Source organism: Chiloscyllium punctatum, chromosome 3, assembly GCF_047496795.1.
Source record: "Chiloscyllium punctatum isolate Juve2018m chromosome 3, sChiPun1.3, whole genome shotgun sequence".
NCBI lineage: Eukaryota > Metazoa > Chordata > Chondrichthyes > Orectolobiformes > Hemiscylliidae > Chiloscyllium > Chiloscyllium punctatum.
Window position 1 is genome coordinate 124,729,366 of NC_092741.1, and position 235,371 is coordinate 124,964,736.

Genomic DNA, 235,371 nt, shown 5'->3' on the forward strand with positions numbered 1-235,371 from the left:
GTGCACTCTCCCCCTTCCTGCATGCTCACTCCCTTCCTGTGTACTCACTCCCCTCCAGTAAGCTCACTCCCCTCCAGCACGCTCACTTCCCTCCAGCGTGCTCACTCCCTTCCTGCGTGCTCACTCCCTTCCTGCGCACTTACTTCCCTCCAGCATGGTCATTCTGTAAGAAACTGGAAGATAGAGAACTAGCCCATTCACCCTGTCCGTTATCATTATAACGCCTTGTGCATCACAACATCCTTGCCGCTGCATGGGTTGTAAAACCTGCACTCACACCTCCACTCTCTCCTCCATCCAAGGCCCCAAAGGATCTTTTCACATCCAGCAGAGACCTTCCTGCACATCCACCCACCTCATCTCTTGTGACTGTTGCTCTCGATTGGTCTGCTGTATATCAGGGAGACAGGACGCCAACACCCGGGGCGTTTCAGAGACCATCTCTGGGGGACACACACACCAGACAACCCCATCACTCTGCGGCCAGTCATTTCAACTCACCTTCCCAATCCCTCATGGATTTGCAAGTCCTGGGCTTCCTTCACCACCAAATCTAAGCCCCCGCCAACTGGAGGAAGAATGCCTCATCTTCTGTCTTGGCACCCTTCAACTACATGTAATCAATATCAACTTAACTAGTTTCCAAATCTCCCCTCCCCCCACCTCATCCCAGATCCAATCCTCCAACTCAGCACTGCCCTCTTGACCTGTCCATCTTCCTTCCCACCTATCTGCTCCACCCTCCCCACCGACCTATCACCAACACCCAGTAACATCCACCTATCACCTTCCCACCTACCTACTCCCAGTCCCATCCTATCCCTCTATTTATCTCTCAGCCCCCTTCCCCCTCCACATTCCTGATGAAGGGCTCATGGCTGAAACATGAACTCTCCTGCTCCTCGGATGCTGCCTGACTAGCTGTGCTTTTCCAGCGCCACCCTTTTTGACACACTCCTTTTCCTTATTATCTCCTGGGAAAAACTAAGGGTGGATAAGTTCCCAAGGTGATTAAAAACAAGTGTCTAGAAGCATTCTCTCTGACTCACTTAGACACTTGAGTTAGTTCAAGAGACGACTCCAGCCTTGATTCATTATATAGTACCGACTCTTCTTATGTCATGATCTCACCCCAATCAGAAATTGGCTGAGGTTGCACATAAATCCTCTATCTCAAGATTCTTTTCTATTCCCTTACCGATTCAAGGTTGTGTTTTTCCCTTACCCTGATAATTCAAGCTGCTTCATCAGTAATTGCACCTTAACAATGTCAGGCTGTGTTTTATCTAGTTTACCGTTATCCTTTATCAATTCAAAAAAACTGCACGCTCAAGTATGTACTTGCTTTTTTTAGCGATTGCTTTTATCCTTTCCTTCAGTTATCTGACAAATATTATTAAATGAAGCATTCTTAATTAATAATTCCTTTATTCTGTAACAGGATGAGGGTGTCGCTGGCTGGGTCGGCATTTATTGCCCATCCCTAATTGCTCAGAGGGCAGCTGAGAGTCAACCACGTGGCTGTGGGTCTGGAGTCACATGTTGGCCAGACCAGGTAAGGATGGCAGTTCCCTTCCCAAAAGGACGTTAGTGAACCAAATGGGTTTTCCTGACAATTGGCAATAGATTTATAATAGTCATTAGATTCTTAATTCCAGATACTTACTGAATTCAAATTCCAGCTTTTTGCCATGGTGGGATTTGAACCCGGGTCCCTAGAACACTTATCTGGGTCTCTGGATTAACAGTCCAGTGATAATAATTGCTCCTTATCTGAATAGAAAAGACTTTTCAACTCTTAATTGTTGCAAAACACCAATGCTTTTAGCTTCCTGTTGCTTAATAACTGATATGTCCATTTTGCTTCACTTTGTACAGTAATATTCATTCTGAACTCTTGTTACCTTAAACCTTGGATAATATCCTAGCACACTGACAACAATCTGTGAATTGGCAATTCCACTGCAGCCCCAAACTGTAATGATCTCAGTGGAGACCAGTTATGTGTTTAGAATCTGAAATATTAAGAAATTACTAAAAGGATGAAACCATTGGTTTACTGGTTAATTTTAATTGCCAAAGAATCAACGAAAATCAAATATTAAAATTAAACTTTAAATGTCATTAAAGATAATAAAAATATAATTAACACAATTACTGATACTCCATATAAAATACATAAACTTCACTTTGCTCCTATAACCATTAGACTTATACCCAAAAATATTTACATTAGATACTCATCAAAACCTGGAAACATAACCACTGGTTCTGCTTGCTGTGCTAATGATATGTACACAGGCTGAGCTCCCTTGGGTTCCCCATTTGCTTTCAGCAAGGTTGTTCCTTCAAACTGCTCCAGCTATCCTCAGGTTGCAAACTGCCCATTCAGCATAGGTGGCTGTCAGCATACAGAGATGTCAGATCATTGCACGAACCTGGTGATATCCAACCTCCACATGCATTACTCTTTACCAGAGGGGAACTGATTCATGGAGGTACAAATGCTCTATTTTTCACGGCTCAAAATTACAATCAGATCACTCTGAAGGCTTAGTCCGCAGCAGGTAGAGAGTAAGACATGCTTACAAATTTGATTGAAAGCGCTCTCGAGAAAATTGCTCATGTTTTATTTAATCATTCACCATCAGAGACACCAGAGGAACATTTTCCGATGTGATGCTTCACCTGTGGAATCTGTCATACAGTTAGTGCATATCAGAACGGTACATGAAGTGGGTCAGGTAGTTTTTAATCTCCACTGTTGTGTTGAATTTAACAGAATTTACCCAAGTGAAAAGCCTTCACTGACCTGTTTATAGTCTTTGCTTTGGACACTCTGACCAGTTGTGTGTTAAAACACTTAACTAAAGCGCTTTGATCTGTGAGGCAGACAAAGGGACACAATTTGGTTTGTGGTTCAACTTGGTTTTATTAAGAAAATATTCTTTATTAAAAACACCAAGTGAACATTTCCCAAATCCCCACAATATTTGCTCTCTACCTAGTTCTATCTGTCTGAGAATGGACTTGACCTGCAACGACCCACATAGTTGAGCTGGGCCATTGGAATCTCCTTCGTCTCCAACATAGGGCTGACTCTCATCTGCAAAGGTTGGTCTTGTAGGTCAGGGCAGAACCTCTCCTGGGTCTTCTTGGTTTGCTCCATGGCCTTACACCACGAGTCTAGCTGCAAGTCTTCATTGTGAGTCTTCGCTGAGGGAGTGACATCTAGATACGTGTGTCTATTCCCCTTGCCCCGAACCTTTCTAACTGTTCTGTGACTGTTGGCCAATGGGGTCAAGAGCAGGGTTCAAAGCATCCAACACCCTTCATTGTTGCCATGCTGGGGAGGTATACAGTGCACATCCTCAGGCACTGGCTGGAAGTCAAGGTGCCAGAAAAGTTGATGGATAGTTCTCCAATACACAACTCTCAGGCTGGATGTAACTGATTCTCCTTGAATCTTTGTAATCCTTTTGACCTCGGTTTCCACTGTTCTCTGTTGCCGATAGCTGCTGACTGCTGATTAATTTACTTTGTCCAACTTTAGGTCAGGCCTGATTTCTCTGACATTGGGTCAACTTTGAATGTCCAATTTTGAATGTGTGATCACTTGACTACTGTCCCTCCTGTTGATCCCTTGAAGTGACAAGCAAAATGGGATCACAGGCTCAAAGCATAAGGCTATAAGACCATAAGACAGAGGAGTAGAAATTAGGCCATTCAGCCCATCGAGTCTGCTCCACCATTCAATCATGGCTGATAAGTTTCTCAACCTCATTCCCCCGCTTTCTCCCCATAACCCTTGATTCCCTTGATACTCAAGAACCTACCAATCTCAATCTTAAATGTACTCAATGATTTGGCCTCCACAGCCTTCTATGGCAATGAATTCCATAGATTCACCACTCTCTGGCTGAAGAAGATTCTCCTTATTTCCATTCCAATAAAGCTCTTTACTGTAAGGCTGTGCCCTCAGGTCCTAGTCCCTCCTACCAATAAAAACCTTTCCCCAGCATCCCCTCTGTCCAGGCCATTTAGTATTCTGTAAGTTTTAATTAGATCCCCCCTCCCCACCCCCCCATCCTTCTAAACTCCAGCGAGTATAAACCCTGAGACCTCAAACGTTCCTCGTCTGTTAAGCCTTTCATTCCTGGGATCATTCTTGTGAACTTCCTCTAAACCTGCTCCAGGGCCAGCACATCCTTCCTGAGATATGGAGCCCAAACCTGCGCACAATATTCCAAATGTGGTCTGACTAGAGCCTTATGGAGCCTCAGAAGTACATCCCTGCTTTTATATTCAAGTCCTCTCAAAATAAATGCCATCATTGCATTTGCCTTCCTAACTACTTAGTCAACCTGCAAGTTTACCTTGAGAGGATCCTGGACTAGAACTCACAAGTCTCTTTGCACTTCAGCCTTCTTAATTTCTCCCCATTTAGAAAATGCCTCCTATCAAAATGCATGACCTCACACTTTCTCACATTGTACCCCATCTACCACCTCTTTGCCCACTCTCCTAACCTGTCCAAATCCTTCTGCAGCATCCATGCCTCTTCAATGCTATCTGTCCCTCTACCTTTCATTGTATTGTCTGCAAACTTAGCCAGAATGCCCTCAGTTCCTCCATCTAGATTGTTAATGTTTAAAGTGAAAAGTTTTGGTCCCAATACTGAGCCTCGCAGAACCACATGTCACCAGCTACGATCCTGAGAAGGACTCTTTAATCCCCACCCTCTGCTTTCTGTCAGACAGCCAAGCTTCTATACACGCTAGCACCTTGTCTCTGACACCATGGGCCTTTACCTTACTCAGTAGTCTCCTACACGGCACCTTGTCAAAGTCCTTCGTGAAGTCCAGGTAAATAGCATTCATTGGCTCTCCTTAGTCTAACCTGCGCATTACTTCATCAAAGAATTCTGTCAGGCACGACCTCCCTAGGATGAAACCAAGCTGTCTTTGCCCTATTTAACCATCTACTTCCAAATCCTTCGTAATGGATTCCAGGATCTTACCTATGACTGAGATTAGATTAATCAATTTGTTATCTGGATTAGTGGTGCTGGAAGAGCACAGCAGTTCAGGCAGCATCCAAGGAGCAGTAAAATCGATGTTTCGGGCAAAATCCCTTCATCAGGAATAAAGGCAGTGAGCCTGAAGCATGGAGAGATGAGCTAGAGGAGGGTGGGGGTGGGAAGAAAGTAGCATAGAGTACAATGGGTGAGTGGGGGAGGGGATGAAGGTGATAGGTCAGGGAGGAGGGTGGAGTGGATAGGTGGAAATGAAGATAAGCAGGTAGGACAAGTCAAGGGGACAGTGCTGAGCTGGAAGTTTGGAACTAGGTTGAGGTAGGGGAAGGGGAAGTGAGGAAACTGTTGAAGTCCACATTGATGCCCTGGGGTTGAAATGTTCCGAGGCGGAAGATGAGGCGTTCTTCCTCCAGGCGTCTGGTGGTGAGGGAGCGGCGGTGAAGGAGGCCCAGGACCTCCATGTCCTCGGCAGAGTGGGAGGGGGAGTTGAAATGTTGGGCCACGGGGCGGTGTGGTTGATTGGTGCGGGTGTCCCGGAGATGTTCCCTAAAGTGCTCTGCTAGGAGGCGCCCAGTCTCCCCAATGTAGAGGAGACCACATCGGGAGCAACGGATACAATAAACGATATTGGTGCATGTGCAGGTAAAACTTTGATGGATGTGGAAGGCTCCTTTAGGGCCTTGGATGGAGGTGAGGGAGGAGGTGTGGGTGCAGGTTTTGCAGTTCCTGCGGTGGCAGGGGAAGGTGCCAGGATGGGAGGGTGGGTTGTAGGGAGGCGTGGACCTGACCAGGTAGTCACGGAGGGAACGGTCTTTGCGGAAGGCGGAAAGGGGTGAGGAGCAAAATATATCCCTGGTGGTGGGGTCTTTTTGGAGGTGGTGGAAATGTCGGCGGATGATTTGGTTTATGCGAAGGTTGGTAGGGTGGAAGGTGAGCACCAGGGGTGTTCTGTCCTTGTTACGGTTGGAGGGGTGGGGTCTGAGGGCAGACGTGCGGGATGTAGACGAGATGCGTTGGAGGGCATCTTTAACCAAGTGGGAAGGGAAATTGCGGTCTCTAAAGAAGGAGGCCATCTGGTGTGTTCTGTGGTGGAACTGGTCCTCCTGGGAGCAGATCTGGCGGAGGCGGAGGAATTGGGAATACGGGATGGCATTTTTGCAAAAGGTAGGATGGGAAGAGGTGTAATCCAAGTAGCTGTGGGAGTCGGTGGGTTTGTAAAAATGTCAGTGTCAAGTCTACATCCTCAGGAGAATTCATACTCTCAACAACCAGTATTTCAACTCCATCTCAAACATCAAAAACTGTAAGTACAACAAGCTTTTATTTACCCACCTCCATTACCAGCGCTTGTCAAACATTCCAGAAGATTCCGCCCGCCTCTGGAACTGCTCAGACGCCATTAGCCATGCGGCTGGTGCAGCTGCCACCCACACACATTGATGATGTCACTTTCGCCCCCATCATGGCCACTCCCACAACCACTTCCACCCCTCACAATTCCTCATGCATCACACGTGACATCACTTCTGCTCCTCACATCATCGCTGATGTCACACACTCAGTGACTTCTGCCATCCCTACTGCCGTGTCTGCCACCACTTCCGCCCACACCAACGCCACTCACCTGCATTCTGCTGACATGCCCCCCACAGATCCCACTGTCACCATCCCTGGCCCCCAGAACCCTGAGGGGAACACTATCCCTGCTCATGACTTCACCCCCATTCCCCCCACCATCACACCCACTCCAGTTACTGGCTCCGCCCCCACTCCCACACCCACACCAGATCCCAGCTCCCAGCCCTGCCGAGTTTTCACCATCCCTCCAGACCTCCCCCTCACTGAGGACAAACGATCAGTCCTCAGCAAAGGACTCACCTTCATCCCCCTCCGTCCACGCATCAATGAATTTAATACACACCATGACGTCGAACACTTCTTCTGCTGCCTCCGCCTCCGAGCTTATTTTCACAATCAGGACTCCCACCCACCTTCCGAGGACCCCTTCGCCCACCTCCTACACACTGCATCCACCTGGACACCCCGTGCTGGCCTATTACCTGCCCTCGACCTCTTCATTTCCAACTGCTGCCGGGACATTAACCGCCTTTACCTGTCTACCCCCCTCCCCAACTCCAACCTCTCACCCTCACAACGCGCAGCCCTCCAATCCCAACCTCACCATCAAGCCAGGGGATAAAGGGTGGCGCAGTGGTAGTCTGGCGCACTGACCTCTACACCGCTGAAGCCAAACGTCAACTCGAGGACACCTCTTCCTACCACCCCTTCGACGATGACCCCAACCCCATCACCAAATCATCATCTCCCAGACCATACAGAACCTCATCACCTCAGGAGATCTCCCACCCACAGCTTCCAACCTCATAGTCCGGGAACCCCGCACTGCCCGGTTCTACCTCCTTCCCAAGATCCACAAGCCTGACCACCCTGGCCAACCCATTGTCTCAGCATGCTCCTGCCCCACTGAACTCATCTCTACCTACCTCGACACTGTCCTATTCCCCCCTAGTCCAGGAACTCCCCACATACGTCCGAGACACCACCCACGCCCTTCACCTCCTCCAAGACTTCCATTTCCCCAGCCCCCAACGCCTCATCTTCACCATGGATTTCCAATCCCTCTACACCTCCATCTGCCATGACTAGGGCCTCCAAGCCCTCCATTTTCTCCTCTCCCGACGTCCCTAACAGTACCCTTCCACCAATACTTTCATTCGTTTGGCTGAACTGGTCCTCACCCTTAACAATTTCTCCTTCGAATCCCCCCACTTCCTCCAGACTAAAGTGGTAGCGAAGGGCACCCGTATGGGCCCCAGCTATGCCTGTCTCTTTGTTGGCTACGTAGAACAGTTGATCTTCCATAATTACACTGGCATCACTCCCCACCTCTTCCTCCGCTACATTGATGACTGCATTGGTGCCACCTCACGCTCCCGTGAGGAGTTTGAGCAATTCATCAACTTCACCAACACATTCCACCCTGACCTTAAATTTACTTGGACCATCTCTGACACCTCCCTTCCATTCCTGGACCTCTCCATCTCCATTAATGACGACCGACTTGACACTGACATGTTTTACAAACCCACCGACTCCCACAGCTACCTGGATTACACCTCTTCTCATCCTACCTCTTGCAAAAATGCCATCCCGTATTCCTAATTCCTCCGCCTCTGCCGTATCTGCTCCCAGGAAAACAAGTTCCACCACAGAACACACCAGATGGCCTCCTTCTTTAGAGACCGCAATTTCCCTTCCCACTTGGTTAAAGATGCTCTCCAACGCATCTCGTCTACATCCCGCACCTCCGCCCTCAGACCCCACCCCTCCAACCATAACAAGGACAGAACACCCCTGGTGCTCACCTTCCACCCTACCAACCTTCGCATAAACCAAATCATCCGCCGACATTTCCGCCACCTCCAAAAAGACCCCACCACCAGGGATATATTTCCCTCCCCACCCCTTTCCACCTTCCGCAAAGACCGTTCCCTCCGTGACTACCTGGTCAGGTCCACGCCCCCCTACAACCCACCCTCCCATCCTGGCACCTTCCCCTGCCACCGCAGGAACTGTAAAACCTGTGCCCACACCTCCTCCCTCACCTCCATCCAAGGCCCTAAAGGAGCCTTCCATATCCATCAAAGTTTTACCTGCACATCCACTAATATCATTTATTGTATCCGTTGCTCCCGATACGGTCTCCTGTACATTGGGGAGACTGGACGCCTCCTAGCAGAGCGCTTTAGGGAACATCTCCGGGACACCTGCACCAATCAACCACACCGCCCTGTGGCCCAACATTTCAACTCCCCCTCCTACTCTGCCGAGGACATGGAGGTCCTGGGCCTCCTTCACCGCTGCTCCCTCACTCCCAGACACCTGGAGGAAGAACGTCTCATCTTCCGTCTCGGAACACTTCAACCCCAGGGCATCAATGTGGACTTCAACAGCTTCCTCATTTCCCCTTCCCCCACCTCACCCTAGTTCCAAACTTCTAGCTCAGCACTGTCCCCATGACTTGTCCTACCTGCCTATCTTCTTTTCCTCCTATCCACTCCACCCTCCCCCACTCACCTATTGAACTCTATGCTACTTTCTCCCCACCCCCACCCTCCTCTAGGTTATCTCTCCACCCTTCAGGCTCTCTGTCTTTATTCCTGATGAAGGGCTTTTACCCGAAATGTCGATTTTACTGGTCCTCGGATGCTGCTTGAACTGCTGTGCTCTTCCAGCACCACTAATCCAGAATCTGGTTTCCAGCATCTGCAGTCATTGGTTTTACCTAATCAGCTTGTTATTCTCCACCTTTTGCCTTACTCCCTTTTTCAGCAGGGGTATCTTGTTATTGATTTTCCAGGCCTCTGGGATCTTCCTGATTCTAGTGATTCCTGAAATATCACCACTATTGCCTCCATGATCTCTTTGGCTATCTCCCTTAGAACTCTGGGGTATAGCCCATTTGGTCCAAGTGATTTATCTATCTTCAGGCCACTCAGTTTTTCTAGTACCTTCTCCTTGGTGATGGCCACCATACTCAGCTCTGCCCTCTCACTCCCTTGAATTTTGGGAATATTACTCGTGTCTTCCACTGTGAAGACTGACACAAACTAATTATTCAGTTCCTCAGTCATTTCCTTGTTCCCCACTACTATCGCTCCAGTGTTATTTTCCAATGACCCAGTGTTCACTTTTGCCTCTCATGCAGGCACATATCAAGTCTCAGATGGCTATCCCAACCCCCTAAGTATATAGGTCCCCCACTGTACATGGATAACAATACTTTATACACTAATTTTCTTTATTGGACACCTCATTATGATTAAATATACACAAATAACTTCTTACATAAATTGTTAATTAGCCACTATTTACTTATACTGGCTCATATTCAAACCTCTTTGGCGATAAGCAGTTCTCAATCGAGTAAAATTCATAACCACACAACATTATACATAATCCTTTCACTACACAGTCTAGGTTAATTAATTTATATTGGTATTGAGCAGACACAGCCAATTCAAAAGAGTATCAGGGAAATCAAAGTAACTGATTGATGGGAGGGCCACTGGGACTGGAGCTCAAACGTGCAGATACACCCATGGATAAGTCTCCTAACACACGTGGCTATGCTGTTCATCCTGTTTCCTTTGATCTACCTCACCATCCTCATGATTATATTCATTTACTGGAAGAAGGAGTTCAGCGAGAAACAAACTATGCTAACTCCGAGAGCAAGTGCTCTATCTGCTCATCACTGATCCAAGGCAGGACTTGTCCTTGCTTAGTCTGGTTGAAGTTCTCTCTCAACTGTTTGATTATCCACTGGCCATAGATACTGAACAGGTTTTATCTATGGAGTACTGTCATCATTTTTCTTTCTCCAGATGATCTTATCGATGGTCCTGGTGTGTGCTTCCAGCACCAATTACTCATGGTGACTACTCTGTTAGCAATAATCTGAGCTGCCCTTTGTTTTCCAATCCACAACCTGCTGGTTATTACACCCAAACGTCACAGATTTGTTGCGGTGGACCCACAAAACACCACCCTCTCATTTGTCTGCCCCTGACCAGGCAAACCACATGGACATTGGATAGTGTAGTCGTGCTCAATTCACACTTCCGAAGATCTCGTCTTGTGAGTCTGGCTGATAATGTAGACCACAGGCTGGAGAGGGGATCGATATGATATCTGTTACTGTCCTTGTGTAATATCTGATCAAGTTTAGAAACCTTCCCACCCTTTCTCCACCTGCGGAGATCTTTTCCAACTCTGTCTGGTCTTAGCCTGTGCTCAGCAAACCCCTGCCAAAATTGCTTTTATTGAATTCTCCTAATTCGCTGTTTTCAGTCAATTTCAGGGCCTGATATTGATTGATCCAAAATGGAGCGCCAGGAGTCAATTTCACTCAATATGGATGTCAAGCCTTACCTCAAGCCTGGCATCTGTTAATCAGAAATGAGGGGTGGTAGGAATAGAGTTGGTATCTTGGTATGATCAAAGGTCTGTATGATTAAAATTGAGACAATAAGATGGAAAATGGCCAAAAGGCTGAATCAGGATCAGGAATTTCAAAAGAAAAACAGAAATTGCTGGAGAATCTCATTTGGTGTAGCAGCATCTGTGAAGGGCAAACAGAGATCATGTTTTGGGTCCAGTGACCCATCTTCCGAACAGGAATTTAGTTCTGGATCTGGATCATTGAATCATCTGGGACCAGGATTGGGACATGAGTTAGGATCCACTTGCCCCAGATCTTGTGAAAGTAAGTGATGCTGTTGGCTGTTGGTTTGGGCTCTCTAAGCCTCTAACCAATTAATGTGGCCCCACCCAGTATTTCGTGTATCCAACTAAATTCTGTACATGGATGGGCTGGTCATGTCCACTACCGAATAGGGACATGAATATCTGCGGGGACAGGAATTTTCCATTCCTTTACCTTCTTCTCTACTGGGTTCTCCTTCCCATCAAAATACAGCGTGCTCTGCTTTTTCCTTTCTGCCATTACGGATGACTGCTGCTTTGTGTGCAGCCTGTACATTTTCTAACGGCCAGAGGCTTTGACCTCAGGCCCTGTCAAGCCCATTCCTCTTAAGGGCATAATACCTCTCATGGGGCACCCAGTCATCAGAGCATGGGGTTGAATCTAGTTGAAGTGGTGGGTGCGTTATTTATGAGAATGAGGACATAGGGTAAAACAACATTCCAGGTTGAGTTGTTTTGCTGGTCCACCTTTTGTAGCATCACTTTAATGCTGCAATTCATCTTCTCTACAATCCCACTGGAACCTTTGGCTAATGTCAAATATATTCATCACCGCATGCATTAACTGGGCTGTGAAATGGGTTCCCTGCACTGAATCTGTACTATGGAGAAGACCCCATCTAGTGAAAAACATGCTGAATTAAGATGTTTGCTGAAGCTTTGGTGGTGTTAGTTGGAGTGTGGAATGCCTCTACCTGTTTGCTAACAATGTTCACAGTGACCAGGATACAGGTCGTTCTGCTATAATGTGCATTTCATTAACATAAATTCACTGTAATACGATTGATGAATTGTGGACACTGAACTAGGGACACTGTTCTAAAGTGTGAACTTTTAAAATGTGTGTTGGCTGTAACGCAATTACATCACCAATACTTTAAGCACTGTTTCTATAATGCAGGGCTGCACAAGAACACAACTGTTGCATTATAGATGAACTACCTTAATACTTATACCCCCCTTTACAGCATAGTAGGAGGCCGACGTTGCTTATTTGAAGGTCAGTCCATGGCCGTTCTACTGACCCAGTATGCCTTAACTCTCCCTCATTGCCATACTTGTCCGAACTGTTTTGGGCACAGTCGATACAATTCTCAACATTACAGTTTATATTGTTACCTATTTCCGGCCACCAACAGAAACCTTTAATTCTGTCATTCAAGTCTTTTGACCCTTAATGGGCCTTGACATTGTGGCATTGAAACATCACTTGATTTTGTCCTGGAACCAGTACCGCACACTGTCCACTGTTGAGAACAAGTCTGTAATTAGTACTTAGCTTGTCCTCCCATTTGCTGGATGAGGCAGAGATGATTCCCTCCTGTACTTGTTGCAATGCAGAATCACTGCTCTGAGCCTGTATCAGATCTCCAGCCTTGGTTTTCCTCACAGCAACAGCATCTATTTATTCTGGAATGGAGCACTGCCATGGTTACCCTTGTGAACATTCTGCTGGGTCTATTTGTTTGCCCCTATATTCCCTGTTGGGGAAGTTTGATGGTAAGCTCTAACCTTCATGATGCCATGTTTGTGGTCTTGGGCAGTTTGGAGAATAACTTCGAACAGGGTAGAAATGGTAATAATTTCCCAGCTGCAAAGATGAATCCTCTACCTTCCCACAGTGGCATGAAATCAGTTAAACTGTTCCGTACATCCATGCTGTCTGAGTGTATATCTGCTGGCATTGGGGAGTTTTAGTACAAACTCCATTTGGAGTTCACCTCTGCGGTTCTCCACATATACACATCTTTTCTTTCAGTGTCCATCCCCCTCCATAGAGGATCCATCTACCCATGTTCCTTAGGGCAGGGGAGTCTTCCTTCTCCTCCTCAGGTTCCTGTGAGTCATCCCCCACTTTATTTTAGCCCAAATGGTCGCTTGGGGACATTTGTAGCCACTGCCTGACGCTCATGGGATTCTCCTCCTTAGGTGAAATTGTTGGCTAGGAATATGGGCACATTGGTAGATTTGATCTCAATGTTGTGACCCTGTGACATTAAGTTCCAGCACATTACGCAGTTCTGACTACCATCTTTAATCCTGCCATCCATCAAAACTTGAAAGGGGGTGCCCTCCGACAGAATGGTAATTTAGGCAAAATGTTGTACTGCCCAGAACACTGCTAGCAAGTGCTCCTTACTTATAAAGAAACCCCTGCCCTTCTGGTGAAAGAGTCTGGGAAGTATAAGTATCAGTCCAAAGTTGTTGTGTTGTTCTTGGAAACATACAGCTGCCACTGTGGCATCCATGGCTGCAACTTACAAGGTGAAGGAAGACTGGGTCAGGTACCTGCAGTGGAGGGGCCTGTTTTAATTCAGTAACAGTGTCAGTGCAGTTCAGTCCATTCTTACTGCACATTGGAGAGTTGGTAGCTTTAGTGGCTAAACCATCAATGTGTTTCTCACAGAATCCTACTCACCCTAGAATGGAACATAATCAGCCCACATTCCTGGGAAGGGGCATACAGACCATGGCACTTTCCTTCTATTTTGTGTTTTACCTGATCTCTCTTAGTTCCCACGTATGACCTGGGACCTCATGATCTGTGCCTTCTTGGGGTTAACTTTTAGTGCTGGGTAGGTGAGGAGAATTAACAGTTCCTTTCACTGTGTCCAAAGGTCTGGTCTTTGTCTCTGTCTGCAGGAGGAGTGCACCAATCAGTCCAGTCGAAAAATCCTCTCCGCCCTCAGCCAGCTTCTGATAAAATTTTGTGAAAACTCTGGGGAAAGCAAGTGCATGTGTATTGCTGTGCCTGAAATGTGAAGGCAATTTTATACTGGCAGAGTTGGTGAGACAGAGGGACTGAATTAATATCCAGTACAGTGAAATATTTTGCCCATGGGATTTGCCTCACTGTGGTTGCGGGGATAGTGGCTACTGTCAGTGCTGTCAAAAAAAAATGTGGAAGTCAGCTGTGGACTCAATTGCAGAGATTATCTTGCTATCTCTGCCAATTGCACCACCATAAATGGGATAGTTTACATAATTAGATTATTAATCTGGTCATCCTGAAATGTTGTTGTCAGAAGGTTCATCAGGGCAGGGTAAGATCCTAGGGGTGTGTCAACGGGTATACTCCTTCCTCAAAGGGAGGTGTAGTGGTCCCCAATCATCCCACTCTCAGTGTATCTGCAGGCTTGTTCTTTCTTTTCCTTCCAGACTATCTTATAATTGGTGTCCTGTTCTGATTCGATTGCCCCTTTGTCATTTTTCAGACTCGAGTGTGTGGTGCTGGAAAAATACAGCAGGTCAGGCATTTTGGGCATCAGCCCTTCATCAGGCTCTTGCCCGAGACGTCGATTCTCCTGCTCCTCAGATGCTGCCTGGCCTGCTGTGCTTTACCAGCACTATACTCTTGACTCCAATCTCCAGCATCTGCAGTCCTCACTTTCTCCTGCTTTAACTTTTCAATCATGTACTGACATTTTGAATGGTCTGCTGTGTGAGTCTGCTTTCTTTGCCTGTCTGGTGCAGGAGTCTAAGCACAACCTGTAGACTTTTTCATTTCTCAGGCAGTTCATCCATAGCTTTTTGGGCTGTCATGCACCGTGTCTTTTGGTACACTCTATTGCACTTGGTCTGATCTGTCCCAATGTATCACATTCACCTGGTTCCTCTCCTCCTGCTCTGCTGCTTTTTCCAGTTCTTGCTTCACTTCCTCCAGCTCCTGACTTAGTTTCACCTTCTCGCATTCTCTACCTCCCAGCTACTCCACACAGCGAGCTATCACTATTTCCGGATGAAGGGCTTTTGCCCAAAATGTCGATTTTCCTGCTCCCGGATGCTGCCTGACCTGCTGTGCTTTTCCAGCATCACTGCAATCTTATCACTATTGCCCTGCTGAGTTTTAAAGCGAGCTTCCCTTCAACTTTCTGCACCACCTCCCAACATTAGTGCATCACAGGTTGCAGACCAGATATTTACTCACTGTAATGGTCAACCTACCTGGGCCACTTCTTATTTAGGTGTTTTCTTAGAACCTTCTTCCATTCTGGGCACCATTCTCCTATTGTTTCCTTTCAATTTATCACTCACTCTCTTTCTCTCATGGGTGCCCAAGCCTTTCTTAGGTCTCTGGGTCCACAAACCCTTTCACTATCTCTTACCTTGTGGGTGCCTGATCCTATTCTACCTTTTCTGCACTCTTGTGGGTGCTCTGACCCTGTCTTCACCTTCCTTACCTCTGTTTCTTGTGGGTCCTTGACGCTGTACTAACTCTGGTCATTCTGTGTTCTCAGTTTCCCATTGGGTTCAACCCGAGACAGAGGAGCCAAATGGGGACAGGGTCCAGCTCTCACTAACTTGTCCCTAATTGCAGCTGCACCCTGAACTATTCTAGCTCTGAACTCTGTTTGTTTGTCCTCCTTATCATAGAATCCCTACAGTGTGGAAACAGGCCCTTTGGCCCAACATGTCCACACCAATCCTCTGAAGATTTTACATGCGTTTGGCTTGTGGGCCATTGACTGGTCAGAATCCTTCACTCTCTTTCACCTACTTGAATCCTGGCTATCACATGGGGCAGCAATACTTTTAATTTAGGCTCAGGCTAGATGTTTGAGAAGTCAAGGCTGGTGGAATTCAACTTCAGAGGTAATACAAACACTTCAATCGAAGTCCACCCAAGGATGCCAAAATGTTCTGTGCTTTGGACATTTTGACCGGTCTATGCATTGAAAACATTTTATCCAAGTGCTTTTGTTGTTGAGGAAGACAAAGGGACACTGAATCTGGCTTGTGATTCAACTTGATTTTATTAACAAAATATTTCTTGTTAAGAACACCATGCAAACATTTCCAAAATTCCTATGATATTTACTCTCGATTTAATTCTACCCATCCAAGAAAGTATATTATCTGAAACAATCCACATGTTTGAGCTGGGCCTTTGGAATCTCCTTCTTCTATGATGAAGGTCGGACTCTCTTCCATGAAGGTGGACCTTGAACGTCAATACAGATCGTCTCCTGGGTCATCATTCATTCTCCTGCCATGACTCTGCTGGGCACCTTTACTGAGGGGGTGGCTTCCAGCTGTGTGTTTTCATGCCTGACCACCCAGATCTTCCAGAATGTTCTACTGCCTTTGATAATTTTGGTGATAAGCAGGGTTCAAAGCATCCAGTAGTACAACACCAACCCTCTTCAATGTTGCTATACCAGGAGGTGTAAAGCGCACATACTCAGGCACTGGCTGGAAGTCAAGTGTCAGAAAGCCTGATCAATACTTCTCTAATACAGAACTTTCAGACTGGTTGTGACTAGTTCCCGCTGAGCTTTTGTGACTTCTTTGACCATGCTTTCCACTGTTCTCTGTAGCCGATAGCTGCTGGCTATTTTTTAAATTTAGCTTGGTCAATTTTCTGTCAGACCAGATTTCTCTGGTTCGGGTCAATCGAGAATGTCCAAATTGGGGCCCATTGTCACTTGATTGCATGTGCAATAATTTGGATAATAACCATTGATGCACATTAGCATTGTCGAGAGTTATCATACTTGAGTATTGGAGTAGCTACCACATGAACCAAGTAACAACCAATAACTGCTGCCGGATCAGAAACATGCTGCATAAGAGTTCCAACTCTCAATAACTGCAGACTCCCCAACAATTTACACAAACATTGTGCAAAAGTTTCAGTCATCAAACAGTTTGATTCTAAAATTCTCTTCTGAATCCCCTGGGCCTTGCTGAAATCTTCCTCCAATTTCATTAGCTATCATCTCCACTTTTGCTGGCATTATGCTCTTTATTCTCATGTGTCCTCTTAGAACATTCTTCTGCAATAAAAAGGCCCTATGTATGTATGTGTTGATTCTTGTTGTGCAAAAAGTGCTCGGTAGATATAAATATAAATGGTCAGGAGTAATTTCTCTAATTCAGAAAGGCACTAACTTAGTTCATAAAGAGATTAACAAGATACAATTACAATTTTAAAAAAGGCTTACTTCTCCCAAAACTAGTATGGACAATTCTGTCAAACCATGGAAATGTGTAATAGTTTGCCAGGTGGTCACCATATCATTTGATACTCATAGCAAGGCATTCCGCATTACATTATTTCTGTATGCTCATTCACCAATTCCTAGTACTCTCTAGCTTTATTTCAAGATTTCCATTGTGATTGTTATATTTACTGTTTTGAGGTAATTGGGATGAGATAATGCTCAGGGTTATTACACTTGTAGGGCCCTTGACCCTTGTCCATACACAACTTCAACAGTCTGATTTACGAAAACAAGTTGAAACAAACCTTTTAATAAAAAAAAATGGGTACATCATGCAGCATAACTGACAGCAAAAGAAAATGAATTGCTTGAGAAAAAATACTATTTCACAGAACAAATTAAACAGTCAGGTAAATAAATAGCGCTTAAATTTTGACATCCTTCTGTTGGGGTGGATCATTGATAGCTTTTAACTGCACTGATGAAGTCAGTAACATTTACCCATTTAGTAATTTGATTTCAATATTTGCTTTTAGACAGGTAGACTTGCTCAACATCTTCGAAAACTGCTGTATTGGTACGCAAAAAAGCCATTATAAGAAATGCTAGCGTTTTGAGGATTTTGTTATTTACAAATATAAAAGGCTGTTTTATTTATTTAACAAGTTTCATGTGCTTTTATTTAACTTAAATAAGATGATACATTTTATCTTTTTTTGAAATGTATAATTGTCATTGTGATTATGTTTATGTATGTGATGCTGTGTTAAATTGGTAACTCAAGATATGAAAAATATCAACAATTTGAAACTCAAGATAGGTTATTTTAAAACAGTATGAATAAAACTTGGCATTTTTTATTTTTCAAAAAGCATCAAATATCCATACATTCATACAGAAAATATTATGTGACTTCCACTGAAATCATCTGGTAACAGCCTTACTGATGTGTTAGCATGGAAATGATCTTTCTTTCAAAATGTATTTGAGCCTGACTGCAAAACATCAAAACTAAATACATTGTGTATACACAAATAATTTTTTAGCATTTAATATACCTGACCTGTCCAAAATTTCAACTATCCTGGATCATGGTCATCACTGAGACTAATCTCCAGAGACATACATAGAAATGTATTAGCTGTTTATCAACTTACAGAAACATGTGGCTGATTATTAGTAATACTGAATTAGTACAATGTATGTTAGTTACAAATCTGATGTTTTGAAAGATTTTGGTATACAAAATAAATGATTTTAGTCAATCATGACAGAACTTTCCTTTAAATAATGGTGTATGCTAACTACAGATTTCATAAAATATTAATTTGAAAATACAAATTTACAGTAAAGAAGCCCTTTGACATGCAGTAAGGTGATATGTTACTTCGTGAAACAGCGTATGGCAAGTTGGAGTCTTACACCTAGGAAGAAAGAACTAATTAGTCATTCAATATTAAAATCAGCAGTCGATTGAATTTCTTCCAGAACAAATTAAAAATATAAGCCCCATGTATTTATTTGCTCTCTTCACAATAAACATTGTGCCATTCTGCAGTCTCTCAGATCCATACAGTTTGTTTCTCAATTGATAAAGGTGGGAATCTGCCGGGATCACTTACATAAACTACTGGAAATGAAAGCAGCTTATTTGCACAATTCTAAACTCACTTCCTTCTACTTTAATAGATTCACTTCCTCCAAACTGCTTGGCAAACTTTGTTCTCAGCTGTTATCTTTATTTTTATTTTTTCCATTACTTTTTCGGATATGTCCACATACAGTATTCACTACAGGCTATCAGAGGGGACTTTCCAAATCTTAAGACCTGCATGCACCTTGAGGTGAAAACAATGCTCCCGGAGGCACTCAGTTCTGAGAGATGACATGTCACAAAATGTTGGTGGCTCCAGGTTTTCAAACCTGGTATCAAAATCATCACCTGGGATAAGCTGTGCAGGTTACCAAACCCAAATAAGAATGCAGGCACTCTACTGGATTATTGAGGTGCAAGGTGTTCTCAAAACCAACTGGAAGTGTTTAGGCCAGCATAAGTGCAAACTATTTCAATTGGAAACAGCCTATAACCGAGTACACAGTGGCAAGGTATCATTGATAGTGTAAGAAGTGCCAAATACCCTCAGATGTATTTGGCCTTAGAGAGGTGAGCTTGGTATTTTGAGGGCATTGCTGCAAAGGAAAACAAGTACTTGCAACTGAAGCTGTCTGCCAGGAAACACAGTCACAACTACACCGAGGACGTATAGATTTATAACAGATGAGATGACAAACATGTGATAAAGTCTACAGGCCAGGGATTGGTAATGACATCAAAAACGTGAGTGAAGATGTGCAAGGTATGCCAGAACCACCAGGCCTCAGCAACAAAGAGAATATCTACAACCACTCAAGATTCTATAAAACCTTTAGTCCAAAATCACACCTGATCTATTTATTTTCTATGGAGACAACTTCAGCCTTGACAATGATTATTTCTCCAAAATTGCAATTGTTAGACAGGTAAGAAAAACTGTATGTCTGTGGCAGACACAATGAGTGTCATAGTCAGTGTGCCTAAAGAAATAATTTCTGAAAATGGACTGCAGTATATGGGCAGTCAGTTCAGGAATATGTGATTTAAATGAAGAATGAACCATGTGACATCCTCCCCACTGTATCCAGATCAAAAGGTGTCACTGATATACGCCATTAAATAACTCAATCTGAAGCGTAAGACAACAAAACAAAATTTTCATGTTGCCCTGTTATACCTCAAAGCTATATCTCTGGATATGGGGTCACTACTGTCAGTATAGATCACGATCAGAAGTGTGAATGGCCTTCCCATGCCACTTTTTATCTCAGTTCTCCAAGATGCAAGCCACACTTATTGGTAAACAAGGCAGAATAAAGACATTGTCTGACAGGTACACAGCTGCAGGACTGGCTCAATGACAAGACAAACACTCTCAGGCACACTGTCTACATTGGGAACATGGCTAAACACAGAGATTTCTAAGCATATGGTGAGCCCTGGTCTTATGAAGTCATAGACATAATGGTGTATTGCTGAGGAGGAACAGAAGCCTGGTAAAGGAAGTGTACAATATCCAGCTATGCACAGCAAACCTGAAAGAATACACCTGGATGATGACATGGTCAACAACCATCACACTGACAAAATGGCTACAGCCCAAGAACAGACAAGGACGAAATCTATTCTTCCAGGAGGTTATGCTGTAAGATCTGAAAGAGTTGTCAAAATAATGTAATTTTATCTGAACTGTTATACTTCAGTGCTTAGAAATTTCATAATTTTCATCTCAATATCTAATTTTGCTATTATGCAATGTTTATATGTTTGTACTTGTAAATGACAAAAGCTAAACTTGTGGAACAGGGAATGTTGTGGGTGATGTCTCTTTTAAACATGCAAATGAGTCAGGATGTTGTCACATGATCAGTCGCATTATAGTACTTGAGACACTGTTTGGAGATTATTCTGTATTATGTATATCGGTTTAGCATTAAATAAACTCACTGGAGATCTTCAAGTTAATGAAATGTATCCCATTTATGTTACATTTAGATTATTGCTTAATTAATTAGTTAATTAAATGATCTTTCTGCTAAGTGTAACCTCAGGATGTCAAGCAGCAAAGGTTAGATTATTTTTAGGCTGGTTATTTCCTGGCACTTGTGTAGTGTGATTTTACTGACACTTATTAGTCCAAGTCTGAATGTTGTCCAGGCCTTAGTGCATTTGGCCATGGAATGCTTCAGTATTTTAGGAATCACAGAGTCATAGAGACATACAGCAAAGAAACAAACCCTTCAGTCCAACTCGTCCATGCCAACCAGAGATCCCAACCCAATCTAGTCCCACCTGCTAGCACCTGGTCCATATTCCTCCACACCCTTCCTATTCATATACCCATCCAAATGCCTCTTAAATATTGCAATTGTACTAGCCTCCACCACATCCTCTGGTAGCTCACTCCATACACGTACCACCCTCTGAGTGAAAAAAGTAGCCTCTTAGGTCTCTTTTATATCTTTCCCCTCTCACCCTAAACACTTATGCCCTCTAGTTCAGGACTCTCCCACCCCAGGGAAAAGACTTTGTCTATTTATCCTATCTATGCCCCTCATGATTTTATAAACCTCTATAAGGTCACTCCTCAGCCTCCGACACTCCAGGGAAAACAGCCCTAGTCTATTCAACCTCTCCCTACAGCTCAATTCCTCCAACCCTGGCAACATCCTTGTAAGCCTTTTCTGAACCCTTCCACAATATCTTCCTGATAGGAAGGAGACCAGAATTGCAAGCAATATTCCAACAGTGGCCTAACCAATGTCCTGTACAGCTGCAACATGACCTCCCAACTCCTGTACTCAATACTCTGATCAATAAACAATTGGTGAACATCATCAATCATCAGCAAATGTCCCCACTTCTAACTTGAAGTCAGAATGTTGTCAGGGCCCACAGCTTTTGAAACATTCAGTGCCTTCAAGTCATTTCTTTATATCATGTAGAATGAATCAAATTGGCTGAAGGCTTGCACCCATGAGGGAAGGTAAGTAATGAAGCAGCTGAAGATGGATGAGCCTAGGACAAATATCTACCAGATACACTAGTTAATCCTTATCTGTGAGTTCTTTTATGGTGCAATGGTAGCATCCCTACCTCTGAGCAAGGATTCCAGATTCATGTTCCACCAGCTCCAGATTGTTATAACATCTCTGAATGGGTTGGTTTGAAAATATCTACCCTGAGGAACTCCAGCAGTGATTCATGTAACTGAGATGATTGACCTCTAACAACCATAACCATCTTCTTTTTTGTTAGCTATGACTCTAACCAGTGGAGAGCTCCCTTCTCACTAACCCCCCCACCGCCCACCCAAATCCCCCACTACCCCCCTGAATTCCATTACTTCTGGTTTTGCTTAGGCTCCTTGATGCTGTTGTCAGTCAACCACTCCCTTGGTGTCAATAATGGTTACTGTCACTTACCCTGAGTTCAGCTTATTTTGTCCATGTTTGGACCGAGGCTGTAATGAAGTCAGGTTACAACCATGACCCAAGCTAAGTGTCAACAAGTAGGTATTTGTTGAATAAATGCTGCTCATAGCACTGACAATAATACCTTATGTTATTTTGCTAATGAATTAGTGTAGACTGCTACATGGTAATTGGGTAGGTTGGACTTATCCACTATTTGTAGTGGATATACTTGGGCAATTTTCCATATTTCCAGGTGGATACCAGTCTTATAACTGTACTAGAGCAGTTTGTCTTGGGATATAGCTAGTTTTGAGCACAAGCCTTCAGTACAAGCCAGAATGTTGTCAGGACCCATGGCTTTTGAAGTACCCAGTGCCTTCAGCCACTTCTGATATCACGCAGAATGAATCAAACTGGCCATGACTGGCACTCATGATGCTGAAGAACTCAAATTGACACTTCTGACTAGACATTGTTGCAAATTCTTCAGCCTCATCTGTCATGAATGCACTGGACTTCCCACATCATTGAGGATGGAATTATTTGCTGATCCTGCTTTTTCAGTGAATTGTACAATTGCACAGCACCATTCTCGACTCAATTTACAAAGTTTAGATCTGATCTATTGGTTGTGGGATTGCTTAAAGCCATCTACTGCATGCTCCTTATATTGTTTGGCAAGCAAGTACCGTAGTCTGTTGTAGCTTCACCATTGACACTTCAGTTTTCAGTATGCCCGGTGCTGTTTCTGGCATGCCCTCTTGCACTCCTCATTGAACCAGGGTTGATCTCCACACTTGATGATAATGATAGAGTGGGGGATATAGCCATAACAGTGAGGTTGTACATCGGGATTGAATACAATTCTGCAAATGGCCCACAGCACTTTATGAATATCTAGTTGGGAGTAGCTAGAACTGTAAAAAAAAATCTATCCCATTCAGCACAGCAGTAGTGTTACATAAAACAATGTAGAATATCTTCGATGTGAAGACAGGACTCTATTTTCACAAGAACTACGCAGTAGTCACTGTTTGGATTCTTATGTGGACAGACACATCTGCGACAGATAGATTGGTGAGGATGAGATTAAATATCTTTTCCCTTCTTGTGGTTCCCTGACCACCTGCCTCAAGTTTAGTCTGGCAGCTATGTTCTTTAGGTTAGCCTGGTCAGTAGAGTGCTAATCTTAGTAACTGACATTGAAATCACTCATCCATTTTACACTGTACCTTTGTCACCCACTACATCCAAGTGAGGTTCAACATGCAGAAGAATCAATTCATCAATTCACTGCTCAATTCATCAGTCAAGTGTTTAGACAGGGTTTGGGTGGGATAGGTATGGATGAGGAGGAACGCGACAGATACCTAAATATTTTGAAGGTTGCCCTCATAAGAATGGAATATGATGCTCTACTCATTGATCACCAGTTGCAACATGCTACAACGAAAAACCACAACAGCATCCTCAGAAGACAGATACAGGATATGACCTATAGAGTAACCTTTGTCGTCCAGTTCTTCCGCAAAGCAGAGAACTACACCATGTGCTTTGTAGCCTTCAACATGTCATCAATGACAACAAGAAACTCACCAATATCATTCCCATACCTCCACTTCTCACCTTCAAATAACCATCCAACCTTAAACAGATCAAGATTCACAGCAAACTACCCAGCCTTGAGGCCAACATTGACCACAACACCGCACAACCTTGCAACAGCAACTGTTGCAAAACATGTCAGATCATAGACATGGACATTACTATCACAGATGCGAACACCACCCATCACGTACACAGTAGATACCCATGTGACTCGGCCAACGTTATCTTTCTCATATGCTGCAGACAAGGATGTCTGAAGGTGTAGTATATTGGTGGGACCATGCAGATACTACAAAGGATGAATGGACACTGTTCAAAATTGACAACAGGAATGTTCTCTCCTCCTCAGGGAACTCTTCAGCAATCAAGGACATTCAGTCTCCGATCTTCAGGTAAGCAGCCTTCGAGATACACAACAACACAGGATCGCCGAGCAGAAACTGATAGCCAAGTTCCATATCCATGAAGACTGCTCCAACTGTGATCTTTGGCTCATGTTGTGCTACATGTGACCCCATCACACTGTTCTTTATCTGTATCTATTTTGACACCATCACCCTGATAAATTGTTATGATTTCTCCACCTTAATTAGTTTGTACAGTTTTGGATGACATAATTCTATGGTTATAGTTATGTTGTTCTAGTCATTTGATTTGTCTCCAGCACCACTTTGTTTTTAATTTTTTGTAATTATCCTTCTGCCTCATTTAATCAGGTTGTAGGTTATTCCTTTGCTCGTTATTCAGCTGTTGACACTTTACTCACACCATTTGACACTCTTGATCACCTGCAGAGGCCTATAATTCGGCCTGTTGACATCCACTCACAATGTTTTTATGATCTTTTTATCCCCCTTCCCATTGATCTCTCTGCCTATAAATTCTATGCCTGTGTCCTTCTCTCTCACTTCACCTGACCTTTGCATCAACCAATCCCTCTGCATCTCCATCCGCCATGACAAGGGTCTCCAAGCCCTCCATTTGTTCCTCTCCAGACGTCCCAACAGTACCCTTCCACCGACACTCTCATTCGTTTGGCCGAACTGGTCCTCACCCTTAACAATTTCTCCTTCGAATCCTCCCACTTCCTCCAGACTAAAAGGGGTAGCCATGGGCACATGTATGGGCCCCAGCTATGCCTGTCTCTTTGTTGGCTACGTAGAACAGTTGATCTTCCATAATTACACTGGCACCACTCCCCACCTCTTCCTCTGCTACATTGATGACTGCATTGGCGCCACCTTGTGCTCCCGTGAGGAGGTTGAGCAATTCATCAACTTCACCAACACATTCCACCCTGACCTTAAATTTACTTGGACCATCTCTGACATCTCCCTCCCCTTCCTGGACCTCTCCATCTCCATTAATGACGACCGACTTGACACTGACATGTTTTACAAACCCACTGACTCCCACAGCTACCTGGATTACACCTCTTCCCACCCTACCTCTTGCAAACATGCCATCCCGTATTCCTAATTCCTCCACCTCTGCCGTATCTGCTCCCAGGAGGACCAGTTCCACCACAGAACACACCAGATGGCCTCCTTCTTTAGAGACCGCAATTTCCCTTCCCACGTGGTTAAAGATGCCATCCAACACATCTCGTCCACATCCCGCACCTCCGCCCTCAGACCCCACCCCTCCAACTGTAACAAGGACAGAACGCCCCTGGTGCTCACCTTCCACCCTACCGACCTTCGCATAAACCAAATCATCCGCCGACATTTCCACCACCTCCAAAAAGACTCCACCACCAGGGATATATTTTGCTCCCCACCCCTTTCCGCCTTCCGCAAAGACCGTTCCCTCCGTGACTACCTGATCAGGTCCACGCCCCCAAACAACCCACCCTCCCATCCTGGCACCTTCCCCTGCCACCACAGGAACTGTAAAACCTGCGCCCACACCCCCTCACTCACCTCTATCCAAGGCCCTAAAGGAGCCTTCCACATCCATCAAAGTTTTACTTGCACATCCACTAATTTCATTTATTGTATCCATTGCTCCCGATGCGGTCTCCTCTACATTGGGGAGACTGGACGCCTCCTAGCAGAGCGTTTTAGGTAACACCTCCGGGACACCCGCACCAATCAACCACACCGCCCCGTGGCCCAACATTAGAACTCCCCCTCCCACTCTGCCGAGGACATGGAGGTCCTGGGCCTCCTTCACCGCCGCTCCCTCACCATCAGATGCCTGGAGGAAGAACGCCTCATCTTCTGCCTCGGAACACTTCAACCCCAGGGCATCAATGTGGACTTCAACAGTTTCCTCATTTCCCCTTCCGCCACCTCACCCTAGTTCCAAACTTCCAGCTCAGCACTGTCCCCATGACTTGTCTGGACTTGTCCTACCTGCCTATCTCCTTTTCCACCTATCCACTCCACCCTCTCCTCCTTGACCTATCACCTTCATCCCCTCCCCCATTCACCTATTGTACTCTATGCTACTTTCTCCCCACCCCCACCCTCCTCTAGCTTATCTCTCCACCCTTCAGGCTCTCTGCCTTTATTCCTGATGAAGGGATTTTGCTCGAAACGTTGATTTCGCTGCTGCTTGGATGCTGCCTGAACTGCTGTGCTCTTCCAGCACCACTAATCCAGAATCTTTGCATCAACCGGTTGGACTATAACCTGGTGTATTCTCAGATCTGATCTTGAACCTTGTCAAAGGCTTTGCTGAATGCCTTTTTTTTCAAGCCTTCATAATCGCAGTGGCATTGCACCATTCTCTCATTGGTTTAATCCGAGGGTCAGTGTGGTTCAGGCGTGGTTGAGGCATGGTTGAGAAGGAGGGTGCTTTATGGCAACTTTAGCTAGTATGGGAATTGAACCCATGTCTTTGGTATCAGTCAGCATTGCACACCAGCCAACTGAACTAACAGACTCATATAAACTGCATCAACTAGGCTACCCCTATGTACACACCTCATCACCTCCTCGAAAATTTAAATCAAATTTGTTCATACCAACCTCCCTCTGTCAAAACCATGCTGACTAACCTAATCAAACGTTGCCTCCCCAAGTGGAGATGAATTCTTTTCTTCAGCATTTTCTCCAGTAGCTTCCCTACCACTGACATGAAATTGATGGGTCTGTTATTCCTGTTTTATTCCTATCACTCTTCTTGAAAAATGGAACCACAACAGCTATCCTCCCGTACTTTGTCACGTCCCCTGTGGCCAGAGAGGAATTAAAAATTTAGGTCAGAGCCAAATTAATTTCCTTCTTCGTCTCCTATAGCAGCCTAGGATACAACTCATCTGGGTCTGGAGTTTTGTCGACTTTTAAGCCTGACAAAACCTCCACCATCTCACTCCTCTGTCAAACTGTTAAAGAGCTTCACAGATCCTCTTCCTGAATTCTGTACCTACACCTTCCTTCTCCAAAGTGAGGAGAGACAGGAAGTATTCATTTGATGCCCTATCAATAACCTCTGGCTTCAAGCACAGATTATCCCCTTGGCCCCTAATCAGCACTATTCTTTCTCTGATTATCTTCTTCCTGTTGATTTACGTATAACAAACTTTAGACTTCTCCTTAATCCTAATTATAATAACAAATTCCTTAAAGTTCTTGAAAAAGAATAGCTGTTGACCTTTTGAAAATTTAGTCAAGAATGTTAATGTACAGCATATCTCAAACCATCTCAGAATGCTATGGCCAAAATGAAATTTTTCTGAAGTGTAGGCAGTCATAATAAGATTAGATTAGATTCCCTACAGTGTGGAAACAGGTCCTTCAACCCAACAAGTCCACACCGACCCTCCGAAGAGTAACCCACATAGACTCATTTCCCTCTGACTAATGCACCTAACACTATGGGCAATTTAGCATGGCCAATTCACCTGACCTGCACATCTTTTGGAACATGGGAGGAAACTGGAGCACCAGGAGGAAACCCACGCACAAAGGGGGCGAATTTGCAAACTCCACACAGCTCGTCGCCCAAGGTTGAATCGAACCTGGGTCCCTGGCGCTGTGAGGCAGCAGTGCTAACCACTGAACCACCATTCTGCCATGCACACATAATGTGGCCAACAGCTTCCAATCTGAGCACAGCAAGACTCCACAAACAGTCATGTGGTAAATTAGCAATAATCCGTTTGAACTGATGTCAATAGAAGGATGAATAGCCACTGGGAAAAATGTTCTGGTTCTTCTTTAAATTGTGTGGTGGCATCCATTCCATTAACTTGAGGATGCACAGAGTCTCAGCTCATCTGAATGGTGGCACTTTCAACAGTGGGAGAACTGATGTAAATGATAAACTCATTTGTGGAGAGGAAACTTTCACTGAAATTCTCCCAATGTTGTTTCAGGAGGAGCTTGACTTAATGAAAATTAGCATTCAACTTCTGATAGTGATTCCACTTTATATTGTCAACCCTTTGCTACATAACCAAGGCAATATCAGCAGCTGTTCTGTATTAGTGAATAGCAGGCATAAGGCATGTTGATAGCAATTGAACAGTGTTCAAATATATCATCAGTATGTGATCTGTTTCACTGATACTACAGATTGCACCAAGACACTATATGCAGAATCCTCACATCTACACTGGGACTCAAATTGATTAGTACAGTTATGTAACCACTTTCTCAAGAAACAGAAAATACTTTCACCTTCAAAAGTGAATAGTATCAGTTTCAATCACTTCACTTTTCCTCTCTTTACTGCTTAATATTTCGCTGTGTCAACACTGAATTTTAAATGTACCTTTCCTTCAGTCTATTTCCTATGGGCAAGGAACAAATTTGCTTGCAGCCCACTGGCTCACAACCTGCCTTTATAGATGGGAGCTGAGGTCTGGGAGAAATGGGTTGCAGGTGAGACATCATGAGTGGGGCAAGAGAGGGTTGCTGGCAAAGTTGTGGGAGATACAAGAGGTGAGGGAGACTGTGGGAGTTAGGCAAGGAGAGTTGGTAAAACTGTAGCAACAGGGATGTTGATGACAATGTGGGAGTGTAGGGGGGAATACTTTCTAGACTCTGGGAGGAAGTCACTTGTGGGGTTCAGATCAGCCTCATAGGAGGGGTTATGAGTCAACTTGAGATGTTATCCAAGCTGTGGGAGCAAGCCATCAACTTGGGAGCAAGTGTCCAAACAGGGTCAAGCACCTTAAAAGGAATTGTCAGTATTCAATATCAAACGCTATACTCTGACTTTCTTAGCACTGATCTTCACACTCCTCACACCAAGACACCCTGTAGGTAAATCATCTCAGTTCAGGCATCTCCTCATATCTCTCGTGAATAACCAGCACACGTTCTTACCCTCATTCAATTGCCTTTCATTCCGTTGTGTCAGTCACCCTCTTGCCTTTCCCACTTCTCCACAAAAACTATTTCTCCCATTCATAGCTCTATGCCTTTCCTTCTCATGGGACACAGCACACAACTTCTAGAGAGGAAGAGACTAAGGCCACAGTTGAAGGATCCCTCTGCAAATTGGGCGTTCATGCTCGGTTTCAGTTTTTTGTAAGCGATTGTAGTGGCTTCATCAATAAAAGGCAAGTGTTTATTTTAGCTTCATGATGAGAGGAAATGCATTCCCTCACCAACGCACAGTACTCACAGTGCCACAACACACCTCTGAGCACTTTCCCTCTCATTGCCTTACTCCACCTCATCCAGCCAACACACACTATTGCACCACCCAGGATTTGCACAGGAGCTTTGGCAGTCAGGCAATCAGCCAAGTTTGTCCTGGTTAAATCTGAGAACTGTCCCATGGTACCAGGATTCAGAGATTAATTCAAACACAGTATAATAGCATGAACAGTATCTCTTTAAAAAGTTAATGCATCAGAGTACACGGTCTCACTGAAACAATTTTAAGTGATTGTTCAATCTTCTATTTCCATTGGAGAAGCGAGGCTAGAAAATGATTCCATTATCTATGATAGCTCAGCTATGAAGGAAGTTGTTTGAAAGCAAGGTAATTAATAGAGCAATTTTCAAGAAATGCATTGAGGAATTTTAACTTTTCGAAACATACAACTCACAGCACCACGGTCCCAGGTGTGATTCCAAACTTGGGCGACTGTCTGTGTGGAGTTTGTACATTCTCCACGTGTCTGCATGGGTTTCTTCCCACAGTCCAAAGATGTGCAGGTCAGGTGAATTGACCATGCAAAATTGCCCACAGTGTTATATGCCCTAGTCAGAGGGAAGTGGGTCTGTGTGGGTTACCCTTCAGAAGGTCGGTGTGGATTTGTTGGGCCAAAGGGTCTGTTTCCACACTGGAGGGAATCTAATCTAATCTAACTGTAAGTTCTGCTTTCAGATTCAAGCAATATCCTCTAATAGCAGTTATATCCAGCCAAATATATGAAATGCCATAATGTTAAAAACATTTTCACAATGTGTGGGAAATTCCTGCTGGAATTTCAAGTCACTGCTAGTCTTCCAAAATGTTGGCTGAAGCATAAAAAACGTGCAATACCTGGTTAATGCTTGCTCCATTCTGAATAAGCCTTCAGATGCTTTTTAAATGAACAGGAATCTGGATGAAATAATCTATACAATCATATCCTGAAGCGCTCTCAGTTCATTTACTCAAAACTCTGTCATGTCTTAAAATCTGACAATTAAAAACCAATTTCTGGTAAAGATTATTTTAATCCCTTCCCAAGCAATTCTATTTTTAATGTTTTAAAGCATACTTTATGTATCCTGTTGTGATTCATAGTTTTAGAATTAAACAACTGCATATAGATTCAAGAATGAATCTGGAATGAAGGCAAATGAAGCTGGAATTACAGGGTCCTAAATCCTACCGCTGGATGAAATATCAATTCAGGAACCCAGAAATGCTAGCAGAAAAACCCCAAAGGATATTTTAGAGGAGGCAGCCAAGAACACTCAAGAAGCTTTACATCATCTACGACAAAGCATTAAAACAAATCATTGTACTTAATTGCTACCATATCTATAAACATTCACTCATTCCACACTAACAAACAATATCTGCAGTGTGCATCATTTTCAAGGTGCACTGCAGAAGTTTACTGAGACTCCTTAGACAATACCTATCAAGCTCACAACCACTTCCATCTAAAAAGACAAGGACTGCAGATACATTGGAACACCACACCAGCAAGGTCCCCTCCAAGCCACTCACCATCCTGACTTGGAAATACATCACTTTTCCTTCAGTGTCACTAGATTAAAGTCCTGTAATTCCTTGCCTAAAAACATTGTGGATGTACTTACACCAAATGAACCTCAGTGATTGAAGGTAAATTCGTCATCATCCTCTCAGGGAAGTTAAGGATAGGTAATACCCATGAATGAAGTGAGAAAGCTACCTCTGAGAGATGATCAATTAAGAGGCCATGCCTCAACAAGACTGTCAAGGAGTTGGACGCTCTACATCACCTTGAGAGACGTTGTTGGAATTTAAAAACTTTGAAACTATTGTTTATTCAATGTTCTAGGAATTACTTCCAGTCAAACTTAGCATAATGTCTATACAACAGTGTCTCTCTTCAGAGCCTATCATGTGATCTCAGACATCATTACTTGCATGTCTTATTTACATAGAGTATTAAACCTGTAATTTACATCTCGCCTTAAAATCAGTATTTTGAGACAACTTTCACATACCCCTGCATCTTGCCCCAAACACTCAGTTTCACAGAAATAAATACCATAGCGCCATACCTAACTAGTCTTAATCAAACTTTATACTTTTGTTGACATTTCATACTCCAACAATGGTATCAAGAGCTCATGGTCTGTCTTAATATTAAATTTGAATCCTGGGTTTTGCGTACTCATGTAACTGGTAGTGCTTCTTTCTCAATTCCAAATCATCTTTGTTCTGTTTCTGTTAAAGACATGGTGACATAGTTGGCTGGTTAAAGATATGGATGTTTAGTTTGCTGCCTTGCTGGATTTGGAAAAACACCACCCTTGTACAACTGAAAATGCATTAGCTGCTACTATTGTTGGTTGCACAATGAAGCAAAGAAGGGCATGCCTAAAAATAAAAAGTATCAGTCTGGTGAAGCTACAAAACAGGACTACATCCATGCCAAACAAAGTGAGTAGAAAGCAACAGACAGGGCCAAGCAATTTCACAATCATGGGATCGGGTCTAATCTCTGTAGATTAACAACTCACTGGAGGAGGCAGCTCCACAAATATCCCTCAACATTTAGTGCAAAAGTATCAGGTGCATGATCCATATTGATCTACATTGAAATATCCCAGCATCATTGATGCCAGTTTTTAGCCACTTCATGTCACTCCACTTGAGATCAAGAAAAGGCTCGATGCAGTGGATACTGCAAAGGCTAAGGGCACTGACAACATTCTGGCAATAGTACTGAAGCCGTGTGCCATAAAACTGCTGCACCCTTAGCTAAGTTGTTTTAGCGTAGCTATGACTTTGGATTCAATACAACAATATGGAAAATTGCCCAGATATGTTGTGTACACTAAAAGCAGAACAAATCCAACCCAGGGATTTCGAAATGCAAATGGACTGGGAAAATCAGGCTGACAGTGGATTGCAAGAAAGGGAATTTGTGGAGTATCTATGAGTAGACCTTTTGGAGCAGCTTGTGGTAGAGCCCACTACGGAACAGCCAATTCTGGATTTAGTGATGTATAGTGAACAGACTTGATACAGGAGCTTAAGGTGAAGGAACTCTTAGGAGGCAGTGACCATAACATGATAGAATTTACTCTGCAATTTCAGAGGGAAAAGGTGGAATCAGATAGAACAGTATTACAACTAAATAAAGGAACAAAGAGGTATAAGGGAGGAACTACCAGAATTGACTGGGAGAGGAGCCTAGCAGGAAAAACAGTGGAACAGCAATGGCAGGAGTTTCTGGGAGTAATTTGGGAGACACAGCAAAAATTAATCCTGAGGGGAAAACAAACATGGTACAAGGAAGACAAGGCAACCATGGCTAACAAGGGAAGTCAGGGACAGCATAAAAGCAAAAGAGAAAGCATATAATGCAGCATAGGGCAGTGGGAAGTCAGAAGATTGGAAAGCCTACAAAGACTTATAGAGGACAATGAGAAAAGAAATAAGGAGGGAAAAGATTAAATAGAAGGGTAAACTAGCCAGTGATATAAAAGAAGATTGCAAGAGTTTCTTTAGATATCTAAAGATCAAAAGAGAAGCAAATGTGGACATTGGGCTGCTGGAGAAGTAGTAATGGGGAACAAAGAAATGGCAGGGGAACTGAACAAGTACTTTATATGTCATCTTCACAGTGGAAGACACGAATAACATTCCAAATATTCAAGAGAGTCAGGGACAGAGGTGGCCATCACCAAGGAGAAGGTGCTAGAAAAACTCAACTTTTCACTTTATACATTAATGATCTAGATGAAAGAACTGAGGGCATTCTGGCTAAGTTTACAGGTAATTCAAAGATGGTTGGGGGAAAATATGGATTTCAGATGGGGAGGCTGCAGAAGGATTGAGACAGGTTAGGTGAGTGGGCAAAAAAGTGGCAGATGGAAGACAACGTCGGAAAGTGTGAAAAGTTGAGGTCCCAACACTGATCCTTGCAGAAAACCACTAGTCATTGGCTGCCAGCCTGATATCCCCACTCTCTGCCTTCTGCCAGATAACTAATCTTCTATCCATGGCGGGTATTTTGCCTCAAACACCTTGGACTCTTATCATATTCAGCAGCCTCCTGTGTGACACCTAGTCAAAGGCCTTCTGTAAGTCCAAATATTTGCTCTCCTTCGCCAAACCTGCTCATTACCTCCTCAAAGAATTCTAACAGATTTGTCAGGCATGGCTTCCCTTTGATGAAACCATAGTGACTTGCCCTAGTTTACCATGCTCTTTGATAGGAAGAATCGAGACATTGATTATGTTCTAAGTGGGGAGAACAGTCAGTAATGTGAAGTGCAAAGAGACTTGGGAGTTCTAGTCCAGGATTCTCTTAAGGTAAACTTGCAGGTTGAGTCAGTGGTTCAGTAGATAAATACAACATTGGCATATATTTTGAAAGGATTGGAATATAAATGCAGGGATGTACTTCTGAGGTTTTATAAGGCTCTGGTCAGATCACATTTAGCATATTGTGAGCAGTTTTGGGCACTATATCTCAGGAAGGAAGTACTGGCCGTAGAGGGGATACAGAGGACACTCACAAGAATGATCCCAGAAATGAAAGGCTTAATATATGAGGAATGTTTGAGGACTCTGGGTCGACACTCAATGGAATTTAGCAGGATGAGGGGGGATCTAATTGAAACTTACAGAATACTGAACTGCCTGGAAAGAGTGGATGTTGGGAAGATTTTTCCATTAGCAAGAGAGACTGGAACGCAAGGGCACAGCTTTAGAGTAAAAGGAGAAATTTCTTCAGCCAGAGAGTTGTGTGTCTATGGAATGCATTTCCACAGAAGGCTATGGAAGCCAGGTCATTGAGTATATTTAAGACAGGAATAGGCAGGTTTTTGATTGTCAAGGGGATCAAAGGTTATGGGGAGAAAGGGGGTGAATGGTGTCAAGAAACTTATCAGCCACGATTGAATGACAGAGTAGACTTGATGGACAGAACGGCCTAATTTATGCTTCTATGTCTTATATCTATTGTCTAAATCCACAAACATTAATTTCCTCCTTAACTGAAAGTGGCAGCAGTGTGTACAACCTCTAACATGTTCGGCAGAAATTCACCAAGCCTCTTTCATCAGCACTTTCCAAGTCCCCAACCACTTCTATCGCAAAGAACAAGGGCAGTAGATACATGTGAACACCACAACCTGCAAGATGCCTTCTGAGTCACTCACTTTGAAATATATTGCTGTTCGTTCACTGTCACTGGATCAAAATCATGAAACTCCCTCCCTCGCTGCATTATGGCCATACCTATACTAAATGGACTGCAGTGGTTCAAGAGATAGCTCACCACCATCTCAAGAGCGACTAGGAATGGACTGTAAATGTTAGCCCAGCTAGCGAAGCTCACATCCCATGAGTGATTTTTAAAAAGTGTAGGTTTGCAAAGAGCTAGAACTCCTGATAAGTATTTCCTTTATTTTCTCAAAGGGCTTCCTATTTACACTATACTTGATCCTGTCCAATAAGTTATTGTAATGGTAAATTCATTTTAAAGAGTTGGTAAAAAAAATGCCTGCTTAGTTTTCCATCCTCATAAAGCTCTGCAACTAGGTGACACTTTTGAATAATAGCTTCTCTTTGAAATCTCAGGTATTCTGCGCTCTAATGTAAAGCCTGTTGCCTGAACAAGATGCCACAAGAGGTTGAGCAAGTACCTGGGGGCCTCAATTTGAGCTGAAGGCCTACCAATGCCCTCACCACTGTTAGACTGGCTTGTGGTTTGCAGGCTTTTCCGTTGAGAAGCAGCACAGTTCTGCACCTGGATACCTAGCTGGCAGCTGAGGCATCAATAAAACATTACAAAACATTCTGTAATGTTTTGCTGTCATTACAGAATATTTACAGGGAGGTTAGTACAGTGCAGGTCAAGTCAAAACTGTCCAAAGATCCAATAAGAGGTGAGGTCATGAGATCTTAATGAACTAAATTAATGTAGAACTTTGAATGCCTTTCATTCTCACAAGGAATGCTTAAACATGCATCTTTTAGAGCCAGCAGCCTCTGGTTTTTTACATGCCAAATTTCCTGGCATTTCACAGTGCAAAACAGTAAGATATTTTCAATCAATTGGCTAATAGCCTATTCAATGTGCCATTTATCCACACTTTAAAAAGTGTGCTGTGTGACAGATGATTGCCATTTCCCCATATTTAACATTTTCATCCTCAGACCTTCTCCTGCCTATCACGAGGTTGAGTGGGGAGAAGGGATGGGGATTAGGGGAAGTTAAAGTGTTGGGAGAAACCCTTCAGATGGTGGGTTCGAGAGACCGATGGACATGGCTTATGCTAATATAAAGTGGCTATTTAACTAGAGTGAAGAGCAGAAAATCAAAGAATCAAGATATAAGTTCAATAAGTTCCTAAAAGACTAGTGATAATAATAATCACCCCAATACACTCTCCATTGTAGCATAATAGATGTGTGCTATATAACCCAAATAAAAGCAGATGATTAACACCTTTAATGTCATTTGTGAAGTAGGACTGTAGTTTCTCTTAGCTAATTGGTAGGTCTTGGGCTGAATTCTCAAGGCATTTTATAGGACATGCATTACGTCAAAGGGCAGACCCCAATAAATGCCCAATATAACACATAATAGGATATTAGCTAACACAAAGTACTGCTAAGATGCAAGAAATCTGAACCAAAAATAGAATGAGCTGAAGATACTCAGCAAGTCTGACAGCATCTTTGAAGAAAAAGCAGAGTTATCATTTCAGGTGCAGTGACATTTCCTTAGAGATAAAGCTTTTTTTAATTTCAAAAATATACTTTATTCATTAAATATATATACATAGTCACTAAAGTAGTTTGGTTCTGTACAGTAGCATATGGAGAAAACAAACATTGGAGTTTGACGAATCAAACAAATAAATCCAAGGCATTTCTTACTATTACAATACTATATATACGTAAAATTGAGGTACCAGGAGAGTCTGATAACTGAACACACACTTAACTTCAGCAGAAGGACCTCAGGCAGTGTCTTTTCCTTCAAGAAGGGTCACTGGACCCGAAACATTGACTCTGCTTTCTCTTCACAGATGTTGCCAGACCTGCTGAGTTTCTTCAGCTATTTTGGTTTTTGTCACATTAGCAAAGGTTGCTACTGTGCATAAATGATACACACTGTTAACCTGTATTTTATTCATACACAACAACAAGCTCTGTTTACATTGTATTGTATTGTTGCAATCACCAGTCACTGTTCAGCTCCTCGGCTTTGTATTGAGGAAGTGTACTGCTCACCTTTGCTCATGATTTGACAGCTTGCCTACTCTTCTTCCAAGATCACCAGTGCTTCCTGGTTATAGTCAGACTTTGGTGGTACTGATGTCTCAAGTCCCCTTTGTCCATTTTGACTTTGATACTGATCCCTGTTCAGTTCTGTTGTCGCATCAGTGAGCTGCAACAGTCAAAGTGGAAGTTATCTTTTTTTCCTCAATGATATTCATTCAAAGTCATTAAAAATGAAATATTCAGTGAGTGCATTGCCTCAGTGTGATCAGTCCATTTGATCAAAAATGTGTCTGTAGTTTTGTTCACAGGTTTGCTGATCGCAAGAGAGGTAATGGTATGGAAGTGCTAAAATTTTCTTCAGTACTCATGGGTGACCAAAGGAAAACAAAGCATTCCTATCTGCTATCCAACACCTAGAAAATATTTACAGCACAGGAATAGGCCCTTCGGCCCTCCAAGCCTGCGCCGATCCAGCTCCTCTATCTAAACCTGCCACCTATTTTCTAAAGATCTGTATCCCTTTGCTCCCTGCCCATTCAAGTATCTGTCCAGATACATCTTAAATTATGCATATCTCCCCTAAACTTCTCTCCTTTCACTTTGAACTCATGACCCTTGTAATTGAGTTCTGCACTCTGGCAAAAAGCTTCTTGCTATCCACCCTGTCTATACCTCTCATGATTTTGTAGACCTCATCAGGTCCCCCCTCAATCTCTGTCTTTCTAATGAAAATAATCTTAATCTATTCAACCTCTCTTCATAGCTAGCACCCACCGTACCACGCAGTATCCTGGTGAACCTCCTCTGCAGCCTCTCCAAAGCATCCATACCCTTTTGGTAATATTGCGACCAGACATGTATGCAATATTCCAAATACAGTCAAACCAAAGTCCTATACAATTGTAACATGACCTGCCAACTCCTGTACTCAATACCCCGACCAATGAAGGAAAGCATGCCATATGCCTTCTTGACCACTTTACTGACCTGCATTGCCACCTTCAGGGAACAATGGACCTGAACATCCAGGTCTCTCTGTACGTCAATTTTCCCCAGATCTTTTCCATTTACTGTATAGTTGGCTCTTGAATTTGATCTTCCAAAATGAATCACCTCGAATTTGCCCAGATTGAACTACATCTGTCATTTCTCTGCACATTTCTCCCATCTACCTGAATTCTGCTGCATTTTCTGACAGTCCCTTCACTATCTGCTACTCCACCAATCTAGGTGTCACCTGCAAACTTGCTAATCAGGCAACTGATACCTTCCTCCAAATCATTTATATATATCACAAACAACAGTGGTCCCAGCACAGATCCCTGTGAAATGGAAAATCTCTCTTCCACTACTACTCTCCGTCTCCTGTTGCCCAGCCAGTTTGCTATCCATCCAGCTAGAATACCCTGGACCCCATGCGACTTCACCTCCTCAATCAGCCTTCCATGGGGAACCTTATCAAATGCCTTACTAAGGTCCATCTATATGACATCTACAGCCTATCCCCCATCATTCAACTTTGTCACCTTCTCAAAGAATTCTATTAGCTTTGTAAGACATGACCTTCCCCACACAAAACCATGTTGCCTATCACTGATAAGCCCATTTTCTTCCAAATGGGAATAGATCCGACCTCTCAGTATCTTCTCCAACAGCTTCCCTACCACTGAGGTCAGGCTCACCAGTCTATAATTACCTGGAGTATCCCTGCTACTCTTCTTAAACAAGGGGACAACATTAGCAATTCTCCAGTCCTCTGGGATCTCAACAGTGTTCAAGGATGCTGCAAAGATATCTGTTAAAGCCCCAGCTATTTCCTCTCTCGCTTACCTCTACTTGGGGTAGATCCCATCCAGATCTGGGGACTTGTCCACCTTAATGCCTTTTAGAATACCCAAAACTTCCTCCCTCCTTATGACAACTTGACCTAGAGTACTCAAAGATCTATCCCTCACCTCAACATCCATCATGTCCCTCTCCTCGGTGAATACCGATGCAAAGTAATCATTAAGAATCTCACCCATTTTCTCTGAGTCCACGCATAACTTTCCTCCTTTGTCCTTGAGTAGGCCAACCCTTTCTTTTGTTACCCTCTTGCTCCTTAAGGCAAATCCCAAAAATAGGCTTTGGGATTTTCCTTAATCCTGTTTGCTAAAGATATCTCATGACCCCTTTTAGCCCTCATCAGTTTCAGGCAGTAATCAAAGCTGGCCAGGAGCAGGCATTTTTTTTTGGTCCTTGGGTACTGCTGGCATAAAATATCTCTGTTCATCTGCACCAATTCCATAATATCACACTCAGTGAGTCTTAAATTCCACAAAACCGAGTGACAGTAAAAGCTCAAAAGTAGATATTTATTCCACCAAATGTAATTCATATAACATGCTGTGAAGCAGTCAAGTAAACAAATTGTAACATTTTCACATTGTTGTGGAAAATGGGATCAATAGCTCATAACTGGACTGACATTTCTCACCACTGCCAATAATTCTTATCTAGAAAAATCGGTGTTCAATGACAGAGTCTTTGGAATTCTCTTCCTCAAAAGGCATGGGAAATGCAGAACCTTCAAATTTTTTAAGGCACAGGCTGACAGATTCATGGTTACCAAGGAGATGGAAGATATGCAGGAATGGACAGTTCAGGTTAAATCAGATCAATCCTGATTTTATTAAATAGCAGAGCAGACTCAAATGAACAAACGGCTTACCCTTGTTTCTTGTTGCTATGATATTATCAATGTTATCCTCCATTAAAGATTAATCATTTGTAGTACAGTTATCTGGTCTGCCTAACATTTCACATTGAGTAAAAAGAACAGTCTTCTAAACTCTAGTTTGAGCAATCCAAGGTCACAGAGAAAATTCCTTGCTTGTGGCATAGAATCAATCTGCACCTGACAATCCAACAATGTGCTTTGTCTTTAAAGAGATTATTCTGTCCATCATTACTTTCAGTTGCCCATTACTGTGTGCAATCTGGAGACCATTTTATGCTACTGCTTGAATAGTCTAATCTGGATGCATTGAGACTCACTGTAATATGCTCAGCACCAATACAGATTGTATCAGGTGGTGAATAAATGTCAGCAAACAAGCTCTACACACTCTTTCTAAACTCAATTTTATTTCAACCAGATGTGCACATCATGAATTCAGATGTGGAAGTCAGTAGACCCTGCAAGGTAGACAATCTAGTAAGTCCACTAAGGTCCTGATGGGTTGTTCACAAAGTTCCTCTGAAGGAGAAAAAAAAAATCTATTCTCGTTCAAATTGCTTTCACAGTGAGACAAGCAAAATTGAAGGACAGTACACATTTCATCCAGAGTGAACAGATGTGGGTTTGGTGAATGCAGATTTTTAAGATCATTCTAAAAATCAGGCGAGATCTGCAACTATTATTTAAGTGGCATATGTTGTGCTAGGAAAATAAAGTACATTAAGAAAGCAAATTAAATTTTTTTTAACGAATCAGGCAGGCATAAACAAACTCTATTGGAGAAAAACTGATTAGTTCAGGAGGTAATGAGTACAACCTGGTTGCGGCAATTCAACTGTAAAGAGGATGTATAACTAAAGGAGGCATATTAGTGGCAGTGTGGTAATGTCACTGGACTAGAAATCCAAGTTAATGTCCTGGGGGCAACAGTTCAAATCTTATCTTGACAATGGTTAAAATTTGAATTTAATTTAAAAAATCTCCAAAGCAATACGGTTGACTCATCTATAATAAATGGTGGTCCAGCCAGTGACGGCTGCATCCTATAAAGAAATATTTTTTAAGAAGACCAATGTAGTGTCAACAATTCATATTCAAATTCAAATTCATATTCAGATCCCAGATTGCCTCCTATAAGGGAGGCTATCTGGGATCTACTTTAGCCCTGCTGAGGAATTCTGTTGGGCAAACTGGTAGGAGCTGAAGACCAAAGTCTTGACTCACCTAGGCCACTGGAAGGGACTGCTTACAGGAGCTGAATGCTGGTCATAGACCAACTGCTGACCTCCACGCTGTGACTCAGCTGTTCCCTTTGACTACCTGCACCTGGTTTTGCCACAAAGCTCCAGAAGGTGTTGGTTCACACTTCTGGGATAAGAAGATGCACTGGGATGCTGCAGTCACTTGATGGTGTGCCCCTGCTCCCTGATGGTGATCTTCTGTCTTCAGATCCTGCATCAACTTGCAAGAGTTGGCAGGGGTCATGTAACTTACCCTCTCTACTTCTTTTTATGCACCATGCCGCTGTTGATTCCAGGAACTAGCTGTGGCCCTGGGGTGCAGGCTTTCCAAAAATCACTACCTGCTAACGACCCATAAAGCAAGGCAGTCAGCCTGACTAGGTGAAACTTGATTTTGGTTCCGCTACACAAACTGGGTGGTAGTGAGATGAACATCACCCACTGTATTCCACATCAGCTCACAGATTGACAGTTGCACATTTAGAACCAAACATAAAGAGATTGTGTTAAAAATTCAATTTTCATGCAACAGTTTACTTGACAGTTTAGCATTGTTCAAAGAATCCAAGAGTCAGAGTAGAGCTATTTCAGCAGAAAGCTCAAATCTCTTATATATTGCTGACTGCACTTTGATGCAGTCCAACTATATTTTAATCTCACTGCTCCTTCTTTAGCAGAAAAGTAATTTTCTAAGAATTCCTATGAAATTATTTAACACCCAGAAAAATCCGTATTGGTGCTGATTTAAGGATAATCTAAAAACAAGATGAAAACTGAGTATTGATGTTAATTGTCTGTGCCAACCAGGATACATATATCCTATGAATTACTCTTTACTTCCAAGATGCCAATTATTCTATGATTAGCTTTCTATTTTTATCAAGACTATGAAGAATTAAATCCCACAATACAGACAGTGAACAAGCATTTTCACTTTGAGTCACTGAAATCTGGATGCAAAATGCAATAAGTTTTAGATTTGCTTTTTTCCCCTTTAGTGCTTAAACTTCACATCACTTAATGTTGCCATGATTGTATTACTGAACAAGTCAGATGCCAGAGTGAGACTTGGCTTGTAGACCATAAGTTTTATTTTTGTTTGACATGAAAGACAATCACTGAAGATGAAGCAGTCTTTTCATAACAAACATGGACATTTATTGCAGAAAAGAAAAAACACAAACTATAATATGCTAGACAAGAGGAACTGTAAAGAGGAACCTCAATTATCCGATCAAGATGGGCATGCATTATTTCGTTCGGATAATTGATTATACGTTTAATCAATCCAATGCATCTCCTCTGGAGCTCAGAGTTTTCTGAAGGTTCCTTTTTCCTCTCTCTACCTGCCTTGCTCCCCCTCTCTGTCTCAGGGTTCATTTCTGAGCAGACACACATTTGTGTGTAAAGGACTTGCAGCATTGCTCAAGCCTCATCCCATCTCCACTCCCACCCTGCTCAGCCCCATCAGTTCAATGGAATTGATACAGGGAGTACTTGGTATGTCCGCTCCCCATTCAGGAGACAAGCACAGCATGCGTGAGTCTCTTTAAAGGACCACAAACAGGCAAAACTGATTAATTCAATCAGGGTGTGGCTTACAACCGGCTTGGTAAATCAGCATTCAAAGCCATGGGAACTCAATTTACACTGCAAATAATGTTTGAGATTTTGTGTATCAGTTTGGCCAATTTTAGATAAATTGCATTGCTAAATCTGCAGTTTCACTCAAACCCAACGGCAATACCTCATTAAATCCTTCAAAGAGAAAAATTGAAGTTTCGGAAACATTTCAAGGATTGCAAACAAAAAAATTATTAAAGCCAAGTTTCAGAGTCCAGAATGACTAATTTACCTCATTGATCCCCAGAGCTTCGTTTTCATGGATTGTGGTTATTGAGTGGCGTGGCTTCACGACATAGAAATGGAAAATGACAATAAAAATGAAAGTGTGGCATTCAAACACTAGAGCAAATTGACAAACATTGTCAGCTATATTTTATGCACATTCTGGGCTTTTCTTTTAATTCATTCCTTTAAGTTTATTAGCATTGAAACAACAACTGAACAATTAATTGAGGGAAACCAAAATAAGTTAGTCACATTAAGACAGAAAATGTACAACTAACTTGGATAGTTAACCAGCAGTCACTCACCCTTCTGTGTAAGTCATATCTTGTGATTGTGCATAATATATCCTCAGATGAATTATGCAGTTACAGTTATTTACTTGAAGAACTGCACATGCAGTTTTGTCTTTAGTTGCTGCTAGCCAAATTGCTGCAATCTCATTGATTGCAGGATGATAATGTGGTCAGAAATTTCCTTTGATTTGCTCTGCAGAATAATAATTCATTATAGCGGGTGAATGAGTGCAGTATTTAATGTTTCAGTCCTAGTAAAAATTCACAGGTACTTTAGAATGATGCCAAAAGCATATGAACTCCATCCAGAAATGTGCTCACTGATATCTTGAAGCTCGAGACAAGAGAAACCTTCAGTGGGGACAAATTCCTGGTAACAGGAGATAAAAATTACTCAACTTTTTGTTTCTTTTTCCACTTTCACCTTTCTCTTCCTCCCTCAGTTTGATACCTGTACCAAACACCCTCCAATTCTTTGCTCAATTGGACATTTCCCATTTAGTAGCTTTTAAATTGGTAACAGTTGAGTCTGAGACAACAAAGAAGCGCTTGGTGAAGCACTGACCTTATCCTAATTAGTTTGACACATACACACAACATTTTCCAGCAGGAACAACTGGATATCAAAGATGGTCAATTTGCATAATTTTCCCATTCCTAATTGAAGACACAGAGGGCAATTAGAAAGGTTGCAGAGAAGAGTGACTAGAATGAGTCCAAGAATTTTGTATTTTAGGTCCTAGAAAGGGTGAAGAAGCAGGTATTGGCCCTTTAAATTAGGAAAGGAGAAGGGGAGACTCAATAGTGACATTTGCAGTCACAAATGGCTTTAATAAAGTGACTGCGAAAGAAGCTGGTTCCATTGGTAGGAGGATCAGCAACTAGAAGATATGGAACCAAGGCAATTGGCAAAAGAATACATGGTGAGATGAGGAGAATGTCTTTTACCTAGCGAGTCATGATGGTCTGGAATGCAGTCAGGTGTGGTAATGGAAATAGAATCAACAGTAACTTTCAAAAGGGAATTTACTTAGTGCTATACAACAGGCATGTCATACTTACAGATACGGGGTTAATGAAGGTGATTGTCATGTACAGTCTGGTTTATGGCATCATAATATTTCTACTATGGCATTTACGGTTATTGTTTATTTGATTAATCAAGCAGAAAATAGAATGCTCTCAGTTATATACAAACTAAATTGAAAATGAAAACTACCTGTCTGTAAATATTGTGTCTGTATGTATCACCAAGTTTTGAAAAGTCAAGAATTGTCATATTATCAAGGAGAGGAAAACTGTTGAGTGGAATGATACATAATGAATAAAAGAATTAGATCTAGGAGCTGCTAGGTCTAGACACAATGAATGGTTGGGACTGCCATTGGTGTGTGCAGGAAGCAATACCTGGATACCATGCAAAGCTGGCAACAACTGATACAGAACAACACCCAAACTTACTTACAAAGCCCTCCGTTAGTAGGAGTTGTTAGTAGTTTTCTCTCTCCTGAGATCCTGCTCTCTTTCATGCAAGTCTGCTTTCATAATTTCTTTCCTCAAAAATTTACCCCTCTGTACCTGAAAAATACCATCTCAATTCCAAACTCCCTTTTCTTCTCCACAATCCTTGTGTGAATTGTCGCTTTTCAAATCTATGCTCATCTTTCCTACAATTTTATGTTTAAATTCCTTCAGTCTGATCACCATATGGAAATGGGTCTTGTTAGGAATGAAACTATTTGTGACTTTGACTACAGTAAGCTCTCTTCTTCCTTCTTGGTCTATCAGCAGCCTTTGACAAAGTCAACATCATCTTCCTCTAATGTCTCTCCGCTGTCATCTGGCGGGGTTAAACATCCTTGGCTAGGAACCATTATTACCCATATAGTCAATTAGAGAATCACCTGCAATTGCTTCTGTTCCTATCCTCACTGTTACTTCTGGACATCTCCAACAATCCATCTTGGTTACTTTCTACTTCTGCTCAAAGATTTCATCCAGAAACATAACACTGGACTTTACGTGTATGCCAATTACACTCAGCTATACCTCAATGTCACTTCCATGGAACCTGCAATTGTCTCTGATTTGTTAGGCATCCAATATTGGATCAGTAGGAATTTCCTCCAGTTAAGTACTGAGATGATATTCCCTGTTCATTATTTACAGCATGATAACAGTCTTAAGATGACAAAGAGCTTTTGCAACCTTGGTGTTGTATTTGACCATGCGGGCTACCTCCTTCCACTTCCACAACATTGATTGACTCAAGGCATTGCCACAACTCACCAGTTGCTAAACCGTTATCTATGCCTTTGTTATTTCTAGACTCTAGACTTGAGAGTCCAGAGCCAGTACAGCCCTGTTAGGGTGAAAGGCAAGCCTGGCAGGTGAATGGAATGTTGGATGGCTAGAGAAATTGAGATTTTGGTTTAAGTAAACGAAGGAAACATATGTCAGGTATAGACAGCACAGATCGAGTGAATCTTTAGAAGAGTATAAAGACAGTAGGAGTATACTTAGAACATAGAACATTATAGCACAGTACAAGACCTTCGTCCCTCTATGTTGCGCTGTCCTGTGAAACCAATCTGAAGCCCACCTAACCTACACTATTCCATTTTCATCCATATGCCTATGCAATGACCATTTAAATGCCCTTAAAGTTGGCAAGTCTACTACTGTTGCAGGCAGGGTGTTTCACACCCCTACTACTCTCTGAGTAAAGAAACTACAGCTGACATCTATCCAATATCTATCACCGCTCAATTTAAAGCCATGCCCTCTTGTGCTATCCATCACCATCCGAGGAAAACGGCTCTCACTGTCCACCCTACCTAACCATCTGATTATCTTATATGTCTCAATTAAGTCACCTATCAACCTCCTTCTCTCCAACGAAAACAGACTCAAGCCTCTCAGCCTTTCCTCGTAAGGCCTTCTCTCCGTATGAGGCAACATCCTAGTAAAAGACTTAAGAGGAAAATCAGGAGGGCATAAAGGGGACATGAGATAGCTTTGGCAAAAAAGGGTTAAGGAAAATCCAAAGGGATTTTACTAATACATTAAGGACAAAAGGGTAATGTGAGAGAGAAAATAGCACCCCTCAAAGAACAGCAAGGCTGCCTGTGTGTGGAACCATAGGAGATGGGGGAGATTCTAAATAAGTATTTTGCATCAGTTTTTACTGTGGAGAAGGACATGGAAGATTTTGAATATAGGGAAGTGGTGGTGCTAGACGTCTTAAAATGCATAAAGGTGGATAAATCCCCAAGGCCTGATCAGGTGCACTCTAGAACTCTGTGGGAAGCTAGGGAAGTGAACGTTGGGCCCCTTGCTGAGATATTTGTATCATCAATAGTCACAGATGAGGTGTCGGACAATTAGATGTTGGCTAATATGGGGCCACTACTTAGGAAAGGTGGTAAGGAAAGGCCCAGGAACTACAGACTGGTGAGCCTGATATTATTGGTGGGCAAGTTGTTGGAGGAAATCCTGAGGGACAGGATTTGCATGTATTTGGAAAGGCAAGGACTGATTAGGGATAGTCAACATGGCTTTGTGCGTGAAAAATCAGGTCTCACAAACTTAATTGAGTTTTTTGAAGAAGTAACAAGAGGATTGATGAGGGCAAAGCGGTGGGCATGGTCTATATGACCTTCATTAAGGGGTTGACAAAGTTCTTCATGGTAGACTGGTTAGCAAGGTTAGATCTCATGGAATACAGAGAGAACTAGCTCAAAGGAAGAAGACAGAGTGTAGTGGTGGAAGGCTGCCTTTCAGACTCGAGGCCTATGACCAGTGATGTGTCACAAGGATCGGTGCTGGGTCCACTGCTTTTTGTCATTTATATAAATGATTTGGATGTAAACTTAGGAGATATAGTTAGCAAATTGCAGATGACACCAAAAGTGGACAGGGGAGAAGGTTAACTGAGAGCACAATGGGATCTTGACCAGATGGGCCAATGGGCTGAGGTGTGGCAGGTGTTGTTGAATTTAGATAAATGTGAGGCGCTGCACTTTGGAAAGGCTAATCAGGGCAGGATTTATACACTTAATGGTAAGGTCTTGGGGTGTGTTGCTGAACAAAGAGACCTTGGAGTGCAGATTCATAGTTCCTTGAAAGTGGAGTCGCAAGTAGATAGGATAGTGAAGGAGGTGTTTGGTATGCTTTCCTTTATTGATTGGAGCATTGAGTATAAGAGTTGGGAGGTCATGTTGCGGCTGTACAGGACAATGATTAGGCCAATTTTTGAATATTGTATGCAATTCTGGTAGTCCTGCTACAGGAAGGATGTTGTGAAACTAGAAAGGGTTCAGAAAAGATTTACAAGGATGTTGCCAGGATTGGGAGAGGCTGAATAGGGTGGGGCTGTTTTCGCTGGAGTGTCGAAGACTATGGGGTGACCTTATAGAGGTTTATAAAATCATGAGGGGTGTGGGTAGGATGAATAGACAAGGTCCTTTCCCTGGGGTGGGGGAGTCCAGAACTAGAGGGCATAGTTTTAGGATGAGGGGGGAAACATTAAAAGGGACCTAAGGGCAATTTTTTCATGCAGAGGGTGGTGCACGTATGGAATGAGCTGGCAGAGGATGTGGTGGAGGCTAGTACAACATTTAAAAGGCATCTGGATGGGTAAATGAATAGGAAGAGCTTAGAGGAATATGGGCCAAGTGCTGGCAAATGGGACTAGATCAGTTTAGGATATCTGGTCGGCATGGATGAGGTGGACTGATGGGTCTGTTTCTGTGCTGTACATCTCTATGACTCTGTGACTATGACAGAATACACCTTGCCATCCTTCAATGGAGGGATGAGAATTTTAGAACATGAAGCATTACTTAACCAAGGGTAAATATTTGTTAAGGATCACGGGGTGATTATTGAACAAGATTTGGGATGAATTAGTATAGGGACAGCAGAGTTTTGGATGACCTCCAGTTTACAAAGGGAGAACATACGAGGCCAGCCAGAAGTGTGTTTGAACAGTCAAGTCTAGAAAATAAGTTCGGATGAGAGTTTCTTCAGCAGGTTAGCGGATGTCAGGACAAATTGAGGTAGAAACAGATGGTCATAGTAATAGTGCAGGCATGTGCTGAAAAATTAATTTTGTGTTAAATAACAATCAAAGCCAGTGAACAGCCTGACTCAGCCACAGATAGTTTTCAGAGAGATGGATGGAGTCAAAAATTTTGGGCTGAAGATATTAGCTTCCATTTTCCAAATATTTAACTCTGGGGTAACATCTGCTTAGGACAAAGTGAGGACTGCTGGATCTTTGGGAAGAAGTCTGACAATTTAGAGATAGTAGAAGAGTCAAGGGAGATGATAGCAAAGTAGAGCTGGCTGTCATCAATATTCATATGAAACACTTTGTCTCCACATGATGTCATTGTGCAGCATATAGATGAGAAATAGGAGGGAGACAAGCATAGATCCTTCCTTGCAGGATACCAGAGGAAACAATGAGGGAGCAGAGAGTTATTGCATGTGATTTTCTAACTGTTGCTGCAATTCGATAGATAAAATGAAACCGGTGAGCATCCTTTCACATAGTTGGATGACAGAAATATACCAGCAACACTTTGCATGGCAATAATAACTTTAGACAAGCCAGAAAGTCCCAAATATTTGGTCTGTGCTGAATTTACAGATCTCAGACACTCAGATAGCATTTAAATGGCTAGCACAGTAGTTCACACTGTTGCCTCAAAGCACCAGAGGTCTGGGTTTAATTCCAGCCATTTATGCCTGTGTGGAGTTTGCACATTCTCCCCATATCTGCATGGGTTTCTATTGGGTGCTGCAGGTTTCCTCTCACAGTCAAAAGATGGAGCAGTGGTGGACTCTCCCTCTTTATGGGCATTTAAATGGGCATTGGATAGGCATATGGAGGATAGTGGGCTAGTGTAGGTTAGCTGAGCTTGGATCGGTGCAACATCGAGGGCCAAAGGGCCTGTACTGCGCTGTATTCTTCTATGTTCTATGTGCGGGTCAGTGTCTTGTCCATGGGAAATGCAGGGTTATAGATATAGACTGGGGGATCTAGGACTAGGTGGATTGTTCTCAGGAGGGGTGATGCAGACTCAATATGCTGAATGGCCTCTTTCTGCACTGTAGGGATTCTATGATTCTAACATGGTTCAGTTCGCCTCGATATCACTGACTGCAGATCCCATCTAGTAGTCCTCACTTGACAATAGAGCAAGACTGAAATGAAACTGAGTTTGGACTTTGTTGTGACAGCTAAGTTCCTCCCTTACTCCAGATACCAGTGAATAGTCAGTCTGTACTCAATATTGAAGTTGACACATGAAGAAGAATCACTTTATGAAAGTGTTAACCTAATCCTGCAGAATCATATCACAGCATTATTTCAAGCACAATAAAAGAAAAGAAAATTGGAGCCAAAAAATTCAAAATGATTCAATTATAGGGTAAAAGTGATGCAGATTAAAGTGACTTGTAAGCTTTCTCTATTCACACTTGGCCATATTTCTTGATACTTTTCAGTTAAAGATTCTTAATTTATAACAGGCGACTCAAGCACCAAAAGGATTGGCATTTTGTTGCAATGGGTAACAATTGGATGTGTGTCTGATGAGTTAAGTGATGACGTAGTGACCATGCATCATCAAAAATTGCCTCTATAAAATAAGTGAGAAGATTGTCGAAGCAGGAACAAATTTTAGCTTGCAAAAGATTTAAGAAAGCAGTGATGGAAGAAATACTGTGAAACACAGAAAGAAGCAGAAGCGACCAATAATCCACTTTGGAAACTTATCGATAACCAATTTGTAAGAAGTGGAATACGTTCACATACTTTTGCTTCCTACACATTAACTGCAGATTTCCTTTAGTATTTTTAGGAATTTTTTTAATCCTCCAACAGAAGTAAAATCAACCCTTCTAATCAAACACTGTGCTAGATGGGGAGTGCTTCAATATCACATCGCAGACACTGTATTTTTAATACATTTCCGACTAGTCCCACAGTTACTTGAAGGGGAAACTAGACACTGAAAAGGCAATGCTGTTTTCATTGTGTAAGGTTACATAAATCTAGACTATGAAATATTAAATATGTTTACATAACCAAGCAGTTCATGCAGTCAGCAAATACAAGTGTAGCTTCCATCTGACACGTATTTTCTGAGAAACATGTTTGACTCTTCCTTCTCAAATTGTCTAGCAAGTTACTTATCTATATTAAGGGTAACAATTCACCACCACAGTCTTATACACATCTAAAATGGGAAATAAATACTGGCCTTACTGGCAATTCCCATATCCCTCAGATAATTTTGTTTTAAAAAGGCATGTTATTTCTTTGCTTACTAATATCCATGCAAAATATGAACTCAGTTGAGTGAAACAATTAGGCAGAAAAACACTTCAAAGCACAAGAAAGCATCACTGATCAGCTTCTCACCTTAATGTACAGGGAGTGGAGACTGCGAGAGAGGTTAGAGGTCATGTAGTAGTTACATGGGGCAATAGGAGAGAAACGAATTTGTGATCCAGAGGTTAGACAAGTGACAGGTGAGAGTGACAGTGGAATTGACTGGGATGTGTCTTGAGAGCACAGCATGGGCTGGTACGTTTTGTGGCACAAACTGGGATGTGAGACAGAAGTTAAGATGGTGGATAATGGGCACAGCCACTGTTGAAGAAGAGCAAATAATAAAACAGATGGAACAACATTTTGAATGAACTCCTGCACTCAGTTAAAAAAAAGAACCTCAAAATGTTAATGGACATAAGCTGGTCTAAAATAATGCATATAAAAGGTTTTTTTTAATGAAAACGTCTGGCAAAATATCTCAATAAAATTCACAATGGAAATTTAATTCTATAAAAGACTATTAGATAGAACACGTGTCAGTAAAAATCAACAGAAAATACTTGTTATGCAATTCTAATAGAAAATTAAACAAACATGAAATTTGATCATAATTTGACCCTGTGCAAAAAAGGATATCGAGTATGTATAAGTACCACAAAGCAAATAGTATCAGATGAATATCATTAAAATTGTAGAAAATTGTTTTGAGATAAAGTGAAACTGAACTGAACAAATCGTTTTTCTACAGCATATCTATTATACCGAGGAGTGAAGAGACATTTATAACAATATTTTATATCAGAGCTGAATTTTGGAAAGCACCTTTTTTGCTATCTAATTCACCTCATCTGCACTTGTCAACTGTCTGATGGGTAACTTGTTCAACAGATAATTTGGGAAAATAGTTAAAGGACAAATTAAGCAAAATATTTTTTAAATTACAACTTTTGCTTTTCAGTTCATTATCTTTTAGATATAACATATCACCCTAATACTAACACATTGACTTTTCACTAAACTTTCTTCAAAGTGCATGAACCTTCATTGAAAATGCTGCTGCCACACAAGACACATAATGGCTATTAAAGGAATTTTACACTCAGGAAGTAGCTAATGTTATACATCACAGTTTTGATTACAGTGGTAGTTCAAATCAATGATGTAACGATATTAATCCGCCACCAGTCACATTGTATTACACTACACGCTTGGATCCAAATTCATGTACTTTTCCAGACAGTGTTAGATATTTTATTTTTGGTACAGAATATTAAATAAAGTCAGTGCCACAGAAATAGCAGATACTGGTCCCACTTCGTCAGATTTAAAATATTAACTTTAAAATATTAAAATAAAATGAAAAGAATTTGCTATTAATAGTATAGCACAACACAAATGGCCGAGTTCAAACTATCACTTGCCAGTGAATAACAGCATCAATTACAAATTCACATTTTAACTGTCTGCTTCAGTTAGGTTGAAATCATTATAAAACAGAGTGTTAAGTCAGGGTATATATGAATAGGATAAAACAGCAAGCAGACAAAATTTCACTCACATTGCATGTCTTTAAAGGATAATTCAGGATCATAATAAAGAGAATATTTGATGGTTCAGTGCAACTTGTTCCAGCTTCAGCTTTTGAAGCTGCATACCTCAGTGTCACCAAATTCTTCAGGGTGCTTTCTAAACAGGTTATGACACGTTTCTTCAAACTTTGGAACTGCAGGGACCTTCTGAACAGCGGTAATTGGACGAATCACACCAGGTCTAGTCTGGACACAAAAGGTGAAAGAAAAATAATGCTGATTTAATATGGGAGTGTCCTGTTCATAGAATAGTCCATAGTGATTAAATTTACACAAATTATCTCAAAAGGCTTAAAATTATTCGATGGCATACTTGAAATTATGTTAACAGAGGCATTAACTAAAAATAGGTCAGAAAATAACTTGCATGAACATCTGTTCAAAATAAATATCAAATAAATAATCATATGCATTAATGAAAGAGGAATAGAAGATGTAGAGGAAGAAAAGATGCAAGAGAAATGAAGAGAAAGAGAAATGTCTTTTGATGAAGGGTGATAAATCTTTGAAGAAAGAAACAGAGAAAATGTTCAAAACCCGATATGACTCTTCTTCTATCCTAAATAGTTATAACTAGATTCAAAATGTTAATTCTTTTTCTCTCTCCACTGATGCTGCAAAAGCTGCTGAACTTGTTTAGCACTTCAGTGTTTAGCACCTCCTGATATTGTCCAAACATGTCATTTGGAGGATACCACAGGGATTAATCAACATATGATGAAAGCAGGCACAGCTTAGCTGCGGCAAGGCTGGAGAAAGTCAGAAATCACATGACACCAGGTTATAGTCCAACAGGTTTATTTGAAATCAAAGCACAACCCCTTCCTTCAGGTGAAGTGAGAGGGAAGTTCACAAAACACAGAATTTATGGGCAGAGATATCAAAAGACCATACTAATGGTGTGTGTCGAATACTTAGTCTCTGCAGGTGATCAGGGGTGTTAGATGGTGTGAACGAAGTGTCAACAGCTGAATAATTGTTCTTCACATTTCACAGTGGCAGCCAGCAGTTCAGATACTGACCAAGCTTGTCATTTGGAGGATAGCACAGGGATTAATCAGCATGTGTTGAGTCCAGTCACAGCTTAGCTGCAGCAAGGCTGGAGGGCAGGGGGAGCAAGCATAAGGTTGCCAAGGGGAGAGGTCTCATATGGGATATGCTACAGAGCATTCAGATGAAGGTTCATGGGCCAGGGTACACAGTATTGTACAATATGTTTGGGATCTGCAAGGGTTGACTGATTTTACAAGGTAAGCTCTGCTAATCAAGTCTGTTCTGGGAAGAGCTACAGTTGCAAAAGTGTATTCTACCTTTTGCTGTTCAGTTCCAGTAATAAACCTACAAATAAAAGCAAAGGGCACAATTTGGTTTTGAAATAGGAGAAATCTGAAATAAAATAAGAAGTGCTTAACAAGTTCAGGTTTTGCAGCGTCGGTAGAGATAGAAAAAGAATTAACATTCTGTGTCCAGAATGACTCTTCTTTAGAACTGAAGAGGAGTCATATTGGGGTTTAAAGCATTTTCTCTGTTCCTTTCTCCATGGTTGCTTCAAGACCTGCTGAGTTTTTACAGCGCTCTGTGTTATAGACAATAAACCTATTTTGTTCATCAAGCCTGAGCTTCTCTGCTGCCAAATACTTTGTGCAGGTATGCTTTACCATTTAATATTGACAACTTACACAAATACCAGTTAGAAAGATTGGTGGCAATGATTGTGTGCAACGCAACTCAAATAGTAACTATGGACACGGCCAGAACATTAACAGGTTGGTAACACTGTTAATGAAAATGAGGAACAATACTCATTAGTGTAACAGCCAAATGCTCAGGATTCTGGAAAACATGTTGATGCTGACTGACAGGTTCATAGGAAATGTTACATCAGCAATGGCTCTAATAGTACCACTCTTGAGTCAAATATTCCAGATTCAAACTCTCTGTAGCCAAAAATTGAAACAGATTCTCCAGTATTACACTAAGTGATTGCTGGATATAGGTCCAATAGATCTATTTTGAAGAAGAATGGGGGAATCTTATCTCTAATATTCTAGCCAATATTTATTCCTAACGAACATTACAAAAACACTTGTTGGTTAATGCATTACTATTTGTCAGGGAGTTAATGTCTAAATTTGGCTGCTGTGTTTCTGATATTATAACAACAATAATCAATTCATGACTATTCTGCATTTTGAGTCATTACATAAATACCTGTTTTTCTGCCTTCTTTCATTTGAAATAGAACCATGAGGAGATTATTCAGCCTTCAATCCTCTTCTGTAATTAGATCATAACAATTCTTCTAACACACTGCTATTGATTCACATTGGCCCCATGTCCCTTGATGTCTTTATAATTTTTTTAAAAATCTATCAATTTGTGCTTCAAACATATTTGAAAACCAAGATATCACAGTTCCAAATGTATTGTACAACACTGTATTCTGGCCTTTTAAATGTCTCATCTGAATCCTCTGCAGCATATCCCATAAGCGATCTCTCCCTTTGGCAACCTTATACTTGTCTGCGCATCCGTTTTAAGAGATGTGGGTGAGCTTTAAATATAGGCGGCAAGGACATTGAGACACTTGCTGAACCATTCATAATTAACAGCATAGGATGTGCTGGTAAGATACTGAAGTGTGGCAATGAACACACAGCATGAAGATGGCAGTCTGATTGCAGTGCAACCAATGAAAACATTTTCACTGCACAACGCAGTGCCAAATTTAATTTGCAAGTTATAGTTTGTAAGTTAGCACCCTACAAATGAAGAAGAAATCTGCTATATTATTGTCAAAACCCAAATTGTTTGATAGAGTCTTTAAAGAGAGCAAAACCGAAGCCTCTAATTGGTTTGGCCAATAGCTGGTTGCGCACTATACAATAAGTCCATTTGTGCTCTCAGGGAAAGCAGAGATGGGTGACAACAATGCTGCCTTTCTCAGTGTCACCCACACCAAAAGCAAATAACAGAAGCCTTAGCAGGGAGTCCATGCCACATTTGTCACTTCTTTCTGCTGTAATAGCTTTTGCAGTTTTAACAACTCGTACAGGAGTGTGCCCAAGTGCTGTTTGAACAGATAACTAGTTAAATAATCTATGAGGTGGATTCATCACCCTTCCAAAGATATACTTTTTGGACCGGAATCTAAAGGAAAGAGAAACTGTCCCTTCAGGTTTCTAGGGAAATTAAAATGAAAATTGAATTTGATACGGCTCGAACTAGACATTAAAGGCAGCCACCTGAGCTCAGATGACTCACTAGTGCACAGCAAGCAGGCTTAATGAACAGGAAGGCTGAATCTAAGAATAGGGATACAGAAATAAAGGTTAGTGCCACTCTCTCAGTTACTTTAGAGAAATTAATTTATCAACAGAGGTATACAATGTACTCAGTTGGCATCAATCTGTCATGAACAAAACTGAGGTGGTTCTGAAATATGCCATTTTGATGAGGATCATACCTGTGCAACTTGGGATGACTGGTCGCTACTGTCAGATGATAACCTGTGGCTAAAATCTTGAGGAAAAGGAGCTGGAATTCTAGCTAGAGTCAGAGGCATACAACACAGAAACAGATCTCCTTAAGTCCAACCAGTCCATGCCGACTGTTATCCCAAACTAAATTAGTCCCACCTGACTGCATTTGGCCCATAACCCTCCAAACATTTCTCATTTATGTATTCATTCAAATGTCTTTTAAACGTTGTAACTATACCCTCATCCATTACTTCCTCTGAAATTTCATTCAAATCACTCTGTAAAACAAATGACCCCTGTCAGTTTTAAATATTTCTCCCCTCATCTTCAAGATATGCCCACAGTCTTGAAATTCCCCACCCTAGGGAAATTGACATCTGTCGTTCACCTTATCCATACTCTTTATGATTTTATAAATCTCCAATGCTCCTGTGAAAAATAGTCCCAGCCTATCCTGCATCACCTTGCAACTCAAACCAACCATTCCTGCAACATCCTGGTAGACATTTACAAATTTGAAGGAATTTATGACTGAGATGAATGTCAAATATGTCAAGTGGACTGCCAGAAAATCTGAGAGGTTTATCTCTGTTGTACCTATTATCTAATGCATAGGATGTTACAGTTTATATTGACTGTTATTTTCTTACTAACTCATATCTAATATATGCTGATTTCGGTTTAATTGTTAAAGTACATAGAACAGTACAGGCCCTTTGGCTCACAAAGTTGTGCCAACCTTTTATCCAACTCTAAGACCAGACTAACCTACATACCCTTCATTGTACTAACTTCCATGTGCCTATCCAAATGTCCCTAATGTACCTGACTCTACCACGACTGCTGGCAGTGTATTCCACTCACCCACCACTCTCTGTGTAAAGAACCCATCTCTAACATCTCCTCTAAACCTTCCTCCAGTTACTTTAAAAAGTCTCTGGCTATCCACTCTATCTATGCCTCTCATCATCTTGTACACCTCTATCAAGTTACCTCTCATCCTCCTTCACTCCAATGAGAAAAGCCCTAGCTTTCTCAACCTTTCTTCATAAGACATGCCCTCCAGTCCAGACAGCATCCTGATAAATCTCCTCTGCACCATCTCTAGAGCTTCCACATCTTTCTTACAATGAGGCAACCAGAAATGAACACAATATTCCAAGTGAGGTCTAACCAGGGCTCTATAGAGCTACAGCATAACCTCGCGGCTCTTAAACTCAATCCCGCTGCTAATGAAAGCCAACATACCATACACCATCTTAACAACCCTATCAATTGGCTGACAACTTTGAGGGAATCTATGGACATGGGCCCCAAGATCTCTCTGCTCCTTTGCACTGTCAAGAATCCTGCCTTTAATTGCATTCAAATTCGACTTTCCAAAATGAATCACTTCACACTTTTCCAGGTTGAACTCCATCTGCCATTTATCAGCCAAGTACTGCATCCTGTCAATGTCCTGTTATAACCTACATAAGCCTTCCACACTATCCACAATTCATCAACATTTCTGTCATCAGCAAACTTACTAACTCACCCCTCCACCTCCTTATCCAAGTCATTTATAAAAATCACAAAGTGTAGAGGTCCCAGAACCAAAGCCTACAGAACACCACTGGTCACCAAAGTTCCAGGCTGAATACTTTCTATCTACCACCATCCTCTGTCTTCTATGGGCCAGCCAATTCTGTATCCAGACAGCCAGAATTCTCTGTATCCCATGCCTCCTTACTCTCTGAATGAGTTGAAAAGTGTGGTGCTGGAAAAGCGCAGCAGGCCAGGCAGCATCCGAGGAGCAGGAGAATCGACGTTTTGGGCATAAGCCCTTCTTCAGGAATGAGGCTGGTGTGCCAAGCAAGCGGAGATAAAAGATATCGGGGCGGGGGGCGCTGGGAATACAATAGGTGGAAGGAGGTGAGAGTCAGGGTAATAGGCCGGAGAGGGGGTGGGGGCGGAGAGGTCAGGAAGAAGATTGCAGGTCAAGAGGGCTGTGCTGAATCCGGGTGGTTGGGACCGAGATAAGGTGGGGGGAGGGGAAATGAGGAAGCTGGAGAAATAGTCTGTTTCAGGACGTGGCTGAAGAGCTTCAGGGCAGAGGAGATGACCTGAGGGGGGCGCAGTGAGAGAGGAACTCACTGAGATCCTCGTAGAGGGAGGAGGAGAGCTTCTTCAAGGTAGGCATCCTTGCAAGAGGATTCGCAGTAGGTTAAGATCAACTAGGAGAAAGTGAGGACTACAGATGCAGGAGACCAGAGTTGAAAAGTTTGGTGCTGGAAAAGCACAGCAGGCCAGGCAGCATCCAAGGAGCAGGAGAATTGACGTTTTGGGCACAAGCCCTTCTTCAGGAATGAGGCTGAAGTGCCAAGCGGACTGAGATAAAAGGTGTGGGGGGGGGCACTTTTCAACTCTGGTCTCCAGCATCTGCAGTCCTCACTTTCTCCTAGTTGATCTTAACCTACTGTGAATCCTCTTGCAAGGATGCCTACCTTGAAGAAGCTCTCCTCCTCCCTTGCAAATATCCACTTGCACATCTAATGCAGGACGTTGTATGATTTTGCAATCACAGGCAACTGGATATGGTTAGTACTTTGCTCAGTGCAAACAGTCAAAGGGATATGCTGTTTTATACAACCCACCAGTCTTTGGGAAATTTGGCCTACATTGTTATCATCACATCATCACTGAAATTCACCTACCACATTATTCATTCGTATAATAGGATGTGTTTTTGGCCAGACAACAGTACCTTATTAGTGGGAAAAAAAACACTCATGTTACTACTGCATAGTATCTGCTTGAAACCTGTAGCTCAGGCTTTTGAGTTACCTTATCTTTCCAGGATAACTTGAGGTAGATTGGGCATGAAGGCTGTATGTAATTAATCCAACAGCAGTGGCAGTATTCATTGCCACAGAGCACAGTGGAGGCCGGGATATTAAATGTCTTCAAGGCAGAGATTGATAAATTCTTGATCTCACAAGGAGTTAAGGGCCAAGGGGCAAGTGGAGTTGAAATGTGCATCAGCCATGATTGAATGGTGGAGTGGACTCAATGGGGCGAATAGCCTTACTTCCACTCCTATGTCTTATAGAGAAGGTGCCAGTGAGCTGCCTTCTTGAACCGCTGCAGTCTATTTGCTGTGGGTTGGCCCACGATGCCATTTGTGAGGGAATTCCAGAATTTGGACCCACTGACAGTGAAGGAACGGCGGTATATTTGCAAGTCAGGATAGTGAGTGGCTTGGAGGGGAACTTGAAGATGGTGGTGTTCCAAAGTATCTGTTGCTCTTGTTCTTCTAGATGGAAGTGGTTGTGGGCTTGGAAGGTGCTATCTGAGGATCTTTGGTGATTTTCTGCAGTGCATTTTGTAGATAGTACATACTGATGCTACTGAGCATTGGTGGTGGACAGAGTGGATGTTTGTGACTGTAGTGCCAATCAAACATGCCACTTTGGCCTGAATGATGTCAAGCTTGAGTGTTGTTGGAGCTGCACCCATCCAGGCAAGGAGGATGTATTCGATCAGAATCCTGACTTCTGTCTTGTAGATGGCAGACAGGTGTTGGGAGTCAGGAGGCGAATTACCCGCAGCACGATTCCTAGCCTCTGACCTGTTTTTGTAGCCACTGTGTTTATGTGGTAGGACCAGTCAAGATTCTGATTAATGGTAATGCCCAGGATGTTGTTAGTGGGGGTATCAGTGATGGTAACATTCTTGAATGTCAACGGGTGGTGGCTAGATTGTCTCTTTTGGTGATGGTCATAGCCTGGCATTGGTGCAGCATGTATGTTACTTGCCACTTGTTAGCCCATACCTGCATAGTATCTTGATCTTGTTGCATTTGAACATGGACTGCTGCAGAGATGTCCTGCAGCTGAGATGGCTGACCACTAACAACCATAAATATTTTCCTATGTGCTAGATATAACTCCACCCAGTGAAGACTTTGCCCCCAATACCCATTGATTCCAGTTTTACTAGGACTCGTTGGTGCCATACTCAGTCAAACTTTCACCTCATGTCTGGAATTCAGCTCCTTTGCCAATGTTTGAACCAAGGATGTAATGAGGCAAAAGTGAGGACTGCAGATGCTGGAAATCAGAGTCTAGATTAGAATGGTGCTGGAAAAGCACAGCAGGTCAGGCAGCATCCGAAAAGCAGGAAAATCGATGTTTTGGGCAAAAGCCCTTCATCAGGAATGAAGGCAGGGAGCCTCCAGGATGTAGAGATAAATGGAAGAAGGGTAAGGCTGGAGAGAAGGTAGCAAAGAGTACAAAGGTGGTGATGAAGGTGAGAGGTCAGAGAGGAGGGTGGGGGAAGGTAGCAAAGAGTACAATGGGTGGATGAGGGTGGGGATGAAGGTGATAGGTCAGAGAGGAGGGTGGAGCGGTTAGGTGGGAAGGAAGATTGGTAGGTAGGACAAGTCATGAGAATGGTGCTGAGCTAGGAGGTTGGAACTGGGGTAAGGTGGGGGAGGGGAAATGAGGAAACTGGTGAATCCACATTGATGCCCTGGGGTTGAAGTGTTCACCCTAGGGCATCAATGTGTACTTCACCATTTTGCCCGAAACATCGATGTTCCTGCTCCTCTGATGCTGCCTGACCTGCTGTGCTTTTCCAGCATCACTCTAATCAAGGATGTAATGAGGCAGGAGGTGACTGGTCCAGGCAGAACACAAGCTGGGCATCATTGAGCAGGCTATTGCTGAGTAAGTGCTACTTGACAGCATTGGTAATGACACCTTCCATCACTTTCTGATGATTGGGAGTAGGCTGATGAGCTAGTAATTGGTTGGGTTGGATTTCTCCTGCTTTTTCTGTACAGGACATACCTAGGTAATTTTCCACAATGACGCCAGTGTAACTATGCTGGAAGAGCTTATCCAGGGGAGTGACAAGTTCTGGGTTGTATAACAATAGTTTAAGAAGTGTAATAACTCAGATTTCTGTTGATTGTTTTCTTTTAGGAGTGGAAGAACCTTAATTATCACTGATAATTTTCCCATCGACAAATTCATGAGTTTCACAATCACTTAATCTACAATCCACAAATTTTCCATGCTTTGAAAGAAACTCTTCAATTCTCTAGATGTTTCCGTTATACAGCCTGGAACCAATGCTCTTCACATCAATTTTATAGCAAAGATCGTATTAATGATTGCATTTGAAGATTTACAACCACATGAATTTTAGAACAAATGAAACAATTTATGTTGCGTGCTTTAAAAAAAGAAAGGTGTTACTGTCAGGGGAAAGAGATAAATTGAATTCTTTTATTTTTCTCCCCTTAGTCTGTAAACAGAGGTGTTTATGATTTTTTTATTATTTCTTTTCCTTTTTCAAACAGTTTGCAATGCAATCCACAAAACATTTGTTTATGATGTCTGTTTTAAAATGACACGAAGCAAACAGTTTAGGTGTAAAGCAGAATTATGGTTTATTCATGCTTTCAAAACTGGGGAATGGTTGTCATAACACAAAAATGCACAAGCATATGAGGAAGGAAATAGACAAAAATAAAGATGCTGCAATTAAGAATGACTTCAAAATCAAAGATAAGAACATTAACTGTCAAGAGTTCAGAAAGTGCTCAGTGTCAGTGTTCCATGGATATTCTTTTCCACAGAAATGTGAATGCAGGTGTACACAATGTCCCAGAGGCAAGATTTTGTGGCACAACTCCTTTATGTAGTGATTGAAGTTGGAATAATAGGTTAATTCACCTTTCATATGAATAAAATATTTTTTCAGAACCAGAGTGTGCTGAGACATCATTGGTTTGCATTCTGAGAGTGAACTTCACAGTCAGTGCGAGTGTGAAGGGTTTTGTGGAAGACCATCCCTGGTGACAAGCAGAAGGCTCAGCATCCAATCAGAAGGTGCTGAGAATTTTGAAGAATAATCATCTGTGCTGGTGCTGGGTATTTGGTGGGGGGGTGGTGGGGGGGGTGGGGCTGGGGTGTGCACCAAGTCTTGGGAGGAGCGTATCAGCAAAGTGAGGCAGAAACTGGGCAGATGGAAGCTACGGTTGCTCTCCATCACGGGGAAAAAACCTGGTCATCAGGTGTGAGGCACTGTCATTGCTATTATACGTGGCACAGGTCTGGCCTATTCCCAGAACCTGTGCCGCTGCAGTCACCCAGGCCATCTTCCAGTTTGTATGGAGGTCAAAGCTGGACTGGGTCCGAAGGGACTCGCTGTACAAAGATCTGCGAAACGGGGAAAAAAATACACCCAATGCCACCCTCACCCTGATGGCCACCTTTGTGTGTGGCTACATCAAGCTGTGCGTGGATCCCCGGTATGCAAACACCAAGTGTCACTATGTACTGAGGTTCTACCTGTCCCCGGTGTTGCGAAGGATGGGCCTGGCTTTGCTGCCGCAGAACGCTCCAAGTAGTTGGACCATTCTGTATCACCTGTCCTTCGTGGAGAAGTTTATGAAGAAAAACACCTTTGCCCACAAGTCCATCATGAAGTGGTCAGCATGTAGTGTCCTTGAGACCCTTCGGGAAAAGGAGAGGGCGGATCCTGTCGAGCGGTTCCCTGAGCAGACTGTCAAAGCCATTTGGCAGAATGCCTCATCACCAGAACTTTCCAACAAGCACCAAGACGTGGCTTGGCTGGTGGTGAGAAGGGCTCTGCCTGTGAGATCCTTTATGCAGGCCCGGACTCTCAGCCGCACCGCACGCTGCCCTCGACGCCAACGAGACTGTCACACACCTCCTTCAGGAATGTGCCTACGCAGAAGAAGTCTGGAGAGGTTTGTCCCAAGCAGCACCGTGACGTGGGACTCCGTGCTCTATGGCCTGTTCCCTGGGACGCACATTGAGACGAACATCAACTGTGCCTGGAAGATCATCAACTCGGTGAAGGACGCTCTCTGGGTGGTCCAAAACCTGTTGATCTTCCAGCTGAAGGAGTTGACCCCGATTGAGTGTTGCAGACTGGCACATTCCAAGGTCCAGGACTACGTGTTGGGGGACGCGCTGAAGCTTGGGGCAGCTGCTGCCAAGGTGCAGTGGGGAAAGACCACCATGTAATTTCTGCCTGCCTAAAGAAGAACAGGGGGCCCGCGCAGTCATTTGGGCTCTGCTGACGCCTCAGCTAAAAATGCAATCGTACAGACCTGTAAATAGGAATTACTACTCTGTTTCGGGATGCAAAGAAGTGGAATGTTTACATATGTATGGCATGTCCAGTTGTATAGATCAAAGTATTTATGAATAAAGTATATTTTTGAAATTAAAAAAAAAGTTTTTGCCTGCCTAAGAAGAACAGGGGGCCCACGCAGTCATTTGGGCTCAGTTAACGCCTCCGCAAAATATATGGGCATATGATTGAAAAACCGTACAGACCTGTATATAAAAAGGATAAATTCTGATTTCTGTATGTAAATGTTTACGTATGTTTGGCATGACCAACTGTACAGACCATCAAATTATTTTATGAATAAAGTATATTTTTGAAATTAAAAAAAATCCATGCTGCCCTCTCTCTCCTGCCTTGTTTGTGTGCTGCATAGAGCCATTTGCCGAGTCCATCAGGAAGGACGTGAGCCTGAGAGGGGTGGCTATTCCTGGCAGCGGGGGCCTACAGGCTAAGGCCTCCCTGTACATGGATGACGTCGGTGTTTTCTACTTGGATCCGCTGTCCTGGCACAGACTCATGTGCATATGCGACCAGTTCGAACGGGCCTCGGGGGCCAAGGTAAATCAAGGCAAGAGCGAGGCCGTGCTTTCTTCGGGAACTGGGCCAACCAATCCTCTATCCCCTTCACAGTCAGGACTGACCACCTGAAGGTGCTGGGTTATTGATACGGAAGGGTGGAGGCAAGCGCCAAGTCTTGGGAGGAGCGTATCAGGAGAGTGAGGCAGAAACTGGACAAATGGAAGCTACGGTTGCTCTCCATCGCGGGAAAAAACCTGGACATCGGGTGTGAGGCACTGTCAGTGTTGCGATATGTGACACAGGTCTGGCCTATTCCCAGAACCTCTGCCGTCGCAGTCTCCCCGGCCATCTTCCATTTTATATGGAGATCAAAGATGGACCAAGTATAAAGATCTGGGCAACGGGGGAAAAAAACACACCAATGCCACCCTCACCCTGATGGCCACCTTTGTGTGTGGCTGCATCAAGCTGTGCGTGGATCCTCGGTACACAAACACCAAGTGTCACTATGTACTGAGGTTCTACCTGTCCCTGGTGTTGCGAAGGATGGGCATGGCCTCGCTGCCGCAGAATGCTCCAAGTAGTTGGACCTTTCCATATCACCTGTCCTTTGTGGAGAAATTTATGAAGAAAAACACCTTTGACCACAAGTCCATCAGGAAGTGGTCAGCACGTAGTGTCCTTGAGACACTTCGGGAAAAGGAGAGGGCGGATCCTGTCGAGCCGTTCCCTGGACAGACTGTCAAAGTCATTTGGCAGAATGTCTCATCGCCAGAACTTTCCAACAAGCACCAAGACATGGCTTGGCTGGTGGTGAGAAGGGCTCTGCCTGTGAGATCCTTTATGCATGCCCGGACTCTCAGCCGCACCACTCGCTGCCCTCGAAGTTGTTGTGGAGGGGACGAGACTGTCACACACCTCATTCTGGAATGTGCCTACGCAAAGGAAGTTTGGAGAAGAATGCAGTAGTGTTTGTCGAGGTTCATCCCGAGCAGCTCCGTGACGTGGGGCTCCATGCTCTACGGTCTGTTCCCCGGGATGCACACCGACACAAACATCAGCTGTGCCTGCAGGATGATCAACTCGGTTAAAGACGCTCTTTGATCTGTCTGAAACCTGTTGATCTTCCAGCTTAAGGAGTTGACCCTGACTGAGTGTTGCAGACTGGCTCATTCCAAGGTCCAAGACTACGTGTTGAGGGACGCGCTGAGGTGTGGAGCAGCTGCTGCCAAGGCGCAGTGGGGAAAGACCAACGTGTAACGTCTGCCTGCCTAGGAAGAACAGCGGGCCCACCCAGTAATCGGGCCCTGCTGATGTCTCAGCTAAATACCTGAATGGTCAATGTACAGACCTGTATATATGCATGATTAATTCTGATCTCTGTATGTAAAGAAATGGAATGTATACGTATGTATGGCATGACCAATTGTATAGATATCAAAATAATTTTATGAATAAAGTACATTTTTGAAATTTTAAAAAAAATCCGCGCTGTCGTTGAAGCAGCTGTGGAGGGGACGAGCCAGTAACATACACCTCCTTTTGGAATGTGCCTATGCAACAAAAGTCTGGAGAGGAATGCAATGGTGTACGTCGAGGATCATCCCGAGCAGTCTGTGATGTGGGACGCCACGCTCTACGGTCTGTTCCCCGGGATGCACGAGACAAACATTAACTGTGCCTGGAGATCAATCACTTTGGTGAAAGATGCTCTTTGGTTTGCCTGAAACTGTTGGTCTTCCAGTTGAAGGAGTTTGTTTTTATTTCAAAAATATACTTTATTCATAAAATATTTTGATGATCTGTACAATTGGTCATGCCATACATACGTAAACATTCCATTTCTTTGCATACAGAGATCGAGTAATCATTCGTATATACAGGTCTGTACGTTTACCATCCATGTATTTAGCTGAGGCATTAGCGGAGCCCACTTACTGAGTGGGCCCCCTGTTCTTCTTAGGCAGGCAGATGTTACACGATGGTCTTTCCCCACCGCGCCTTGGCAGCAACTGCCCCAAGCTTCAGCGTGTCCCTCAGCACATAGCCCTGGATCTTGGAATGTGCTAGTCCACAACAGTCAGTCAGTCAGGGTCAGCTCCTTCAGCTGGAAGATCAACAGGTTTCAGACAGACCAAAGAGCTCCTTTGACCGAGGTGATGATCCTCCAGGCACAGTTGATGCTTGTCTCGATGTGCGTCCCGGGGAACAGACCGGAGAGAACGGAGCTGCTTGGGACGAACCTCAACAAACACCAGTGCATTCGTCTCCAGACTTCCTATGCGGAGGCACATTCCAGAAGGAGATGTGTCTCGTCCCCTCTGCAGCCACTTCGAGGGCAGCGTGCAGTGCGGCAGAGAGTCCGGACGTGCATAAAGGATGTCACAGGCAGCGCCCTTCTCACCATCAGCCAAGCCATGTCTTGGTGCTTGTTGGAAAGTTCTGGCGATGAGGCATTCTGCCAAATGACTGTGACAGTCTGCTCAGGGAACCGCTCGATAGGATCCGCCCTCTCCTTTTCCTGAAGGGTCTCAAGGACACTACGTGCTGACCACTTCATGATGGACTTGTGGGCAAAGGTGTTTTTCTTCATAAATTTCTCCACGAAGGACAGGTGATATGTAATGGTCCAACTACTTGGAGCGTTCTGTGGCAGCGAGGCCAGGCCCATCCTTTGCAACACCGGGGACAGGTAGAACCTCAGTACATAGTGACACTTGGTGTTTGTGTACCGGGGATCCATGCACAGCTTGATGCAGCCACACACAAAGGTGGCCATCAGGATGAGGGTGGCATTTGGTGTGTTTTTTCCCCCGTTGCCCAGATCTTTGTACATCGAGTCCCTTCCGACCCTGGCCATCTTTGATCGCCATATAAATGGAAGATGGCCCGAGTGACTGCAATGGCACAGGTTCTGGAAATAGGCCAGACCTGTGCCACATATAACAACACTGACAGTGCTTCACAGCTGACGACCAGTTTTTTATCCGTGATGGAGAGCGACTGTAGCTTCCATCTGCCCAATTTCTGCCTCACTTTCTTGATACGCTCCCCCCAAGACTTGGCGCACGCCCCAGCCCCTCTGAACCAAATACCCCAGCACCTTCAGGTGGTCAGTCCTGACAGTGAAGGGGATGGGGGATTGGTCAGCCTAGCTCCCGAAGAGCATGGCCTCGCTCTTGCCTCGGTTGACCTTGGCTACCGAGGCCAGTTCGAACTGGTCACATATGCACATGAGTCTGTGCACGGACTGCGGATCAGAGCAGAAAATGGCGACATTATCCATGTAGAAGGAGGCCTTAACCTGCAGGCCCTTTTGACCCCGTCAGAGTAATGCAGACTGGCATATTCCAAGGTCCAGGACTACATGCTGAGGGATGCCCTGAGGCTTGTGGCAGCTGCCGTCAAGGTGTGGTGGGGAAAGACCCCCGTGTTAAGTTCTTCTGCTGAAGAATAATGTGGGTCCATTCAGTAATTGGGCCCTGTTGACACCTCAGCTAAATGCCAAAAGGTTGACTGTAAATATAGAAAATCATGAAAATCAAGACTTAATTTGTCCTCTGTAAGTAAATAGAGTATTGGTCTGAATGGCTCCATTAACTGAACATGTATCAAAGATTTATTTCTATGAATAAAATATATTTCTGCAATTAAAAAGAACTAGAATCAAAAATTAGCTTGCTCCTTTTCCATTGGTGCTGTCTAACCTGCTGTGATATGCAACATTTGTTGTTTTCAGTGCTGAAACGTCATGCATTTGCATGAGTTGGAGTGGACTTCAGGTCCAGGACCTTGTGCTGAGGGATGCACTAAAGCTTAGGACAGCTGCAGCTTAGGACTAAAGCTTAGGACAAAGGCATAATGGAAAAAGACTACTGTCCAAGGTCTTCTTGTTGAAGGTAAATGAGTGCCCATCCAGTTATTGGACCCTCCTAGTGCCCTTAATATATGTAAATATTAGTAAATGTTAGTAAATATCAGTCTAAGATAGATCTTTGGGTTTTTTCTGGATAGAGTCAAAGTCCAATGTTTTGTTCATTAACTTGATATACAAATGTACAGAACTGAATAGCTTTTGTGACAATGTGTATATACACACACACACACACACACAAAGATTATTTACGAATAAAGTATATTGTTGAAATAAAAAAATTCTGGGAACCGACTTCACAGTCAGCATAAGTGTGAAGGGATTCATGGAAGACCATCCCTTGTGATAAGCAAGAGGAACAACATCCAACAAGAGGGTGCTGAGAACATTGTTCATTTGCATCCTGGGAGTAGACAGGAGTGATCCCCTAAGACAAATTAACATGTACATAGAAAAACAACTGGATGTTGGCTGTTAGGAGCTGAATGGTGAACTCCTGTCCCGGACCGCATGAAACACAATTGGTAGATGGGCCTACTCTGATATAATTTCTGTAATTTGTGGAATAATACAATTTGCATATCAATGTTGGATCTTTAAGTTTCTGTTTCTACAAGGGATTATTGTTATAATACCAACGTTCTCAGTAAAGCTTATGTAAGGAGGAAAAACCTGTAACCTTGGATATCACTACTGAAGCTAATTTTAAAGAGCAGCACGGTGGCTCAGTGGTTAGCACTGCTGCCTCACAGCGCCAGGACCCAGTTTCAATTCCCGCCTCAGGCAACTGGCTGCATGGAGTTTGCACATCCTCCCTGTGTCTGCGTGGGTTTCGTCCAGGTACTCCGGTTTCCTCCCACAGTCCAACGATGTGCAGGTTAGGTGAATTGGCTATGCTAAACTGTCCATAGTGTTAAGTGTAGGGGAATGGTTCTGGGTGGGTTGCTCTTCGGTCGGTCGGTGTGGACTTGTTGGGCCGAAGGGCCTGTTTCCACACTGTATGGAATCTAATCTAATCTATGCACCCCAATGATAAAGAACAAATGATTGGCCTTGTTGCAGCAGCTTCCACTACTGCTAGCTGTGTCCATGCCAGTCATTCTGTCTGAAGACTTCAACTTCTTCATCGATGTGGATGGATGATCCAGAGGGGCTGACAATAAACTGGCCGCCATGTCCTGATTCCTGATGGAAATGGTTAAAGATAGCTAGCTGTACAATGTCTTCAGCACCCCTGCAGATCAAGCACAGTGTAGATACAGCTGGTCACAGCCAGATGAGTCTATCTGCTCAGTGGTAGATTTTCTTTGGAAATGTGCGGGACACAAACAGTCAGATCCATCGATGTCAAGGTGGTGGTTTTGCTAACCGCTGGGTCCTGCTGGCTGTCACCTACTTGATAGCCAGTCAGCTGGAAGGGAATGTAGAAGCTGAACGTGAAATTGATGCCAGAAAACACTGAGGAGCTCAAAAGGGATTACAAAGGTTGGAGAACAGTGTCACCCTCTTTGAGGCTCCAGTGGACTGGTGGGAAGCAGTAAGAGAACACCAAGAGGTTATTTATCCTCAAAGATGTTCAGAAGGCAAAAGAGAGGGGGACAGGGAAAACTGTTAAAACACAAGAAAAGGAGAAAATGGGGACTGCAGATGTTGGAGATCAGAGTCAAAAGTGTAGTGCTGGAAAAGCACAACCGGTCAGGCAGCATTCAAACAGCAGGAGATGTTTTGAGCATAAGGTCTGCATCAGGAATTTCATAGGAGGTGGAGGGGGTTAGGAACTAATAATCCCCCATCCAAAAGCCACCCTCCATCATATTCAGCAGGGGGCAAATCAGGCACAGTGGTTGGAATTCCTGATGAAGAGCTTATCCTTAAAACACAGACTCTTCTGCTCCTCAGATGCTGCCTGACTGACTGCGCTTTTCCAGCACCACACCTTTTGACTGAAAACTCTAGAAATGTATGCAGAACTTGTTCCTGCTGCAGACAATGGGGGTTGATGTCATGGAGGATCTCCAGGAGGTGAAGAGCCAATAAACCTCTGTGGAAGAGAATGAGAAAGTGCACACCGAGAGCTCAGTAATATCATCTCAGTCTGACATCCTGAAGATCAGGAAATCCTTTTGTTTCACAAGGCCCACTGACAGCAAGGCCTCCTAGTCATTCCTGCCCTCTTTCATGGAGAATTAGACAGCAGCACACAGGAGAGGGTGGATCAGCCACTATCGCTGGACAAGTTGACCAAGGCCAAGTCCTTTGAAAAGGATAAAATTCCCAGAAGTAATGGCTTACCAGCCGAGTTGTATACTGCTCTGTGGGATGTGATTGGTCAGGACCGGCTGGAAGTATACAACAGTATACTTCTGCAGGTACAATGATGAATCCATGAGGTAATGTTTCATCACTCATCTCCAAGCAGAAGAGGGAAAGGGAGGAAATTATAAATTGGCGGCCAATATTATTGCTGATGCAGACTACAAAAATCTTGTCTAAAATCATTGTCAACTGGGTCAGGTCTTTTCTGGGATCCATTATTCACCCCAACCAGAGTTGTGTTGTCCTGGACGATTTCCAAAAGTCTCGTTTTCATGCAGGACTGGGGGGTGAACGCCTGGACCAGAAGACCTTTGACAGGATATCACATAATTACATGTGGAACATGCTCGCCAAAATGGGCTTTAGGCAGAGAATCTCCATTAAGATCTGACTGCACTACACCAACATTGTTACTGCAGTCTCAATCAATAGGTGGCAATCAGAAAGCTTCGTGATCAGATCTGGAGCCAGGCAGGACAGCCCACTCTCTCCTGACTTGTTTGTATGTTGCATAGAGCCTTTTACTAAGTCCATCAGGAAGGATGCGAGCCTCAGAGAGGTGACAATCTAGACAGTGGAGGACTGCAGGTCAAAGCCTCCCTATACCTGAATGACATCACATTGGGGAGAACATACCCAATGTTGCCCTCCTCCTGATGGGCACCTTTGTGTATGGCTCCATTGAACTGTGCGTAGACACTTAGTACACAAACACCAAGTTTCACTACGTATTGAGGTTCTACCTGTCCCCAGTGTTGTGAAGGATGAGAGTGGCTTTGCTGATGCAGAGTGCTCCAAGTAGTTAGGCTGTTCTGCATCACCTATCCTTCATAGAGGAACTTGCAAAGAAAAACACCTTTAACCACAAGTCCATCAGAAGGTGGTCAGCAGTTAGCATCCTCAAGAACATGCCAGAACTGGATCTTCCTGTGTCCAAATTTTGATATTGTCAGCTGTGACTGGTGGGGTTTTCAGAAAATTTGAAACCATTATGGACTCATGCAGTGGTAGTACCATCGGTAGAGTATCTGCTGTGGAAGGCGACTCAGTGGATCCAAGTTCACTACTTGGCCTCCCAGATGGTGTTCCAACTTGCAATTATTTGCACTTAGTATTACAGCCTATCGCTTAATTTGGCCTGAAGCTATGGGTGACACTACCTTATTCTCTTTAAGTAGACCTAGTAGGGGTTTGTAGATCACTATTGCTACAAATTTACGACCATATAGGTGGGACTTCCTGATTCCAAATATGTAAAACCTTCCTTCTCTATCTGAACATATTACAATCTGCTTTAGCCAAAGTCCCGGATGCATTCACTATTGAGCATTCCTCCCTTTTCGGCCACGATGACCTGATACTACCCCAAAGCTGTATGAGGGAGCATCACATATTAATAACAGATCTCACTTGGGGTCATAGTGTGCCAACGAGATAATAGCTGTTTCTGCCCTTCCCTGAAAGCTATGGCTTGGCCACGCAACCATTACCAAGGCTGACTCTTTTTCAGGAGTTCATGTAAAGATACTAGGATGGAGGCCAAGTTATGTATGAACTTTTTGTAATAATGCACCAGCCAAAGGAAAGACTTAAACCCTTATCTATACATGGAAGTTGGGGCACCAGGAACACACAATTTTCTCTTCGTATGCATACACCCACCAGAGAGAACTGTCTCAGGTCTATGATGAAGTTCTCCAAATGTTCTTTATTGGCTTTCCATGTTACTAGCATGTCATCAGGATAAACGGCAATCTGGGGTAGACCTTGTAAGATGTTCTCCATCATCCGCTGAAACATTGCACCAGCTGACAATGCCTCAGCTGGAAGTCTCCTATATTAGAACAAACCCTCATCGGTATTAATTGCACCATACTTCTGGGAATCCTCTTCTAGCCACAATTGCAAGTACATATGACTGATGTTCAGCTTTGTGAAGACAGACCCCCTGCCACTTTATGTATAAAAGCTTTATGCGAGGGAGTGGGTATTTATCCAGCTGAGAAAAGTGGTTTAACATTTGCTTAAAATCCCTGCAAAGGGGAACTGACCAGTCAGGCTTCAAAATTGGTACGACTGCTGCTGCTCATTCCACAAACTAGGCTGACGTGATGATTCCTTCGCTTTTTAGCCTACTGATTTCTTCATCTACTTTTGCCCACAAGGCATATGGCACTGCGAGGGACTTGCAGAATTATGGAATGGCTTCCTGGTCATCATGCAAGGTGGCTTTGGCTCCTTTGATAGTCCCTAGACCTTCCTGAAAGATGTCTAGATATTTAATTAAGACTTCACTCAGGCAGCCATTTTCTCATCAATTAATGTTGAGCCAATTCATGTGAACCTCTCTTAACCAATTTCACCCCATCAAGCTTAGGCCGAAGCTTTTTACTATAATCATTGGTAACTGAACCAGCTGCTTCTCATGAGAGACTGGAACCAAAGGTTCCCCGGTATAGGTTCTCATTTTAGTGGAGGTCTTACTCAAACTTAACATTTGGAGTCCAGAGCGAATTTTGTTTAAGAATGGTTCCGCAATCACTGATACATCTACGCTGGCGTCAGCCTCCATTAGAAGCGGTGTAACCATTTAACCAGACCTTGATTTGTCCTGATTTGGAAATTACTCAGCAATTTAACTGTTCTCAACCAGATGTGTACTCTCCTGGATATCGGCCTATGAGCTCTCTTACTCAGTTTAGGTCTAGTGAGACGACTTTGTTGTCTTGTGTCAGCATACCAGCAGCATCTCTAATGGCTTGCCAGCCCAGATCCTGAAGAAAATTTTAACCATTTGACAGAGGCATGGCTTTGTTTTGGGGTTTTTCTGTGGGCTGATCTGGAGTCTCGCGGTTCAGAACTTGTCCCGAGCGTGGCTGCACAATTACTTTCACTCAAGTGGTGTTCCCCAAGCTTAGTCGGACTGGTAAGGTTGTCTACATCCATGGGAATACCCAGCAACTCATATGCTCTACTTGCCCCATTTTTCAATGATAAAGTCTGTTGTAGTGCTTGCTTGAAGTCCAGTTGGATTTTAGCTAATAGGTGCTTTTGCATGGTTGCACCATTAACCCACTCTCATCGTCACTGAAATAATCCAGAGAGGCTGGTGTCCCATCACTAAGTCACCCTTTATTTACACATGAGAAGTCCTTGACAATAGTTCAGTTCCCTCAAAGCCAGCTCTCAAAGCACCAGAATGCATGACACTTTTTTTTGTTTGTGAGACGCAGTGAAAGACAACAGGTGTACAAATGTTTCTTCAGTTTCCACATCAGGACGAAAAGAAACACCCAAATGGCCAGTGACAAGCAGTGCCCTTCACATCAAAGGGCAATGCTGTGTGATCAAACAGTGAAGGGGAGGGCAGGGATTAAATCAAAACAGAATTTGGACAGGGAGATAATGCACTCAACTCCCTGTAGCGCCCACCGCTCCCTGAATAGCTCAAGGGTGTTGGTGGACACCGCATGCTCCTTCTCCTGAGACACCCGGGCTCTAACGCAACCGCGGAAGAGGGGCAGGCAGTCGGCCCTAATGACCCCCTCCATGGCTTGCTGCCTGCACCTGTTTATGGCCAGGCCCAGGAGCAGACCCATGAGGAGGTCTTCAGACCTGCCCTCCCTCCTCCATACCGGGTGTCCGAAGATCAGGAGCGTGGGACTAGAGTGCAGCCAAAAGCAGAGAAGGAGGTTTTTGAGGAAACCAAAAAGGGAGTGCAAGTGCCCACACCCAATGTATACACGGTCCACTGACTCCACAGCACCACAGAACAAGCAGTTGGGCTGGGAGTCAGTGAACTACCGCAATCTGTGGTTGCAGGGGACTGCCACGTGCAGCACCCTCCACCCCAGATCCCCAAGAGACAGGGGGAGAACTCCCATGTAGAGAGCCCTCCATTGGGGATCTCCACCGCCCGGTGGCAAGTGGGCACGCCAAAGCGTGTCCAGGTGGTGGATGAGGGAGAACAGGTGGACGGGGTGCAGCAGCAATCGATACAGGGTCTGCCGTGATATTTCCTTAAAGGGAACAAAACTAAAATTCCAGAGGCAGCTCAGGTTGTGGGGCACAGGGTCCCGGGGGAGACGCTCTTCTTTTTATCTGTCAGCCAGGACTCCCTGATTGGAGCAGATTAACACCCCTAAACAGCGAACTCAAATTTTATGACATCCACTGGGCTGACCTTGTTACAATCACTGCAGTCTCTGGCACAGTTTGAACTAGAGGAAATAAATGGACAGGGGGTAATTTAAGAGTAACACATGGCAAGGCAGCTTGATCGAGTGGAATGCTTCTCCTTTGCAATGTGAGAACTCAGGGACATTTCCAGTGTTCAGGGTGATCGTGTGTGCAGGAGGTGCACCCAGTTGCACCAGACCTGTGTTCCAGACCGAGGGAAGTGTGACAGCAAGTTGAGTAATTGAAGGATAGCACAATACAGTGAAGTTGTCATTCTGCAGGAAAATGGTGCAAAGGCAAAAGGCAATAGGCCACCACTTCACAGAATAAAATTACTAGCCAGATAATGCAGGAGACCCCAGGGGTCTCCACTGGAGGTCTGCTTTGTTGCATTAGTGTTGACCTGGAGGTTGGTGAAACGGAGTATCAAAGAATTATGTGTTTTAAAGAATAATTTAATTTAAGGGCTAATTTCAATTTAAAGTGAGGTTTGTTCTTTAATTTTAGCAAGATACTGATAATTGATCTTTTGGGGTCATATTGTGGCACAATGGTAGTGTCCCTACTCGTGGACAGGAAGTCCTGGTTTAAGACTCTCCTACTCCTCTGAACAGGTTGATTAGAAAAATAGCTGAAAAAGTGTTGCTGGAAATGCGCAGCAGGTCAGGCAGCATCCAAGGAACAGGAGAATTGACGTTTCGGGCATCAGCCCTTCTTCAGGATTAGAAAAATAGGTTAAATTAAAGAAAAATTTCCTTTGATTAACTGCAGTTTAGTTGCAGCTTTAAAACAGGAATTAATGGGTACTCAGTTAATTAGACAACTTATTTATTCCAGTTTCATAAATCTTTGACTTGGGGCCATAAAGGGGACCTCGTTCAATGCTGCTTTGCTGCATGAGAGTGTAACTGGAGTTTGGTGAAAAGTCCCTCATTTTCTCTTATTAGCAAGTACTTCTGCCGTTTAATAGCATCGGAAGGTGTTAATGAATTTGGAGCATATGGCAAAGAGCAGCCACCAGGGAAAAAGACAAACTGAGTTGGAAATGAATATCACAGTCAAGGCTTGAGGCCTACAGATTTCTCAGGAACAGTATTTTTGAGAGAGACAGGAAGGTGTGACTACAAGTGAAGTAGGTAAAGGAATGCAGAATTTAGAACTGAAGGAGTCTTAGCTCTTGACACTTGTCAAACATGTATGAGATATTTGTGTGAGAAAAGGGACTGTTGGAAGGAAGGACAAATTGGCTACTGCACTGTGGTATAGGTGGTTATTCAAGGAGGGGAGCTAAAATAAAAGTGATCGTGGTTGAGGGTTCTATAAGTGGAGTCACAGAAAGTAGCCTTTGAGCATGACTGAGAGTCTGGCGTGTTACCTGCCTGGTGCCAGATAAGGGTCATCCCAAACGACTTAACTAGAAATTGGTGTGGGAGGGGAAGGACCCAAACTGGAATCAATACCATAGTGGAAAGGCTAAATAGGGTGGTCACAAGAACTTTAAACTTGCAAATGGAGGGGAAGTTTGGGCAAAGTCAATACAGTTTTAAAATAAGTAAAATTTTAAAATAAATTAACATGACAGGAAGCAAAGAAACAGCCAATAATCCTACTTTGGGTATGGCAGACAATGGGCAAGACTATAAAAAGTGCATTGGTTAAACCAGAAGGCAGAAATAATAAACAGGTGAATGAAGCATCAGTGCTGAGGGACAGATTGCAAATAAGAGTTCTATATACAAATAAATGGAGCGTAAGGAATAAATTAAATGAACTTCAGACACAAATTCAAGTTGGAGATAATGATATAGTAGCCATTACTGAGACATGGCTGCAGGATAGTTGTGATAGGGAACCAAACATACCAAGTTATAAGGCATAAAGAGTGGACAGGGAAAATGACAGAAGAGGTGGAGTGGCCTCACTGATTAGAAACAAAATTACTTCAGTTAGAGCAGGATATAATCAGGGGAAAGCATTCAGTGGAAACTATATTGGTGAAACTGAGGACAGGTAAAGGATCTAAAATTGTAATAAGCGTTGTGTACAGAGTCCGTGGTGGCTGCTCTGTAGATGATATAAATGCAGAAATTAGTCAAGTGTGTAGCGTAACCAGAGCAGTACTAAAGGAGATTTTAACTTCGATCGGGAAAGTCAGGCAAGCATCTGTCAGAAAGATTGTGTATTTCTGGAGTGTGTCCAGGATATTGTAATGGTTTCCTAGTACTGGATTTAGCAAAGGAACAAGCAATATTGGATTCAATCATGTGCCAGACTTAATCAGTAACATAATTGTGCATGAACATTTATCAATTAGTGATCATAACATGTTCGAGTTCAATTTAATGTCTGAAAGCAAAAAACATGAAATCAGCAACTAGAGTTTTAGATTTGGGTAAGGCCAACTCTAAGGAGACGAGACAAACTGTCCACAGTCAATTAGGAGAATTTGTTAATGGATGAAACAACTAAGAACAGTGGAGGAAGCATTTAACAAAACACAAAACCAGTTCATACACTGGAGGGGAAAACTCTACTTCACAGAAAAAAATAGCCATGGACAAGTAAAGAGAAAAGGCATGTAACTAAAAGAAAGCAAGCTTACAAAAATACAGAAAAAGTACAAATCTTGCCAAAGGGTAATAACTCAAGTACTAGCAAAAGACCACAAAGCAGCTTCTAAGAGCTACCAAAAGGGACGATGAAAGAAAACTTGCCAAGGGCATTAAGATCAATACAAATATACTTTATGGTTATATAAAGAAAAAGCAGGTAGTCAGAAGAAATATTGGCCCACTGAAGACTGCAAATGGACATAATGGCAATGAGTATGGGAAAATAGTCGACTTAGTAAATACTTTATCAGAGTATTTATGGTAGAAAAGGAAGATAGCTTGCTAGATGTCCTGAGGAAATTTAATAGTAGATTGGGGACAGTGACTGAATAAAATTAACAGAAGTAAAACATCAAAGAGGAAATAAATGGAATTTAAGAATGACAAATCCTGGGATCTCTCAGTTTCCATCTGAGTGTTAAAGGAAATAAGGGAACACATTGAAAGTGTCTACAGAGCTCCCCAGATACAGTAATCATCACTATTGTAGGAAATTTCCACATTACTCTGCTTTAAGGACAAAAGAGGAAAACCAGAAAATTACAAAGCAGTTGGCCTCACATCTACGGTAGAGAAGTTGCTAGCAACTTTAATCAAGGTGCGGTTACTGAACACCTCAGACCCCTGAGGTTTTGGAACCTATTCAGACTAAGATGTGATCTGTACAAATTGGACAGATTGCAACTCAGCATGGTTGGGATTAGCATTCACTAGGGTGTTTGCTATTGCAGTGTGGGAAGGTTGAAACTGGAGTGGCAAGGAGATAGGAGCCTGAGCAGGGAGGCGTGAGTGAAAGAAACAACAATAGAAACGAAACATGGAAAATGCTTTTGGAACATTGCGTGGAAAGATGATGTAAAACTTGAAAGGGTTCAGAAAAGATTTACAAGGATGTTACCAGGGTTGGAGGGTTTGAGCTATAGGGAGAGGCTGGGGCTGTTTTCGTTGGACTATTGGCGGCTGCGGGGTGACTTGTTAGAGATTTTATTAAATCATGAGGGGCATGGATAGAGTAAATAGACTAGTTCTTTTCCCTGGGGTGGGTGAGTCCAGAACTAGAGGACATAAGTTTGGGGAGAGAGGGGAAAGATTTAAAAGGGATCCACGGGGCATCTTTTCCCGCAAAGGGTGGTGCATGTATGGAATGAGCTGCCAGAGGAAGTGGTGGAGGCTTGTACAATTACAACATTTAAAATGCATTGGGATGTATATATAAATAGGAAGGGTTAAGAGGGATATGGGCCAAGTGCTGGCAATGAGACTAGATTAATTTAGGATATCTGGTCAGCATGGAGGGGTTGGACTGAAGGGTCTGCCTCCGTGCTGTACATCCCTATGACTCTATGGCTCTAAGTAGAAAGCTTAAATGGAAGACAGAAGAAACAAGAGCTAGAATAAAGTAGGGCTGAAGTACAAAAAAAAACTATAAAAATGTCAAAGACAGGTCTAAAGGTACTGTATCTGAATAACAGAGTATTTGTCATAGGATAGACAAATTAACAGTACAAATAGTTGCAAATAGGAAGAACAGGCAAAAGAGGTATTATTAGTGAAAGTTGAAATCAGTACAATAATTAGAAACTATATTGGCATAGATAATCAAGATATAGAATCAATCTGGATGAAGCTAAGTAGTAATGGGGTAGAAAACTTTATGAGAATTGCCTGTTGACTTATATGTTGGCATTATGGAATTAAACAGAATTACAGAAACATGAAAAAAGAATGTTACAGTAATCATGGGTGATTTTAATCTACATAGAGACTGGACAAACACATTTGTAATAATACTGAGATGGATGAATACCACGAGTGTGTATAAGACATTATATTCCAACAGTCCTTGAAGTCCAGTACAGGACAAACTATCCTACATTTGGTACGTTCACTGAGGAGGAGTTAATTTAATAATCTTGTTATGAGGGGTCTTTTTTTTTATGAAAAGGTGGCCCAAACATGATAGAAGCTTTCTTAAGGATAGAAAGTGAAGCAGTCAAACCTAAAACAAGGCTCCTAAATTTAAATAAAGGATATAACAAAATTATGAAAGGTGAAGTAACTGCAACAGGCTAGGTAACAACAGTAAAATGGTGAATGTAGAAAACCAATGCATGTAAGATTGGTGGTAATAAACTAGCATGGATTGAGAATTGGTTAGCAGACGAGAAATATTAAGTACTGGTCATTTTGGGGGTGGAAAGAGGTGACAAGTGGGTTACTGCAGGAATTGTGCTTTGACCCCAGCTATTCACAATATATATCAATAATAATTTCGATGAGAAAATCAACTGTAATGTTTGCTGATAATAAAATTAAACCTAGATGGGACTGTATGGTGAATAGGATGTCAAGAGACTTCAGGGTGATTTAGACAAATGAGTTAGAGGGAAAATACCTGACAAATACAGTATAAAATACCTCAACAAATACAGAGGAACCTTGATTATCTGGCGCTTGATTATCCGAATATTGGATTATCCAGCATGATCGCAAAGACCTGATGCTTGGCTAAACTATGTTATTTGGCATTCGATTATCTGAATTCAATTAATCGAACAAAATTCTCCCTGCCCACGTCCTTCAGATAATTGAAGTTTCTCAGTAAATCATACAATTTGCAGATGAGACAGAAATTGAAAAAGGAGGTCACTGTTGTATGCTCTGTCTGAAAGACTGTTGATGATACTTCTTGCCACAAATGTATTCTAGGTGATGGTCTTCAATGTCCAAGACATTGGCTCGGCCACATTTAGAATACTGTGTACAGTTCTGGTCGCCACATTATTAAAAGGATGTGGACGCTTTGGAGAGGGTGCAGAGAAGGTTTACGAGGATGTTGCCTGGTATGGAAGGTGCTAGCTATGAAAAAAGGTTGAGTAGGTTAGGTTTATTTTCATTAGAAAAAAAGGAAATTGAGGAGGGACCTGATTGAGGTTTACAAAATCATGAAGGGTATAGACAGGGTGGATAGAGACAAGCTTTTTCCCAGGGTGAAGGATTCGATAACGAGAGGTCACGCTTTCAAGGTGAGAGGTGGAAAGTTTAAGGGGGATACACATGGCAAGTACTTCATACTGAGGGTGGTGGGCGTTTGGAACGCGTTGCCAGCAGAGGTGGTAGAGGCAGGCACCATAGATTCATTTAAGATGCGTCTGGATAAATGCATGAGTAGGTAGGGAGTAGAGGGATACAGATGCTTAGGAATTGATTGACAGGTTTAGACAGTACATTTTGATCGGTTCAGGCTTAGAGGGCCGAAGGGCCTGTTTCTGGGCTGTAAATTTTCTTTGTTCTATCTTTGTTCTTTGAGAGAGCTTGGCAGCACCACAATTAACTCAGTTCATCAGGTCTTAAAGGACATACTGCTAGACTGGGTCTGTGACGAGGGAACCAAAAGTATTTGATTGACCTCATCCTCATCAATCTGCCTGCTGCAAATGCATTTGTCCATGATGGTGTTGTTATGAGTGACCACCACAAAGTCCATAACTGCTAAATTTCAAACAATTCCACTAACTATCCATGAGATGCTGTGAGCCAGCAGCAGGACTATACTCTAACACCAATCTGCAACCTTACAGCTGAGTATATTCCCTTACCCTGGTTCAAGGTAGAGTGCAGAAGTGTTATGAATGAATGAAAAACATGATCATCCTGGGCCACCCCAACAATTCCCCATTGTGTGCATAGAAATGGAAGAAGAAAGACTGACAATACAGTCATTGAGATGTACAGCACAGAAATAGACCCTTCCGTCCAACATCCATGCTGACCTAATCTAGTCCCATTTGCCAGAACTTGGCCCATATGCCTCTTAAACCCTGCCTATTCTTATACACATCCAGATGCATTTTAAATGCTGAAATTGTACAGCCTCCACCACTTCCTCTGGCAGCTCATTCCATACACGTACCACTCTCTGTGTGAAAAGTTGTCCCCTTAGGTCTCTTTTATATCTTTCCCCTCTCACCCTAAACCTATGCCCTCTAGTTCTGGACTCCCCCACCACAGGGAAAAGATTTTGTCTATTTGTCCTATCCATGCCCCTCATGATTTTATAAACCTGTATAAGGTCACCCCTCAGCCTCCAACGCTCCAGGGAAAACAGCCCCAGCCTATTCAGCCTCTCCCTATAGTTCAAATCTTCCAAAACTGGCAATATCCTTGTAAATCTTTTCTGAACCCTTTCAAGTTTCACAACATCCTTAAGGAGATCAGAATTGCACGCAATATTCCAAAAGTGGCCAAACAAAGTGTACAGCTGCAACATCACCTCCCAATTCCTATACTCAATGCTCTGACCAATAAAGAGAGTTGAGCCTGAGACTCATACCAGTGCTATTAAAGGGTCAGTTAAACTCGAAACGTCAGCTTTTCTCTCCTTACAGATGCTGCCAGACCTACTGAGATTTTCCAGCATGTTCTCGTTTGGTTTCAGATTCCAGCATCCGCAGTAATTTGCTTTTATCTATTATGTATGTATGCAGATAGGTGGGAAAAATTGAAAGAAGTGCAGTTTGCCTATTTTCTTTTCATGCTAGCAGAGAAAGATTCGCTCCAATGTTTCCACAGCTACGGCTAAACTTCATATTCCTTCACCCACTGCACACATGTGCTCAGGAAGAGGAAACCAGATACTAAGAAACAGTGTGAACTGCTGTTGCTTATAGTGATGAACGATTCTTCATTGATAAGTTAACACCTGTAGAAATCTCAGTAAATAGTAATCCTTACCAGATAGGAGGAATGGTTACAAGGAGTACTTACAGGCCGACTCTCCGTGGATTCTGATGCTGACAGATGGAGGTTAGCCTGTTTTAAGAAAATACAGAAAGACGTTATAAAGCAGTAAGAATATATGAGCTGCAGAGAGCAGCACGATGTTGCAAGGAAACAGTTCAAATAACCTAACTAGTGTTACTAGTTTTGAGTTCCCATTAGGTAAAATTATTGCATTCCAATTGAAATCAGCCAAACCAGTGAGAAAGTTTACAGAATTTCAAATGCAAGTTTCAATGAGTGCATACTGCACAGTGGAAGGTGTGCAAATGGAAATTGTAATGGGGGAATAGATGGAGTGAATGCAGAACAATTATGTCGACAATGCTAACCAAGAGAAAAGACACGCATTCTTGTTCCTCCTGGCTCTGCATTGAGCTAATTAAAAAAGCATATTTGAGGAATCTTTAAGTAGTCCTTTTAAGGAATGTTCATTAGGCTGATGTAGATCTGCGTTGAGTGTGTGGTGCTGGAAAAGCACAGCAGGTCAGACAGCATCCGAGAAGCAGGAGAATCCTTGATCAGGAATTTCTGATGAAGGGCTTATGCCCAAAATGTCGATTCTCCTGCTCCTCAGATGCTGCCTGACCTGCTGTGCTTTTCCAGCACCACACTCTCGACTCTGATCTCCAACATCTGCAGTCCTCACTTTCTCCTGATGTAGATCTACAAACATTTGTCAATACTTAATGCCTTATTCAAAAGGGAAAAACCTCTGACAATGCAGCACCCAGTTTGAATCATACTGGAATAACAGCAATAAGTTTGTGCTGAGAGCCCTCAGGTTGGACTTGGGCTCAATCTTTTGACAAAGGAGAGAATGATACCACTGAGTCAAAGATGTTTCCTTTAATTATTTTTCTTTAGCTCCAACTATCTTGGAAAGAACATCAATTTCTCTTTTGAATTCACTGATGCCATCTGCCTTAAATGTATATAAAATGGATTGTTTGTGTTTACTTTCTTTTTAAAAAGTGCCCTGTGTTTCTAATTCTTTTTAATTCCGAATTTCAAACTTATCTTTGCTGCAAAATATCTGTTATTACTTCAGGTATAGACCAGCAGGAACATCAAGACTCCATAAAGTTACAAGCAAACGTCATTATGCATGAATGGGATTATTATTTTTATATATAGTGTCCAAAGAAATCTGAACCCAGAACTTGATCACCACCCTATCCTCATCTTTCCAAGCCATATTTGATGGTGGTCCTAAAGACCCAGTCAACAATTGGAGCTGATCACAATGAAACATGTATATATAAAGCAAATCAGCAAAGTTATTTGATGGAAGAAAGTAAGCTTTTCCTGGGAGGCACTAGCAACCTTACTAGACATGGCACAAATGTAGAACCAATTTAATCCTAGATGATTTCATTTTGATTACCGAATACTCAATAATTCCTCTCCAGCAAGTCAAAGTATCTGATCGCAGTCAACATGTATCACTAAGAAAAACTCACATATTTGGTTTCTCTCCCAGCTGATTTTGGTGCAGGATTAATGGGCTGAAAAAGAAAAATATTCAATACTTAATTCTCATCTGATATGGAATGGGGCAGTAGCATTCTTCATTAACGGTTAAAACAACTTACAATGTGTAAATAATTCTGCAAGGCAAAGCAAAAGGTGAAAAGCTTTTCATAAGAACTGCGATTTTATGACTGATGCTTAAATTACCTTTTGAAGTTTACATTAAGAGAAGGCAGCCGGGGGGGCAACTGGTGGCAAGAGTGGGAGCCGGCAGCCCGAGGTGGTCAGCGGGGACAACAGGAGTAGGCCACGCATGGTGACTGTAGCGACAAGGCAGCTAAAGCAGGCAGTCTGGGACAATAGTGAGCCGGAAGCAGAGGAGGCCAAGCCCTTGTCAGGAGTGAGCCCAGCTAGGTTCTTATCGACTGTGGTGTTGAACTATTGTGTTTCTTTGTTTCCTACTTTTTAGTAGTAAGGAGTGTAATGTTTAAATTTTCCTTATTTTATCCTGCTTTGTAACTAAGATTCTGTACTTAGGAACAATGATCCCTAAGATGATGCTGTAAGTGGTGACTTGTAAAATTTTCATGTTACTCATGTATGTAACAATAAAATTAGTTCAAATAATTCAAACTCAGATCTCTTAATTACTGAACAATGAGTAAATGGGCAGAGGATTAATCGATCATAGCATTGAATATGTGGGTTAAAGATGGTAACAGAGAAAAGTGGTCAGATTCCTGAGGCATTGGGAAAAATAGGAGCAGCATTGTTGGAATGCCATCACCTGAACAGTGCTGAAACCAGTGTCCGGGTGAGCTATATAACTAGAGCATGTAGGACAGGGGCTTTAAACAAGTGGTAGGGCAGAGGGTTTATGTAAGGTGGATTTGCAAAATTTGAAGTAAAGCAAAAGGCATTAGTGCAGAGAAATGATATGGTAATGATAATGAGATAACTGATTCACCCGTGTCCTTTAGGGAAGGAAACAGCCATCCTTACCTGGTCTGGCCAACATGTGACTCCAGACCCACAGCAATGTGGTTGACTCTTAAATGCCCTCTGGGCAAATAATAAATGCCAGCCTGGCCAGTAATTCCATGAATGAATAATACAACAAAAAAGTGATTTTGACAGGAAATAAGAAATACAAACAGGATAACAAATACAATACATGAAATACAAACAGAGCAAACAAATAAGATCATGTTGGGGAAAATGGGAAAAAAAGTTTTGAAAGTTTTCTTTTAATTGAACACATGCAGTATTTCAAAAAGTAAAAGAGTTGATAGTACAAATAGTAGTAAGTTGGCATTTTTTGATAACTATCACAGAAACAAGGCCTGAAAGTGACTATGCTAGGTACTGAACATTCATGGCTGTTTGGCATTTGTGGAGGGCAGGGCGAAAGAAAAGTAGTGAGTAGCTCTACTAATAAAGAGTGAGACTAGTATAGTAGTGACAAATAGCTTGGTTGGGAAGATCAAAATACAGAAATAGTTTGACTGGAGATAAGAACAGCAAAGAAAAGTGCGCAATTAACGCACCCCCAACAGTAATCAAATTGTAGCACAGAATATAAACCAAGTAGTAATAGGATTGTATTTAACAAAAAGCACTGCTCGAGTCATGACTGATTTTTAATTTTCATACAGATTAGATGCATCAAACTTAATAAAGACAGATCAGAGGATGAGTTCATTGAATAAATTCAGCAAAGTTTCTTAGAACATTACATTCTAGAATCAACCAAGGAACCAGCCATTTTAGTTTACAGAATTAACATTTAACCTCATATAAAGGAACAACAAGAAAAGAATGAGAACAAGAAAACAATGAGAACAAGAATTTCACATTCAGATTGAGAGAAAGAAATGTTGTTCTCAAACTAGTGCCATAAAATTAAATAAAAGCAATTACTGGGGAATGAAGATAGAGTTGCCCAAGGTAGGATAGGAAAACAGGTTGAAAATAATATAGAAGCAGTGAAGATAAGTAAGGCGTTAGTCTGGTGAACATAGCAAAGGAGCAAAAGTCCTATTCCATAGACACTGTGGGGAGGGGAACCACTGCTTCATCAGCCCAACTTGCACCTTTTCCTCCCCCCTCCCCCTCATCCTGAACCTGGTAACATTTGTGATACATACACATGCAACTATGATCAAATACATGCCACCTGTATTCAAGACTGAGTCACAGGAACCGGACCCACTTCAAAAATGCCCCAGGAGAGGCGACAAGAAAAATCATAGGCCTACGTCCCCAGATTTAGAGGCGGAGCGATGTAGTGATTCTAACAAGGCCATCCAGATGGATCTCATAGAATATTCTTTCCCTGATTGGGTCTGTTCATCATGTCCAATCAGGGAGCCCTGGCTTACAGATATAAACAGAGTGTCTCCAACTCTATTTTGATTTAATCCCTGCCCTCCCCTCCACTGTTTGATCACACAGCATTGCCTTTTGTGAAGGGCACTGCTTGTCACTGGCCACTCGGGTGTTTTCCTATCTTCCTGGTGATGGCAATTGAATAAAGAAAAAGAAAAAAAAGGAAAAAGAAAAAAAAGTAAAGAGTGTCAGAGGTTCTGCTTACTCTGAGGAATGACTCGGAGGAAGCCAGACTAGTGTCAAGTACTATGCACGTGTAAATAAAGGATGGCTTAGTGATAAGATATCTGCCTCTGTGGAATTATTTCACAAGAGAACCCTGACTTTCAGCTCTAACAGAGAGAAGAATAAAAACTTGCACATCCAGCTTCAAGACCCCAGCAACTGCTGAAAGTTAAAACTATAACTCCTGGTTCAGTGGGAGCTTGACCCCAACAATTTAGGCTGCTTCTGTTGTTCCAACTTTAATTTAAGAAACCCTAAGACCTCACAAACTATTTACTTTATTAGTTTTGAGCAGACAACTCAACGCCTCTATTTCAAACTTACTTCATGAAAAAAAAACCCTGGACAAAATACATCTCAAAGCCACAATAACATCACAAGGAGGTTAATTCACTTCATGTGATAATTTTGGGCTACTCCTACACGGAGGTCATAACACAATTTAGGTACAATAATAACCATAAAAATAAAGCCTGATCAATAAGAAAAATACAAAAAAAATCGAACTGCACAACACGACATCAGAACCAAAAGTTCACAAAACATGCAGTAGAGTTTAGTCAAGTTTTTCAACACAGAACTTTGATGAAGCAAGCAAGTGGAGTGTTGGTTTCCACAGAAATTTAAGAGTGGTACTGAAAATATTTTAAAAGTGTATGAGCAAATGGACATGCTCTTATTGTTCTGATAAAGAGTCACCAGACTCAAAAAGTTAACTTTCCTTTCTTCCCACCGATGCTGTTTGACCTGCTGAATTTCTCCAACAATTCAGCAAAAATTTCATACTCCCTAGGTTCATGCAAGTGTCTATAATTCATGCATTTTCACTCACGTACTTTGTACGCTTTTGAGTACTGAAGCTTCTGCAAGGAGTTGGGAGTAGAACTTGAGGAACGCTAGAACAGGGGAGGATGAAACGTGAAGACATTGTTAAACGTTAACATGAGTTTGGTGAGAGCAGGGAGTAAGACTGAAAAGAAAATTATTTTTCAATTCCTTCATTACCGTTGGCAGTGGATCCTCGAGCAATTGTTCAATAGTAGCATACAGTTCCTCAGTCTGCTGCCTGAGACTCTCTGATTCAAGTAGGAACTGTGTGAGGGTAAACCATGTTATACATATTAATTGTATAATAGCATATCACAACTCAAGCAATACTTATTCATGTTGTATTCACAAAGCTTACTTGTGAGTGGGTTTTCTCAGATGTGCCAGCTGCTGCAGATTCCTCAGAGTCACTGATTGCTTCATCAATGGCCTAGTAAAAGTAAGTGCAAAATGTTTCACAAACAAACCCAAAAGTTTCTCACGTGGATTCAAGGATCTACCCTGGTCAAAAAGAGTATATCCTAGTAACTTAGAAACACCAGCATCATCCCCTAGCCCTACCTACCAAATCTTTTTTTCTATCTTCTGATCCTGTAGTATAAGGACATGAAAATACCCATTCATTATGTTGCCCATCCTTGGGCTGAATACAAATGACACTTTCTTCCCTAAAAGAAGAATATGTCACCTACAATACATGGAATTAATCAAGAGGATAGACTAAGTGATTTTTTTTTCATTCTTTCTTTACAATCTTAAGTTTACTAATGGAAGGTATTAAACTGCAGTCTTACTGTTGTTAAAATTCATATTAGAAGAAATTCTAAAGAATTTTGAGGCAATTGGAAAGCTGTAGTTTCTCAGCACATAGAGTTGAGCAAGCTTATTAAACATCAAACAAACATGGTAATCTTCATTGTTCACTTCTGTCGAACCATATTGCAAAGGAATGCCGAGGAACCCAGGTGTCCTGTTAACTGCAATGTTTCACAAAGTATTTGATTAGCACCATTTGCACTCTTTCACATAAACTTCAACCTTTCAGAATGAAATCTTTTAAAGGAGTTACAAGTCACTTGGTCTTGTGGTTCAGAATAGCTGTGTCCAAGCCAAAAGTTCTGAGTTCACTTTCTACCCCAGGACAAGGAAGATGCGTTTATAACCAAATAGATTGAGTAACAAACTGCCAATCCTTCTAGCACATGCTAACAATGAGCAGCAAGACTGGGAGTGATTCCATAAAATGGAAAGAATGTCAGAACCTCCAACAACATTATCCATAGCTCCAGACTACAGCATGCATATAAAAATACATATCATCACAGCAGCCAAGACTCCAAGTAAACTGTAACACACCAATACCACAGGAGTTAAAAGTATGGAAGGTCGAACACTTATTCAGAAAATTCAGAATTCAATGTCTTAAAACTTGAAAAAATGTACAAATAAAACAAATTAAATGGAAATAGAAATGGAAGATTAAAAGTGAAATCAAGCTTAACAAAAAGACTACTGAAAAGACCAAAAAGGAAAAAAATAAAGCAAATATATAATAGAGTAGACACAGAGGGAAAAGCCTATTAACTGGAAAAAAAATGAACAAAAATGGTATTAAAACATTAATTGCCTAAGGCCATGCCCCCAACCTCTTACAATCTTGCATCTTTCCTTTTCAGTTTCATGTGAAAGCTTCCCATTATCAATTTCAAGTTGTTTTACTTAATCATCCGCTTTCTCTTTCATTCTACATGCCTCTAATCTTCCTTCAATAATCATCTTGAGCAATTTTTCAGGTTTTACAATATGACCAAATCAACATGTCACCTTTGCTCGACTTGTATTAACTAATGATCTTTCTTCCTCCACCACCTGGACATCATCTTCATCGCTTTTGTTTTCTCACCAGTTGACCCATTCCTTCCACAAAAACATTGCACAACCTTCTGTTCTTTGGATGGCCGAAAATAGTTTTCGTAAAACTGCAATTCTACCGTAAGTATTTCACACAATGGAGCTTCCAGGGTGCAAAACTGAAATAATAGCACAGATTTTGTTGCAGCAGAACATCTTGTAATGTGAATGCTAAAATTATGCTTTTTTTCTTCATCCTGAAACTCAACAATGGCTTGCTCCTTATGTCCCCTGAACTGTGAGTAACCAGGTATCTGAAACCCTAGTGGATAATGGCATCAACACTCTATTATCTTAATCCATGGGATTTAATGATTGAGAAGGACAAACAATAAAGGAGACAAAGAGCATGAATTAATTCAGATACAGAAACGGAAATATCCAGGAACGAAAGATGGTATTGAATTGAAAAAGCAGAAAAAGAGAGTAGGATATTTTTTTGAAAATCTCCACTAATTTACTACCTGTAGAAATACTATCAAATATTGAACAACTGCAGTAATTTTCTAAAATCAGTTAGAATGGAGAGAGTTTAAGGGGAAACAGTGCAAGGTGCAAAGGTTGGAGTCAGAGAAAGAATTTAAAATTTAACATTGACAAAATAATTCAAAAGTAACATCATGGTTATGTAACAGATAGATCTTTTTAGATTAGATTAGATAGATTACTTACAGTGTGGAAACAGGCCCTTCGGCCCAATAAGTCCACACCAACCCTTCAAAGAGCAACCTACACAGACCCATTCCCCTACATTTACCCCTTCACCGACCACTACGGGCAATTTAGCATGACCAATTCACCTAACCTGCATGTTTTTGGACTGTGGGAGGAAACCAAAGCACCCGGAGGAAACCCATGCAGACACAGGGAGAATGTGCAAACTCCACACAGACAGTTGCCTGAGGCGGGAATTGAACCCAGCTCTCTGACGCTGTGAGGCAGCAGTGCTAACCACTGTGCCACTGCGGGTAACAGTAAATTTTAGGTTGTTTTTATTAAATTGTTCATTCTTTCAACATTGAAACTCACTAGGTGGCAATTTTCATTATGCTTTACACACGTAATTAATTTTTTTTACTATTTAAATATCGCTTAGTCTTTCAGAGGCCAGTTTCTTAGAACCTTATAATTTGGTACTGTCTTAATGTGTTAAACTTTAATGTAACTGGGTCAAAATGCTGAAATTCTCTCTCTAATAGTATTTCTACAGTCAGCACACGCTCAAGAAGGCAGCTCACCACCATCTTCTCAAGGGCATCAAGGAGTGGCAATAAATGGTGGCCAGCCAACATTGCCCATGTCCTATGAGAGAATAAAATGGTTAAATGGTCAGGGTGTCAGTAGTTTAGAGGTCATAGAACAGATTACTATGGCAGGCTTTTTGGAATCCACTACTTTCTACATGAAAGCACACTGTACACTTTATGCTTCCTAAAAGAAACACAAAATACATACAAATAAAGTTCAGGGAGAAAGTGAGGACTGCAGATGCAGATCAGGCTGCGCCCAAAGGACTCATGCCCGAAACGTCGATTCTCCTGCTCCTTGGACGCTGCCTGACCTGCTGCGCATTTCCAGCAACACATTTTTAGCTATATTTAGTTCAGGACATGGTCATCCAACACTTATTAGTGGTGAGGGGTAAGTAACAAGAGTTGGAGGAAAAGACAAGCAGTTCAGAAATCCTCCACATCAATGGCATTCATTAACCAGTTTTTCAGTTTTGAATACTGGGAAAAGTGACACCACCTTTAAGGGATGTAATAAGAATCAGGTCCTTGAGCACAAAGACTTTTAACTGTACACTGCAGAAGAGAAGTAGAAATTGAGCCATCAGGAAATCAGTAGTGATAGATATAAATAGACTTTTTCATAATGGTAAATGTGATTCATGAATGGCATGCTGAAGACACTAAGTAGATTAGCATGATTGAATATTTGAAAACTATCTATTCCAGGTGGAATACATCCAGGTGGACTAAATGTTAAAGTTCATTATAACTTTTCAATCATCACTGGAGACAGGAATTCTGCCATAGGGCAGGAAGTTTGCTATTTATGTAACACTATTCTTGAAAGGAACTTCATAAATTAGTAAGGAGGCCTCAGATAAAGTATTGTGGCACCATACTTTCCACAAAGGTTTAAGGGATTTAAAAATGCAAAAAAAAGGATGTTTACTGGGGGATGGAAGTGCTTGGTTATGAGGAATGCTGAAAAAGCTAAGAATGTTCTGCACGAAATAGAGAACATTTAACAGTTGACTCAAGATGGTTTTCAAAATAAGACATTTTGATAGAGCAGATGGAGAAATAAAAGTAACTAACCAGTAGTTATAGATTCAAAATCATTGGCAAGATTCAGAGTGGAAAAGACAGTTTGGAACCTGTTAACTAATAAAGATTGTGCAAGTGGATTCCATAGTAAGTTTAAAAAGGAGTTGAGTCAGGTCTTGAATGCAGGAGTGCAGGCTTTCCCATATATTCAGGAGTTTACATGGTTATAGGGAAAAAAAAATAGGGATGCGGGGCAAAGCATGATTGCTGTTTCATAGAGATGAAATTAGTCTTAACTTAGCTTTCAAAGAGCCAGCATAAGAATAATAGACCAAACAGCCTCCTTCCGTCCTCTAGGTTTCTATGACTCTATAATTTTACAACTAAATGGACCATTCAGATTGCTATGGCATTAACAACAGTAAATGTCAACTATTAAACCAGTAAAAATTTCACAATTACTGCAGCATTAAAATGGTCACTTTGGCGCTGAGTTCAACCTTGTCTAATTTTAATTAATGCTTGCATATCAAATTGCTTTCAGTCACATGGTCATTTCAATCTGTTCAATAAGATTACAGGTTATGCTGTAAGATGAGTCTCATGCTTGATTTCAACTAAAGTGTATGTCAATATCGTCAACTTGTTTAAAAAATACATTTAGATTAGATTAGATTAGATTACTTACAGTGTGGAAACAGGCCCTTCGGCCCAACAAGTCCACACCGCCCCGCCGAAGCGTAACCCACCCATACCCCTACTTCTACATCTACAGTTACCCCTTACCTGTGGGAGGAAACCGGAGCACCCGGAGGAAACCCACGCAGACAGGGGGAGAACGTGCAAACTCCACACAGTCAGTCGCCTAAGGCGGGAATTGAACCCGGGTCTCTGGCGCTGTGAGGCAGCAGTGCTAACCACTGTGCCACCGTTCCGCCCACATTCTGGTATAGATTAACTATACCAGAAAATTGTTCTTTAACATTGTTAAAATTGGAAAAGCAAGGTAATGCAAATAGCACTTTAAAACTCAAGAGGAAGGATAATGTATTCCATTCATCTAGTATGCCACACCTACCCCTGCTGGTCAGATCAGGTAATTACCTAGTGGCAGCAATACTTTCATAACATGAAAGAGACTTCCACATATTTTAACAACAAAACCTTAGCCTATATACAGGTAGATCTTCTATAATGTGATGGTTCCATTCTTGTGTAGCCCCCTATTATAGAAAAATCACACTTTGGAAACAGCGTATAATGTTTTTTTTATTTCAAAAAATATACTTTATTCATAAAATATTTTGATGATCTGTACAATTGGTGGTGCCATACATACGTATACATTCCATTTCTTTACATATAGAGATCAGAATTAATCATTCATATATACAGGTCTGTACATTTGCCATTCATATATTTAGCTGAGGCATCAGCAGAGCCCACTTACGGAGTGAGCCCCCTGTTCTTCTTTGGCAGGCAGTCGTAACACGGTGGTCTTTCCCCACCACTCCTTGGTGGCAGCTGCCCCAAGCTTCAGCGCGTCCCTCAACACGTAGTCCTGGACCTTGGAATGTGCCAGTCCGCAACACTCAGTCAGGGTCAGCTCCTTCAGCTGGAAGATCAACAGGTTTCGGACAGACCAAAGAGCGTCTTTAACCGAGTTGATGATCCTCCAGGCACAGTTGATGTTCATCTTGGTGTACGTCCTGGAGAACAGACCGGAGAGCACGGAGTCCACGTCACGGAGCTGTTTGGGACGTACCTCAACAAACACAACTGCATTCGTCTCCAGACTTCCTTTGTGGAGCACATTCCAGAAGGTGGTATGTGACAGTCTCGTCACCTCTGTAGCTGCTTCGAGGGCAGCATGTGGTGCGGCTGAGAGTCCGGGCGTGCATAAAGGATCTCACAGGCAGAGCACTTCTCACCACCAACCAAGCCATGTCTTGGTGCTTGTTGGAAAGTTCTGGCAATGAGGCATTCTGCTAAATGACTGTGACAGTCTGTCCAGGGAGCCGCTTGATAGGATCCGCCCTCTCCTTTTCCCGAAGAGTCTCAAGGACACTATGTACTGACCACTCCCTGATGGACTGGTGGTCAAAGATGCTTTTCTTCATAAATTTCTCCATGGAGGACAGATGATACGGACAGTCCAACTATACTTGGAGCATTCTGCGGCAGCAAGGCCAGGCCCCTCCTTCGCAACATTGGGGACAGGTAGAACCTCAGTACGTAATGACACGGTGTGTGCAACCGGGGATCCATGCACAGCTTGATGCAGCTACACACAAAGGTTGCCGTCAGGGCGAGGGCAGCATTTGGTGTGTTTTTCCCCCCCGTTGCTCAGATCTTTGTACATCGAGTCCCTTCGGACCCTGGCCATCTTTGATCTCCATATAAAATGGAAGATGGCCCGGGTGACTGCGACCACACAGGTTCTGGGAATAGGTCAGACCTGTGCCACATATAACAACTCTGACAGTGCCTCACACCTGATGACCAGGTTTTTTTTCCCCACGATAGAGAGCAACCGTAGCTTCCATCTGCCCAGTTTCTGCCTCACTTTCCTGATATGCTCCTCCTAAGAATTGGCGCACGCCCCAACCCCTCCGAACCAAATACCCAGCATCTTCTGGTGGTCAGTCCTGACGATGAAGAGGAACAAGGATTGGTTGGCCCAGTTCCCGAAGAGCACAGCCTCGCTCTTGCCTCGATTTACCTTGGCTTCTGAGGCCCATTCAAACTGGTCACATATACACATGAGTCTGTGCACAGACAGCGGATCTGAGCAGAAAACGGCGATGTCATCCATGTACCAGCAGGCCTTAACGTGTAGGCTCCCGCTGCCAGGAATAGTCACCCCTCTCAGGCTCACGTCCTTCCTGATGGATTTGGCAAATCGCTCCATGCAGCACACAAACAAGGCAGGAGAGAGAGGGCATCCCTGTCTGATTCCAGATCTGACTGGGAAGCTATCTGATGCCCACCCATTGATTGAGACTGCACTGACAATATTGGTATAGAGCAGTCTGATCCAATTACGGATTCCGTCCCTAAGGCCCATTTTGGAGAGAACATTTCTCATATACGTATGTGATATCCTGTCAAAGGCTTTCCTCTGGTCCAGGCTGATGAGGCAGGTGTCCAACCCCCTATCCTGCACATAGGCGATTGTATCCCTGAGGAGTGCGAGACTCTTGGCGATCTTCCTGCCCAGTACAGCACAGGTTTGGTCATGGTGGATCACCGATCCCAGAGCAGACCTGACCCGGTTGGTGATGACCTTTGACAAAATTTTGTAATCCACATTCAATAGTGAGATTGGTCTCCAATTTCTGATTTCCTCCCTCTCCCCCTTCCGCTTGTAGATGAGGCTGATGATGCCTTTCCTCATGGATTCACTCATGGTAACTGCCAGAATCATACTGACATACATCTCAAGCAGGTCCTGGCCAATCAAGTCCCACGGAATAGAGCTCGACCAGTAAGCCGTCGCTTCTGGGAGTTTTATTCTTTTCGAAGGACTCGTTGGCCTTGGTCAGCTCATCCAGAGAAAGCCGCTGGTCCAGCCTCTCCTGTGTTCTGTCATCTAAGATCTCCGTGATAGAGGACAGGAACAACTGGGAGGCTGCGCTGTCAGTTGGCTTAGAGTCGTACAGACTGGCATAGAAGGATTTGCTGATCCTCATGACATCAGCCTGAGATAACATCATCTTCCTTCAGGCTGCTGAGCACTGAGCTCTCTTTGTGCACCTTCTGGAAGAAACGTGAGCACGTCTCGTCCTGCTCCACGGAGCAGACACTGGACCGGAAGATTATCTTGGAGGCCTCCGAAGCAAAGAGCGAGGCTTGCTGGCCCTTCACCTCCTGGAGGACCTCCGTGACATTGACCCCCATCATCTGCAGCAGGAGCAGGTTCTGTATACTTTCCTGGAGTTTGGACTGTTTTCCTCACTTCTCTCTCGCCTCCTGAACACCTTTGAGTGATGATTTCCACTAGCTCTGATGACTCGAAGCAAACCCAGGTCCCTGTGAGGCACTGAACCCACAGCACTCCAGCAGAATCTTTAGCGCTTAAAGTGTTGGTGATGTAATTGCGTTACAGCCAACACATGTTTTAAAAGATTGTGCTTGAGAAACAATGTCCCCAATTCGGCAATCACATTACATTTGCATTAACAAAACACGCATTATAGCTGAATGGTCTATAGCGCCTTTAACATAGTCAAATATCCTAAAGCACTTCACAGTAGCATTATCAGAAAAAACCCTCAAATTTTAAGGAGCATCTTGAAGGAGAGACAGGCAAGAAGATGGAGATAGTTAAGGGGCAAGATCGCAAGTTTGCAACTGAGTCAATGAAAGGCTTCAACGGTAATCTGAAGGAAATTAGGGATGCACAAGAGCCCAGAGTTGGGGGAATGTAAAGCTTTTGGAAGTTTGCAGGTCCGAAGAGGTTTAGGTAGATAAAGAGGGGTTGGGCCACAGGGAAGTGAACAAAGGCAAGGACTGATTAGGGATAGTCAACATGGCTTTGTGCCTGGGAAATCATGTCTCACAAACTTGACTGAGTTTTTTGAGGAAGTAACAAAGAGGATTGATGAGGGCAGAGCGGTAGATGTGATCTATCTGGACTTCAGTAAGGTGTTCGACAAGGCTCCCCATGGGAGACTGGTTAGCAAGGTTAGATCTCACAGAACACAGGGAGAACCAGCCATTTGGATACAAAACTGGCTCAAAGGTAGAAGACAGAGGGTGGTGATGGAGGATTGTTTTTCAGACTGGAGGCCTGTGACCAGTGGAGTTCTACAAGGATCGGTGCTGGGTCCTCTACTTTTTGTCATTTACATAAATGATTTGGATGCGAGCATAAGAGGTACAGTTAGTAAGTTTGCTGATGACACCAAAATTAGAGTTGTAGTGGACAGCAAAGAGGGTTACCTCAGATTACAACAGGATCTTGATCAGATGGACCAGTGGGCTGAGAAGTGGCAGATGGAGTTTAATTCAGATAAATGTGAGGTGCTGCATTATGGGAAAACAAATCTTTGCAGGACTTATACACTTAATGGTAAGGTCCTAGGGAGTGTTGCTGAACAAAGAGACCTTGGAGTGCAGGTTCATAGTTCCTTGAAAGTGGAGTCACAGGTAGATAGGATAGTAAAGAATGCGTTTGGTATGCTTTCCTTTATTGGTCAGAGTATTGAGTACAGGAGTTGGGAGGTCATGTTGTGTCTGTACAGGACATTGGTTAGGCCACTGTTGGAATATTCCGTGTAATTCTAGTCTCCTTCCTATCGGAAAGAAGTTGTGAAACTTGAAAGGGTTGGAGGATTTGAGATAATGGGAGGCTGAACAGGCTGGGGCTGTTTTCCCTGGAGCGGTGGAGGCTGAGGGGTCACCTTATAGAGGTTTACAAAATTATGAGGGGTAAATAGGCAAAGTCTTTTCCCTTGGGTGGGGGAGTCCCGAACTAGAGGGCATAGGTTTAGAGTGAGTGGGGAAAGATATAAGAGAGACCTACGGGGCAACTTTTTCACGCAGAGGGTGGTACGTGTACAGAATGAGCTGCCAGAGGATGTGGTGGAGGCTGGTACAATTGCAACATTTAAAAGGCATTTGGATGGGTATATGAATAGGAAGGGTTTGGAGGGATATGGGCTGGGTAGTGGCAGGTGGGGCTAGATTGGGTTGGGAGATCTGGTCGGCATGGACGGGTTGTACCAAAGGGTCTGTTTCCATGCTGTACATCTCTATGACTCTAAAAAGATAAGGATAGCAAAGATTTGAAGGTTTATCAAAAGTTCAAGTTTATCAAAAGTGAACAATGGGAGGATGACCCAGAAAGCAATGGAAGAGATGGGTCTAAAAATGACAAATGCACAGATCAGAGTTTTTCCAGTAGATGGGCCAGGTATGAGAAATTTTATAACAGTGAAAGTAAGAGATTTAAGGGAAATGGGACCAGAGGCGTGGCCAAATGTATCATTAAAGCATTATGAACAGAATAGCTAAGCTTTAGACAATGACCAAGGAGAGGGGATGGATCAGGTGGCCAGGTAATGGAGTTTATGGTTACAGTAGAGGAAAGAAAAGGTGATTTGTGAGGATAAGATATTCTCAGAGGTACAGTCTATCTATTTTAAGTGGCCATTAGTGCACTTGGAACTCTAAATGGGTCCTAACCAGAACTTGGTACTCTGCTATCATGCCATTCTGTACAGAGTTCTGGTTAGGACCCATTTAGAGTTCCACCCCTTCATCTTCCAGTGCCCTTACTTTTAAGTACAGCTTTTACTGATTTTTACACTTTGCTGTTCTCAGCATTCAGAAAACAGTCCAATACAGATGTCTTAATAGTAGAGTGGCCGATTATTCTTTCTCACTGCTACAATTTTGCTCACTCAATTTATCAACTTCGTACTGGATTAGTGGTGCTGGAAGAGCACAGCAGTTCAGGCAGCATCCAACGAGCAGCGAAATCGACGTTTCGGGCAAAAGCCCTTCATCAGGAATGACTAATCCAGTATTTGGTTTTCAGCATCTGCAGTCATTGTTTTTACCTTATCAACTTCGTAACCCATATATAATCCATTATACTGTCTAACCTGATGACATCTACTCCATTATCTAATTTATTGATAGAAAAAAATTAGAATTTAAGGCTTTAAATCATCAAAAGGCAATGCTAGTTGTATCTTCCCAATCTTATCACATACCTGCTATCTCTACTCTCTGCTTCCTACATCAAACCAATATTTTACCCACATCAAAGTATTGTCTCCAAATTTCTGAGCTCTTATTTTTGATAACAGTCTTATATTTAGAATCACAGTGAGTGCCTTCTGGACATCCATCTTAAATACTGAGTGCTAATCCAGCATTATTACCACAACGCCACAACCTTGTCTCAAGTCAGAAACATGATGCATGAGTGCAACTCCAACAGCATGCAAGAAACTTGACAGCAATCAAGAAAAAAAACAGCTAGCTTAATTATCACCTTTACTAACAACTTCAGCATTCACTCCCTCCGTAGCAGAGTGATTATATTGGTTGCTTCTGAGGCACAGAGCCCAAATGGGCAGGAGGATGGTATGCTCTTTACAAGCTCATCAAGAAGCTCCAGCAATTGGTATCAACCTAGAATAACAATTTTTTTTTTGTTCATTTGTCACACTTCCAGTGGAGTTACATCATGAGTCAAACAGAACCTACAAAGAAATCTACTTTCCTGCAAAAACCTTTTGGAAGAGAGGAAAGTTCAATCTGTACGATCTTTCCCTCTCAGCTCAGATATCCTTGGAAATCTTCATGAACCTTTTTCAGTGTTTCTATATCCTTTTTCACAAGATGGACACCAGACAATTTATAGCTTACCAATCTTACCACAGGTCCGAATAGGTTTAACATAACTTCTCTTGCATTTTAATGGCATCATTAGCATTAGATTCATTGCTGATTTACTTTTAATTGTCTTCATAAACTGAATCAAGATATTTAGTGATCTGGATGTAGGGTTGCTCACTAAGCTGGAAGCTGAAACAAACCTTCCAGCTCAGCGAGCAAACCTACATCCAGAACCTCAACCTGAGCTACAAATCTTCTCAAAACATTTAGTGATCTGCATTTCTGCATGTCTAGATGCTACTGTTCTTTTATCCCATACAAAAACCTTCTTTTCGAGGAGATAGTGTATGTGATATTCCCTTTAAACCGTGGGCTTGTCCTTTTAAGTGGTGGACATCACAGGTTTGGAAAAAGCCGCGAAAGAGAGCTCAATGATTTCCTGCAAAGCAATATAGATAGCTCACACTGCAGCCACACATAGAAAGGGGATGATTAGAAAGGTTGCTTTCCCAAGTTAGGTAGTGGGTAACTTGTTTGTTTTTCATAGAAAGAAAGGTTTTTTCAAAGAATGGTGGTAGCAGCATTTTTATTGCATTAGGGAGAATATTCTTCAGTGTTAAAGGGGCAAGTGGTTTGATCTAAGCATAATAGTAGCCTTCACCATTCCAGAAATTAAACCAAATTAAGAAAGAAGAAATAAGTCATGTATTTATATATTCTTTGCTTTTTCACAACCCTATTATATCTCATGCATGCGAACTAATTAATTACATTTGAAGTGCAGTCACTGTCATGATGTCAGTACACGAGCCAACTTATGCAGAGGAAGATCCCTCAAACAATAATGGGCCAGGTCAAAGTCAATCAAGTAATCTGTTTTTAGATGTCGTTGGGGGTAATTACTGGAAACAACATAGAAAAGCTCTCATTTTCTACTCGTACTATTGCCATTGGAGCATTTATGTTGTTCAGTTGAGAGGACAAGTAGACTTTTCCTCTGAATATCAGCACCTCTGACAGGCCAGTACTTCCTTAGCATTGCCCTGGAGTGCCAGGCTAGATTTTGCATTTAAGTTGTTGGAATGGAGCTTGAACCCATAACATTCTGACTCAAAGGTGAGAGTACTACTACTGAGCCAAGACGCAGTGCCAAACAATTTCCAGAGATTTTTTTGATCCACAACTCCTCCAGAAAATAAACTTCCTGCCTTCATCATTTGTATCAGTAATTACCAATCATGCCAGTGTTGCAAGCTACACTTGAGGTTTTGCTTTGCTGAAATAAAAATGATTGAATAGTGACTAAACTTGAAACTGTAAAAGTGTGAAATAATTATGTACCACTGCAATTTCAGTTTATGTATGTTTTCTCATTGCAGTTGAATTCATGCTGTCACCCTATGGAGAGGCAAAACTGTGCACAGCTTCTGCTTTTTTTTTAAAGATTCACATCTATGATTCTGAGCCACTTAAGATTCAACACCAACGGTTCAGGCCAGCAGTGTCTGAATTAAGACATATAACTCAGATTGCAGTTTAGGATTCTTCAAGGCAAGAATTGACATCGACTTTGACAGGTCTTTTACTGAAGGTACTATGCTTCAGGATTATACCATGACAAAAATAAGAATCCATTGCAAAATGCAGCATACTGCAGAACAAAGCATTGGCAAGGTATTCGCCTCACAGCAAGCATTCAACATACAGCAACATATGAAATATTGTTAAATATGATGATGGTTTAAAGATCTTTCACTTGCAGCTCAATCCTCCCAAATCATCACCAGCAATATTAACCTTTAATTGATTTAATACTGAAATGTAAATGTCTATAGCATGTTCACTTGTATAAAGAGGAAAGCAGGACTGTTAATGCAAAATTTCCTATGGCTGACACTAACCTTCTGTTCCAAAAGCAGTGTGTTTGTTGGTATTGCTGCAAAAGCCTTATAACTTGACTTGATCTTGTACTGCAGAAGAAGTGAGGAAATAATCAAAAAATGAACAAGCAGGGAAAATGAGCAATGCAGTAAAATTAGCAGTAAAAAAAGTTTTATTACTGAATAGAGATGATAAACTAAGATTATAATTTGAAGAGAATTTAAATGAAAGGGCTTCTACATGTGATAATAACTATCTTTTGTAATCCTGCAAAAAATTCATCTTAATGGTCATTAACATTGGTTTCAATTTGAAATGCAGTATTTCAATGGTTAAAATGAGCAGTATCCTAAAGTTTCCTGACCTTATACATTGAACTAATAAAGATGCAAGGAGTGATGTTGTTCTGCAGATTTACTTTGCAGTATATTTAATAAAAACAGTCAAAGTTTCCAATAAACTGAAGCAGAGTTTAAGGGTTGACAGGCAAACCAGATCTACCCAGAAATCTCAAACACAATATCCTATTGTGAAGAACTTTTTATTTACAAAAAAAATCTCTTATTAAACTTTTATTGCAATCTCATTGTCCACCAAATGTACAAACTCTAAATAATAAAAAAAATGTTTTAGTATATGCTGTTCAATTTAATCACCTTAGGTATGAAGTCTTGACAGAATGGAATTCTAACAAAGCTGTTTATTACAACTTGATTATTTCAGTTATTAAAAAGGTTTCTTTGGAAAAAGTCCACAAGTATATTGTTTCTCCTGCACATCTTAGTTACCTTTCTACCAGGTCACACACTATGTTGTAGGGTTTGCAAAAACAAAATCTGCTCCTGGGAGATCTGTAATTTGCCCTAAACAGAGTGACCTCTGTGCAGGAAGACTACTTCATTGAGACTAGCAACTCGATGGGAAAATGTATGTACAGGTATAAATATAAGAAATCATTTCATCATTTAACACATTACGAATTATTGTCTTGCATTATCTAAATTCTCCAATAATTCTCTAGTGAAGCTAAATACTCCAAAGGAGGAGCGTAAAGTAAAACTTGTCCATGGTAGTGCATTTAAGTTGCTATAAAAAAAAGTCAAGAGAAATAATTTTAACAGATTTTCAAAGCAATTTTTAGAACCTCACCTAAGGTTTTGCAGTTATGCTAAAAGAGCTGAAATGCTTATTTTATAACAGATTGCCATTAAGCATTTTCTGAGCCTCAGAAATCTGCATTTAACACAATAAAGAATTGATCAAGATGTCTCAAAACCCAGATAGCAGTTCTAGCAAAATTAAAAACAATGAATAATGCTAAGAAGAAGAGGTAGAGTCGTCACATAAATAGATTCAAGGAACATCAACTATTTCATGCAGGTTACTTCAATTAGTAAAGCCAAAGTATCAAATGGTCATTCCAAGTGAAGAACCATTATCTAGAACATGCAAAAGAAGGAGACATAAAATACCTTTTGTGGTTTCTTTGGCTCAATCTCAGTAGAATAGGATAAAGATTGTGCTGGAGACTTTGTACCAGACCTTGAGAAATGTGATGGTGGAGGAGGGGATTGGGTTGAACTAGATGTTGTTATTTCAAGTCGTGGGTTAGAGAGCTGTGCTGTAGGGTGAGCTGGATTGATAACATTAGCATTGGATCTAGAGAAAGGAGAAAGGTGCAACGATAACTGTCCTGGGCTAGATGGTCTTTGTGAGAAAGAATAATTTGGAATATGGGAATGGGAGCTCAATCCTAATGATGAAGAGTGAGGCACAATTTGATTTTGGGTAGAAGAAACAGAAATCGATCTTGGTGTAGACAAAACAGAATTTACATTCAATGGAGTAGGAGTGAGGGAACCAGACTGTGGTGAGGAGTTAACTTGAGTGGATGAAGAAGACATGGAGGCTGTGGAAGATGGAACAGACTGTTCTGATATAGAAGAAATATTGTAGGGTTTTGCAGTAGGAGAAAGGGAAGAAATCTTTGGAGCAACAGACAGTGTGTCAATTTCTTCAGGATAGTAATTGAAGCTTGAATAATGAGGTGTGGGGGAAATTTTACTGGATCCTTCAGAGGGTAAAGTAAGATCTGATAAAGGAGGCTCTATCTTTTGCACTGGGGAGAATGAACTAATTGGTGAAAAACGATATGAAGTAAATTGCCCTGTGCTGGGAGGAAGTAGTCCATGTCTTGGGAAGGGACAATGGGGTAAGGTAGGGGGCTTTGTAGCATGTGACAATGATATCATTGTGGGTGTAGACTTGCTCAGCCTTGAGTAATTAGCATAATGTTTTATGGATGAGAAACTGGGTAAAGTTTCCGTTGACTCCTTGGAAGTGTTGCCATGTTTTTGAGATAAAGGTGTAAATGAGCAATGAAGAGTACTTTTTCCAGGCTCTTGGGATGAAAGAGTGGTTAAGGATCTTGAGGAGATTGAAGAAACTCCTGCAAATTTTCCAGAAGAATATGGCAGAGACGTCAGAGGAGTGGGGGAAAATGTTTTAGCTTTTGGACAGGAAGGTGATACTTGTAGAGTAGTAGAAACTGGAAATTTTCTAGGTGATTGTGAACCAATGGCAATCAGGGATGTTGTGGAAGAAACTGGTTTTGATTGTTCCGAGGAGTTGGGTGACACAGAAGGCCGCTTTCCAGACCTTAAAATTGAAGTCAATAATGACAACTGAGTTGGAGGAGATGGTACTACTGTGGATTTTGCTGCAGTCACGTGCGTTGAAGCTTGACTGGAAGAATGAAGAATTCTAGGTGAATGGCATGAAACTCCCCAGGTATTGGAAGAATGTGTATTCTGGTTTGAAGAATGAAGTGATGACTGCATGTGAGTTGAAGAGCATATGGTGGATTGTGAAGAAGGCAAAGTTGAGGAGGACCAGGTTGGAGAAGACTGCAAATCACTACAGCTCAGAAAGTGTAATGGGGATTGGGGATAGGAAGGTGAAATGGTTTTAGACTTCATAAAGGAAGCGCTGAATGGGAAAAGGGAGGTGGTATTAAGGGCTGATGGCAAAGAGTTCGAAGATATAAAGGAGGTTTCCAAAGAAGTGAAAACAGTGGACCGAGGGAAACTAGAAGATTTCTTTTCTAAGTTTGAGTTGGTGGGAAAACAGAACGAAGATTTATTTAACAAAGTTGAACTGCAAATACGTCGCGTATCAGCTGCAGAGGAATCACCATTCTCAGTTGTGGAGGTTAATGGTTGAGTAATGACGTTATCAGGTGTACAAGAGGAAGTGCTTGACTGTAAAAGGCAAAAATAAAAGGAGAAAGTAAGTAAAAGATCCAATGTGGTAATGAAAGGTTAACAACATATACTGTGGATTATCAGGTCATTTGCAGCTGAGATTTTCTTTTTACATTTGTTTTAGCCATTACTCCTTATTGTTATTTGATTTCATTTCATTAATTCTCAAGTTGTGATCTGTGGCATGACTGCATTTAGTGCACATTCTTAGTTATGCTGAGAAAGTGATAGGGGATATTTTGACCCATTTAACACTGACCTTCACAAATAAGGGGCATGGTACAGCACTTTAGAGAGCACTTAGGTATCAGAATGCAGCCAGACTGGTGTTATACCTTAAAGTGTTCCTTCCTTAAAGGGCAATAGTGAACTAGTTGGATTTTCATGACATTCTGACAGCTTCAAGATTACGTTTACTCATACTAACCTCTCATTTCCAAATTTGTTTTTAAACCAAATTCAATGTTGCAAACTGGTTTAGTAGAATTTAAATATGGATTCCCTGAACCCTCACATTAAGTCAGTCATTTGGATTTCTCATCTGTGCATTATTGGATAGGTGTACCAACTTAAAATAGAGATTGACAGTTCCAAATACACTGCGTAGTAAGATGACAGCCTGGTAGAATTATGTTCAAAAAAATGTTCATTTGAGCAAAGCACACGTCAATTGTTATTGTGTTGTTTCAGGTAAAATATAGAAATTCAGCACTGTTTTAAGCATATAATCAATATTACTTTGACACCAACAAGCAATAATCACTTTGTAATTATCCATTTCTGACCATAAAAGTAATTAAATCTGTCAATTCACTCAATGTGCTCCTTATTTGCCCCATAAATATTACAAAACAATTCCCTTCAGCATTTTCTTTTCTCCTACACAAACTTTAATGATAGCCACTCATGTCAAGTACCCATTTGACACAGTATTATTTTTGAAGAAATTGAAGTCTTCTCAGGTCAGTTTGACAATTCTAATTAGCAATGTCTTATGACTGCATTGGGAAGAGTGCCTCACTGCTCCACAATCTATCACCAAATGTATAAAATCCCAGTGAGACCATCAAAACGATCAGTGTGTCTAACTGACTGCTACTCAGGACAAATGTAATTTACATCATGTTTTGTAACAGAAAATTAAATATTTATTATAAAACATTTAATTTAGCAAGAAAAGGGATTTCTGATCTACCATAATGCTACTTAAACTATACTCCTTCAAAACCCACAAATCCATTTACACACAATCATGGTCAAGATAGAAAAATGCTTAGCACATATACTCTGGATGGAAAAATATTTCCATGGTACTCTCAGCTTCTTAACACACTGCAGCTCAACCAGAAGGCTGGTGTCAAGCAGAATTTTCTCAATTTAAAACATTCTCAATGCTGCTCCATCTCGAATTCACCTCTCACAGATTCAAAAAGTAGCATTGTACCTCACAGCTCATCAATATGCAAAGTTAAAAATCACACAACACCAAGTTATAGTCCAACAGGTTTATTTGGAAGCACTAGCTTTCGGAACACTGCTCCTTCATCAGGTGGCTGTGGAGTATAAGATTGTAAAACACAGAATTTATAGCAAAAGTTTACAGTGTGATGCAACTGAAATTATATATTGAAAAAGACCTGGATTTCTTTTTAAGTCTCTCAACTTTTAGAATGACCATGTTCGTTTCAGTTCTTTCATATGTAAATCCCAGAACTTCTTTGTAAAAGTTACATTCTCAAGTGAACTTTAACAAAAAGTGACACGTCAGCCCAGATAATGCACTGAAGGTGTGAGGTGCCCTGTCTGAGCCCCAATGTTCACACTGATTCTAATCTAAAAAAGGGAATGACAGAATCTTACATGGATTTATGCAGTTTTTGGGCAAAATAAAATGTAATTCTGCAAGTACAAATTCACCCCACAAACTTAAATGTGGGTGTGTGCGTGGGAGGGAATGAGTGTCTATGAGAGAGTATGTGTATGTGCACGTGTGTGAGTGTAATTGTAATGGGGTATACGTCTTTGAGAGCGTGCGTGTCTGGGTGTGAGTGTGGTAGTGTATGTGCTAGCGTATGAGAGAGAACTTGTGCGTGAGAGTACGACAGGGTCACCTGTAGTGTGACATGAACCCAAGGCCCCAGTTGAGGCCATCCCTATGGGTACCGAGCTTGGCTATCAGCCTCTGCTCATCCACTTTGCACTGTTGCCTCACCCAAAATCCACCTTGGAAGATGGTCACCCGAAGGTCCAAGGTCAAATATCCTGGACCACTGAAGTTTTCTCCAACTGGGAGGGAACACCCCTGTCTGTTGATTGGTGTGTGGTGTCCATTCATCTGTTGCCGTAGCCTCTGCTTGATCTCGCCAATGTACCATGCCTCAGAGCATCCTTGTTTGCAGCATATGAGATTGACAATGTTGGCCAAGTCACATGAGTACCAACTACATACATGGTGAGTGAGTGGTGTCTCCAAGACTAATGGTGGTATCCGTGTCGACACTATGACACGTCTTGCAGCATCTGCTGTGACAAGGTTGTATGGTGTTGTCCTGAAAGCCGGGCTGTTTGCTACGAACAATGATCTGTTTGAGGTTTGGTGGTTGTTTAAAGATGAGAAGTGGAGGCGCGGGGAAGGTCTTGACAAGGTGCTCATCGGCATTGATAATGTGTTGCAGGCTGCGAAGAACTTCGCAGTTTTTCGGCTTCTGGGATGTACTGGTCAACGAAGGGTACCCTGAAGGTTGCAGCTCGTGTCTGTCTCCTGAGAAGGTCATTTTGGTTTCTCGCAGTGCCATGTCAGAACTGGTGGTCGATGATTTGAACATCGTACCACGTTCTTATGAGGTCATCCTTGCGTACTTCCAAGAATGAGAATGTATCTTTTTAAAAAGGTTCTGGGAATTACATTTGAAAGAACTGAAATAAACATGGTCATTCTAAAAGATGAAAGACTTAACAAACAATCCAGTTCTTTTTCAATTTCAGTTGCATCAAATTGTAAACTTTTGCTATTAATTCTGTGTCTTACACAACCACCTGATGAAGGAGCAGCACTCCGAAAACTAGTGCTTCCAAATAAACCTGTTGACCTATAACCTGGTCTTGCGTGATTTTTAACGTTGTCCACCCCAGTCCAACACCAGCACCTCCAAATCATCAATATGCAACACTTAATTTTTGAGCTGCAAAACTCTCCTATTTCAGTTACAGAAGACCAACTTTCATTTCAGTTTATACTGTAGTTTCAAAAAGAAAATATACAGTCTCTTACAAATGCTTGTACTCTTTACTATAAAGTGATTTGAGTTCTGTGCTCCTTGGCTCTGATCAAAGTCAAGAGAAGTTACATGAAGCCTGCATTGTCTCCCAACTAGGCTGGAGACATTTGTCAAGTTTATGGCATCTAACCACAATGGACAACAGCAACTATCAAAGTATGTTTGCCCAAACAAACAATGCAGCCTTACAACAGGTTGAAGCTTCAAAGCAAACTGCATCAGCAACAATGGACTGATTCATACTTGCAATGTTCTTCAAAGAGTCCCCCATGAAGTCTTAGCACATAGAAGTGCTAAAGTGGTTTCTATCAGCACCCCGCTTCCTACTCTGTGAAAACAACTATGTTCCCACATTGCTCCCTAGTGGCCAGATTTTCTCATCAGCAGAAATCTGAAAATTGCTTACACTTTCATTCAAAAAATACACAAGGAGGGGAAAGATAGAAAATACCAAGAGTCAGTCTTCATAAGACAAAATATACATACACAAATATTATTGTTTTCTTCACCCCTTAAGACAAAATACTGCCTTCACTGATTAGAATGAGAATGCTTTCCTTTAAAGTTGATATTGTAATGATTTGATTGTTTTCAATCTCAAAGAATAAAATTTGGGCAAAATTGAAGAGAAAAATCAAAAGAATTGAAAAAAAAGTTTAGTCAATGGGTTTTTTTTTCAAATGGTAAGACCTTTCAAAAAGCTTATGTAAAAGGAAATGATGCAATTGCACGTATGCAAGGAGTTCACTGCCCTCTTCAAGTGAAAATAAATCTGTTGACAGCTTCTTAATTTACCACATACATTTACATTTACCAATAAAAAAGTTATGTATGATAAATTATGAATTTTAAATTCTTAATTTTACAGATATAATTGGACAAATTAATCCATTGGATTTTCAATGAATTTTTCGTCAACTGACAATGTTGTTCATGTCCATGTGAGTATTGATGGTACAGCAATAAATTCTACAGTTTTGAAAATTAAACCACAGCTTGGTAACAATTTGGATTAAATTTGGCAAGACACATTGCAACTGTGTAAGACTTTGGTCAAGCCACATTTGGGATATTGTGTGCAGTTCTGGTTGCCGTGCAATAGAATATGAAGGCTTCGGAGGGGGTACAGAAGAGGTTTACCAGGATCTTGTCTGGATTGTATTGTGTTACCTATAAGTAGAGATTGAACAAACTTGGATAGCTTTCACTAGAGCTTCGGAGGCTAAGAGGTGACCTGATAGAAGTATATAAAACTTTGAGGGGCATGGATAGGGTGGATAGTTGACATATCTTTCCCAGGGTAGCAATGTCAAATACTAGGGTCATAGGTTGAAGATGAGATGGGGTAAGTTCAAAGATGTGCGAGGAACGAAAAAGTTTTGTTTTACACAGAGGGGGAGGTGGTAAGAGCAGATACGATAGAGAAATTTAAGAGGCATTCAGACAGACAGACAGACACAAACAGGTAGAGAATAGAAGATTAGAATAGAATACAGACTAGAATTGCATCATTGTCAGTACCAACGTGGTGCTTATTCCAGTGCTGTACTGATCTAGGTTCTATATACTATGTTCACAATACTTGGTTTTAAAAGATCAGACCTTAACCATTTAAACCATTTATTATTTTCCATGGCTTCTGAATGAGAGATACAGAAGTTACCTCCATAAAGATTATAAGCACTTCTGCCTTTGATGTGAAAACACCTTTTTAAAACTACAAAACATGGCCATAATTGTTCTGGAAATTAAATTTGATAAAATAAGTCAATACCAGTTGCTATTCCAAGCACTCAAAGGAAAGTGTAGAAGAAAAATATAGACTCCTGTACACTGATCAAATTTATCAATTTCAACAAAAACAAAACTTTCAAATTTATACAGTTTCACAGCATGAGAAAAAGTATTATTTAGTGGATAAAAATCACCCTCCCCCTCATTGTTGGCACTAAATAACTTATCCCATTCTGCTTCTTGAGTGGCATGATGGTAAGGATCATGATCATCATCTTCAATGCAATCACATGGGAATCAGTCATATCATTTCACAAATATTCATCTTTAGCGCCAACAAATACATCGGATATTTCACATTTCTTGAATAATTGCACAACAATCTCTACCCTGGTTTCATCCCAGATGCCTACAACCCATTCACACAGGACTGGTAATGTCAGACCCCATCTGCTGCCTCCCCTGGTGAATGTCGTCATTCTTCCAATCATCAAATCATTTTCATTCTCATTTTCTCATTCTAACTTTGAAGAGTTTGTTTAGAGAGAGAATTTTGTTTTGCAACCGATTTCACAGTGACATCTAGCAGAAACTGGTGACAAGCTAATTCCATTTCAGCTGTTTATAATCAAACATGATAAAAAAGGCATATGTCCCCCATGATGTGTCAGCCACTCAAATCATGAGAAACGTTGGACAGAAAATAGCATTAAGACAGATAGTTGATCAAAGCTGGTTAGTCCACCAGGAATCACTGCAACACTGTTTTGCAATCTAACTTCAGCAACAATATCATCAAGGAGGTTTGATCTAAACTTGTCCCAAATGAGAACTTTTTGTTTATGCAATGATTTTAATTGAAACTTAAACATTACTCAGCCATAATTTCTGTTGTTTATCATGAATATGGACAACTACTCCTTTTGGGAAAAATAATCTGTTGAATACCAGAAATATAAGACAGCATATTGGTAAACCTTTTATTTTCATGGTCAGCTGTCTTCACTAACAGTATCTAGCAAATCAAAATGTCTGAGAATCCCTTTCGCATTTTCAAGATAGACTAATCTGCATTTATTATTTTGTCAACATTTGATCATAAACTGCTGAAAACGCCTATCAACAAGTTGTACTGGGAGTCTGAAATCTTACTCTTCAGTCCTGGTACAAAATTGTTTCTCTTCAAACCTAGTACAACATCCAGAGCTGGTACTGAAATCTACAATGCCTATTTTTCTTCCTTGTTTCTTACGATAATTTGGATAGATCCTTGAGACAGAGGTCATTCAGGCGAGTTCCATTCACGTATTTTGAAGCTCATCTTTCAACTGCAGCCACATGCCAAGCTTCCCTTTTAGCATCTACCTAAGCTTTACTTAAACCTTCCTGTAATTTCTAATACTATTCTCCAATATCTTGAATGTTCCAGCTGCTTCACAATTATTTGTCTGCTCTGTAATCTACCATGTCTAGATTTGAGTCTCAGATTTTATAGCATGAAAAAGGCCCTCTGGCCCATAGTGTCCAAGCCAGTTATCAAACATCCATCTACTCATAACACATTTTCCAGCATTTGAACAGCATTCTGTTTCTGCTGTTCCTTCTTAATACCACATTGCCTCATTAGAGAACAGGATTGGCCAGAAAACAGCGCTTACCAATGAGATGGCAATCCTGACAACACAACTTGATGTGTGATAACACAAGGGGTTGACTAGATTAACTCAATAAAATAGGTGACAGCCATTCATTGGTTCTTTTCTAAAAACAGTGTTTGACCTAAGTCAAATTGTTTGGTTTAAAATTTAAAGAAAGCTTGGAAATTATTGGAACATTCTCCCTGAGAACAGCTCTACCAGAGTGCATTTAAATGGTGTGCTATTCTACAACTATAGGTGTGAAGCAGGGTGAGTTGACTTCAATGGTGAATGGGTGATAAGTGCAAAGAATTTGAATTTTTTTGGCCAGATTTTTAAAGTTGACATTTACATGAAATCAACAATTGTTCAAGTATATGTGGTAATATAAAGATAATTTTAATTGGTCCTGAATTTTACTAACTGTGCACATGTGATATTCTCACAAACCCACATTATGACACAATAATGATCAATGGTTATCAAAGTAATTTAAGCGCAGATTCAGAGGAGCCAAAATGAATTAGTTTTGAAAACTTGAAGCAAAGAGTGCAATTATTATTTCATTTTCTGTGGCATGAATACATTGCGAGTTTTAAAATTAGAATTAAAATAAATTAATATTTTGCTTCCAATATTGCTTTGCAAATATATGCAAATAATTACTAAAATTAATTAGCAAATATTTCACAAAATTCAAATCAATGAGAATATAATCCACGAGAATGCAATCAACAAACCCTGGTCAGTGACTCAATCTAGACAATGGCTTTCATTCAACAATTGGGCTAGGATCATGTAGCATAAACAGCAACCACTGAATCAGCTTTCCATTTTGTGAATGGCATGTGATTATATCATCTGGTATAATCAGTCATCTTGCATCTTACTGAACACTGCTTACAAATGCTGCTCAATTAAACTGAACTCAGGAAATGCAGTCATGGGAACATTTACTAAGTTTGAATTTATTTTGGACTCAAAATAAAAATCTAGCCCGGAAACTGATTTGTCAAATTGATTTGCCCAAATGGGCACCTACATTTCATTAGATTAGGGGAATTTAGCAGTACACACTGACCAACCAGGAGTTTTTCGTGTAATCATTAGGATGACTAAGAAACCTTTTTAATCATTCTCAAATAAAAGCTTCAAAGAGCTCTGCTAAATTCTTGCCAGCAGAGTCCACATGCCAAGAATACTATTTTTAATACTAATGAGCTAGTTTCTGGGATGGCAACATGTTTGGTTGTAACTCTTCAAATGGTATTGTACAGACTTTGTTCAATATAACAACAGCATTAACTAGAGCACTACCAAATGAAATCTGACATCAAACATTATAAGGAGTTGTACAAGCCAGTGGTCAAAAAATGAATCAAAAAGGAACTTTAGGGAAAGACCTAAAAAAGGAAAAGGAGCAGAGAAGGGGAGAGGGTTGGGGAGCAAATAGACTGTAGAAAGTCAGGAATACTCAACAGGCTAGAATTGGAGGAATACACAGATTTTACAGCATTATTGGGCTGGAGGAAGGTAAATACTTAGGGAGGGGTCAAAGCCATGGAGAGATTTAAAGACAGGGATGAGTATCTTTAAACAGATTTTCTGCCAGACTAAGCAACTAATATAAGTCTGTAGGCACAGAGGTGAGGGGTAACTAATAAATGGAGATCTATTTATTTGCTCACGGGAGGCAAGTGCTGTAAGCAAGGCCAGCATTAATTGCCCATGGGCTAGTGATGGCTAGCTACCTTTTTAAACCACAGCAGTCAATTTGAGTGTTTTTATTTTGAGTGTTGTGTACAAGGTCAAATTTGTGAAACATGCAAGGTAGGAGACAATCAGAACATTGGAATAGTCAAGTGACATTAGATGGCAGAGTTAGCAACTTGAATTGACTGCCAATCCGTGTCCTTCCCCAACTCTTCTAAAGGCACATAGATTCTGTTAAGGAGGGAGATTATGTCAGTAATCATCAGCTATGCAAAGTTATAAACTTCCACTTTAACACCCAAAACCTCTATTCAAAACCTAATATTTTAAATATGAACCAAATAATGCCCACTAAGCTGTGCACTGTCCACAAAGATAGTGATCAACACTGTGCAAGGTTCTAAATAATAGTCATTGAAATTGTGTACAGATGCCATGTTTTAGCCATTATCACTGTGCAAAGTCCCCAAATATTCATACTCTGTTCAAAAACATTCCTCATCTCACCTCTACCTCTTCTGCCAAACACCTTAAATAAATATCACATGCTTATTGTCCTTGCCATCAAACACACTGCACACAGCTGGATCAATTAAACCGACACATTCTTTTTCATAATTTCAAACATCTCTAAAACACTCCAGTTCAATTAAAATAAAGAGGCACAATTTGTTAATCCTAATTCACTGGACATAAATTCACAGTTTTTGTATCATTCTACTAAATCTTTCTAAATCTAGTAAGGTTCCAACAGCACAGACAAAACTAAGAAAGAGGAAATACTTAGGTAATATGAGCAGCTAGGAGCTAAATTTGCAACAGAACTCAGAATGGCACCAATCCCTGGATTATTCTTGGATCCATGAGCAAACTATCATAGGGTAAACAAGATTAGAATGTTAAATATGCAGCTCAAAGATTGAAATGGGAAAAATGGGTTTGGACTCGTGGAGCACTGATACCAGATCTGGGGAAGGAGGGAGCAGTATAATTTTGGGGGGGGGGTTGCTTCTGTAGAACCAGGCTGGGACCAGGTGGTATTCTGGTGAGTGATAGAGAGGGTTTGAAATGAAGCAGTGGGAGTAATGGATCAAGTAAGGGAACATGTGAAAAATTACACGGAGGAGACAAACCAAGAGACTAAGGTAACAATAAGCACAATGATAACTGGAACATGGCAGGAAAGCACGGAATATACAAACGGATGAGTGCACCCACAGGTAAATCCAGAAGTTGCAAAGATTATTTTAAAAGACAGAACTAAGGGCCTAGTATCTCAATATCTGTATTCACAACAAAGCTCAAACCAAAATATATGATCTAACAGCCATTACAGAGACAAAACTACAAAATAACAAAGACTGAGACTGGAATATTGGCAAACACACAATATTTTGGAAACTTGGAAAATATAATGGAATGACATGGCTAATTAAGGGTCTCATTAGTACAACAGTGATTTTTTACAGTCATTTGTTTCTCTCAGAAGATCATTAGTCTGTAATTCTCTTCCCCAAAAAGCAGTGGAAGCAGGCTGACTGAATATTTTTAAGGCTGAGCTCAATAAACTCTTGATTGACTTCGAGAATAAACAGAATATAGGAGGCCACGATCAAAAACCAAAGGAACTGGAGATGCTGGAAATCAGAAACGAAAACAAAAATTGTTGGAAAAAAATCAGCAGATCTGGCAGTATCTGTGGTGACATTTCAGAGAGGCCACAATCAGATGAACAGTGATCTCATCAAATGGTGAGCAGGCTTAAGAGACTGCACTTGCTCTAAACTTCAATTTTTATATGTACATGGAATGTACGCATCACTGGCAAGGCCAGTATTTATTGACCATTGTCAGTTGCCCTAAATTAAATGGCTTGCAAGGTCATTTCAGAGAGCGGTTAAGAGTCAACTATGTTTTTGTGGATCTGGAGCCACATGTAGGCCAGACCATGCAAGGATTGCAGATTTCCTTACTGAAAGGGCTTTACTGAGCAAAGTGGATTTTCCAACAATGGAGATCAGAGAGGTGCTAAACAAATATTTCTTATTGGTTTTCACTCAAGAAAGGGAGAATACTGTTGAGGAGAAGAATGAGATACGAGATATTAGACTAGAAAGGATTGAGGTTAGTAAGGAAGAGGTGTTACCAATTCTAGAAAGAGCGAAAGTAGACAAGTCCTCTGGACCGAATAGAATTTATCTGAGGATTCTCTGGGAAGCTAGGGAGGTGGTGTTGGAGCCTTTGGCTTTGATCTATGAGTCGTCATTATCTACAGGTTTAGTACCATAGGACTAGAGAATTGCAAATGTGGTGCTCTTGTTCAAGAAGGGCAGTAGAGATGACTGAGGTAATTATAGACCAGTGAGCCTTACGTCAGTTGTAGGAAAAGTTTTAGAAAGGATTATGAGAGATAGGATTTATAATCACCTAGCTAGCAACAACTTGATTGCAGATAGTCAACATTGTTTCGTCAAGGGCAGGTCATATCTCACAAACCTCATTGAGTTTTTTGAGAAAGTGTCCAAGCGTGTGGATGAGGGAAGGGCAGTTGACGTGGTGTACATAGACTTCAGTAAAGCCTTTGGTAAGGTTCCCCATGGTAGACTGTTGGAGAAAATGCAGAGGCATGGGATTAAGGGTGATTTAGCAGTTTGGATTAGAAACGGTCTTTCTGTAAGGCAGTTAGTGATGGTTGATGGAAAATATTCAGCTTGGAGTCCAGTTACTAGTGGTGTGCCATAAGGATCTGTTTTGGAACTGTTTGTCATTTTTATAAATGACATAGACGCAAGCATAGGTGGATGGGTTAGTAATTTTGCAGATAACACTAAAGACAGTGGGGTAGTTGACAGTGTGGAAGAATGTTGCAGGGGGACTTGGATAAACTGCAGAATTGGGCTGAGAGGTGGCAAATGGAGTTCAATGCAGATAAATGTGAGATGATGCACTTTGGGAAGAATAACAGGAAGGCAGAATACTGGGTTAATGGAAAGATTCTTGGTAGTGTGGATGTGCAGAGGGATCTTGGAGTCCACGTACATAAATCCCTGAAAGTTTCCACCCAGGTTGATAGTGCTGTTAAGAAGGCACACTGTGTTAGGTTTGATTGGTAGAGGGATTGAGTTCTGGAGCTGTAGTGTCATGCTGCAACTGTACAAAACGCTAGTGCGACTGCACTTGGAATATTGTGTACAGTTCTGGTCGCCCCATTACAGGAAGGATGTGGAAGCATTGGAAAAGGTGCAGAGGAGATTTACCAGGATGTTGCATGGTCTGGAGGGAAGGTCTTACGAGGAAAGGCTGAGACACTTGGGTCTGTTCTCATTGGAATGAAGAAGGCTAAGAGGGGATTTGATGGAGACATACAAAATGATCAGAGGATTAGATAGGGCAAACAGTGTTTTTGTTTCCTAGGATGATGACATCAGCTTGTACGAGGAGGCATAGTTAAAAATTGAGGGGTGATAGATTTAAGACAGATGTCAGAGGCGGGTTCTTTACTCAGTGGAATGCCCTGCCTGCCAATGTAGTTAACTCAGCCACATTAGGGAGATTTAAACAATGTTTGGATAAGCATATGAATGATGATGGGATAGTGTAGGGGGGTGGGCTTAGATTAGTTCACAGGTTGGCGCAACATCGAGGGCCGAAGGGCCTGTTCTGCGCTGTATTGTTCTATGTTCTACCCTGCTGATAATGCTAATCTGGTTGGTTACTATCCCTAGATATAGTCTGTATTCATTCTTAAATATAGCTTTTTCACTTTATCTAAATACTTGCTAATTTTAAAGATGTGTATTAAATTTCTGTGCACCAAGAAAAACAATGTCAGCCTCCCAATTTCCAATGTAAATCTCAGATACCTCTGTTCTTGCATCTTGTTTTAAATTGTACCATTAAATTTGAAGTGTCCTCACTTTTATTATCAAAACACATCAATTTGTAACTGGTCTATTGCCATGTGTCTGTCCATTTCACCAGTGCAGCTTCCTGAAATTTGTAACAATCTTCCACACTACTTACTACGTTTCCAAATTTGTATCATTTGTAAACCTGGAAATTAGGCTGTCTATACTTAAGTCAGGTCATGAACATAGATCCAAAAGAACAGTAGCCCTAATACTCACATTTTGGGGACATCACTTCAAACGTCCCCCCAGTCTGAAAGTTAACTATTCATCCAAATGTCCATTAACACAATGTGTTTTCTTAACCACTAACTACAACACCGTGCACAGTTCCCAAGCTCTGTTCTTTAACAACATGAGCTGTTTCCAGGCTCTGTCTGGTAACACTGAGCTCTGTCCATTAACACAAGGTGTGGTACCCAAGCTTCACCCATTAACATGGGATGCAGTTTCCAAGCTCCATTCGTGAATACAGGGTGTAGTTCCCAAGCTACAGCCATTAACACATGGTATAGTTCCCAAGCTCCACTAATGAATATAGGGTGTAGTTCCCAAGCTCCACTCATTAACACACCCATGTAGTTCCCAAGCTCCATCCATTAACACAGGGTGTAGTTCCCAAGCTCTATCCATTAACACACTGCCTATTTCTCAAGTTATATCCATTAACAATGTGTGCATTTCTCCAGCTCTGTTCACTAACAATATTTCCAGTAACTAAACATAGAAAATAGGACAAGGAGGAGGCCATTCACTCTTCAAACCTACTCCACCCTACATTATGATTGTGGCTTATCATCCAACTCAATGGCCTGGTCCCACCTTTCCTCATTGATCACGACAACCCCAAATGCTAGACCCAATTCCTTCTTGAAATCACACAATGTTTTGGCCTCGACTGCTTTCTGTAATACTGAATTCCATAGGTTTCCACTCTCTGGGTGAAGAAATTTCTTGTAATTTTAGGCATACTTCCCTCTATTAATTTAACCATTCATCACTGATTTCTATTTTGTCCATTACGTAATTGTCCACTAATGCTGATTTCTCAACTACAAACTCCAACACTTTGTACAGTTCCCAACTGTGTTCATTAATAACTTGCTCAATTTCCATGCTCCATCCACTAATACCGTGCGCAAGTTCTATCCGTTAACTGTATTATTCCCAAATAATCTTTGTTAAAACTGTGAGAAGTGTACAAACATGGGAATGATGGAGTTTAGTTAAAAAATAGAGGGAAAGGATGGTTGAAATATACAATAATATTTTAGCTGAAGATGAGGTTGCCAGTTAACTCAGCTCCAGAATAAATCCGGAGCATGAGAATGCATTTACTGCTAACCAAAAGAGGGATTGGTCAAGGAGAGATTGAAGAACAATACAGAAACCTATAATTAATCATGGAGTTAAAGAAAAAGTGGAACATTTGAATGTATAAAAAGGAATGATTTGATTAAAAATTAGTAACTGTCAGAGGATCCTGACCCTGTTTATTGTATTAAAATATTGAAATAAAAGCAGAACAAGAAATAAGGACTGAGTCAGCCTGTCATTTTAACTTGATTTAACTTAATGGAACTTAACTGACACTGTGGACAGTTCAAAAATGCCATACCTTTCCACGAATTATAGCTCCCAAGCAATACTGTGCATTTTCCACAGCTAATGCTTCAATCACTGCTCTTAGATACCAAATAGTTAAAGTTTTGAATTTTCAAAAAATCTTTCATGGGATAAGTGTTTTACTGGTGAAGCTTTTCATAAATGTTGAGCTGTCTTCTTGAGCCACTGAAGTCCTTGGGGTATAGGTACACACATAAAGCTGTTAGGAAGTTCCACAATTTTGACTCAGTGACAGCATATGAAATAGTTGAATATTCAATTTCATTTAAATGAAAACAACAGAACATAAATTAATAAAAATGTTATCTTGCCTGAAAGAATGGCTCTTGGACAGCCCTGTTCATTTTCTGCTCAGCATCTTGTAACATATGGGACTTTGATTCATATACTTCTAGCTCTTTTTGAATAGAGCCATTCTTGTCATCAACAAATGAATTTGGAGACAGACTTGACAAAGGTAATCTTTTTGTTGAAAGATCGACTTCTGCTTCATTTTCTCCTGAATAACAATCACTATCAGTTCCATACGAATCTGCTAAGAATACAAGTTCAGCTTTGAAAATCCCTTCTAATGATCCAGATTCTTCAGCGGATACATCCCCTCCCTTATTCGACCAGCTTTGGCTTATCTCCGCCTGTTGCACAGGAGTTCTTCTATCAATGGTATCTGTCATCGCAACATCAGCTGAGGGCAGTTCTTCAGTGATATGCAAAGGCTGCAAGAAAAGTTTTCAATAGATTGGTTTCTTTACCTCCTAGATTCAGATGATAATGTTTATGAGATAATGAATCCACAACACAGAACATTAACACATAAAAGATACATTTTAAAGGGGCTTCAGGACCAGGGAGGTGATAGAAGCAGATTCGACAGCAAAGTTTAAGAGGCACTTAGACAACCACAAGAACAGGTGGGGAATAGAGGAAGACAGAGTATGTGGAGGCAGGTGAGATTATATTAGAACTGAAACACCTATTAGTTACAGCCATTTGTGAATAAGCTCTAATCCTATTAAAAAGTCATATCAATAGTTATCTGAGAACATATAAAGTTAAAAATCACACAACACCAGGTTATAATACATCAGGTTTATTTGGAAGCACTAGCTTTAGAAGGACTGCCTCTTCATCAGGTGGTGGTTTTCATCACAACCACCTGGTGAAGAGGCAGCATCTCAAAAGCTAGTGCTTCCAAATAAACCTGTTGGATTAAAACCTGGTGTTGTGTGATTTTTAACTTTGTCCACCCCAGTCCAACACTAGCTCCCCTCAAATCATGAGAACTTGCAGTAATGTGATTTTCAACATTGTAAAACCATTTAAAATATGATAAATGCAGTTTGATAATTATTTTAGGAAAATAGTCACCCAATGTAGTGTAGGAGAAGATGATCTAAATATACATCAAGACAGCAAGGCTATGAAGGCATTGAGCATTGACTTGATACTCATTGTCATTAATATTAAGAGGGCAGCACAAACAATCTGTAAAAGGACTTCATAGTTTGCATTCTACTGGTGGAGGAAGTCACTTAATAACATCATCTGTTTAATGGAAGAAAAGAATGCATGTCAAAAATTATGATGTTACCTCATTCATTATTGAGGATGTTTTTTGTTGCTTTCTAGGACAAGGTGAGGATCTGGTGGTATTGATGACCTGAATGTGAACAGGAAGTCTTCGAACAGATGGTATAAATGTGAAAGCCAGGGGTTGAGCTGTTTCATTAACATGGACCTATGAATTTAATATATAAATAAAAAAGCAAATAATTTTTAAATTAGTTTTTCTGTCCTATCAAAGATGTTGACAGTGTCGATGATAACAATGAAGAACAGCAGATTATATGTTACTGAGATTTGTTTTTAATGGCTTTATGGCATTTTCTCATATCATAGCTAAAAGAAGTCAGCAAAATATCACATCTGATGGTGAATAAAGGACAGACACGATGCAAGCAAACATAGTCAATGTAACCTTCCCAATCGAAAATGAAGTACAAGAGAGACACTCAAAGAATAGAAAACTGATACAGTATTAAAAATGACAATAAGTAGTCAAAGAAAAGATCCAGATTTAAAAGTTCAAGAGCATTTGAGACAGAACAGGATTATGACTTCTAAAATTACTCTTATGAAACCCAAAATAAGAAATTAGTTTTCAACATTCAGCATATATATTTATTTATACGGGACACAAACATTTGTAGACACACCTTTTTGGATTTGCATTTTCCAATAGCATAGATTTTTATTATGAAAATCAATTACTTGGTAACAGCCATGGCATTGGGAAAGGTTGGTAAATCTTCATTCATTGTGTGTTGATGGATGAACAAAGGTTTATAAAATCATGAGGGGCATGGATAGGATAACTAGATAAAGTCTTTTCCCTAAAATGGGGGAGTCCAGAACTAAAGGGCATAGATTTAGGGCAAGATATAAAAAGGATTTCAGGGGCAACCTTTTCAAGCAGAGGGTGGTGTGTGTATGGAATGAGCTGCCAGAGGAAGTGGTGGAGGCTGGTACAATTGCAGCATTCAAAAGGCATTTGGATGGGTATATGAATAGGAAGGGTTTAGAGGAATATGGGCCAAGTGTTGGCAAATGGGAGTAGTTAAGGTTAGGATTACTGATCAGCATGGATGAGTTGGACTGAAGGGTCTGTTTCCATGCTGAACATCTCTAAGGACTCTAGGACCTCTGCATATGTTTCCACAATTTTTGATGCAGTGCATTTCAATTACACCAATGATTAAACAGTTCCTCATTTCATCTCTGCTTCTTTACCTAAGCATCTTAAACCTGTGTTCTGAATAATGATTGTTCAGCCTCTAGAAACAGTTTCTCATTATTTACTCCAATAAACCTTGCATGAATTTGAAAGCATCTTTCAAATCCCTCCATCCCAAATTTAAAGAGAACAAGCATAGCTCCTCCAAAACCCCAGATAACTAAAACTGCTCACTTATAGCATCATCTCAGAACTGAAGATAATAATCCAGCTAATGTTCAACTAGTGTTCCACAAAATTAGAACATAATTTTGTTGCTTATCTCCACTGTCCTTCAATTAATAAAACCAATAATCCATTAGCAAGCTTCTTAATTTGTCCAACCAGCTTCAAAACAATTAGGTACCTACAGATGCAAGTTTGTTGGATCCTATGCTCCTTTTAAAATGGTACAGTTTAGTTTACATTGGTTCTAAGCATCCTTCCAAAATGCCTCACCTCCCTACATTAAATTTCATCAGTTAATTATTTGCCCATTTCACCAGTTCATGTCCTCCTGAAGTCTGTTTTAACCCCCTTTATGCTTATTATATTGAACATTTCATTTCATAGTTCTATTAGATTTAAAGTAATGATGGAAAAGGATAGACCAGATCTAAAAGTTGAAGTTCTAAATTGAAGAAAGGCCAATTTTGACGGTATTAGGCAAGAACTTTCAAAAGCTAATTGGGGGCAGATGTTCGCAGGTAAAGGGACAGCCGGAAAATGGGAAGCCTTCAGAAATGAGATAACAAGAATCCAGAGAAAGCATATTCCTGTTAGGGTGAAAGGACAGGCTGGTAGGTATAGGGAATGCTGGATGACTAAAGAAATTGAAGGCTTGGTTAAGAAAAAGAAGGAAGCATTTGTAAGGTATAGACAGGATAGATCGAGTGAATCCTTAGAAGAGTATAAAGGAAGTAGGAGCATACTTGAGGGGGAAATCAGGAGGGCAAAAAGGGGACATGAGATAGCTTTGGCAAATAGAATTAAGGAGAATCCAAAGAGTTTTTACAAATATATTAAGGACAAAAGGGTAACTAGGGAGAGAACAGGCCCCTCAAAGATCAGCAAGGCAGCCTTTGAGTGGAGCTGCAGAAAATGGGGGAGATACTAAATGAGTATTTTGCATCAGTATTTGCTGTGAAAAAGGATATGGAAGATATAGACTGCAGGGAAATAGATGGTGACATCTTGAAAAATGTCCATATTACAGAGGAGAAGTGCTGGATGCCTTGAAATGGGTAAAGGTGGATAAATCCCCAGGACCTGATGAGGTGTACCCTTGAACTCCGTAGGAAGCTAAAAAAAAGTGATTGCTAGGCCTCTTGCTGAGATATTTGTATCATCGATAGTCACAGGTGAGGTGCTGGAAGACTGGAGATTGGCTAACGTGGTGCCACTGTTTAAGAAAGGTGGTAAGGACAAGTCAGTGAACTATAGACCAGTGAGCCTGATGTTGGTGGTGGGCAAGTTGTTGGAGGGAATCCTGAGGGACAGGGTGTACATGTATTTGGAAAGGCAAGGACTGATTAGGGAGAGTCAACATGGTTTTGTGCATGGGAATCATGTCTCACGAACTTGATTGAGTTTTTTTGAGGAAGTAACAAAGTGGATTGAGGAGGACAGAGTGGTAGATGTGATCTATGTGGACTTTAGTAAGGCGTTTGACAAGGTTCCCCATGGGAGACTGATTAGCAAGGTTAGATCTCACGGAATACAGGGAGAACCAGCCATTTAGATACAGAACTGGCTCAAAGGTAAAAGACAGAGGGTGGTGGTGGAGGATTGTTTTTCAGACTGGAGGCCTGTGACCAGTGGAGTGCCACAAGGATCGGTGCTGGGTCCTCTACTTTTTGTCATTTACATAAATGATTTGGATGCGAGCATAAGAGATACAGTTAGTACGTTTACAGATGACACCAAAATTGGAGGTGTAGTGGACAGCAAAGAGGGTTAGCTCAGATTACAACAGGATCTGGACCAGATGGGCCAATGGGCTGAGGAGTGGCAGATGGAGTTTAATTCAGATAAGTGCGAGGTGCTGCATTATGGGGAAGCAAATCTTAGCAGGACTTATACACTTAATGGTAAGGTCATAGGGAGTGTTGCTGAACAAAGAGACATTGGAGTGCAGGTTCATAGCTCCTTGAAAGTGGAGTCGCAGGTAAGTAGGATAGTGAAGGTGGTGTTTGGTATGCTTTCCATTATTGGTCAGAGTATTGAGTACAGGAGTTGGGAGGTCATGATGCGGCTGTACAGGACATTGGTTAGGCCACTGTTGGAATATTGCGTGCAATTCTGGTCTCCTTCCTATCAGAAGGATGTTGTGGAACTTGAAAGGGTTCCAAAAAGATTTACATGGATGTTGCCAGGTTTGGAGGATTTGAGCTATATGGAGAGGCTGAACAGGCTGCGGCTGTTTTCCCTGGAGCGTCAGAGGCTGACGGGTGACCTTATAGAGGTTTACAAAATTATGAGGGGCATGGATAGGGTAAATAGGCAAAGTCTTTTCCCTGGGGTCGGGGAGTCCAGAACTAGAGGGCATAGGTTGAGGGTGAGAGGGGAAAGATATAAAAGCGACCTAAGCAGCAACTTATTCACACAGAGGGTGGTAAGTGTATGGAATGACCTGCCAGAGAAAGTGATGAAGGCTGGTACAATTGCACCATTTAAGAGGCATTTGGATGGGTATATGATTACGAAGGGCTTGGAGGGATATGGGCCGGATACTGGCAGGTGGGAATAGATTGGGTTGGGATATCTGGTCAGCATGGATGGGTTGGACCAAAGGGTCTGCTTCCATGCTGAACATCTCTATGACTCTACCATCTGCAAAATTAAAAGGAGGATCGTTTATCCTCCCTTTTGCATTGTTATGGACCAGACCAAACCTCCTGCAAATATATCAAGGAAACAGCATAGACCCTAACTTTAATCTTATTTAAAGACATATGTAAAGTACTGTGTTCCAGATAGAATTCAATTGGTCACATTACTCAGTTTTAAGTAAAACACACTTAATTCTTATCCCTGGTTAAAGTACAAACAAAAGAAAGTAGAATTGGTATAACTTTAACTTTGTTGGAAAACTTAACAGAGTAGTAGATTATTTAATGACTAAACAGCAATTATTCAAAATGGTAACATCCCACAAACATACTCTTGGCAAAGGCAAGTTCAGTAAAACATTGTCTCACTTGCAGTGTTTCTCCAGTCAAGGAGGAAAGAACACTAGGTGAAAATTCTGGCAAACAGAGAGAAGTCAAGCATTTTACTGTAGCAGGGAAAGATGTATGGCAGCTTCAAAACCCTAGCAAATTGTTGAAAGCTAAATTAAAACCCTGGTTCTGAGGGAACCTGACTCCATCCATTCTTGCTGTTTCTATTGTTCCAACTTAAAAAACCTCAAGGTCCACAAAAGTTTACTTTATTGGCTTTGAATGGACAGCTCAGTAACTAGGGCTCAAAAATTTCTTCCCATCTCAAGGGTAAAATACACCTCTTAAAGCCATTGCATCATTACAGTAGGGAGCAGATCTGGGTTAGGGAAAGGAAAGCCAGTCACAGAACAAAGCTCCTGCCATGATATCCTGTAACTGTCCTATTTTTCTAATTGGTCTGATTCACAGGTGTGTCTGAGGGGTGTTGGATCAGATTACAATTAGCTTCCCCCAAATCGAACACTGGGAACAGAATACTTTAAGTCAGCCGAAGAAGTGCACCCACCAGGAACAACCTCTGGGTATCGACTGGGCATGATCATAATTGTGAGAAATCCTAATATCCTGTTTTTGTGTTTTGGTGATGGTCCTAAATGATCCACTAACACTAATTTGGTACAGGTATCAAAGATACTGATTTTTAAATATGTATTCATTTGTGGGAGGTGGACATCGCTGGCTGGCCAGCATCTATTGCCCGTCCCTAGTTGCCTTGGTGAAGGTGGTGGTGGCCTGCTTTCTTAAACTGCTGAAGTCCACTTGCTGCAAGTTGACCCACAATGCCATTAGGGAGGGAATTTCAGAAATTTTACCCAGTGACAGTGAAGGAACGGTGATATATTTCCAAGTCAGGATGGTAAGTAGCCATCCCAGACGGTAAGATTGGAGGGGAACTTGCAGGTGGTGGTATACCCATATATCTATTGCCCTTGTCCTTCAAGGTAGAAGTGGCCGTGGGATTGGAAGGTACTGTCTGAGAATCTGTGGTGAAGTTCTGCAGTACATCATGTAGATAGTACACACTGCTGCTACTGAACATCAGTGGTGGAGGCATTGGATGCTTATGGATGCAGTGCCAATCAAATAGACTGTCTTCTCCTGGATGGTGTCAAGCTTCTTGAATGTTGTTTGAGTTGCACTCATCCAAGCAAGTGGGGAGTATTCCATCACCGTCCTGCCTTGTGCTTTTCGGCAGGCTTTGGGGAGTCAGGAGGTGAGTTACTCACTGCAGCATTCCTAGCCTCTGGCCTGCTCTTGTGACCACTGTGCTTATGTGGTGAGTGCAGTTGAGTTTCTGATCAGTGATAATCCACTGGATGTTGATCATGGGTTAATCCACTGGATGTTGATCATGGGTGATTCAGTGATGGTAACACCATTGAATATCAAGGGTTGGTGGTTAGATTCTCTCTTATTGGTGATGATTATAGTCTGGCATTTGTGACGTAACTGTTACTTGCCACTTGTCAGCCCAAGCCTGGATATTGTCCAGATCTTATTGCATTTGAACATGGACTGCTTCAGTATCTGAGGAGTTGTGAATGCTGCTGAAAATTATTATCATTGACAAACATCCCCACTTCTGACCTTATGGTGGAGGGAAGGTCATTGATGAAGCAGCTGAAGATGGTCGGACCTAGCACACTCGACTGATTACATATTGATGTTTTCCTACCAATTGCTATGTATGACATGTTCTACATAACTGTACAATATCATTGTGAAGTCTTGCCAGTGTTTTCCATATTCCTACATGTCCTGCTATAAGAACCTTATGTATTTCTTGCAATATCCGGACAGCACCATTTTCACTGAATAATCATCCATTCGTCATCCACAGATCCATGAGATGTCTTCACTTCCTCAACAAAACTCTTTTTGATACAGTAGTACTCTGGAACCCGTTCAGACTCAGCTTCAGTGTGAACGGTCTTCATAAACGTGCATAACTCTGGATCTGCTTTCTGAGCCTCAATTACCAAAGACATGCCATGTCTTTTGAACTACCTGCATTCTTATTTGGAATTGCAGCTACCCAAATATCTGCTTGTGGTACTACGGTGACATCTGATGATGGCCCTTGCCTTCGCCATCACTACACACAATGGGAAAGTTCACAGAATCTGTTCCTTCGACTGTTACGTTTCTTTAGTATCAACAGACTCTTCATGATTGTCGGTGAAGCTACAATTTCCACTCTTGCCAAATCATTCCCTAAAACTAAATCAATGCCATCCACGGGTCTTTTTTTAAAACTTTCCTGACTACTATTACTCCAAACACAAGTCATTCTCCAAACTGATTTTGTACAATGCAATTGGGATATATTCCCCACCTATTCCATTTGCCAACACTTTGACTTTCAATGAATTCTTTGGAGGGAAAACTAAATGCTTCACCAGCAAGTGTTTGAATAACCCCCATCAATCTGAGAATAGTAATGGACTTGAATTCTTTCTTTGACTCTTCCCTTTACATAAAAACCTTTCATGTCTCTCACCTATTCCATGGATTTCTTCTGCACTCACTTCTCGCCATCTGATCCATGGTCTTTCCTTCGGAGTTTCCTTTTCAGACTCAATCCTATGAACTCCAATAAGTCCTATGGGTTTCCCTTTCAACTTGCAGCATTCCAAATGAATCTGTCCCTCCCTGTTACATTGGAAACACCTTGGTTTCTAATTTCCCCTCCATCCTCAGTACTTTCCTTTTGGATCTGATGAGGAGACCTTGAGGCATTTCCAGCTATTCATTCCTTACTTTGGTTACTTGCCTTACTTTCACTCTCCCATTTTCTACCCCTGTCAAATATATGAGGGTGATGGAAAAAACAGGAGTAGTTTTACAGATTAATTCTCAAAAGGCAGTCATATTGCCACCTAACAGTTGCAACCCTTTGCTCTTCAGCATGATTTCTTATTGTGGAAGATAGTGAGTTTGTAAATTCCTCTAAGAGGATAATCACTCCAAGAGCTTTGTACATTCTAATCCTTTTCTTCACCTGTAAAAATTACTTTGCTTAAACCTTTCAAATTCAATATGGATTTGCTCAGGCTGCTTCCTTAAATTCTGGGACCTTCGCCTATATGCCTGAGGCACCAACTCATCTGTAACCAATATAGTTTTCTTCATTGCATCATAATGCCAAAAAACACCTCCTCTAGCAGTAAAGCATAAATTCCCTGTGCTCTACTCATCAATCTGTATAAACAATGTTCAGTCCTTTTTTAGACAATTCATTTGCCCTGGCTGTCTTCTCAAATTTTGGCAGAGCCTACACAAACTTAAGCATTTCTTTACTATACTTCAAATTTAATGACTCAGATTCTCTCCATCAGAACCTGCACCAACATCTGAAATCTCTTGTTTCAACTGCACCATTTTTAGCTTACATTCATGTTTTCTCTTTCTGCTTTCCCTTTGAGATTCTAATTCATTTATATTTCCTGTTTTCTTAATTTCATCTTTCTTTCCTATCTTTTTCTGTTCCCATTAGTTTCTTCATTCTCCCATCACGGTCTGGCCACTTCAACTGTGGCTGAATATCTCCCAAGTCCAACACTGTAGCTCCTGAAGTACTCAGCTCTTTTTGTGGTTGCTCTAAACCCAAGTGTAGCACTGTCCAACAATGCTACCTCCAGTTTACTCACCAAAATCAATCGATCTTGGTTTTGAAATTTCTTTTAAGGCAGCCAAGGACAACTCTGTAGGGAATCCTTTATTGTTTCCAATGCCATGGATTAGGTGCCATACAAAACCTAGTGTTTTCCTACAACTGTACTTTTAACAAAACCACAATGAAATCACTATTTAAAAGACTGAAGAACTGCAGATGCTGGAAATCAGAAACAAAATAATAAATTGCTGGAAAAACTCAGCAAAATGTCAGACATCTGTGAAGAGAAAGCAGAATTAATGATTCGGGTTCAGAGATCCTTCTTCAGAATAGTCACTGGACTTGAAATGTTAACTCTGCTTTCTCTTCACAGATGCTGCCTGACCTGCTGAATTTTTCCAGCAATTTATGATTTTGCACCAAATCTTTATTGCCTCTGTTTCAACCTAATCGATTTCAAATCAACTACTTTAGAAGACAATAGATAGGAAAGCTTCCCCCTATTTTAATCACATCTTGATTTCAGGCAATAGGCCATAAAACCAATAGCTCTGAAGAACCACCTTTGATGCCTTGTGGGGCTATCCACTGGACAGGGACATCTCCTGCAGCATACAAATGAACATAACAATGCAAAGCTGCTCCTGCTATGGAAAAGTTGAACAATCACATGGCTGAAACACCCATGGAACAAAACTAACCCAAACAATTTAAGCACTAACATAAAACTTAGAGAAGTTCCAAACAGTCTGGGTTCTATGTTTGAAAGCTCACTCGCCATAAATCATCTTTTGAAGGAAGAACACAGAACAGTAATAGCCACTATCTACAGTCAGATAAGGAGACAACCACCAACTAAATTTTCAACTACACCCATCCTCATTTTCAACACTTGCTCCATAACTCAACAAGGAAGATATTCTTTCAATTATTAAAATGTACAGTGCCTCCAAAATAGACATAATCATGCCATAATTCTTAATACTGCATGATATTCCTGTCAGCAAAATATAACATTCTGACCAGGTTTAAACATTCCGCAAAAGATAGACAGAACATTGTTCACCCGTTACACTACTATCTGACATTTCTTTCCATTGATTATCAAAAAAGACAGACAGTGGGCAAGCAATCTGTAACCATCCATTTCTCTGTTATCACAAGTGATGGGTATGTTAAATGGACTCTTGAAAATTCAATGACAACAAATCAAAATAAAACAAACATTTCTGGAAATAGGTAGTAGAGAGTCAACAACTTAAATGTCATGAACGATTCTACCCAGTGAATCTCTCTCTCTCTCACACACACACACACTCTTGCTGACTTACATCATACATTTTTCCAGCAATTCCAAACGTTATCTCTAATGTCAGTTTTCCACAAATTCTTACAGCCAGCTGGTAATGTGTTCCAGGGTGGTCACGACCCATATGATGTGTTGATGAATATTTTGTTAATGATTAAATAGCTTATGTTAACCATTAAAAAGGGAACATTACAATTTTTAACTTGGGTATGTCATTTCATTTCTCTTTATATGCATGACAAGGTAAACAAACTGTAGATCAACATCCCACAGAATAACACAGCAATGGGGAGAATATTAGTGGAGAAGCAAATCACTTCAAACTAATGATTTATTCAAATTTTCACCTGCTCTGTAACTTGAGGACTCGGCGTGGATCTCACAGCATAGCCTTCACTTCCCAGCTGAACAGAAGCACAGAAGGAAAAAAAAAGATAATACAGAATGCAACGAATAATAATTTGTGTACAAGTAAGGCTGAGACTGCACAAGAGGACTGTACTGACAAGTTCTATTTTTGTAAATTACTGAGTGGGCTTTATGCAAGCCCCAAAGAATTCCTCATCTGAAAATGTCACACTGTGGGTGTGAATACTGGTGACTCCAAATGAGCATTTAGCTACTCTAATTATGTAAGGAAACACTGTATTTTAAATTATGATTAGGTTCTAAGTATATCTGAATAAGTAAAGAGTTGGAACACTGTCATAAAAAGTTTTAAAAACAGAGTATCGAGGCTTGTTGCTGACATGGATAGTTTTGGAAGTCAACTAATAAGTTGCAGCCAAATGTTATTTAAAGAGATTTGGAGATGACCTGCAAAATTTGTTTAAAATATCAGTCTTACACAATAAATGTACACTTGAAAAATGAGCAATTTGTGATCATTAGTGTAAGTGTAACACGAATACAGATCTCTCTATTTTCCAGAACATTTGGATGTATTGCTATCTTTAAAGTTACTTCACATTAGATGTTTTTCTCCTCCTAGCTATCTCACATCAGAGACTTAGTTGATTTTGAAAACGCAGTTGTGAAATATAAATAATTCTGAATTTATAGAATACACATAAGATTATTTATTATCCAAGCTCATTTTTCTAACAAAACGTGCACATTTTCACTGAAATGTCCTCTGCCCAATTGTGATGAAGGTAAATAACTAAAAAAAACTGTTTATTTTTAAATTTGACCATCCAAACACTGCAAAATGATCAATTTGGCATTGTAATTTACAGAAGTCAATTTTGTACACATCACCTTTACATGGGAACAATCATCTTTCACAAAATGCCGATCATCAATATCTGTACTTCACCTCACAGCTTTCAATTCTATTCAAATATTTAATGTGATAAAGCTAGCCAAAAGAATGAGGGCTACAACCAGAAATCTGTACTGCCATCCTTTGTACAAAAACCAAAGATTAGGGAGCAGAGTGTTGCAATAACTAAGAGTTTTCCACAAACAGAAAATGTGACCAGATACAAACAATGAACATACACACTGAATTGACATGCTAAAAACAAGTTATACCAAAGAAGCTTCAGCATAAAGTGGGTTTATGACAAAGTATAGAGGCACTGATTTTTCAATAATTTGAAAAGTTACTGAGGTTAGTTAATCTCAGCTCAGACAAGGGATGCAATGCCCCTAGTTGAGAGGGGCACTACTGACCACCATTTTCATTTCGGATCATAGTCCGGTGGCCCTTACTTATTAAAAGTGCATATATGTGAGCATAAGGCAAAGATAGGAATAAAGTGATTCAGTTTCCCATATTGTAGTCACCACCTCGATCTGCTTAATGTTCCCTGCTCAGACAATCTCTTCACCCCAAAAACCAACCAACCTAATGAAGCTTAACTGAACAGTCTTCAATGCAAGTATATCATTTCTTAAATAAGGAGATCAAAATTATACACAGTACCTAGGTATGGTCTCACCAATGAGGTAAAAACAATAACTGCAGATGCTGGAAAGCAAATACTGGATTAGTGGTGCTGGAAGAGCACAGCATCCAACGAGCAGCGAAATCGACATTTCGGGCAAAAGCCCTTCATCAGGAATAAAGGCAGTGAGCCTGAAGCGTGGAGAGATAAGCTAGAGGAGGGTGGGGGTGGGGAGAGAGTAGCATAGAGTAGAATGGGTGAGTGGGGGAGGAGATGAAGGTGATAGGTCAAGGAGGAGAGGGTGGAGTGGATAGGTGGAAAAGGAGATAGGCAGGTAAGACAAGTCCGGACAAGTCAAGGAGACAGTGCTGAGCTGGAAGTTTGAAACTAAGATGAGGTGGGGGAAGGGGAAACGAGGAAGCTGTTGAAGTCCACATTGATGCCCTGGGGTTGAAGTGTTCCGAGTTGGAAGATGAGGCGTTCTTTCTCCAGGCGTCTGGTGGTGAGGGAGTGGCAGTGAAGGAGGCCCAGGACCTCCATGTCCTCGGCAGAGTGGGAGGGGGAGTTGAAATGTTGGGCCACGGGGCGGTTTGGTTGATTGGTGCGGGTGTCTCGGAGATGTTCCCTAAAGTGCTCTGCTAGGAGGCGCCCAGTCTCCCCAATGTAGAGGGGACCACATCGGGAGCAACGGATACAATAAATGATATTAGTGGATGTGCAAGTAAAACTTTGATGGATGTGGAAGGCTCCTTTAGGGCCTTGGATAGAGGTGAGGGAGGAGGTGTGGGCACAGGTTTTACAGTTCCTGCGGTGGCAGGGGAAAGTGCCAGAATGGGAGGGTGGGTCGTAGGGGGGGTGTGGACCTGACCAGGTAGTCACGGAGGAAACGGTCTTTGCGGAAGTGGAAAGGGGTGGGGAGGGAAATATATCCCTGGTGGTGGGGTCTTTTTGGAGGTGGCGGAAATGTCGGCGGATGATTTGGTTTATGCGAAGGTTTGTAGGGTGGAAGGTGAGCACCAGGGGCATTCTGTCCTTGTTACAGTTGGAGGGATGGGGTCTGAGGGCGGAGGTGCGGGATGTGGACGAGATGCGTTGGAGGGCATCTTTAACCACGTGGGAAGGGAAATTGTGGTCTCTAAAGAAGGAGGCCATGTGGTGTGTTCTGTGGTAGAACTGGTCCTCCTGGGAGCAGATACAGTGGAGGCGGAGAAATTGGGAATACAGGATGGCATTTTTGCAAGAGACAGGGTGGGAAGAGGTGTAATCCAGGTAGCTGTGGGAGTCGGTGGGTTTGTAAAAAATGTCAGTGTTAAGTCGGTCGTCACTAATGGAGATGGAGAGGTCCAGGAAGGGGAGCGAGGTGTCAGAGATGGTCCAGGTAAATTTCAGGTCAGGGTGGAATGTGTTGGTCTCACCAATGCTCAATGCAATTGCAACAAGACTTTTCTAATTATACTCCATCACTCTTGTAACGCAGGACAATGACTGGTCCCTATATGCAAATCATATTAGGACACTCTGTTGAGGTAAAAGGTAATATTTACATTGAAATTCAGGATATTTATTTCTTATCACAATATATCCCATGAGTTATATATCTCATTAAACGTTATAGCCTGTATTCTATCATCACAAACCAATGTTTGTACTTCTATAAGTTAGATCCTGCAATGCCATAAGAACCTAACATTTTGGAAAAAGGGTTCGTAAGTGGTGACGTTGCTGATCAAGTCTTCTCAGGTTCTTGCTCTACTTTATTGCATGAAGTCTGAGCTGGGAGAAGCTGGAAATGTGAAACATAAAGCAGAAATGGGATATGGGAAATTTGTCAAACAGAGCGGGTTATGCTGATTTGGAATGTTTTGCCTCAAAGGAATGTGGAAGTACATTCAGTAATTAATTTCAAAACAGAATTGGATAGATGCTTGAAGTACAAATTTGCAGGGGCAGTGGGGAAATAGCACAAGTATTAGACTAATTTGGTAGCTCTTTCAAAAAGCCAGAACTGACATAAGGGGGCTGAATAACCTCATGCAATGAATCCATATTTCTAAGACAATATTGTATTGCTAGTAAAGAACAGATACTTTTATAGTAGTGTTATGTCTGAGTGATCTGGCTCTGAAGAACAATATTTTAAACATTTTTTTTAAATAGGAGGAACAGATAAATGGTACATGGGTATAACATAATGTGGTCCTGACAAAAGACTCATTTGAAATGTCAACTCTTGTAAATAATCAGCTCATTTCACTTGTGACTATTTATAACATTTGTAACCCTCCATTTATAACTTGTCTCTGTAAACAGATCAAGTGGACCTAAGGTCAGAATGAGAATGACAGCAGCACTTGCAGGATCAGAGACCTTGATTTGTTCACTAGACTAATGAATGTAACAGAACTGTGATTTTGCTTCTCTTTTTGCTGTTATTTAAATTGATCTTTCTATCTTACTTTAGGTCCTTGCCACTAACATTTTAGTAAAGCACTACCCAGTGATCTCATGGCACGTCTTGGCCACAATTCTTCAAAGTCATATGTTAGGCAAGAATCGGCAGGTACTTCTACTGACTTTCCCTTCATATGTGTATCCTGCAATACTATCCCTCCATTCAACACCATAAAGTCAGATAGTTCCCCAGAAGGCGGATTAGGGAAATGTGAATAAGTGCCATCTGTAGCCTTTAATAGCTTAATGAATAAATTAAAGTTCATTATCTTGCAAGTGTACCTGTGATTATTCACAATGACAGAAATGAGATGTCACATTTAACTGAACCTCTGATTCAATTGTTGACCAGGTTTAACATGTGAGGAAATGTACATCTAAGTAGAGGATCTGCACCCAACCTCAGACATGGATACCAAATGGAGAAATTCCAGTCTCTAAAGTTCAAATCAGGGCCATTATGATATAAATGATCAAAAATCTTCCAGTACATTTTCCTAGCAATAGTTCAATTTCCAGCAAAATTGCTACACCTTCTGTCGTGGCAAGGTGAATCAGGATTACTTAAAACTCCTTTATAATTATCAATTATCAACATTACAGTGCACCACTGACCCAAATGTTTAGGGGACTGCAGGGTTGGGCAGAGGGGAGTTATGGATGGGAACTACAGAATTACTGGTTTCTCTAATGCTCTCGCCTTCATTCTCTTTGAAGAATAGTGTAGGACTGATGATTCCACAGTGTCCAGCTTTAGGTATATATCATTCCATAATAAAGTAAACAGGCCAGATAACACCAGAACTTAAACAAGATCTGGGTTTGCATCAGGACATAATATTCATGCCACATAATTGTCAGTTAATGATCATCTTCAGTAACAGAACTTCTACTCACTATTCGTTGATCTTTGCTGCACAATTATCAGGAAGTTAACTGTGATCGAACTGCACTAGCTCTGTCAAGTGTATGGCCACAAGAGCATGACAAAGCATGGATATTCTATGAAACATGGCTCACCATTGATCTGACAAAGCTTCTCAAGTGGGAAATGGACTGGGCACTCACCTGATGAGTACAATTGCAATAAAACCTGCAATGGTCAAGTTGTCGCTTGTTCGGCATTGTGCAGAACAGAAGTTTGTTTGTCCGATCCTCGTTGCCAATTTGCTCAATACTAGTCCTTTCACAGCCACCAACTACACTGTGCTGATGGTACTTTACTTACACAATATATTGCAGCAATGCTCTAAATTTCCTGCGACATTACCTCCCAGCCTCAAAACAGAAAATTAGAGTACAGTAAAGATAATGGGCAAGTCATGTATAATGAGAATCTAATCAAGGGGCAATGTACACCAACAGGAATAAGAAATTGCAAATTTGATTTCAATCCTTGGCATATACATTTTAAAAATCAAATATCAATGATTCTGTTTTAGTTATACATGGTTGGTTATTTATGTTGGATATCAATGTTTGTCCTGACTGCCTGTACACTCTACATGTCTAATGTTATATTAAGACAATTAAGAATTTTGATCTACATGAAATCTGCTGTGATAACTGCTACACATCCTGTTCGTCAATTGTGATAAACTATCCCGAGGGGCTTCACAAATCGTAATTGACAAGGAAGGTACAGATCAGCACAAATGCCCAGAGATTTGGCCAAAACATATATCTCTGACAAAGTTTTATATAAAGCAGAGTGGAAAGGGTTTAGCCAAAACAAAGTGAGTTTGAATGGTGAAGTCTCAGTCCAATCTTCACTTAATATTGTGAACTAGATTATGCAACAATTATTTTACAAAACTGGAGCTTGCCTTAACTTAGGCAACGACATTCGAAGTTTTAGAAAATACACTGGAGAATAGAAACCTTTACACAATGAGGTAGCAATCTGCTTCCATTCATCAACCATTATTCCAAGACATTCAATCAAACAGCAAAGAGGATGTGCTGAGACTACAATGCAGGGTAAGGTTGGCTACCGGGTTCAACTCTAAATTAGCAAGTCCTGATGAAGGGCTCCTGCCCGAAACATCGATTTTCCTGCTCCTCAGATGCTGCCTGGCCTGCTGTGCATTTCCAGCACCACTGTAATCTTGACTAATCTCCAGTCCTCACTTTTGCCTAAGTGCTGTACAGTGTACCAAAACCCACAGTGGCATTAGCTTAAAATATATAATCCACCTGCAATTGCATAAAATCTACCAGAAATAACAATGAGGTAAAGAGAAGTCTTAGAGCTGACTTCCTAAAATCCATAATTTAAAATTGTTTTAACAGTCACCAGGTACGTGGATATTCTTTTGTATTTAGCTGCGGTTTATATTTCTAATTGGTCTGACCTGTTGATCTAGGTTTTAATTGTTTCAAAAATATAATTTAATACTTCATATCTAATTTTGTAATCTTTGCTTTTTTTTATTGTAATGTTGTGGTAGAATTCTTTCAGATGATAATTGGGAGTTTGAGCTTCTCTTTAAACATAAAGGTCTCTACAGGCATAATAATACAATAATCAATTCCAAGATAGTTATTACTATACCTTACTTTCAGAATTAACAGTCTGCTGCAGATTGTCCTTTCATGTACTCAATTTGAATGTAATCCTAACTTCCACAATAAATGTCAACAGTAACCGGAGACGAGTCACACTATTAATTGGCTTTCAGATCTGGCCTGTGCTGGGTAAGACATGCATCACTGAGCACTTTACTTGGAAAAATAGTCCTTTAAATGAAACCACCCAAAAAGCCTTGTGAAAAAAGAATATAATTTGATGTTATTTCCAGCATTAAATATTAAAAGTAACTATATATGGAGTGATTCAATAGGCAGTATCTTTGTGCATTTGAAGCATCTTACATTAAGGATGAATTTATCTGCAGTGAATCCCCAATATCATTTATCTGGAATATTATAAGCCGGCACAGGAGAATCAATGGCATTTATAAAACGTTGAACAGCTGCACGCTCAGGGTTTGGCTGCAGGGGTAAATCTCAATGTTACCTAGATCACGCCCTCCACAGTATTTCAAACTTAATAAACCGCATAAGAATCTATTTCAACCAACATTAACACTTACCGCTGACTTCATTGCAGAACACCCCTCGACTTGCTTCTTAATAATTATAAGATCCTATAAGGTGATAAACAAACAAAATGTTCAAAGAAAGAAATGACTAGGCCTGGAATTTACAATGCATCACTTATTACCCTGTGGGATGTTTTATTGCATTGAATTTCACAGGAACTGACAGAGATCACATTTCACAGGAGAGAGGTGGGAACCATGCCAGGGAAAAGATTCAGGCATCCAAGCTGTCTGGCTCAATGGCAAGATCTTTAATGAAACTACTGCATTTCTTTTGAAAAGCAACTAAACAACATAGTCACTGATCATAATGCCCTGTCATAGGCGTGTTTAGGAATATAGGAACATGAGTAGGCCATTAAACCTATCAAGCCTGCTCCACTATTCAATAGCTAATGGCTGATTATCTAACTCAATATAATTTTTCTGCACTAACTGCATATTCCTTCATGATACTAAATTCCAGAAATTTATAATTTCTGTCTTGAACATTTTCAATTACTGAACTTTCAAAACCCTCTGGGGTAGAGACTACAATGATTCACCACCCGACTCATATGAGAAATTTATTCCGTCTTTACCACTTAACCTGAGAATATGCCCCCTGGTTTTAGTCTATGCAAATGCATAGAGACATACGTATACTTAAGAAGCATGTCATATAAAATAAAGTTTTGAAGTTATCAAAATTATACTTTTACATAATTAATATTCATGCCCCCGGTCAAATCTACCTGGCCTAACAATTTGCTTGTAAAGCGTTCCTCAACACACTAACCTCCATATTATACATCATTGCGCAGATGACCACAGAATGCCAGGTTTAATTTAGGCAATGATTAACACTGACTAGGACAGTTTATTTTAAAAACAATGACAACTTGGCTGTTATTGTTTAATAATTATCATTTTTCTACCTCATTTTCCAAGTAATGCCAACACATCCTCTCTTCAGGAAAGCTAAAGTTTGTTGCTTAATGGTCACTACTGTTATTTCATGTCCCTCTCCAGAAGCACAATGGAGGCTGAGATATTAGCTCAGATCTTGCCAGGGTAGTGCATTTCTTCATGTCATAAATTGAACTTAGTTTTCCCTCCTCACTTTTCATTCCATAAACAGTTTGCATCATCAATTTCTGGCAGTGACAATTCAACATGCATCTGGGACCTCAATGAACAATGCCATCAATGGTATAACTCCTTAACTAAAGGGATTGAAAGACAAAAACAGAGAAAGATGAATGTTGGAAAACTAAACAGGGCAAGTTTGAATCAAATTAGATACAGAAAGAAAGGAGCTAGAGACTAAAAGCATCTATTAAAAATATTCAAGAGTATTTACTGTTAGTAAGGGCAGATTTAATTGTTCCCTTGCTAGAACAATAATTGCAGGAAAAGGGTGCTTAAGCCATTGTGTATCAGAAGCAACTTTCTGTGTTACGTTTAATACAATTTAATAGTGGCAAGTACTGCAACTTTTTGAAACTCAGAGGTTCATGCTGAGCTTCTATTGCAAAAAACTAAAAAGAGCACTCTCAATACACGATGCTCTTCTTCTTTGCCATAGATTGCTGGAGCGTTCGCATACAAATAATGATGAATGCACTTAAACATCCTTTACATTCTTGTCAGATTCTTTCCCAATCCCACCATACCATAACTCAATGGAACATTATGCTTCTCAAGCACACAATTTAACACAAAACATCAGTCATCATACTGCTTAAAGCCTCTGCATTTGAACAGCTATATCTAAGTAATCCAAACTGTTTTGTGTCTCAGAACTGAAGCATGCCAATTATTTAGAATCTTCTCTGCTGACATTAGATCAAACTGAGCTATAAGTTGACAGAGGTGAAATTTTATTATCATAATGTCAGAGATTTACAACACAAGAGAGGTCCTTTGGCCCAAGTCATCTGTACCAGTCAAAAGCAACCATCTAACTGTTTTGATCTCATTTTCCAGCACTTGGCCAATATCCTTGTATGCCTTGGCATTGCAAGTACACATCTAAATACTTCTTGAATGTTATTGGGGCTTCTGGCTCTACTACCCTTATAAGCAGTAAGTTCCAAATTCCCAACTACCCTCTGGGCGAAAAAGATTTTCCTTACATCTGATTGAGTAAATTTCAACAGGAGATGGTCAGATTTTTAATTAGTAATGAATTGAAAGGTTATGGACAGTGGGCAGGAAAGTGGAGTTGAAGCAAAGATGAGATCAGCCACAATTGCATTAAAAGGCAGAGCGGACTCAAGGGGCAAAATTGCCTACTCCTGCTCCTAGTTCTTATGTTCAATTTACAGAAAATAGTCCAGTTTGTCTCATGCATAAATAAACAGGTGCTGAGGAAATTTTACAGCATGTTTCATGAGGACTTGAAAAATCAGAGCCGGCTTTAGAAAACGTTTTTTTATATCTCTGCAATTGCCCGTATTTAAGTTGAGGACACTAATTTGAGATTTAGACTGCTATCTCTCAAACTGAATTTGAAATTGTACCTTATTTTAATTGCTAGTCTTTCGAGGATCTTTAATGATGAGATATTTAATTAATTCTATCTTATTACACATTACTGGAGCTAAAATAGCCTGTTGTATGGTAAGTTCTTCAACATACTGTTCTAATAAATAATTCCTTATACACTCTAGAAATTCATCTCTGATGTCACATTTATCCATCCGATTGTCCAGGCAATACGCAGATTAATATCACCCATGACAATCACCGTGTCCTTCTTATATGCCTCCATTATTTTCTGATCTATATTCTGACCCAGAATGAAGCAACTCTTTGGGGACTTATAGAAGAATCCACCCACGAATTCTTTCCCCAACGATTTCCTATTTCCACCCATACTGATTCCACAACATAATCTATTGCAACTTTATCGCTACTCAACCCTATATTGATACATTCACTGATCATTGTTACGTAAGTTAACCATGATAATTAGATTATTTGCGATCATGCTGTGCCTTTAAGAGATGTGATCTGTCCTGTTTCTCTTGCAGAAGGGTGTTGTGACAGGAGTACCAAAATGTCCCCTTTAGATGGACAGTTGGTAAACAGCTTGGAGTTCTCCCTGGGTTTTTTTTTAATAGAAACACAACTGGGTGCGGTCAAGGCTCACATAGACCCAGGAAGGTTTTGGTTTTGCTTTCAGTTAGTTGAGGTGGTTTCTGCTGGCTGCTGGAGCTAAAAGCTTGCGTTCTCTGCTGCTAGAGTGAAGTTTTAGATGACAGGCTTCCTCTTAAAAATCAAAAGGAGAAGATTGTTTCTTTTGGTGTTTCTTTCTACTTGACTGAAGATAGAAAACACATGAGAATCGTAACTATGAATTGCTTTTCTCAACAGTGTGTTTATAGGATGCTGCCTAAATTGGAATAGATGATGATTAATGGTTAAATAATACATTGTTTTGTTCAGTATTTCAATAGATTAAAGTTATGCCAATTCCTTCTGTAGTATTTTAACTGTATTGTAAGAATAAAGCATGGAGAAAGCGAGGACTGCAGATGCTGGAGATCAGAGTCGAGAGTGTGGTGCTGGAAAAGCACAGCAGATCAGGCAGCATCTGAGAAGCAGGAGAATTGATGCTTCAGCATAAGCCCTTCCTGATGATGCTGCCTGACCTGCTGTGCTTTTCCAGCACCACACTCTCAACAACTAATAAAGTGTGTTTTGATTAAAGCTTAGAGATGGACCAACTTAATCATATTTAGAATGCAAGGCCTTATACTTGCCTTTTTAAAAACTATAGATGGGTTTATGGTTTCTCCATAATATACTTTGTGGGGTCTGGTCTGGTCTGTAACACCTTCCCTCAAATTATGAATTCCTTCCAGCCTCAAAAGAAATATCCTGAACCATGTCTTCAGGTAGGTAAACAGCCTTTGAACTCTTGCCTCTGCTGAAGACGTCAGGATCTATTGCCTTAAAGCTATTCTCACAACTACCACCTTTCTCTTTTCTCCTTCTACCTCAACGGTGCTTTGCACTATAGTGCACTTGTTATTGAAGAAGATGGGAGAATCTTGGTTAAAAGATGGGAAGACCTCTTATAAACAGTACAGAGATACAACAGTGTTACAATACAGAACTTAGAGCATTGTTATTTAAAGAAGTAAAAGTCTTCCAATGAAACAGATTAAACAGCATTGAATTACTAAAAGTTTAAAAGATTTAAAACCAAGAACAAAGTAACATTTAGAGACTGCAGAATTTTAAAGCAACTTTGAAGAAAGAACAAATAATCACATTAAAAAGACATAGCAGGATAAAAAGTTCCAACATTGTAATAAAGGCCAAAAAGAAGATGCACCTTAGAGAAATCAATTCAAATCTAACCATCTACCTTTGATGCTCAATGACATCACACTTCTGAATCTTTCACTATCAACATTCTGAAGTTTACAATTGACCAGAAAATGATCTGGATCAACCCAAGAAATAATGTGTCTACTATAGCAGTTCAGAAGCTAGGAGTTTTATGGTGAGTAACTCATCTCGTGCTTCCCAACCTACGCACCAACATAAGGCACAAGTCAGGAATGTGATGGAATACTCCCCCCCACTTGCCTGGTTGTATGCAGTTCCAGCAATACTCAAGAAAATCAATACTGTACAAATCAAACAAATCTCCCTTTTTGGCACTCTACCACGATCTTCAGCATTTACTTCCTCCACTACCAACAGTGGGATCACTGAATGCCATCTACAAGATATACACCACTGCAGTAGCGCACCTAAGACTCTATCACCAGCTCCTACTAAACCTGAAGGTCTACCACCTGGAAGGATCAGGCTAGTAGATGCATGGGAGCAGAATCACCTGCAAATTCCTTTCTAATTTATACATTATCCTGATTTGTATTATATCACTGTTTTTTTTCACTGTTGCTGTTTCAGAAACCTGGAATGAAGTTCAGAACATTACTGACATTGTGCCTTGTAGATGGCGCATAGGATAAGAAACAGAACATAAGTTACTCACCGTAAAATTCCTAGCTTCTGACCCTGCTATAGTAGACACATTATTTACAGAGCCAACCTAGTTCATTTTCTGGTCAATTGTAAACTGCAGGATGTTGATAGTGGGAGATTCAGCAAGTATAATGCCACTGAGCATCAAAGATAGATGGTTAGATTTGAATTAATTTCTCCAAGGTACCTAATCTTCTTTTTGGTCATTATTAATTTGATGTGGGTATCCCAACACTACATGGGTTGCAACAGCTCAGGAGGCAGCTCATCACCACCTTTCCCAGGGAAATTTGGGATGGATAATAAACATTAGCCAGTGATGCCCACATCCTATGAATTAATTAAAACAAATCATGTATAAGCTTGCTAACCTTTCACAATTCCAAAGGGTGCCTTACCTCTACCAAACAGCAGTTAACTTCCCTTGAAGGTAATCCAGGACAAGATTCAAAGAAATACCTCAGCTTCCCCAAAAGGGTATCCCAGTTTATTCGAAAGAAATTCACTGAGAACAGACATCAACTTATCTGATCTAAGCTCCACATTCAGGATCAACACTCCAGGGTCTCCATAACACCTTGAACACCTAATTAGCCAGCTGCTTCTGGGAACCACACATACACGATTAATGCTCCACCTCCAATCATTCTCCTGTGAAAACAAGAGGTGGGTTGTGGCAGAATTTGGGATTCCCGACTTCTACCAGCATTTGGGCCATGGCAAAGATACTCTCTGATGTGGTAAACATCTAGGCCTAAGAACTTTAGACATTTGGAACAATAAGCCTCATAAGCACAAGCAGTGAGAAGCTATGATCAAAGAACACTTATTTTCGTAAGATTATAGGTCACATTCAGATGTGCAGAAGTAGGACACACTTTCAGAGCAGCAGAAAGTGAAATGCTTACTGATATACATATGTTAATGCAATTGAACCACAACCATTCAAAAAGATAGCCAAGACATTCCCAGATGATTTGGTAATTTAACCAACTGAAGTTTCATAGACCTGTTTATGTAAATGTACCTCATTCAGGGTGTAAGGTGTAGTTTGCTCGCTGAACTATAGGTTTGATATCCAGACGTTTCATTACCTGGCTAGGTAACATCATCAGTGGCGACCTCCAAGTGAAACGAAGCTGTTGTCTCCTGCTTTCTAGTTATATCTTTCTCCTGGATGGGGCTCCTGGGGTTTGTGGTGATGTCATTTCCTATTCGTTTTTTGAGGGGTTGATAGATGCCATCTAGATCTATGTGTATGTTTATGGAGTTGTGGTTGGAGTGCCAGGCCTCTAGGAATTCTCTGGCATGTCTTTGCCTAGCCTGTCCCAGGATAGATGTGTGTTGTCCCAGTCGTAATGGTGGTTTTTTTATCTGTGTGTAGGGCTACGAGGGAGAGAGGGTCGTGTCTTTTTGTGGCTAGCTGTTGACCAGCTAGCCACAAAAAAAAAGACACAATCCTCTCTCCCTCGTAGCCCTTCACACAGATGAAAAAAACCACCATTTCGACAGGGACAACACATCTATCTTGGGACAGGCTAAGCAAAGACATGCCAGAGAATTCCTAGATACTGGATTAGTGGTGCTGGAAGAGCACAGCAGTTCAGGCAGCATCCAACGAGTAGCGAAATCGACGTTTCGGGCAAAAGCCCTTCATCAGGAATAAAGGCAGTGAGCCTGAAGCGTGGAGAGATAAACTGTCCTCTAGTTTATCTCTCCACGCTTCAGGCTCACTGCCTTTATTCCTGATGAAGGGCTTTTGCCCGAAACGTCAATTTCGCTGCTCGTTGGATGCTGCCTGAACTGCTGTGCTCTTCCAGCACCACTAATCCAGTATTTGGTTTTCAGCATCTGCAGTCATTGTTTTTACCTAGAGAATTCCTAGAGGCCTGGCACTCCAACCACAACTCCATAAACAAACACATAGATCGAGATGCCATCTATCAACCCCTCAGAAAACGAACAGGAAATGACATCACCACAAACCCCAGGAACCCCATCCAGAAGAAAGATATAAGTAGAAAGCAGGAGACAACAGCTTCGCTTCACTTGGAGGTCGCCACTGATGATGTTACCTAGCCAGGTAATGAAACGTCTGGATATCAAATCTACAGCTCAGCGAGCAAACCTACACCCTAAACCTCAACCTGATCTACAAACCTTCACAAACTTTGCAAAAAGTACCTCATTCATTTCAAAGTTGATACAAGAATGAGATTCATCGTCCTATTAAATCAAACATGGCAACAGAAACAGAAGTAACAGCCTCCAAAGAGAAACTACATGGTCCAGGCATCTAAACGTTGAAACTTGACCTCATCACTCAGCAGATGAACTGGAAGGTGGGGGCTGATATGCTTCTTGTTAGCTAGATTCTTCCCTCATTGGAAGGAAATTGGAGCTACCAAAATGACTTGTTAACTGCAATGACTTGTGTCGACACAATGTCTATAATTCATATTTCAGTGTCAGACTCAAACAAAAATAAGGTGGACTAGAGTTAGTTAGAGGCGGGGGCGGGGAGAGTGAGAGGAACACAGGATGTTCCAGACATCACAATGAAAAAGATAGGTTGAGGAAACCTTAAAGTTTAGAAGAGAAGTATTAAGTGAGACAATTCTAATTAGAGGTTTTGTTGCCAACTAAAAGCACAAAAAAGTTACGGCGTAGGTGTGCAAAATTAGACAAATGTGGTGAAGAAAACAGTGTCACCACTGTATCAAAGTAACAGCACGATAAAGAGTGAAAAGCAATTTTCTCCTGGCTCTCTTCAGTTGAAGTAAAATGAATTTTTATTGCAGGTCTTTAATAACGACTTCCAACAAACAAATGCTAGATATCATTTAGACAGCATCAAGTAGAAAAATCAATCTTATACTTTGTTGCCAATTTCAACTTTCTAAATACTAATTTATAGCCGCATATTATTTATAGGCAATCAAAATACAAGATAAATGGCGATGAAGAGGCAGAAGTATTTTATAAATACTTTGCCTCAGTAGAACTGATCTGAAATTATGATAAGAAATATAAGAATTTGAGACATTTAAGACAGAAAGTGGAGCCATAATTTATAAATTGTCGAACATTTGAAAATGTGAAATCCCTGGTCTGGATAAGTCGTGCTGACTCACATAAAAAAAAGCAAACAAAGAGATATCAGACCACTATTTACATATGTAGTATAAATTCATTAGGCAAGGGAATAATGCCAAAAGACTGACTGACAGCTAATGTACTTTCTATATTTAAAGAGAGAGAACACAAATGTAGGGAACCTGGACTAATTAGTTTATGGATCATCAGAAGGAAATTTTTACAAAGAAATGGAATAGAAAAACATCTACGAACCAAACGTAGAAATAGTCAGCATACATTTGGAAGGGACATTTTATGCATGACCAACTGAAAAAGTAACAGCTAAGAAAGAAAAAGACTTAAATTGATATAGAAGTTTTGCAACCTCAATACATGTTGAACAGCTTTTTAACAAAACAGTATTTTTGAATGGTCACTATTATAATTTAGGAGTTGGCTCAGCTAATTTGTAGACAGCAAGCTCAAACAAACTACAACATTATAATGACTAGATAACCCGAGCTCTTTTTTTAAACTGAGGGATAAGTTTTGGCCAAGTCACCAGGGCTACTTCCCCATCTCTTTGAAGTAGTGGCTGTGGATCTCCCATGTCTGATGTAGCACTTTGGATCAAACACCATTGCCTTCATAATATGGTCTGACTGCTTCCTTTTATATTAACTCACATAACATATATCACAGAGCTTGGGTTCTTGCTGAAACAGATGTCTTGAAGTTTATGAACGATGCCAACTTTTGCACAGTTATGATAGGTCAGACTTATACATAGTCAATAAGCACTGAACCTAAACAATTAGTGTTACATTACACATAACATTGAACAGACTATACAAATGACTCCATTTCACTGAGCATGGAGTGACTGAAAGCAAGTACCTTCATACAGGAGCATTATACATTGTTTTAAAGGTACATTGCTTGAGGGAGTCTAGAATCTACATAATTTTACAACTGGATTCGCGTGAGAGAACAGACATCGTATGTTTAACATCTCATCCAAAAGATGGCACCTACAACAGTGTAGCAGCCTGTGAACAATGAATTATCAATTGAGATTGTTGTGAAATAATCTCTGGAGTACAACCTGAACTTTCCAAAGTGCTGTATTCTCAATGAAGTAATTTTGAAACACCTGATATCATGTAGGATGTTCTCTGATTTTAGTAAAATTGGTTTCAGGACAATTGAGGGAGGGAAGGGTGTCAGAACCTGATTGAAGGGAATCAAATATGCAGTTCTGAGAAACAATGAGTATAGATTAGAAGATGATAGCGTATTCAAGGATTCTGGAGAGGCAAGAGGAGATGAGCTGGTAGCTTGCAAGAACAGAAAGAATCGATGGTTGATTTTTTGATGAATAATGGGTGATGGGTTCATTTGAACTTGAACAGGGAGACAGTGCTCGAAGTGAGAAAGCAATCAATAATATTAGTTATATGGCAGTTCAGGAGGGAGGTTTGATGGTCGTAGTTTAATCAGAGTAACGCTGCAGGAAAGTGAATTTGGACAAAGTGAGCTTAGAGAAGGCCTGGGTGGGAGAAACTAGAGAAAAGTATTCTCTTTCTGGCCCCTGTCCCTCCACTTATATGTGCCTGCACATAAATGTGTTGGACTGTATTTTGGAACAATGGCCAGCTTGTTTATTTTAGAAAATTAGGGCCAGTGAGATGGGCATATTTGGAAAAGGATCGAAAGATAAAAGTCTTGATTCAATGTCATGAATTGAACATTTTAGATATCAGCATTGGATATCTTTAATGCACGGGAATAATCCCAGCCCCTAATCAGACTTTAAATAGCTTGCATTGCACAGCCTCCATTTATATGAACATCTTCAGATGAATGTCACCAGGGCCTGAAACCCTAGCACTTACATTCAACTTTAAAATCATCTCTACGTAATAACATTGGTAGCTTCACATCATGAAAACTGGTACACTATAACCAGCCAAATTTCAACCTTATGTATGCAAATCTGCTCTGCAGAATCTCTTAAAGGTCCAACAAAATATTTAACAGCTCTTTGACTATGAAAGTAATTAAAAAGCATTACAAGTGTTTAACAACTATTCTTAAAATGCAATATTCAAATGTCAAAGATTCAGGGAGGACAGTAAAATATTTTATTCAGCTATCTCATTCTAAACTTAGCATTGAGAAGCTATTCTCAAATGATTCAAAGGCATTTGATACAACTTGGTGTCTGTAGAATGGGAGTGTGGGGGTGGGACCAGGGGTTAGAGAAAGTGAGGGTGAGCAAGAATAATCACTATGGAACTTTACAAACACTTCTTTAAAAATAATGCTGAGAACACGTCAAATAAAGTAACTTAAATAGAATGTATTAGCGCTCATTATCGCCACAGTGCAAATTGTAAACAGTTGAATTTTTTTCTGTGTTGGACTATGTCAAGAATCAGCTCATAACATATATTAACTCACCCCAAATGAAGGTGAAAATTGGTGCATTTATGTCAAATATTTGGTATACTTTTAAACAGCCAAAAGTTGGCTAGGGATCTTGAAATGGACCTCTGCAAGATTAAACCTAATAATTACATAATGGAGTTTCTAGGCTACTTCTGATTTTGTATCCAAGCATCAAGCCATGGTTGTGTACAAGGTCAGTGAATACAGACAATTCCCCAAATATGATAACAAAATGGCTATAAACAGAATTCATATAATGTGAAGCGTAGGACAATGCATCAAACTTTTCATGGTTAAATGTTAGCTATTTCTCTGCTGTTATTCTCACATTCACATTCTATTGCTTTGCAGCCATGTCTGGCTCAACCTTTCTCTTTGCCTCAGAAAACTAGGATTATTTTGCTGTATCAGGCTTTGCACCTTTTCAACATATACAGTCCACACTTAACAGGTGATTAAACCCATTAGCTGTTTCTTGATGAAAGCATTCCAGACATGTTCACCTTCCAATTAGTAGATCCAAGGAAGGAGCTTCTCTACCCAGCGTTTAGATCCTGGCAATAGATCCCACCTAAAATCTTTTGTTAAGATGATGACTTACATGTGTAGATTTGCTGAATTTTGTTTTGTTCCTTAACAGGATAGATTCATCATTTATCAAGCAGTGAGTGCTTCCATAGCGTTGCTTGAAATTAGGGGGAAAATCCAACAACTTGTTTCACTATCAATAAATTTTCGTTCAGAAAAGAATTCTAGGACGAATGATGTCATTTTTAACATATTAAAGGATCCAACCTTTCACATTTCCAAGTCTCGGCACCTTGGTTAGTCCATAGTAAGGGTGGACACCAAACCAATACCAATCCTGGAGGTTCCTGCTCAGTGGAATGGATACATGTGGAGCCTGTAATAGGAGACACTGATTGGGCTAGCCAATGGTGACACAAGTTCCTCAGCTGAGCGAATGCTACTCCCTTACTGGAAATCCCATACACTAACAACAATTAATTCCTTGCAGATCAGTTGCCATTTGCTTTAATCTCGAGGGTGGCACAGTGGTTAGCATTGCTGCCTCTTAGGGACCAGGGTTTGATTCAGGTGGCTGTTTGTGCAGTTTGCATGTTCTCCCTGTGTCTGAATGGATTTCTGCTGAGTTCTCCGGTTTCCTCCCACAATGCAGAGAGAACTGGAGGTTAAGTGGATCAGCAATGCTAAATTGCTGCATAGAGTTCAGAGATGTAGAGGCGTGGTGGATTAGCCATGAGTTAAATGTGGGGTTATGGGGATAGTGGGGGCAGTGGATTTTGGTAGGATGCTCTTCAGAGGATTGGTACAGACTCAAGGGGCTGAATGGCCTCTTTCTGCATTGTCGGGATATGATTTTCTGTGTCACCACCATGCAATCCTGCCATGAATATGCTTGCTTCCTGCACTCGTTTACTATCCAAGTTTACAAAGAAGAACTCTGAATAAATTGCCTTCCCCTAATATTAGTCCCACAACAAGCTGAGTGGGGGTGGCAAGTGAGGAGGAATCCACTGACATAATTGTGCTCTCAAAAAGGTGGAAACACGGGGTGACAAATCCTAGTACAAATGTCCAGGCACTTCACTGCTACAACTCCCTAAATCTGACCTGTGTGAAGGCAGAAATTCACCAGCATAATTCATCAGTAGCTTTAAACATAATAAAACAAAGAATTGCGAATGCTGAAGATCTGAAACAAAAACAGGAGCTTTAAAAATATTGACTTTGAAAGAAAATACAAAATGTGTCAGCAGTTTCCCTCACTGTTGATTACTACAGTGAGCAGCTTCAGAGATTCATTGATTCATAAATTCATAAAGCACAGAAAAAGCTCTTCAGCCTATCAAGTCTGCAACAACATAACTACAGTGAAAGGTTTGGAGATGCCGGTGTTGGACTGGGGTGTACAAAGTTAAAAATTACACAACACCAGATTATAGTCCAACAGTTTAATTGGAAGCACACTAGCTTTCAGAGCGACGCTTCTTCATCAGGTGATAATGGAGGGCTCAATCCTAACACACAGAACTTATAGCAAAAATTTACAGTGTGATGTAACTGAAATTATACATTAAAAAATTGATTGTCTGTTAAGCCTTTCATCTCTTAGCATACAGTGATAGTTTTACTTCTTTCATGTGCAAATCACAAAACTTTTTTTAAAAAGTGCATTCTTGGGTTAGCTGTTAACAATGATGATAGCTAGACAATATGTTGAAGGTATTGACCCCCTGTGTTCTCTGTCTATGCCATGATGTCTAGATTGATTCTAATCTAACAAGTGAGATAACGGAGTTTTACATAAATTTATGCAATTTTTGAGCTGAGTTCTACATAAATGCATGCAATTTTTGAGCAAAGTACAATGTAACCCTGCAAGTACAAATTCACCCCACAAAATATATGTGTGCATGTGGGTCTTTGTGTGTGTGTGTCTGTCTGGGGTGGGGGTTGTGAGGGTGAGAAAGTGTACGTGTGTAGTGAGTGCAGAGTGTCTTACGTCTGTGAGGGGGTGCATGTGAGAGTGTGGGAGTGTGTGTGTCTGTGCCTGTGTGCGCATCTGTGTGTAGGAGTGCCTGTGAGTGAGTGACTCTGTGTGTGTGTGTGTGTGTGTGTGTGTGTGTGTGTGTGTGTGTGTGCGCGCGCGCGCAGGAGTATCTGTGTGTATAGTGCAATGGTGGTCACCTGTAACGTGACATGAACCCAAGGTCCCGGTTGAGGCCCTCTGTATGGGTACCAAACTTAGCTATCAGCCCCTGCTCAGCCACTTTTCTCTGCTGCCTGTCCCGAAGTCTACCTCGGAGGATGGTCACCTGAAGGTCCGAGGCTGAATGTCCTGGACGGTCTGTTAATTGTTGTGCGGATGAATGGGCACTGCACAACAATCAACAGACATGAGGGTTCCCTCCCAGTTGGGGAACACTTCAGTGGTCCAGGATATTCAGCCTCGGACCTTCGGGTGACCATCCTCCGAGGTGGACTTCGGGACAGGCAGCAGAGAAAAGTGGCCGAGCAGGGGCTGATAGCTAAGTTCGGTACCCATAGGGAGGGCCTCAACCGGGACCTTGGGTTCATGTCACATTACAGGTGATCACCATTGCACTATACACACACAAACACTCTCACACACACAGGCACTCCTACACACACATACACACAGACGCGCACACAGACACCCATACTCTCACATGCACCCTGTCACAGACTTAAGAGGCTCTGTACTCACTACACACATACACATTCTCACACTCTCAACCCCCAACCCAGACAGACAGACAGACACAGACACACACACACAGACAAAGACCCACATGCATACATATATTTTGTGGGGTGAATTTGTACTTTCAGGGTTACATAGTACTTTGCTCAAAAACTGCATGCATTCATGTAGAACTCTGAGCTCAAAAGCTGCATGAATTTATGTAAAACTCCGTTATCTCACTTGTTAGATTAGAATCAATCTAAACATCATGGCATAGACAGAGAACACAGGGGGCCAACACCTTCAACATATTGTCTAGCTATCACCATTGTTAACAGCTAGCCCAAGAATGCAACTTTTTTAAAAAAAGGTTTTGTGATTTACACATGAAAGAAGTAAAACTATCACTGTATTCTAACAGATGAAAGGCTTAACAATCAATTTTTCAATGTATAATTTCAGTTACATCACACTGTAACTTTTTGCTATAAATTGTGTGTGTTAGGATTGAGCCCTCCACTATCACCTGATGAAGGAGCATCGCTCCGAAAGCTAGTGTGCTTCCAATTAAACCTGTTGGACTATAACCTGGTGTACTCATCCCAATTTCTCCACTTGTCCGTTATCCTTGAATTTTATGATACTCGAAGTGTTTTTCCAAATTCTTTTTAAGGGTTGTAAGATTTCCAGCTTCCACTACCTTCCCAAGCAATGCATTGCAGATTCCCACCACCTGCTGAGAGAAAATGCATTTTTCCCAAATCTCCTCTGAATTTCTTGTCCCTTACTCTAAAACTATGCCCTCTTGTGAGTGACCCCTCAACCAAGGGGAACAGCTGCTCCTTACTCACCTTGTCCATACCCTTCAATCTTATTCTCCTCAATTAATGTTCCCTCTCAGTCTTCTCTGCTCAAAAGAAAACAATTCTAGCCTATCCAGTCTCTCCTTAAAGCTTAATTTCTTCGTCCCAGGTAACATCCTGGTGAACTTCTTCTGTGTCTCCCGTTGTGCTATCACATTCTTCCTGTAATGAGGTGACCAGAATAGCACACAGTACTCCAGAGAATTCTGCAATATTTCATGATTTTCAGCCCCTCCTAGAATAGATCAAATATCTTAATCATTTTATCATTTTTAAGTGTAGAATTATTTTTCTCCGTCACTGCCAACCCTCTGACACATCAAATGCTATGGCATTGGACAGATCATCTGTCCCACATGAGAAGAACAACTTGCGATAAATGTAGCTTTGTGTATAAAGCAATGAGAACCAACTCCAATAACCACCCATCATTGGAAGATAGTTGAGCTATGAAGTTATTAAAACTGTTTCCCAAACATAACATATTTTTATTAAAAATGTCTAGTAACGTCCAATAATTCAGGCTTACCCTTTTAAGATGATATCAATCCAAACAAAGAGCCTAAAAAGAAAAAGCTGTGAATCTTCAAGGGCACAGGCTACAGATGAATGATACCCATTAGGACACTGCTCTGTTACTCAAAGCAAGGCTTTTTTTAATTTAACAACAGCTGCACTTCCAACCAACCCAATCGTACAAATAGAACATGACTAACGTAAGCCCATTTTTATTTTCTTACCAGCTGCGAATTAAAAATGTCTTACTAGTGGAAGTTTCTGCCTCCTGCTTGTTTGCTCCACTGTGCTTCCAAGATAGTTGGTGTTCAGCTACATCAATGTGTTATCTTTAAAAAGTCATTTACATGCTGGAATTCACAGCACTGTGAAACTTCTTCAACAGAACTTTCAGACAGCTGAACTGATAATGGATGTGTAGACAGGCTTTCTATTTATACAGTTAGCACAGCTACAAATAGATGGAGGCACAGAGCCGTAGATTATAGTGGCTATTGTTTTGAGTTTTTATTTTCCAGACAAATAGCAGAGATAGGTCAGTTTTTCATTCCGTTTACACTTTCCCCCTCTTTTATTGAGTCTAATGATTCACAGTGGGGCATGGATAACAAATTGGGTGATTGTCCAGCCTCGTCATTATGATATGGGACCTGGATTGGCAGCCAGTCCTTTTCGCTCAGTTCACTGAACTATATTGGCTCATGGACCAACAATGCCTCAAAGTTAAAATTCTCATCCTTGTTTTGAAATCCCTCCATCACTCACATAATTTCCGTAGGATTGCTAGCCCTCCAACCCTCCTGGATCTTTGTGCTTCTCCAATCCTGTCCTCACACGTGCCCAATTTTATTCCTCTATTGACGGCCATGTTTTCAACTGCCCATTTTCCAAGCTCTGAATTCATTCCCTTGACTCTCATTGTCCTTAAAGAAGATCCTCTGAATCAGCTCTTTGGCCAAGCTTCTGATCGACTGCCCCCAATATCAATTATGTTTGATGATCACCCATCATAAGCCCTGGAAATTTTCACACATGTTTAGGGTGTTTCTAACACAGAAGATAGGAGCAGGAGGAGACCATTCAGCCCTTTGAGCCTACTCCACCATCCATCACAATCATGGCTGATCATCCAACTCAATAGCCTAATCCTGCTTTCTCCCATTCGCCTTAAGTGCTGTATCTAGCCGTCCCTTGAATACATTTTCTTTATTCTTTCATGAGATGAGAACATTGTTGGCAAGGCCAATGTTTGTTCCCAATCCCTAATTGCCCCTGAACTATCTAACCAACTGGTCAGGTCATTTAAGAGAGAGTAGTGAGATTGAATCGTATTGGAATCCAGAGTCATAAAATCGAAGTAAAGATTGCAGATTTCCTTCCCTAAAGGATTTATGCTAACCAGATTGATGAATTTTACTACAATTGATGGTAGTTTCACATTACTGAGCCTAGGTTTATATTCTAGATTGTCATTAATTGAACTTCCAGCTGACATGGCGGCAAATGAACTCTCATTCCCAGGATATTTACTTAAGTATCTGGATTGCTAGTTCCTTGACACAACAGACTGATTCCTCCAGCTAGTAAGACAACAAACGTTAACAAAATTAATAATTACAGTACACAATGACAGTGCTGAACAGTGAGACCATGACATCTGTAATAGCCCAATACTAATCTGACAATCCTAATCTGCCATTCTAGACCTTGCCACTCCTGTTAATGCTCTGTCCATTATGTACATAGCTAAACATGTGCTCTGCAGCATCAGAGACCTTATCACTAAGTCCATTTGAAAGCATCATTCTCCAACTCACAGATAAAGTGCTTTTGGCTCTCTACTTTCTGATTCTGTATCACATTGTTGAAGGAGCTGCAAGAAGGCTTTTAAATCAGCAAAGAGGGGTGCTGGACATCCAGAAGTAATTGTGAAATTCTGAAATGTTGCCACAGACAGCATTTACTCCTAGTCACATGGGCAATAGCAGCATCACTGGAGATCGAGTAGAGGCAGCAGAAAAGACCAAATGCTCACTGGAAGGATGAGGCAAGGGACTCCCAGCAGGAGTTAAAGGCCTTACCATTCATATAAGGCAGACAATCTGAAAAGATTAACTCAAGTTTTAGAATAACTCTGCCCACTGATATATAAATTATAATCTCGAAGAGAAGTTAGTCAGTTGTTATAGTTTGTTGTTAACTGGTAGTCAGTTTCACAATCAAAGCCATGTAGCATAGACAGAGTTACTACCTCTTAGGAAATAACCATATATTTTATGTAGTGGAAATGTATTTAACCAGCCTTAGGCTAATATAACCTGTTATCTTATTACTACTTTTTTTCACTCAAGTTGATTCTGGATAATCTAAGGTGGAGGACAGGAAAGTGTTTCAGCTGTAAAAGCTACTCCATTTTTGAAGTGTTGGAGGTGATTTCCTCAAACTCCAGGAGCAGATATTACTGTTTTATATGGTGTCACATTGTTTTGGAACTTTGGAGAGAAAAAAAGTCATAACAATGGTACTTTAAAAAGGGAGAGAGGCAGACAAAGAAAGCAAGCACATGGTCAGGAGGGACAGAGAGGAAGAAACCTCCTAACTGACACAGCAGTGAATCTGCACAATTACTGCCTTTGCTGTTTGGGTTCATGTACCCCTGGATATCAGACACCAAAAATTAACAAACATGAAATTCACAGCTGACCTTGGAAGAACCAGCACAGGAACAGCTAAGTGCATAGCTTTTAATGTGCAAGCTTGCTATAAGTCTGTAGTACTGAATAGTGTGGGTTCTTTCTTGATTATATGTTTTATGGAAATCAGTCTCTTGATTAAATTTTTAAAAATATAAATCACAAGTATTAAGTTATCCTGGAGCACTGTTTTCTCAGGCAAAAAGACAGTGTTACTTTCTGGGTCTGTAGATTGTGAAGGAGCAAAGATGGTCTTTAATAAAGTGATATGCTCTTTCTAAAAGATGTGGGAGTTTAGGGAAGAATTTCGATGTTACTGATAATTATGTCTGCGGTAAATGTATTTGGTTGTGAATCCTATCGGATCGCAAGGATCGGTTGGAGCAAGAGTTACAGGCAATGAGGAAGTTACAAGAGCTAGGGGATATGATGGATGGCAGTTATAGGAAGAGAGAAAAGCCCCAGATACAGTCAGGTAGGTGAGTTAACTCCAGGAAAGGTAGGAGGGGTAGGTAGATAGTGCAGGAGTCTTCTGTGGCTATCCCAACTTAAACGAGTATGCTGTTTAGGAAAATGCAAGGGGTGATGGAGTCTCAGGGGAATGTAGCATGAACAGCCACATTTCTAGTATCGAGACAGGCTTTAATGTAATGAGGGGTGTGTCGGGATCCAAGTGATTAATTGTGATAGGGAACTCTTTATTCAGAGGCACAGAGAGATGCTTCTGTGGCCAGCAGTGAAAAATCAGAATGTGTGTTGCATGCCTGGTGCCAGGATCAAGGATGTCTCAAAGAAGGTGCAGAACGTTCTTAAAGGGGAGAGGGACCAGCAGGAGGTCATTGTACATATTGGAACCAATGACAAAGGAAAGGAAAAGGATGAGATTCTGAAGGGAGAATATAGAAAGATAGACAGGAATTTAAAAAGGAGGTCCTCAAGGGTGGTAATAACTGGATTACTTCTGGTGCTGCGAGCTAATGAGGTTAGGACTAGGAGGATAGAGCAGATGAATGCATGGCTGGGAGCTGGTGTAGGGGAGAAGGGTTCACATTTTTGGATCATTAGAATCTCTTCTAGGGTAGAAATGACCTGAACAAGAAGGATGGATTGCACCTGAATTGGAAGAGGACTAATACACTGGCAGGGAGATTTGCTCAAGTTGCTCAGGAGGATTTAAACTAGGAAGGTGGGGGGGGAATAGTGAGGAAAGAGATAAATCTGAGACTGGTACACTTGGGAAAGGGAGTGAGGCAAACAGTCAGTGCAGGAAGGAACAAGCAGAGAACAAGGTAGGACTCATAAATTAAACAGTATTTACGACAAGGTAAGAGGCCTAACAGGAAAGGCAGAAGAACTTGGGGCATGGTTAGGAACATGGGACTGGGATACCATAACAATTACACAAATGTGGCTCAGAGATGGATAGTACTGGCAGCTTAATGTTTCAGGATACAAATACGATACAAAGGACAGAAAGGGGGACAAGACAGGAGAAGGAGTGGTGTTTTTGATAAGGGATCAAAAGGGTATTACTGTAGTACTTAGGGAGGATATTCCTGGGAATACATCCAGGGAAGTTATTTGGGTGGAACTGAGAAATAAGAAAGGGATGATCACCTCACTGGGATTGTATTATAAACTCCCTAATAGTCAGAGGGAAATTGAGAAACAAATTTGTAAGGAGATCTCAGTTCTCTATAAGAATAATAGGGTGCTTATGATAGGGGATTTTAACTTTCCAAACATAGACTGGGACTGTCGTAGCGTTAAGGGTTTAGACAGAGAGGAATTTGTTATGTACATACAAGAAAATTTTCTAATTCAGTATGTGGATGCACCTACAAGAGATGGTGCACAACTTGACCTACTCTTGGGAAAGAAGGCAGGGCAGGTTTCAGTGGGGGAGCACCTTGGGGCCAGCAACCATAATTCTATTAGTTTTAAAATAGTGATGGAAAAAGATAGACCGGATCTAAAAGTTAAAGTTCTAAATTGGAGAAAGGCCAATTTTGATGGTATTAGGCAAGAACTTGCAAAAGATGACTGGGGACAGATGTTTGCAGGTAAAGGTATGGCTGGAAAATGAGAAGCCTTCAGAAATGAGAACGAGAGTCCAGAGACTGTATATTCCTGTTACAGTGAAAGGAAAGGCTGGTAGGTGCAGGAAATGATGAATGAATAGAGAAATTGAGTTTTTGGTTAAGAAAAAGGAAGCCTATGAAAAGTATAGGCAGGAGAGATCAAGTGAATCCTTAGAAGAGTATAAAGGCAGTAAGAATATACTTAAGAGGGAAATCCGGTGGGCAAAAAGGGGACATGAGATAGCTTTGGCAAATAGGATTAAGAAGAATCCAAAGAGCTTCTATAAATACATTAAGGACAAAAGGATAACTAGGGAGAGAATAAGGCACCAAAGATTAGCAAGGCAGCCTATGTGTGGAGCCGCAGAAGATGGCGGAAGATACTAAATGAGTGTTTTGCTCTAGTGTTTAGTGTGGAGAAGGTCATGGGAGATATAAGAATGCAGAGAAAAAGATGGTGACATCTTGAAAAAGGTCCATATGACAGAGGAGGTGGTGCTGGATGTCTTGAAATGCATCAAAGTGAATAAATCCCCAGGCCCTGATCCGATGTACCCTAAAACTCTGTGGGAAGCTAGGGAAACAAATGCTGAGCCCCTTGCTGAGATATTTATATCACCGACAGTCACAGGTGAGGTGCTGGAAGACTGGAGGTTGGCTAACATGGTAAGACTATTTAGGCAAGGTGGTAAGGAAAAGCCAGGGAAGTATAGACTGGTGAGCCAGACATCGATGTTGTGCAAGTTTTTGGAGGGAATCCCGAGGGATAGGATTTACATGTATTTGGGGATAATCAGCATGGCTTTGTGCGTGGGAGGTTATGTTTCACAAACTTGATTGAGATTTTTTGAAATAGTAATAAAGAGGATTGATGAGGGCAGAGCAGTAGATGTGCTGTATATTGGCTTCAGCAAGGCATTTGAGAAGGTTCCTCATGGGAGACTGGTTAGCAAGGTTAGATCTCATGGAATACATGGAGAACCAGTAATTTGGATACATCCCTGGCTCAAAGGTAGAAGACAAAGGGTGGCAGTGGAGGGTTGCTTTTCAGATTGGAGGCCTGTGACCAGTAGAGTGCCACAAGGATCGGTGCTGGGTCCACTGCTTTTCATCATTTATATAAATGATTTGGATGCGAACAGAGGAGGTATAGTTCGTAAGTTTGCAGACAAGAAATTTTGTGGACAGTGAAGTAGGTTACCTCAGATTATAATGGGATCTTGATCAGTTGGGCCAATGGGCTGAGGAGTGGCAGATGGAGCTTAATTTAGATACATGTGAGGTGCTGCATTTTAAAAAAGCAAATCAGAGCAGGACTTATACACTTAAAGATAATGTCCTGGGGAGTGTTGTTCAACAAAGAGACCTTGGTATGCAGTTTCATAGTCTGTTGAAAGTAGAATTACAGATAGATAGGATAGTGAAGGTGGTGTTTGGTATGCTTCCTTTTATTGGTCAGGGCATTGAGTATAGGAGTTGGGAGGTCATGTTGTGGCTGCACAGTATGTTCATTACGCCACTTTTGGAATATTGTGTGCAATTCTGGTCTCCTTCCTATCAAAAGGAAGTTGTGAAACTTGAAAGGGTACAGGATTTACAAGGATGTTGCCAGGGCTGGTGGATTTGAGCTATAAGGAGAGGCTGAATATGCTGGGACTGTTTTCCCTGGAGCATCAGAGGCTGCGGGGTGACCTTATAGAGTTTATAAAATCATAAGGGGCATCGATAGGATAAACAGACAAGGTCTTTTCCCTGAGGTGGGGGAGTCCAGAACTAGAGGCCATCAGTTCAGGGTGTGAGGGGAAAGATATAAAAGGGGACTAAGGGGCAACGTTTTCACACAGAGGGTGTTGCCTGTATGGAATGAGCTGCCAGAGAAAGTGGTGATGGCTGGTACAATTACAGCATTTCAAAGGAAGGGTTGAGAGAGATATGGGCCATCTCTGGCAAATGGAACTAGATTAGGTGAGGATATCTGGTCAGCATGGACAAGTTGGACAAAATAGTCTGTTTCCATGCTATATACCTCTATGAGTCTATGACTCTATGCATCTCTTCTAACCACAGACCAATTAATGGTTAAATTTTCCACCTTTAATACTAGTAAGGCCCACAGACAACTATCACAAGTTGGTGGAGGTCAATATACCCATTGAAGATCCTACCAAAATGAGATGCCAGCTTGCAGCATTTTTTTACAACACTGACCACACAGCAATTTCAGTAATCACTGTTTCACCTCCACCCAAACCAGGATGAATGAGTCCAGTGGCTGCACCACCAAGGTGACGGTTAGAAAACTGACCCAGACATGTAGACTGATACAAGGAAAAGATGACACTATCACTTGTCATCAATATGCCTGAAGTACTGTATTTTAACAAGATACCAGTGGAAAAAGAGACCTCACCAACGGAATGAGTGTAGGGCTAGGGAAATGGCGTCCACTGTGGATCTGTTTCGCTGGTAGGCAAATTGCGGGGGATTGATGCAGGCTGGGAGGCTAGAGTTGATGTGGGCCATGACCAGCCTTTCAAAGTACTTCATGATTATGAAGGTCAAAGCTACTGGGCAGTAGTCATTAAGGCACATTGCATGTGCTTTCTTTGGTGCTGGAATAACGGTGGTCTTTCTGAAGCAGGTGGGGACTTGGGCTTATAGAAAGGATAGGTTGAAGACATCAATGAATATTTTTGCCAGTTGGTCCACACAGGATCTAAGTGCATGGCCAGAGACTCTGTCCAGGCCCATCGCTTTCCTTGGGCTGACTCTCAGGAAGACTGATCTGCCACCTGCAGTGGTGATGGAGAGAACAGGTGTGTCTGGGGCGGTCGGCGCACGTGATACTGCGCTGCCAGCATTCTGCTCAGAGCATAGAAAGTATAGAGTGCATCAGGGAGGGAGTTGTTTTTGTCTGCTATCTTGCTCTGCTTCAATATGTATCTTGCTATGTCGTGTTGGCCTTGCCACAGGCAGTCAGTGTCCATATAGTTGGTTTGGGCCTCTAACTTGGTCTGGTACCGCCTGTTGGTAACTCCGACTACTTTGCAGAGGTCATACCTGGATTTTCTGCACAGTGCTGGATCATCAGACTTGATTGCTGCACACCTGGTCTTCAGTAGGCAGTGGATTTGTCAATTCATCCAGTTCGGGAACACCGAATTGACTTCTTTGGCAAGCAGTCCTCCACGCACTTGCTAATGAAGTCTGTGATAACGGTTGTGAAAATGGCTCTACTGAGTTCTTGAACATGGTCCAGTCCACTGACTCCGAGCAGTCCCAGAGAAACTCTTCCACTGCCTCAGATCAGCATTGCATTACCTTCCCTGTCATCTTGCTCCTAAGTAGTTACTCCAGCAGCTGTAGCATGGCTGGTGAAAGTTAACTGACTTGTTTTGGGGGAAACAGATAGCGTTATAGATGTCCTCTGGCAACTTTAGTCCTTGTGAGGGCTGCAATGCTAGTTTCTGAGCTGGTAGCTAGAAACATCAGATTAACAAATAGCTTTCCTTCCTCAATGTTCTGCTTCTCCAGAGTCTTTGGCCTCAGACACCATTCCACACTGCAATTCATGGTTAAGAAAGTATTAGCATAAAATAAAACATTTGAATTGAGGGATGTGCAGGCAGCAAGAGATACATGTTACACTTAGCTATTAGGTCCTGTTACCCATGGACCTTACAAATCATGGGGATTGTGGAATGGTGGTGACATAAGATATGAGAGGGTACATGAGGCAGGAATGTATGGTCACCTTGAGTGATTTCAGTATCATAACTGACCGCTGCCTCAGTGATGGCCACTCCAATTACCACCAGTGCCATTTCTTCTACAGAAGTCAGCTTGTTGTAGAAGAGTAGAAGGGTGGGTTAGTAAATTTGCAGACGACACTGAGGTCGGTGGAGTTGTGGATAGTGACGAAGGATGTTGTAGGTTACAGAGCGACATAGATAAGCTGCAGAGCTGGGCTGAGAGGTGGCAAATGGAGTTTAATGCAGACAAGTGTGAGGTGATTCACTTTGGTTGGAGTAACCAGAATGCAAAGTACTGGGCTAATGGTAAGATTCTTGGTTGTGTACATGAGCAGAGAGATCTAGGTGTCCAGGTACGCAGATCCTTGAAAGTTGCCACCCAGGTTGACAGGGTTGTTAAGAAGGCATACAGTGTTTTAGCTTTTATTAATAGAGGGATCGAGTTCCGGAACCATGAGGTTAGGCTACAGCTGTACAAAAGTCTAGTGCGGCCGCACTTGGAGTATTGTGTACAGTTCTGGCCACCGCATTATAAGAAAGATGTGGAAGCTTTGGAAAGAGTGCATAGGAGATTTACTAGGATGTTGCCTGGTATGGAGGGAAGGTCTTATGAGGAAAGGTTGAGGTACCTGAGGCTGTTTTCGTTAGAGAGAAGAAGGTTGAGAGGTGACTTAATAGAGACATATAAGATAATCAGAGGGTTAGATAGGGTGGACAGGGAGAGCCTTTTTCCAAGAATGGTGACGGCAAGCACAAGGGGGCATAGCTTTAAATTGAGGGGTGATAGATATAGGACACATGTCAGAGGTAGCTTCTTTACTCAGAGAGTAATAAGGGTATGAAATGCTTTGCCTGCAACGGTAGTAGATTCGCCAACTTTAAGTACATTTAAGTTGTCATTGGACAAGCATATGGATGTACATGGAATAGTGTAGGTTAGATGGGCTTCAGATTGGTATGACAGGTCGGAGCAACATTGAAGGCCAAAGGGCCTGTACTGCACTGTAATGTTCTATGTTGTTATTTGTCTCCTATTATGGACAACCTTAATCCTGCCTATAGGGGGCAAAAGAGAAGCATACCATCGAGTGCATAGACATTTGTCCTACATTGCCTGAATAGTTGGCAATGTGTGAGAGCTATAAGATATGCTATGACTCTAATGGGAGGTGATCAAGCCCTACCAACCCATAAGCTATTTCAATAAACCACCTTGCTCCCACGTAAACAATTCTGTCCTGGGCCTGCTACAGTGTTCCAACACAGCACAGTAGAATCTAGAATAACAATGCATCATTTTACACTTAGACAAGCAGGAGGCTGAGAGAACACAGCAAGCCAGGCAGCATATTGAGGTGGAAATATCAATGTTTCAGGTGTAACCCTTCTTCAGAACTGGAGAAGGGTTACACCCATTACGTGAACTTCTCCACCTCCTGATGCTGCCTGACTTGCTATGTTCTCCCAGCCTTCTCTTGTCTACCTTGGATTCCAGCAACTGCAGTGTTTTTGTCTCATTTTACACTTAGGCCCTTTACAGCCTCGAAGCCACAATACTGAATTCAACAACTTCAAAGCATGGCCTCTGTATCTTTCACATTTCTGACATCCTTTGGTCAAGCAGCATCTAACCCACCCCCAACACACACTGGTCTCAACACAGTTGACCCATTTTTTTCCTTTCACACTTGCATTTAAGCCATTTTTAAATCTCCATCTTCTTTTCACCATCATGAGCAAACATTTAACTTTCGGTCAGCATACTTATGATCGGTTTTACTTGTTCCTTCTCCCCTCTGTCTACAGCATAAGGAACACAAGTGCCAACACTTTTCAGTTCTGAAGACTCTTAATGAACTCTGTTTCTTTTTCCACCGAAGCTAACAGATTCCCTGAGTTCTCCAACACTTTGTTTTTATTTCAAATTTCCAGCATTCACAGTATTTTGCTGCTATCAATCAGTAGCATGACTTGAAGTTTTTCCCTCGGTTTCTGCCTCGTGAGCTGTGAAATCTTTTTCTTGAATCCACACACAACTGAGATTTGGACTTTCTCACAAATGCAGACTTTTAACTTGATACTTGAGCTGAAAGTTTCACAAACTGCATTTTCAATAAGGTCCCTTATTTCCTTATTGGTTCTGAACAATGTTCTTTATCGAGGAGAGACTACACTGACATCTGACTTTAGTCAACTCTCCTTTGAACTGCCAACAGCTTTCTAATGTCTTGGCTTTTCAAAGTCAAAAGCAATCAAGAATTCTAAACTCAAAAGCAAGCCAATGTCTTTCAATGTTTTCTCACTCCTGTTGTAAATCTCCACAAGGGAAAGCAATGACCTAGTGGCATGATCTTTAGACTATTAATTCAGAGACTCCGGTATTAGGGGGCCCAGGTTCAAATCCCACCATAGCAGACGGTAGAATTAGAATTTAATATTTTTAAAAATTGAACAATCTGGAATTAAGAATCAACTGATGACCTCTAGTTCACTAATGTCCTTTAGGGAAAGAAATCTGCCATCCTTACTTGGTCTGGCCTACATGTGACTCTAGACACACAGCAATGTGGTTGATTTTCCAGTTACCCTCCAAAATGGCCTAGGAAGCATTTCAGTTGTACCAATCACTACAAAGTCTCAAAGAAAGAAATGAAACTGGATGTATCATCAGGCACCTAAAAAGGCAATAGCAGAAATAGCCCTGTCAAACCTGCAAAGTCCTCCTTTCTAACATCTAAGGTCTAGTGCCAAAATTGGTAGAGTTGTCTCACAGACTAGTCAAGCAGCAGCCTGACACAGTCATACTCACAGAATCATACCTTACAGATGACGTCCCAGACATCACTAGCACGATGCCTGGATATGTCCTGCCCCACCAGCAGCACAGACCCAGCAGAGGTGGCGGCACAGTGATATACAGTCAGGAGGGAGATATCCTTGGAGTCCTCAAAATTGATTCCAGCCTCCACGAAGTCTCATGGTTTCGGGCTAAACATGAGTAAGGAAATCTGCTGATCACCACGTACAGTCCTCCATCAGCTGATGAATCGGTGCTCCTCCACGTCGAACAACACTTGGAGGAAACACAGAGAATGGCAAGGGCACAAAATGAGCACTGAGTGGGGGATTTCAATGTCGAGAGTGTGTCGCTGGAAAAGCACAGCAGGTCAGGCATCAGGATGAAGAGCTCCGGCCCGAAACGTCGATTCTCCTGCTCCTCAGATGCTGCCTGACCTGCTGTGCTTTTCCAGCAAGACACTCTCGACCCTGATCTCCAGCATCTGCAGACCTCACTTTCTCCTGGGGGAGTTCAATGTCCACCACCAAGAGTGGCTTGGCAGCAGTACTTAATGATCCAGCTGGTCGGGTCCGAAAGGATATAGCTGCTAGACTGGGTTAGCAACAGGGAACCAACAACAGAGAAAAATATACTTGACCTCATCCTTACCAATCTGCTAGCTGCAGATGCATCTGTCCATGTCAGTATCGGTAAGTGCGAGAACCGCACATTCTGTATGGAAACGAAGTCCTGTCTTCACATTGAGAATACCTCCATGGTAAAATGTGGCACTATCACCTTGCTAAATGGGACTTCAAATGGACTTTGCAACTCAAAACTGGGCACCCATGATATGCTGTGGGCCATTGACAAGAGCAGAATTATACTAAAGCATATTCCATAACCTGATGGTCTGGCATATCCCCCATTCAACCATTATCAAGCCAGGGGATCAACCCTGGTTCAACAGAGAATGCAGGAGAGCATGCCAGGAGCAGCACCAGGCACATCTAAAAATGAGGTGTCAACCTGGTGAAGCTTCCAAACATGTTACTTGCATGCCAAACAGCATAAACAACAAGTAATAGACAGAGCTAAGCGATCCCACAACCAGCAGATCAGATCTAAGCTCTACAGTCCTGGCACATTCAGTCGTGAATGGTGATGGACAATTAAATAACTCACTGGAGGTGGAGGCTCCACAAAAATCCCCTTCCTTAATCATGGGAGAGCCCAGCACATCAGTGCAAAAGATAAGGCTGAAGCTTTCACAGCAATCTTCAGCCAGAAGTGCCAAGTGTATGATCCATCTCAGGTTCCTCCAGTGTTCCCCAGCATCACCGATACCAGCTTTCAGCCAATTCGATTCACTCCACGTGATATCAAGAAACAGTTGGAGACACTGGATACTGCAAAGGCTACAGTGACAACATGCCAGCAACAGTACCAAAGACTTGTGCTCCACAATTTGCTGCTCCTTTAGCCAAGCTGTTCCAGTACAGTTATAACACTGGCATCTACCTGACAAAGTAGAAAATTGTCCAAGTATGTCCTGTACACAAAATCCAACCTGGCCAATTACTGCCAGTCAGTCTATTATTGATCATCAGCAAAGCAATGAAAAGTGTTCATCAACAATACTATCAAGTCGCTCTTGCTCAGCAATAACCTGCTCAGTAACACCCAGTTTGGGTTCTGCCAGGGCTACTCAGTTCCTGATCTCATTACAACTCAGGTTCAAACATGGAGAAAAGAGTTGAATTCCAGAGGTGGTGTGAGAGTGACAGTTCTTGATATCAACGCTGCAATTGACCAAGTCTGGGGTCAAGAGGTCCTAGCAAAACTGGCATCAATGGGTATCAGGGAGAGAACTCTTCAGTGGTTAGAGTCATACTTGACACACAGGAAGATGGTCATGATTGTTGTAGGTCAGTCATCTCAACTCCTGAACATCTCTGCAGGAGTTCCTCAGGGTAGTGTCCCAGATCCAAACATCTCCAGCTGCTTCATCAATGAACTTCCTCCCATCATAAGGTCAGAAGTGGGGATGTTCACCGATGACTGCACAATGTTCAGCACTATTCACGATTCCTCAGATACAGATGAACCCCATGTCCAAATGCAACACAATCTGATCAATATCCAGGCTTGGGTAACATTCACACCACACAAATGCCATGACCATCACCAATAACAGATAATCTAACGACTGCCCTTGACATTCAATGATGTTACCATCACCATAACCCCACTATCAACATCCTGAGAGTTATTGCTGACCAGAAACTTAACTGGACTCACCACATAAACACAGTGGTTACAAGATCATGTTAGAGGCTAAGAAGACGGTTGCAAGCAACACAAAGCATGTCTACATAGCACTATCTACAAGGCACAAGTTCAGAGTGCAAATCTTCCACTCTTGCCTGGATGAGTGCAGCTTCAGCAACATTCAAGACATTTGACACCATCCAGGACAAAGCAGCCTGCTTGATTAGCACTACATCCACTCTCTTCACCACCAATGCTCAGTAGCAGCAGTGTGTAGTATCTACAAGATTTACTGCAGATATTCACCAAAGATCCTCAGGCAGCACCCTTCAAACCCACAACCACTTCCATCTAGAAGGATAAGGGCACCAGAAACATGGGACAACCATCACTTTCAAATTCCCCTTCATGCCACTCACCATCCTGATTTGGAACCTATATGGCCATTCCTCCACTGTCGCTGGGTCAAAATCCTGGAATTCCCTCCCTAAGGGTCTTGGGAGTCCACCCACAGCAGGTGGACTGTAACAGTTCAAGAAGGCAGCTCACTCCCAACTTCTCAAGGGCAACTAATTATGGGCAGCTAGTAACGCCCATATCCCCCAAAACAATAAAGAAAAACAAACTTCCATTGACCTTCCAGGGAAGCACTTTAAAACTGACCTAATTATTAAGCGAAGGTAATGTTGAGTATTGAAGATCTGTAGAAACAAAAGAACATCTGATAACAGAGGGGCAGAAACATTCAGAGCTGTAAAAGCTATTACAAGCAACAACAAAAAAATCTTAAAAAGTCAAAGAAATAGGCCATAGCTGAAACACCGGTATGATATAATGACTGCAACTTTTCCTGTCCCGGCTACAATCAAAATGAAAGATGATATGAAGCAATGGCAAAAGATTTTCTATGTACAATAGCATAATTATGAAATAGCAATAGATCTGCTTAATACGCCAGAGCAATTGAGAGTATATAAACTCACGGCACTCTTGGGAAGAAACTGTTTCAAAGTATATTCCATCTGAAATTGTTCTGAAAAACAGAAGGAACAGACTGCAGAAGTTTTGAAAGTCTTGAATACACAGTTTGAATCCCAGGTTCTTAAATTATGAACAGTGCACGTTCAATATTAGAACCCAAAGTGAAAAAGAAGTCCATTGATCAATATGTGACTTCATTCACTCAGGCCACAGAACCCTTTGAATTTGTACAACTAAAATATGATTTCATTAAAGATGCGATCGTATTAGGTTTAAGAGATCCTATATGATAGCCCATTTACTAAGAAACTTACTGTCAGGAAAGTAACTGGTAATTGTAGAAGTGTAGAGGTTATAAATGAGTTGGTAGAGTCTATTCAATGCAGAAGACAATATGCCTTGCATTATGTTGATAGGTACACGAGCTCCAAAGGGTACGACAACTGTGGACAAAGAGCAGGATGTAAATTCTGCAGGGAACATCATGCAAAAGAATAGGGAGCATGTCCAGCATTAATACAGCAATGTTTTCACTGCAAAAATCTGAATCACTTTGCACACAAGTGACTGGCCTGAAGGAAATACAACAAGTAAGTATGGTTGGACAGTAGAGAGATATCAGCTGAAGATTCTTACAAATCACTCTACGTCATATAACAGGTTATTTTGATCAGGTCAACAGGTACTACATGACTTGTGATTTTTGGAATGATGATTGCAAAAGGAGATCATCAGATCAACAGAAACCATCAGATGGACACTGATGTGTCATATAACATTATGAATCGTATTGACCTGTGCTAATTAACTCAACATCACAGTTCAAAAATGAGGCCCTTGAAAGTGAGTGTGAGGCTACATGATGGCATCATCCACATGTCAAAAAGACAGGTTTTTCTTCAAGCCCACTGCAAGAACACATATAAAGATCTGGTATCCAGATTACCAATATCAAGCAAAAACCATTCATCGCAGTTAGGGGAAGTCTAATGCTTGTGGCACTAACTGTCAATGCGCTAAAAAGGGTTTGTAATGTGTTGCAGCACACCACAAACTTGCAAATTAGTTGCAAACAAACCATTTGGCGCCTCAAGCCGGCTCCAACATTTAACAATACCATGGCTAATGTGTTTGTTTCAAATTCTACATTTCTATCTACCCCTGAGATTTCCCAAAAGAGTGAGAGCTGTAGCAGTATTGTGGCAACCAACATATTTAAAAGCAGTGGAATGATTTGTGGGATTCATCAAATACTTAGTAAGAATTCTTACCCAATTTGTAATTGGACTGAAAATCATACTAACTCATGGGCAAGTATTGGACCACAGGACAAGAAATAGAGCTCATTAAAGTCTAGCCACAAGTGACAGCATTACTTTGGCTGAAACACTATGATACAAATGATAGAGCCACCATGTAGTGTGATGCCAATGCACAGGACTTGGAGCAAGCTAATGCAGCAAAGACAACTGATTGCATTTGCCACTAGGGCATTGACACAAATAGAACAAAACTACACCGAGATCAAGAAAGACTGCCTGGCCAACATCTTTGTATGTGAACAGTTTTATCAATACCTACTTGGAAAAGATGAAGTGTTTGTCTAGTCTGACCACAAGACACTTCAACTGAATTAACTCAAGCCACTAGCTGCTCCAAAGCATCTTCAAGAAATACAATCTGAACAAAACATAGAAGTAAGGGAAGCAGTTGTACACTGCAGACATGCTTTTGAAAGTAGTACTCCCAATGAAGGAAACAGAGAATGCTCGTGTGAAATCTTCCAATCCAAGGAACCCCTCCAAATGCTTGGAAATCATCAACCTAGCATAAACATTGAAGCTAACAGCCGAGTTCCACTGCAAGTGTTGCAAAAATTATTGATAGTAAGATGGCACAATAGCATCAAGGACACACCAGTTGCTATAAGAGCATATTTGGAAGTTAAAGTTGAATTGACAACCCAAGATAGAAAAGTGTACAGAGGAAATAAATAAAATAATTATCCTGAAAGAGTTCTAAGGAGAGTTGTGAAAGTACATCCAAGTAAGTCGAAGAATTGAGTCAAGTCAAAAGTAGTATTCTCAACTGGCCAATATTAGCGATAACATCAAAAAGCACATCAGTCAATGCACTGCTTACAATGAGCACCAAGCTAAGTAAGCCAGAGAGCTGCTGATGCCACATGATGTCCCAGACAGATCATGGATGAAGCTGGGTAGAGACCTATCCACACTTGCAGGATATGATTACCTTGTCACAGCAGAGTACTATTCTGACTACTGGAAGGTGGACCAGCTGACTTCAATAATTACTGTAGAGAGAGGAGGAAAACTTCTTCAAGGCAGGCATCCTTGCAAGAGGATTCGCAGTAGGGTTAAAATCAACAATGTAAAAACAATGACTGCAGATGCTGAAAACCAAATACTGGATTAGTGGTGCTGGAAGAGCACAGCAGTTCAGGCAGCATCCAACGAGCAGCGAAATCGACGTTCCTGATGAAGGGCTTTTGCCCGAAACGTCGATTTCGCTGCTCGTTGGATGCTGCCTGAACTGCTGTGCTCTTCCAGCACCACTAATCCAGTATTCAATAATTACTGCTGAGGAGGCTGCACATGTATAAGTTCGACACACGTATAAGTTCCCAACATTGGTTTCGATTCACGGCTGAAGCATCAGCCACTTCAAAAAGGATTGGGATATTCAACACCATCTCAACATTATCCCCAATCACACTAAGTTGGGGGGGTGGGGACGGTAGAATGAGACGGCAATGAACGTCACCAAAAAAAAATCAAAGAAACTGAGCAATTCAGTAACTTGTATACTCAGGAATATTCAAGAGGAGAAAAAAAAATTACTGAAGGCATGGAGGGTAGTACAACAACTAATTTCACACCACATTCAAGCGACTCTTTCAATAGCAAAAAAGCTAAAGCCAGAAGTACTTGCAGGCATATGTGACAAAATCAAAAGGTAACAGCAGTAAGCCAAATTTTATTTGACAAGACTGCCAAACTACTGAACATTAGAGAGTTAGTCATAAGACCATAAGACATAGGAGTACAAATTTTCAAAGCTCTCAAAACATGGCAACTGGGGACCTCTGCAGAGCAAGTATTACCTTGATCATACATGGTATAAAGTGACAAATCGGATATACCATCACCACCACAACTGGAGTAGCTGTTCCTCAACTGCAAGATGTGAAAGCAACACATACCCAGTCCACAACTCAATCATCAGACACCGCGTGCACAACACCTTGACGAAAGATATTGTCAGTGACAAACAGAACTGTAATAACAAATGAAGGGAATGGACACTCCCAGGAAAGGAACATCATTCTGATGAACAGACACCAACAGTACCAATAAGAAATCAGCTTGATTCATAGACTGTGTTAAAACTATTTACAGAAACGAAGGAGAATAACAAACTGCAATTATATAAGAATAATCGCGTGTATATTGGGAATTTGGGTCTATCCCATTATCTCTTGGTTTTCACAGTCATGTCATCATTACCAACTCATCCAAGCAAGCTTCCCAAACTAAACTAATCCCATTTGCCTGCATTTAGCCTATATTCCTTTAAACCTTTTCTATTCATGTACCTATTCAAAAGTCTTTTATATGTTGTAATTATACCTGCATCCACCACTTCCTCTAACAATTCATTCCAAATACAAACCAACCTTTGCGTGAAAACATTGCCCCTCAGATCCCTTTTAAATCTTTCTCCTCTCACCTTAAAAATATGACCTCTAGTTTTGGACTCCCCCATAAAGGATCTTTGCTACTCACCTTACCTATGCCCCTCATGTTGTTATAAACCTTTATAAGATTGCTCCTCAACCTCTGACACTCTAGTGAAAAAGTTCCCAGCCATTCAGCCTTTCCTTTTCGCTCAAACCCTCCAATCCCAGTAACATCCTTATAATCCTTTCTGCAGTCTCTCCAATTTGATAATATTCTTCCTGTAACAGGATGACCAGAACTGCATATAATACTCCAAAGTGGCCTCACCAAAGTCCTGTACAACCTCAACATGACTCCTCTACTCAATGACAAACAAAAACAGAAATTACTGGAAAAGCTCAGCAGGTGTGGCAGCACCTGTGAAGAGAAATCTGAGTTAACGATTCGGGTCCAGTGACTCTTCCTCAGAACAGATGCGGCCTTCTGTCCACAGAGGCTGCCAAACTTGCTGAGCTTTTCCAGCAATTTCTATTTTTGTTTCTGATTTCTAGTATCTGCAGCTCTTTCAGTTTATATCCTCTACCGAATGCTCTGACTGATGAAGCCAGGCATGCCAAATGCTTATTTTTAAAAACCACCCTGTCTACCTCTGTTGCAACTTTCAAAGAACTATGAACCTGATCTCCTTGGTCTCTCTGTTCAACAATACTCCTTAACTGTGTAAGCCCCACCCTTGTTCATCCTACCAAAATGTAACATCTCACATTTATCTAAATTAAATTCCATCTGCCACTCTAAGGCTCATCGTCCCGATTGATCAAGATCCTTTTGCAATATTAGATAATTTCTTCACTGTTTCGAGCATCACTGCATGTGAACTGGACCTTGAATTATTTTGGGAATTCTCATCATGTGGGTCTTCCTCAAGTACAGTGAAGACTTAAATCCTGAAGCAAACTGACAATAAGGCCGCCCCGTAAAATCAAGCTTTGACGATGCATCTGCCACCCACTACCACCCTGAAGAGGTGATTAAATGATTGAACAACAAAGGCAACATACTGTAAATACTGGAAATCTGAAATAAAAACAGTTCTAAAGAAATATACCATGAATCTAAAACATTAACTTTGCTTCTCTCCACACAGATGCTGTCTGACCTGCTGAGTTTTCTAGCTCAAAACTCACTATCATCTGTTTTTAATTCGAGTCAGCTACAACTGGAAGCTACACTACTGATTGTAATTCAACCTAAGACTATTATAACATCCATTTCTTTTAACAGTCAGTTGCTAAAGGCCAAGCTGCCAGCTTCAGAAATAGTAAAACACCCAGCAGAATAAATTTCTGATATAAGTGATACACTGATATAGCAATAGAAGGAAGCACTCATTCCATTTCTATTCTTAGATTAATCAAAACTCTTAAAGGGTGTCAGTCGATCTTATATAAGGAATTAGATTGTTTTTAATAACGGAATGCCAACACTCCTCAAGGTACTTAATAGAGATCATCTGAAATGCCATTTAACTTCAGACATTGGTGAACATTTGAGTGTGCTTGACATTTTCAAATGAAATGAAGTTAAATTCAGGAAGGGAGGAAAATATGCCATTAGCTATACACAATTCCAATACATTTCCTACAGGCGTCAGGATCCTTAATACACATACTCGTCAGTCCCAAAGACATCATCTTAAATGGCCAGCCAGTGAGAAAAGCTATTATGCCTTTCCAGCCAGGTCAAGGCAGAGGAACAAGAATTCGAAGCCAGAGAAGGCCCAAACAAGTAAGTATCCTTGCTTTCCTGAGAGGCCAGCAGGAGCAGGAGTGCCTCCAAGCCATGCAATTCTCTGTCCCTTTCTGCTGACTTAGATTAGATTAGATTAGATTAGATTAGATTAGATTACTTACAGTGTGGAAACAGGCCCTTCGGCCCAACAAGTCCACACCGCCCCGCCGAAGCACAACCCACCCATACCCCATACCTAACACTACAGGCAATTTAGCATGGCCAATTCACCTGACGTGCACATCTTTGGACTGTGGGAGGAAACCGGAGCACCCGGAGGAAACCCACGCAGACACGGGGAGAACGTGCAAACTCCACACAGTCAGTCGCCTGAGGCGGGAAATGAACCGGGTCTCTGGCGCCTGTGAGGCAGCAGTGCTAACCACTGTGCCACCGTGCCACCCACTGCCACCGTGCCACCCACTGCCACCGTGCCACCCACTGCCACCGTGCCACCCACTTGCTTGAAGCGGGGAGACGTCAGATGATAGGAATGAAATGGGGGCAGAGTGTTAAAATTTTCTGCCCCTAATTTGGAGAGCTCACTGTCAAATACTGCCCAAAACTAGTCTGCAGCTAAAATCAGGCCTGGGATTGGAAAAGGATATATCAAGCTGCTGCCCCTCAAAACAGTTGTTCACACCTACAAATGGTTGGATTCCATTTTTTTTCAAATTTCTCTATGGGGAAAGAAGCATTTCTGGTCTGGATACTTTCTGGACTTTATCGAATTACGCTGATCAATTTCCCAGCTAGAGAAGATAAGAAGCTTTCACAGAGAAGCTGTTGGAATGGAAAGATTGAGAGACTAGTTGGCAGCTAAGTAACAGGGAGAGGATTTCAAGAGGTAAGTGAGGGGAAAGGAGGTGGAGGTGCAGGGGGAAACCAGGACTTGACTTGTGAGGTATGGAGAAACTCTCCTGCTCTTCCTGGCAGATAAAGGAAAGTTTCACACTTACCTTGAAAGGGCCTTTTCTATCTGTCGACCTGCTTCAACCTGGCAAGAAAGCCTCGGCATCTCTTCTCAGAACTCAGTGAGCATGCATTTGGGAGAGTACTGACATAATGGATCCCTGATTTGCACCTCTTGCCTCATAATTTCATCCACCTGCAAGTTAAAATCAGAAATCATAGGGAAGAGTTGGGATCCAAGAAGTAGGTTTGATGATAAAGTGCCATCACCCGGTTTCTGCTAGATGGGTTGGGCTACAGTAACTACATTTTTTAACATATAAATTATGGACTTTTGTAAGCCCTTTGTATTTAGAAGCCCAAATTATGGCAGTTGTATTCAAAAAGCAATATTACTAGGACTAAACAACATCTCATGTAATCTGAATTTGACCCATGCACTTGCTTACCACTGGAATGAAACCAGATCCTGAGTTGTGTTGTTATTCCATGATGAAGACACAGTCCATATTCTTGGTCCAGCTGGTGCTGTCAGTCTTTCTGCCTGCCAGCACTGGCTCTATATATGCTGCAGGGGAGGGAGAGAGGGCTAACAGGGGAGAGGGTAAATTTGTAGCCCGGTACTGGTAACTTGGACCACATGTACAAAGCCTATACAGCCTTTATCATAGATTTCCAGTGTACTAGTTACATGAATTTTCACTGTTCATTATTGAGCTAAAATCCTTTTTTTTCTCAGCAATTAATTTAGAACAAGACAGATCTAGGTAGCCTTCAAGCTCAGGACAATTTCTCTTGTTGGCCATCCGGATCGATTGACTATTCAAAACAAAAGACAAAGATCCAGTGTAAAACTGCACCTAAACTTTGTATCTTCATCTAATAAATCACAAAGGCTTCATTAATTGCAGAGATTTAGAACAACTATAAATGGCAGAATTACTTTTGCTTAAACTTTTAATGAGTCAATTCTACTTTGATAGAAGAACCCCAAGGAAAATAGTTGGAACTTTACTTAAATCAAATGGAAGGAAGGTTAATGTTTATAATGTTTTTTTCATGCTAAAGAAAAGCAACAAGCCTTTGTTTTGACAGGAGATTCCTTGCTAAGTCACTGCTAAAAATTCAAGGACCTAATTTTTTGAAGAAAGACTACATTTTGAGATATTTCTCCTCTGTGTATTTCTTTTAAGTCCTGGGATAATCAACTTTCCTATATTACTGGTTCTCAACTATTTCTGAGATTAGATTAACTTGATCTGAAAATCAGAAAACAGCACATAACTAAGCTGAAATTTGGTGACGTGGAAACGTGTAGTATGTTGTAAGGAGAAAGATGATTTTACACCAATAGTTCCCAGAGTTCTACACTACTAGAATTTTCCTTACGTCACTTCTGGCTCTGTTCTAATCTATTTGAGAGGGTGTGATTGTTGTACACCAGTCAATTTTTATGGTACCACATGACCACCAGGATGGTAGATGAAGAATTACATGAATCTTCTTCTGTTTTAGTAATTCCTATTTTTCTTTGAAGGTCCACTTTAGGCAGGATGTGCTTTTTCAAAGAGTATAGACATCATTGGATAAGCAGCACTAATTGGCCAAATTTCCTCTGAGAAAGTGGTGATTGGCTTGTTTCCTGAACCACTGCTGTAAATATGGCCTGGTGAATCCAAAGTGCTAACAGGAAGGACGTTCCAAGATTTTGACCTAACAACAATCAACAAACTGCAATATTGGGCCAGATTTTCTGAGAAGTGGCAATCTTGTGCAATTTGACATCCTGGTCCTTCATTTTTATGACAGATGGGGGTTCTACATTTCAGAAAGGAGATTTTGATTAGGGGTCCTTTAGAAATGTGGAGGTGCACTTCCATTCTGACTTCTTTCGAAATGCAGACTGTTGGTGGGGAGAAGGAAAACAGAAAGAACTTGAAAGAGGTCGGTATCCCAACATAAAGTCACCCTTCATATACACACAAAAAGCCATAGACACTGATCCAGTTCCCTCAGAGCCAACTCTCAGACTCAGCAGAACCTCTGACACTCCTGTTTATATCTATCAGCCAGGGCTTTCTGACTGGGGTTGTTAACCTGGTAACTCACATTCTATTTCTTCATCTCTATCCTAAAATGGCAACTCCCAATTTTAAAACAGCCTTCCTGCCAAAGGGAAAATCATCATATCTTTCTGCACTATAATGCATTTGTCAGATCTTTGCCCACTCACTCAACGCCTCCATATCCATGTGCAACTTCCTTCGCAACAAACATTCCTACCTATCTTGGTGTCATCTGTGATCCAAGTCATTGATATAAGTTGGAAAAAGTTGAGGGTCCAGCACAGATCATTTGTCACATCCTACCAATCTGATAAAAATCATTTCTGCATACTGTTACCTGCCAGCCAATCTGCTAACCTGCTCGTATGTCATGCCTGTTGTGACGATGCTGGTCCTTCAACAAGGTCATTTGCTTCTTTTTTCACGAGTTTGTAAAAGACACAGACACTAAAAAGAATGTGTTTGGAAATGTTTTAGGGCCAATTTGGTTATAGCTAACAAACACTGCCTCATATAAAAGGCTTTCAAGATAAAAACAAAACCACTTGTACAATGAAAGAGCCAGTTCTTCCAGCTCAGCTTTTTCACGGTTTTGATTTAGCACAGTAGTATGGAAAAAGCTGCTGGACCCAAAGAAGCAGGTCCACGCTGGTACTCTGTCTCTGAATTCTCTCCTCTAAGGCCCTGTGTTTGATTTTACCTTTTGTGCCAAGGGGTGTTTATGGGATTGTTGCAAGTATTTGGAACAACATCACCAAGTTGGGATGATCTGTTGGGTTTTCGGGTAGTTTAAGTTATTCCGTGTTCTGTTCTCATTTATTTGTGTTACATTCGGTAATCTTGTTAATAAATTCAGTTTTTTTTAAAACGAAGTGGATTAGCCAGCTGCATTACTCCTGGAATAACCGCACTACACTTGCTTAAAACAACTAGCAAAGTTAGCGTCTGGGCTACTTACTTGAAATGTGTTGAGGGGGTCTGGCCTGGTCTATAACATCATACACTGAAGCTTTTACTTTTCACATTAATCTTTGATATGGCACCTTTTCCGATGCCTTCCAGAAAACCAAATAAAGTATCTTTACTGGCTCCCTTCATTCACAATGTACAGTACTTCTTGAAAGGACGTGAATAAATTAGTTAAATGTGATTTCCCTTTAATGAAATCAAGCTGACTCTTACAAAACATCTTGAGATTTTCTAAGTGTCCATTCAAAAGTGCTTTAGTGATCAATTCTAACACCTTCCCCTAAGATCGAGTAGGCTGAACCTATATTTCTGCAAGTTTATAAAAGGAGAGCAGTGATCTCAGAAATTTACAAAAATCTTAACAGAGACAGAGTATATGTATATGCAGGAAGAATGCTTCCCTGGCTGTGGGGTCTGGAATCATGGGACATAGTCTCAATAAATGTTAATTAGAACTGAGATAGGAAGGAGGGTGATTGATCTTTGGAATTCTCTGGAAAAAGTCTGTGGGAACAAAGTCATTAAGTAATCTGGGTAAGTGCGAGGTAAGTGCACTTTGAGAGATCAAATGTTAAGAAAAAACATGGTTAATGGCAGGACCCTGAACAGCATTAATATGCAAAGGGATCTTGGGGTTCAAATACATAGCTCCCTGAAAATGGCAAGTAAGTAGGGTGGTAAAGGCAGTATATGGCATGCATGCCTTTATTGGTCAGAGAATTGAGTACAAGAGTCAGGATGCCATGTTGCAGCTTTACAAGACCTTGGTTAGGCCCTATTTAGAGCACTGCATTCAATTCTGGTAGCCACATTACAGGAAGGATGTGGAGGCTTTGAAGAGGGTGCAGAAGAGGTTTATCAGGATGATCCCAGTATGAGCTATAAGGAGCGGTGAGGAAAACTCAGGTTGTTTTCTCTGGAGCGGGGGAGTCAGAAGGGAGTTCATCAATTTCACCAATACCTTTCACCCAGACCTCAAATTCACCTGGACCATCTTGGACATCTCCTTCCCATTCCTGGACCTCTCCATCTCTATCTCCGGCAACCGACTAAACACTGACATCTACTATAAGCCCACCGACTCTCACAGCTACCTAGACTATACCTCCTCCCACCTACCTCCTATAAAAATGCCATGCCTTATTCCCAATTCCTCCATCGCATCTGGTCCCAGGATGACCAATTCCATCTTAGAAACTCCCCGATGGCCACCTTCTTCCAAGATAGCAATTTTCCTTCCCAAGTGGTCGATGTTGTCCTCCAGCGCATCCCCACCACCTCCTGCACCACTGCCTTTGAATCCCACCCTTCCCAATGCAACAAGGACAGATCACCCCGTTCCTCACCCTCCATCCCACCAAACTCCGCATATATTGCATCATCCTCTGTCACTTTCGCCTCCTACAAATGGATCCCACCACCATAAATATATTTCCCTCCCCACCCCTATCAGCATTCTGGAGAATCGATTCCCTTCGCGACACCCTTGTCAGGTCCAAGCCCCCCCACCAGCCCACACCCCACTGCCAGCGCCTTCCCCCGCAACCGTAGGAAGTGTAAAATCTGGACCCACACCACACCCCTCACCTCCGTCCAAGGCCCCAAAGGATCCTTCCACATCTGACAGATGTGGAATAATTTTACAATGTGCAACAGCTACATGGATGCTATCCCAGAGCAAACTAAAGTGAAGGAGGAACACAATAAGAGGATTAGGGATTTATTCAAGTGATGGGCTACAGAACATAGGCCTGTCATGAAATGAGAAAGGTCAATTCTCCAGAATAACAATTACTTTCACAAGACACACTATCCAAGAACAAGGCATCATGGTGCATTCAAGGAAGTCAAGGGCCATCAGTGAATTTCTACCACTGTAGAGCATAAACAATGAAATGTGCTCTATTCAAGTGCAAAATCAGTCTTTTACACGCCAATTTTTCTGACTGAGACTAAACAGAGGTATGTGCCATAGGGAAAAAAGTATGAGCAGTCACACGGAGATTTAAAAGTTCACAGACTGCTTTCATGGGACTGAAATTGTACATTGAGAAAGACCACATTATTGGGGCTGAAAGAAAATCTCAAAAATGACTCTACTCACACAAAGATTCGATCTTAAACTGATGAGATATGACAATGGCATTGTCTCCGCTCCAGGCCAGACAAAAGTAATAGCATTCATACTCTCAAGGGCAGCAGTGGATCAAGCAGTTCAGCGTAACCCATTGAATAATGGAATTTTTAACAACGAAAAAGTTAAAAACAGATGTATTAAGTTTTAGAACAGAACCATTAGCCAGACAAAACCTCTGCAAGTCTACAAGATGGTAAAACGAGAGAAAAGCCAAAGAGAAAAAAACAGCAAAGATAGAACAATTAAAGACACAGGGTGAAAACCCAGTTAACCCTTAAAGCCTGGAAAGTGTCTGCTTAGGTGACAGGAAGTCAGAGGCCACTGTGATCATAGAAATAGATCATCCAGGATGGTATAGTGTCAAACCACCTAAAGGAGCATTCAGGAGGAACAGAAAAATATTGACCTGACGTCAAGAAGTGAAATTGAGCATGATTATCACAAAATATTGAACGGCCATACCTATACTACATCAGACAATATACAGAGGTTATAATTAAATGAAATGTGGTGCAACACCATCGCTGCAGTTATGAACTGGAGTGAACAAGAACAGCGTTTCAGAGTGTTGTAACCGAGAAGATCTGGTGGTGGTGGAGCGCTGATGGGATAACAGCAATAATGGTAATTATGTTTAGTAGTTACAATGATGATGCAACTAAGTCAACTACTGGAATACTGTAAAAAAAACTACAGAACAACACAGGGGAGGGCGGCTGTCGTACAATGGGATTGATAAAAGTCACGTAAAGAGAGAGGTCAAAGATATGATACTGAAGAGATGTATTTGAAAACTAACTACATACTGATGTAAGCAAAAGATTTGTTGCAGTACATAAGGAATTGAAAATTTTTAATTATTTACAGGAACAAGCAGCCTCAGGATAATATATTTGTAGATACTCACAGCTCAGTGTTGCTCCAGACTAATTTTTCAAGGTGAAGATAGCAGTATTGGCTTAACACACAAGATATAGCGAATACAATCATGTCAAGGCATGGTCAATGCCTGTTTTGTTAAAATGCCTACATTTTCTCTTAGCAGACAATTTGTTTATAGTGTCAACAGTTTCTAAAACGGCAACTGTCTAGGTTATTTAGTAGTCCCAGGTGGCTAATTCAGGTTCACAGCCCTCATTGAGAATGTTACTTTTGCTCAGTTGGCCATTGTTAATGTGTGAGACTCCACTGTGAAGAATGTAGACAATGCAAGCATCAAAGGCCACAATGGAGCAAGTACTGTCCTCATCCAAAATCCACACATATATGTGCAGAGTTCAGCAAGAAGTGAAATTAACTTAAAAACTCAAATGCAGTTTCTCCTTCCAATGGCACTGTAGCCAATTGCCATCATTTTTCTCGCCCCACCCTCCCCCACCCCACTACACAGAAATCAGTTTAACCAGCATAGACCAAAGGTTGAACATCTGGGCTTTTCTTTTTCTTAATTTATTCATACGTAGGATGTGGACATTGCTGGTTGGCCAGCATTTATTGCAAGCTGCCTCCTGAACCGTGACAGTCCACATTCTATCGGTTAATGCAGAACGTCCTTGGATAGGGAATTCCAGGATTTTGATCCAGCAACAGTAAAGGAATGGCAATCTGTTTCCAAGTAAGGACAGTGAATAGCTTAAAGGGGAATTGCAGTTATGGTGTTCCCATGTATCTACTACCCTTGTCCTTCTAGATGGAAGTGGTTGCAAGTTTGGCAGGTGCTATCTAACAGTGATTTTCTGCAGTGCATCTTACAGATAGTACACACTGCTGCTACTGAGCATCAGTGGCATCAAATCCAGTCCCTCCTCTAATAAAGTGGGCTGCTTTGTTCTGGATGGTGTCAAGCTTGAGTGTTGTTGGAACTGCACCTTTCTAGGCAAATACTTCATCAAACTCCTGATGTGTGCCTTGTAGACAATGCAGGCTTTGCAGAGTCAGGAGGTGAGTTACTCGCTCCAGTATTCCTGGCCTCTGACTTGCTTTTGGAGCCCCTGTGTTTATGTAGCAAGTCCAGTTGAGTTTCTGGTCAATGATAACCCAAGTATGTTGACAGTGGGGCACTCAGTGATGGCATCACTACTGAATGGAAAGGGATGGTGATTAGACTGTGTCTTATTGGAGAAGATCATGGTCTGGCATTTGTATGGTGCGAATGTTACTTGCCACTTGTCAGCCCAATCCTTGATATTATTCAGATCATGTTGCATTTGAATATAAACTGCTTTGGTATCTGAGAAGTTGCAAGTGGTGCTAAACATTGTGCAATCACCGAATATCCTCACTTCTGGCCTTATGATGGAGGGAAGATCATTGATAAAGCAACTGAAGATGTTTGGGCCTGGGACACTGCCCTGAGGAATTCTTGCAAAAATGTCCTGAAGCTGAGATGACCGACCTTCAACAACCACAACTACATAACATGCCGGGTATGACCAACTAGCAACGAGTCTGCCCCAATACTTATTAATTCCAGTTTTGTTGGGGCTCCTTGACACCACATTGATCAAATGTGGCCTGGATACCAAGATCTAAGACCCTCACCTCTGGAAATTAGCTCTTTTACCCATGTTTGAACCAAGGTCAAAATTAGGTCACAAGTTGAGTGGCCCTGGCAGAGCCCAAACTGGGCATCACTGAGCAGGTTATTGCTGAGTAGTGCTGCTTGGTAGCACTGTTAATGACATCTTCCATCAGTTTACTGATGATCGAGGATAGATTGATTGGGTGATGATTGCTGGATTGGATTTGTCCTGTTTTTTGTGTATAGGACATACATGAGCAACTTCCTACATTGTCAGATAGATGTCAGTGTTGCAACTTTACCAGAACAGCTTAGGGGAACGACAAGTTCTGGAGCACAAGTCTTCAGTACTATTGCTAAAAAAAAGTTATCAGGGCCCACGGCTTTGCAGTATCCAGCACTTCCAATTGTTTCTCGATATATTGCAGAAAGAATCTAATTGTTTGAAAACTGTATTCTGTTATGCGGGAGACTGCTTGCAGAAGCTGACACAGATCATCCACTTGGCACTTCTGGCTGAAGAATGCTATGAATGCTCCAACCTTACCTTCTGCACTAGTGTTGGGTTCTTCCACAGTTGAGGACGGAGATATTTGTGGAGCCTCTTTCTCCAATGAGTTGTTTAATTGTCCACTACCATTCATGATTGGTTGTGGCAAGACTGCAGAGCTTAGATCTGACCTGTTGGTTTTGGGATTGTTTAGCTCTGTCTATCATTTGCTGTTTATGTCGTTGGCGTGCAAGTATTCCTACTTGATAGCTTCATCAGGTCGACATCTCATTTTTGGGTATGCCTGTTGCTGCTCCTGGCATGCACGTCTGCATTCTCCATTGAACCCTGCTTTACTGATAATTGTTGTCTGGGGGATAGAGTGGGCCATGAGGTTGCAGATTATGCTGGAGTACAATTCTGCTGCTGTTGATGGCCCAAATTGCCTCATGGATGCCCAGTATTTGATTGCTAGATCTGTTTGAAGTGTATCCCATCTAGCACAGTGTTAGCACCACACAACACAATGGAAATTATTCTCAACATGAAGGCAGGACTTAGTCTCCACAAGGAGTGTGCTGTGGTCACTTTTATCAATACTGTCATGGACAGATGCATCTGCAGCCAGGAGATCGGTAAGCAAGAGGTTAAGTATGTATTACCCTTTTTTTGGTTGCCTCATCACCTGCCACAAACCCAGTCTAGCAGCTATGTCCTTTGTACTCAGTATGGCTGAGTTCCACATTTAGGGTTGTATGACTGCCAACAGGAAAGACCTTGCTTTTGTTCTCAGTTACTTCATGTCATGAAAAGCAATTCTAAGAATCATGAAAAAAGAATCTGGTGAGCTTTTTAAATCTGCCAACATCTGTTTTTGGATGCATTGTGTGTTATGAACTGGATTTAAACCAGAGGAACAGGTTGGTATCCAGGCATGACCATTTTCAATTTTTCCCTATCCCTGATGATTTAGGAATGAATTAAATTCTTATCCATGTGTTGCAACCTAATCAGTTCTTATTTCACACAAAATCAAATAAAATCCAAAGAAATTTCCAAACTGAATTTCACTTGTAGCATCTTTAGATGTTAACCCCATTCTTTCATTCTTGTAATGATTTTGCAAATTATATATCTTTACCACATTATAGATATTAATGAAAAATGCAAACTAAGAGTAAGTCATTTTAAAAATCAGTTTATAAAATGACAGCATTTTGTTTTTGATGTTTATATTTTATTGAAACATTAAGTGAAAAATTTAACAGGTATCATCCAAGAACAACAGAAAGGAAGGTGGTAGATGCAGTTTGGATTATAATTGCCCAAACCTAGAACACAGACATATGCTAGTCTTTACATTCAAGAATAACGTTATTTATTTTGTCAAGAGCAATTTAAAGATCAGAATCAAATTAATGGATTTTCCGTTGGCAAATGATTTTTCTTATATTTACAATTTCCTGGACTGTCCTATCATTCAAAGTGACTTGCGCCGATCAGTTCCAATGGGAACCACTGTCCTCACCCACAAGACAGGTTGCAGGCTATCTAACTACCATAATTCAAACTAAATCTCTCCTTATTCAAGATCCACAGGCAGACATGTGCATTTCATCAGGAATCAGAAGAATGAATTGCCTGGTTCCGTTTCGCTGCCCTTATAATGGGGCACTGACATTAGCTAAATCAACAGAAAACAGAACATTGAACTTTGGGGCCTGTTCAGTATGACACAGGTGCATATCAGGCCTGTAAATTTACCTTGAGCGAAGGACGTTTACTTTGCCTTTATTCTCAGTTACTTCATGCTATTCTTTATGCAATAAAAATAATTCTTAGAACTCATAAAAGAAAAATCTGGTGAGCTATTTAGTGCAGCCAATATTTGTTTGTGTATACACAGTTGGTTACTAGCTGAATTTGAACCATAACATAAGAACAGAGGAATGAGAAAGGCTAATTCAAACCATCCACTTTGCTCCTTCCTCCAGCTCCTATTTCAGGATACATGCTGACTAATATTTTTTCAGATTTTCCCTCTTCCATATCCTGGTGAAACAGAAATGAGTTCAGTTTCCTCCTAAATCTAAATAGTGTTTGTGGTGCAAGTGTCAGGACTCTATCGCAGTTCAATTCCACTGGTGGCAATTTTATAATCCCATACACTTTGATTCTTCTTCCCTGATTTTACAACATGTCACTGTTTACCTCCTGTTAGGGCCTTGCTTCTTTATTTTGAAATCATAAACCATACAGCACCAATTCCATACTGCCTTGAACTCTCGAAAAGGATCTTTGCCAGCTTTATAGGAAAGGAGCTTTCTGTACAGGTGGCAGGGAGATAAATCATAAACTAATTAGAAAATAAATCATTTTCAAATGACTTCACACTAAAGGCAGAGTCAATGTTTTAGATATTTACATTTTATTGAAAGAAGACAACATTCAATTTTGAAGGGAACAATATCCTAGGAAGAAAGAAATTAGGGATAGTCCATAATTCCCATTACATTCATATTTTGCTTGTGATTTATTGATTAAAACTGCTAGGTTTATCTTGTAATCTGAATTTATCAACATTCAAACTTTCTCCCTATCTCTATAATACCCATTCTTCAGGTGAGTTTGCTCAGTTTGGCAGGCTTTTTGGCAGTGGTGACAGGGTAGCGAATGTCAGCAGAAGTAATCCTGTCCTCACTTTATGGCTACAAACCACAGGTTTCCAGCAAACATCATTAGACAGTAAGCAATCAGAGGAACTTGTGACAAATTTTCTCTGACACATTGATAACGGAGTCCAACTAACGCATCTCAGTACTGGCCTGAGATTTGTGAACAAACAAGGATCAAGGATCTTCCAGGCCTATATTCCACAATTACAAAATAAGGCAGTGCGTTTCCTGACCAGGAGATACGTGGGGGTTTGCATACACTGCACTTTATCATGTTTCAGGCAGTCACATGCTTTAATTTGCCAGTTTCCATTTTTGTTACTTGGATACATGACCGACCAAATTTCCAGAAAACAAAAACCATGATTGAAGTGCAATGTCACCATCCATTTACTGCTAATTTTGCCTCCTGCAGAAAGGCCCCTTTAACTAATTATGTATATAAGTAGTAAGGCCATTTTGTCTACTTGAAGATGGTGAATGTTTGGGGGGAATATTTGGGGGAAATCTTTACTCTTCACAGAAAGTGATTAGAGGGGATAAAATGGTCTATTTAAATAGCCTGAATAGTCACTGCTCTCTGAGTTTTCAAGCTCTTCTGGACCATAGGCATCTTGTTCTCGTGTTAACTGATCCAATTCCTCATCGGAAGATGAAGGGCAAGTAAGGATAATGCGTGGCATCTTGACGGCAGTGTTAGGATCAAGACAGGAATGAAGTAGTAAGAAAATCAGGTACAAATATGAGGGAATAAAATGAAATACACAAAAGAAGAAAGCAAAAGAAAAGCAAAAATTAAAATCAAGGTGATATTCAACAACACATTTCACAGAAACATAAATAATCAGATCTCTAAAAGAAATAAATAATTAAATACAACAGAAGACAATGAAGAAACACTACAAATTTGAATTAATTTCAAATAATAGCTTTTAAAATCAGTTTCCTGTATACTAATACTTTGTTAATGTGCATCACCATTTTTAATTGCCCTTCCTGAGGGATTTGAATGCTAAGGTTGGATGTGGCAGGAGTGCAGTTTGAACTCAAACTAAGGAGGATGAAAAGCTCAGAGTGAAGACCTAATTACGTGTGAATGCAATAACAACAGATCAATTCAGTCTTCATACCCACCCATTACATTATTAGTTTTCAAACCATCATTTCTCTATTTTCTCACTTTAACATTTTGAAGGGAATAAATCTTTTTTTGTTACCTTACACTTCATAAAATTCTCATTGGTTAAGGTCATCTGAATAACCAACAAGCAATGCGGAAAGGATGGTGACTTCAAATTAGTTTCATCGAATTTGAATGGATAATGCTGAAGAATGCAATGCAATCCACTCTACCCATCTAGGATTCTTAATAACCATTACACAATTCAGATATATTCAGAGCTCCCATTGGAAAATACCAATAATTTGCTTCAAGTCTGGCATTTGACAGACATTGGATAACATCTATTCTTCCCCTCATAGCCACCTTGTGCAAGGTTGCTTAGATTGGATCTAATTATGGACAATTTTACATTATCAACTACTCCAAACTATTAGCTGGACTGAACTTTATAGTTGCCCAAGCGAAAATTCTGGCACCTCAATTCAAACTGGTTTTGATCTCTGTACTTAAGAATTAAACAATATTCTTCTCATTTAATATGACCCAGACTCCCTAGAATGCCAAAACTCATCCAACATTAAGTTACACATAAAAAAGCATCAAACCAGTGTATAGCAATGCTTCAGTAATATCAAGATTCTTACTGTATTTAATTTCATAGTTTAGAGTTAAAGAAACCTCCATCACAAACATTAGATTGGTTTCCCCCCTTTTGCTGTGAACTCCTTCAGTTGGAAGGGAGAAACTAGTCCATCCAGTCATGGTGTTGTCACCCAATGGGGTTCATGCTAGTTTCAATTTCTCTACTCCTTCCCCATAATTTATCCTTTGAAATGAGATTGTTTAATTTAAATAAGGTTTCTGGTCAAGGATTATGAATTGTACAGAAGCTGATGATGAATTGAACTAGCCTTTGGATTTTGGGAAAATGGAACTAGACTGCCTTGTTCAAGAACTACACTATTAATAAAACATTTTTAAATTGTTCTGAAACAGCTTTTAGAGTACTATCCCAAGACAGCAATGGAGGAATTCATGCAACAAATGTATAAATGTGTTCATAATGAACAAGTTTACAATTTTATCTTGCATGGGGAAATTTCCCTTAGAGAGCAAGACACCCAAAAATATACCATTGGTCATAAATTGCTATGGTTCTTGCTTTCTCCATTTTAAACTGTTTGAACATTTCTCCTGCTATAAATTTTCTTTGATTTTGTTTCCAAATCCAATGATGCAAACTGACTTTTGATTTTCTAATGGTATTGCTGGTGAGATTGAAAGAAGTTTTTTTTAATCACCCTTTTAAACGTCAAATTTCTCCTTCAATTTCAGTCAATGAATCTAAGTGCAATATCCACATAGTGGATATATACTTAGCATACACACCACGTTTAAGGGTATGATTAGATTTGGCTATAGTATCCCATGCTTAACAAGCACAGTTTAAGCTCATATAAGGACTCCTGAACCACGAGCCACATTTGACTATGAAGATCATTTAACAATTGACTGAAAAGTAGCAATTGTTGTGGGGATAATTAGGCCTTGAACCATTTTTGATATAGTACCTACAATGATCAACATTGTGCACAGTATACTTGTATATTTTGAGACCTAAGTGAATTTTTTTTAAAAATTATTGGTCTGCCAAAACAGAAAGTCAGAACTTTTAAAGTGGTTCTTCACAGTGGAATATTTCTACAGTTCTCAAGGTTGTTATAATACAGAAGGAGGCTTTTTAGCCCATTCTGTCTGCACTCTCTCCAAATGAGCTGCTAACTTAGCACAATTTTTCTGACTTATCCCACAAACCTGTACATTGCTCCCTTTCAAATGATCATCTAATCTTCTTTTGAACCTGCAACCACCACACATTCACATAGTCCATTCCAGGCCTTAAACACTCTCTGCCTTTTTCCATATCGCTTTTGGTTCCTTTAACAACTTTTTAAAAATTTGTACCATTTCTTTCTTGATGCCCCAAAATTGTAGGAAAAAGTTGCTACTCACTGGCATTGCATATTTCACAACACAGAACGAGGTGTTATTTAGTGGCATCTCACTTGCAGATTTTGTGGTGTGGCTCTTCAATGACATTAAAAAAAAGAAAAGAAAAAGTTAAATGAGTATAATTCTCACTCTCTCTCACACACACACACACACACACACACACACACACTTATCAGAGTATGTAAAAGCAAATTGTTTACTGTTAGCAGTCTGTTAAGAAGTTGGAGACCTTATCTAGCAATTTTTCATTTTATTCATACCTTGAGTGGTGCCAAGATGACTAATCCAAAAATGACTGGGGACTGTCTACAGCACCACCTTGTGGATTCACCGAAGAATGAACAGAAAAGATAACTTAAAAGAGCCACCAGAATGTAACACATAGCAAGGATTTAGGAAATGGAAGTACAATCATGCCTGCCTATTGAACTGCGTGGAACTTTTCATTCACAACCTCACTAATTCTGGTTTTCTTGATTGGTCAAGGTAACATGACTTCAAGCTGTGCAGGTAGAACAGATTGGCACAAATTCAATCTTTAAATTGTGAGATTTCAATGTAAAGGTGGTTTTCTATAAAATTGCCGTCAACACCTCACAGCTGAGAAGAGAAAAGGGTAGCTGTTCAATTATCATTCAGTAATCCCTAAATTCAGCATATATATGAAGAGATTCATATGTGTATATGGTAAGGCACACCAATGCTCACATGGCTGTACTCAATGAACCTTTAAAAGATGATAAGGATCGGGAAATGGAATGGGTGGGGGAGGGGGAAGAATAAAATCACTAGGGTCATAATTAATTCACTTCATTCACATACACAAGCTTTACTTACTAAGCTACTTACATTGCATGTTGATACTGCCTTTCCTTCAAGCAAGAAATTGCCACTTTCTAGTTGCTGGTGGATGGCAGCTGGCTGAGTTTTAGAGCAAGACTTTTCGGTCTGATGAGGTTTTACAATATCTGCTTCACCATTGTTCATGTCAGGAGTAACTGTATCATCAGTTGTCACCGCCCTGTCCCTCAAAATTAGTATCTTAATTACAGCCCCTGAATTCCTCAAGACATTTACTGCTTCATGATGGGTAACATTTTGCAGACTTTTTCCATTGACCTGGAAAATAAGAGACTTTGTTGACATTTACCATTATTAACTCGAGAAGATCCTGTAAGCAGAGGTTAGTAAGCGTCACATTATTGACAATTTAGGCAAGGTTCATTTGCTCTCTACCCCATTTTCTGGAAAGAACAAAGAAGGAGCTGCACAGCTATCTACAAGGTTCAGATTCTGCTCAAATTCTGTTGGATGGGCCTTGAACTAGGCATCCAGCAATCCTGTGCAAAGCATATTTAAATCAACTCCAACATCCTTAATATTATCTTTATGGACCAAATGGTGCCATACAGACATGCCTCACTCATTGACCTGTTGTGTGCAGCAGCCTTAGTTGGGTCTTAACAAAAAAATGTCTCTTTTTCTCTTTGACTTCATTTTTGTGTCATCAGAAAGAGCAGGAATGCACTTACGGCCCATCAGCTGACGGCTTCCCTTAGATTCTTCTTCTGCAATTCTCTAGTTTCTTAACATTTGCAAGCCTGGAATAGGACTTGGCCCACTCCCAATTTCTGTGATCACAAGCTGCCTTGAAGCAATGTTCAGTACTCGCAGATACTTGGCAGCATGCTTATGAGGTCCAATCAAAAACAGACCAGGCCTCTGAGCCTCATTGTGGTAATCAGGAGGCAACGTTGCCTGGTTTGCACAGCAAACATAGTCAAACTCACATACCTCCCACAGATTTGTTATTCTAATCATGAAAGAGACCAATGGAATATTGGAACGTCACAATATGGTTAGACAGGTTGCCTGACTTGAAAAACAAATTTCAACAGATTCATTTACATAATTCCAGGATCTCAATATTGATGTTTGACTTTTGTGTGAAAACTGTTAAAGGATAATAATAAGTGGTCTGAAGCAAGTACTTCAGGATATTTAGAGGTGGATATTGATCCAATATATGTGATATCACAAGTTGATGATTAAATGTTAAAGTAGAGGCAGCAAAGGTCTGTGTACATATATAATTGTTATTATAACATGACCATGTTGCAGGCTTCTTTAGCTCAGTTTGATTGAAAGGTCACGTTTTAAGTTTCATGTAAATTATGTACCACATTTGTTTCTGCAACAGACATGGACATTCAACAACAGCAAGTTTTTATTGGGCCTATTAACGTTCCACAATACTTAATGGCAACTACTGTAAGGATATTGCCATGGCTACAGGTGTTTTAGTGAGCTGATTTAGACAGTGGTTAGCGTGTTTTTGCCTGAGGCTCATTACATAGTGGTTTCACTTGGGTGTTGTCTCACAAGCTGTAGCTGGGATAAATGGCACATTCCATGCAAATGAGATAATAGCTGTGCGCTGAATTTTGTTCTGGGCTCAAGCACTGACAAAAATTGTTAAAATTTAATGCAGAGCTTTACTTCGGATGGTTCTGCAGTTATGTAATAGCAATGACATGAAAAGTGAATGACATGGCTATAGAGGGAACTCTTCCAGCAAATATTTGCTTTTCCTTTAAACACTATTTAACTGATTTTATGGTTACTTTAATTACTTTGAATATCATTTACTTGTATCAGTAAAAATTTGAAGAATCAAATTTCAAGATTTGCAAGGAAAGCTGCCCATGGACTGAAATGCACTCTTTATTCAATAAAATAACCAACAAAGCTGTTAAACAGTAGCAGTAGGAACTATTGAGGCTACAACATCTATAGCTTTCATCTATAATGAAACAACCTAAACCATAAAGCACTCCAAACAATGGGAAAAAACGGCCTGCATGTGCGCTAACATGTCCTAATATAAAAAAGAAACTTTCATTCCTAAGTACGAGCAGACAGAGGAGGTATATTGCAAGTACAGTGATGCTCAACAATAGACCTTTGAGCCCTTTAAGTTGTTTTGAGCCACAGTTACCACATCTTGATCTCTCCTTTCTCAATTAAAGTACCTTGGTGCCTCAAGCCAATCTGAATTTTTCACCTCAAGTTTTATTCCGTAAATCCTATGCCCCTGCTCCGACCTCCCATCTTATTTCTAGGTTCCAACCTCTGTGCTAAACTTAAAAAAGACATAGGAAGATTAGTGGAATGGGCAGACAAGTGAACAGGTGTAATTTAATAGAAGTGCAAAGAAATTCATTGTGGTAGGAAGAATAGAGAGAGACAGCACGATGGGTCAAATTCTAAAGGGGATGCAAGAGGAGATGGAACTGGAAGTACATGTGCACAAGCCATTGACAGTTGCAGGGCACATTGAAAGCACAAGTGAAAAAGCCGAGGAGTTCCTGGGCTTTATAAATAGGGGCATAGGGTACAAAAGCAAGAGAGTTACTGTAAGCCAGTTATCGTAATTACATTAAATATGGGCTATGTATTTTTGAATAACATTGTTCAATTTAATACTTGGGACGTCCTTGGACTGGAATGATTTCAAAAAGGAATGAAAAGCACTAAGTTAAAAATGGCCAAGGCATGACTTGACCATGTAAGTAGCAAAGTTTCCGAAAATGCAGCCAAGCTATAATTAACACTTTATCCAGAAGCAATGAAATCGGTTAGCAAGGCCCCATGGGAATGCACCAAATAGCTCTCATCACTTATTTCAATTCACTGTTTATGGAAATATTTATAACTGCAGAGAACCTGAGCTTTTCAAACAAACAAGTCACCGGAATATGACGGCTTTCATCCAAGAGTTCTAAAGGAAGGGGCTACAGACATAGTGGAGGCAATAGCTGCAGCTCGGATTCCAGCTCCTCAATTCATATTCAAGTTCCTCACGCTGCAAAAAGTTACTACAGATGTATTCAGTCTTGATCACGTTGACATCTAGCTGCTTCCATATGTACCATATGTTGCAGCAGCAACACATCACTCACCCTACCATCACATTTAACTTAATTTAACTATTATAGATTCCTTGGGTTTTACACTCTGTTGCAATATTTCATTTACATTAACTAAAGTGAGAAAAAAAATCACCAGTAACAACCTATTATTTAACCAGTTATTTTTGAGAGAGAAGAAAAAGCATTGGAGACCTGAAGATCTTATTTGAAAGATTAGAAATGTTCACCAGTCCTACTCGCCAATTAGTTTCTTTCCCTGCACATACATCATACCATAGTTTGCGATGTCACTCCACCACTAGTCTCACAGCAGGTAGTTGATCCACACCTTTTATCCTCTCCCACTCACCCCTCAGGAGAGCTTACTTTTTGCAGTAAATCCTATTTAAGAGCCCCTGTCCCTTTTGCACCAAATTTCCACTTTGAACCAAACTTCCAATGGTATATTCGGGATACTCACTATTTGTCTCATGCTGCTGAAGTCTCCTCACACTGGCCATATCCCTTGCTGACCCCTCATCACTTGGTTGAGGCACCATATAAACTCAAGTTCAACTTCACCTGGAATATTGCATCTGGTTCTGGCACCCGGGTTAACCTCTCATCATCAAAATACTGAAAGTTCAGAGAATAGAATTAAATGGATATTCCTCAGAGCTTACTAGATGCTACCTGCACGTATCAAGAATGTCAGAAAACAAGCAATATACAATCCCATGTGCTAGTGAGATTACGGATTGTGGAAACAGCTTAAGTGAACCTGCCAGTTACATCTCATTTATTTCTTTTACTTTTGATTGATCTCTTAGCTATCTATTTGGATGTCTCACTGTTGTGTGTGAAAGTCAGGGACAGAATCAAAGATGATTCATAGGCATTAATTAGACTACCTCTCATTTAACTTTACTTTGATAAAGCTGCTAATAAATTGTTAAATCTTTTATTGAAGCCATTTACCAAGTCTGGTTAGTAACCATTGGGGTCAATTTTGAGGATCACTGAATATTTCAATTTTATTGTGCTGCAAATACAGCAAAAGGGATGTTGAACCCAAAAAACAAAATGCTGGAAAATCTCAGCAGGACTGGCAGCATCTGTAAGGAGAGAAAAGAGCTGACGTCAGCTTTGACAAAGGGTCAGTTAGACTCAAAAGGTCAGCTTTTTCTGTCCTTACAGATGCTGCCAGACCTGCTGAGATTTTCTAGCATTTTCGCTTTTGGTTTCAGATTCCAGCATCCACAGTAATTTGCTTTTAATAGGTATGTTGATTTGATTTAGCTGTTTGTCTCCATGGTGTAAGAAGTCACTCAATGAAGCCATTTTTTTGATTTTCTACCTCATCCCCCATTTATTCCCATGTCCATTAATTTGCTTAACATCCAAAAAATTGACTAATCTCTTTACTGAATTAACTCAGTTGTTGAGCTTCTATAGACCTCCGGGTTAGAAAATTCCAAGAATTCGCTCTAAGTGATCATTAACTAGTCATTAAAAAAGCTTGCGAATTGGCTGCTGCATTTGTAATATTACAGCAGCGACCACACTTCAGAAGTACTTCATTGGCTGTCAAGTGCCCTGGCGGCATCCTCAAGTTATAAAAGTCACTTTCTTTTCTTCTTTGTCAGTTTGTTTTGGTGGATTCAAAGAGGTATCTAAACATAGAGAGATCAGCAAGCGTTTCTCAAATTCTTACAATTATGAAAAGGGGTTATTCAAAATTGATGACAAGGAGATGTACAAACTTACCTCCAGTACCATATCTCCAACTTGTACACCAGCAAGATCAGCAGGACCCCCCTTCGATACTTTGGAAATGAAGATTCTCTGGCATAGATAATACTATGAATCATTATTTGTTAGATTAGCTGATCTCATTTTAGAAGCCACATGTTAGAAAACATTTGCAGTCTGAGTCAGACTACAGTTGCAGGCAATAGAGAAACCCTCTATGTAAACATGGCAAGCATTTTGTGCAGAAGTCAATAAAGATACAAAGAATTCTTTGCTATATCTCAAGTAACAAAACCAGCATGTTAATAGCGAGCAACTGTTCAATACAACCAGGATTTCACAATTGTGGGAAATTTGTCTCTGGATTTTAGTTTCAGATGCCTGGAGTACTTATGCCCAGTCATACATAAGATGAGGGAGAAATCTTAAAGTTTTTATTTTGAAATTTTTGATTAGTTACCTCCATCAGGAGATTTTAAACACCCAGTTGCTGGCAGTACAATTTTACCTAGCGCTAAGCCATACAAGGTATGAAAATTCCACATCCGATCACCAGTCTATTCCACTCAGATCTCAGCTATTGTGGCAACAGGACACATCAACGGCCTTGATATATTCAATCTGACAATGTACTAAAGCTGTATGTAGATGTACTTAAGAAAGGAAAACACACCTTTTAGATTTACCGATGGTAGTGAAGGGCACCAAACATCCTACTACCAGAAAACCAGCTTTCTTTCGGGAAAAATCACAATAAACCACCCAGGTTAAGTTAGACTCTGCCCCTTGCGTTGTTTTCTTTTATCTGATAAGTTCTGAGTATCTAATTTCTACTTGGTTGTACTCAGTCATCCTCATGCCCTGCAAAAACTATCTAAAAGATATTTGGACAAAGCTGTCAGATACAGCATTAAAACAGCAAGTCCTGAAGAATCTCAGCTGATCTGGCAGTATCTGTGGAGAAAGTAACAGAGTTAATGTTCTGAATCCATATGACCCTTCTGAAGACAATATATAATTGGACTCAAAATGATAAGTCTGTTTCCTGTCTCCGCAGATGCTGCCAGACTTGCTGAGTTTCTCCAGCACTTTCTGGTTTTGTGAGAGATTTTCAGCATCCACAGTATTTTGATTTACCGGTACAGGTAATTCAGTTGCAATACTTGTGAAGGAGCTGGAAATCACTTGAACTGGTGATCAATGAGTCTTTATTTTCTGGCAGCATCTACATTTATTCCTGCTCTACTGTTTCTCTGTTGTCCTTCATCCTTCCTTTGCTACCTGCCTGCATGAATGTCGATTTGATCAGACCGTTCCAATGGTCCAATTTAGATAACTCTGGTTGAGGTATTTGCCTTCTGATGCTGATTTTCTCACTTTTTGATGACACTATCACAGCCACCATTCTTTGATGTACTTAAAACAGAAAGTGTTGAAAATACTTAGTAGGTCTTGAAGCATCTGTGGAGAGGGAAACAGATATATGAGCATCTGAACAAGGAAAGGCCACTCAGCCCTTCAAGCCTGCTCTGCTATTCAGTAAAATCGTGGCTCATCAGATTTTAACCTCAACTCTCCATTCCTGCATATCCCTAATAATCTTTCATCCCCTTGATAATCAAAAATCTTTGCTTTAAAGTTATATAAAGATTCTGAATCCTCTGCTTCTTGAGGAAGGGAATTCAAAAGAACTCTCAATCCTCAGAGGAAAAAATGTTTCCATATCTCTGTTTTAAACTGGCACCTTATTTTTACAATGACCAGTAGTCACCATAGAGTCAAACGGAATTCTTCTTCCATCTGAAGAGAGGTAGAAATGTGATTTTAAAGAGAACAGTGGGATGAAGAGCAAAAGGAAAGGTCTGGGATTTAGAGAGATTAAATGGCAAAGCTGTCATGAAACAAAATTCTGGAGCCTGTGTCTCTCCACAGATGCTGTTAAATCTGCTGAGCATTTTCAGCAATGTTTCTATTGCATGTTTCCAGCATCCACAGTATTCTGCTTTGAATCTACAGTATTTATTTGCGATCAAGCATTGCATGGAACATAACTGCTGTGTAATTAAGGTGCTGAATTATTGGCAATGATATACACTTGAATTATGACATTTCTATGGTCAGAAAACATCTGAATATTAATTAAAGAGAACTTTACTGCTAATGTTGGTTGTAGGGTTGATGTGAAGAAAGCCCAATATGCCTTACACCCTGCACTCTAGACCAACATATCTAACGAATGCCTTCTTCCCAAAGTGAAAACAACGAGCATACATGGGCCTGGATTAGAGTGGTGCTGAAAAAGCACAGCAGGTCAGGCAGCATCCAAGAAGCAGGAAAATTGACGTTTTGGGCAAAAGCCCTTCATCAGGAATAGAGGCAGGGAGAGATAAATGAGAAGGAGGTGGGGGTGGGGAGAAAGTAGCGTAGAGTACAATAGGTGAATGGGGGTGGGGATGGAGGTGATAGGTCAGAAAGGAGGGTGGGAGAAGGTAGCAAAGAGTACAATGGGTAAATGAGGGTGGGGATGAAGGTGATAGATCAGAGAGGAGGGTGGAGTGAATAGGTGGAAAGGAAGATAGGCAGGTAGGACAGGGCATGGGGACGGTGCTGAGCTGGAAGATTGGAACTGGAGTAAGGTGGGGGGGGGGGGGGGGGGGGGGGGAGGGGAAATGAGGAAACTGTTGAAGTCCACATTGATGCCCTGGGGTTGAAGTGTTCTGAGGCAGAAGATGAAGTGTTCTTCCTCCAGACGACAGGTGGTGAGGGAGCTGGGGTGGAGGAGGCCCAGGACCTGAATGTCCTCGGCAGAGTGGGAGGGGAAGTTGAAATGTTGGGCCACAGGGCAGTGGGGTTGATTGGTGCGGGTGTCCAGGAGATGTTCCCTAAAGCGCTCTGCGAGGAGGCGTCCAGTCTCCCCAATGTAGAGGAGACCACATCGGCTTTTGCCTGAAACGTTGATTTTCCTGCTCCTTGGATGCTGCCTGACCTGCTATGCTTTTCCAGTACCACTCTAATCCAGGCTCTGGTTTCCAGCATCTGCAGTCCTCGTTTTTACCTACATGTATATACAGCCTGATTTGAACGGATTAAAAACCTACCCACTGAAACAGTTAAAGTCAGATTTGGCATTTTCTTTATACATTCATGACTGTTGGCTGGATAATCTGTCAAATATTCCGTGCGGTGACTCAAAGATCGGAATGAGTGAAAGTTTACTGCTGTTGTAACTTTCACAGATAAGAGACATCCTTGCAATAGATGATTTCAGTGTGATAACCTCTCAGGTGAAACAGAAGCCAATAAAGCTTATGACTTCAAACATGCTCTGGTTGTAGGGTCAGTGGCCTTCCATACATCTGAGAGTTGGGGTACTGAGTCCAGAAACCTTGAACCTACATTTGATGAATCCTCAAAGTTTTCTTCCTCATCTGAATTGTGGGCTGGAAGTGAAACTCCCTCTGCATTTCCACCCTCAGTATTTTGTTTCCAGCAACTTCAACTGTACAGTAATAGCAATGGGAGTAGATTCAACATAAATAATGCGGGGTGCACAATTTAACTTATCATATACACTTATTCAACAAAAAAAATCTGTTGGAAAATTACAATAAAATATATTAAAATTACGACTGACCATGTGGTCATTTGATGTACAGATAATATTACAGTTAATATGGTTATATTTTTGACAACATAAACCATAAGTAGGCATCCAAACGTTTTTTTTAAATTTAAATAAATTCTAGCCTCTGGACCTGCCTCTCAAGTTATTCTCCATTCACATTTTGAAACTAAGGGATAATTGCTTTATATAGTAAACCTTTTTCATGAGAAATATTTAAATTGTTTGCCAAAGCCTCTGTAACAAAACAAAGTACATCATTAATGTTGCAAATTCATCATGTATAAAAGGAAAATATAAGCACATGATTCAAATTAAAAGGTCAAACAAAGGTTCTATACCCAAAACTACAGACTTCTCTGTTCTGTTGATGACAAAGCTGCTGTATACTTTCACATTTGACATAAGCAGACAAGGAGTCAACTTTATTTTAAAGCAATGTATCCTGTCCAATTCTCTACTTTGAAGATGTGTCTAGCATTTAATACAACATACTTCTGCACCAAGCATCTATGCAAAGTAAAGGATATGGCCTGGGTCAAAGTCTCACCAAAAAATAAAGAAACAGAAATTGACAGTCAGCTGGAGAGATAGATACTTGCCTATAGAAAGTAATAATCATTAAGACATCACAGCCAAGGAACATTGCTCACGTTTACTTCATAAGAGACTCAGACGTTTCTTTGAAATTACATCTGTGAAGAGCCTTGCGAGCTTTTACAGCCACAAAATCCGTGCACCCAGATCTTATACTTTATCTCTTAAATATTTAAAAGAGGCCTAAGCACAAGTTTCCCACCAACTCTCTTCAACCGAAAACAGTAACCAATGCAGGCAGACCAAGATTAGGAAAACAAAATAAAATATCATCCAAGTAAATATTAATCTCATATATAAGATGAGTGGGTGACTGCACCCCTCTGCCATGGACTACTGTGGTTGAAGAGGATAATTCACCACTAAGTACTCAAAGGCAATTAAGAACGGCTAATTAATGCTGTCCTAGTCAATAACACCCACTTCCTGTGAACAAATAATAAAAAAAGAGAGCAAGAAGATTTGTAAATTTCAAAGCCAGCCCTAGATTTTGTATCAGGTTTATGAAGGAAGATCATTTTGTACAGTGATAGAAGACCAAGATTTCACAGCGTCTCAAGAAGAATTTAATGGCAAGTTCATTGTATTTAAACACTTTATAATCAAAGATTGATTTTAAAAAATGGATACAGACTTAGCGCTATTGAGAACATGGATAAGATTCCCATGAAGTTTGACAGACAAGACAGAGAAATGAAGAGCAAAACTGGGCAGAACACAACTGGCCATGAAGACAGCCACTATTGTGTTGCCATGCATGTCCAACAGGGCAAAGCCTAAGCCAGTGGCAATATTCAAGTGAATATCTCTCTTGAAACAGCAATTCCCAGAAGGAATGTAGATGACTAAATCCATGATAAGGAAAAGATGGATGAAGGTGTGCTGAAATTATGGCTGAAGTAAGTGTGACACTTCTAAAGAAGTAGATTGTAGAAAGATAAGGATCTTCTCATCTGAGACGTGTTCAAATCAAATCTTGATGTCATTGTTGAAGTTAGATCACAGAACAGTAATATTGCAGTAATTCCTGATGATCCAACCACCCTTATTCAACCATTAATTATCACTCAAAACAAGCCCTTCAAGATTAACACGAGAAACAAGTAGAATGACCAAATGATTGGCGAAGAGTGGATATTCAATGTTGCCAACAATAATAGAAAGACAAAAGGAGAGACTGGACTTCAGCACCTCGAAAATGCCACTTATGTAAAAGCTGACTGACTAATTTTTGACTAAACCTTTAGTCTTAGAAATTTTATTTTTACATGCATATATGGAACCTTTAAGTTTTAGTTTTCTCTTAATGTGGTCATTGATTTAAACTCCAGACATCAGGTACAGAACAGGGGTAGTTTGATGATTCAAAAACAGAAGTGGCTGGAAAAGCTCAGCAGGTCTGGCAGCATCTGTGAAGTGAAATGTGTCAGGCCAGGTGACCCTTCCTCAGAACACCAGTTTGACGATTACCCATGAAACTGTTAAAATACTGAGTCTAAAATATCAATAGTCAGAAATTATAAATAACTTAGCTGATTTGTTGTCTATTCCAGTCACACATCATGATTCATGGGTGTGCATTAATGAGCTCCAGCACTAGAAACCTATTATGGAAATGCGGTTGATAACATGGAATATTTTTGACTAAGCAGCTACATAATACAACACATTGTTGCTTTGTCAGTGATAACATTCATTGAAAACTTTATCTCAAAATTTACCAAAAGCATTTTCTCTGAGATGGCAAGTCAATAGACTTCAGACTGTTCAATCTTATTTAACATACAAAAACTTACTTCATCACTGATTTTATAGGGAGTTGATCCTTTTCCTCCAGCAATACTGATCCCCAGACTTCCCATTTGACTGTGCACTGTAATAGTGAGCTTCTAAAAAAAGAACACAACCAGAACTAGCACTAGTTTTGATAGTGATATTGACTTGACATTCAGTTCATCTGCTGAAAAAAGGTGGTCACAGATTCATGCAGAAAGGGAAAGAAAAATCTGAGCTTTTGCTCTCAAAAACTTGAACATTGGCATGTGACTGTTTAATAAGAATAAGCCAAAAATCGTACAGTCAGTGTACTAGATACAAATTTGAACAAATGTAAAGGAGATTGAGAGGAAAGATCATTAGCCTAATTATTAGCCATCACATGAACTAGACACTGAAATTTTGTTATACCACCCAATCACCGGTAATGTTTATACCTGTGTGAATTGAAAACTTTTACCTATGGTGCATCATTGGACAACTTGGCTAACTTCTATCCTTTTCATGTCCCAAAGTTGTTCTCCTTCATCAATTTGTCAAGTCTTTTTGAAAACACTGCAGTATATCAAACCCTTCTTTATATTAATGAAGTATCAAGGATAGTCATCACCCATGGAACTATACCTTGTTTGCAAAATCATATGTGTGGGCTGTGTATCTCAACAATCATATTTAAATTTTACCCATTTGGCACACATACGAATCTTGTCATTTTACAACTGCAGTTGTATGGTTTAGAAAGGTTTGTAGAAATTATTACCTTTGTCAGAAAGGTGCATAAACCTGTGAATTGAGATCGGATTTGAATTCAAGTCAGGAACTTTGAGCTAAAGTAAATATGTACTTGTTAGATACTGTTTCCGTTAATCAGGTTTGCTCAATTGATAACATTTTGACATATTTGAAACATTACACTGCAAATACTTTACTATCACTGAATGAGCTCACCTAAAGTTAGCTATTTAAAAGACCGAGAAAGGGAAGTGTATAATACCTGCACTTCCCACTTTAGGGAATATTGCTGAGTGAGAGTAACAATGTTTTTCTCTCCCCAAAATCTCTCAGCATCAGCTGAAAAAAATTATACAATGTTTTACATTTATGTGCTCTGTAGCAGTGAATTTATTTGCTTGATGTAAAAGTATTTTGATCACTCTTTACTCGTCAGCTCCCGAAGTTCGTTTCAGAGTGATGCACACCACAGGAATGATAATCTTTCTCTTAATAACTTCCAGTGGTGAAGGTATGGTTACTGGTGAGTATCCTGACTGCAACAGGTTGGGATATTCCATTAATGCTGAGTCTCTGAATGACCAGAACCTTGAACAGATGGGAGGGCATTCATTACTGTACCCACCTTGATGGCTTCAACTGTAATCATCAAATTACACCCCATAATAAATTCAGCCTCTCTGTGTAAAATAACAAAGTATAAACCAAATAACATCAAGTATCCTTTTTTTAAAAAATTACTGGTTAAACAACATAAAACTTAAATCTGCTTTACTTAATCTGTGGTTTACCATTGTTAAGTAGATGCTTGGTTATCACAGTGCAATGTTTGGATGTACAAGCAGGATGAAATTCGAGGTCATGCATTCTCTCTCACACACTGAATAATATCCATGATGCAGGTATATATGTTGGTGTGTGGGGGTGGGTCAGGCCATCAAATGGAGCTGGCAATCCCCAACTCAAAACCCAGATAGAATTTCTTGGATCTGTGCCTCAAACATAAATCAAATCCATATCATATGAGCAGGACATGTCTGGAAATAAACATTAGTCTTGAAATTTTGTATATTGTAAAAGAAAATATGTGGATAGTCTTAATGAATTGTGCAAAGTATTTTTGTTTGCCTGTGTATCGTTATTTGTGAATACAGCTCTAGATTCCAAAATGTTAATAGTGGTTAGAAACATTCATCTAAAGTAAACTCTACAATGTAATTAGTTTAAGTGTGGGACTTTTCCCAATCGATATTTCTTTCAGTTAGAGTGAACATATTTTCTGAGCCAATATGAAAAGATCAACTCCCAATTTAGTTCCAGACATGTTACAGGCAAATAAACACTTTACAGGTCTAATAAATAAGGTATAAGTTAAACTAAAACTCCCCCTTATCAGGACCCCAGCATATTTCATTGCACATTTACAACTCAGGAATTTACTTCACAAAGCTGTTTTCTGGTCACGCAGATAACTACGTTACAGATATCAAGATCCAAAACAGCAAATTAGATAAATGAATTAATTTCACTTCAAACAGAAACAGAAATTGCTGGAGAAATTCAGCAGGGCTGGCAGCAACTGTAAAGAGAAAACATGGTTCAAATTCAGTGACTTTTTTCAGAACTGTTTTCGAACCAGTGCTGAATGTGCCATTACTTTGCCCTGGGGGTACCATTGGCCAGAAACTGAATTGGACCAGCAGTATAAATGCTATGGGTACAAAAGGAGGCATGAGGCTGGGAATTCCAGTGAGTAACTCCCCTCCTGACTCCTCAAAATCTATTCATCAAACACAAGTCAGGACTGTGATAGAATATTCTTCAGTGAAAGTGCAACATTAACCATACTCCGGAAGTTCAACACTACCCAGAAAAAAAGTAATCTGCTTGATTAGCATCCCATCTAACACCTTCAACATTCACTCTGTCCACTACTGATGCACAGTGCAGCAGTGTGCATCATCTACAATATGTTCTACAACAACTCTCACAGACTTCTTAGACAGTACTTTCCAAACCTGCAAACTACATAAAAGGACAAGAGCAGCAGTTGCATAGCAACCATCACATGCATATTCCCTCCAATCCACACATGATTCTAACTTGGAATGCCATTCCTTATTGCTGGGTCAAATTCCTGCGGTTCCCTCACTAACAGCACTGTGGGCAAACTTGCACAACACAGTCTGCAACAGTTCAAGGCGGCAGCTAATCACCACCTTCTGAATTGTAATTAGAGATGGATAATAAATACTGGCCTAACCAATGATGTGTGCATCCCATGAATGAATAGTTGAAAAAAAAGCAACTCAGAACAGACAGCTTTCCCTTAATAATGCACTTGGGTCATAGTCAGTCTTGATCATGCAATGAAGTTCTTAATGAGGTTCCTGATTCAGAGAGGGAAATTCTTAACCAAGCCAAGTTAATAATAAACACGCAAGTACGTAAATTAATTCAACTGTGAAATGATAGAAGAGCCTTTCATATTACCTTTGCTGAAGTTTCTTTGAATCCGGTGGATATCAAAAGTGTTGGCTGGCAATTATTTCGCTCAGGACACTTAAGTTCTCCACCAGTATTGTTTGCCAGCTTATAGACCTGTTGTTTGCTGGTATCTGAGCTACTTGGCATTTTGATCTGCTTTTGATTACCATGTAGAAAAGCTCTCATGTGGCGATTCTTTTGAAAGCCTTCTTCTGTGTCAAATAGACTGCCAGAAAATTTAGACACAGGTTCCTGAAGGTTTAGAAAATGTGACATACCAAAAAACAATTAGAAGATATTGAGAAAAGTTCCATTTGAAGAATACAACTTTCAATTATGTCATAGATCTCACAACCATTTGACATCTCAAGTTTAGTCCCTAGTGTAATACATAAAATGCAGCAGTCAAATTGAGAGCAGCAAATTCTCCAAACTGCAATGTGATAATAATCAAGCAATCAGTTTTAGGTTTAATTGAAGATAAGTATTGGTCAGGTCACGAGGAGAATTCATTTGCTCTCTTCAAGAGGTTATCACGGCATCTCTATCTTGCACTTGAGAGAGTATGTTGGACTCAAATTAACATCACATCCAAAAGACAATTCTTTAGCTCTGTGGTACTCCCTCAGAATTACACAGCCAGCCTAGATTAGATAGTCAAATCTCTGAAGTGGGACTTGAACTATCGCTTTCTGGTTGAGATGGAGAATGCAACCACTGAAGCAAAACTGGCAAAATTCTCTGCTGTTCATTATTTTTTCTTTAGAATTCCGACAGTGTGGAAACAGCAAGTCCACACTGACCCTCCAAAGAGTAACCCATTCCCTTACCCTATATTTACCTTTGACTAATGCATCTAACCTACACATCCCTGAATGCTATGGGCAATTTCACGTGGCCAATTTAATAAAAAAGAAAAATTGCAGAGAAAGCCCACTGACTGCATTGATGATTTAAGCTACAATGCCTCACAGGAGTTAATGGTCACCTGATCAAGCAAACCCAGTTTTATAGCCTCACTGGAGGATAGCTCAGTGGTATTATTGCAAGACTATTAATCCAGAAACTCAGGTAATGTTCTGGAGACTTGTGTTCAAATCCCACCATCGCAGATGGTGGAATGTGAATTTTATAATATTTTGGAAATAAAAGTCTAATGATGACCATTAAACCATTGCCGATTGTCAGGACAAAAAACCATCTGGTTCCCTGAAGTCCTTTAAAGGGAAGGAAATTGCCATCCTTACTTGATTTGGCCTATATGTGACAGCACAGCCAAAGCAATGTGGTTGGTTCTTAACTGCCCTCTGAGCAGTTAGGGATGGGCAATAAATGCTGATCTAGTTAGTGACACCAATATCCCACGAACGAATAAAACTAAAATCAGCAATTAATGTTTCATTATGCATAAGTATTCAATTAAATCCAGATGCATACATCACGATAATGCACCACTGAGTGCATAATGAAATCACTTCATTAACATTAGTTACTTTATTCTATTTGTCCTTACCATAGGGCTGATGCTACTGAGGATGCAACAATTGCCCTTTAAAATTGCAGTGGGAATGTGACGGAGAACCTCATGAAACAATGCAGGCCAAAAAAAATGATATTTTGTGTATGTTAGCATTTATGAAGGAGATCTGGGATGAAGGAACAATTCAACACATGGCTATGTCAGGATCAAGTGTGCTATGGGAGGGGAATCTTGGATATGATGGACTCATCCACCACATTATTACTTATCCTATTAAGATAGTAGAGATTACAAGCTTTCATGCTACAGACAGGCAATTATTATTTGAGTATATCCATGGTTCATCTGCTGGTAACATCTACACTTATGTTCAGAATGCAGCCTTTGGTCATTGCTTTGCATTTTAATTCACAAAATATCATTGTTCAGTACAAGAATTTTTCATGCATGACAAGTTTAAACGTTGGATTAGGTCCTTTCAGAAAATCACTCTGAACCTATTGTTGACTAAAATATAATCATACAATTGTGTGGCACAGAAGACAGACATTTGGGCTATTGTGCCATTGCCAGCTCTTTAAAAGAGCTCACCCATTAGTCTCTTAGCCCTGCTTTTTTCCCCCAAATCCCTGTAATTATTTTTCTCCATTCAAGAATTGATCCATTTCTTTCCTTTTCAAGTTATTAGTGAATCGCCCCAAACAGCCTTTCAGGCAGAACATACCAGATCACAAGAACTCACAGGGGTAAAAGGAATTTTCAGTTCCCCACTGGCCCTTTCGCCAACTATCTTAAATCTGTCTCACCTGGTGACCAACAAGCTTGTCAGCAGGAACAGTTTCTTTCTGTTTACTTCTATCAAAGTCCTCCATTAATTTTGTAAATCTCTCTGAAAACTAACAGAATAGTCCCCCGTTGCTTCTGTCCCTCCCAATTATTGAAATCCCAGGTATTAATCTAAATACAACTGAACACCAAATTCCTAGTTAGCTGAAATGGATTCATTTCTACATTGGTACAAGGAAACAAAGACCACCAAGTGGACTTTTCAGGTTTTCTCTAACTTTATAAGTGTGTGAGAGAGCGAGAGAGACAGCAAGCGATAGAGAGAGAGAGAGACAGCAAGAGAGTGAGAATTTAAAAGGGGGAATGAGTGTTTTAGTGTGCAGTATTATATGCCAATGGTTAATAACTATTTACTTGCAGCTATAGTGAAATTACTTACAATAAATAACAATTCTAATTTAATACAGAAACCTTTATCTGAAAATTGGGTAGACTGGGGTTCTGTGCAAATCTTTAACATTTAGTACGACTTCAGGAATAGCAAGGCTCAGTTTACAGTGCAGTATTCCAGTTGGTCATAACACTGCTGTGTATCAGAGTTATTTCAATTTATTGCTAGATCGCTCTGATGTTTCCAACTTAATGAATACCATTAGAAACTATTAACATTAAAATTAAAAACGATGCAGCGGCCAAGAAACTGGACTTCATAATGTAAATAACCAAATGCATCTGAATAAAGTGAACACAACATAGTTCAATCAGGGATTTTAACAAAACTGCAAGATAACAATAAGCTACTGTAGTAATAAAAAGTTTCCATGTTCAACATTCATTAAAAAATGCTAACAAATTTTAACATTTGCAACATAATTTTTAGGTAAATATTTTTCATCTTGACTGAGGTGTAAGCAATACATACATAAGGCAATTAAACGTGGTAACACGCAGCTTTAACAATATTAGCATGGTCAATGGTTAAATGAAGCAAGAATTTTAAATGCCATTTTCAGATGTGAAAATGGGTGACCTTTGTGTTTAAGGCAAGCTAATCATTTGCTTGCACTTCAGTATAGCATGAGAAATTTTCTTGATCTTGTGATTTATTATATACACAACCCCACTTATCAATAGTTCAATGGTTTTATTACTCTACATTCCTTACATCCTCAAATTGATCCTCCATTTCCTCCTCAGCCTCCTGCTCAGGACTGGCTTTGCAATTGCTCCATCTGTCATGAACCAGAGGCCTTTTTGACTCCTGTTCAAGGGAAAGGATTTGCCGTCCGGATGGCAAAACAGCCCAATATACACCACCTAAGTCCCAGCCAGGAACAGCACAGTGTGTTGGTGACTTCGGTTGGCATTTTGAAGAATTCTATGGGCAAAGATAGATAGATTGGGGTCAAACATGGTCGCAATCCATATAGAGAAATAAGAAAATGAAAATTCAATTTCAAGTTTCTCTAGTGGATCACGTGGATTCAGCATTTATATGTTAAAGATTTCAGTTTCATATCACATACAATGACAGGATATATTATTCTTTTCACACAGTTCTCACCCAGTGAATTAGACTGTTTTCCCTCACCATCAAGACCAGTAACACATGCATTTTGTTTCAAATGACTGTTAAAAATTCTGCACAAATGATTTTAACAATATATTATTTAAGTATTGTAGTGTTCAAGAGTATTATTTCCAGTAGTAGAACAATTTAAGGAAGTGCCTAATCAATATTTGTTTCAGAACATTCCACATAGTAAATGTTATAATTTGGAAAAACTGTTATGATTTTTTAGGATGAGGACCATTAGAAATACTTCCAATGTTTGGCAGCACATGTCAATCTGAAGCATTCCCACTTTAGACACAACATAGTCAGATTTGTTTTTATATATATTCACTCATGGATGTGGACATTCCTGGCTGTCTGGCCAGCATTTATTGCTATCCTCTAAATGCCCTGAAGAAAGTGGTTGTGATCTGCCTTCTTAGAACATGAGTCCACGTGCTGTCGGCAGACTCACAATGCTGTTAGGGAAGGAGCTGCAAAATAACATTCATATTATAGCATCCAAATAACGTAACCAGTTTAGGGTCTTGTAGTGCAGTGGTGGTATCCCTAATACTGGACTAGAAAGTCCACATTCAAATCCTATCTACCCCAGAGGTGTGTCATATGTCAGAACAAGTTGATTAAAATATACATTGCCAAATATGGCTTTCCCCTTTTTGCCTACATCATCTATTATTAAATTCAATAATGCAGCCTTGTGATGTCAGCCCAAGCAAACGTGGCACTGGGTTCAGCAACCCCAAACTTACGTCACCAAATGTGCCTCCAATCATGCTTTCATTCATCAATTTGTGCCAAATCAAAACAGTTTATGTTAAATTCAATTTTTTTTTTTTTTTTTGTTCGCCCCATAGCTTTAGTTTTCATTAAATTCTGGAATTAATTGTTTCCTTTATTCTTACCCTATCACTAATCTTGATGAGAAATCTGACCAGTTATTTGTTATTCTGTCTGGTTAATAATTTAATAATCTAATAGAATAATTGAAGAAACGCATTGTATTGGAATCTCATTAGCCTCTGGATGATCTTCATTGATCTTGCCATTTGGGACCAGCACACGAAGATAAAATAGCAACAGACATTGTCACGTTTCAAAGTAGAACATTGCTGGAGTACAATTTTACAGAGGTTGAAAAGGTTATAATACAGGAAGGAAGTTTGAAATTATTTAAGCCAGATATTCACTGATGTGGGGAAGGGCAACACATACATTATATTGCAAAGATAGGCAGCCTTGGCATGCTACCACAGAGCCAAGTCAGAAGCTTAGTCCCCTCTTTAAGCATTTAACTAAGGATGACACATCAGTGGAATACTGAGGGTGTGTTGCAATGTTGGAGTGCAAACGATCAGATGAGGCATTAAACTTCTCAACTAGATGCATTCAATTAGCAGCAAAATCCAGGAGCAGGAAGTTTACACAGTGCTTTCCCAATATGTATTTGTTCCCTATATCAGACAGTTTATCTGGTCAATATCACATTGCTGTTTGAGGGGATTTGCTGTGTGCACATTAGCTGTCTTTTTTAACAATATAATGGAGACTACACCCAAAAAAAGAAAGTACTTAATTGGCTGTGAAGTGCTTTGGAATGTCCCAAGATTCAGAAATGTCCTTTTCTCTAATCTTTCATGGAACCTGGATGTCACTAGCAAGGCTAAAAATCTCACAATGCCAGGTTACAGTCCAACAGGTTTATTTGGAACAACGCAGACACTCCAACACAAACATACAGAGAGAGAGAGAAACTCACGCAGACCCTCTCTCATATACTCACACATACACTCCCACACACACCGTCTCATAGACTTAAATCTCTTTACACACTCACACATGCACACACATCCTCAAAGATACTCATAACCGTGCATTCTCCCCGACCCCCCCACCCCAGCACACATACACAAGTTTGTGGGATCAATTTGTACTTGCAGAATTACATTTTACTTTGCTCAAAAACTGCATGAATCCATGTAAGATTCTGTAAATCCATTTTTTAGATTAGAATCAGTCTGACCATTGTGGCACAGACAGCCTCATACAAAGAGCAAACACCTTTAATACATTATCTGATATGGCTGACATGACACCAATTGTTAAAGTTCACTTGAGAATGTAACTTTAAAAAGATTTTTGCGATTTACATATGAAATAACTGAAACCAACATGATCATTCTAAAAGAGGAGAGAGACTTAAACAATCCAGGTCTATAATTTCAGTTGCATCACACTGTAAATTTTTGTAAAACTAAATTTCAGCTGCCATAATGGGATTTGTGTTGATGTCTCCAGGCCTCAGAGTCACTAGTCCAGTGACATTATCACCACACCATCATCTCTTACAAATTCCTCAATAGGAATATTGCTTTTCCTTTTAGATGTTTGAATTAAACAAGGCCAATCATAGCTTTTGCTTTGCATGCTTACTTGCTGACTGAGAAATAATCTTATTAATTGCACAAAGCAGCTACCAACTGAAAGATCACTTGCAATGAAAAGTCTTTGGACTATTAATGAAATACTTCCACAGTGGCCAGTATTGCGTTGTCACCCTTCATTTACATGTGGCCAGCTCTCAGTGAACAGGATGTCTTAATTCCAGTTTAAATCTGCGGGCCAAGGCTCCCAGATTTAAGCAGATTAACAGCCACCATCAAGGAACTCATATTATATGAGGTCCACTTGGCTGACCTCATTATAAATGCTGCATCCCTCCCCCTCTGAGTCTGAGGGCATGGGCAGTTTCCTTTGCTCATAGCTCTTGCTGGTTTATTTTAGTAACAGGTCAAGATCCTCTGACTTTGCCTCAGATACGTGCGGCGTGTAATGCACAGTAGCTCGCCTCTTACACCAAGCTTTTCAGAAGAAATTAATTCTCTTACTCAGGCATCAAAGTTGTGACATCTGCGGTATTTATCTCATATTTTGAGGTATCATCAATGCTTGACGGAGAGGGAGAACCCATGGGTTCTGACAGCCTTTCCAATTATTCCTAGGAACGGAGTTTTGCTCTGATCCAATTCGCAAGTTTGCAGCTTTCATTTGATCCACACGCTTGTTCAAGACCATCGTATCTACCTGAACTTTATACATCACTGGACCTGACCTCACATCGACCATGCTTCAGACCAGACAGGACTATTCCGAAGGTTCCTACACCAAACTTTGCCCCCTGAAGTAAATGTTCTTTCTTGCTGAGCAGAATCTTGTGACTGGCATTGGCAATCCTGATGCCATTTCACCTTCTTTCGCCACAACTACTCCCTCGCCCCACCAAACCTTCATGTCCAGGAAGATCAGGTTTAAGCTGGTGCGGAGTCTTTGCCTAATTAGTAACTCTATTAGAGCTATCCCTGTAGTTGCATGAAGGACGGTCTTATACTCAAATAGGAACCTGGACAGTTTGGTATCTAGTGAAGCTGCAGGCTGTTTCTTTAAAGCTATCTTCAAAGTTTGGACTGCTCTTTCCACCAGCCAATTGAATGCCATGGAGCTGTCATTATATGACGAATACTATTCAACTTTAGGAAATATTTAAATTCCCTGCCGGAAAACGATGGCTACTTGTCTGTGACCAACAGTTCCAGGAGTTTGTGTATTACAAAAGATGCATATAGTTTGACAATTGACTCTATGTACATCCAAACACGCTGAGTGGGCATCCACAGTGATTAAAAACATTGAGCCCATGAAAGGACCTGCACAGTCAATGCGTAACTGAGTACAGGGTTTACCCAGTCATTCCCACGAATATTGAGCAGCTTTTGGTCAAATTTTGTCCTTGTTGGCCCTCTGGGCATTGCCCCATTGATGCAGCTATGTCTGCATCCAATCCTAGCCACCAAACATAACGTCCTGCCAAATACTTCATTTGGAACCCCAGGATGACTGTGGTGGAGTTTAGCCAGTATCTGGCGGTGACTATTTTTGGGACAATCACTCTTGTTCCCTACAACAATATGCTGGCAGCTACAGTGATGTCATCTCTCCAGTGATAAAGCCAGTTGTAATGCTTGTTAGAAGTCCAGTTGGGCTTCAGCTATTACGGCACTTTTGCATGGTTACATTGTTAATCCCACATACCAAACAGTGTCTCAGTATCTCATTAAGGGTTAAACCAAAATCACATGTCTCTGTCAGTCATCTTAACCTAGTCAAAAATCCCAGTACAGACTCCCCTGTTCTCAAATGGTTGAGAAAACACAATATCAACTCAGAATTAGAGGCCACTTGGGATCATAATGTTCTTTAAATAAATCTGTCAATCTTGAAATGTTTTAGTCTTTGGTGCCAAAGAGAAGGTCAGGCTTCCATCAACCTAAAAAGCTGCAGGACCACAAGCTGTTAGGAAATTACTTTTTGCTTTTTATTTACCCCAATGTCATGTGCATGGAAAAAATAATGCATTCTTTCTGCATATGGGCTACGATTGTTTTGGTCCTCTGATGCTACCTTGTGCTTTTCCAGCACCACACTCTTGACTCTAATCTCCAGCTTCTGCAGTCCTCACTTTTGCCAAGTCTTCAACAGTTGGATCGAATGAGTCAAGCTTCCCAAATGTTGGCATGATGCCAGATATGCTTACCCCACCTCAAAGACGGCTGTGGCAAATGAATGTGTTCAGGAGTGTGCTTTACTTTCATTGCCACTAAAATAACTCCTTCACCCTTCAGTTACATATTGAAGATCTTTGACACTGATCTAGCTCCCTCACAGCCAGCTCCGAGTGATTAGCATGTCTTGCTCATGTTTTTTTATCTACCAACCAGGGCTCCCTGGTTGAAGCAGACTAATAGTCCCAATCAGGAACTCATGCTATGAGGTCCAACTGGCTGATCTCATTATAATCATTACAATTATTAATTCAATTTCTCTTTCCACGGACATGGTCAGACCTGCTGGGTTTCTCCAGCACTTTGATTTTATTGCTGAAAGATCAGTGATGCACCTACATGAAACATGATATTTAATTGATGGATGATACTACTATGCCTATGAATAGAGGAGTCTGAGTCAATTTCACTATATAATAGATGTGAAATCCACTTACGGATATCACTGAGAGAACAAAAAAAAGACTTTAGAATGCTCCATTACTCCAATCACAACAAATGAAAATTAACAGTTCATCATGTTTCCACAAACATTTCATTATTCCTTTTTGCTCAAGCAGGAATGCACTGGTTTTCAGGCAATAGCTAATTTTAGTGAAATATTCATGCCAATGAAATTATTTCAAAGCATGGCAACTTATGTACAGTGAGGTCCCACAAAGAGCACTTAATAAAATGACCAAATTATTGGCTTTACCAATGATATTCAAGGGATCAACATTGATCGGGCCAGTAGAGGAAAATTCCGTTCCTGTTTTTTGAAATGGAATCTGAGGTTTTGGTTTTTTGGGAGAGGTCTATATGTGCACGTGCAGATGCACAAGTGGAGACAAGGCTCAGTTTAACATCTCATCTGATAGGCAACAGATTCAATACTGCAGCATTCCCTAGTACTGCACTAATGTGCCATCCTAGATTGCCCTGATTACATGTTAAGACCATAAGACAATAAGAAATAGGAGTGGAAGTAAGGCTATTCAGCCCATCAAGTCCACTCTGCCATTCAATCATGGCTGATGGGCATTTCAATGCCACTTACCCACACTCTCCCCGTATCCCTTAATTCCTTGCAAGATTAAGAATTTATCAATCTCTGCCTTGAAGACATTTAACGTCCTGGCCTCCACTGCGCTCCGTGGCCATGAATTCCACAGGCTCACCACTCTCTGGCTGAAGAAGTGTCTCATTTCCGTTCTAAATTGACCTCCTCTAATTCCAAGGCTGCGCCCATGAGTCCTAGTATCCCCACCTGACGGAAACAATTTCCCAGCGACCACCCTTTCTAAGCCATGCATTATCTTGTAAGGTTCTATTAGATCTCCCCTCAACCTTCTAAACTCTAACAAATACAATCCCAGGATCCTCAGCCATTCATCGTATGTTAGGCCTACCATTCCAGGGATTATCTGTGTAAATCTCCGCTGGACATGCTCCAGTGCCAGTATGTCCTTCCTGAGGTGAGAGGCCCATAACTGGACACAGTATTCTAAATGGGGCCTAACCAGAGCTTTATGAAGTCTTAGTAGCACCTCACTGCTCTTCCATTTCAACCCTCTTGATATAAAAGACAAATTACATTTGCTTTCTTAACCACAGACTCAACCTGCACGTCAACCTTTAGATAATCCTGTACTAGCACTCTCAGATCCATCTGTATTTTAGTTTTATGAATTTTCTTACCGCTTATAGAATAGTCCTTGCCTGAGTTCTTTTTTCCCAAAGTGCAAGACTTCGCATTCGTTCACACTGAATTTCATCAGTCACTTCTTGGACCATTCTCCTGAACTGTCTAAATCTTTCTGTAGCCTCCCCACCTCCTCAGAACTACCTGCCTGTCCACCTAATTTCGTATCATTGGCGAACTTCGTCAGAATGCCCCCAGTCTCTTCATCCAGATCATTTATATATAAAGTGAACAGCTGGGGCCCCACCACTGAACCCTGTGGGACACCACTTGTCACTAGCTGCCATTCCGAAAAAGAACCTTTTATCCCAACTCTGTCTTAACAGAAATGAAAATGGTTATTAGATTAGATTACTAGATTAGATTAAATTAGATTACTTACTGTGTGGAAACAGGCGCTTCGGCCCAACAAGTCCACACTGATCCTCCGAAGAGCAACCCACCCAGACCCATTCCCCTACATTTACCCCTTCACCTAACACTACGGACAATTTAGCTTGGCCAATTCACCTAACCTGCACATTTTTGGGCTGTGGGAGGAAACTGGAGCACCTAGAGGAAACCCACGCAGACACGGGGAGAATGTGCAAACTCCACACAGCCAGTTGCCTGAGGTGGGAATTGAACCCAGGTCTCTGGCGCAGTGAGGCAGCAGTGCTAACCACTGTGCCGATCTGAGCCATGGCTGTTACACTGATTGCACAGCATCTTGAGTGTTTCAGGCCTGCTTTCAAGATGAAATAATGGCGAACATATCAAGGCTGAAGTCTGTAAGCTAGTTCTCTATTATCATATGTTCATGGCCAATCACATTTTGTAAGATCCAGGACATAATGTAAGATGGTATGCAGTGTGTGTTGGGCGTGAGCTGGATTTGGCAGGTTACAGTAGCTTATATGTGGGGCTGTATTCAATCCTTAACGTTGGTTTAAAAAAGATAGTTTTACTGAACTTTAAACTTAACACAACCCTCAGGTAAATAGGACCAGACCTTGGTCTTTTGTTCCAGATCTGGTGAGACCATCACAGAAGCTCACTAAGTCATGAAGGCTTCCACTCTAGAGGTCATTAGGAGTTGTTTCCACCTGAGTACTTTGATCAGAAAATGCTTCAAGGTTTCTTTCCTTTAATCAAGCTCTGTATTCAAAGGGATATATATTTATATCTCGAAGTAAATTGAAGGGGGTGCAGGTGCATTTCGAGAGTGGAAACCATATTCTAAAAGTTTAAACATAAGGATCACATCACTCCTCGGGTGAAGGCGTTAAATATGGGAAAAGTGAACTACAACAATATTAGGCAGGAACTCCAGAATTTTGATTGAAGGCGATTGTTTGAGGGTAAATCCACAATGATCAGATAGGAGTCTTTCAAACAGCAGTTGGTAACAGTTCAGGAGTGGCACATTCCTGTGAGAATGAAGGTCAGGTATGGCAAGTTACATGAACCTTGGATGACCAAAGATATGATGATTTTGGTCAAAAGGATAAAAGAAGCATACATAAGGTCTAGGAGGATGGAAACGGCCGCTCCTGAACTCTCATCTCCTGCTGTTAACTGGTACAAAAGATGAAGTCACAGGGCTGAGCTGGCAAGATGGATACAGAACTGACTTAGTCATAACAGAGGGTAAAGGTGGATTAGATTAGATTCCCTACAATGTGGAAACAGGCCCTTTGGCCTAACAAGTCCACACCGACCTTCCAAAGAGTAACCCACCCAGACCTATTTCCTTCTGACTAATGTACCTAACACTATAAGCAATTTAACATGGCCAATTCACCTGACCTGCACATCTTTGGACTGTGGGAGGAAACCGGAGCACCCGGAGGAAACCCATGCAGACACGGGGAGAACGTGCAAACTCCACACTGTCAGTCGCCTGAGGCGGGAATTGAACCCAGGTCTCTGGCGCTGTGAGGCAGCAGTGCTAACCACTGTGCCACCGTGCCGCCCTTTATGCTGCAGCTTTATAGAACCTTGGTTTGGCCACACTTTGAATATTGTGTACAGTTCTGGTCACCACACTACCAGAAGGATGTGGATGCTTTGGCGAGTGTACAATAAAGGTTTACCAGGATGTTGCCCAGTATGGGGGATTTTAGTAATGAAGAAAGGTTGGATAGACTGGGCTTGTTTTCATTGGAATACAGGAGGTTGAGGGACGACCTAATAGAAGTTCATAAATTGCGAATGGTATGGATTGAGTGAAAAGTATGAAGCTTTTTTCCCCCAGGTTGTAGGAATCAATTACTCAGGGTCACAGGTTCAAGATGCAGGTGGCGGGGGAAGTTTAAATTATAGATTGGACACAATAGCAGCTTTCAAGAAGCACTTGGACAAATACATGAATGGAAAGGGAGTACAGGAATACAGATCCTGCAAGTGAAGACAGTTTTAGTATGGAAGGGCAAAACATGCAGGCTTGGAGGACCAAAGGGCTGTATTGTTCTTTGGTTATCTGAAAAAGATTACAGATTTAGAGTCAACTTTGTTTCTACTCAAGAGAAACTGGAACAATAGTTTAATAGCACAAGTGATGTCACCCAAGGAAAATATCAACTTATGATATTTTCAAAGACCATCAATAATGACTTTGAATTTTAACAAAATAAAATGAACATGCTGGCATAATTCTTACACACGGAATTAAACTTTCAGCAATTGCTTAATGAAGCATGGAATATAAAAGAAAATAAACTCTAAGCTCTCAAACTTTTTTATATTCTCACTATGTATATTCCCCAAATTGCACTGACATATTGTTAAACCACAAATTCAAATTGCAAGAGATCCCTTCTATGTATGGAACAAGGGCTATAGTAAACAAAAATGAGACAAGGTCAAACCCACCTTCTCAAAAGCTTTCAAAAACAAATTAAGACACTCAGCAATGCGAAGTGATTATGATGATGAATTTTACCCTATTTTTGTTGTTACTAATACCTCAATTTAAACCTGAAATCGTCAACATGCAGGACTGACCTCCAATGTACTTTGCTCACATCAGGACTCCATGCACTCATACTATGGATTTTGGGAGCAACAGGAATCCTTCTGCTCTCCGCCACCTTTACTTCAGGAATGTAACAGTTGCAACCATCTTCATGTAGGGAATTAAGGCATGGTGTGAAAACTATCAATGTAATTCTCTCCAGTCCATAGCAGAGAAAATTCTGACATATAATTTCCTGAATTGACTATTTCCTGTGGCTGATGCAATTCTTTAGACCAGCTGAGGAACATCCGACATGGTATTTATTGCTAGACAAATCACTCCCTGCACAAGATTAATGTTCAGAACACCAAAGACGTCTTCAATGTATTCATTGGCCTAACTTAAACACAGAACTCAGTAAATTGCAAGGTTCTATGGAATGTGTTCCAAACATTTGAATGTTCAAGAAATGTCATTATAATCTTAGTATTGCTTCATGATGAGAGTTGCAACCTTTTGGAGTGGGAGATATGAAACAGAAGCCTCCAAACTGGGGTCAAACAAGCTGTGTGATAGCCCTAATATCATATACAATCTACCTCACGGACGCTGCAAGATCAACTATCATCTGGTGTCTGCATTAAATATCACCCAGAGGGTCTTTAGACACAGTGGTAGCATCTCTACCTGTTCAACCTCTCCCAATAGCTCAAATCTTCCGATCCTGGCAACATCCTTGTAGATCTTTTGTGAACCCTTAATATAGAAAATGACAACCTCAATTTCCTCCATACCAGACTAAATTGTATATAATCTTGAGTGTGTGGATGACTGCAATATGATTGCTCACTCTGAACCAGATTTACAAGCTACTTGTGATTTCTTCAGTTCTAGTCATTCAAATCAAGTCTTCTATGTGAAAGAGAGACTGGAGTATGTTGGGCACTACCTATTCTTTAGCAGCCACCGCTCTCAAAAGGTCACCATTGATGAGGAAATTCACCACAATCAGCTACACTGTCTGAGCCTTCCACAAATGACTGCAAGTGTTTGACAAGAAAAACCTCTACAAAGCAACCAAAGTCCTATTGTACAGAACAGTTATAATCACATGCTTATGCAGAGAACCTTGAGTTGTGTAAGTGTTACAAAAGAGCTGCTGGAGAAATTTCATCAGCGATGCCTGTACTGCGCTCCCCAGATTAAATGAGGGGTCAATTGTACAAATGCTGGTATTCTTCTTGAAGCCAATTCCACAAACATTCAGACAAAACCACTGTAAAATCAACGTTGCTGGACTGAATACTTGTATCCAGATGCTGAAAACAATTTTCCATGCCAGGTCCTGTCTTCTCAACTGCCAACGGTCAACATTCCAGAGGAGGTCAAAGAAAATGCTTCAAAAGCTACTCAAAAGTTTTCTTTTAAGTGTGGTAATATTGCCATTGATGACAGAGGAGCTCAATACTAATCCTCCAAAAAAGGTGACAACTTATCCATTCAGGTATTCCAGATTTTGAGTTAAAATTTCTTAATGATAGGCTAAGGATGATAGAAGAGGAAAGAAAAAGAAGCAAATTCTGCAGTACGTATCTTACTCCATCATGGGACATCCTGCTCTCGTGCCTTAAAAAAATCTGTGGGTCAAGAATCTGTTGTTCAGTAACACAAAGATTCACAGCAGAGACCAACAATCTTCAATAGGCACCATCCTCAAATCTGGATTATCAATGACAATGAGTTAGTGTGTAGAATGAGAAGCGGCATCTTGAAGTATTTTGAATAATTACCAACTTTGATTCTGTTCACAGATTCTGTGCATTATTTGAGACTGCCCATTTTCATACATGGTCACTGGTAATTCCTGAGCTTAAAACTGTATACTCACTACTTCTTTGATCCCGATTGATCATTTAGCTAATTAATAAAGGATAATGTCAAAGTACACAGGAAATCTATGCAAACTGACTAATTTTAGGTATATAATGAAATGGCATGACCGGATACATTTCCTACTGCCCATCATTTTTTGAAAAAAATCCACTCTTGCTATGTTATACTAGTTCAAGCAAATATTTGCTGTAAGTGCAGAAATTGCTGGAGAAAACCAAGCAGGTCTGGCAGTATCTGTGGAGAGAAAGCAGAGTTAACGTTTCAGGTCCAGTGACCCTTCTTCAGAACATCATCCACTGCTGTGGCAACTGCAAGGTTTGCCTGTTCTGAAGGATAACAGGACCCAAAATGTCAACTTGGCTTTCTCTACATGGAGACTGCCAGGCCTACCAAGTTTCTCCAGCAATTTCTGTTTTTGTTTCAGATTTCTATCATCTACAGTTCTTTGTTTTATTAATTTATTTTGATGGTACTTTAAGGGTAAAGCTAATATTTCATGTTAAATGTAGAGATTATTAAAAATAAGTAAGTGAATGGGCAAAGATAGGTGTGAGAAAATGAATGAAAAACATTACCAGGAGCTTTATTAAGAAAATGTTTACTCGGCAGGTAGCAGGGTTAGACTAAATGATTTCTTGCCTGAAATAGCTAATGAGTTCACGTCATGTGATCAGATTCAAACTGACATTCCAGTTCTTATACAATACTATTCCTCCCCCTATAGATCAGAGGTTCCTACGATGAAAATATTCACAATATTTACACGCACATGAATCAGTCATGTCGTCCCAGAGGAACTTGGTTTCGGATGGCTGTTGGCACCTCAGGTGTCTGTTTACTTTCCTCACTGGTTTTAACCTCTGGTGTTTAGGTATACCAAGAACATCATCTGTCTTTACTGAGATGACTAAATGTTTGCAGGTTCACACAATGTCATGATCATCCCCACTGAGGTACTGTCTCCCTCAGATGCTCCAGTTACTATTCCATCCCCAGGTACATGTAGTTCACTATTTTAGAACTATTTTAAATTCATGGATCTTCAATTAAATGCTCTCTGGCATATTCGTTCAAGAGTTTACCTGCATGCCATCTCTACACAACATTGTCTGTCATCTGTACAGTATAGCAGGTCAGTCCAATCTGTTACAATGATGTCTGGTAGCCATTTCTCAGCAGTGTAATAACTTGTCAACACTTCTTGACATTTAAAAAAAAAACAAGGCATTTGCCCTTGTTCTCACATTGAAAAACCTGATTCTTGTCAACAAGGTCTTGGATGGTTTCAGCAAATCAAATGTCAGGCGCAACTGACGCTTTATCACAGGCAATGTCAGAGAACTATGCGACATTGAGCGAGCTGTCTTCTGGTATGTTAACAAAAATTGGCTCAGTCTTTTGTCTTTGAATTGCTCACTCACGCCAAATCAATGATCAAGACTGAACTTTCACACACTTGAGTGTAAAACAAGTGTAGCAACAGCAAATTAAGCAATTCTGAAAGTCCACACACCTGATTCAACTGGACTGCTGGCATTTTTAAAAAATAAGCTGGCCCTGACATTGAAATGAGGCTTATTCGCATTACAAGCAATGTGGAAATGAGAGTTCAGCAAGCCAAATTTAAGAAATTTAAGACTGCAAAGATTTTATATTATAATGTTCTGTTCTCATCAATGTAACAAGAACAAAGATATTTCAGAGACCATCAACACCTGATTAAACTAGCAAGCTCTAAAATAGCCAGGCACAAAGGAAGGAAACTGGTACTACCCTGAAAGGAATGAATAATTAAGTCACTGAACAAACAAGCATGATTCAGTGCTCCCTGTGCTTGAATGCAGAAAACTTTGACTCTAAAAAATAAAAGTTATATTGTAATATCATTCAATTGACCAAATTCTGCAAAGTGCATATCAATTTACTTGACCAGTCTCCAGACAGAGTGCTTGCTGAAAGTTTAGAACAACCAGCTGCTTATTGACAAGTACATAACAATCCGTCACAGACGTAGATGTTAAATAAATTGCATGCGCAGTGTCAGCTATTCCTCAGCTGGTAGCACTTGTGCTTTCAACTTCCGTTCCAAGACTTGGCACAAAGATCAAGGTTGATACTAGAGCATAGTACCAAGGGAGTGTTGCACTGTTAAAGGAGCCATCTTTCAGAAGAGACATGAAACCGATTCTTCGTATGCACTTTCAACCTGGCATAAAAGATACAAGAAAAGATTCAAAGATGAGCAAGGGGGCTATCCCACATGTCCTGGTCAAATATTTATCCCTCAACTGCCTAGAACATTGCCTGGTCACTATTACTTTGTCGGAGTTACATAGGCAAAATTAGTGGCTGTATTTCCTACGTTCCAACAACCATCCTTCAGAAAATAAAGTACTGTCTTAACTGTCAACTGTTCAAAATATAGGTGACCATGAAAAGCACTTTGTGAAGGAAAGTTGTTCTTTTTACCTTTACTGAAAGATGCACTGTAAAAACTCAGAGCCTGGATGAGATCAAAACGTAAGTCAGACAACTTAACACCTGAAAATGTAACTGTTGCTGCCACCGTTGATTCCAAAGTGAAATTAAGTCAACTTCATACTGCCACTCAACAACTCATTGGTATTCACTGCTTTTTGATCCAAGTTCCTGTAATTTGTGTTTCATATTGGAACACAGGTCATTGGTATCTGTGAGGTAATAAACAGGATCAAAAACTTTGCTGTCTGATAGCTCCACCCAAGATAACACCCAGTTACATAAATCCGACAAAGTAATAGTGACCAGGCAATGTTCTAGGCAGTTGAGGGATAAATATTTGACCAGGACATGTGGGATAACTCCCTTGCTCATCTTTGAATCTTTTCTTGTATCTTTTATGCCGGGTTGAAAGTCCGTACAAAGAATTAGTTTCATGTCTCTTCTGAAAGATGGCTCCTTTAACAGTGCAACACTCCCTTGGTATTATGTTCTAGTATCAACCTTGATTATAAAATCCTGAAAAAATTCCAAGCTTACTATTTCTCACAAAATACATGGAAGTGTTTGAGGGATTTTATGCAGTCAATGAACCAAATCATTCACTACAATATAGACCATGACAGGGACACCCAGTGTAGGGTGCGAAGGAACTATGGATATGATGCTTGAATTCTCTGCATTGAGTCATAGATCAACCAGAGTCCAGAGACAGTATATTCCTGTAAGGGTGAAAGACAAGGATGGTAGGTATAGGGAATGCTGGATGATGAGAGAAATCGAGATTTTGGTTATGAAAAAGAAGGAAACATATATCAGGTATAGACAGAAGAGACCAAATTAATCCTTAGAAAGCAATAAGAGTATACTTAAGAGGGAAATCAGGAGGGCAAAAGTGGGACATGACATAACTTTGGCAAATGGACTTAAGGAGAATCCAAAGGAGATTTTGGAAATACATTAAGGACAAAAGGGTAACTTGGGAGAGAATCAGGCCCCACAAAGATCAGCAAGGCAGCCTTTGTGTGGAACCACAGAAGATGGCGGAGATACTAAATGAGTATTTTGCATCAGTGTTTATTGTGAAGACAGACATGGAAGATATAGAATGTGGGCAAATAGATGGTGACATCTTGAAAAAAAATGTCCATATTACAGAGGAAGTAGTGCTGGATGTTTTAAAAAGCATAAAAATGAATAAATCCCCAGGACCTGATCAGGTGTACCCTAGAACCTGTGCAAAATTAAGGAAGTGATTGCTGGGCCCCTCAGAGTTATTTAGATCGTCAATGGTCACAGGGGAGGTGCCAGAAGACTGGAGGTTGACTAACGTGGTACCACTATTAAAGAAAGGTGGTAAGGAAAAGCCAGGGATCTATAGACCAGTGAGCCTGACAGCGGTGCTGGGCAAGTTGTTGGAGGATTTCCATGCATTTGGAAAGGCAAGGATTGATTAGGGATAGTCAACATGGCTTTGTGGGTGGGAAATTATGTCTCACAAACTTGATTTGAGTTTTCTGAAGAAGTAAATGTAGAGGAGTAAGGGAAGGGGTCTGAGTGGGTTACTCTTCGGAGGATCGGTGTGGACTTGTAGGACCAAATGACCTGCTTCCACACTGCAGGGATTATATGATTCTATGAAGTAACAAAGAGGATTGATGAGGGCAGAGTGGTGGACGTGAAATATATGGACTTCATTAAGGTGTTTGACAAGGTTCCTCATGGTAGATTTGTTAGCACGGTTAGACCTCATGGAATGCAGGGAGAACGAGCCATTTGGATACAGAACTAGCTTGAAGGTAGAAGACAGAGAGGGTTGTTTTCTTCAGACTGGGGGCCTGTGACCAGTGGTGTGCCACAAAGATTGTTGTTGTGTCAATTGCTTTTCATCATTTATGTAAATGATTTGGATGTGAACATAGGAGGTATAGTTAGCAAGTTTGCAGATGACACCCAAGTTGGAGGTGTAGTGGACAGCGAAGGAGATTACCTCAGAGTACAACAGGATCTTGATCAGTTGGGCCAATGAACTGAGGTGTGGCAGATGAAGTTTAATTTAGATAAATGCGAGGTGCTGCATTTTGGAAAGGCAAATCAGAGCAGAACTTATACACTTAATGGTGAGGTCCTAGGGAGTGTTGCTGAACAAAGAGACCTTGGAATGCAGGTTCATAGTTGTAAAGTGGAGTCATTGCAGGTAAATAGTGAAAAAGGCAATTGGTATACTTTCCTTTAATGGACAGAGCATTGAGTACAGGAGTTGGGAGGTCATGTTGCAGCTGTTCAGGATTCTGGTTAGGCCACTGTTGGAATACTGTGTGCAATTCTGGTCTCCCTCCTATCAGAAGGATGTTGAAAAGGTTCAGAAAAGATTTACAAGGATGTTGCCAGATTTGGAGGATATGAGCTATAGGGAGAGGCTGAGTAGGCTGGGACTGTTTTTCCTGGAGCGTCAGAGGCTGAGGGGGTGACTTTATAGAGGTTTATAAAATCAGGAGGGACGTGGGTAGAGTAAATAGACAATGTCTTTTCCCTGGGATGGAGGAGTTCAGAACTACAGGCCATAGGTTTAGGGTGAGGGGGGGAAAAAGTTAAAAGGGATTTAAGGGGCAACTTTTTCACACAGAGGGTGGTGCGTGTACAAAATGAGCTGCTAGAGGAAGTGGAGGCTGGTACAATTACAACATTTAAAAGGCATCTGGATGTGTATATGAATAGGAAGGGTTTAGAGGAATATGGGCCAAGTGCTGGCAAAAAGGACTAGATTAGGTTAGGATATCTGGTCGTCATATACATCTGTTTCCATGCTCTACATCTCTATGATTCTCTTGAAAGACTTTTGGAATTGATACTATCTTGTGCAAAAACAAAATCCAAATCACTCTGCAACCTGAAAATCCCCTGCAGTTTGACACTTGGGATCATGTTCTGATGTATTCCATATCCATAATTATTTAGCGATTAAATTTACTCTTCAAAGTAGCCAGAAACATTGAAGGTAGTAGAAGAGTAGATTCTTTGACTTCTAGAGCTAGCTCCACCATTCAGAATTGCCCACCATTCAGTGAGTTCAATACCTTAATCTTGTTCTCCCCCCATCCTATATCTCTTAGTCCCTTTAGCCACAAGAGCTATATTTACCTCCTTTTTGAAAACACAATGTTTTAGCCAATTCCGCAGGTTCACATTCTCTGAGATAAGGAAGTCCTCCTCATCTCAGTCCTAAAAGATTTACTGCTATGACCCCTGGCTGTTGAGTGCATCACCATCAGGAACATTCTTCTTACATCTAAAACTTCTCATTGTGTTAGAATTTTAGAGTTTCTATGATATTTCCCCTTCATTATTCTAAACTCCAGTGAATACAATCCTAATCAATTCAATTGCTCTTTACACACCATCCTGCCATCCAAGAAATCAATTTGGCAACTTTTCATTGAATTCATTCGATAGCTAGAACATTCTTCCTCGGATAAGGAGACCAAAATGGTTCAAAGTGCTCCAGGTGTGGTCTCACCAATGCCCTACAGAATTAAGCAACCTTGCTCCTGTACTCAAACCTCTTGCTCTGATGGCTAATATATAGTTTGTTTCTTTACTGCCTGTGCACCTATGCATTTACTTTCAGTAAGATGACACCCATGTCTCCTCTTTCAATTCACAGCCAAATAATCTGCTTTCCTGTTTTGGCTACTGAAATGGATAACTTCACACGCATCCACGTCATTCTGTATCTACCATACATTTGCCCATTCACCTTACCCAAATCAAACTGCAACATCTCTGCATCCTCCTCACAGTTCACCCTTCCACCCATTAGTCATCTGTAAATTTTGAAGTATTACATTTACTTCTCTCATCTAAATCATTTATCACAAATAGCTGGGGTCCTTATACGAATCCCCGCTACTAGTCATTGCCTACCATTCAGAAATAGCCCCATTTATTCCTACTCTGTTTCCTGTCTGCCAATCAATTTTCTATGAACTCAATACACGACCGTCAATCCCATGCACTTTAATTTTAAACATTAAAATCTTCTGTGGGACTTTCGAAAGCCTTCTGCAAGTCCAAATAAACCACATCCACTGACTCCCAAGATCAACTCTGCTAGTTACATCCTAGATTCATCAAGCATGACTTCTCTTCTGTAAACTCATGCTGTGTTTGATTCTCCCACTGTTTTCTTAATGCTCTATTAAACCCTCGATATTGGAATCTAGTATCTCCCCCTCTATCAACTCCAGGCTTATTGATTAATAATTCCCTGTTTCTCTCTACCTCCCTTTTAAATAATGTGGTTACATTAGCTGCCCTCCATTCTGTAGGAACTGTTCAAGTCTAAATAATCTTGGAAAATGATCACCAAAGAATCCACTATTTCCCGAGCCACTTGCTTAAGTATTCTGTGGTACATTATCAGATCTTGGGGATTTATCAGCCTTCAAACCCATCAATACTCTAAAACCATTTCTCTATTAATACAGATTTTGCTTCAGTTCTTCAGGTTCATTGAACTATATTTCCCATTATTTCTGGGGCAATTCCACCAGCTCCATCCTTACCATCAAAAGTTGATCAATTCCTATTTAAGCTAGCAAAGACATTCATGGGACTAATTAGGGACCAAATAAAACACCTACATATAGAATCAGACGATATGGCTAAGACTTATGCTTTTAGCAAGGAAAATTCTGCTCGTCAGTGATAATGATGGAGTTACTTGCAAAGTAAAACATTGATAATGACAAGGTATTAGATAAACTGGCCGCATTTAAAATTGGTAAGTTACCAGAACCACGTGGAAGCAGAGGAAGTTGAGACAAGAACAAACATTGAAAAGTAATCATCTTCAAATTTTCCTTAATTATGGGGGTAATGGCAGAAGACTGGTTAAATGCAACTGATCTTTTTTCCTTTAACATGATTTAAGTAGAAACCCAGCATTCACAGACTAATCAATTTAACTCCAGTGCTAGAAAGCTTTTAGAAATTATAATCCAGAACAAAAAATAACAGACTTGGACAAGTGATATTTAATGAAAATGAGACAGCATAGACTTGATGAAGGAAGATAATTTTGACTAACTGGGTTGAAATTTTTAATGTAATTGAGAGGATTGATGAAGATAATGCTATAAAATGTGGCATAGATGTACTTCCAAAACATTTTATACCCCCTAAACAAGGTAGAAGGCCAAGGTGTAGCCCATGGAATCAAAGGGACAATTGCAGCATGATTAAGAAATTGGTTAAATGACAAGACAGGAGGAAGGCATACAGTGCATTTCGCTGAACTAGACTTGGATGTAAAGGACTGATGACAATAAAGATTTGAGAGTATAATGAACCATGAGGATGAACAGTGATACAATTCAAGACAAGAGACATGGTGACAGAATAGACTGACACATGGAAGATGACTAGAGAAGTGAAAAGTGATACATGTTGCCAGGAAGAACAAAGAGGAGCAATATAAACTAAAGAATATGATTCCAAAGGGGATGCAGAAACTAAGAAGTCAGGGGTATAAGTACACAAAAAGTTCAAGGCAACAGGTAGTGAGATAGTATATAGAATGCAAGGCTTTATAAATTGGGGCATTAAGTTATAAAGGAAGCTACAATAAATCTTTATAAAGTACTGTTTTGGCTTTATCTGGACTAGTATGCCCCATTCTGAACACTTTAGGAAGGATGTGAAAGTTTTACAAAGGGTCCAGAGAAGATTCATGGGCATGGATAAAGGGATGGATAGACTGGAGGTGATGGGGTTGTTTTCCTTGAAATCCAGGTTACGAGGAGCTTTGATAGAGATGTTCAAAACCATGAAGAGTCTAGACAAGGCAGATGCAGAGAAACAATTCTCATTGGTGAAAGGGTGGAGAACTCAAGGTCACCAGTTTAAGGTGGCTGGCAAGAACGAAGACAATGTGGAATTTTTTTTATGCACCAACATCTGAAAGGATTGTGGAGGCAAATTCAATTGTAGCTTTCAAAAGGGAACTGCATATTAACCTGAAAGTAAACAAAAGTGTTGCATGACCAGGACAAAGAGGAACGGTTGGACAAGGTAAATTATTCTTACAGACAGCCAGCAAGGGCTCAAAGGTTTGCTACTGCACTGACCCATTCCATTATCCAATGCATTCTTGAAACATTCCTCCAAAATGGTGAGGATACAAAACATTTTAAACACCATAACCTGTGTTTAGGACAACATTTGAGGACTGGACTCTCTCCTTTGAGCATCTGGAATCCTGGGAGAAGTAACATCTAACCATCATAGTGGATGCAAAGTTAATCAGGAAACATAATACTGATTAATTAATAAAGAATTGCAGAAATTGTAAATCAACAAACAAAAACAGAAATTACTAATGAAACTCAGCAGATTTGTAAGCACCTGTAACAAGAAAGGAGAGTTAATTATCAGATCGAGTGACTATTCTTCAGAACTGGACCCAAAACATTTACCTTGCCTCGCCTCCAGAGATGATGTCAGACCTGCCGGGTTTCGCCAGCAATTTCTGTTTTTGTTATTGCTTAATGTAATACTGTCCTCTGGCACTGCTTCATCATTCCACTCTACAGATTGTTCATGGCTTTCAATTTTTTCTCATTCACAATCTCCCAATACCTGAAGAACGGACAATCACAGGCTGTCCAGCCCCATGTAACCAGCCCTCCACAAGGATGACAAGATCTGTTTTACAACTGAGATATACTGAGAATGAGGGGGTGATATCCGGCTCAAGCGGATCATAGAACCTCGACAGTCAGGAACACCATCTTCCCAGGCAGCATAAGCACAATTTATTTAACAAAAAGTAACCCGGACCTCTGTCTCATTCCTTGTCCCTAATGTACAAATCATATTTCAAGGTTGAAGAGCATAATGCTGAGCCAACTCAATAGGAGTTCCCATGTGATATATATTGACCTTTGTTGAGGTATTCCCTTCCTGAAACAAAAAACTGCAAACAGAAAATGTTTTTCACTGTTAGTTGAGAAAGAAAACTGTGTAAATGCACGTGTGCGATTATGGCCCACATGCTTTCATTCAGTGAGACATGAATGGTTTAAAGGTGGACTGATGAGAAGTATAATCAAACAAGGCTTCAGTTTCTTGAAGATTAGCCAGAAGCAAGTAGCTTCTTGTTAATTCATATAGAGTGGCCTCTGCAAGAGGTTGGTTCCCCTGATGAGCAAGACTGCATCACCTGTCTAAGGCCTGGATGCTTCATGTCGACATGGAGCTTTTTCTATCCTGAATTTACATTCCAGACTTCTGCTAGGAAAGCCACCACCAATATTAATATTGTAAAATCTAACACACTTCACACAAATGTTGCCACACATAGACATTGAACAGAAATATCTGTTCGAAAAACAGTGAAATATTGAACTAATTTGCCTAGTAACTAAATATAGATAAAAATGGGGAAAAAAAAGATACCGGATTGCACAAGCAGTGTCAAAATACAAATCAATCTAAACCACAGAAGGCAGTGGTCTGACGCATGGCAACTACTGTATACATTGATGCTATACAGGAAAAGTAAATTAATTTTTCAAAGAGTCTAGAGTTGGTAAAGAAAGTTGGATCTTTTTCACAAGAGGATTGCAGCAACATGACAGTAGCTTTAAAATTATTACAGGAACTCATAACATTTACCTTATTAAATAGTTCAACAAGTACAGATTTAAAAGTCAAATTCAGGTTAAACTGTCACATAAAATAATAATAAACAAAATTGAGGGGGAAGGCCATTCAAGAGAACAGCAAAAGTGGGATTAATTGTTTCTTCTGTATTAAAAACAGAAGTTGCTGGACAAAGTCAGCAGGTCTGGCATCATCTGTGGACAGAAAATGGAATTAACAGTTCAAATGTCCAACATTCCATGCTATCATGGTAGACAGGGCCTTAGCCATGTCCAACTAATTTCTCACACATCTGCCCACCCCCTTCTCTGTCTTCCTACGACAATGACATGGAGGTGCTGGTGTTGGACTAGGTGGACAAAGTTAAAAATCACACAACACCAGGTTATAGTCCAATGGATTTATTTGGAAGTTCAAGCTTTCGGATTGTCGCTCCTTCATCGGGGAGCGAATAAAACTCCATCACCTGTAAAGCTAGTTACCTAATGAAGGAGCAGCGCTCCGAAAGCTTGTACTTCCAAATAAACCTGTTGTGTGATTTTTAACTTTCTCCTCCAATAATGATGGAGTCCTCCAGTCCTCACTTTCCACCCCACCAGACTACATCCAAAGGATCACAACTTGCCATTTCCATCATCTCCAGCAAGAAGCTATCACCAGACACTGTGGAAGCATTCTGCTGGGACACCTCCGGGACTCCCGATTTAGTTCTCTGCCACTCCCAACACCCTCATGCAACTGCAGAAGGTGCAACACTTGTCATTTACCTCCTCACTATCCAATATCGTAGACACATCTTCCAGATGATTTACCTGCATTTCACTCAGTCTTGTCTACTGCAATTGCTACTCAAATGCAATCTCCTCTACACTGGGGAGAGGACACAGACTGAGTAACTGTTTTGTAACACTTCTATAAAAATGACTGAGCTTCAACACCATGCTCCCATGTTTCCATGCTGCCATTTCTGTTTCAGGCCTGCTGCAGTGCTCCAATAAGATTCAATGCAAGCTGGAGAAACAACACTCTCTTGTTTTTTACTTGGGAACCTTACAGCCTTCTGGACTCAACACCAAGTTTAACAATTTACAGCATGAACACCTAGAAGAAAGAATAAAAACGGTGGTCAAAAGGGGAGAATGGAACGGAAAATGGCTCAGGAGAGACAGGGACTATGGAAAGGATCAGGAATTTAACGTAAGTCACAGCAGATAAGGGACACAGGACTGAGTGTGTTGTCCTTAAATGTGTACAGTACATGAACAAAGTAAATTAACTTGTAGCGCAGATTGAAATTGGCAAGTATGACGTGGCCATAAGAGACATGACTGCAAGGGACAGGGCTGGGAACTAAATATTCAAGCATACTCACCCTATCAAAAGGGCAGGGAAAGACTCTGGATTGGAATTATGTACAAGCCCCTTAGCACTTGTCAGAAGGTGGGGCAGCAATTAAATCAGGAGATAAAATAGATGCTATTATAATAATACAACATACAAGTGGATTAAGAAAATCAGGCTGGCAGCAGATCCCAATAAGAGGAATTTATGGACTGTCTACAAGATTTGTTTTGGAGCAGCTTGTAGTAAAGCCCACTAGGGAACAGGCAGTTCTGGATTTAGTGATGTGTAATAAGGCTACAAAAGGACAAGGGTAGGCTAGGAGAGTTGTCAAAGAAGTGCCCATTGAAATGCAACATTACAAAGTGGGAGGTTATGCACTTTGGTGGGAAGAATGGAGGCACAGGCTCCAGAAATCTAAAGCACAAAGGGAATTAGGAGTCCTAATTCAGGATTCTTCCAAAGTTAATATGCAGGTTTAGCTGGCAATTAGAAGGGCAAATACATTATTAACATCCATTTCAAGAGGGCTCAAATACAACTGCAGGGACCTACTGCTGACGCTACAAAAGGTTCTGATCAGATTGCATTTGAATACTATGAGCAGTTTTGGGCCCCATATCTAGGTAAGGATATACTGGCATTGGAGAGGGTCCAGAGGAGGTTCACAAGAATGATCCTGGGAGTGAAGAGCTTGTCACATGAGTAGTACTTGAAGACTCTGGGTCTGCACTTAATGGAGTTTAGAAGGATGAGGGGGAATCTCATTGTAATTTACAGAATTCAGGAAGGTCTGGATAGAGTGGATATGGAGAAGATATTCCCATGCAGGAGAGACTAGGACTCAAGGTCACAGCCTCCAAGTGAAGAGATGACCCTTTACATCAGAGACGAGGAGGAATTTCTTCAGCTAGAGGGTGCCAGGGATTCAGCCAGAATCCGTGTAACTCAGTGCCACAGAACGCTGTGGAGGTTAAGTTGTTGAGTATCTTTAAGACACAGATAGTTCAGTTCTTGATTAATAAATGGGATCAAGGGTTATGAGTAGAAAGCAGGAGAATGGGGGAGCAGACCTATGGGCCAAATGGTCTAATTCTGCTCCTATAACTGACAGTCTTATGGAGTTGCACAAAATACAAGTTCATTGCATGACGAAGCACATTAGCTTGGATAGAAGATTTACTGGCCAACAGAAAGCAGAGAAGACAAAAATGTGCCCTTTTCATGATGGCAAGATATGGTGTGCTACAGGATCAACTCTACAACCTCAACGGTTTATAACACTTCAGTGACTTAAGATGAAGAATGGAAGGAATGGTTGCCAAATTTACTGATAACACAAAATAGGTAATTAAGTAAATTGTGAAGAGGATACATAGAGCAAACAAGTAGTAATAAGGCAAAGACCTGGCAAATAAAGCATATTGTAGGAAAATGTGAAACTGTACGTTTTGACAGATAGAATAAAAACATCATAGATTGCACAGCTCTGAGACGCAGAGGCATCTGGGCAGCCTAATGCATTAATTACCAAGAGTTTAGTACGCAGGTACAGAAAGTCATTAGAAAAGAAAATAGAATGTTATCTTTTTTCATGAAAACTGAATTCAAAGTTGAGGAAGTTTTGCTTCAATTATACAGAGTGCTAGTGAATCTTCATGCAGTGTACTGTGTTCAGTATTGGTTATCTTATTTAAGGAAGGATGTAAATGCATTGGAGACAGTTCAAAGAAGGTTTGCCTTATAAGGAAAAGTTTGATAAGCTTGGAATTATCCATTGGGGTTTAGAAAATCAAAAGGTGATTCGATTAAACTATGCAGGACCCTGAAGAGTAGATGTGGAGACAATACTTTCTCTCACGGCAGTATCTAGAACTAAGGGTTCTGAACATTAAAACCATACAGGTGGTGATATTTTTCTCTCTCAAAAGATTTCAAGTCTTTAGGACACTCTTCCTGAAAGGTGGTACAGACAGAATCTTTGAATGTTTTAAGGCAAACGTTGACAGATTTTTTTTAATTGAGAGCATGTTGCTGGAAAAGCATCCTCGGATGCTGCCTGACCTGCTGTGCTTTCAGCAACACACACTCAACTCTGATCTCCAGTATCTGCAGACCTCACTGACTCCTAGTAGACTGATTCTTCTTAAGCAAGAAAATGAAAGGTTATCGGGGGTAGATGGGAATGCAGATTTGAGGTTACAATCACATCAGATCTTAATGAATGGCATATTCGTGACTGTACCCACTCATGGAAAAAAAATAGATATATATATATATATAAAATCCAATAGAAAGAGAATAGTGCCAGATTATCTGTTAACAACTAATGTTCTTATATTTCAAACAGGATATGGAACAAATCAACGGAACAACAGACCAGTTATCTTAATACTGTAAAGTAGAAGTAATAATGGAATCCTTTATCAAAGATGCAAGACAAAAGCATCTAGAAACTTTAAAGATAGTAAAGAACAATCAGCACACATTTGAAAAGGAGACATTATGCTTAACTAACAAAAACTGAAGTTGCTGGAAAAGCTCAACAGATCTACAGCATCTATTAGTTAATGTTTTGGGTCTGTTTTGAGGAAGGGCCACTGGACCCGAAACATTAACTTTGTTTTCTCCTCACAGATGCTGCCAGATCTGAGCTTTTCCAGCAATTTTTGTTTTTGTTTCTGATTTACAGCATCCACAGTTCTTTCGGTTTTTATTAAGTTTCAAGCAGGTTGGGTTAAACATAAGTAGGAGCAACAGAAAAAGTGGATAAGATGATTGCAGCAATTAATAAACTTGAAATTTCAAAAAAGTCATCAACAAAAATGCTGCTGAGCAAACCAATGATATCAGAGAATGAGGATTCATGGGCGAACCGAACAAATGGCCAGTTGGCTATAAAACAGAAAGTATGGGTGAACAATATTGCATAAAGCAACAAATGGTTTTCCACAGAGAATTGGCACTGAAACCAAAGTTAATTACATAACTGATTTGAAGTGCAATTTCAAAGTCTAAAGATTAAGGTACAATCATTCGTATCATGGAAGAGGCTATAAAACACTAGAAGATGGATTCCAATATGAGGTGAGGTGATGTATTTTGCGAACAGAAAGAAGGAGGTCATATATTCCTTGGAAAGTAAGAGCCTAATTGTGCTCAAAGAGTATATAGGAATGGGGACTTTTAATTACATAACATTAAAAGCAGCAATGCTGGTTAATAAGGCAAAAATAATGCAAACACAGCAGTGAAGTCCACTTCTAGAGGAGGAGAACTGAAAAACAGGAAATTATGTTAAATCTATATCACACCTTAGTTAGATCTTACATGAAGGATTGTGTATAGCTCAGGCCTCTATGAAGGCTATACATATATGAGAGAAGATGCAATATGGTTAGGGTTTTAAAAAAACTAAATTGGGAGATTTTACGCATCAACAAAGATGGAACAGATGGATTCTTCTCTCCTGAAGAGAGGAGTGACATAAGAATTTTGACACTTTTGAGACAATAGACGAAGTGAAGATATTGCTATTTGTGGATAAAGTCAATATGTGCATTTGACTCCTAGACACACTCAAAATCCAATAAGCAATTTAAGATAACTGTTTTTTGAAGGAGGAAGTAGTTGGAATTTTGAACTTGCTACCACAAATGGTTAAGGTAGGGAGCACATGTATGTTTAAGGGTAAGCTAGATGAGAATATGTGGAAGAAGTATTAGAGGAACATGCAAATAAAGTTAGGTGGCTTTGGGTCATAAATACTAGCACAGACCAGTTGGCTGAATAGCCTTTTCTGTGCTGTAATGTATATGTAATTCTATATCAATTCAGACTGGAGCTGAACAAGATTATAAACCCCGAGTAAAAATTATTGAACAGCACATTGACAGTACAGTGGCACCAACCACACCCATCGGTTCTTAACCACAGTGGTGATTTAGGCAAAGATTGGCAACGAAAGGGTTAAAAACAAAGGTACAAAGTCTTTCAAAATTCATGTTAAAATTTTTGGCTTTGTGTCATCACACTTATGCAGATGCTCCAGTGCCATGAAATACAAGAGATCCATCAGCTACTGAGATTTTGATATGCAAGCTGAAGGAAGTCTGCGCATATTTGGTTTCTAAGTATATGCAATAATTTGCATATAAATTGTATACTTAATAAAATAACCTATACAATTAGTGGCTAAATCGAAAGTAAACACAGCTATAAGAACATATGAACAGCAGCAGGCCATTCAGCCCTTGAGCCTCACATTCTAATCACTTATTCTGCCCTATCAACATCCTTTCTCACCCCACAGCACTCCACCCTAATCCCACCATTGCATAAATGCTTTACTCTTCACATCAGCTCTCAGTTATCTCGGCTTAAAACGTAAGTTTGCTCTCTCTCCATGGACGCTGCATGATGCACTTTGATTTCCAGCATTTTTTGTTTTCATCCCCTTCACCCTGTTCCACCATTCAATTAGCTCATTCTATATTTTACACTCTCCATAGCCAATATATCCTTCCTAAGGTGTGGTGCCCAGATCTGTTCACAGTACTCTACCATAGGTTGAATAACTCCATAATGTTGCATCCTTATACTCTAACCCTCTGGATATAAAAGCCATTTCTTGATTATTTTCTACACTTGTTCATGACAGTTTAAAGATTGATGCACCAGAACCCACAACTCTTTCAACATCTACTATATTTTACTCCATATCATCGAGAAATTACCTTGATTGATCAGATCACTATCTCGTTGAAATTTTATTCCAACAGTGTCGCCTAACTTTGTGTCATCAGCAAACTTAGACCTAAGACTTTTTATTCCATTATCCAAGTCATTCATACATAATGTGAATGTTAAGGCCCTAACACAGATTCTTGTGGTCACCACTGGTCACATCCTGCCAATTTGTGTACACACTCACTGTTCTGACTTTGTCACCTGCCACTCAACCAATCATCAAATTCCTTCTGGAAATCCATGTAAACAAGATCCATAGACATTCACTTGTACACTATCGTAGTCACTGCTTCAAAAGATTCAATGAGGTCTGCCAGGCATGACCTACCTGTCATGAATCCCTGCTGGTTTTTCCTAACTAACTGAAATTTTTCAAAGTATTCAGTTACCCCATTTCTGATTAAAGACTGCAATAAATTTTATATCACAGATGTTTGGCTAACTTCCTAAAAAGTGGAGTGACACGTGCAATTTTCCAATCCAGACAGACGACTCCTCTATCAAGGGAACTCTGAAAGGTTATGATTAGGACGTCTACAGCTTGCTCCCGTACTTTCTTTAACGCCCTCAGATGAAAAATGTCAGGTCTTGGGGATTTGTCACTCTTTACTTCAATCAATTTCTTCATTATCAATGTTTTATTTATGTTCAATGATTCAATCCCTGTTCCCAATCCAGTTAATTTCCTCAGGATTTCCAGGAAGCTATTCTCCCTTTGTACTATAAACAGAGGTAAAGTATTTGTTCAACATTTGCTATTTCCTCATAATCATTGACAAATATTCCTACTTTCAGTCTTCAGTAGGTCAACATTGCTCCTGAGCATCTGCTATCCCTTTATAGAACTACACAATTTCTTACTGATTTTGTCCATGGCAAGTTTCCTTTCATAACCCCTTTTAATAGTTCTTACAAGTTGCTTTGTGGCCCTTTGCTGGTCTTTATATCTTCCTCATTCAGCAGGATCTGTGCTGTTTTGTCAGTTTTGTAAGTCCCTTATCTTTTTCATTATCCATGGCAGATTTTTCTACGAATTGGAGTTTTCCCACATCAGGGACATAAAGTAGTTTTCTGAGCAACGGTCACCAGACCAGAAATGTTAACTCTGATCACTCTTCACAGGTGCTGCCAGACCTGCTGAGCTTTTCCAGCAATTTTTGTTTTTGTAAGATTTACAGCATCCATTGTTCTTTTGAGTTCTTTCCCCCTCAAGTAGTTTTCTATTGTGTGAAATGTTGCTTTAAATATTCTCCACTGTTTTTCCAGTTTTACCCATTAGCAGATTTTCCCTTCTTACTGAAGTCAGCCTTACTTAAATCCAAAACTCTACCAACCAATTCTTGCTTTTTTCTTTCAAAATGCTACATTGAACTCGATCATATGATGACCACTATTTGATAAATGTTCACACACAATTAGTTTACTATTTAAATCTGGCTCATGACTCATTACTAAATCCAGTACTGTTAATCTCATTGCATCCAGGAGAATTTGCTATAGGAAACTGACCCTGACACTCCAGAAATCTTTAAACAAGTGTTTGTCTGCCTCTCTGAAGTTAGAATATTAATATTAGAATCCCTCAATAATACTACTTTGGCTTTGCTACCCAGGAACAACGAACAGTGCAGCACAGGAACAGGCCTTTCAGCCCACCATGACTGCGCCGACATAATGCCTTTCTAAACAAAAAACCTTTTGCCTCTACACTATCCATAACTGTATTTTCCCGTCTGTTCAAACATCAGCATTGTATCCACTCCAACATCTCCTCTGGCAGCGCATTCCAGACAAGTATAATTTTCTATGTAAAAAACCTGCCTCTCATATCTCCTTTTAATCTAACCTCTTATCTTAAACCTCTATCCTTAGTAACTTACATATCTACCCTGGGGAAAAAGATTCCAATTATCCATTCTATCCATGCCTCCCACAATTCTGTAAATTTTTATCAGGCTGTCCTTCGCCCTTTGATGTTCAAGTGCTTTAATCATTCAGGATGTGTGCATTGCTGGCTAGGCCAGCACTTATTGTCTGTCACTAATTGTCCAGAGGGTAGCTGAGAGTCAACCATATTGCGATAGGTTCTCAAGTGAAAACAAATCACGTTTGCCCAATTTTACTTCACAACTAATATCCTCCAAATCAATCAATATCATGGTACATACTTCCTGTACCCTCTCTAAAGATTCCACATCATTCTGTAGTGTGGCAACCAGAACATTATGCATTATTCCAAATGTGGTCTAACTAAAGTTCTATATAGCTGCAACATGACTTGCCAATTTTATACGCCACATACCAACTGATGAAGGCAAGCATGCCAAATGCTCAATCATCTTATCCAGTTGTGTTGCCACTTTCAGAAAAGTGTGGACCTGAATGCCTGGATCTCTCTATATGTTGATGATACTAAGGTTCTAATGTTTACTGTATACTTCGCTCCTCTATTAAATCTCCCAAAATGCATCACCTCCCATTTGTCTGAATTAAACCTCATCGGCTATTTCTACAAAGTCTCCAGCCAATCTATATCCTGTTACATTCTCTGGCAATGCTCCTCACTATCAACAGCTTTCTCCAATCTTCGTGTCATCCGCAACCTTACTAATTAGTCCACCTACATTCACCTCCAAATCATTTATATATATTACAAATAACAGAGATCCCTGTGGAATCCCACGGATCACAGATCTCCAAACTGAAAAACACCCTTCCACCACTCCTCTCTGTCTTCTATGACAGAGTTATTTTTGTATCGTCATATCAACTCACCTCAGATCCCGTGTGACATCACTTTTTGCATCAGCCTGTTATAAAGATCTTGACAAAGACTTTGCTAAAAGTCCTTATAGACAACATCTACTGTCCTGCTCTCAATCATGTTGTCACCTCAAAAAACTTAGTGAAGTTTGAGAGACACGACATTCTCTTCACAAAGCCATGCTGTTTATCACTAATGGAGTTAATATTTTTCCAAATTTGAGTAAATCCTATCCAGAAGAATCTTCTCCGATAATTTCCCAACCACTGAAAAGGCTCACCAGTCTGTAAGTTCCTGGATTATCCGCGTTGCCCTTCTTAAACAAAGAAACAACAATGTCTACTCTCCAGCCCTCTGGCACTTGTCCTGTGAATAAAGAGGGTACAAAGATATCATACAAAACACCAGCAATTTCCTCACCTGCCTCCATCAACATTCTGAAATAGATCCTGGGAACATGTCTATCTGAAGGCTTTTAAAAATCTAACACCACCTTTTTCATACTGACATACTCTTGAATATCAACATACCTCCCAAGACTCTCAATTCACCATGTGTTTCTCCTTTGTGAATACCAATGCAAAATATTCACAAAGAAACTCATCCACTTTCTCTGGCTCCACACGTAAATTCGATCCTTTGCCTTTGAGAGGACATACCCTTTCCCTAGTTACCTGCTTACCCTTTACATTTTTATAAAATATATTGTCATTTTTCTTCATCCTGTTTTCCCAAAGACATTTTGTGGCCCCTTTTGGGCCCTCCTAATTTCTTGACTGAGTTCTTTCATTCTCTTTCTGCATTCTTTGAGAGCTCTCTCTGTCTTCAATTTCCTAAACCTTACGTCTGCCTCTTTTTATTTTTGACAAAGCTCTCAATTTCTTGTTATCCAACATTCCTGAATCTTGCCATCCTTATCCTTTATTTTGAGGGAACATGCTAAACTCCTGAACTGTAATCAACCAGCCTATATAATGTTCGCACATGCCAGATGTAAATTTATCTTCAAACAGCCATCGACAGTTTAAACTCTCCAATTCTTGCTGAATATTGTGGTGGTTAGCCTTTCATACAAGGACTAATTTTGTCCTCATGCACAAGTAACTTAAAACTTACAGAATTATGATCACTGTTTCTGAAATAGTTCCTCAGTGGAACTTAAATCATCTGACCTGGCTCATTCCCCAACAGCAGGTAGAGTGTTGCCCCTTTGAGTTGGAATATTTACATTTCATTTAAAAAAAAGGCCCTGAACATACCTAACAAGTTCTTCCTCCATTAAAGCCCCAGCACTAAGTGAGTCTCAGTCAAGAGAGAAAGTTAAAATCATCCAGTTGCTTTTGCATTTTGCCATATCTGTTCCTCAACCACATGCTGGCTGTTGGACGGCCTCCAGTGCAATCCTAAAGTGACTGCAACTTTTCTATGCCTGAGTTTTACCCATATGACCTTGCTGGATGAGACCTCCAAGATGCCCTCAGCACAGCTGTGGATATTATCCCTCATCAGTAACACAACTCTCCCACATCTTTTATACCCCTTTCTATCACAACAGAAACATGTAAATTCTGGAATGTTAAGCTGCCAGTCTTATCCTTTTCTTAACCAAATCTCTGCAATAGCTACAACATCATAGTTATATGTATTAATCCAAGTCCTCTGTTCATCTACCTTAACTGTCATTCTCCTCGCATTAAAACAAATACACCTCATACCACCAGCCCTACTGTTCCCAGTAACCTCAACCTGTCTATCCTTCCTAGCCTTACTGGCCTTAGTCTCTGATTTCTCCTCTGTCATTTAACTTGCTGACATATTGATCTGGGTCAACCAATACACACCTCCACCCCTTCCCCCACAACCCCAAAGCCAGGAT

General features: G+C 40.8%; 1 protein-coding gene across 1 annotated transcript; it reads right to left on the reverse strand.

Moving 5' to 3' along the window:
- Positions 1 to 18,105: 18,105 nt before the first annotated feature.
- On the reverse strand, positions 18,106 to 233,805 carry LOC140464758 (uncharacterized). Its single transcript, XM_072560257.1, has 23 exons — positions 233,776 to 233,805; positions 202,954 to 203,166; positions 199,529 to 199,774; positions 196,324 to 196,416; positions 190,324 to 190,401; positions 185,495 to 185,764; positions 184,646 to 184,720; positions 134,553 to 134,606; positions 127,462 to 127,518; positions 117,784 to 117,930; positions 116,504 to 116,908; positions 100,506 to 102,293; positions 99,054 to 99,122; positions 85,971 to 86,042; positions 85,790 to 85,876; positions 85,621 to 85,680; positions 82,162 to 82,206; positions 80,687 to 80,731; positions 51,852 to 51,971; positions 50,284 to 50,514; positions 42,560 to 42,613; positions 36,754 to 36,910; positions 18,106 to 18,692 (listed from the first exon to the last, which is right to left on the reverse strand). The coding sequence occupies exons 2-22, from the start codon at positions 202,972 to 202,974 to the stop codon at positions 36,779 to 36,781; spliced, it is 4,149 nt and encodes a 1,382-aa protein (XP_072416358.1). The 5' UTR covers positions 202,975 to 203,166; positions 233,776 to 233,805; the 3' UTR covers positions 18,106 to 18,692; positions 36,754 to 36,778.
- Positions 233,806 to 235,371: the final 1,566 nt, after the last annotated feature.

Bases quoted from the DNA above. Each gene is read 5' to 3' on its own strand.
- LOC140464758 (XM_072560257.1), bottom strand. From the start codon at position 202,974: ATGGAGGATCAATTTGAGGAT. The intron at 196,417-199,528 runs GTAATATGAAAG...TTCTTTTTTTAG, and splicing joins TCAAAGAAACTTCAGCAAAG to AAGCTCACTATTACAGTGCA. The intron at 50,515-51,851 runs GTATGCAGCTTC...CTTCTTCAACAG, and splicing joins AAGAATTTGGTGACACTGAG to TGGCTGTGCCCATTATCCAC.